General features: G+C 43.3%; 3 protein-coding genes and 1 long non-coding RNA gene across 14 annotated transcripts; 2 read left to right on the top strand and 2 right to left on the bottom strand.

Annotated features, from left to right (window-relative positions):
* Positions 1–73,692: 73,692 nt before the first annotated feature.
* LOC148110003 (uncharacterized) lies at positions 73,693–97,330 on the bottom strand. Its single transcript, XR_015724671.1, has 3 exons — positions 96,148–97,330; positions 76,672–76,790; positions 73,693–73,917 (listed from the first exon to the last, which is right to left on the bottom strand). It is a non-coding gene; the product is annotated as an uncharacterized LOC148110003 (long non-coding RNA).
* A 367-nt stretch (positions 97,331–97,697) lies between these two features.
* On the top strand, positions 97,698–116,143 carry FAM89A (family with sequence similarity 89 member A). The gene is made up of 2 exons (XM_045783599.2): positions 97,698–98,020; positions 114,993–116,143. Exons 1-2 carry the CDS (start codon positions 97,736–97,738, stop codon positions 115,254–115,256), a joined length of 549 nt encoding a protein of 182 aa, XP_045639555.2. The 5' UTR covers positions 97,698–97,735; the 3' UTR covers positions 115,257–116,143.
* Positions 116,144–124,855: 8,712 nt separating this feature from the next.
* ARV1 (ARV1 fatty acid homeostasis modulator) lies at positions 124,856–140,640 on the bottom strand. 3 transcript variants are annotated; one of them, XM_087863116.1, is made up of 7 exons: positions 140,385–140,520; positions 134,429–134,544; positions 133,871–133,990; positions 131,572–131,725; positions 128,724–128,948; positions 127,797–127,943; positions 124,856–125,365 (listed from the first exon to the last, which is right to left on the bottom strand). In XM_087863116.1, the coding sequence occupies exons 2-6, from the start codon at positions 134,537–134,539 to the stop codon at positions 127,801–127,803; spliced, it is 753 nt and encodes a 250-aa protein (XP_087719242.1). In that variant the 5' UTR covers positions 134,540–134,544; positions 140,385–140,520; the 3' UTR covers positions 124,856–125,365; positions 127,797–127,800. The 3 variants fall into 3 exon arrangements, with proteins under 3 accessions (XP_087719242.1, XP_087719241.1, XP_045639446.1); XM_087863115.1 differs by lacking the exon at positions 134,429–134,544 and having other exon boundaries at positions 140,373–140,640; XM_045783490.2 differs by lacking the exon at positions 134,429–134,544 and having other exon boundaries at positions 140,385–140,638.
* Positions 140,641–140,780: 140 nt separating this feature from the next.
* TTC13 (tetratricopeptide repeat domain 13) lies at positions 140,781–219,049 on the top strand. Of its 9 annotated transcripts, XM_045783243.2 has the most exons (24): positions 156,025–156,171; positions 157,772–157,866; positions 158,885–158,973; positions 161,617–161,692; positions 164,851–164,921; positions 174,512–174,577; positions 176,288–176,380; positions 179,062–179,178; positions 180,156–180,266; positions 185,790–185,872; positions 187,488–187,629; positions 187,916–188,090; positions 191,045–191,201; positions 197,866–197,996; positions 198,555–198,687; positions 199,511–199,603; positions 201,860–201,943; positions 202,766–202,850; positions 210,410–210,519; positions 212,787–212,922; positions 214,264–214,343; positions 216,520–216,598; positions 216,748–216,827; positions 218,247–219,049. In XM_045783243.2, exons 5-24 carry the CDS (start codon positions 164,913–164,915, stop codon positions 218,359–218,361), a joined length of 2,079 nt encoding a protein of 692 aa, XP_045639199.1. In that variant the 5' UTR covers positions 156,025–156,171; positions 157,772–157,866; positions 158,885–158,973; positions 161,617–161,692; positions 164,851–164,912; the 3' UTR covers positions 218,362–219,049. The 9 variants fall into 9 exon arrangements, with proteins under 9 accessions (XP_045639192.1, XP_045639191.1, XP_045639195.1 ...); XM_045783236.2 differs by lacking the exons at positions 156,025–156,171; positions 158,885–158,973 and adding an exon at positions 140,781–141,130 and having other exon boundaries at positions 210,413–210,519; XM_045783235.2 differs by lacking the exons at positions 156,025–156,171; positions 158,885–158,973 and adding an exon at positions 140,781–141,130.
* Positions 219,050–231,471: the final 12,422 nt, after the last annotated feature.

The following is a 231,471-nucleotide window of genomic DNA, read 5'->3' as shown; positions in this document are numbered from 1 at the left end:
CCACCTGGCGTGCAGGGTCGCGGCTCCAGCGACTGTATCTGCGGGGCCCGGCCGGCTCGGAGACCTTCGCTCGCCGCTCTCCCCGGTGGCTGCTGGTGCGAACCAAAAGCGCCCTGGGCTTTCTCCCCCGCGGCAAGAATTGACCCGCTTCCTTGGTTCGCTGCTGCCGCTCCTGCGGCGCCTCTGACCTTGGCCGCGCGACGCTGCAGCCAGCGGGCGGAGGGCGAGTGCCCGGCTGGCTCGGGAATCCCCTCCCCGCCTCCCTCCTGCCGCCGCCGCCTCCTCCCCGCGCGGCGTGGTGAGGAGTTGTAATTTCCAGAGCAGAGAGTAGTGGGGGGCGGGGGGAGCCGAGGAGGCGTCAGCTCAGCGAATAAGGGCTCGCCTTTTGCTGCTAGGGGAGTCAAGGGGCAATTTTAAGCGTTTCGTAGAGAGGATAATTGTTAATAATAATCTATTATTTGGATGGAGATTGCATCTTGAATTAGTACAACGCCCCGCCCCGCCCCGCCCCTGCCATCCTCTCCGGTGCCCGCTCCCGCGCTCCCACCCATCACCATAAAAGGGTAGAAGGGAACCTAAAAAGCCAGTTGTTTACAAATGGATAGGTAGCATGGTTTGACAGTCACTTCCTGAATCTATGATAGAGCAAAAAATGCAAGTCACAAAATGTCGGACCGCCTGAAGTCAAAGGGTGAGGTTGTATTTACGGATTGAACCACAAGCCATTTTCTCTCTTGGTTTCAACCGCGGTCTATGCCAGTCGTCCTACAGACTGAGTGAGGACACGAGATGGGATTTCTAAAATGGGACTCCCTGGCGAAACGCGAAAACGCGCCAGTTTAGGCCCCTTGGTCCTTGAAACAGAGCACCCGGAACCCAGTCCTACCCTGCCGCAGATGGGGCGGTTTGGGTCCGGCGGGGAGTCAGCGAGCAGAGGTGTTAGTTTTATGAATGGGGAAATCTCCACGCCAGCCACGAGCTACGGGAACAGCCTCCCACCCGCGGCCCTGGCTGCTTCGTCTGCTCCGCTGTTCTCTCTCAGCTGCCGAGGGAAGGATGGTGGGGGGAGGCCGAGGGCTCGGTGGGTGGGGATAGGCAGAAGGAAGGGCTCTTCGTGCGGCAGGCTCTGCCTACGGAAGTGTCACCAGGCATGAAACAGACACAAATTAGAAAATCGTTTGTTTAGAAATGATATGAATATTGAAGTCACGCCTCCTGCGTTCTCAGATTTTCCAGTACCCCAAACAAAGACAAGATAGGCGCCACAGAGCAAGGCGTGGAGCGTCAGCATCTGCCAGTCACCGGGTGAGGGGGCTGCTGTGGCTGGCGGGTTACAGCAGGAAAAGGCTGCGGTCCTGACTGCGGCTGTCAGGGATCACTCGCACGCAGACCACTGGGGGAGAGGGGTGGCGAGGCTCTCCTGACAGTAGTCCGCCCGGCCCCGAACTTCGCGATTGCCAGCTCCTTTACTGAGCAGTCGCCCCACCCTGAGCAACTTGCTTACGCTTTCCCCGTCCCGGATCTCACATCTGTCAAATGAGTCAAATTATGTATGCGAACTAAATGAAGTAATCCTAAATACAAATTGCATAGCCTACTTCCGGCTTAACATCCTGTGACTCTTCAGTGCGGTTTTGTGTTGAGCCGCCTGGCTCCAGTCTGTCTTAAGGCTGAAGAGCTGGCAGGTCAACCTCGTGCCAGATAGAGCCCCACGAAGCTAAGAGACCTGACTTGACTTCCTTTCAGCTACAGGGGGCTTAGAACAATTATTTAACCAGGTATCAAGGATCCCCAGGTGGGAGATGGTGACAAGCCTGTCCTAATCTGGCTTCTATAGATAAAGCCATAATGAGCTGGATTCTGCCTGCAATGCTTTGATAAGCCTTCAAGAAAGTTCCTACAGTATCAGCTCCTGGATGCCTGGCATGAGTATAGTAGGTCTGTGACTGAATGTACTTGAAGATGCATTTCTTGTGATTTCAGCATCGTGATTGCTCAGTCCAGCCCAGCCCAGCCTCCTGGTGACTGCAAAGAAAGTAATAGCCTCTTTTCTATTGTAAACAGCCCCCTCCCCCACCAAGCAGTCATAAACCTGAGACCCACTCTGTCATTTTCAGACCAAGGTAAACTGCTTAGGGGCATGGGGAGGGCTGCTGGAGGGGTATGTAATCTTTCCCTGTACAGAGGACCTACAATTCCAATAACTCTGTCACTCAAGCTGAGCATGATTTTGTTTCCCTTGGGGAGGAAGCTCATCTAATACATCAGAATTGTACACCTATGCATTTCTCACATGTCCTCCATCCCCACCACCTCAGTTCCACGACCTATCAGCTTAGACTTGTACTGCACTGTTGCTAAGGCACTGCTCACTTGGGGGATTGGTATTCCATAGCTGCTTTGTATGAGCTGAGGTTACACAGTCAGTTCCAACATTTCACTGTATAGAATCATAATTACTAACAACTGTCAACATTGCCTATAAAAAGGCCTCTTTCTGTCCCAACTTTGCCACATGCCATAGGTGTAGAAAAGTCTTTTGTTTCTCTGGTCCTTGGTTTTTGGTATGATAAATTTTAAGGGTAGAATTCATTGAACCTTAAATTTCCTTTTGGTTCTAAAAGACTCTGTATGTTAGTTGTTAATCACAATATATCCTACTTTAAAATGACTGATGAAGAAATTTGATCCCAGGATTGAATGCCATATCCATTTTTCTCAAGTCACTTGTATATTATTAAAGGCGGGGGCCATGCAGAGGGTGAGGCAAGTAAGGCTGGCAGGTCTAAGATCAAGGCACTGGCCGATCTGGTATCTGCTGACACCCCTTGCTCATTTCCAGCCTTCTCTTCTTGTATCCTTACATGGATGGGGGAGGGGAGTGAGGAGAGCAAGCTATCATGTATTTCTTATAGGGGTACTGATCCCACTCACAAGGTTCCACTCTCATGACCAAATTACCTCCCAAAGGATTTCAGTATATGAATTTGGGCAGGGGGAGGGGGAACAGAGATGCTCAGTTCATAGCACAATGTGGAAGTATAGTCTCACATATAATCTCATTTAATCTTCACCAACAACCTTGGGTCACCACATTTCCTCAACTTTATGATGTACATATTTTTACATATTGATGTGGCTGAAGTCAGGATGTATCCTACAATTGAGAGATATTTCTCTCACTCCTTACCCTGACCTTGAAAATCTTTTATTAAATTAATGTGCATCTTATAATAGGTTAGAATCATGGAAATATTTTATTATTTCCATTTTATAAGCAAGGAAACTGAGATGAGGAAGCTCAAGGTCTTGCAGCTTGTGGTGATGGACCTAGAACCAGTTTGACTTCAAGTTCAAACATTTTCCTTTAAGCCACAGTTGCTGACTACCCTCTGAGCTTTGAGTAACTGGTGGATAGTAGAGGGGAGCTTAGTAATGCAGATAAGCCATGCTCTCTGTTCTCACTCAGCACTGTTGAACACGAGGCTGTCCAGGCTACTCCCATCCTCCAGGTTGGGTGTGCCTCTAATATGTTCCCAGAAGCACCCTGTATTATTTCTCTTTAGCGTTATCATCATCTGCCATTTTGTTTATGTATCTCTCTCTTCTAGACAAGAAGCTCCTCAAGGATGGAATCGTGTCTGTCTTGTTCCCTGAATTGTGTTTTCCCCACTATTGCCTGGCTCCTACTAAGTTATCTGTCTTTGTGGACCAACTGACTGGCTGTAGGTTCAAAATTATCCATCCCCATAACCTTTCCTGAAAACCATAGCTTTGGTGGAAATCTTTCTTTTTTTTTCTTTTTTTCCTGTAGAAAGTATTGACAGATCCACACGGAAATTTTCTCCTTTTAAGTTTCAGATTCAAATAGGTTACTTTCTTTTTGTTCTTGTGTGTGTGTGTGCTGTTAAAGGCAACAGGCCCAAAATGGAGTCACTAATGCTAAGCTGTGTGTCCCCAAACTGAGACTTAACTTAATTGCAATTTTGGTTCTCCTAGAAACGGAGTCTGGACCCAGTCAATCAGAAATTGCCTGATTAGCACTCATTAGGTAGTCTGCCTGATAGAGCCTTGTCATCCCCTAGAGAAAGTCATCTGGTAATAACCAACCTGTGTTTTTGTCTAGTATAACATCCTTGTTCCCGCTCCCTTCTGCCTATAGTCTTTCATTTTGTATAGCTCCAAAGAGCTCCTTTCTATCTGCAGATGGAATGCTGCCCAATTCATGAGTCACTGAATAAAACCAATTAGATTTTTAAAATTTACTGTGTTGATTTTGTTTCTTAGCAATGCACATCTTCTCTTAATATCCTTTACTTCTGATCGTCTTAGTGTTTAATTATTTCTACGTGTTTCTCCTTCCTTTGGTCATCTCCATCTCTATTCTATTCTAAACTACTTATGGATCTCAGAAAGATGGCCCCATACTTAATGCCTGGTTATGAACATAAATCCCTCTAGCGTCATCCTAAGTACTCCATTTCCCATAGCCCTGTTTCTTTTAAAAGAGAAGCATTTGGATACATTGGAATGGAACATTAGTAATTAAAACTCCACAATGCACTGTCTTCAAGGCAGAGAAAAACATTCTGTCATGAGTTTCTTTGTGCTCCAACATGTTTTTTTTTAAAGATTTTATTTATTTTAGAGAGAAAGAGAGCAAGAGCACAAGTGAGGATAGGAGCAGAGGGAGAGGGACAAGCAGACTCTGCTCTGAGCATGGAGCTAGACACAGGGCTCAATCTCAGGACTCTGAGATCATGACCTGAGCCAAAATCAAGAGTCAGTTGCTTAACTGACTGAGCCATCCAAGCACCCCCCTCCAGGATGGCTTTTATGCTTAAGTGTCCCAGAAACACACTAGAGGCAGGATAATGTTGCCTCTCCTCCCAAAAAAGTAAAAATAATTTGAATAATTTACTCAAACCAACACAGCAAGTTACAAGTAAAACAATCAATCTGCTTTGTCCTTTGAATTTCAAGTATGAATTAGAAGGGTATTTAAGGCTTTATCAACCAGAAATAGATGCTGTATTCTCAAGCATAAGATTCTCTGAAATTTTTAAATGAAAACTTTTGATATTTTTCTTTTAAGTTTGTGTTTGTTTATTTTTTACAGTATAGAATGATTCAGGAAATTTAATAAAAGTCTACAGCCCAGGAACCATATGGTCTAAAGTAGTTTCAATTTAACTAGAAAAAAGTGGCCACATCTACTGCTAGGTACACTGCACCAATGCTGCTCCGTGGCAAAGTTAATGAGGAACAATTACCACTAGCAGCAAAAAGCATCCTCTCCAGGGCGTAAAATTGGCTTCTTCTCCAGAAGACAGATTCTATAAAGGAATCCTAAAATCCAGCCACTTTCCTCTTCAGACACCCTTGACTGGTGCTTAACAGTCTTCTGTTTTAACCTTTTGAGTACCAAATAATGAATGCCCCACACCTCCTCTAATGCTGAGACTCTTCTCAACAGATCAGGATGGTCTTGGAAAGCCCATCCTTCTCTCACTGCATCCTTTGCAAGCAAAAGGGTTTAGAATAAAATATCAGATGAAACAAATTGCCTTCAATTTCCAGGGCTCTTTATATACCCAGAGTATCTTTATACTGCATGGAAACTACTATTATTACCATAAAAGCAATTTCAAATATTTCCCCATGGTTACAAATTTCAGCCACAAAAATTGTAATAATGCTTTATATTTTTCATGGATGCTTTCATATATATTATCTAATCTGACCCTAACAGCAACACAGACTAGCTTGGGAGATGGTGAAACTGAAGGGTAGGCTCCAGCCTTACATGATAGATTCTCCTCAGCTCCGCTAATACAACTTGATCCCAAACCTAGGCACAGTTGTTTAGTCCAAGGGTAGACACCTGACCTGGCTGGGTCACTTAGAATCTTCTCTTCCTAGAATGTAGAAATGGAATCCAGAGAATCTGGATGGGATAGGCCTCTAAGACCAAAATTAATGAGCTGTTGTGATCTTAGGAAAAGCAAAAGAAGCAGAGAGTGAAGAGTGAAGCAGAAATGCAGAGACAGTAAAGAAAGAGAGTCTTCTGAGAGTCCCACAACCTTGCATGCTTCTGACACCCAGCTATACTCCTACCTTCAGGTTACATGAAATGCCCTTTGCCTTTATGGTATTATGATGTCCTTCTTTTTCTTTCAGAAAAGATAGTTCAGAAAAGAGTTCAAAAAGACAAGATTGGGTTGACCCATCTGCTTATTCAAGTGATTAAGGTAATGCCCTTATTTAGTTGGATACTTTGGTCAATTCTGTCTGGATGTTGACATTTTTCTGCTCTCAACCCGTTTTTATTGAATAATAGCCTTGGCTGTTCTTTAATTTTTAGATGCTGTTTTCTACCCATACCTTGACCTCTTAAGCTTCATTCTCCCTTTGTTCTCACCCTAACCATCAACATGAATGGGCCATGGTCTTCCCTTTGTTGGGCTCCATGCTTCCTCTCCCTGACCACAGCAGAAGTCATGGCTCCATCATGTCCTTATTTTCTCCACTCAATATTCTTTTAGACAGGAAATCAGTGGGATGTTAGAATGTATTTGGTAGTGTCTATGTCTACCAGTCTCCCATGATAAAATAAAGGGCCAACCCTCAAGGTTTATAAACAAGTTGGTTAATTGGTAGGAAAAAGAAAGATCAGAGAAGAAATTGTGGACCATTGTGTGGAAGCGCTTTCATATTCATAGCTTTATTGACCCACCTCCCCAGCAAAGATATACCATGAAAAGGAGAGAACACGTAGGTCCCCAAGCAGGGCATCTTCTGTATGGCAAAGTGCTAGAGATGACTCAAAACCATGTCACTGTCCAATTCATAGCCAAAAGCATTCCTTTATGATAAGAAAGTCACCATACAACTAAGCGGACTGTAGCTTCCTCCTCCTCCTCCTCCTCTTCTTCCTCCTCTTCTTCTTCTTTGCCGCCTTCTTCTTCTTCTTCTTCTTCTTCTTCTTCTTCTTCTTCTTCTTCTTCTTCTTCTTCTTCAAGATTTTATTTATTTGACAGAGAGAGAGACAGCCAGAGAGAGGGAACACAAGCAGGGGGAGTGGGAGAGGAAGAAGCAGGCTCCCAGTGGAGCAGGGAGCGTGATGCGGGACTCAATCCCAGGACCCTGGGATCACACCCTGAGCCGAAGGCAGATGCGTAACAACAGCCACCCAGGCGCCCCTGGACTGTAGCTTCTTAACATCCATCATATTTTGACTTATTTCTACCTGAGGATACCTCAGGTTTTAAGAGAAATTTGACAAACCTTCTGAGTTCTGAGGCAGGACAGATATTGGAAGTATGGACTTTGGAGCTAGACTACATGGGTTGGAATCCTGGTTCTAGCTGGGAAAATTTGGGCAAGATGTTAATCTCTCAAAGACTTGGATTCTTCAGCTGTAGGTGGAGATAATAAAAGTATATTCCTCGAAGAGCTGGGACAACTTAGTGAAGTAACACATATAAAACATTAAGAACAGTGGGCTATATGTAGTGTTCAACAAATATTAAGTATTATTACTCTTTTACTTTCCTGCCCTTCCACCCCCAACGTATGTTTATGTTATATTCTCAATAGATACTGGTAATAAGTGAATTGAAAGTAGACTGTTTTGGCTCAAATATAGGACTGTATTTGAGGATAGTAGGGAAAGTGAGCTACATATCTTGTGTGAGTGACAAAGAAAAATGGAAGAGCTATCAGAACCAGTTCTCAGGAAATGGATGTAGTATTTAGGAAAAATACAATCTCTACTCCAGAGGAGCTTAATATCTAAGGCAGATATCACAGTCAGAGCAAAGAAAACACAGAAGTAATGGACTTGCTAAAAATAGAGAACTACGGTTTTCTTTTTAAAACAAAGGAAGCAAACAGAGACTTTTAAGTGCTTACACTATGCATTGATTAAAGTCTAAGAGCATTGATTTGAAAGCTTTTAGTGAAACAATGTTAAATAAAGACATCGTCACCTAACTCATACTTTCACATCTTTTATGTAAGTATAACTGGATGATATTTTTGTGTATTAGTCAAATAGTCTCACTATTTTTTAATACTTTATTTTCAGTTGTTTCTCTTCACTCAAGATTCTTTCATTGAAATTCCATACCCATCTGGAAGGGATGGTGGTCGTGGTAGAAACAGAAAGAAAAAAGAAAGTGAAGTCTTGTCTTGTGACTTCCAGATAAGGTTTTGAACTCATGACAAAGACAGTATTTTAAGAGAAAAAGTAATTTTCAAACTTTAAGAAAGTTTTGAGCTTGAAAGACAACACAGGATCAGAGGGAGAGCTGGAGAGTTGAGTGTTGGCATGTCACTAGGAGGGTGTTGCAGACCATTGGCACTGTACTGGCCCCGCATGAAGGGATGGGGAGAACAGACCCTTCATGCAGATCAGGAGATCTGAAAGCAGAGGGAATCAGAGCTTTAATTTTTAGGAGTAGCCTGAGAAGCCACAAGCTTCATGGAGGGCCCATATGGGTGCAAAGGCAGGAGAGCTGAAACAGCTACATGTTGTGTCCAGATGGACAAGGCAAGGCAGCCCAGCTGGGTCCCTGCACTCCCCACAAGTGTTTCAGAAGCACCAGAATGGTTTTTGTGTGGCTTATTATGGCTCAGATCTACCCCCAGAAAACTGGCAAACCTAAAGCAACCTTTTGGTTAAAATCTACAAGAACCATATGAACAGAAGCCAGACTGGAAACCAGATATGTCAGTAGATGCCAATGTGTGTGATGGTGATGGTTACATGAGACTAGAGGCTTAGTGCCCCTTCACAGACACATACTCTCACAGTGGAAGCCCTCCAGAACTCAAGTTAACCTGAGGGAGGTAAGGTGGGAGGGGTGGGGGTATTTGCCTGGAAATGACTGAGAAAACAGTTAACTAGCAGATAATAAATTTCTATCATCCAGCAAGATGGTGGCTGAAATAGAAACTGAATTCACTTACAGAGACAATAAAAAAGTCACATTTTCCCCCCGTTTGCTGTGAGAATCGTACCCTATGCATATATTCCCCAATTTAATCATCACAAAACTCCTGTAAAACGAATTATGATCACTCTACTTTATAGAAAGGAATGTAAAAGATGGAAAAATTAATTACTCAAGTGTGCTTGACTGTTAAGTGGTGGGACTGAAATTTAACACACGCTTTCTGATTTCATATCATCATCCATTTGAAGATACTTGTGTACCTATTATGTGCCAGGCACCCTTAGTGAAGAAGACAAATATGATTGCGATTTTCATAGAATTTCCAGGCTATGTAGAAGAGATAGCAATTTAATTTTTTAAATTTATTTTTAAATTTTTAAAATTTAATTTGAATTCAATTAATTAACATATAGTATATTATTAGTTTCAGAGGTAGAGTATATTGATTTATTAGTTGCATGCAACCACCAAGGGTTCATTACATCTTGTGTGCTCCTTAATGCCCATCACCCAGTTACCCCATTCCACCACCCACCTCCCCTCCAGCAACCCTCAGTTTGTTCCCTATAGTTAAGAGTCTTTTATGGTTTCCCTCCTTCTCTGATTTTGTCTTATTTTATTTTTCCCTCCCTTCCCTAAGATCCTGTTTTCTTAGATTCTACATATGAGTGAAATCATATGATGATTGTCTTTCTCTGACTGGCTTATTTTGGTTAGTATAATACCTTCTAGTTCCATCCACATTGTTGCAAATGGTAAGATTTCATTTTTTGATGGCTAATATTCCATTCCAATATTTTATATATATATATATGTATATATATATACATATATATATACATATTCTTCTTCTTCTTCTTCTTCTTCTTCTTCTTCTTCTTCTTTTTGAGCTGTAACTTCAGTTTTATTAAAATGTAAAAGAAAAATTATGACAATGTCAAATCTCGGGACTGAGCTTTATTTTGTAGCATATTTTGGTTTTTGTATTATTTAAAAATAAACAATTTTCTTGTATATTTCTTTTAGGAATAAAGTTCTTACTTTAAAAATCCCTAAAATTCTTTTTTATAATGATTTTTTATTATGTTATGTTAGTCACCATACAGTACATCCCTAGTTTTTGATGTAATGTTCCATGATTCATTACTTGCATATAACACCCAATGTACCATGTAATATGTGCCTTCCTTAATACCCCTTACTGGCCTATCCGGATCCCCCACACCCCTCCCCTCTGAAGTCCTCAGTTTGTTGACCAGAGTCCATAGTCTCTCATTATACCACTTCTTCTTTATCCATTCATCTGTCAATGGACATCTGGGCTCTTTCCATACTTTGGCTCTTGTGGACATTGCTGCTATAAATATTGTGGTGTAGATGCCCCTCTGAATCACTATGTTTGTATCCTTTGGGTAAATACCAAGTAGTGCAATTGCTGGATCATAGGGTAGCTCTATTTTTAACTTTTTGAGGAACCTCCATACTGTTTTCCAGAGTATCTGTACCAGCTTGCATTCCCACCATCGGTTTAAGAAGGTTCCCCTCTCTCCCCATCCTTGCCAACATCTGTTGTTTCCTGACTTGTTAATTTTAGCCATTCTGAATGGTGTGAGGTGATAACTCATTGTGGTTTTGATTTGTATTTCCCTGATGGCAAGTGATGTTGAGCATCTTTTCGTGTCTGTTGGCCATTTGTATGTCTTCTTTGGAGAAATGTCTGTTCATGTCTTCTGCCCATTTCTTGATTGGATTATTTCTTTCTTGGGTGTTGAGTTTGGTAAGTTCTTTATAGCTTTTGGATACTAGCCCTTTATCTGATAAGACATTTGCAAACATATTCTCCCATTCTGTAAGTTGTCTTTTACTTTTGTCGATTGTTTCCTTTGCTGTGCAAAAGCTTTTTGTCTTGATGAAGTCCCAATAGTTCATTATTGCTTTTGTTCCCCTTGCCTTTGGAGACACGTCAAGCAAGAAGTTGTGACTGAGGTCAAAGAGGTTGCTGCCTGTATTCTCCTCTAGGATTTTGATGGATTCCTGTCTCATATTTAGGTCTTTCATCCATTTTGAGTTTATTTTTGTGTATGGTGTGAGAAAATGGTCCAGTTTCATTCTTCTGCATGTGACTGTCCAATTTTCCCAGCACCATTTATTGAAGAGACTGTTTTTTTTTTCCATTGGATATTCTCTCCTGCTTTGTCAGAGATTAGTTGGCCATAGAGTTGAGGGTCCATTTCTGGGTTCTCTATTTTGTTCCATTGATCTATGTGTCTGTTTTTGTGCCAGTACCATGCTGTCTTGATTACAACTTTGTAATAGAGCTTGAATTCCAAAATTGTGATGCCACCAGCTTTGGTTTTCTTTTTCAACAATTCCTTGGCTATTCAGGGTCTTTTTTTGTTCCATACAAATTTTAGGATTATTTGTTCCACCTCTGTGAAAAGTGTTGATGGTATTTGGATAGGGATTGCATCAAATGTGTAGATTGCTCTGGGTAGCATAGACATTTTAACAGTATTTTTTCTTTGAATCCATGACCATGGAACATTTTTGCATTTCTTTGTGTCTTCCTCAATTTCTTTCATAATTGTTCTATAGTTTTCAGAGTATAGCTCCTTTACCTCTTTGGTTAGGTTTATTCCTAGGTATCTTATGGTTTTTGTGCAATTGTAAATGGGATCAATTCTTCAATTTCTCTTTCTTCTGTCTCATTGTTAGTGTATAGAAATGTTGATTTCTGTGCATTGATTTTATATCCTGCCACTTTGCTGAATTCCTGTATGAGTTCTAGCAATTTTTGAGTGGAGTCTTTTGGGTTTTCAACATAGAGTATCATGTCATCTAAGAAGAGTGAGAGTTTTACTTCTTTGTTGATTTGGATGCCTTTTATTTCTTTTTGTTGTCTGATTGCTGAGGCTAGGACTTCTAGTACTATGTTGAACAGCAGTGGTGATAGTGGATAACCCTGCTGTGTTCCTGACCTTAAGGGAAAAGCTCTCAGTTTTTCCCCATTGAGAATGATATTCACTGTGGGTTTTTCATATATAGCTTTTATAATATTGAGGTACGTTTCCTCTATCTCCACACTGCAGAGAGTTTTAATTAAGAAAGAATGTTGTATTTTGTCAAATGCTTTTTCTGCATCTATTGAGAGGATCATATGGTTCTTGTCCTTTCTTTTATTAACGTGATGTATCACATTGATTGATTTGAGGATTTTGAATCACTCTTGGGACCAAAGAATAAATCCCACTTTGTCGTGGTGAATAATCCTTTTAATGTACTGTTGGATTTTATTGGCTAATATCTTGATGAGGGTTTTTGCATTCATGCTCATCAGGGATATTGGTCTGTAATTCTCCTTTTTGGTGGGGTCTTTGGTTTTGGGATCAAGGTAATGCTGGCCTCATACAATGAATTTGGAAGTTTTCCTTCCATTTCAATTTTTTGAAACAGCTTCAGAAGAATAGGTATTCATTCTTTTTTAAATGTTTAATAAAATTCCTCTAGGAGGCCATCCGGTCCTGAACTCATTTTTTGGGAGATTTTTTATTACTGCTTCAATGTTTTAGCTGGTTATGGGTCTGTTAAGGTTTTCTATTTCTTTCTATTTCGGTTTTGGTTGTTTATATGTTTCTAGGAATGCATCCATTTCTTCCAGACTGCTTAATTTGTTGGCATATAGTTGCTCATAATATGTTCTTATAATTATTTGTATTTCCCCAGTGTTAGTTGTGATCTCTTCTCTTTCATTTATGATTTTATTTATTTGGGTCCTTTCTCTTTTCTTTTCAGTAAGTCTGGCCAGGAGTTTATCGATCGTATTAATTCTTTCAAAGAACCAGCTCCTCGATCTGTTCTACTGTTCTTTTGATTTCTATTTCATTGATTTCTGCTCTGATCTTTATTATTTCTTTTCTCCTGCTGGATTTAGGCTTTATTTGCCTTAATAAACATATCCTGCTTCCTTAGGAGTAGGGTTAGGTTGTGCATTTGAGAATTTTCTTGTTTCCTGAGAAAAGCTTGTATTGCTATATACTTCCCTCTTATGACTGCCTTTGCTGCATCCCAAAGGTTTTGAAGAGTTGTGTTTTCATTTTCATTTGTTTCCATGAACTTTTTAAAAAGATTTTATTTATTTATTTGACAGAGACAGCCAGCAAGAGAGGGAACACAAGCAGGGGGAGTGGGAGAGAAAGAAGCAGGTTCCTAGCAGAGGAGCCTGATGTGGGCCTCGATCCTAGAATGCCGGGATCACACCCTGAGCCAAAGGCAGACGCTTAATGACTGCACCACCCAGGCACCCCTCCACGAATTTTTCTTACTTCTTCTTTAATTTTCTGGTTGACCCATTCACTCTTTAGTAAGATGCTCTTTAACCTCCATGTATTTGTGTTCCTTCCAAATTTTCTCTTGTGATTGAGTTCCAGTTTTAAAGCATTGTGATCTGAAAATGTGCAGGGAATAATCCCAATCTTCTGGTACCAGTTGGGACCTGATTTGTAACCCAGTATGTGATCTATTCTGAAGAATGTTCCATGTGTAACTCAAAAAGAATGTATATTCTGTTGCTTGAGGATGAAATGCTCTGAATATATCTGTGAAGTTCATCTGGTCCAGTGTGTCATTCAAAGCTCTTGTTTCCTTGTTGATCTTCTGCTTAGATGATCTCTCTATGACAGTGAGTGGAGTGTTGAAGTCCCCTACTATTATTGTATTATTATGAATGTGTTCCTTTAATTTTGTTATTAATTGGTTTATGTAATTGGTTGCTCCCAAGTTAGGGGTATAAATATTTACAATTGTTAGTGCTTCTCATTGGATAGACCCTTTTATTATGATATAGTGTCCTTCTTCATCTCTTATTACAGTCTTTGGTTTAAAATTTAGTGTGTCTAAGGATTTCTACCCCAGCTTTTTTGTGGTGTCCATTAGGATGATAAATGGTTATCCACCCTCTCACTTTAAATCTGGAGGTGCCTTGGCTTTAAAGTGAGCCTCTTGGAGCACCTGGGTGATTCAGTTGGTTAAGCATCTACCTTTGGCTCAGGTAATGATCCCAGGGTCCTGGGATCGAGCCTGGGGTCATGCTCCCTGCTCAGCAAGGAGTCTGCTTCTCCCTCTCTCTCTGCCCCTCCCCCTGCTTGTGCTCTCTCTCTCTCTCTCTCTCTCAAATAAATAAATGAAATCTTTAAAAAAATAAAAATAAAATCTCTTATAGAGTCTCACGTAGACAGCATATCAATGGGTCTTGTTTTTTTATCCAGTCTGATACCCTGTGTCTTTTGATTGGAGAATTTAGTCCATTTGCATTCAGAGTGATTATCAAAAGATATAAATTAAGTGCCATTTTATTACCTGTACAGTCACTGTTTCTGTAGATTGTTTATTTCTGTTCTTTGTTACTTTTGGGCTCTCTCTTTGTTCAAAGAATCCCCTTTAATATTTCTTGCAGGGCTGGTTTAGTGATCACAAATTCTTTTAGTTTCTGTTTGTCCTGGAAGCTCTATCTTTCTATCCTGAATGACAGCTTAACTGGATAAAATAATCTTTGCTGTATATTTTTCTCATTTAGTACCTTGAATATACCTGCCAGTCCTTTGTGGCCTGCCAGGTTTCTGTGGACAGGTCTGCTGCCAGCCTTATGTTTCTACCCCTGTAGGTTAAGGACCTCTTGTCCTGAGCTGCTTTCAGGATTTTCTCTTTATCTCTGAAATTTGCAAGCTTCACTATTATATATGGAGGTGTTGACCTATTTTTATTGATTTTGAGGGGGGTTCTCTGTGCCTGCTGGACTCGAATGCCTGTTTCTTTCCTCAGATTAGGGAAGTTCTCAGCTATGATTTGTTCAAATAAACCTCTGCCCCCCCCCCCCGGACCCCAATTATTCCAACATTGTTTTTGTTTTATGGTATCACTGATCTCTCAAATCCTCCCCTCATGATTCAGTAGTTGTTTATCTCTCTCTTTTTTTAGCTTCCTTATTCTTTTTCATTTTGTCTTCTATATCACTGACTCTCTCTTCTGCCTCATTTATCTTAGCAGTTAGAGTCTCCATTTTTCATTACATCTCTGTGATAGCCTTTTAAAATTTTAACCTGATTAGATTTTAGTTCTTTATTTCTCTAGTAAGAGATTCACTAGGGTCTTCTATGCTTTTTTCAAGTCCAGCTAGTATCTTTATAATCATTGTTTTGAATTCTAGTTCCAACGTCTTACTTATATCCATATTGATTAAATCTCTGGCAGTGAGTATTGCCTCCTGTTCTCTTTTGGGGTGAGTTTTTCCATCTCATCATTATGTCCGGAAAAGAACAGATGAAAGAGAGAGAAAATACAAAAATAGCAACAAAACCACCAGAAATATATACATTAAGCAAATCAGAAAAGAACAGAAATTTTTAAAAAGAGAGAAAAAAATCCAACAAGAAGTAGAACAGAACACAACAATAAACAAGATCATGGGTGTATTTTGGTCTGTTTGTTAGAAGAAACTAGATCCCAAGATGGGAAAGAAAGAAAAACATAAATATACAAAAATAAAATTGAATACAATGAAAGGAAACCAAAAATGAAAAATAGATTAAAAAATGTAAATGTAAAAATGAACATTAAAAAAGACTTAAAACAAGAATTGATAAAATAAAGAAATAGCTGAAAAGGAAAAAAATACAAAACTGAAAGACTAAAGAATAATAAGAAAAAAACACAAATTCTATATACTATTTTCCCCTAGCACTGGAGTTTTCAGTTCTGTGTGATCAGTAAACTTGGTATTAGCTGGATGCTCCTGCTGGTCTTCTTGGGGAGGGGCCTGTTGCACTGATTCTCAGGGGTCTTTGCCCTGAGTGGAACTATACCCCTCTTCCCAGGGGGCTGGGCTCAGTGGAAGCAGCTCTGGATAGCACAATGTGGTGCTGTTTTGCTGAAGGCTTTTAGCACCAATTTGGGGGATGAAATGGTGGTGCCCAGATCTCTAGCCCTGGAGCTGAAAGTTCAGCCCCCATTATTCAAGTGCACCCCCATAGAAATGCAGTCAATCACTCTTGTCTCCCTGGTTTCCAACCACACTCTGTTCACCCAGCCAGTGATGGAGAGTTTTTATATCAGACATGCAACCCTGTTTGGACTCTCCAAACTTTATGGACTCCTGCGGCCTGCACCCACACTGCTCCTCCTGGGGGAAGGAGGGTGGTCTCACTGAATTCTGCCTCTTGCTGGGCCCCTGCCTGACCAGGCTGGTTTATAGCAACACCAAGCAGAAAGCTGGCACCTGGACTCACTGTTTGCAACTGGCTTCCTCACTCTAATGCTTGGGAACTCTGCCACACTCAGGCACCCCTGTTCTTTTTGTGATCTGGGGGATACTGGGACCACACTGTCCTACTAGGATTCCACCCTGCTTTGCCTCCTGAGCACCTTTCAGGCAGGGATGTCCTTCACGAGAGCAGATTTCTAAAAGTTCTGATTTTGTGCTCTGCTACTTTAAACACTTTCTGGTAGCCTCCTTAAGCCAGCTCCCTCCCCAGGATGGTTTCTCTTCTGATATATCACCTTGGATTCATGTCTCTGCACCTCCTACCTTGCAAAAAGTGGTCGCTTTTCTATTTGTAGAGTTGCAGCAGTTCTTTTCTCAGCTCTCTGGTTAATTTCACAGGTGTTCAGAATGATTTGACAACTATCTAGCTGAATTCCAGGGACCAGATGAAATTAGGGTTCCCTACTCCTCTGCCATCTTAGCTCCAGATGAGATAGTAATTTAAAATGTGTAACAGGTATGATCTGGAGCATTTTTGTCCCCTGAAATCTAGATATTTTTATTCAAATTCCACATCTCTCGAAAGCCCAGATCTCTTTACAGAGTTTTACAGAACTCACAGAATGCTGACATTCTCAATGTCGTCTCTGTCTGTGGCCATCTGCTAAAGCACAAGTCATTCTTACTCTTTGCCCATGTCAAACTGGACATGATACCGAGCACTTCTTGGGTTTCCTAAAACCCCCTTCTCTCTTCCAACTCTGAGCTAATAGTTTGATGCAAGACTTGAATCCTTTGAACCTGTGGTTTGCTGGTATGGCTGAACTTCTGCTCTGAACTGCTGTCCTGACCAAAGGGGTCAAGTCCTGGTGCTGCTATGGCACAACCCTGCTCCTCTCATCCTCATCCACTCCATCTTTATGTGAGCAGGTGGTTCAGCTCACCTAAGAGTCTAGAAGCAGGTGATAGGGCACTAAGAGCTGTGGGACAAAGTCAAATGATCTAACCTACATGTAATTGGAGGTGCAGAAGGAAAAGAAAGAGCAGGCCAGACTGTGATCACTCAAGGGTGTATATTGCAAACCCTAGGGCAACCACTAAAAATGAAATATAGTGGAATAACTAAGTTAATAGTGGAGGTAAATGGAATCATTTTAAAAATTCAAAAGAAGACAGGAAAAGAGGAAAAAGAACCAAAGAGTAGATGGGACAAATAAAAAACAAAGAGCTAGATGGTAGATTTAACTCCAATCATATTAACAATTGCATTAAAGGTCAATGTTCTAATCACTTCAATTAAAAAGCAAAGATTGCCAGATTGAACTTAAAAAGCCAGAAACCTACTTTAAATTTAAAAACATACAAGTAGGGGTGCTTGGGTGGCACAATTGGTTTAGCATCAGACTCTTGGTTTTGACTCAGATCATGATCTCAGGGTCCTGAGGTCAAGCCCCATGTTGGGCTCCATGCTCAGCAGGGAGTCTGCATGAGAGTCTCTCTCTCTCTCTCTCTCTTTCTCTCTCTCCGTCTGACCCTCCCACTTGTGCTCTCTCTCAAAAAAAAAAAAAAAAGACTTAAAAAAAATAAAGACACACAAATAGATGAAACATCAAAGTAAATTGAATCATGATATTGTACGCCTGAAACTAACATAACACTGTATGTTAATGATACTGGATTTTAAAAATTAATTAAAAAAGAAAATTAAAAGGCCTATACATTCAGACATAGTACATTCAGAATGAAATATTAGCATAAACAAAGGGGAATATTATATAGTCAGAAATGGTAAATTCAAGAAAACATAACAGTCCTAAATGTGTATGCAGAGTATATTAACAGAGCTTCAAAATATATAAAGAAAAAACAGAAAGAGTTGAAAAAGAAATAGTCAAAAATCTACAATTATAATTGGAATCTTCAACACTCCCCTCCAATGAATGAAGCAAATAGACAAAAAATCAGAGAGGATATAGAAGATTTGAGCAATACTATTAACCAACTTGATCTAATTGATATTTATAGAATAACACATCCAACATCAGCAGAATACAGTATCTTTCCAAGTGCACATAAAAGACTTACCAAATAGTCCATACTCTGAATTATAAGAAAAAATCTCCATACATTATAAAAAGATTCTTGTCATAAAAACTGTGTTCTCTGATCACAGTGGAATTATGTTAGAATGAATAATAGAAAGATTTCTGTAAAATTCTTCTTTCTGAAAAAAGATTATACTTTTAAGTAATCTCTACACCCAAAGAGGGGCTTGAAATCACAACCATAAGATCAAGAGTCACATACTCTACTGACTGAGCCAGCCAGGCATCCCAATCTCTGGAGAATTCTTAAACACTTGGAATCTAAATAACACACTTCTAATTCCATGGGTCAGAGAAAAGTCAAAAGGGAAATGAGTATTTTGAACTGAATGGAAATAAAAATACAACATATCAAAGCTGTGGGATGCAACTCAGAGAGAAAGTGGTGATTAGAGGAAAACTTACAGCACCAAATGGCTGTATCAAAAAGGAAGAAGCAACTTAACCAATGACCTAAACTTCACCTTAAGAAACTAAGAAATAGAGCAAATTATAACCAAAATAAGCAGAAGATAGGAAATAATGATGGTGAGAGCAGAAATCAATGAGATAGATTACAGAAAAATAATAGATGAAATTAAAATCCAGAAGTTGTTTCCTTAAGATCAATAAAATTGATAAACTCCTGGAAAGACAAATCTGCAAAAGAGAGAAGAAACAAATCACCAGCATCCGGAATGAGAGAGGGAACATCACTATAAATCCCTAGTCATTAAAGAAAAAAGGGGTGGAGCACCTGGCTGGCTCAGTCAGTTAAGCATAAGACTCTTGATTTCAGCCCGGATCTTGATCTCCAGTCATGAGTTCAAGCCCCATGTTGTTAAAAAATGGGGAGGGGGATTATTGAGAACAATTTTATGCCAATTAACTTTATAACTTAAATGAAATGGATAAATTCTTTAAAAGACACAAACTACTCAAGAAGAGATAGATAATGATTAGACTTGTATCCACGAAATAAAATGACTTCATAGTTAAGAACTTTCTCATAAAGAACACTTCAGGTCTAGACAGCTTCAGTGGTGAATACTACCAAAAATATAAGTAAGAAATTTTACCAAAAATTTAAGAAATAATAGCAATTTTTTATAAACTTTTCCAGAAAACAGAGAAGGCAACACTTTCCAACTCATACTACCAGACTAGAATTACCCTGATGCCAAGACAAGGCAAAGATCTTACAGGAAGAGAAAGCTTCAGACCAACATCTTTCATGAACACAGTAGCAAAAATCCTTAACAAAATTTGAACAATTCAAAATCCTTCCATATATAAAAAGAACAGTACTTCATGGCCAAGAGGGCCTTTCCCCCAAAATGCAAATCTTTTTGAACACTAGAAAATTAATCAGTACAATTCATCTATCATTAATACTAAAAAAGAAAAAACCAATGATCATCTCAATAAAAGAAGAAATAGCATTAAAGAAAGAAAGAAATGTAGGACCCACCCATGATTAAAAATTCTAGGCAAACTAAGAATGGCAGGAACTTCTTTAACCAAAGTACATCTATGGAAAAACAGCATACTTAATGGTGAAACACTGAATGGTTTCCCCTTAACCTCAAGAACAAGGACAGAAATATTTTTTACCACTTCTATTCAATACTTTACTGTGGTCCCAGTCAGTGCAATAAGCCAGGAAGAAGAAATTAAAGGCCTACATATTAGAAAGGAAAAAGTTAAACTTTTTAAATTTGTTGATGACATGATCATTGACAGAAAATTCCAAGGCATCTACTGAAAAGCTACTAGAACTAAGTGGCTTTAGCAATGTTCCAAAGGTCAAGATACAAAAGAAATTTTTTAAAAAGATTTTACTTATTTATTTGAGGAGAGAGAGAGTGCAAACAACCAGGGGGAAGGGGCAGAGAGAGAGGGAGAAGCAGACTCCTTGCTGAGCAGGGACTCTCTATGTGGGGCTCGATCCGAGGACTCTGGGATCAGGACCTGAGCTGAAGGCAGCTGCTTAACGACTGAGCCACCCAGGCACCCCAAAATATAAAAATGAGTTGTATTTCTATATGCTAACAATGAATAATTGGACATTAAGAAGCTGAAACACCATTATATAAGCATCAACAAATTAAATATTTAGGGAAAAGTTTAGCAAAATATGTGCAAGACGTCTACACTGAAAACTATAAAACACAGTTGACAGAAATTAAAGAAGATCTGAATAGAGAGATATACTGTGTCCATGGATTGGAAAACTCAATATTGTTGAGATATCATTTCTCCCCAAATTCGTTTATAGTTTCAATGCAATCTCAGTAACAATTTCTGAAGAGCTTTCTCGTAGAAGTTGAAAAGCTGATTCTAAAATTTATACGGAAACACAAAAGATCTCAAATAGCCAAAAGAATTTTGAAAAAAGAATGAAGTTGAAAGATTCACACTACATAATTTAAAGACTTATTCTAAAACTACAGTAATCAAGACAATGAGTATGGCTAAAAAATAGGTATAGAGGTAAATGGAACAGGATAGACTGACACATATGTGGTCAGTTGATTTTTTTTACAAAGATACAAAGGCAATTCGATGGAGAGAGGATACTCTTTTACTAAGGGTTCCAGAACAACTGAATATTCATATGCAAAAACAAACCCTTATCACTACCTTGCATCATATTTGATTAATTAATTTTAAGTTGATCATAACCTTAAATAAAAGTTACTGTGATAAAACCATTAGAAGAAAAGTTTTGTGACCTTCAGTAGGCATAGATTTTTTTAGATGGACAGAAAAAGCACAAACCATTAAAAATGTTGATAAATTGGGCTTCATCAAAACTAAAAATTCCTGTTCTTCAAATGACACTGTTAAGAAATAAAAAGACAAGCCACAGACTGGAAGAAAATACTTGCAAAATATTTAGTTGATAGAAGACTTGTATTTAAAACATTCCAATAAAAAAAAAATGGGCAGAGGCGCCCGGGTGGCTCAGTCATTGGGCGTCTGCCTTCAGCTCGGGGCGTGATCCCAGAGTCCTGGGATCAAGCCCCACATCAGACTCCCTGCTCCACTGGGAGCCTGCTACTTCCTCTCCCACTCCCCTTGCTTATGTTCCCTCTCTTGCTTGCTGTCTCTTTCTCTGTCAAATGAATAAATAAAATTAAAATAATAATAATAATAAAACAAAATAAAAATTAAAAAAATGAGCAAACAGTTTGCATAGACCCTTCACCAAAGAAGATACACAGATGGCAAGTAAACACATGAGAAGCTGCTCAACAACATTAGTCATTAGGGAAATGCGGACAAAAATCTCATGAGATACTACTGCATGCTCACGTGAATGGTTAAAATTTAAGTCTGACAATATGAAATGTCAATGAGGGTGCCTCAGACATTTCTGGTGAGAATGCAAAATGGAACAGTCACTTTGGAAAGCAGTTTGGCAGTTCCTCATAAGTTACATAAATATATCGTACAATCCGCACTTTCATATTTACCAAAAGAAACAAAAATATATGTCTACACAAAGATTTTTATGCAAATGTACAGAGCAGCTTTACATGTGATTGCCAACAATTGAAAACAATCCAGACCAACATCAGCAGGTGCATAGATAAATTATGACATGCACATCTGATGGAATATTACTCAGCAATGAAGAATGCGCCACAGAGGCATGCAACAACAGATGAATCCTAAAAGCATTGTGTTCAGTGAAATAAATCAGACACAAAAGTCTATCAATTCTATGTTTCATTTCTATGACATTCTAGAAAGGCAAAAATATGATAGGAACAGAAAACAGCTCTGGGACTGGGGATGGAGGAAGAGAATTAAATGCACGGGAAACTTACGGAGGGATGGAAACATTTTATATGTTGATTATTATGGTGGTTGTATGATTGAATAAATGTCTCAAAACTCATTGAGCTGACCACTTCAAAGAGGTGAATTAATTTTATGTCAGTTATATCTCTGTTGGTTTTCTATTGCTGTAACAAATCACCACCAACTTAGCAGCTTCAAAGACCCATTGGGCTCACAGTTCTGTAAGGCAGATGTCTAGTATTCTGTGACTGGGCATCCCAAGGCTGAAACCATGGGGTCAGCCAGGCTGAGTCCTTGTCTGGACACTCTGAAGGAAAATCCTCTTCTAAGCTCAGTCTTGTCATTGACAGAATTTAATTCCTTGTAACTATAAACACGAGGTCCCTATTTCCTTGCTGGCTGTCAGCTGGGTCAGCTCCTGGTACCTGAAGGCCACCCCTACTCCTTGCCACATGGCCTTTCACATATTCAATCTCTGACTTTCTACTCTGACCGGCCAGAGAAAACACCCACTTTAAAGGGCTCATATAAAAAGGTCAGACCTGGGGCACCTGGGTGGGTCAGTTGGTTAAGTGTCTGAGTTCAGCTCAGGTCATGATTTCAGGGTCCTGGGATCGAGCCTGGCATTGGGCTCCCTGCTCAGCCAGGATCTTGCTTTTCTCTCTCCCTCTGCCCCTCCCACCACTCATGCTCTTTCTCTCTGTCTTTCTCAAATAAATAAAATCTTAAAAAAAAAAAAAAGGTCAGGCCGACCTGGATAATCTCACTATTTTAAGATCAACTGTGTCATATAACATAACTTGAGTATGAGACTAAAATCCATTATATACACAGTCCTGGGAATTATGCAGGGAAAATACATGGGAGGGATGGGGGGGGGCAGGAAGTCCTGGAGGTGATCATAGACTTCTGCATGCCACAATACTTGAATAAATCGTTCTTAAAAAATTAAATTTCATGTAATTATATATTTAACATGTTGTCTTTTTGAAAAGGATAAAATTATTTAAATTTGGGGCTGTCCCAGAAAATCTGGTATATATTGTTGCCATATGATCTAGTTATTTTCCTGGTACATATGTTAGGATAGGATAGAGAGGGACTAAGCTAACATATTTTGAATGTCTACTATGTGCCAGACACATGCTAGACATTTTACATAAATAAAGCATCAAAGGGCCTCTGATTCAAAGGAAATGATAGGAGAGTGGGTAGAGGGGAAGGGTAGGCAGGCACAACTTCCAACACAAACAGTTGAGAGTGGAAATATCAGAAAGCAAAATTGGGTCATTCTGGGATTCTGTTTCCAACAAGAAAAAGAAGGGAAGCTAAATGAAGGGGCGATAGAGATGGAGCTGTAAGTAGCCCCATCGAAGTGTTCTGTTGGGGGGGCAGAGCTTCTCATCTGGAGTGTTTCTAATGGATTGCAGGGGTCGGGAGCCAGGCAAAGTCAGAGAAGCCTCCTGTTTACCCCTGCAAGCTCTACCAATGCCATCATTTTTGAAATGTGTTCTCAGGTGAAAAGGTTGAGAAGCATGGTCTGGGGGTTAAGACAAGACTCCTCCAGGGGCACCTGGGTGGCTCAGTCATTAGTGTCTACCTTCAGCTCAGGTCATGATCCCAGAGTCCTGGGACAGAGCCCCACATCGGGCTCCCTGCTTAGCGGGAAGCCTGCTTCTCCCTCTCCTACTCCCCCTGCTGGTGTTCCTTCTCTCGCTGTGTCTCTCTCTGTCCAATAAATAAATAAAATCTTTAAAAAGAAGAAGAAGAAGAAGAAGAAGAAGAAGAAGAAGAAGAAGAAGAAGAAGAAGAAGAAGAAGACAAGACTCCTCCAAAAGTGAGAAATAACACAAAGGACCTGGACAGAACAGAATCATGTCTCATAAGGAAGGGTCCTGGGGTGGGATCTGTCCTTTGATCCCTCAGAAGTGCTTGGCACATCTTTTCTAAGCTACAAAGCAGCAGAGAGTTCTGGGATTTAGGTGGATGTAAATTTAAGAGGACCAAAGGCCATGAATATGCAGACCAGAGAGGAAGGAACAAAGTGGGGAGCAGGTTGAATGGTGAGCTGCCTGCTACTGCTGCTGCCTGGCCCCACTGTCCCCACAGCCCCCACAGGTGTCAGCACTGATGCCTTACAATGAGCCCTGTCCAGTCCCGAGCTCAGATGGCCATGGTGGAAAGAGTAAAGATTCTGGAGTGAGATCCCCTGGAGAACCCTTCCTGGCTCCACAACTTACCAGCTTTGAGCACCGAGGCAAACTGTAAAATGTCTCTGAGTCTCTGTCCACATCTTTATGAAGGGACTGCTGGTAGTGGTTCCCTCCTAGGGTATTTGGGAGCAGGACCTGACGTTGCTGTCTGCCGCAACCCAGCAAGTTGTGAGCACTCAGTAAGTGGGGGCTTCAATACACCTGATGGAGAAGCGTGGCTATCTTGTGGCTTGGGGGTGTGGTGCCCTTTGGAGACATGGGAGACCACTTACCTGTCCTCTGCTGGGTTGACCGATCTGCTTCTCTGCACTTTACTCCCTACCCAGCCCTTGCCTGTCGCCTTTCCTCTTCCTTTGGGGTGGGACCCGTCCCCTGTCCTTGTGGCTGCTCACTAGTGTTCTTCTTCCGGTAAGACCATCATTCAGAACCACCAGGATGCTTACGGCACCTTGACCTTGCTCCATGGCTGATTTATATCCTTTAGTTTCAAGGCTGGACTTTCTCATACTCTTGGTATTCTGCTGGTGGCTGTACTCTAGGGGGTCCTTTCTATACAGGAGAAGCTCCCCTGGCCTGGTTTCTTTCCCTCCTCCTCTATTCTGCACTGCCCAATCTCAGATTGGTTAGTCCATCTGAGGGCTGACAGCTAAGGGTCAAGGAACAAATGAAGGTGACACCAACATCCCTAAGTAACAACATCCCGGAGAGAGAATGCACTGGGAAGGAGCATTGGGTGGTGAAGAAGGAGGGAAGAGGCTGCCAGGAGTGGATAGGAATGGGAAGCCCCTTCCAGGTGGAGCAGCTTTGCCCAGGTGTGCTGTGCTGGAGGGCAGGGAAGGATTGGGTTGGGGTGGGTAGAGACACCATCCCAGAGAGCCACTGATGACTTGTATCTTATCCCCGCCACTCCTCAAAGCTACCCTGTTCCTGGTTACATATTCTTTCCCCTAGGCTTTTCCATATCAGAAAGTCACACCACTGGGGTACCTGGGTAGCTCAGTCAGTTAAGCATCTGCCTTTGGTTCAGGTCATAACCTCAGGGTCCTGGGATCAAGTCCCACATTGGGCTCCCTGCTCAGCCTGCTTCTCTCTCCCCAGCTTCTCCTGCTTGTCATCTCTCTCTCTCTCATTGTGTGTGTCAAATAAATAAATAAAATCTTGAAAGAAAGAAAGAAAGAAAGAAAGAAAGAAAGAAAGAAAGAAAGAAAGAAAGACACACCATCAACCACCCAGGTGCTTAAGCAAAATCCCCAACACTCACCTTGGATTTCTCAACTTCCTCTATGTTCCAATTCACACCAAGTCCTGTGGGTTCTACTTGTGAAGTTGGTCTCTTATCTGCCCCCACACCCCCAATTCCATTCTTACCCCTCTGGTCCAGGCTGTTATTGTTCCCCTGGACTATTCCCATAGTTCCCTAACTTATCTCCTTCACTCGGTTCTCGCCTCCTTAATCCATTCTCCAATCAGCAGCTGCAGTGATTAACACACTCACATGCACGCACACTCACACACTCACACATGGCATCACTCTTATCCCTGCTTGAAATCCTTCCATGGCTTCCCCTGCTCTTCCAATATATTTCAACTTCCCATTAGGGCCATAAGTCTTAGGAGGACACAGCCCACGATGACTGCCTCACTTCATCTCATGCCCTCCCCCTTTGCTTACAGGCTCCAGCCCTCCCGGCCTCCTTGCTGTTCCAGAACACTGCAAGCCCTTTCTTACCTCCCGCCCTGGCTGGAGGCTCCCCGCCGCTGGGAATGCCTCCCCCACCCCCACCTGGCTCCTGGAGAGCCTTCTCCAACCACACATAGAAGGAACACAGACCCTCCTCCAAACTGCTATTTACCCTGTTTGGGTTTTTTTTTTTTTTTCTTTAAAGAATGTTTCACAATCTGCAATTATCTTGCTTTCTGTGTGTTTACTTTTCTGTGGTTCGCTCCCTGACTGGATAGCATGGCTTGGAGGACAGAGATCATGCAGGTCTTACTCAGTTCTATTCACAGAGCTTGGCATATGGTGTGGCACACAGTAGGTCCTAAACAATGTTTGTTAAGGAATGAGTGCGTGAATTAGGATAGGTAAGTAAGCAAGATGAAGTGCTGGCCCTGGGGGCTTGCTCAGGGCGTGTGTGTAACCTACATTCTTGAACACAAGGAGGAGGCTGGGGCACAGTCTAGGAGGAAGGGGGGCTCTCTCAAGCTTGGGAAGGTGCCAGGGCAAGTGCTAGGGCTGTGAATGCCCAAATCCTCAAGGGGGCCAGAGAAGGGCACCCACAAGTTCTCTCTGGAGCAGGAGCCGGAAAAAGGGGACCGTGGAGACCAGTACAGAGTCTGGGCTAGCCAGGCAGCCTGCAGTCCCAGAGATTAGAACTCAGCCCCACGGGGCCCACTATGCGGTTCAGCCCCAGAATTTGCCTCTGTCATTTGCTAGACATTCCAGTACATTCCACTCACCCTTCTCTCTGGCCTCCCGCAGCGGAAAACTCATAAAGGCCTCTTTCACCATATACACATGCATTGTGTGCCCTGGCTTCGAGCTATTTAAGCAGGCATGGAAATGGCTATATTTCAAAGATGAAGGGATTCTGGTATTTATAGCTTTAGTGAGGGCTTTGGGACTTTGGGGTAGAAAACACTACGTAAACTTCAGCTCTTAAAACTCAGTTGTCTCTATGTTCCTGCATATAAAGTGCAGTTTAATAGCAGTTCTGACTGCAACCCTTGTAGATAAAGCTGTAACTTGCTCCCTGTGGTCAGCACACAGCTCCACCTTCTGTGAACTGGAATGGCCAGAACCCAGCTCCTGGCCCCGTGTACCTCTGTGGTCAGCACCCCGATCCCTCCCAAGCTGCACTGGGAAGGCATTCTCAGGATTCATACTTCGCGCTTCTCATTTCCAAGGAAATGGACAAATTCTCCTTAAGTGGAAGAGTGGGTAGCCCAGAAAGCCAAAAGTAGAATTTCTGGCTTTGAAATCCTCTTGCTCTTTTTCCCCATTATGGTGTTTTGGAAAAATCTCATCCCCAGTACGAGCCCCAGTTACCCTGTCTGCATGCTGGGTTCAGAAATGATCTGCCTGGAGTCATGAAAAACATGGGGAAACACTCCTAAAAATGCTAGGTATCTCCACCAGCAATGCTCTGGTCACCGAGCCTGCCAAAAACGAAGAAAAGGAAGAGAAAGATTTCAAGACGTGAGTTGAGGCTGCTGAAGGGGAGTCAAAAGACAAGGATATTTGAAATGTCAATGGCTGAAGGTATTTGGAGGGGTGTTGCAAAAAAGAATAATGAGTCAGAGGGGGAAATGAAAACCTCCTTTTTGGCCAGAACATAAAGTCACAGGACAACCTGTTGAAGGTTTTAAGCCTTCTGGAACATTATAGCAAAGAAAGCAGTAATTTGGTCAAAAAGCCACACATGAAGCCTCTGTCTAAAGTTGGGGAACAGCTTACATTTGAGATGGGAGGCCTAGCTTGGTGGCTGAGGGCCATACATGCTGCCATTAATTAAAAGCTCATCTTTATCTAAACATTACAAACAGGGGCACCTGCGTGGCTCAGTTGTTAAGCGTCTGCCTTCGGCTCAGGGCGTGATCCCGGGGTTCTGGGATTGAGCCCCACATCGGGCTCCCTGCTCGGCGGGGAGCCTGCTTTTCCTCTCACACTCCCCTTGTGTGTGTTCCCTCTCTCGCTGGCTGTCTCTCTCTGTCAAATAAATAAAATCTTTAAAAAAAATCTTAAAAAAAAAAAACATTACAAACAGCTCTGGAAAATAGGCACCATCATCCCTATTTTATAGATGCGCAAACTGAAGTTCAGAAATTATTGAATTTTGCTTTTTCTTATAAAGTCACAGAGCTAGTATTTGGTAGCCTACACTTTCCCTTCCCGACCCCACTGTGGAGTAGTAAGAGGCAGCCTGGCATAGTGAAAACAGCATCGACTCTGGAATCAGACAGGCTTAGGTATGAACTCCATCTCCACTACCTACTGGATGAGTGGCCATGGGGAAATTGTCTCACTTCTTTGGGGTTTAATTTCCTCATCCGTAAAAACTGGGATAGTTTCTCAACAAAGCAGTAGCAAATGAAATTCAACAACACACTGAAAGAATTATATACCACTACCAAATGGAATTTATTCCTGGAATGCAAGGATTGTTCAACATATAAAAATCCATCAATGTAAAACACAACATTAACAGAATAAGGGAGAAAAAAATGCACATGATCCTCTCAAGTGATGCAGAAAAAGTAATTGACAAAATTTAATACATTTTCATGATAAAAACAGTCAATACACAAGGAATAGAAGTAAACTACCTTAACTCAATATAATAAAGGTCATATATGAAGAGCCCACAGCTAACACCACACTCAGTAGTGAAGGACTGAAAGCTTTTTCTCCAAGATAAAGAACAAAACAAAGATGTAAACTTATACCACTTCTATTTAACATAGCTCTGGGAGTCCTAGCCAGAACAATAAGGCAAGAAAAATAAATAAAAAGCATATAAATTGGAATGGAAGAAGTAAAATTATCTCTGTTTGCAGATGGCATGATCTCCAATGTAGAAAACCAAAAAGACAACACATACACAGACACATACACAAAACTGTTAAACTAGTAAGTGAATTCAGAAAGTTGCAGGACACAAAATCAACACACAAAAATCAATTGCATTTCTATGCACTAACAGTGAACAATCCAAACAGGAATTTAAGAAAACAATTTCATGTACAATAGCAACAAAAATAATAAAATACTTAGGAATTAACTTAACCAAAGAGGTGAAAGATGTATGCTGAAAACTACAGAATGGTGCTGAAAGAAATTAAAGAAGACACATATAAGTGAAAAGACACCGCATGTTCATGAATTGGAAGACTTAATACTGTTAAGATGTTAGTACTACTCAAAGGCATCTAAGATTCATGCCAGCCCTATCAAAATCTTAATGGCAGTTTTTGCAGAAATTGAAAAGTTGACTTTAAAATTGAAAGAGAATCTCAAGGGACAATGAATAGACAAAAGCAATCTTGAAAAAGAAGAACAAAGCTGGAGGAGTCACATTTCCTGATTTCAAAACTTACTACAAAGCTATAGTCATCAAAACAGTGTGGTAGTGGCAGAAAGTCAGACATATGGGCAAGGCAATATAATAAAGAACTCAAAAGAAACTCCTGCAAATGTGGTCAAAGGATTTTCAACAAGAGTTCTGAGAACATTCAATGGGGAAAATCAATCTTTTCAATAAATGACTTTGGGAAAACTGGATATCTGCAAGCGAAAAGAATGAAGTTGGACCCTTACCTTACAAATACAAGAATTAACTCAAAATAGATCAAAGACCTAAACCTAATCACTAAAACTGTAAAATTCTTAGAAGAAAACAGAGGGGGAAAGCTTCATGATGTTGGATTTGACAATGATTTTTTTGGGATATGACATTAAAAGCACAGGCAACAAAATAAAAAATAGATAAATTGGACTGTACCAAAATTAAAAACTTCTATACATCAAAGGACGCAATCGATGAAGTGAAAAGATGACCAGTAGAATGGAGATGATATTTGCAGTTCATGTATCTGACAAGAAGTTAAGATCCAGGATGTATAAAGAATTCTTATAACTCAACAACAACAAAAAAACCAAACAATTTGATTAAAAAATGGGTGAAGGAGTCAAATAGATATTTCTCCAAAGAAAATATACAAGTGGCCAATAAAAGCATGAAAAGATATTCAACATCATTAGACATTAGGGGAATGCAAATCAAAACCATAATGAGATACCACCATACACCCCTTAGGGTGGCTATTTTCTAAAAGGAAAAAAGGAAATAATGAAATGAGTGTTGGTAAGGATGTGGAGAAACTGGAACCCTTGTGTACTGTTGGTAGGAATATAAAATGTTATACCACTGTGGAAAACAATGTAGGGGTATGTCAAAAAACTAAACAAAAAACGAAACCCTCTAGAGTCCACCTATGGATGAATGGATAAACAAAATGGGATACATACATACAAAGGCATATTGTTCAGCTTAAAAAAGAAGGGAATTCTGACACAGGCTACAACATGGACGAAACTTTAGGACATTATACTAAGTGAAATAAGCCAGTCACAAAACGACAAATGCTGTACAATTCCACTTACATGAGGTATCTAGAGAAGTTAAGTTCACAGAGACAGAAAATAGAATGGCTGTTGCCAGGGTCTGGGGGAAGGGGGGAATGGAAAGTTAGTGTTTAATGGATGCAGAGTTTCAGTTTGGGAAGAAGAAAGAGTTCTGGAGCTGGATGGTGGTGATGGTAGACCAACAACATTTAAGTACTGAATGCCACAAAGCTATACACTTCAAAATGGTTAAGATGATAAATGTTGTTATGTGCTATTTTACCACAATTAAAGAATTGGAATAGTAACCGGTGCCTTGCAGGATTGTTGTGAATTCTGTGGAAACTTCCTTGTTTAAGAAGTTGTGGTCCATACATACAATGGAATATTACTCAGCTATCAAAAAGAACGATTTTTCAACATTTGCTGTAACATGGACAGCACTGGAGGAGATAATGCTAAGTGAAATAAGTCAAGCAGAGAACGACAATTATCATATGGTTTCTCTCATCTATGGAACATAAGAACTAGGATGATTGGTAGGAGAAGAAAGGGATAAAGAAAGGGGGGGTAATCAGAAGGGGGAATGAAGCATGAGAGACTATGGACTCTGAAAAACAAACTGAGGGCTTCAGAGGGGAGGGGGTGGGGGAATGGGATAGACTGGTGATGGGTAGTAAGGAGGGCACGTATTGCATGGTGCACTGGGTGTTATACGCAACTAATGAATCATCAAACTTTACATCAAAAACCAGGGGTGTACTGTATGGTGACTAACATAATAAAAAAAAACATTTAAAAAATTAAAAAATTAAAAAAAGGAAATTCCTTGCTTACTCCCTGGTACTTGACAGGTGTTCAGTATGTGCTAAGCTTCATTTCTTTCTTTCAACAGTGAACATAGAACCCTCCTGGAGTTCTTGACAACATGACTCAAGAAAAATAACTGTTTTCTTCATTATTTTTATTGGTAGTCTTGCACAAGGCCTGTATCTCTATCTCCAGGGAGTACTCCACACTCAAGGAGCACCAGAATGTGCAGATGATAGCCAAGTGGCTCAAAGTCTGCTCACACGGTATGGGTGTTGAGTGGTACCCATTGGACCAGAACATCTGCCACTGCAATGAAAGCCAAGCTGGCAGCAGCTTAGTCCTGGGTTTCTCAGCCAAAGATGGGCTGGGATTCTAAAAATTCTCCGAGGGAGCCAGGGTGAACAAACTACAGGAGGAAGAGTTGCCTAGGTCAAGGTCTGGGAATTTGGTTGTCTGCCTTTCTGCTGGACAGGCCTTTGATGTTGGAGCACCTGAGACTAATGTCTCAGCCAGCACATAGAGCCACTTTCTCTCTAAGAAAGGTGGAGGTTACGGAGAGGGAGGCCAGTAGAAATCTTTTTCCTATGAGATTTTCTTGGGTATGTTGTCTAGGAATACTAGACAAACGAATGCTCATTGGATCACAGTGCTTTTATAGACTTGGTGTATTAGTTAGCTTGGGCAGCCATAACAAAATGGCGCACAGACTGGGGGGCTTAATAAATAGAAATTTTTTTCTCAGTTTTAGAGTCTGGGAAGTCCAAGATCAAGGTAGGTTCATCTGAGGCCTCCTCTCTCAATTTGGAGGTGGCTGCTATCTGTGTGCTTGCATGACCTCTTCTTTGTGCACGTGTGGGAAAGGTGAAGGAGCAAGTTCTCTGGCGTATCTCCTTATAAGGATACAAATTCCACTGGATCAGGGCCCTACCCTTATGACCTCTTTTAACCTCAATAATTTCCTTAGAGGTTCCATTTCCAAATACAACCACATGGGGCTTAAGGCTTCAACATACGAATTTGGGGGGGGGACACAAACATTCAGTCCCTAACACTGGCAACCCCAGGAACACCTGTTGCCAGAGGGTGAACATACTGTCCTAACTGACATTAGGAGGCCCAAGCAGACCCTTCTGGCAAATGATGCGTGTGAGGCTCTGGCTATGGGACTCCCTTTAGGCTTAGCAGAAGGTAATTAATGCTGATGGAAGTAACAGAAAAAGCCTGGAATTCAGAGTCTGGGGACCTACTTCACAATATAATTTAACTCTGGGGTCCTAGGATGAAGCCGTGTACTGGGCTCACTGCTCAGTTGGTAGTCTGCTTCTCCCTCTCTCCCTGCCCTTCTGCTCCCCCACTTATGCTCTCTGTCTCTCTCTCAAATAAATAAATAAAATATTTTAGAACCTAAGTATCCTCATCCCCAGAAGTGGTAAAATTATATCTGCCCTGCAATTGATTGTTGGGGGATGAGATGAGATGTGGCATGGGAAAGACTCCCTAAGTTTAAAAACTTGTACAAAAATCAGGCAGGTGTTATTGTGGTATGGTATATATGATAAAAATTTACCATTTTAACCATTTGTAAGTGTATAATTAAGTGGCACTAAATACATCCATAATCCATATTGTTGTGTAATCATCACCACTAGCTGATTCCAGAACTTCTTCATCATCCCAAACTGAAACTCTGTCCCCCTTCAACATGACTTCCTCCTCCCCCTTCTTCCCAGCCTCTCGAAGCAACCATTCCACATCGTCTCCATGCTAATCACTATTGTAGACACTTCATCTAAGTGGAATCATTCAGCGTTTGTCTTTTTATGACTGGCTTATATCAGTTAGCATAATGTCCTCAAGCTTCCTCCATGCTGTAGCCTGTGTCAGAATTTCTTTCCTTTTCATGGCTGAATAATATTCCATTGTACGGCTATGTCACATTTTGTTTATCCATTTGTCTGTCATGGACACATGGGTCGTTTCCACCTTTTGGCTCTGTTGCGAATAATGCTGCTATGAACATAGGTATACAGATATTTGTTTCAGTTCCTGCTTTTAAATCTTTGGGGCATACATCTAGGAGTGGAATTGCTGGGTCATATGGTAATTCTATGTTTAAATTTTTTTAAAAGATTTATTTATTTGGGAGCGAGAGAGAGAGAGCAGGGGTGGGGGGCAGAGGGAAAGAGAGAGAATCTCAAGCTGACTCTGCACTCAGCCCGAAACGGGGCTTGATCTCACACCCTGAGATTATGACCTGAGCTGAAACCAAGAGTCAGACACTTAATTGACTGAGCCACCCAGGCGCCCCTATGTTTAAATTTTAAGCAACTGCTGTACTGTTTTCTACAGAGGCTGCCCTATTTTTACACTCCCATCAGCAATTTACCAGGATTCACATTTTCTCCACATCTTCACCATCACTGGCTATACTCTCTTTTTTGTTTGTTTGTTTGTTTGTTTGGTTTGTTTTTTGATAATAGTCATCCTAATGGGTGTGAGGTGGTATCTCATGGTTTTATTTGCATTTCCCTAAATAATGTCTAATAATTTGAGCATTTTTTTCATGTGTTTACTGATCACTTGTACATCTTCTTTGGAGAAATGTCTATTCAAGTCCTTTGCCCATTTTTGTACTGGGTTGTTTTGGTGTTGGTTTCAGGCATTTTTAAATTTCATAAATGTTTAGTTAGTATTTACCATGCAAAAACTCAGTTCAGTAAGAAATACAAAGATGAATAAGACAGTGGTTCCCATGCAACTTAACACTGTAGTGTTACACTACTTGCAGTGTGGGTGTGTGTGAGTGACTTCCTCAGGACAGAGAGTGGAGTAAATATGGTGTTCCCACCGTACAGGGGAAGGAAAGTCCAGGGGACCAGGGGAGGCTCCATTTGGAAGAAGGTGACATCTGGCCTGGTGGTAAAGGGTAACTCAGATTTCAACACATAAAGATGGGGCAGGGAAACAGGGCAGAGCGGACTCATGATTAGAGGAACAGTCTAGACCAGATTTAGTTACGTTTATTTATGAGTTAGAGTGTTTGGTGGAGACAGTTAAGTCAAATGGACTTAAGTAAAATGAGACATTTGTTGGCTCATGTAATTTAAATGCCAGCAGAACTGGCCTCAGATGTTGCTGAAGCTGGGGACATGAAAGAGATGATCAGAACTCTGTGTTTCTCTCCATGTACTTGGATGAGAAGGCGGTGAATCCTGGTCTCACATTTCTCTAATTCCATAGTCCTCCCACATTCCCATCCAGGGATGACTTGACTGGCTGGGCTTGGCCCCCTCCCCATTCTCCTATCAGACGCTTGGGCAGTGGGTGGGTTGGCTAGGTAGTCCTGGCTCCCAGCCTGTGCAATGGTATTTGAGTCATTCCCACGGAGAAGATGGCCGCTTACATTAAAGTGAGGGCGTAGGGCAAGCAGGAGGAGGGGGGGGATGCAGAGGACAGGAGAACATCAAATGTTTGCTATAGACTCCCTCTTTGGATGGCTCCCTGTGAGCTTTCTCAAAGCTGGGATGAACTATTCTCAGATCGTACAGGAAAGGGCAAGAAAGGAAAGTCCGAGAAATCTGCTTTTCTCTAGTATTAAGTGATGGCCAGACCACACCCCAGTCCCTGAGACCCGTCTCTCTCTTCACTGGATATGCACACGCACATACATGCACACACGTGCACACACACGTGCATGCCCACATACACACACACACATGCGTATACGCATGTAGCCAGGCTTGTGCCAGGTGGTCCTGCACCTCTGGGGTTCCAGAGCTGTGCTGATCATCTGGGGTGGGGCTCAGCTCCACCATCCTCTTCTACCATCTCCTCTGTATCATACAAGAGAAGCTTGGAACAGCATTTCCCAGAATCCCCCTCCACTTCCCAGTAAAAGGAACTCAAGAGACTTGGAAGGAAGAGAAGAAGTGACTGTTGTCTAGAGCATTTGTAGTCAGACACGAGGCTCACAGCAGTTTCTGGGCAAGTTCCTGTCTATCACCATTTGGGAGCAACAGGCAGCTGAGAGCTGGCAGCTGCTTCTGTGAATCACTCATCTGTGCTGTAGGCTCATAGGGAGTGGGAACTTCTAGGAAGTTCTTGATCATGGGAGCAGCTCCTTGGCAAACGTCTTGAGAATCACCCTGTTGTGGATGGAGGTAGATAGGAGAGTAACCCCAAAAGAACACATATAGTTGGGTCTTGTTTTATTCATGCACTCTGACAATCTCTCTCTCTTAATTGGTGTATTTAGATCACCCACACAGTTGGATTAATATCTACCATGTTTGTGACTGTTTTCTATTCACAGCACTTGTTCTTTGTTTCTTTCCTCCTCCCTCTTATTCTGACTTCTCTGATTTTAACCAAGTATTATGGTTGATTCCATTATATCTCTTCTACTAGCATATCAATTATACTTCTTTTTAAAAAATTTAGTTGTTGCCCTAGAGTTTACAATATATATTTTTAAACCAATCTAAATCCCCTTCAAACAATACTATACTGCTTTACATGTAATGCAGGCACTTTATAATAGAGTATTTCCAAACTTTCCCTCTGGCCCTTGTGACATTGCTGTCATTCATTTCACTTATCTATGTGCTCTAATCACCCAAAACACTATTACTGTTATTACTTTAACAACTATCTTTTAGATCAATTATGAAAAAGAAAAAGAAAAGCTTTTATTTTACCTTCATTGACTCTGTCTCCTACACTCTTCCTTTATTATGTGGATTTGTGTTTCTGAGTTATACCATTTATCGTCTCCCTCAAGAACTTCTTTTTATCATTTCTTACAGAATAGGTCTGCTGGTGATGATTTCCCTCAATTTTTGTCTTAGAAAAACCTTTATTTCTCCTTCACTTTTAAAGGATAGTTTTGCTGGATATAGACAGCAAAACTGGTATTGGTGATTTTATTCATTAATACTTTAAATATTTTATTCAACTCTCTTCTTGATGGTATGGTGTCTGATAAGAAGTCCACTATAATTCTTTTTCTTATTAAATAGGCAAGTTGTTTTATTTCTCTAGCTTCTTTTGAAATTTTCTTATTGTCTTTGGTTTTCTGGATTCTGAATATGATATGCATAGGTATAGACTTTTTAGGGGTTGGCATTTATTCTTACTCAGTGTTTTCTGAGATTCCTGGATCTCTGTTTTGGTGTCTGTCATTAATTTTTGGAAAGGTTTTGGCCATTATTTAAAACATTTTTCTTACTCTGTTCGCTCTTCTTCTGACTGTCTAGTTACACGTATGTTATAGCTTTTGAAATTGTCTCACAATTCTTGAATATTCTAGGTGGTTTTTTTTTTTTTTTTCATTCTTTTTTCTCTTTGTATTTCAGTTTGGAAGTTTTCTATTGACTTATCTTCAAACTCACTGATTCTTTACTTGGCTGTGTGCAGTCTACTGAAGAGCCCATGAAAGGCATTCTGCATTTCTATTACAGTGTTTCCAATTTCTAGCTTTTCTTTTGATTCTTTCTTAGAGTCTCCATCCCTCTGCATACGTTACCATCTGATTTTGGATGTCTAATTTTTTCATTAGAGTCATCAACATAGTAATCATAGTTATTTTAATTTTTCTATCTGAAAATTTCAAAATCTTTGTCATATGAGTCTCATGGTGGTGCTTATTTTGTCTTTTCAGACTGTGTGTGTGTGTGTGTGTTTGTTACTTTTAGCATGCCTTGTAATTTTTTGCTGAAATCTGGATATATTGCGTTGGGTAACAGAAATTGAAGCAGATAGGCCTTTAGTGTGAGATTGTATATTACTCTAACTAGAAGTTGGTCTGTCTTTTAATGTTTGCTGTAGGTGTACATGCCAGAGACTTCAAACTCTTCTAGTGCCCTTATTTCTGGTTTCTCTTTTGACTTTGGGTTCCTCAACTACTCTTCCTTAGGGACAGTCTGCATCTTTCAACTCTTTCAGCTACAATCCATTGTTATTATACTGGGGCCTTGTTGCTGTGGTGGTAAAGTGTAGGGGAGGAAAAACATTTTATAATCTTATGATTAAATCTCAGTCTTTTCATGGGTCTATGCTTCTGGGCTGTGATCTTCATAAGTATTTTATAGTTTCCCTTCCCTTCATCCTTGGGTGAGATGGAAAGTATAAAGAGGGCTGGAGTGGAAGGAATACTCTTCCTTATACCAGGTGGATAAGACTCCGGTAAGTCTTTTTCTCCACAGAGTAGGCCTTTGTTATGGAAAACATCCTGGTATATTTCACAATGTTTATTCCTCCCCTACCTCTGTCAGACCCATGAGGGGCTATTTCTTGGCTTTACATCAGATGAACCTGGTGGGTTTTCTGGAGATAAAAATCATGAAAGTGTTGGGTCCCCCCACTTCCCCACCCTTCCCAAAAACTGTGGCCTTCAAGAGTTTCTCATTCTCATGCAAGTCTGCACTCATTCTCTAGCAAATTGTCAAAATTATTATTTAAGTGTCCCTACCAGTTTATGACTTCATTGGCTTCAGCTCAGGGTAAACAGATCTCCCTGTGACTCTCTGGATTCCCCTGTCTCTCCAGATTTTGGGGTGGCAGTTTGTTCTGCAACCTCAGCACTCTGATAGGTCCAAGAGAGATCATTAACTTTCACTTTGTTTAGCTTCTTATTGTAAAAATGGAAGAGATGACTTCTAAGCTCTTCATATATCTAGGCTGACACTGGAAGTCAATTACCCTCTGTGTAATATCTTATTTTCTCTTGCTGCTTTCAAGATTTTTTCTTTACCATTGATTTTCTGCAGTGTGGAGGTCTGTACGAGAATGTGGTTTTCTTTGTATTTATCAAACTTCAGGTTTGTGGAGTTTATCAGATAATTAACCAAGTATTACTTATATTTTACCAGATATGGAGCTTAGTAATATTTATTTTCATATACATTCTCTCTCTCTCTTGTTCTCTCTATCTCTCACTTACTCGACTCTCTTGCTCTCCTCCTTTTGGGATTCAAAGTAAACATTAGGTTGGATTATTTGATATTGTTTAATAGGCCTCTGAAATTCTGGCTTTTTCTTCACTTGTTTTTCTTTTTGCTCTTTGGGTTGGATAATTTTTGTCTTCCTCCGCCTCTACTGATTTTTTTTCTGTCATCTCCAATCTTCTATTGAGCCTATCTAGTAAATTTTTTTTTTATTTTAGTTATTGCACTTTTCAGCTTTGCAATTTCTATTCAGGTTTCTTTCTATAATTTCAATTTTCTGTTGAGATTCTTTATTTGTTCACTCATTGAACTCATGTTTCTTTTCTGGCCATTAAAAATCATTACCGACTGAATCTAACATCTGGGTCCAGTTTCTGTAAGGATCCATAAACTGCCTTTTATCCTGAATGTAAGCCACCCCTTCCTGTTTCTTTGCATGTCTGGTAGATTTTGGTTGAAAACTGGATGTCTTAGGTGATGTGTTGTGGAGACTCTGCATTCTGTTATATTCTTCTGAGGATTGTTGGATCGTGTTCTACTAAGAAGTAAACTTGCCTTATTTCCAACTATAAGCTTTGTCTCCCTTATAGAGTGAAGCAGCTGATATCTCTTCTCAGTATTTTCCAGCTTCCAGCTGTGGCTCTCACAGCCTTGCTTCTGGGCTGTTCTCCACCTTCGTGACATGAAGTCAGCTGAAAGCTTGGGAAGAGTTTATACTCGGATGATGGGTCTTGTTCTCTCTGAGGTTTCCTTGCTTCCAGCTGCTCTGCCAGCCCCAGCTCTGTCCTCTGATACCAGAGGCATTACGGCTTCTGCCTTTATGCCATATGAGCTGTGCATGAGTTAGAACACATGCAGTCAAAAAAGAAGCAAATTCACATATTGCATCTGGTGCAGTTTTGACTTTCAAGAGCACATTCCTCTTTCGCATCTGCCTGCTCTTTCTTTGAGCCCCTTGGAGTCTTTCGTACATATGCATAGCTTAGCAATCAGCCAAAGATTTGGGTAGAGTTTATACCCATACATGGAGACCTACACTATCTGTGGTTCTTCTGCTTCCAGCATTTCCTCCTAAATTTCCAGGTGTTCTGAAATCCTCAGCTCTATCTTTTCACTCCTTAGGCCAGTAAGGCTTCAGTGTTCTTTTGCTAAGCCAAACTCAAGTTGGAGAATATACAGTCAAGAGAACAGCAAATACAAATCTTATCCAGTGCCAGTTCTATCTTTCAAATGTAAATTCCTCTGTCATTTCTACCTCCCATATTTCACTAGGACTGCCCCCAGCAACCCAGCAGAATCTCTCCCATGCATACAGTTTAGCAATTAGCCAGGGATTTGAGCAACGTTTATGTTCATTTCTTGGAGTTCATTCCTTCCGGAACTTTCCTGACTTCAGGATATCACCCCTAAATGGTCTTTTGTTCTGCCAACACTAACTCCATCTTCTACCACCTTTAGCCAGTATGGCTGTGATTTTCAGCAACAGGATTTGGGGCAGAAAGTACTCACAGGCAAAGTAAGCCAGAAACTTACAATTCTTACTCTTACAGTCATCTTTCAAGAGTAAATTCCCCTGCAGTTTCTGCCTATCTTAGTCACTTTCCAATACCTTCATTCAGAAGGTTAAGTAAGTTTTGTTTTGTTTCTTTTTAAAGTTTTTATAAAACTTTTTTGTGGGAGGGCTTGCTGGAAAACTTAGTGCCATAGGCATTATCGGAAGTCCCAAAGAGGTGTTTTGTTTTGTTTTGTTTGCTATTTGCTTTTAACTTTTCCTCTTTTTAAATTGTAGTATCTTGATATTAATTCTATAATTTTTCTTTTTGAATACTTATCTCTGAATGAGGTAAGTCCTTCCTGGACCAATTGCCTAAAGGAGATGCATCTGGGAGGGGAGCCAGAGTAATTTTTCTTATCCTACAGGATTGAGTATGATTTACTTCTTCCTTAACAACTGAGATTGGTGGCTCAGGGCTGTTCACCATGCTATCTTTCTCCTCCATCCTGTCACACTGACGGAAAGCTCTCTAAAAATGTGGTTTGTCTGTATGATTCCTTGTTCAACCTCCATTTCCTCTGCTCTGCTTTGGAATCAAACTGAATGAAACTACTGGTTCCTGTCGGCAGTCTTTGCCCATTGTTGCACTTTGCAACTCTCTTCTTAAAAGTCTGCATTTTTTTTTAATCGAAGTAACATTGCCATACAGCATTAAATTAGTTCCAGGTGTACAGCATAGTGAATCAGCATTTACATATATTACGATGTGATCGCCATGATAAGTTTTGAGCATTTTCTGCATTTTTTTGCACCCCTAGTTGGCCCTCGTTGTTAGACAGCCCTTCCTGCTATTTTTTGATTTGGGCTTTCTAATGTTTCCTAGCTTTGTCAAGGATGCTGTTGGCATATCTGCTTCTTGTTCTTCTTGTTGCTTTTGATTGGTTTCCCAGAGGAACTGAAAGAAACACTGAACTGACTATACCATATAGAACCAGAAGCAATCACTGAAAGTTTTTAAAATGTTTTACTTTAAGGTAATTCCTTAAATGCGAATTGTAGATTCGCATAGAGTTGTAAAGAATAATGCAGCGAGATCCCATGAACACATTACTCAGTTTCTCCAATGAAAACATCTTGCAAGACTATAACACAACATGCAACCAAGACACTGACATTAATACAGTCAAGATACAGAACATTTCCATCACCACAAGAGTCCCTCATGTTTCCCTTTGATAGCCGCACCCACTTCCAGCCCACCACCATGTTCTTATTTGCCATCTGCATTTCCTCTTTAGTGAAATGTCTCTTCATGTATTTTGCTCATTTTCTAATTGTTTGGATTTCATTGTTGAATTTTGAGATTCTTTATTCTGTTTTTAGATACATGGCTTGCAAATATTTTTCTCATAGTCTACAGGTTGTCTTTTCATCTTCTTCACGGGGTCTTTTGTGGAGCAAAAGTTTTTTATTTTGATGAAGTTCATTTTATTAATTTTTAATTTTACGGATCATGCTTTGGTGTCAAATCTAAGAAGTTTTTGCTTAGCCCTGGATCCTGAAGATTTTCTCCTATTTTTTTTTTTTTACTAAAAGTTTTATAGATTTACATTTTACATTTAAGTCTGTGATCCATTTTGAGTTCATTTTTGTATAAGATGTGAAACTTCTGTTGAGGGTGTTTTGTTTTGTTTTGGTTTTGCCTGTGAATGTCCAGTTTCTGAAAAGGTGATCTTAACTTGAATTGTTTTTGCACTTCCATCAAAAACAGTCGAGTATATTGTGTTGGTCTACTTGTGGGTTCTCTGTTCTATTTTATTGATTTATGTGTCTATCACTTTGCTAATACCACAGGGCTGTTATTACTGTAGGTAAATAATAAGAATTAAAAATGGGTTGACTGATTCCTCCCATTTTATGCATCTTTTTCAAAATTATTTTACTTGTTCTAGCTCCTTTGCTTCCCTATATAAAGTTTAGAATCATCTTGTCCATACCAAAAAAAAAAAAAATCTTGCTGGAAAGTTGCATTAAACCTGTATATCAAACTGGGGAGAATTGACATTTTTTACTATTTTGAGTCTTCCAATCCACAAACATGATATGTTTTGCTATTTATTTAAATAGCCTTTTATTGCACGTGCCTTGGTGGCCAGTCGGTTAAGCATCTGCCTTCTCCTCAGGTCATGATCCCAGGGTCCTGGAATGGCATCCCACATTGGGCTCCCTGCCCAGGGAGAAGTCTGCTTTTCCCTCTGCCCCTCCTCTTTGCTCGTGCGTGCTTTCTCTCTCACAAAAATAAATAAATAAAATATGTTTTAAAAATAGTCTTTTATTTCTTTCATCAGTGTTCTGTGGATTTAAGCATATAAGTGGATTTAAGCATATAAGTGCTATACATACTTTGTTAGATTTATAACTAAGTATTTCATTTTGTTTTGAGTGATTAAAAATGGTATGGCATTTTTAATTCCAGTGTCCACATGTTCATTGTGGGTATACAGAAATACATTAGATTTTTGTTTGTTTATCTTGCATTCTGTGGCCTTGATGAATTCAGTTTTTAGTTATAGGAAACTTTTGGAGATTGAAAAAGTTTTTTCATATAGGCAATTATTTCATCTGTAAATAGGGATGATTTTGTTTCTTCCTTCCCAAACTACATACCTTTGTTTCATCTCTTACCTTATTGCACTGGCTAGAACTTCCAGCACTATGTTGACTAAATGGTGAGAGCAGACATCCTTGCTTTGTTCTTGACCTCAGATGTAAAACCTTCAGTCTTTCACCATTAGGTATAATGCTAGGTGTAGGCTTTTTGTAGATGCTCTTTATTAATTTGAGTAAGTTTCTAATGAAGTATAGAAAACTTACCTCCCTTTATGTCCCCTTTTCTGCTCCATTTATAATATAATATTCTTAAATATTTACTCTGCATCCATTTAGAACCACATCAGATGCTGTTACAAATTTTGCTTTCAGTGTCAAACATAATATAGAAAACTCAAAGAAAGAAGGAAAGTATATTGTATTTACCCATATTTTTGCTTACCAAATTCTGTCTTCCTTCCTGATGTTCCAAGATTCCTTCTTTTTTCTTTTCTTTTTTTTTTTTTTTTTTATCATTTGCTTTCTGTTTAGAGAAATTCCTTTGGGCATTCTTTTACAGTAGATCTGCTGGTGACAAATTCTCTTTGTTTCCCTTTATCTAAGAATGTCTTGATTTCTTGTTCATTCTTGAAATATATTTTCACTGCATATAGGATTCTAGGTTGACGTTGACAGTTCTTTTATTTTAGCACTTAAAAACATTGTACTACCTCCTCTACCCCATGGTTTCTTTTTTTTTTTTTTTAAGATTTTATTTATTTATTTGAAAGAGATAGAGACAGCCAGTGAGAGAGGGAACACAAGCAGGGGGAGTGGGAGAGGAAGAAGCAGGCTCATAGTGGAGGAGCCTGATGTGGGGCTCAATCCCATAACGCCGGGATCACGCCCTGAGCCGAAGGCAGACGCTTAACTGCTGTGCCACCCAGGCATTCCCACCCCATGGTTTCTGATAAAAATCCTCTGTATTTGAATAGTTTTTCTCCTAAAGGTAGAGTGTCATTTGTCTCATGCTACTTTCAAGAATTTTCTTTGTCTTGAAAGTTTTGAGAAGTTTGACCGTTATGTGTCTTGGTGTGGATTACTTTGGACTTTCCTCTTTGGTGTTAGTTAAGCTCCTTTATGTCTTTCACCAAACTTGGGGTGTTTTCAGCCATTATTTTTTTCTAGAATTTTTTCAACTCTGGCTTTCTCATCTTCCCCTGAGATTCTGATGACACATATGTTAGATCTTTTGTTATTTACCCTCAGGTCCCTTAGGCTCTGCTCATTTTTTTTTCCAGTTGTTCAGATTGGATAATTTTTCTTGTTCTATCTTCCAGTTCACTGATTCTTTCCTCTGTCCCCTCCATTCTTCTGGAGAACCCATCCTTTGAGGCTTTTTATTTCAATTACTATATTTTGCTCTTCTAAAATTTCCATTTGGTTCTTCTTTATATCTGTGTTCTTTGTTAAGACATTATAATTTTTACATTTGTCTGAAGCTTGTTGAAGCATTTTTATGAAGCATTTTATGACTGCTTTAAAATACCTTTGCCAGATAACTCTAATATCTCTGTCTCTTGGTCTTGTCATTTATTAGTGATCTTTTTTCCATTCAGTTTGAGATATTCTTCGTACTTGGTATGCTGATGATTTCCTATTGAAAATTGGACATTTTCATATTACATTAGGAGACTTCAAATTTTTTTTAAAAATTTTATTTATTTATTTGACAGAGATAGAGACAGCCAGCGAGAGAGGGAACACAAGCAGGGGGAGTGGGAGAGGAAGAAGCAGGCTCATAGCGGAGGAGCCTGACGTGGGGCTCGATCCCATAACGCCGGGATCACGCCCTGAGCCAAAGGCAGACGCCCAACGACTGAGCCACCCAGGTGCCCCTCAAATTTTGTTTAATCTAATCTTCTGATTTAGCTTCTGACACCACTCCAGAACGAGGAAGGGAGAATGCCAGGCAGGAGTAGTAATCCAGGTTTCCCTAGTTAGCTTCTGTTGAAACCTTAAGGTTTCTGCTGGGGGCGGGGGAGTGGAGGTCCAGCTCCCCAGTAGGCCTCCACTGCTACTTCCCTTGGTAGAAGGGTTAGGAGTATCTTGTTACAGTTTCCCAAGTGGCCTCTAATGGGACTAAGGGATGAGGAGACTCACTGAGGCCCTGAGGATGAAAGTTTCTGCTCCCTACTCAGACTTCTTTGATACAAGTACTGCCCCGTGGGTGGGATTGAGGTGCCTCATTAGAGCCCAGTGAAGGTGAAAGTCTGGGCTCCCCACTTGGTCTTTGCTGGCATGGGTAGGAATGGAGTGATAGTTTTTTTTCTGAAGAGATTGACTGGAGTACAGTTGTTATTATTTAAAAATTCTGTCTTGTTAGGCTGACACTTTCCTTGTTCTTTACGTAGAGAGAACAGGCTTTTCTTTTCTTTTCTTTTCTTTTCTTTTCTTTTCTTTTCTTTCTTTTCTTTTCTTTTCTTTTCTTTTTTTTCTTTTCTATCTGTGCACACTGAGCTTAAGAAGGCAGCAACTTGGAAACACCAAAGTCTGCAATATATGAACTTACAAGTGTGTAATGCCTTAGTATATTACTTTGCTAGGGTTGACATAAGAAGTACCACAGACTGGGTGACAAGAGAAATTTATTTTCTCACAGTTCTGGAGACTTGAAGTCCAAGATCAAAGCGTCAGCAGGATTTGTTTTTTCTTTTTTTTTTTTTTTTAAGATTTTATATATTTATTTGACAGAGATAGACAGCCAGCGAGAGAGGGAACACAAGCAGGGGGAGTGGGAGAGGAAGAAGCAGGCTCATAGCGGAGGAACCTGATGTGGGGCTCGATCCCATAACGCCGGGATCACGCCCTGAGCCAAAAGCAGATGCTTAACCGCTGTGCCACCCAGGCGCCCCAGGATTTGTTTTTTCTAAGACCTTTCTCCTTGGCTTGTAGATGACTATCTTCTCCCTGTATCCTCACATAGCTGTATACATGTGCCCCCATTGTTTTTTTCTGTATCCAGCTTTCCTCTATTAAGGACACCAATCATATTGGATTACAGCCCTCTCAAATAGCCTCATTCAACCTTAATTATCTCTTTAAAGATCTTATCTCCAAATACAGTCACGTTTGAAGGAAGTTGGAGTTAAGACTTCAGCATATGAATTTTAGAGAGGAACACAATTTAGCTCATAACACTAGGGTCCCAGGGTCCCTGGCTTATCTGCCTTCTTTCCACCTTTTAGAGTCATTTGTATTTGTTTTTTATATAATGTCCAGGGTTTTTAGCTGTACCTAGTGGGAAGAATAGCAAAGAGTATGCGTACTCTATCTTTCCGGAAGCAGAAGTCTCCTATCGAGTTGTCAGACTATTAAAAGATATCTGATGGCCTAGACATGGTCTGGACTCAGACCAAGGAGCAGAGCTCCTTGCAATGGAGCTCTTAGAACTTTCAGGCAATGGAGCTCCTGAAAGGTGACTCAGCATAAAGGAAAAGAGTGACCAAAAAACCCCCCAAAAAACCCACAAAAAACAGAACTAAGGTCCAAGAGTTGATGGAGCATTTTAGTAATAAAGTTGCAAAGAATAAGGCAGTAGGTGGCTTGGGAGATAAAACAGAAGGATCTCAACTAGCTAGAGGATCAAGAAAGGCTTGGCTTTGAGCACAGTACTAGAACCTATCCAACTTACCCATCCCAAGGCTGTGGGCTCACCTTGGGAATGGCTCTAGAGTGAATCTGAGGAATTATAATACTTTGGGAGGAAGACCACTTTTGCTGAGGTAGGAACCCAATACAGAGTGTGACACAGAGAAGAAGCCAGCTCTCATCCAATTGGATGGTTGTTACCTTGGCAAGCTGACAGGGGTCTGCACCAAGGCCAGTAGAGTCCATGCAGCAACATCTCTGGCAATGGCAGATATCCTGCTACATTGACCAGAGTGACCTCCAACCTCAGGGTCGCTAGAGTGGCAGCCCCGGTGCTCATGAAGCTGAGATCAGCAGATACAGTAGGTTCAACTGGAGTGGCTGCTCTGATGGCTGTTGGGGCAGGTCCAAGCTTCCCCTGCCCGCATCAGGCAGCAGCCGACTCCTATGAGCACGCCTAGGATATCTCACACATATCTGGGAGAGTTTATCCCCTGGAAAAAGCTGCATTTCCTGCTAGTCATTAAGTGGCTACAGAAGCATCAAGATTTATGACACCAATGTAAAAATGACCTGACTTGTAGTTAGCGGGTACATTGAGGGAAGCACATTGGTCATTATTACAGCCCTTGTCTGAGTCTCTGGGCTATGGCCAGGAGGGGAAATGTGGGTTTTAAAAATGAAAACATCATTTCTTATGCAGGAAGTACTCCAACACCTCCTGTTTCCTCATAGTCCTTCAGCCTCTCTGGTTGCTACCTTGTCATAATGTTTGAATTAGAACATGCTGTAGAAGTGCACAAAAGGGAAACGTATCTGGAGCTGAGAGATATCCGCTGGGGTCAGCAAAACATACCCTGGTTCCCACCTTCATTTTCCGGGAGCAAAAGGAGAGCTGGACCTTCGCATGGCCTGCGGACACACCCACCCCTGACCCCGGAACACGCGTGCATCTACTATTCATGAGCATCAGCCCTGCAGGCCCAGATTCCAACTTAGCACTTGATGGAGATGAAGGGTAGAGCCTCCCCTTCCTTTGTTGCTTAAAAAGGGCCTCCTCAGGGAATTAGGGTGAACCACACTTTGTGGACCCAAGGCCTCTAACAAGATGAAAAGAAGTAACAACACTGTCACCTGTTATCTTGGGCAGATTCCTTAGAAAGAGGAAAGTGGCACCATTTTGGTGGCAGTGGACAGGAGCTTTATGTAGTCATACAATGACATCTTTGATTGTATTTAAAACTCAGGTCATTTTTGGCTCTGGTTTTCTTTTCTAAAGGCTGTCTACTTCAGTTACTACCCCACAGGTTGAAGCCAGGACCCTGTGGAGGAGTCCCTACAATCCTGTGCTCTACATTGTTGTAATGATGCTTGACCATACTCTACTTTCAAGCAATAATGTCTTTAGTGCTTAGAGTGATCTTTCCAAAATGCAAATCTGATCTTGTCACACGGAGATAGACGCCTGACCTCTGTATCCGTGTGACGTGTGCACCTTTATCAGCATGCTTATCACATCTTATTAAAATCCTGGTGTGCTTATCTGTCTTCTCTACTTGGCTATGAATTTAGTAAGGACAGGGACTGTCTATGACTCACCTTCAGTCCTGACACATGGTCAAAAGCCTAATGCATAAGTAGCCCTCAAAAAATGCTTGTTAGTTAAATGAAAGATTGACAAAATTAATGAATGAACAATCCATGATTTTTTTATTTTGAAGGACAGTTTACCATGATAGCACTTGCTTTTTTTTTTTTAAGATTTCATTTATTCATTTGACAGAGACAGCCAGCGAGAGAGGGAACACAAGCAGGGGGGGGTGGGAGAGGAAGGAGCAGGCTCCCAGCGGAGGAGCCTGATGTGGGGCTCAATCCCAGAACGCCGGGATCACGCCCTGAGCCGAAGGCAGATGCCTAACGACTGCACCACCCAGGCGCCCCTAATGGTAACACTTGCTTATTTCCTAAGTGCTCAGACATAAAGATTCAATGAAATTCAGTAAATACTTATTGGACACGTATGTGCCAGTCCAGTGCTAATGCTGGAGATACAAAGGTTAAGAAACACGGTGCCAGGGACCCTCAAGTAGCTCCCGACCTGGAAAGCGGGGCTGCCAACTGTCCTGCAGCAGATAAATATAGGCTAAAATAGCCTTACATCAGACTGGGTCAATTTTTCCACTAGGAGAGTTCAGTCCAGGTCGGGTTCTCCTGCTAAATGAGTTATGAAGACAACAGCTGGCCCTTTCCAGGCCACGCTCCCAGACCAGGAAGCAGGTCTGGGCTTGATAATGCAGTTGTGGTGTCCTGCCCGCAGAATCATAAGAGGAGCCAAATGACCCTGGGACAAATGCAGAAGGTGGTCTGGCTGAAAGGGACTGGGGAGGGCTGGTGAGAAGATGGACTGGCAGAGCTGCCCTTCCCTCAAAGCTCTAGCTGAGGTGTCTGGGTATTAGGAGGGACTTTGGGTTTGTCTTTCAGAGGAGTGTTGATAAAATTATGGGGATACCAAAGCCCCCAGAGCCACTAATGGTGCCACTACTGGAACTGAAGGCTTTTGTCGCCTGCTAAAGTAGGGCCATAGGACCTTTCCCAGCATCTCAAAAGTCATATGAAGTAAAGCGATATTGAATAGAAAGGGTCTTTTCCATTTTCATCATTTCTTCAGAAGCTAGTAGGAGCTCTTATAGATTTACTTTTAATGAGGAAGATGGAAAAGCTATCAATATCAGTCCACTCAATTCTTTTAATATATGAGCCTTATATCCATCTCCATTCTTTAGTCACATCCCTGCACTCCGTTAGCGTCAGTCACAAAGTTCAGGAGTATAGCCCTAGGACAGCCAGACATAAGCCAAGTGCCAGTTGGGACATTTAGTCCCAGATGGGAGGGTGACCAGAGGTGAGACTCAATCTGTGGTGTAAACATAGGATGGAACTCTTCACGGCCTCCCCTTTGCTAGAGGTTTCGACAGAGCAAGTGCACCTGTGATGAGAGACAGAGACAGAGAAACTGAGAGAGATGGAGACAGAGAGACAGAGAGAGAGACAGACAGACAGAAAGAGAGAGAATGGGAGAGAGGGGAGAGCAGTCAGAAGAACTCTCTGGAAGCCTGGTATGATTCTGTCATGTTGCATCATCATCACAAAGAGATTAATTCTAAAGTAAAAAATGGCAAAGACTCAAAGCAAATAAGTCACGCAGACTCGGGAATGACCTAATTAAAACACCACTCTGCTGCCATGTTCTATTTATAGCTGAAATATGAGTATTCCTGACAGGAAACATAAATTACAGCACACCTAAGACTTTAAGGCGGCAGGTTCAGGCTTGCTTAATAAATCAGCTCTGTGGTCATGAAGCTGGATATTTTTATTCATATGATTTTTCCATGTTAATGACACTGCTCGTTCAGTTTTCCTTCTTGCATGAGATGACATTCATAGGATGTGTTAGTTATTCAAGGATTGAGGGGAGAGGAGGAAAGGGTCCTTTTGTATGAAACCTTTAGCGAAATACACACAAACTTTATGCATACACCGTTGTCCTCAAAATACCTTAATGCTTGTTCACAGTGCTGGTTTTTCAGGTTATTTTGTGGCTGCTATTTTCAGAGATCATCGTAAATAACTTTATTATGTTTCACTGAAAACATCACAAAAATAAACCAATAAGAAAAGCAAAATCTTGTAACAAGATCTAGAGCCTTTTCCTAAATGTTAAGAGAAAAAAGCAGCATACGTTCTGTGTGAGTAAGCAGAGACCCTGATATTGGGGACCTGGAGGAGGGTGCCAGCAAGTCTCTCATGGTTCCAGGAGCAGGGACAGAATGAATCTTTCAGGGAATATTGCTTTATGGTTTTTTTGGGGAAAAGTATTTAAAAAGCCTTTCAGTTCTGTAAACTGTCCTTTAACTTGAGGAGAGTTCAGACGTCTTTAAAGGAAAAATCTATAGACCTCTCCCCCCCGGTGCTATGTTAAAATGTTTTTATTATAATACGTCTAAAACGTGTATTTAAGACAAGATTTGAAGTCTAAATGTCACTGTGGAAGTATTTTTAGTTGAGATTACTACTTAGACCAGTAGACTGAGTAAAGCAGGTGGCCCTCCAAAATGGGGAGGCTTCATCCAATCAGTCAAAAGTCTTAAAAAGAAAAAAACTGAGTTCCCCCAAGGAAGAAGGAATTCTGCCTCCAGACGGCCTTTGGACTCTGGGTGAAACATCGGCTCTTCCCTGGGTCTCCAGCCTGTCAGTGTAACCCTGCAGATCTCAGACTTGCCAGCTCCCATGATCATGTGAGCTGATTCCCTAAAATCGCTCTCTCTCTCTGTCCCTCCCACCCTGTGTGCAAGCATGTACACACACACACACACACACACACAAATACATCCTATTGGCTCCGTTTCTCTGCAGAACTCTAATATACACATCTACAATTTTAATACTCCAAACTACAAAACTAATAATGTCAAAAGGAACAACTCTAACATAATGTGACAGATGTCATCAGGTTGGTGTCTCTGATGTTGGGTTTCACGGTGGAGAGATGGCTTCCCAAGACTGTTTCAATATTTCAACTGTTTTTATATTTGACTTTAAAAACACTAAAGCCAACAAAAATTGTTGCTAAGAATGCACTGTACAAAACTATATAAATAAAGAAGCTTTTTTTGCAAGTCCTGGAAAAGCAGAACTTATACTTAATTAAAATTTGGCCAATAAGCAATCTTCAAATACTAATTCTGTAAAGCTGTCTTATTCATTGGAGAATAAAATTAACAGTGTTGCATTACTTAAACCTACATGAAATACTATCTTGCACAATTATTGCTGAAACTGGGAAGAAAAACATTCTTCACTGCAAATAAACTGCTTTAGTAGGTACGTACAAATACAAGACATTTCATACAACCCCTCTTTATTATTTTAAAAGGTTTTTATTTATTTATTTGGGGGGGGACAGAGGCAGAAGGAGAAGCAGACTCCCTGCTGAGCAGGGAGCCCGACTCGGGGCTGGATCCCAGGACCCTGAGATCATGACCTGAGAGCCAAAGGCAGACGTTTAACCAACTGAGCCCCCCAGGCGCCCTTAAACATGAATATGGTACCGATTGCCAGCAAGCAGGGTCTTTGTAAGCAGCACACTTATATTCTCATATGCTATAGCTGATTAAATTTTTCCACCACTTTATTCAAGCTGTTGCAAATCCTTCATTCATACCGTGTGCCATGATAACATTTGGACTCTAGTTCACAAACTTCACAAATGCAAATGTAGGCATTAAAAATTCTTGCCAGTACTCATTTATAAGCTGGTCCACCGTATAATCCAAAATTATACTTTTTGAAAAAATTATCACTGAAATAAAACACCATATATTTAAAACGATCGTATTCCTTTATGTGTAAATAACTCTTCTTTTTGTTGTTGTTTTTTAGAGAGAAAGAGCGCGTGTGCATGAAGAGGGGGAGGGGCAGAGGGAGAGGGAGAGAATCTCGAGCCGACTCCATGGCTAGAACAGAGCCCGACTCATGCTCAGTCTCACGACCCTGAGATCAGGACCTGAGCTGAAATCAAGAGGCAGATGCTTAAAGACTGAGCCACCCAGTCGCCCCTCTCTGCTAACTCTTCTAATAAGGACATGAATCCCATGTGATCAGGGCCCCACCCTTACGACAGAATTTATCCTTAATTACTCCAAATATAGCCACTCTGGGGTTAGGGCTTCAACATATGAATTTTGGGAGGACACATACATTTAATCCGTAACAGATCGTTTCCATTTCTTGGCGATTTTGAATAATGCTGCTATTAAAATGGGTGTACACCGTGGGGTTTGTTTTGTGCTGAGAATAAATTTTCAAAATCAAAATTAAATTTAGAAGCAGCTCAAATTAAGGTAAAAAAAATCATCCTGCAGTTTTTATCTTTGAAAGTCAATCATGTAAATGCTTTGAGTGATGGTAGGGAATTTGTCACTGACACCTTCTGGTGAATTGGATGGTTGCAGAATGAGGGGATGGTGCCCTGGCTGCCTGCTGAGTGCATCTTTACCAGGGAGACTGACTAATGCTAGCTCAGCTCGCGGTGCACCCATCAGGAGCGCGCAGGCTGGTTCATCCGTCTGAAGGATGAATTACAACAGAGCATCCGAAGGGACAGAGACAAAAACCACTCCAGGGTTCTCTTGGGGATCTCTTGGTCTCTCTGCTCTGCTTACCCGTGCTTGGCTTCCTTTACCTTTTTCATTCTCCACGACAGGATCCAGACTATGCAATTCAAGATCTGAGAGCAAAGAGACTCACCCCATCAGCTCCAGCAGAAAAACAGACCAAGACCAAAACAAAAAACCCACCCCCTAACTGGCTTGTTCCTGGACCGATCACTGTGCCTAGTGACCGGCCACATGTCCACCCCTGTGGCCAACGACTGGATCTGTTGCCAGAACAGGAGCAGGGGTGCAGCAAAGACAAGCTAGCGGAGTGTCTTTTTTTTTACTTTAAAATTTTATTTATTTATTTGACACAGAATGAGAGAGCAAAGCAGGGGGAAAAGCAGAGGGAGAGGGAGAAGCAGATTCCCAGCTAAGCAGAGCCCAATGAGCGGGGCTGGATCCCAGGACCCTGGGATCATGACCTGAGCCGAAGGCAGACGCTTCACCGACTGAGCCACCCAGGTGCCCTGGAAAGCACAGTGTCTTCAGGGAAGTATAAAGTGCTATACAAATGTGACTTACTATTAATTTTTATTTTTAATAAATTAATATCATATTTTTAATATTATTTGAGACTCAGTTTCTTCACCTTTAAGATGAGAAAACATATCTCCCCATCAGCGGGATGATTAGGGGAGCATTGCTGCAGGGAAGAGGAGAGTCCCCTACCCTCCCCTGCCCAGCCCTGTGCCCCTTGCGCCTAAGCCTGTCCTTATTGGACTCCCTCCTGTTTGTGCCCCTCCCCCAATTTCATGAATGATTTCATGAAATTGTTAAAAAATAAAAAATAATAAAAAATTAAAAAATAAAGTAAAATGGGAAAACATAATTCCTACCTGTTTTAGGAGATTATTGGGGAGTTTCAATGAGATCATGGAGACGACAGCACTTTGTGGCTATATAGTGGGTGCAATGTGGGGCATTTATTACTGGTTAGGCAATGTATTTTCTTACTTTATGGACAGAAACTAAACAAAAAGAAAGGGTCATGAGAAGCCACGTTTTTAGATTGAAATGACAGCCTGTTCACTCAATGGCTGTTTCCTGGCCCTTTCAACAGCTAGACTACTTTCATTTTCTTCCTGACCTTGTAGAAACATGGCAACCCAAATCTCTTCCCATGTCACGGGGCTCCTTGGCTGCCCTCCTGGATGGATGCCTGCATGAATGTGCCCGCCACGCACAGACGTCTGAGGCCAGAGCAGGAGACCACGGCCCATGCTCCTGTGGCCTGGCAGCCTGCGGAGGCACGAGTCACCACCCAGGCAACAGCGACGCCCTTCTTGCCCCAACTGTGTCAGAAGGGGCCGTGCAGAAGCTATTCATGATGGAAGGAGCCAGAGACATGCTCTAGTTCAACTCCCTCTTTTTACTGCCAGAGACCCTCGATCTCTGTCACAGATGCTGCGGATCCCCTTGGCTGCCTCTGAGTTAGTCTGTAGCTTCGGTGGATGGTTCCCTGAGGCTGATGGCATCCCCCTCGGGCATCACTCTCTACCTCTCGCCCATGCCACGGAAGCTTCCTCCGCCTGTGTGCTGGGCAGCTTGGACAGTGCCAGGGGGGTAAACTTCCCCCCCCAAGCAGGCTGCACGGGTGGGTCGCTCCCCATTGCTCAGATGGACCACACTGAGGTATGTCCATGCTCCCCGTCAGAGCACTGCTGGTGGGAGAGAAGGGCTCTCAGTGTAGGGGGACCCACTACGTGCTCTGGGCCGTGCTCCTGGCCTGGCAATGCTTTGCATACAGTCTCCAAGGTTCAGAGTCTCATGTCTTGGCTTAAAAGTCCAGAGAAGTCGTTTTATCTTCCACCTTGAGTTAGCGAACCTCTGGGGGACAGGCTCACTAGCCAACTTCACATGCGGGAGAGGACTGCTCACAGCGGGAGAATGTGGGCAGCCCTCCCCCCAGGACACTCCAGGGGCTTGAATGACTCCAGACACCAGCTCCCAGCTCAGAAGCTGTGCTTTGAGCACAAAATTAAAGCGGGAGAAACAGACTGTTATCAAGGGACGCTTGTATCGATTCGAAGCAGGCTGAAGAAACGCCCTTCCGTCTCCTGGAGGCATTCTGGCTGAAGAACAAGAGTGTTCTGGAATTAGAACACCCTCCCCCTGCAGGGCATAGGAGAAAACACGTTCTGAAAATCTGCCTCCCCGTTTTTATCAAGCTCCGCATGCAGGTCAGCCCCGCTCTTAGTATGTCTTATATTCAGATACGGAGTTATCGGAATCGATTGGAACACATATTGAAGTCACATCCCCGCTCTAAGGACATGAGCTGCTCATCCTACCGGACTAGGTGTTCTTGTCTCTTCAGCCACATAGAAACCTCTCCCGGGGCGCAAGTAGCTCCTACATCATGGGTGTGTTACTTTTTCACCCGTTTCTCTTCAAAAGGTGGCCCTTCCTCCAAATCCCAAGAGTTTCTCCTTGTGGGGTCACCATGAACATCTCTGGAATTGTAGCACCGAGTAGGAGCTGTGTGGGAGAGAGGAACATCTCAGTTGAAAACAAGCGTAATGAGAAAGACTATCCCATGCAAAAAATATAAAATAATGAGATGGGTCGCCATGAGCTGGGAGGACTGGCTTCGTGTCCTCAAGTCTTTCTGACTGAAAAACAAAAGCCAATGTCTCTGGTGAAAGGAAATGATGAGATCACTCAGAGCCATCTGCTTTTATAAAATAGTTTCTCGAGGCAAACCCCCAGACAAATTGACCTGAGTGCCAGGGCCCGTGAGTCTGATGGATTTACTGAATTATATGGATGCAAATTTCCTAGACCTTCTTTTCTGGCATAGCTGGGGACAAATGAGGGGTTGGACTTTTTTGACTGATGTCCTATAGGGTGAAGCTGCCCTCTTTGTATTTCTTGGAGGAGTGGGCACAGCAGCAAGCCTCTGGAATTGGAAACACTCTGGGCGCATCGTGGAAATTTGCTAAACCTGTTTCCTTTGGAGAAGCTTTTGATCCAAGGTAAAATTATAGGTATCTTTAGTGCGTTTTTGACATGGAAAGGCCTGGATCACCCCTACATTAAGAGTTAAGGGATGTGCCATTTGCTTTTTAATTTGGAGAGCCCCAATTTTGAATGAATTGTGAATTTCATTAAATTCCACATCTATTGTATTTGAGAGGCATTCGGATTGTGCGTGGTACACACACATGAAAACACACACACACAGACACACACAAGCCAGAGTGATTTTCCAAGCTTCCTTTCCAAAGGAAATTGGGTTTTAGAAGGTCTCATTCGGACTCACATCCATCAAAATGCCACAGAGCAGCTGGGCCAATTCAGCCGGGCACGAAACCTGCCAGCGAGGTCCTATCTTCCACGTGGGAGTCTAATGGGAATTTCTGCCTGAACGGGAGCCCAGGACGGAGGGCAGCGTGGGGTCACCAGCCCCACAGAGCAGCTTGGGACAGGTGGGGCAGGCTCCATCTGCAGGAAGCCGGCAGAGCCTGGCAAAGGAAGGAAGGAAGGAGAGAGGAGTGGAGATGTGTATGTGCCGGAAGCCCCGGGGAGTTGCTTTGACGTTTTTCTCTTCGAGAATGAATGCATTCCTTGCACCCACCTTCAGGATGCCTTTACCAGGGCGAATGGCGAGGCCCGCTGCTCTAAAGTGTACAATGCCCGCCGATATTATGCTCCTGGATGCCTTTTCTCCTGGATCTGTGGGCCAGGCCGCCAAACGGGAGGTTTTAAGGGGAGAGAAGCAAAGGAAATCGTGCTTGTAGTGATTTTATGAACACGGCACTTTCCTTCCAGGACGAGGGAGCTGACGGCTGAGAAACCGAGCCGCTAGGTTCTCTGGAGCAGAGCGCATCCTTAATTAGACAGTGCCCAGAAATCCTTCTAGCAGGGAGTGTTTAATTGCCAGTATTGTGAAGGTGACCGGATAACCGGGCTCTTCCCAGCCCTTCAGGAATACTCAGCTATGAATCCATACATTGTGACCTAAATCAGGCTTTTTCCTTTTTTTTTTTTTAAAGGAACATGTTCAAGAGATAAAATGATTTCCCTCCGACGTTTATTTTCCTTCGTTTTGGCAGCTACACTCGGACTTGCCAAACCATATATACCTGTGTCTACGTCTCTAAATCATACTTTGATCTTACAAACACTACAACAGTGATAACCAGCAGTAATCGAACAAGTGAACGATTTTGGCTGTGTCTTCTCATGGAGTTTCCACGATTGCAAATTAAGCATTCCTAGCCTGATTTTATAGACAGGAAAAGCAAGGCAGCTAATGAAGGGGAAGAAACAAGGAGCAATGAAATAACTTACCATTTTAAGGAACTAGCAACTGGGGAAGCCAGGATTTGACCCTGGTGTGCTAACCCCTTGCCTGTGGCCTCCACAAAATCTGCAAGGTCTCTTTGCCATATAACTGGCTTCACTCATACCTACCCTCCATTCCATTTTATGTTTTAAATTTTTAAAAGGATTTCATTTATTTATTTGAGAGAGAGAGAGAGAGACAGGAGTGGGAGGGGGGGTGCGGTGGGGACAGAGGGAGGGGGAGAAGCAGACTCCCTGCTGAGCAGGGAGCCCCAAGTGAGGCTGGATCCCAGGACCTGGGGACCATGACCTGAGCCTAAGGCAGATGCTTAACTGACTGAGCCACCGAGGGGCCCCCATTCTATTTTAAATAAGATCCCTTCATGATCCCAAATAAAGAGAGGGGAAAAGCGTAAATCAGGCCTGCTCTCCAGCAATCCGGAATCAGAGCACTCTTTGTGTTTGAGGAAGAAAAATCTGCTTGGAATTTCGTGGTGACCCCAGAGCCAGGGGTGGGGCTGTGACACACTCACACACACCCCCGCCATGCTCCCTGAAATCCAAGCAACTGACCAGCACCTTCTCCCCGTGCTTGTAGGAGCTCCGATTTCACACACACTGAACACAAAGACCAGTCACCACGGCTGAAGAACCGCGGGCGACAAGTTCTTCCATCCAAGTCACTGACAACCTGACACCCAGCGGGGCCCAGGTGGGGCTCTGTGGGGAGCAGGGTGCCGCACAGCGCTGGGCCCCATCTCAGGCCACTAGAGTTCGTGAAGGGCCGGTGCTCAGGGTGAGCACTGCTGAGCAGATCCTGGCTCCGTGTCCTCCCCACCGTGTGCAATTCCCGTGCGTGATTCTGTATTTCTCAGCCACCCTTCCTCCCCCGCAGCGCCTACCTCGCAAGGTTGCTAGGAGGGCGGCATGAAAGAATGGAGTCCAGCAGACTGCCTGGAAATCAGTGAGTACTACACACCTGGTGAATATTATTTTCAAAACAGACCGAAAAGAAATTCTAGGAGGAGAAAGAAACGGATAATAACCACAGCCCCACTATATGAGCAAGCAATCCTGAGCAAAACGTGGGGGAGAAAACAGTGCTTCTCAAGCTGCCTGGTTGGCTCAGTCTGACTCTTGCTTTCAGCTCAGGTCATGATCTCGGGGTCCTGAGATGGAGCTCCACATGGGCCTCTGTGCTCAGGGGGGAGTCTGCTTGAGATTCTCTCTCCCTCTGCCTCTGCCCCTCCACCTGCTCGTGCTCTCTCTCTCTCTCTCTAAAATAAAAAAATAAATAAATCTTAAAAAAAAAAAACAACCAAAACTGTGCATCTCACTGGCCCCATTTCCCAAGTTTTATGTCACTGTCACAGCAGCCATCCCCATCTCAGGGTAGCTCTGCTCACCTGAAAAAGGTCTGAGAAGGGGCCGTTCTCGCTTTCCATGGAAATCACCCATATGCAAGATGTAAGTAATACACAGGTAAATCGCGGATTCCCTCTGTTTCACTGGCTCTCTTTGAAAAATCTTCCCCTAATGTGAGAAATGTTTCAAACTAAGGTAATTTGGTTTCTAGGACTGGTCCTCAAACCACAGTAGGTTCATCTTAAGAGCTAGAGTTCTGGAAACTGACTGCCTGGGTCTGAATCCTTGTCTCGCTACCCGCGTGCCTACCTGTGTGAACTTGGGCAAGTTCCTTAACTTCTCTGGTCGTCTTTGTAGTTTATTAAATGGACAGGAAAAGTATCTATCTCACAGTTCTACGAGTTAGGTGAGATGCTGTGCAACAAACCAAACACAGTGCCTGGTACACGTCTGTTACTATTTATTCAACAAACAGCTGTTGAGGGTCTACTAATAATAAATGCCAGGCACTGGAGGACATCAGTAGCTGCTTCTACGGTATCGGAATTAGGCGAGGAAGGTGCATTCTGTACTAAGTGCTACAGGATCAATCACGTAGAAGGAGGCAAGTTAATCTGTCTGGGGGAGTGGAGGAATGTATCACCGAAGTCGAAACTTGAGCTTTGTCTTGAAGACACGTAGGAATTCCTAGGCAGAGAAGGTGGTTATGTTCGGCAACTATTATTAGAGTAGAAATGGATTTGAATAGACTCGATAAAATCGCAGACTGAAATGGGAAGTGTGCAGGGGGCTTGAACCGGGGTTGTGTCGGGGCCTTGGAAGCTGCGAGACAGAATCTGCCTCTTGGCTCCTTCGTCTTCACCCCTAGACGGGCTCGCCGTGGAAATGCGCTCACTGTCCTTTGTGTCCTGTCCACTGTGGTCTCATTTCTGCCCCACCTCCCCTTGTGCCGTTGCAACTGTTCTCACTAGTGTATGTCTCTGGCATTTTCCTCTGCGCCCACTCCAAGGAGCACTTCTCAGTTGGTGTAGTGTAGCAAGTGGGGGCGGAGGCATGTTTCCAATTTATCTGAAAGCAATGTCAGATGCTTGTTACAGAAGTAATGAATTGGCTTATCCATGTGGAAAATCCCATTAATCAAATTTCCCATTTAAAACAATCTTGTATTCCCGGAAAAAAAAATTACGTATATGTATTTGAACTCATTGCTGGATTTCGTTTGCTAATATTTAATTTTGCAACTTTCATTTCATGAATGAGAACCATCTGTAATACTCTCTCTGTACTCTCTTTGTCTAATTTCAGTATCAAGGTTTTACTAGCCTCATAACATGATTTGAGAAATGTTCTTTGCTTTTCTGTGTAAGATTGGAATGCACTGTCTGTCCTTAGGTGATAAAATTTGCCGAAAAAGCATCTGGGTCTATAATTGATATTTTAACTATAATTTTATTCTTTTACTGATTGTGGAACGATCAAGATTCTCTATTCCTTTTTGAGTCGTGTTTGATAATTTGCATTTTTCTTGGCATATATCCATTTCACCTAAGTCTTTTAATTTATTAGCATAAAACTACTCATATTATATTTTAAGTCTATGCTGCATTTACCATCATAACCCCTCTTTATCACTAATATAATTTATTTGTACTTTCTTCCTTATCTCTTTGATTAATATTGCCAGTTCAATCTATTTTATTAGTGTTTTAAAGAACAAACTCTTAGCCTTATTAATTCTTTCTATTTCTGTATAATTGTTATATGTTATGTAAATCTCTGCCAACTTTATTACTTTCTTTCTTATTCTTGGGTTTTATTCTACCAGTCTTTTTAAAACTTCTTAATTTGGACATTTAGTTCATTCAACTGGGGCTTTTCTTCTAGAAACATTTAAGAGTGTAAATTTCCTTCGAAGTATAGTTTTTGCCACTCCACAAGTTTCTGTTTTGTTTTTTAGAGAGATAGTGTGTGAGTGGGAGGAGGGGCAGAGGGAGAGGGAGAGAGAAAAGCCCAAGCAGACTCCACACTGAGCCTGAGTCTCAGCCCGACTTGCGGCTTCAACTCACGACCTTGAGATCACAACCTGATCGGAAATCAAGAGTTGACTGCTTAACCAACTGAGCCACCCAGGCGTCCTGCCACTCCTCAAGTTTTTATGTGTGTTATTCTAATTTTTAAAATTTCAATTCTGATAGCCTTTTTGATACTTGAGCTCTATAAAAGTATGTTCTTTGCTATCCTTTATAGACTGGACATTTTTCTTGGGATCTTTTCTGTCATGGATTTAACTGCACTGTTGGTACATGTGATCTGTATCAGTCCAGTCTTTCGAAGTTAGTTGTACTCCTGCTCCCCCATCCTCCTCCTCCTTTGCCTTCATCTTATTTAATAAAACCTGAAGATCTTTTTCTAAAATCTGTAAGGATAAATAAAGGGTCAGGAACAGCTATAACTCTCCTCAAAAAGAACAAGTTAGGGAGACCTACCTACCAAATATAATAATTAAGCTATAATTTATTTAATTTAGTTAAGCTATATAATATATAATTTAATTAAGCTATATAATAATGTAAGCTACAATAATTAAGACTGTAGTATTGGCCCAGAATGTACTATTAAAAAAGATGTTTTAGTGGTGCCTGGGTAGCTCAGTCAGTTAAGCACCTGCCTTCGGCTTGGGTCATGATCCCAGGGTCCTGGCTCCCTGCTCAGCGGGGAGTCTGCTTCTCCCTCTCTCTCCGCCCCTCCCTCTGCTCATGCTTTTTCTTTCAAATAAACAAATAAAATATTTTTTTAAACAGATGTTTTAAAGAATATAATATTCAAAAAAACAAATAGTCCAATTAAAAAATGGGCAGAAGACATGAACAGACATTTCTTCAAAGAAGACACCCAGATGGCCAACAGACACATGAAAAGATGCCCAACATCACTAATCATCAGGGAAATGCAAATCAAAACCACAATGAGATATTATTGCAGCCATAATAATGGCTAAAATTTAAAAAACGCAAGAAACAAGTGTTGGCGAGAATGTGGAGAAAAAGGAATCCTGTGCACTGTTGGTGGGAATGCAAACTGGTGCAGCCACTGTGGAAGACACTGTGGAGGTTCCTCAAAAAGTTAAAAATAGAATTACTATAGGATCCACTAATTCCACTACTGGGTATTTACCCAAAGAATACAAAAACACTAATTTGAAAAGATATATGCACCCTATGTTTACTGCAGCATTGTTTATAATAGTCAAACTATGGGAGCAGCCCAATTGTCCACTGATAGATAAATGCATAAATTACAAGTGGTATGTGTGTGTGTAGTGTACATGTGTATATATGTGTACACACACACACACACACACACACACACACACACACAATGGAATATTATTCAGCCATAAAAAAGAGTGAAGTCTTGCCATTTGCAATGACATGGATGGAGCTAGGGTGTATTAGGCTAAGTGAAATTAAGTCAGTCAAAGACAAATACCACATGATTTCACTCATAGGTGGAATTTAAGAAACAAACAAACGAACAAAGAAAAAAGACAAACAAACAAAAAAGACTGAACTACAGAGAACAAATTGATGGTCCCCAGAGGGGAGGTGGGTGGGGGAGGGGTGAACTAGGCAAAGGGGATTAAAGCACACTTACCATGGTGAGCACTGAGTCATGTATGGAGGTGTTCAGTTATTGTACATCTGAAACTAATACAACACTGTATGTTAACTAACTGGAATTAAAATATTTTTAAAGGTAAAAAAAGTTTTAAACAAAGAATGTAATATTAAGTAAAAAAGTTAAATAAAAACTAGATAGCAGTTTAATCCTAATTTTATATAAAAATTTCAGTGCTTGCATCTATGTACACAGTGTGTGCAAATGGATATGCGTGTATCCACGCTCACTCATAAACTCTCGGCACTAACATGACTTCTGAAAAAAGGCTGGAAGGAAATACCAAACTGTTAATAGTAATTTCTGAATAGTGAGGTCATGATTGATTTTGTTCCCTCCCTCCCTCCTTCCCTTCCTTCCTTCCTTTTTTAGATTTTATGTATATATTTGAGAGAGAGAGAGAGAGAGCGCGTGTGTGCGCCAGAGCGCGCGCATAAGGGGGGGGGCGCGGGAGGAGGAGGGGCAGAGGCAGAGGGAGAAGCAGACTCCCTGCTGGGTAGGGAACCCGATGTGGGGCTCCATCCCAGGACCCTGTGATCATGACCTGAGCTGAAGGCAGATGCTTAACTGACTGAGCCACCCAGGCGCCCCTTTTCCCGTTCTTTATACTTTTCTTCAACCAATACGTTTTTGTTTTTACTTATTTATATTGTGTAATGTATACAGAGCATACAATTTACCATCTTGACTATTTTTAAACATGCGGTTCAGGAGCATTAAGTACATCCACGTAGTTGTGCTCACAAACTGAAACTCTATCCCCACTAAACAACCCGCCTCCCAGAACCCTATCCCCCCAGCCTTTGGCACTCACCATTCTACCTTCTGTCTCTGTGAGTCTGACCATTCCAGGCTCCTCCTGTAAGTAGAATCATATGGTACGTGTCCTGCGGTGACTGGCTTATTTCACTCAGCATGATGTCCTCCAGCTCCATCCATGCTGTACCATGCGAATGCTGTACCATACGACGCAATTCGCTTTCTTCTTAGGAAACAGCTTACTTGGGCTTTACGTTTTATGAAGAGACCTACTAAGGGCAACGTTGTTTGCAGTTTTCACCAGCTTTAAAAAAAATTCATGCGTTTTGGTTATAAAAACACTCCATGGCGCTCCCCTGTGGAAGACAGGATGGCAGGTCCCGGAAAGATTAAACGCGGCATTACCACGTGGTCCGGCAACCCACTGCTGGGAGCGGCCACAAAGGAATTGAAAGCAGAGACACTGTTAGCTAGGATGCAGAGGGCTGAAAGCTATCCGCAGAAGGGAGGAGGGGAAGGGGCAAAAGCAGGGAAGGACTGTTTTGGTTGGCAGAACTTTTCCAGCCAAGGAGAAGCTGACTGTGTGTTTCCCCTGAGAGCCCCTTGCTAGGTGTGTCCCACCTGTAGCCCCTTACCTGAGCCAGTTAGAGCAGGATTGGAGCTGACTCCCTGTGCAGAAGTCCCCCTGAGCTGTCCCAAAATTGCCTTTAGCTCATTATAATACTAAGAGCTCCTTCTGTGGGTGGAGTTTTCCATCGATTTATGAACATACAGTGTATACACTAGCACGTGGACACTCTAGGCATGCGCCATTGAATGAACCAAAAGTTCCTATGCGAGCGCCTGTCCCTGCTTCCTAATACACCAAATCAAATCTTCCTGTACTAACCCCACAGGGAGACAGTGCTTGTCCCCTTACCTGCAACCAATAATAACAAATTCTTTGCTTCCAGCCTTTACTTGGGTTGTGTTCAATTTGACGCACCCCAAATGGCGAACCCCTGGAGTTCCGTTACAACATGAAGAGACATTTGTCCACCCATGCTCTTAGCACATGTAGGGGAAAGTGGCATCAGTTTTTTAAAGAAACTATCCAGTAAACCAGTGAGTCTGAATTATTCATTCAACAAAAATGTCTTGAAAGCCTGGTGCTAAGGACTCAAGAGACAAGACTATCCAAATGGAGCTCACATTCCACTGGGACTTGGATGGAGAGAGATTGTCTGCCTTGAAAATGGGATCAGATCTGCCTGTGTCTGAGAGGGTTCTATGCGATGAGGTAATTAAAGAGAATGAAGGGTTAAGGATTTGGGTCTACCAAGAAGAAAAGACTCTGAGCAGTTCCACAACCACAAGAAGAGTTTTTTCTGTTACCATCTTCTGTTTAGAAACTTGATCCACTGAAAGACGGTGAGAGAAATCACTGGATCTGAGCCCAGGGGGTGTAAATTCTGAGGGTGTTGTCGTGGGCTGAAAGTTTGGGGAAGTAAGTTTCCTAGACATCAATGAGAACATGATGTTCCTACAGTCTCCTAACTCAGGCCTCTGTTATTCCAAGTCCATGCTCCTCTGTCCTTACCACCCTCCTGCCTTGCTGTGACATACGCAAAGGAATTAGCCCGCACTCTTGAGGGGAGAGTTAATGCAGATGGTGGTGACATGTTATTTATTCCCATTAATCCTCATAGAGTTATACACTGCTTATTTTCTACACGTGTATGCGGCCAAATCCCAGATTGAATCCCGTAGGGAAGACCCGGGGTTCTACAGTCTCATTTTTGGTGGGGCATCTCCCAGGCAGAGGCCTGCCCCTCTTCTTCCAGCAATAACTCTGAAGATCGCTGGGCCAAGGCCATCTCTGGGTAGGAGAAAGAGAAATCTGGGGCCCAGTTTGGGGGAGGACCACAAAGAATAACCTTTATTAACTAATTTATTAAGAAAATATATGTCGACCTCTTGTCCTATCCAGGAACGGGGGCTATGGTAGCGTTCGTTAAAAAGAAAACCAGGGGCCCAAAATGGCATCACTTAAGCCAACTCACCAAACAGGGCCTTAACACCTAAACTAATTGCAGTTTCAACTTCCTCCAAAAGTGGAAGTCTTAACCGGTCAGTCAGGAATTTCCTGATCAACACCAGTGATGTAATCTGTCGCCTGCCCTCCTGATTCCCCCAAAGCAAGATGAGGTCATCCACTTAATAAGACCCCCTGCCCCTCCCCCAAGGAAAGGTGACCTTTGGCAGGAACAATCCTTTGTTTCTTGTTTGCTATTAACTTTCTCGCCCCACCCTCCTTCCTATAAAAACCTGTTTTGTACAACTCCTTGGAGCACCCCTCTACTTGCTGGGTGGGGTGCCATCCCATTCATGAATCGCTTCATAGAACCAACTAGATCTTCACATTTACTCAGTTGGATCTTTGTTCCTTTACAAAAGGTGGTGAATCCTAATAGGACTTTTGGAAAACAGAAGGATCTACTACCATATAGATTTTCAGCCCCAGTCCGTCATCTCTCCTTCTAAATCTTCCGTAAGATCTACGTTCTTGTTACCACTCTTGGTCTCGGGCTGGGAATGGGAGGTGCTGAGCTTCCCAGTCCAGTGATGCAGGGGTCCCAGAGGCCGCCTCCAGGATGCAGATGCTGGAGACCAGGTGCAGCCAAGACAGAGGCAGTCCCTGGAAGCTTGCAGAAGCCGGATCGAGCATAGGAACCCGGATGGTGGGGTTGCAAGCAATCCTGTCCAGATCTCTAAGGCCAGGGAGTCCCCTGAATCCAGGTTATTCTCCGTTGCATCATCTTTCCCCACCACATCCCTCAATATTTGTATTTAACAAAGTTCTCACTTCACCCCTCTTTTCTCAGTCTGCATGCTTTCCCAAGACCATGTCATCTAGGCATATAGGGGCCACCTCTCTAATGATGGCTCATAAATCTCTCTGCTTCCTGCCTCACTTCTGAGTTCAATCCCCTATTTTTCAACTCAGTGAGGAACATCTCTTTGATGAGGAAGCAGAAGCTGACACACCGCAACTCTCCTCCCCTGCACCCCGCCAAAAACTCCCGGGGGGATCTGTGTGTGACCTTCCTCAGGCAATCCAGGCTGCCCTAAAACTAAGGGAATAAACAAATGGTTAACGGACTGGGATCACAGTCCTGCAGGACCTGGATCTCCATCGGTTTGCAAATGTCAGTGATTTACAAGGGAAAAGCATTCTTATCAATAGCCTAACTCCCAGAGACCCATGGACTCAATTTCCTGGACCCTTAACATCACCCTCCCCTCCATAGTGATGTGGGAAACAAAGGCAGAAGGAAATGTAAATAAAATTAAATTTCTTTATAACCTGCAGCTGATTGACATATACTTGAGGCAGTCAGGGTATAACATTCCTCCAGGGAACTCCCCACCAGCTCAACATTAATGCCTCACTAGAGAAAAGAACAGCCTTAGCTTGACAATAGCCAGGCCTCCAGCATCCTGGGAGTCTTCTTTCGCATATGAAAGTCTTTTTGGAAACCTCCTTTTGTCCTCACCTCCCCCAACTCCCAAGTATATAATCAGCCACCCCATAAACCCTAGTGCAAACAGCTCTTTCTGGCCACGGGTCTTGTCCGTTTTGCACTGAAAACATCTCAAGAATTCTTTCTTGGCAGATGGCTCCGGACCCCAACAACACCACTCCATACCTACGTCATCTGCATGAATGTCCTACGTATAGTCAAAATACGCAAAACCAAATGCATTATCTTCATCGTTGGTTGGTGTCTATGTTCCCTGTCTTGGTTGGTGTTTCCACGAACTACTAAGAACTCCTAATTCTTCTCCTAGTCTGGCTCTGAGTATTAGTTCTATCTCCTACACATTCCCTGAATTCATCTCCTTTCCCCACTCTTTGTGATCACTATTTCTAGTCAGCTGTTGATCATCTCTTACCCTGTCAATTACAAAAGGGTCCCTGCTGGCCTCCCCACATCCCCTGGTCTAATCCATCTTCCCTCTCTTGCCCCAGTGGGAAGGAGAGCTGTTGGCTGCCTACCCAGGATCCAGTAGCTTCTCTTTCTTCCCAATGACCTTGCCCACATCTTCCTTCTTAACAGAATCCCAATTTTGTTCTGGTGTCCTCCCTCCCCAGAGAGCCCCTGTGCCTCAGGGAAAGCTGACCCCCAACCCTGGTTCCAGGAATTGATCTCATACCACGGACGTCCCATCCCCATTGCCAGAGATCAGTTAAGAACAGGTGTGTGATGGATTCTGCCCCACGAGGCAGGAAGAGAGATTTATTGGAACCTCTAGGAAATTGATTCTTTTTCTTCTTAGAGGGCTGTGGGAAACCACTCGGCAGGTGTGAACCAGGAAGCACTTAGTCCCAATCCATACATTCTGCAACCGCCAGAGGAGCCAGCTTTCAAATGAAGCCAACCGTGGAGGACAGAACGGAAAGACAGAAGGGGCATCTTCAGCTGCTGGATGAACAGACCTCTGTCATCTCTGGACTTCTTACCATGTGAGTCAGTGGATATCCTAATAGTTTGAGCCAATTTTAGTTGGTTTTTCTGTGACTTGCAGCCAAATGGATTCTATCAGAGATACAGCATGATTTAAAATAAAAATCGGGTCCCCTAAACCCCCTACTTACAGGCTCTCCACTCTTGGAGACAAAATCACTCCTCACTGCCTCTGTGCAGACCTCGCTGGAGCCTGGCTGCATGGCTTGCGAGAGCTGACGGCCCCTGCCCCTTCCCAGCTCTGTTCAGCGACATCATGGTGGCAGCTTGAGATTGGCCATGTGGGAGACTTTACACCCAGAAAATTGGCAAACGCTACAAATCCGAGCTTTCTTTCCTCCAGAAACCTGGTTGTTAAGCATTTACCAGCACACCATCGTCTTCGCATAGCATTCCGGGGCTTTCTCAGCTGGCCCAGGTCTGCCTCTTCAGCTGCTTCTCCTTCCCTTAGCTCTCCCGTAGCTCCAGTCACAGCAAAATTATAATTTTTTAAAAATACTTTATTTATTTCTTTGAGAGAGACAGAGAGAGCACGAGGAGGGGGGAAGGGCAGAGGGAGAGGGAGAAGCAGACTCCCCGTTGAACAGGGAGCCCGACGTGGGGCTCGATCCCAGGACCCTGAGATCATGACCTGAGCTGAAACCAAGAGTTGGACGCTCATCGGACTGAGCCCCCAGGTGCCCCCCACATCGGCCATTTCTGAAGACAGTGATGATACTGTCTTCTGCTCTGTAGGTTCGGGATCCTGCACAGGCTTACACGGTAGGTGTGATACATTTTTTCTTTGAATGAATGGATGAGCACCAATGTGAGTTAGTCTGCGGGGGCTGCTATAACAAAGGACCACAGACCGGGGGTGGGGGGCTTACAGAACAGAAATCGATTTTCTCGAAGATCTGGAAGCTCAAAGTCCAAGATCAAGGTGTCGACAGGATTACCTCCTCCTGAGGCCTCTCTGCTTGCCTTGGCCGAGGGCCGTCTCTCTGTGTCCTTACACAGTCTTCCCTCTCTGTGTCTGTCTAATCCGGACCTCGTCTTGGAAGGACACGTCATGTTGACCTGATTGCATCATTAGAAGCACTGCCTCATACAGTCACATTCTGAGTGACGGGGGGTTAGGACGTAAGCATATGAATTTGAGAGGGACACAAAATTCAGCCCATAACTGTGCTGTCACACGCATCATGTTGTCATCCTGGCTCCCTCACTAGGCTAGATGGGGACGTCCTGAAGGGCAAAACTCTAGCTCTTCGTGTCTCCATTACCCAGAAGAAGAGCACGGCCTCACCTGACCGGGTGTGGCAGAAGCACGTGGAAGGGTGCATGTGCTCAGGAGGGAGACCAAGTTCTGGTGGCCAAGCCCTCAGGCTCCAGAGACTTCAGAAGAGCAGTCCGAGAGGTGAGTGTGGGGAGGGGGCAGCTTGGCGGCTCTTCCTCTAGATGGAGGAGCTTGTGCTGGGCCTGGAGTTTGACGGCGGCTTCAGAGACAGGCGTTAGAAAAGCAAACACTCAGAGCGCTTCCAGGTTTTTAAAAGTGTATTTATTAGCAGTGACTTGCATAAAATCGTCTTTTAAAAGGGGCAGCTTTTTTTTTTCCTCTTTTCCAACGTGTTTATTGGGACATAATGAATCACAGAAATGCTCTCTCTGGTTGCATTATCCCAAAAGGGTGATGTGTATACATCTGCTGGGAATAAGAAGGGTTTTTTGTTTTGGTTTGGTTTTTGATTGAAGGATGGGATAAAGTCCCAAGCCATATATTTCTACTCAAGCTGTACTTCTGTCCCTTGGAAAACTGGAAACCGGTCCAAGGTTCTAGGATGCCAAGAGGCCCTGCTACGGGGTACAGATTTCTCAGATTATATCCCATTTTTTACTCTTGTCGCTTTGGCTTCATATCATCAGATCATTGAATGTTAGAGCTGGAAATTCAAATTCCTCATTTTCGAGCTGGGGAAGCAGATGGTCGCATAGTGGTGAGTGGCTGGAGTATACTCTGAGTTTCTAAATCTCGGTCTGGGATGATTTCCACCACTTTCAACTTCCCTACAACCCCAAGCTCAGTCATTGCTTTAAGTCCTTTCTGGAACAGAACAGAATCTGAGTGAATAAAAGTTCTAATATCCAATAGATAGATAAACGGGTAAAATACCCAGTCTCTGGAGGATCGGGCCCCTGGGCAGACCCGCGTGAGTTCTATAAGTGAAGGGAGGCTCATGTGGACCCCGGAGGCTTGCTGGGAACAGTGAGTTTACTTAATGCAAAAGCAGCAAACGGTGTGCTCTTGCCTCCAGCTGATGACCCTTTGTCCTGACATCTTTTTCTTTGCAGCTACAGTTAAACCCCGCTTGGTGGGACATAAAGTGCCCCTAAATATTTGTCCCTTTCCCAAATTCAGAAAAGCTTTTAAGGAAGACCGCATAAGACCTCACAGGGAAAGATACAATCAAACCCCATTAGTGTAGCTTCCTCTCACTGGGGTTCACAGGGCAAATGAAGAATGACCCCGGGGAGCCCTGTTTCGGATGTCTCAGGCCTGGGGGTTAAACCCAAACCTGTGTTAGATAATCACGTGTGGAAAACGCAACATTGTGACTGTGTTATCCGTTCCTCAAATAGTCAGTGGCACCTGCCCCAGGTGCCCAAAGAGCCAGGGACCAAAGCACTGGCTTGGCACAGATGTTCTTCCCCATCTGAATTGTACCCTGTGTCAGAGCTTCTAAATCTTCGATGGAATGTCACTTAGGGCCAAGACTGTGGTCAGCGGAGGGTTATCTGTGCACGTATGTACCGCAGACTATTTGCCATAGGGCAAGGCTTCTCAACACATGCTCAAATGGGGCAAGAACTGTGTAATAATCACCACCGAGACTCCTAAACAAACCCGAACGGGCCAGCAAGTGGTTCTAGATGAATCTAGCAATCAGGGAGCACCTGAACTGAAACTACAGCAATTCCTCCCTGTTCCAGAAAGATCCCGAACCACCATCCTCCTGTCTCCTACCCTCCAGGTGATAGAACACCTGTGTAGAGAAGTGCAGGGACTCCTGGTAAAGCTTGATTTGGGACTCAGGAGTCAAGAGAAAGGAGGTTGTAGTCGCAGCAAAGGGGCTGCTGATTATGCTGAGTTTTTGTTATTATTTCATTAAAATGAGGCAAATTCTGCTTAGAGCCTTCCCAGCTTGTGTCTGACCCGAGAGCAGTGTATCCGATTGCAGGCTGACAGGGCATGTTCTTTTTTTTTTTTTTTAAAGATTTTATTTATTTATTTGACAAAGAAAGACAGCCAGCGAGGGAGGGAACACAAGCAGGGGGAGTGGGAGAGGAAGAAGCAGGCTCCTAGCGGAGGAGCCTGATGTGGGACTCGATCCCAGAATGCCAGGATCACGCCCTGAGCCGAAGGCAGACGCTTAACGACTGCGCCACCCAGGCGCCCCGACAGGGCATGTTCTTAAATGCGCCCCTGGCATCCTGCTACAGCTGGCTCAGCCTTGACCATGAACTTGCCCTCTGTGGGGGCGTTGATGCCCCTTCAGGGAAGCCAGAGCCACCCTTTTGCCTTTTGCAATGACATTTTCTGCAGTGGGCGGCGACAACAGGCTTGCTTTCTCTGCCCTCTCTGTCTTGCCCCCTCGCCCTCTCCCTTTCCCGTGCTGCCCCGGGAAGCCTTCGCAAGGGTTAAGGGATCGGTGGGGCCAGGATGGAATCTGCGAAGGCGGGGCAGGAACGGCCGAGGTGACCAGGGGACCCCGAAGCAAGGCCTGGAGAGAATCGGTTTCCCGTCTGCTAGGACGCTTGCTCCCGCGCACATCGGGAAGCAAGCAAGTCTGACACACGACTCGGGCCAACTGTCTTATCACATCTTGAGGGGGTCGGGGAGGTCAGAGGAGGGAGCAGGTGGCTGATTTTATGACCATTCTCTTCCAATCACGGTGATTTCCGAAATGTTCGGCACGGTGCTTGTCATTTTTGACACCCAGCTTCTCCCCCTGCCCCTGTGCGTGCGAGCTGGCTGTGGCCTCACGGCCTCTCCCCCGAGGCCTCCCCAGCTTGCCAGGGCAAGGGGATGGCGGAGCGAAGGTCTGAGAGCTTCTCATCCAGCAGCAGAGAACCTGACGAGGCTTCCCGCCGCCACTCAGACCGCGCGCTCCCAGTGAATCCTGGCTTTGCGAAGCGGCCTGGGTGGGTTTCTGTAACTTTCAACCAGAGAACCTCAACTAAAGCCTTTACTGAGATCAAGTCTTACCCAGAGCCCAATATGTCTACAAGAGAGATGGCGCTGGGCGGCTCTGCTGAAGCAAAGGAGCTTCTGTCAGCTGCCTGCTTCCTCTGCCTGGGTGCTTCAAGAGGTTCCATCGCAAGCAGTTTAAAAACCACTGCAGCAAGCAGTGAGTCTGCCATCAAGGGGACTTGGGGCCCCAGGTCATCACTGGGCCCTTTCTGGCCTCTAAGCCACAAGGAGCAGACATGAGGGTGACAAGTGAGGGTGACAGTATCAGCATCACCAAGGGGCAAAAGGAAGGTCTTCTGGGGCCTTCCAGTCCTGCTCGCCATGGCCCTACCAGCACATCCCACTCGTGTGAACCCGCAGGCCTGGACCGTCCTCAGGTTTGGTTCGTCAGTAAGTCAGCTGTAAGACACCCTGAGACAGCGTTCTCTCTCTACCGGGGTAACCTCGACCATTAGCATCCTGCCGCCATCGGAGCCCCAGCTTGTGTGCCTCGTGGGGGTTTTGGCTCGAGGCTCTTCCTAACTTACCTGTGCTGATACCTACTAGACTCCGCGGCTGGTACGTGTCCTCTCCCGCAAGCACTCCGACACCATTCCCTGGCCGGAGATGCGTGCTCGCTGGCTATACACACAAGCTGCTGCACCGGATGGGCTTCCCTGGGATGGCTGGGGGGGTGGGCGGGGTGCGGTCTCCCTGGTGTTTGTCCACTGACCCCACTCCTTGGTGAGGCATTCACAGCACCCTTGGGTTCAGGTGCATGATGGTGGCGCGAAGCCTTTCACACAATACTCAGCTAGACTCACCCCCCAGCACGCTGGCTTCCGCTGTCAGATGAGATTTCCACGGTCCCACTGGCGGCAAGTGGCTGGTGAGGACTCAGACCCAGGACCCTGAATTTTAAGGAGCAGCTTTTCAAGCCCAGCTCCTCCAGGAAAGCCACCCCCAGTCCCTGAGGTGTGCCTTTTGAAATAGCATTTTTTTTGCAGCTGGTGGTGACAACGTGTTTGCTTTCTCCACCAGCTGTTTCTTGCCCCCAGCCCCCTCCCCTTTCTGGCCTGCCTCAGGAAGGCTGGGGAGTGTTTTCCCTCCCTTTGGAGCTGTTTTCTTTGTTCTTAGGCACAATAGTTGACCCACAGCCTTTCCTCCTAGGTCCCCTCCCCATCTCTTGTGGGATTTCCTCCAGGAGCAAGGTCCGCCTTTGCAAGTCTTCAGGGAGCTGGGGTGGGGCAGCCCCCGGGGCGTTTTCTCCAGCCTCTGGTCCTTTGCCTTGTTAAGGAACAGATGATCAGAGGAACCGAGACTCTTCTAAGATCCCTAAGCTCCCTAAGGTTGGTGCAGAGAAAGGCAGACGGGACTAGGCTCAACCAGAAGACATCATTTGGCCTTAGACATCAGTTAAGGGCATTAGCTCAGATTAGACCAGAACACCACCCAGGACAGTCGCTGGTATAGAATGTAGGGAGAGGGTGGTCAGAGCCAAAGAAAGGGGCCACTTGATAAATATGCCCTAGCAGCCACTCCCTCCAACTCCCTTGCTGCTCACTGATCCATGGGTGAATGATTTCTGTGACTTTGGGTGGGCTGAGGCTAGATCACATTCCAACCCTGCTCTGGGAGACCCCCACGTCTGACAATCTATGGGCAAGATCGGGGTTTACAGAGAACGCAGCAAGATGCTGAGCTGGGAAGTGTAGCTTGTGTCTTTGATAGGCATGTTAAAGATAGTCCCTATTTGGTGTTTTGTTTTGTTTTTTAAGATTTATGTATTTATTTTAGAGAGAGCATGAGCAGGAGGGGCAGATGGAGAGGAAGGGGGAATCTCAAGCCGACTCTCCACTCGGTGTGGAGCCCGGCGTGGGGCTCGATCTCCTGACCCTGAGATCACGACCTGAGCTGAACCCAAGAGTCAGACACTTAACCGACTGAGCCATGCAGGCACCCCTAAAAATAGTCCCTGTTTAAAGAGAAGGGATGGGAGAGGGAGAGGGAGAAAAGAAGGAGGAAACGAAGAAAAAGGAAAACAGTCCAAATTACAACCCATATAGAGGAGAAAATATATTATAACCCAGAGAACCAAACCCGCATACATCTTTTTCATTCAGCTCACGAGATTTTCCTGTAGGAAACAAATTCAAAGAGAGAAGAGCCAGCAGATTAAAATTCCTTCCTGCTTCCTTCTGAAAGGGCTTTAATCTTACCAGGCTGACTAAACAGAGCTCTCTTTCAGCAAAGTCTGATTAGAGAAATTGCATCTTTTTCAAACAAAGAGCTATGGACAGGGCCAGCAGGGAACATCCTGGACCCTTCCTTACCTACCATCCTGCCCCCCACCCCTCACCTGTCTTGGATGTCTGCCTTCCCCTGCTGCCAGCGATTGCTTGTCAACGGCACACTGAGATTGTGCCAAGTTACCAAGAGTTGACCAAGGAACGTTTGGGCAGAAGGCAAAATGTATTGCGGACACATCTGCTTTTATTTGTGGACTTTGCATAGACGGAGTTTCAGGTTACCGTTTCCTGCCGTCCTTTGAAAGCAGCTTTGTCCGTTTCCTGGACTGAAGCATCGTGTATGTAACCATCACACAAGCGTGGAAAGGTAGGGTGGCACCCACTTGAATGGCTCACAGCACGAAAACACTGCAGGCCAGGATTCTTCACCTAGATCCCGCCATTTGTTGGTTTTGTAGTCATGTAGAGAGAAAATAACCTTTTGGGGGGGGGTATATTTCTCTGCTGGGGCTACCAAAACAAAGTGCCATAGACAGAGCCGCTTAAGCAACACGAGTTTACTTTGACAGATCTGGAGACTAGAAGCCCAAGATCACGGTGCTGGCAGGTTGGTTTCTCCTGAGGCCTCTCTCCTTGGCTTGTAGGTGGCCGGCCATCTTCTTCCTGAGTCTTCCCATGGTCTGTGTGTCTGGGCCCAGATCTCTTCTTTTTATAAGGACACCGGTCATATTGGATTAATGCCCATCCCAGTGACCTCATTTAAACTTAATTACTTTAAAGACCTTTCTCCAAATACTGTCACACTCTGAGATACTAAGAGTTAGGACTTCACATATGAATTTTGGAGGGATACTATTCAGCCCACAACATTTGGTAAAAATTGTATTGTTCTTTAGACTTTCACCCTTTCTGATGTAAAGAACATTTCAGAGTGCTGGAAAAAAAAAAAAAACCCATTTGACCACCTCTGCCTATGACGCTTGAGGACTCTGGCCTGTTCCAAGGGAACTTGTTATCTTACGTACTGTATTATGAGAAACTCTGTAGTAAACCATGAAATGCATTTTCTCTTCTGATGCCTACTGAATGACCTCATACGACTTCATAAATTAATGCACAGAAGTGATGAATAAATGACAAATAGATCCCTTAAGCACTTAAGATTTCTCTCAACAGAAATGCATGGAGAAGACCATGTGATGGGCTTCTGGGTCAGAGGTTGCCATTTATGGTCTGAATCGAATGTCTGACTTTGAGCAGCACATTCCCCCACATCAGGGGCTGTTAATTTTGTTTCTTTCTTGATGAGGCCCTTCTATTTGTTATGAGAACTTACAAACAAAGGCCTTAAGTTAGGGTCATATACGGTATAATTATTCATTACGACATAAGAATTTCTTGTGTGCCCTACTCTGTGAAGTAAGAGATTTGTAATCTCATTAAAGAAAATACACGTGCCTCACCTCTGCAGATACTAATGGAAGATCAATTCCTTAGACCATTGTCTAGGAAGTCAACAGCCCTAAATACTTCCACCTCGATGACAGGGCCAATGTTGGTCACCAGCTTTCTCTTCTCATGCTACACCCCCCACCTGGCTTCAGCTTCCACACCCAAGCTTACTGTTCCCTCCTCTACTCCTCTAGCTGGTGTCTGTCTTCTGAGCTCAGAACCTGGGGACTTCAGAGTACTCCACTCCCCACTTAATTTCCCCACACGTTACTTGAACTCCACTTGATCCAAATAGAAACCATTACCTTGCACTAAATCCTGCTCCTTCTCCTCTCCAGTCCCTGTTGGTCAAATGGCACCATCATCAATCCAACTGCCCTCCCATTCAATGTTCCAATTCCTGCAGGTTCTACTTCCTTAGGACCTCCTGAGTACACCCCAGTCTCTCCTTCCTCATTCCTACCATCCTAGACTCCACCCTCAAGTGTTCCCCCGTGGAGTTTGAAAAACTAACGGGTGCAGGGCAATATCATGGTGAATATCATGGATGAGAGAGAAACAATATCAGAATTTGGGCTCTGGAAGGTCTAGATTCAAATTCCAGTTCTTGCCACTTAATAACTGTGTGACTTTGGGGAAAGTGCTCAATCTCCACAAGTCTTGGTTTTCTCATCTGTAAAATAGGGGAAATGCCTAATTTTGGGGTGTTATTAAGTAACTTAAATAAGGTAACATATATAAAGTAGTTAGTACAGTGCCTGGAATATAATACTCAGACATCTGATCAACTAATTGCTCTGATCACAATATTTCAGTGACCCTCAATTTCCTTGGTACGTCCTGTCCTGTCAGCTCCCTTATCTCTCTGACCCCATCTCTTGACCCTGCTCATCCAACCTTCTTCCTCTCCACCATGCGGAACTCTCTGGCATTTCCAGACCAGCCACGCTTTCTCCGTTCACTGTTCCTTTATGTAAGCAAGATGCTCCCACCACCTGACCTCATGACTCCCCCTTCTCTCCTTCTCACCTTCTCCATCTTTATGATCTAGGTTAGGACTCATCCTTCCAGGAAACATCTGGTCCCTCCAGAAGTCTCCTCCTCATTCCAGAGCTTCCTTCCATCATAGCAGTGATCACATTCAACTGCCTTCATTTGTTTACTTACCTCTTTCCCTTTTCTTACTAGAACTAATTTTATGCTTTGTATTGCTTATTTCTAGGCACTGAGCCTTATATATGACAGGCATTCAATACATGTTGAATGAATGAATGATAATAGCCAATATTTATTTATCCCTTATTATGCGTCAGGGTAATATTGGCTCTGATTTCTCTTTGTTGAACTTCACAAACACTGAGTTTGTCTTGTTTCCTATGAGTAAAAAAACCTTTTTAGAAGTAATCTTTGGTTATCTGATCAGTTTGGAAAAACTTTAACCTTGGTGGAAATCTGCCTTATCACTAGTAATGCTGCTATTTGTCTCTTTCATGTTTATTACATGTCTGTAAGAAGAAAATTCAAAGGGAGGATACGCCCCAATAAGTCAATTTCTCAAGCCAGCCCTGGGGACTGAGAAATTCAGAGCTTTTCATCTTAGGTCAGCATCCTTTGGACAAACTGTCCCTGTTCACTTATCAAAATCTTACGAAATGAGAACATATCGAAAACATTATGCAAAGTGAAAAACGAGAGATACAAAGGATCGTATATGTTGTATGATTCCATTTACATGAAATGTCCAGAATAGACATATGCACAGAGACAGAAGGTAAATTAATGGTTGCCTAGGACTGGGAGTGGGAACAGGAAGTGGCTGCAAATGGACAAGGAGTTACTTTTTGGAGTAATGGAATGTTCTAAAATTGGATTGCATAGAGGGTTGTACAATTCTGCAAATTTACTAAAAACTATCAAATTGTGCACTTATGATGGATAGATTTCACAATATATAATCTATCTATATATATATTTAAAAATCCTTATGAGAACTTTCCCCAGTCTTACCTTGTTTTTTGGTGACAGTCTGGTTCTGGGAGAGATCTCCTCTCCAAATCTTCCACCCTCTGGGAACTGCAAGTCTGCTGGGTTTGTAGTTTTATAGCTCGGCCAGTCACTTGGGGAAGCTGTGACACAGACATATAAGTGGTACTTTGGACCAACTGTTGCAAGACTGTACCGGACTCCATGTGCACATCTCCTCTAGGCCATATCTGTATTTATGCTATAACTCACATTCGTGTACTTAACTCTCTAAATGGCATTTCTTCACCAAAGATAAGTGAGCATTACAGTAGCCACTTTCAGGAAATTTTGATAGCCACAGAATCATTTGAGAGTTGTCTTAGAACAAAAAGGAAACATTTCCAAATATCCAATGTTCTACCTTTTTTTTTTTTTTTTGGATTGGTATGGGAGAGCATCTGAAAGAAATCTTTGTTTTTGAGAGAAAGAGAAAGAGAGAGCGCGCATGCATATGAGAGCAGGGGGGAGGGGCAGAGTGACGGGGAGATTTTTTTTTTTTGAATCTAGATAAGATTCTGATTTTTATTTTTTTCTACAATGCTGTTTGATTTTTAAGCGTAGAAAAAGTGAAATATACATTTTGTAATGAATCCAGTATTATAACAGTGAAAAACTTTCCGTTTATATTTATTATAATAATTTGTTTAAAGATCAGAGTTAAGTCATAATCATTACTGGAGTTTTAAAAGTCACAGTAATCATTCTTTCGTCCTCTAGAAAATATATATATATATATATATATATATATATATATATATATATATATATATTTCAAAGATTTTATTTATTTATTTGACAGAGACAGCCAGCGAGAGAGGGAACACAAGCAGGGAGAGTGGGAGAGGAAGAAGCAGGCTCCTAGCAGAGGAGCCTGATGTGGGGCTCGATCCCATAATGCCGGGATCACGCCCTGAGCCGAAGGCAGATGCTTAACGACTGTGCCACCCAGGTGCCCCTAGAAAATATTTTTATATGCAAAATGAATATACGTGACTAAATATATGAAATAATTCTCTTGTTACATTTTAGAAATAAGTAATAATAATATTTTCTTGGTTACTAAATTGGTGATTAATAAAAGAAACTATAACACCATTTGCCCAATTATTTTTTAGTTTTTTAAAATTTAAATTCAATTAATTAACATATAATGTATTGGTTTCAGAGGTAGAGGTCAGTGATTCATCAGTCTTGGGTCTTATCTAACACCCAGTGCTCATTACATCACGTGCCTTACTTAAGGTGAGAGGGAAAATCTTAAGCAGGCTCTATAGTCAACACTCACAGAGCCTGATGTGGGGCTCAATCTCATGACCCTGAGATCTTGACCTGAGCTGAAATCAAGAGTTGGATGCCCAACCAACTGAGCCAGCCAGGTGCCCCGAAACTTGGGTTTTAAAATTGCTTCCTTAAGAGATTTCTAAGCCACAGCAAACTAAAATGTGAAAAACTATCAAACTGTGTCTCTCTTTTGTATCCCTTAATCACAACTCGATGGATAGCCTTTATTCTTACTATTCCCCTCTCCGTTCTGTGCTCCATCTCCCTCTGCCCCTCCTTCTCCCCCGATCTGCCTGCTTCCCTCCTGAACCACCAGAAACTTTAAAATTCAGTTATCTTTTCACATTAAATCCTCCTCGACACAGAAAATCCCTTATGCTTGGTTTTAAACCCTGTTCTTTGCCTGAGCTGAGAGCCATTGTCAAAATCTTTCCAGAGCCTTTGGAGAAATTAGACAGGATGGAGGGAAATTTACAGAGGAGTTTAGAATAGTCTCCAGACACGTAATCTAGGCCTCACAGATCTATCCCAGTCAGTTCATATGTTAGTAGGACCCTCCAATGCCAAAAACGATTGGGTTGCAAAGGCCAGTACGAGAAGACCTGAGTGTGGCTTAAAATGGCGGAGACCAGGGGGACTTAGACAAGTTGTAGATGTTGGACAAGCTCTTTTGGAAGATCTTTCCTGTGAAAACCCATCAGGCTCTGAGTCAGTCGTTAGTCAAAGAGACGAGGAGCCCCTTGGCGACTCAACAACCTTTAGACAGCATTTGGAAGTAGATCTGTCAGCAGATGTGACGCCAGCTCTCTCCTCACTTTTGGAAACAGCCTTAATCCAGAAATAGAGGTTTTAATATACAAGCAAAACCTAGAGTGGGAAAGAGCCTTTTGCCAGACCTCCAGCTCCTTGCTGAACGCTTTGAAAGAAACAGTAAGGCTCTGAATAAATTCATGAATTTACAAAACTCAGAGGGTCTGTATCCCTGAATAAGACATTCCCAAGGCCAATAACAGTTGCCCTCAGACCTTTAACCAAGGAACCTTGCTTCCTCCTCGTGACGCAGCAGCACTGACTTGACCAGGAGGGGTTTATGGTGCCAGGAAGAACACCAGATTCACTGTTCTCCTGAAGGTCTCTTCCTTGAAATCCCTGAAAACGCCCTTATTCACGGTGAGACCACAGCTAATTTGCACGTTGATTTACTATTATTCTGGTCCAAATTGGTCAAAGAAGTACAAAAAAAATGTTTCTTGAAACAGGCAGGATTTGGGAGCGAAAACCAGTAAGGTCGAGAGTCATTTATCTACGTTGCTATCCAAACTTTGCAGTATGCTGTTAAACCGGAAGCTAAAGAAGGACTAAACCCAATTGTTGAAGGCCTCACAGAGAAAATACTTGTCACTCATGGCTTGTCAGTCCACATAACACTCCTACCCTCCCTGTGGGAAAGTCCAATGGGCAAAGGTACAGATGCATTCAGGACTTGAGGGCCATAAATGGGTTGCTGTAGTACCAAAGCCAAATCAATTTCATGTCGGTGCCTTGTGCGCCCGCAGAGTTTACAGTTACAGCGTGGCATGCTGCTTCCCTCGGTGTCCCTTTACATCAAAGCAGTCAAAACTCATTTACATGCCCCTGGAGAATTAACAGTACGCCTGGACAATTTACTCCTCCTACTTTTCCGATCATCTCCCACCAGGGCTCTAAGGACCTTCCACTTCCCTGTGATTCTGCGCTTACCCAATATACGGTGAGCTTTTGCTGTGTTCTAAAGATGAGGTGAGATCCAAGGCTGATTCCATCTACCTCACTGTTTCACCCTCCTCAGAAAGGACATAGGTTTCCGAAGAGAAGTTACAATTTTGTCAAAGTCAGGTTTGTTTCCTAGGACATGCTTTATCCTAAGGAGGCCAACCCCTTAACTTCTGACATACTGCAGGACCTTCAAAACATTTCCCAGGCCAGTAACTAAGAGACAAGTAAGGGGATTCCTGGGTCTCACTGGCTGCCACAGACAATGGCTTCCAGCTCCTCTGAAATTGCCACGCCCCTAAATGACTTAACCAAGATAACGGAATCTCTCCCAACCAAGATAACAGAATCTCTCCCCGGGAGTCTAAACATGAATGGGCCTTCCATGAGCTCAAATTAGCCCTTCAACAATCCCCCACGGTGGCCTTCCTAATTATCATAAGCCTGTCTACATATTTGCATATGAGTTTCAACTTCATGGGGATCATGAGACACCAAGAACTTACTACAGTCTCTCTTGATCCAGTGACTGACCCATTTTACATTCTCATCAGCAATGTTCAAGGGCTCCAATTTCCCTACGTTTTTGCCAACACTTGTTATTGTCTGTTTTTTTAAATTCCGGCCATCCTCAGAGGTGTGAGGTGGTAGCTCACTGTGGTTTTGATTTGCGTTGCCCTAATGATGAATGATGTCCAGCATCTTTTCACATGCTTTTCTTCGGTGTATCTTATTTGGGAGAAATGTCTATGCAAGCCCTTTGTCCATTTTTAAATTGGTTTGTCTTTTTGTTGTTGAAATGAAGGAGTTCTTTATATATTCTGAATATTAAACCTCATCAGATAGATAATTTGCAAATATTTCCTTCCATTCTGTGGGTTGGTTTTTAACTCTCTCTTTTTAAAAAATTTATTATTTATTTGAGAGAGAAAGAGAGAGCAAGCACGAGTGGGGGGAGAGGCAGAGGGAGAAGCAGACTCCCCACTGAGCAGGGAGCTGGATGCAGGGCTTGATGCCAGAACCCTGAGCTGAAGGCAGACACCTAACCGACTGTGCCACCCAGGCACCCCTCTTTTAACTCTCTTGATGGTATTCTTTAAATCAAAAAAGTTTTCAGGTTTGATGAAGTCCAGTTTATTTTTTTCTTCTGTTGCCTGTGCTTTTGGGGTGTTCAGAACACATTGCCAGATTCAAGGTCATGAAGGTCTTTCCTGTGTTTTCTTCTAAGAGTTTTACAGTGTCGGCTCGTCAGTGTAAGTCTCTGATCCCTTTGTTGCTGTCTTTGACCCACTGGGAGCTAATCCTTGTATATGGTACCAGGGAGCAAATGCGGACGTTGCAGGACCATGTCCAGTTTTCCCAGCACCATTTGTTGAGGAAACTGTTCTTTCTTTGTTGAATGGTCTTGGCACCCTTGTGGAAAAATCAATTGACCGTGACTGTGAGGGTTTATTTCTGCGTTCTCCATTCTGCTTCATTGGTCTGTAGGCCTGTCTTTATGCCAGTTCCACAGCATTTAGTGGAGCTTTGTAGTAGACTTTAGGATTGGGAAGCATGTCTCTGGTTTGTTCTGCCAACCTGGTTTTAGGGTCTCCTTTAAATGTGATGGTTTCCCCTGCTGGACAGATGATCTTTTTTACTCGTTGAAAATATACAACATTTCTTTATGAAATCCTGTCACTTACTCCCTTACGTATTCCTATTCATTGTTGTAATACCTAGGACCCTGGTACTCCTCTTCTCTTCCTGAAGAAGGAGAAATTCTTAACTATCTAACCTCTGTTCATGAGTGAATAGATTTATCAGAAACTTTTAAAAAAGGCAGACTTGGGATGCCTGGGTGGCTCAGTCGGTGAAGCGTCTGCCTTCGACTCAGGTCATGGTCCCAGGGTCCAGGGATCGAGCCCCGCGTTGGGCTCCCTGCTCAGTGGGGAGTCTGCTTCTCCCTCTCCCCCCGCCCCCCTACCGCACGAGTTCTCTCTCTCTCTGTCTCAAGTAAATAAATAAATAAAATCTGGGGCGCCTGGGTGGCACAGCGGTTAAGCGTCTGCCTTCGGCTCAGGGCGTGATCCCGGCGTGATGGGATCGAGCCGACATCAGGCTCCTCAGGTATGAGCCTGCTTCTTCCTCTCCCACTCCCCCTGCTTGTGTTCCCTCTCTCGCTGGCTGTCTCTATCTCTGTCGAGTAAATAAATAAAATCTTTAAAAATAAATAAATAAATAAATAAAATCTATTAAAAAAATGCAGACTTCATCTTATTGGTTGATGGGCCATATCTTCAGATCGAAGCAGGAAAATATCCTGTAACAAACTCACTTTAGCTCTAGAACATGGTCTCTTGGCAGTGGCAAAATCAGCCCATATGGTAGAATTCCCTGTGCTCACTGGGGCTTTCCAGGTAGCTCGAGATAAGAGGGCTAATATACACATGGAGAGTAAATATGCATTTTGGGTAGTCTATGATTTTAGAATGCTTTGGGAACAGAGTCCTCTTACCCTCAACCGAAACCTTGATGAGTTTAAATTGAATTTAAATAAAAAATTAAAATAAAAAAAAAGAAGGGTAGACTCACTGAGGTTTAAAATCAGGTTTAAAAAAAACCCAGCAGGTTTGAGAAATAGGAGAATTCTTTATTCTTAGATTTACAAAAGAATGGTTTGTTTACTTTTAAAGGATTTTATTTATTTATTTGAGAGAGAGAGCACAAGGCGTGTGGGAGGCTGGTGGGCAGAGGGGGAAACAGACTCCCCGCTGAGCAGGGAGCCCGACATGAGGCTCGATCCTGGGACCCTGGGATCATGACCTGAGCTGAAGGTGGTTTTTTAATGACTGAGCCACCCAGGCATCCCCAAAATGACAATTTAAATTTCAGGTGTCCCCCTCCCCCATTTCCTTAGGTGCGTCCTGAAATGATCCCTGTGTAATTCTTCATAGGGGCCACTTGCTCACCCACTGGAAAGCTACTTGGTCAGCATGTGACACGTAAATTAGGCTGTCCTCTTCTCTCTCTTAAAATCTACTACCCGAAAGTGAAATGAAACCCAGCCTCTTCCTTTGATTCAGGGAAAGATGACTTCTTCTGAATGCATTTCTCTTTGTTTTCCCAAAGGGTTTCTCTTAACTATTTAAGCCTAAAAAAGTTTATTTGCTGGTTACGGTTGAACTGTTTTCATGGCCTCTTTTCTACTTCATTGGTAAAGCTAAGTGAAGACTAGGGAGCAGTTCCTTGGGAAGTGTAGCTCCCAGAGCCTAGAAGCATCCACAGTCAGAGTATCTGAGCCCAGATCTGGCTTCCTGGCCATTAAGCCATGTCCTCAGGCAAGCCACTTAATTTCATCCATAAAATGTGGATAATATGCACTCTGACTGCTTAATCGGTTGTTGTGATGACCAAATGAGATAATGTATGAGAAAGTGTTCCTTAAAAGGTACAAAGTGGTTATCTGTGAGAGGTGGGACTATGGGCCAACTTTCTTTTCTTCCAAATGTTTTGTTCTATAGGTTATATCATTTATACTTTAAAAAATAATATTTAATTTTATTTAACTGGTATTCAATGTTATATATTTTAAAAAGAAAGGATGCTGGGCTGCACAAATAGAAATTAAATTAATCTTCTTTTGATATTGCTCTAATTTTATACATTTTCCTAATAAAATGCATAAATTGCTAACTAAGTTTCAAACTGATGGGGTCAGGATGTCTGGGGGACCTGAGCATGTAGAAAATAGTGAAGCTGTATATTTAAACATTAAGAAAAATAGAAATTGGGGTGCCTGGCTGGCTTAGTTGGTGGAGCTTGTGGCTCTTGATCTCAGGGTTGTAAGTTCCAGCCCCATACTGGGCATAGAGTTTACTTAAAAAAAATTTTTTAAATGAAAAAAAAAAAAAAGAAGATAGAAAAATAAGAGTTCTCAGGTCCTAAGAGAAGAAAGACAATTCTTGGAAATTTGGTTAATTTAAATAAGACAAATTACCTAGAGCTAGTAGAGTCCTACAGCTAAGAAGTGAGCCTCTGTTTCCTGCACCAGCTGCGTGGTGTTCATGTGGGTCTGTCCCCTCTGGCCGGTGGGAACTCAGTGTCTCCTGGCCCTGTGGCAGCTTGGCAATTGTTCACCAGCAGCTTCTCGGTAGTGGTTCCTTGTTGTCACACCCCACGCATGCACAGCGAGGTGCTCAGCCGACATCAGGGTAGCCCCGGGTAGATTTTGGACCACTCAGCACGGCCCTCTCCTCTCCAGTGTTCTGGCCACACCAGCTGCCTGTCCAAATGTCCATCTCACCTTCCCCAGCATCTCCACCTCCTGCTGGGCCTGGCTTCTGGAAAGTGCCTCCCAGAGAAAAAGCCAGGGCAACTGTAGGACTCTCCTCCCTATTTGGGATTGCTCTCTCGGGGACCAGTCCCTGTTGCCTGTTGTCTAAGATCTGGAAACATCCGGTTCCTAGCGTTCATTCAGTTTTCTAGCTGTTTAGGGCTGGAGAGCAACTCTGGTAGCAGTGACCCCCATACGGCCAAGGTCAGAGGCCCTCAAACAAATTTTTGAAGTTACAGCCTTCATATCCTCAAAGAGATTGCTCCTATTCCAGATTAGAAATTCAGTGAGTTCAGGACTGACACGTAAGTTTTGTATCTCTTATAAAACCACTGGAAGTTACAGAGCAAAATTGAGGGATGATTCATTCAACTAAGAATTATCGAATGCCTACCATATGCCCGGTTTTCATTTGGCCCAGGGGATACAGTAGAAAACAAGATATCAAAGTCCCTGCTTCCTGATAAAAATCGTTAGTGGCCCAGAGCGTACAATTTAAGGGATAAAGAAAAGTCTCACTAGTTACTAGAGCATCCTCTTCCCATTCCACCTGCCCTGACATCACCTTTCCTTCTTATTCACTTTAAACTGCCCGCTGTTAGGATTGATTCTACAAATCTTTTCCCTCTAGCTACTGAGTGCTTTGTACTGTGCTAGATGCTGGGGATGATTCCAGTACGCCGAGCAAAAAACAACTTCTACTACCAAGTAGCTTAAAACTGGTAGCCGATTGGGGCACCTGGGTAGCGCAGTCGTTAAGCGTCTGCCTTCGGCTCAGGGCGTGATCCTGGTGTTCCGGGATCGAGTCCCACATCGGGCTCCTCGGCTGGGAGCCTGCTTCTTCCTCTCCCACTTCCCCTGCTGTGTTCCCTCTCTCGCTGGCTGTCTCTCTGTCACATAAACAAATAAAATCTTTAAAAAAAAAAAAACAACTGGTAGCCGAGATGAGGCTTGCATACAAATAATTAATAAATTCAACTCCCCAGGGTCACTTGTCTCCCCAGGAATATTAGTTTATAAGATAAACAGACACCGGGAGATACAGAGTCTCTGTAATTCTCCTCCAGCAGCTTCCAAGAATAAGGGAAGCACTGAGAGGTCTTCTACTTCGTGGTTTTGCCTGGAGTCCATCTTGGGAGGGGCAGGAGGAGGGACTGCTTTCTTGACCGCCAGGCCCATAGATTTACCTGCCATTGGACTTCTGATTGGAAGTTCCTCCATTACCTCAAAACTCAATATGTATCCAGCTGACTTCTTCTTTGTGTCCTTAACGTTCCTTCTCTTCGAAAGCAGCAGCACCATTCACCCTGCTGCCCGAAACAGAACTCTGGACTCACCCTTGACCTCTTCTCTCTCTTCTCTCAGACCTAATCTCTCAGACCCTATCTGTCAGTCGGACCCTTCCTCTCCACCCTCTGGAGTAAGCTTCCTGATTAAGTGTTCTCACCTGCCTTGTGCTTGGCTATACCCCCGTAGAATAGGTGCTTAAGAGATAGTTACCTAGTTTCCAAATGAATGAATGAATGAATGGAGCCTCACTACTACTTTGGTCTAGGCCTTAATGTTTTCAGATGAAGTGTTACGATAGTCTAAGTAGGTTCAAGGATGGCAAATAAAAAACACTTGAATCGTGGACTACAACTCTGCCAAAAGGATCTTTCCAAAATACCCTCGATTTTTGTTATTCATTATGTTCTACGACATTGCCACAGACACTGAATTAATGAATGGAGAATCATTACTTCTAAGGGGAGACATGATGAAGAGAGCCTCTTCATCAACCCATTACTGCATAACCTGGCTTTATGGGTGTTTCAGTTTAAAGATGCCTTACCTAATATGTATCGCTGGTTCATTGACACGGAGCTCACAGCCACCAGCACCACGACTCCTGCCTGAATGGAGCTTATCTAACACAGTCATTTTCTCCATACAGCACATCCAGCCTTCCCGCACTTGGAAGCTCTCACCAGCACCTTGGCACTAAGCTCGGGGGCCATTTTAAACAATGAAATCACAAACAGAAAGCAAAAGAAATGCAAAAAAATGTAATGCTAGATAGCCTGCAGAAAGAACACTTGTTTACAGTGTGAGCTGAAACAAGAAGACGGAGCATCACCTTGTTTGACCCCAGCTGAGAATGTGTGCATGGGGAGACTCAAAATTTTCACCTCTTTGTACATATCCACCAGTGACCATGAAAGTGCCGCAAATATTGATTTTGAGGTCACAAGTAAATTTTATCGAGTAGGAAAATTCACAAATCCAGAATCTACAAATCCAGAACCTGTGAATAATGAGGATGAACCCTAACACTTGATCCTGTCACCCCTCCAATCCTCCCCCACCTGAGCCTAGAGTGACTTACCATTAAGTCACCTAGAGTGACTTACTCAGCAAACTGGGCTTCATTCACTCCCACTTTAATCGGAGGACCAAACACTTCTATTTCACTTCTGAGCTCATGTGCTTGTCTCCTGTGCTTCTTGGGGGGGAGAAACCATTTATTTGCTTATACTCTAATCACCTAATACAGTGGCTGCTGGCACAGGGTAGTATCGATATCTAGGACAGATGAAGGATAGCCATTATTTAAAAAGTTGTTTTCAATTTCCTATTAATAAATTTGCCAGCAGCGAGCGCATAAATCTATTTAACCAGTTAATTAAACTCTGGTACTAAACTTCCCAGCAGAAGGACGAGAAAAGGACCACACTGCTCTTTGCCATTCAGTTTGGTTAACTTGCAGAATTGAATAAAGCCCAGTTTGCTTTCACTCTGCTGCACGGGACACTGATGACTTTGTCTAAACTCTGTCTGATGCTCCGATTCTATTTACATGCCAATTCCCCTTTGCTCTTTGTGCAGATTCCTGGCCAATGTGTGCTGAGAGCTTTCAGTCTCTGCCACTCTGTCCAGTGAATTTTAACCCCATTATTTGATATTCATTTAAATACTGAGCAATGCCAGTGGGGAAACCCCATGATTTTGGATTTCAGTTAAGCTGTTATCTGCAAAGAAGTGTTCCCACCAAAGCGTTCTTGGAAACGCTGACCATTATTAAGGGAGCTTTTGAATGGCTTGTTTCAAGTTGAATCTTGTCAACTGAACGGCGTTTATTGTATGTGACTGTCCCAGTGACCATGATAGTCATTCTCTCAACTCTCATTTATTCAGGATAAAAAAGAAAGCGTGCATACACAGTCTCTGAGGATAATTCTCAACTATACACAGCCAGTCATCAAGTCCTATGGGTTTTGGTTTTGGTTTCGGTTTTGGGGTTTTTTTGGTTGTTATTACTTTTTAAAATCATCTCTCTCTCTCTCTATATATATATATATATTTTTTTTTTTAGCTTATTTATTTATTTATTTGACAGACAGAGACAGCGAGAGAGGGAACACAAGCAAGGGGAGTGGGAGAGGGAGAAGCAGGCTTCCCGCCAAGAAAGGGAGCCCGATGCGGGGCTGGATCCCAGCACGCTGGGATCATGACCTGAGCTGAAGGCAGATGCTTAACGGCTAAGCCACCCAGGAGCCCCTAAATCACAACTCTTATACCTTGTCTCCTCTCTATCCTCACAGCCAGACCCTCAGTCCAGGGCCAGCTTTAACTCCTGCATGGACCAAAACATTAGCTTCTTCATTGTCCTTTCCTTGTTTTAGTGTGTCAGCTCCTCCCCTCCCCCACCAGTCCATTCTGTACCTGTGCCTTGCCAGTACTCAAAACCCGACTTCACTCTCTCCCTTTCTCCACCGTCTTGGTGTGTGCAGTTGACCCTGTTCCCTAGGGCTGCTCACAAGACTTTCGGGATCATGAGATTTATGGCAAGAAACAAAAGCAGAATTGTCCTGCTCCCCAGTACATTCAAACAAAACAGAATCAGGTCCGACTCCAAGAATGGACCTTGGAGAAGAACCACGCTGGGTCTATAAGGAATCCCACATGAGATATACACATATCTGTGCCATATCAAGGTCAATAGCATCTTATCATGTCAAGCTGAAAACATCACCGTCTCTGGACAGTTGGCCATGTTTTCTTAGGAAAATGATTTTTCTCTTTGTTTCTATGCTTCTGCACTAGTAGTTTGGTTCAGTAATAAATATGGGAGACATTTTGGTGGAAAAACAGCCCACAGATTTCTTCATTCCTGCACTAGCAATATCTATATTTCCTTTCTGCTGAAAAGCAAGTCCAAGAACACTATCCCGGGCTTCACAGCGAAGGATCCCACCTGGTCTCTGTGGGGTCCTCGGCTCGGTTCCATGACTTGCTCTCTGTTCAGATCATCGTCCTCACTCTTGCTCACAAGCACATGGGCCATCTCACCGTGTCACTCATGGTGGCCCCTGTGCTAGAAAGACTGTCTCTTTATCTCCTAAAAGGTCCAGAGAAGTTCAACTCCCTTTCCTCGGTCCTTCTCTAGTGACAGTCCCCATTTGTGAACTGGAGCCTATAGCACTCTGGTTTGGTATTTGTATGAATCAATAATGCTTGTTATTGTTTTGAACCTTTTCACATACGTATATCTGAATTGTAAGCCCTTAGCAGTCCAGGGCTTACTTTATTTTTTTTTTAAAGATTTTATTTATTTATTAGACAGAGATAGAGACAGCCAGCGAGAGAGGGAACACAAGCAGGGGGAGTGGGAGAGGAAGAAGCAGGCTCATAGCAGAGGAGCCTGATGTGGGGCTCGATCCCATAACGCCAGGATCACGCCCTGAGCCGAAGGCAGACGCTTAACCGCTGTGCCCCCCAGGCGCCCCCCCCAGGGCTTACTTTAGACCAGTGCTGTCCAATAGAAATATAATGTGAGGGGCGCCTGGGTAGTTCAGTTGGTGTCCGACTCTTGATGTCAGCTCAGGTCATGACCTCAGGGTTCTGAGACTGAGCCCCACATCAGGCTCCTTGCTGGGCATGGGGCCTGCTTGAGTCTCTCTCCCAGGGGCATCTGGGTGGCTCAGTCATTAAGCATCTGTCTTTGCTTCAGGGTATGATCCCAGGGTCCTGGGATCGAGCCCCACATCAGGCTCCTCCGCCATGAGCCTGCTTCTTCCTCTCCCACTCCCCCTGCTTGTGTTCCCTCTCTCGCTGGCGGTCTCTCTCTCTGTCAAATAAATAAATAAATAAATCTTAAAAAAAAAAAAAAGAGTCTCTCTCCTTCTCCCTCTGCCCCTCCCTACCCCACTCTTTCCCTCTTTCTCTCTAAAAGAAAAGAAAAGAAAAGAAAAGAAAAGAAATATCATGTGAACTGCAAAAGCAAGCCTCATATGTAATTACAACTTTTCTGGTAGCCACATAATAAACAGGTGAAATTAATTTTAATGAAATATTTTATTTAACCAAATATATCCAGAATATTGTTTTTTTAACATGCAATCAACACGAACAATTGTTAAGGAGACACCTTAAATTCCTTATCTCCTACTGTCTTTGGAATCCCAGTGTGTATTTTATACCTACAGCACATCTCAATTTGGCCTAGCCACATTTCAAGCTGGCAGCAGTCCTCTGGGGCTAGGGGCTCTCCTACCAGACAGCTCGGTCTTAAGCATTATCAGCCCCTGATATCCCACACGGTTGAGTGATAGTAAAATGTACTCAAAGAATGTGAGTCCACAGATTGTTGTTGTACTGGAGGAGGGACTCTGGCACAAGTCTCTGTCCTTGACCCTGTTCTGTTTATCACTTTTACTGATGGCATGGATACTGCATGGTTAAGAACAGCCACTCTGCAGGGCTCCTGGGTGGCTCAGTTAAGCGTCCAACTCTTGATTTCCGCTCAGGTCCTGATCTCAGGGTCTTGAGATCGAGCCCCGGATCAGGCTCCATAATGGGTGTGAAGTCTACTTAAGATTCTCTCTTTCCCTCTCTAAAAAAAAAAGAACAGCCACTCTGTGATGTGCATATAGTTAGCAATACTGTACTGTATCCTTAAACATTTCAGATGAGCGCTGAGTAATGTACAGAATTGTCGAATCATTATATTGTACACATGAAACTAATATAACACTGTGTGTTAATTATACGTTTTTAGTAAAGGGTGCATTTCATGTTATGTGTTTTTTTTTAACACAACTTAAAAAAAAAAGAACACTTGCTCTGAGTCAGAGAGAGCTTAATTTCAAATCTTGGCTCTACCACTAAATACATGTGTGAATGGGAGCAAGTTAATTTTCTTCTCTTAACTTTGGTTTCATCATCCATAAATGGGGATAATTACACCAACCTCAAAGGACTGTTTTGAAGAGTAAATTAGATACTGCTGTGAAATGCTTACCCCAGTACACAGAACATATTGAGCCCCTAAAAATATTAGGTTTTACTACCATTATTATTATCATAAATGGTATATTTATTAATTTGGCAGATGAGATAATTCTGGGAAAGCTAGGTCTTTTAGTTAGATTAAAAAATCAAGATTCAAAAGGCTTTTCCCAGATTCGATAGGTTGAATAAAATAAGATGAAATCTAATCTAAATAAGTTGAAGTATTGCATTTAAGTTAAAAAAAAAACCCATCTACACAAAAAGAAGCTTTCAGATTAACTATAGCTCAGACAACAAGGGTCACATGAATATTCATTGACTAAGTATAGCTAAGAATAAAATTATGATTTGCTAAAGATATTATTTATTTATTTATTTGAGAGAGAGAAAGAGAGACCAAGAGAGCATAAGCAGGGGGAGCAGCAGGGGAAGAAGGAGAAAGAGAATCTCAAGCTGACTCCACACCCAGTGCGGAGCCTGAGCTGGGGCTCGATCTCACGACACTGAGATCATGACCTGAGCTGAAACCAAGAGTTGGACGCTTAACCGACTGAGCCACCTGTGTGCCCCAAGCATAAAATTATAATTACACTTTTTATTTTATTAAGTATTTCACCTAAAATGCAAACAGTACAAAAGGGTATAAAGTGAAAGGTTAAAAATCTCACTCTCAGAATCCCCCTTTCCCACTCCTGCTTTGGTACATGTCCTTCCAGAAACATCCTATGCTGAAATAAATGTATTTATTTATCTTTCTTTTTTTTTTAATGCAAGCACTTATGGAGACAGGCTATTATTCTCTTTGCAACTTATTTGAGAAGGAGTTAAAATTTAAGCTGAGCTGAAGTTCACTATTTTTCAGAAATGTGTCAACTCCAACTTTGATTTTAAACTTCAGAAGAAGTAGGCTAACAGTAAAATGAAGGAAACACTCCAAAGCTATTTAGAACTTGTCCAACACATCTGGAATTTTTCACTCACATATGGACACTACCTTTTAAGAAAAACACAGACAAACTGTCATGTGTCTGGCAGAGAGTGATTAAGGGGGCAAAGTAGTTCAAAACCATATCTTCACAGACGCCCAGCTGCAGGACCTAAGAATGTTATCCCCAAGGAAGAGCTATCTCAGAGGAATGTGCTAGATGTTAAATGGGAGGAAAAATAGCCATTTGGATGACCTCAGAGAGCAGGGCATAACCGGGGTTCTAACAGTTGGAAGGCATATTTTGACTCAGTAAGGACTTGGTGGAGATAAGTGAAATAACGCAGGAACAGAGCTTTTTAAATTAGACGCCACCAGGGAGGAATATTATTTCTAAAAATTAGAAAGGTCTGAAGTTTGAATGTGTAACCAAGTGTGACCCCCCCCCAATCATTTCAGATTTTAAGGACAGGCTGGTACCCCATTAAGGAACATAATTGCCATGTTCTTCAAAGCATTTCATTCATTATCTCAGAGTAACTTATTTGTATCTTTGAGCCTGGCTCATTGCCTGGCACAAAGCAGATTAAAGTGGAAGGAAGGAAGAAAGGAAGGGAGGGAGGGAGGGAGGGAGGAAGGGAAACGAATGAGTGATATCAACCCCAGCATCCCAACCAGCTTGCGCATCTAATTTCATAGTCTCCTTTTGCCTTGATTTTCCCCAGTTACTGCTCTAATGCTCTACCCCACTTGCCCATCTCCTCTTCCACTAGATTCAGTTACCGCTGAAAACTTATGATACTTCTTCCCCTCTCCCAAGGGGCATTTTATTGCCTGGTTAAGCCTCCCTGGCTAGGGGCTTCACCTTGCACTCTAGAAAACGGAGCTTGTGGCAGATTCTTTCCAAATGCTAAAATTCATTTGCTGTCTGTTCTAGGCTTGTGCGCTCTCTTTTGTCTTTTTCTAGGGCTAGTGAGTGCAAGTGTTTCTAAATCTTGGTTGGGGGTGTTCTCCTTGTGATTGTTTCCACTGCTGTCACTGTGCAGACCCTTCTCCACAGGCCTTTCCACAACCGAATAGTTGCCTGGCTTCTGCCTCAGGCCTCTCCCCCATAAGAAGCTGCCTGGAGGGGGAGGTCCCGGTCCCGCTGTTTCTCAGCTAAGCAAATGGGCAAATCAAAGACCTTCCATGAACCCCTTACTCCTCATTCCTCAGATGGAACTCTGGGCAGTACCTCCCAGAGGTTGTGCGGGTCAAATGAGAAAAATCTACGAGAAAGCGCTTTAAAATGCCCCAGGTGCTGGGTATTTCTGTTTCCTGTCCCCTGCTTTCTGCCACCTAATCGAGGCCTTCATGTCCTCTCAACTCAAAGATGCATGAGCCTCTCAGCTACTCTCCCTGCCTCTACCTCCAGCCTATAGGAACTGCAAGTAAGTGCCTGAACGATCCTTCTAAAGCTCAGATTATGTTGCTCTAAAGTGCTCAACATAATTAAAATAAGAACTTAAAATAAAAAAAAAATAAGGTGCTCGATAGCTTCCCATTGCCTAAGACATAGAGTTCACACTTCACAGCATGCAGTTTGAAACTCTTCCCAGCCTGATACCCAAGCCACTGTTCAGCTTCTCTGCCCCTTGTCTCCCAAAAGCAACCCACCTTCCAACTAACTAGGACTCTCCCTGCCCCTCCGTGGTCTGGCTTTGCTTACTTAAAGTCGAATCCTATTTAAGTGAACACGTTTCTATCGCACCTTTTCTGAACCCCACAAGGAACCTTTCTCTGCTGGGACTGCCGCAGTATTTGGTTTCTGCTTCTGTTACAATGTGATTCCTCCTGATGGATGGTAAGTGATTTGAATTCATGGACTGAACCACATCTGTCTTTATGTTCGTCATCGAACTGAACACTGTGGTTTACGCACAGTAGGTACTCAACGAGTTAATGATATATATTTTTAAAGAATTTTTATATCACTAGGTGCCTAGCATTGTGTTGGGTGCTACAACAACTACCAAAAAAAGCCTCATAGGGCTGTTGGCTGGCTTAGTTGGGAGAGCATGCGATTCTTGATCTTGGAGTTAGGAGTTCAAGCCCCACAATGGGCACAGAGCTTACTTAAAACAAAACAAAACAAAACCCACATACCCTTAAAAATAGAACAACCCTATGATCCAACAATTGCACTGCTAGGTATTTACCCAAAAATGCTAATTCAAAGGGATACATGGACTCCTGTTCATAGCAGCATTATCTACAATAGCCAAATTATGGAAACTGTCCAAGTGTCCATCAACTGATGAATGGATAAAGAAGAAGTGGTGTGTGTGTGTGTGTGTGTGTGTGTGTGTGTGTGTAATGGAATATTACTCAGCCATAAAAAGAATGAAATCTTGCCATTTGCAATGCTGTGGATGCTAGATAATATTATACTAAGTGAAATAAGTCAGAGAAAGACAAATACCATGTGATTTCACTCATACTTGAAATTTAAGAAACAAAACAAATGATCATAGGGGAAAAAAAGAGAGAGAGGCAAACCAAGAAATGGACCCTTAAGTATAGAGAACAGACTGATGGTCCCCAGAGGGGAGGTGGGTGGGGAGGTGGGGGAAATAGTGATGGGCATTAAGGTGATGGGGCTTAAGGGGTGCACTTGCGATGAGCACCAGGTAATGTATGGACATGCGGAATCACTATATTGTGCACCTAAAACTAATGGTACACTGTATATTAACTAAGTGGAATTTAAATAAAAACCCAAAAAAAACCAACCTAAAAAACTAAAAACGAAATACCCTCTCCTCCCTCAATAAACTTCCTTAAAAAAACAAACAAACAAACAAACAAACAGTTGTGTCCTTATTCCTAACTATATAAACTTAAATATTTGCAACAGGGGATCTCATAATGGAGCAAGCAAGCCTAGCTAAGACAATCTCTTTTTAAATAGGGTGGCGGGGAGGCCACAGGGGAGGAGGAATTTATACATATTCTCATCAGTGGAACTGTAAACTTTTTGAATTTTTAAGCCAGCCTCAAGTCCTCAGTCTGGAGTTACCCCTCCGCGGCACACAACTCAGGGCAACCGGATCCTCTCCCTCCTTCACTTGGAAAGGGGCCCATTCGGTTTAACAAACTTCCATCCCTCATTTGCATATTGACCCCACCAATCCCAGTTAATCTCCTTTCAATCCCTCGTTCACGTGGAGGACCTAGATGAAAACTACAGGTGTAATCTTTCACCTTTATAACTCTTGCCTCCCTCTCTGTCTTCCTTAGAACACAAGTCGTGTTTCTACCTGAAACTGTGTCTCCCAAATGGCAATTCTAATTGCTCAAGTAAACAGCTGTTTACTTTCGTTTTCAGTGAACTCTTTCTCAGTTGACATATTGTTGAGATGATATAGCAACAACTTAAAAAACTATATAAAAGAGTCTACAATTCAATACATTTGCCAAAATTTTGGCCAAATACATTGCACAATTGCTCTCAAGAGTATTCTAATTTTAGGTTTTGCCACACGTGAGAAACAAGAACCGTGGACAAGAAGAGAAACTTTTCCAGGTGCCTGGGTGGCTCAGTCTGTGAAGCGTCTGCCTTCGGCTCAGGTCGTGACCCCAGGGTCCTGGGATTAAGCCCCACATTGGGCTCCCTGCTCAGCAGGAAGCCTGCTTCTCCCTCTCCCTCTGCCTGCCACTGCCCCTGCTTGTGTTCTCTCTCTCTCTCTCTCTCTCATATAAATAAAATCTTAAAGAAAAGAAAAAACAACTCTGCCTTTCCTGACCTCCAAGAACTTGTGAACAACAAAACAAAAAGATATGAAAAAAAGGTTGATTTAGGCTGTAGAGGAGTTGCTGGGCCTCCCTCTGGCTCAAGGTCAGAATACTGGTGTTTCAGAATTGAATTAAAGCAAAAAACACGTAGAGTTGGCCCTTAACTACAGAGGTTTGAACTGCGCAGATCCACTTTATGCAGACTTTTTTCCAACAAGTACAGTACAGTAAATGTACTTTCTCTTCGCCCTGATTTTCTTCATCACGTTTTCTGGTCTCTAGCTTTATTCTAAGAATACAGTATAGAATACAGAAACATACAAACACGTTCATCGGCCGTTTATGTGATTGGTAAGGCCTCTGGTCAACAGTAGGCTAGCAGTAATTCAGTTTTGGAGGAGTCAAAAGTTATACGGGGATTTTTGACTGCCCTTCACCACTGTGTTGTTTAAGGCTTAACTGTATTTTCGGGAGTTATTTATTACTGCATTCCTCTTAAAAGCATGAATCTTAAAACGTATCTTAGATTGGCCTTTGAATAAGCAGGCACTGACTGACGTTTTCCGCGGGTGTTAAAATATTTGGGGAGCTCTTGCATAATTGCCTTTTGGGTTTATACGAATAAAGTCTTAGCAGCATAGAAAGTCTGTGGTGATTTCTATTCACACCGGGATGTTATGTGTTGATGTAAGGGGGACTATTTCAATATGTTCACCCCACTGAGTATGTGCCAGAACACAGAGCCAACCTTTAAAACCATGGGTTGGCATCATTAGAGCTGTCCGTCATGTCCTGGCACCAGGGACCTCACGTTGCTATCTTAGCAGGTCCTAACCTTCTTTCCTTATCATCCACAATCTCCTCGAGTATGTGCTTTAAAATGATTCCAGATCCCTGATGCTTGGAAATGACCTGTCTGTTCCCTGCACCACGGCGTGCCAGTCCTATCATCAGCTAACATCAATGATTTCTGCTAGGCTTTGCAGGACAGACAGCAATGTGACGCACGGAATTAAAGGCATTCATGCCAGGGTGTGAGCAAAAGATCAACATATTTCCCATCCCCTCCACCCCTTAGTCCCCAATTTGTAACTCTCCCAATGACACCCACTATTTAAATAGGCTAATGAATGAATACCTGAAATCCGGAAATGTGACTAGGTAATTAGCAGAAGGCGAGGCACCCTGATGAGGTGGAAAATTCTGGGCAGTGGGTGGGGTGGGAAGGCTTCCTGATGCCCTCAAATCACACTGTCTGCCCTGGGGCTTCTTCATGTCAATCTCATGCAGCGGCAAGGGTCCAGCAGAGAACATTTGCCAATGTGAAACGCACTGATTATGGGGTGGGCTCTTTGCGGGGGTGGATTAAAGGGGGAAAAGACCCCCCAAAATGCAGGCCTCTTTTATGTTGGGTGTCTGAAGCGCTCAGAACACTTTATAATTATGATCCTATTGGGTATTTAGAACAATTAAATCCCTTCGATAATTAAAATCAGTTACCAGTGGGAATTCAATTATCCACTCTATACGTACTGCTTCGGGTTTTAATCTGCGGTGGGGCTGTTGTCCGCTGATCGGTCCTTCCTCCCTTACTTTTCTGTCTCTAATCCGGCTATAACTGTCATTTTTATTCTTCCTAGAACGGGTACAGTCGGTTTCTCTTCTCCTTTTCTCTCCCTCTCTGAGGTGTGGGTTGTGATTGCTTATTTTTGCCTCAGAGCTGATGGATAGTGTCCGAGATTTAAGTTTTCTCCACTTTCGTAACATTTCTATTAAAAATTACTCTCTTGTTCAAGGCCAGGCTGAAAGACGGGTTTGTTTGCGTTTCGAAGTTCCAAAAGTGGACCCGGAGCTCTTCTTGGCTGCTGTCGGGATGGCTGGACATTGTCATTGACTGAGGCCAGGCTGCCCTGGAGGGAATAAGTGACTTGCACAGGTCTGGGTGTCCCAACCCTGCCGGCGGCGAGCTGAATGTAACCAGAGGCTGTCGGGACTCAGCCCTCGCGGAGAGGCGGGGGTCCTGTGGCCAGACCCGGCCTCCCGCACCTCCGCCGCCTGGGCCCTAGTTTCCGGGGACGAAGACCGCGGGCAGGATCGCCAGCACTGCCCTACCTCCCCTCCGACGTCCCGCCGCCCGGAGCGGCAGCCTTTGTCCTCCACTCCCTCACCAGCCGTCCGTCGGGTTGCATCCGACACTGGGGCTCCCTTCCTAATTACCAGCAGCTTTGGCGGTTGGTGAGAAGCCCACCTCGCCGGCAGTGGGGAAAGCCGGGCCAGGGCTCGGTTCCGGGAGGATTGTGGTCAGGTGAGGGGGGAGTCCCGGGAGGGGCCGGAGGTTAGTAAGGGCGCCAGGACGGGCGCAGGGGTGGAGTTGGGGCGGCGGCACAAGGGAGGGGCTGGAGGTGAGCCTGGAGACCCGGCGGCGGGCAGGGGTGGGGGCGGGGCGGGAGGTAAGGGGGCGGGGTTGGAGGCGTGCCGTGACGCGGGGGCGGGCACGGGGGCAGGGGGCCTGGGGGTTCATGGGCGGGGCTGGAGGTGAGCCGGGCCGGGGCGGGGGGCGCCAGGGCTGCCGGGCGCGGGGCGGGGGATACGAGGAGGGGGCGGGGCGCCGGGGAGGGGAAGTGGGTGGGGCGCCGCCGGGAAGGGGGCGGGCCGGGAGAGCCTTAGGGCCGGGGCGGCGGCGGCGGCGGCGGCGGCGGGGCAGGCGCGTGGCCGGGTCCGGCGCGATGAGCGGAGCCGGAGCGGCGCCGGGGGTGGCGGACGCGGTGCGGGGGCTGCGGGTGGACGGGCTGCCCCCGCTGCCCAAGAGCCTGAGCGGGCTGCTGCACTCGGCGTCGGGCGGCGGCGCGTCGGGGGGCTGGCGGCACCTGGAGCGGCTGTACGCGCAGAAGTCGCGCATCCAGGACGAGCTGAGCCGCGGGGGCGCGAGCGGCGGTGGGGCCCGGGCCGCGGGGCTGCCCGCCAAACCTCCCAACCTGGACGCCGCGCTGGCCCTGCTCCGCAAGGAGATGGTAAGGGGAGCTCCGCGGGCGGGGGCGGGGGGTGTTCCTCCGTCCGGGCTCGCCGTCCCGGGAAAGTTCGCCGGGACCCGCGCTCTGCTCCGGAAGTCCCCGCGCCCACCCGCCCCTTTCTGGCTCTTTTGCCCCAGGCGCCAGCGCCGAGAGAAGGGCACTGTCCTCTCAGCTATTCTCTTTACTAGTCCTCTCTGTCCACGGTGGGACCCTTACCCGGGGGGCTTCCCACTGAAAAGGCAGTTTCCGGAGCCCGGGCGCCCCGAGTCCGGCCCCAGCTGGCTCGGAGACCAGCGGCGGGAGGCGCGGCATGGGGTTCACTCGTGGCCTCGCGGCGGGCGCGGCTTGGTCACTCCTGTCCGGAGTCAGACAGACCTCCCGGGTCGGGGAAGGGCTTTTACTGCGGCGGCGGGCTTTAGAGCTGTGTACGATTGTATCTTCCAGCCTTGGAGAGGACAGTTTTTGTCCTGGCAATTGGAACAGCCCTCGCCCCCTCCCCCGCGCCCCAGGCGGCGCGTGCAGAATCCGATTACTGCGGGATGGCTCCGGCCCCAGATGGCTGTGAAGGCGAATGCTCGGCCCATCCCCTCTGCGCGGTGGGCCCGAGCCCCCACGCCCGCTAGAGAAGAATGGAGGGGATGCGCTCCCCGGCTGGGTGAAGCCCGTGTGGGTTCTTCGGGCCGAGTCTGGGAGCCAAACAATGGGGCTTAGTTTTTCTCAGTCCTTGGGAAGCACATTTGAAGTGTGTGGACCGGGACACACGATTTCACATGACGCCAAAAACAGGGCAAGGGCAGGGATTTAGGTGGCACAGAGCCTTTCTCCAGCTTTCGTCTCCAGGCTTAGGCCAGGCCAGCAGAGAACTGGAAAACTTCCTCCTTTCTACGCCTTCGCCGGCCCCTGATCACCTACCCCTGGCCACCCGCTCTCTTTTTGCCCCTTCCTTTCTCTCAGTGCCTGTCCTAAGTACAGGTAAAAACTTTATTAAGGAAATCTAATATACGAAATCTGCTCTTTTCCTAAGAATAAATTTGCCGAAAAGCTTATCACAGAAACCCTTTAAATATGGATCTAGTACATTAAGATGTTGTTTAGAAGCATTCAGTTTATGCCTCCTTTTTTTCAGGAGCATATCCATACTGAAAAGTAAGACAATTAAATCTAGAAAAGCCCCCTAAAATAACATTTTTTAATCAATCAGATATTGTCTTCCCACTCTGTAGCTGGCATTGAAATTGTGATTTTCAATCCTCTCTGAGTAGATTTCCTAAGCTTCTTACAGAATGACTTAAATTCCAAGACAACCGTTTTTATTTATTAATAAACATTGACACCAGCATTGCACAGCTAGCGAGCTGTATTTTAATTAGATAAACCTACATCTGGTATGTTTACAGTCTGAACTTAGATGTAGCATAAATATGGGGGTGACATGGGAAGACTCATCCTGGGTTAAGTCCCATTCTGGAACAGACAGGAAAACCTCAGGGCCACTCCTTTTGGGAAGCTCTGGTTTATAACATGCTCTGATGGCTTGGGAGTCAATGTGCCATTCCCAAAAGTATTTTTCCAGGTCCCTCCTGGTGCAGCTGAAGAACAGCCACAACCTTATAATTACGCCTTGGACCAGAGCTCTCTCTAAGCCTAACTGTTTAAAGCACAAGGAAAATAAACAGCGGTCTTTGGTCAGTCTGATATTTAGCTGAGAGAAAGATAAGGAAGATATGGCTACGGGCCTTGACAAGTCCTTTCACAGAATGTCACAAGGTCTTTTAAAAGTGCTCTAGGTCTGTTGGCTTTAAGAGATTTACTACCCTGGGGCAGTGGGGTCTGAGTGGTAACCCAAGCTGAGTTCATTCCTGAATTATCTGTGCAATAGTTTGTGTTGATCTATTTAATTGGAAGGCCTGAGGTCAAATCTGTGTCAAGGGACATACTAGCAGTCGTGGCCGAATGTGATGAATCCCTTTTTGAAAAGGTCCTGTGCAATCACAGATTAATGTAATTAATCTTTTTTTTTTTTTTTTTTAAGTCCTGTGCAAGCAGTGGTGGTGTGGGAAGGCCTCTGAAGGCAACAGAATTTTATCAAGGGACAAGGGCAGTGGGAAAGGAGCAGCAAAGCCAGAATAAGGGGATAGCGTCAATGTGATTGCAGGGTGTGTAGAAAGAGCGGGAAGTGTGCTGGGAGAAGGTGAGAGCCTCCAGCAGGGCGGGGGCCAGTGAACAGGAAACAGGAATCCAATGCGAGACGCGTCTCTGATGCAGAAAATGCGGGGAGGTGACTGGAGCGTTTTTATGGAAAGAGTGGCTAAGCAAAACAATTAAAAATTACAGTCTGAGCACCTAGACATAGTCACTGTTAATCGTTAGGGGTATCTCCTGTGTAGGCACAATGTAAATGCTTTCTATGCATAACTTCTCCGTGAGATGGATACTCTATTTTATTTATTTATCTATTTGTTTACTGACACAGGATGTGACATTAGTTTCGGGTGTGCAACGTAGTGACTCAAGTCTGTGTGCTCACTGCGAGTGTATCCACCATCTGTCACCGTACGAGCCTGTTACCATACCATTGACTCACTGTATGCTCTATGCTCTACTTTCCATCCCTGTGACTTACTCATTCCGGAACTGGACGCCTGCACCTCCCGTTCCCTTTTGCCCATTTTGCTTATCCTCCCTACCCCCATCTCCTCTGGCAACCATCGGTTTGTTCTCTGTATTTATGGGTCTGTTTCTGCTTTTTGTTTGTTTGTTCATTTGTTTTGCTTTTTAGATTCCACATGTAAGTGAAATCATATGGTATTTGTCTTTCTGTGTCTGTCTTATTGCGCTTAGCATAATACCTTCTAGGTCCATCCTATTTCATATATTTTTTAAAAAATCACTCAGAATTTAACTCCCCTACGATCACATATTCAACCAGTTATGTCCCAAAGCCCTGTTTAGTTTTTTTTAAAGATTTTTTATTTGAGAGAGAGAGAGCACAAGCAGGGGGAGCTGGAGAGGGAGAAGCGGGCTCCCCGCCGAGCAGGGTGCTGGACGCAGGACCCTGGGATCATGACCTAAGCTGAAGACAGACACTCAACTGACTGAGCCACCCAGGCCCTCCCCACCCAAAGCCCTGTTTTAACCATTGCATTACAGTGCCGGCATGTGTATGCACTCACACTAACACAAATGCACACGGATCACATTATTCAACCTTATTTGCTTTTTCGGGGGCACATAGTGCAAAGGTTTTCCTAGTCAATACACATTATACTGTGTGCAGTAACTGGTGTGCCATTGTGCGACACGGAATAACCTTGCGAAGCTGTCACTGGGAAGGTGAGGTTCATTGCAGCGATGGGGGAGTCAAGAGGAGTGGCTCCTTTAGGGGAAAGGTGGTTTGCCATTACATCAGTGGAGGAGCATGTCACACATTTAAGAATGAGGAGCTGGAGGCTGGGAAGGAGACTTGGACCTGCTGATACGCAATTGAGGGATGGCGAGGGTGGAACTTGGGGCGGTGGGTATCTGGGCCTTGTGAGGGCACAGGCTTCCGTCCTGTGATTGGTGGCGCTGTGCTCTGCTTGAGAATCGTGGTTTCCACTGCACCCCGCGTTTCAGCACTTCCCACTCTAGGAACCCCTCTTCTGTGAAGCTCGGTCCTGCGGTGGGTCCCCAGCCGCTGCCCCAGTGGGCCCGTTGGGAAAGCCGTGAGAGTCACACAGACAGTGACTGCTCTATAGACCAAAAAGACTCCTTTAAAGCAAGAGGCTGAGTTTGTGTGTGTGTGCGTTTTAAACATCAGATGGTATATAAAATCGCACTCTGCAGATGTCTACGGGGTGCGCGTTAGGTGTCCAGTGCTGCGGAGATACAAGGGTGAATGGGGACTCTCTAGCTGCGGGGAACTTCCACCAGCTGGTAGATGTGGTCATCTTTACAGCAGTGGGGGTGCTGCGGTCCGGACCTCTTCTCAGTTTCCTTGAGTCTCTGTATTAGTAATTGTAACTCAGTCTGAACCAGCTCTTGCAAAAGGAGACTCTTGAAGGGCTGGACGTGTACAGAGACGGACTAGAACCAGGGCTGACGGGGTCCCGGGAAGTCCGCTGTAGTCTCCTGTCTCCCCCTGCCATTTTATTTTTTTCCTACTGTTTGGACCGTGGCTGCTAACCGGGTCCACACTCAGTTTTGGCCATGCTTCTTAGTTCCAGTTTGTAAACACTGTGGAGGGACGCCTGTGGCCCCAGCTCGAGCTGTCTGGCCAGCCTGGACCAGCTAGTAGTGACTGAGGACCGAGTTTGTGCCTTTTACGGAGTTAGTGTGACCGTGTGGATGGGGTGGGGGTGCTGGGGAATCCCCCAAAGAAAGACCAGTTTGCAGAAATAGAGCATAGGGGGCCGTTGGACTAAGAGCCACACTCTTAGATATCTGTCACAGACCTCTTCCTACGGAAAAATACTTTGCCCCGAAGGACCCCACAGTTTGAAAGATTCTCATCTGCTAAGCTGACAAAGTCGCCTTTGCTCAGCAGACCTCAGCTGGCATTTCAAATCCATTCACGTGGCTGAAGGACACCCTTGACTCTCAGCGTCAGCCGGGACCCCTGACACACACCTTCCCTGAGGTTGGTACATAGACCACCTGCCCAGGAGCTCTGTGACTTCAGCTCGTCGAGCTTGGACACCTCAAAGAGTCATGGAAGCACAGACAGAAGACCTTCAGATATGGGGGGCAGCAGGTGTTTGAGGGTGACATCCCTGGCGGTTCTGGGGTTTTGCCTCTCAAACCATCAAGGGCAAGTTCTAGTGGCTTTGATTTGGAACCCCATTTTTTCATGTTTCCTCTTTTTCCCTTAGAACCATCAAGTAATGGGGCACCTGGGTGGCTCAGTGGGTCGAGCGGCCGGCTCTTGAGTTCGGCTCAGGTCATGATCTCAGGGTCATGAGATCAAGCCCCGCATCAGGCCTGCTTGAGATTCTCTTTCTCTGCCCCTCCCCCCTTCTCTCAAATGAATAAATAAAATCGTTTTTAAAAAATGTCAAGTAGTTATTTTGGTCACCAACCCATGCATGAGTGGGAAATCATCCACATGGAACTTTTGAGTTCCTGAGCTGCAATGGTTTAGGAGAAGAATTTAATCTGATTAAATAAAGCTTGATTTCGGAGACCAGCAACACTCCTCTTCCCCGCATTTTCGCTGAGAGAAGAACTAAGCGTCTAATGAGTTTGTGCAGTGAACTGTATTCCAGGAGACGTGCATTAGCTTGAATAGCCCACATCCCAGTGGATTTCAGTTCTTATCCTGTGCGTGAAACCAGTGTCTTAGGGAGGGGATTTTAGTCTTTAAAAGGTTTTATGGTAAAGGTCCAATCCAAGTCAGGCCTATGAAATGCCGTCGGAATAAAAGCGTTAGCTACCAATACAGCATTCTTGATAGAGGTTGATCACGGGAGAGTGGGCATGTCTGATGGCCTTTAACACTGTCTTTTCTGGCTTTGTGTTTTCACTGGTCTTACCACCAGCCCCAGGATCCCCGAGGCTGCTGGTGGGAATGCTGATTCCTGGGCCTCTTCCTACACCGGCAGTATCCGAATCTAGGAGAAAGCAGAGTCCACATTTTTAACAAGCCCTTTCAGAGCTGGGAAGCTCCTGACCCAGGCATCAAGAGCTTGAATTCTGTAATTAGATTACGTGATATAATTTGGGCAAGTACTTCACTATTTTCAGCTATAGATCCCCTATGGGGAAAAAGAGAATTAAATGCCACAAAGGCTCCTTTTGTTTTTGTTTTTAAAGATTTTTATGTATTTGAGAGCGAGAAATAGAACATGCGAGAGAGCACGAGTGGGGGGGTGGGCAGAGGGAGAAGCCCCTGCTGAGCAAGGAGCCGGACCGGGACTCAGTCCCAGAACTGTGAGGTCATGACCTGAGCCAAGGGCAGACCCTTAACTGACTGAGCCACCCAGGTGCCCACAAAGGCCCCTTTTGGCTCTAGCAATAGAATTCTTTTCCCCTCCTGCCATTCTGGGTGTTTACAGTGCCTGCAGAAGTTTGCTGTGTCATAAAATTAATGTAGGCACGAGTGCAGGACCTACCTATTGCAGTGTGCTTGGTGTCCCTGGGACACTTCACAGCTGTACCTGGTAGTTGTAAATTCTACAAAGAAAAGGAGGAGCCGTGCAGGTTTGCTATTGGACTCCATTCATCAAAAATTAGGCTGGCTGTAATAGTTCTTAAAGTTTTGAGGCCATAATTACTCTGTAATGGTACTTGTCCCCACCCCAGGATTCACCCAATAAAAACACAACTAGAAAAGTGTGTATATATAAAAGTTCATGTGTTTGAAAGCACACTTGTGTCCTTGGGGTGGGGGTGGGGGCTGTAAGGGCAGGCAGGTGGGGTCCCTGGCCTGGTTTCATTCACTTTTTTTTTTTTTTTAAGGTTTTATTTATTTGAGAGAGAGCAAGCATGAGCCGGGAGAGGGGCGGAGGGACAAGGAGAGTCCCCACTGACCACTGAGCGGGGAGCCCCAAGTGGGACTCCATCCCAAAACCCTGGGATCATGACCTGAGCCAAAGTCCGCGCTTCACTGACCGAGCCCCCCAGGCGCCCCTGGTTTCATTCACTTTTGATGTTACCTCTAAGTGAGGTTATACTTACAGTCCCAAGATTTGAAGATAGAGGATTGAAAGATCTTTTTCATATCACCTTATCTACCACTGTCCGGACCTGTAGAGACTATAAATGAGTATTTTTCCTAATTTACAAGTATCTTGCGAGAAGCAAAACCTCTCCTTTTCCCCCACTTGTGGTGAAAGGCATTCCTCTGTTGCGTGTGAATGGGACAGTGCCCCAGTTGTTGGGATGCCTCTTCACTGCCAGAGGCCCTCCGCCACGCAAGTGCCCGAGCATTTCTGCCTCTCCCGGGGCCAGCAGTGCTGTAGAGAGGCTGTGTGGCCAGTGGAGTTCAGGGAGGGCTCAAAAGGAGGACCGTGGCCCTTGTGCGGTTCCCCGCCACTGAGCCCCGGGTGGAGGCTTTGCAGTTCTGCTTCTTGAATGCCCACCTGAATGCCACAGTGACTTCAGACCTCAGTTTGAAAAGCTAGAGTTTTCACGATCCTGTGTATGAAACCCTACAGACGGGCCACACACTCCACGAACAGGAAACCAGCCGTGAGACTGCCTGGGTCAGATATTTGCCCCCAGTTACCCAGTGTCATTCTCCAGAGCCCCGACCTTCTCTTCAGCTCATTCGTTGCCCACAGGCTCCAGATGTTTCCAAGTGATAAGTAGGCAGGGCGCAGAAAGGTGGTTCTTCTCTTTCCTGTTGCTCCTTCCCTCATGGACACTTAGCCCAGAGATGTACATCGTCCTCCAGGAACTTCGGAGACAGACAAACCCTCAGGCTTCCTTATGGTGCTGCAGAAACTCATTAAGGCGTGTGGCCTGTTCTGTTTTTATGAGTGCGTTCTGCTCACTGGCCTGATTGGCCCTACGAGCAGTGGGCTGGCCTAGTTTTGCAGGTATAGAATCCCATCTACCAGGATTCTGGGAGGAAGCACTGCCCTTGACTGCAGAGGGTTGGGGGAGAAGGGAGAGCCTCTGTCCTTGGACCAGTGCTCCGTAGGGAAGGAGCAGCCTCTGGGGGACACAGGCCTGTTAGAACCTGGAGAGGCTGGCCTGAGGATTTCTGAAATACATGTGGAGATTAGAGACCATGGAAAGAGGCTGTTTGGTGTGTTCTTAGGTTGTCGACTGCGCTTAGAGAGAAAATAGCCAAGTTCAACACAGTGAAAGAGACATGGCAAGGTGTTTTAACAACCCTATGTGAAGGAAAACAATAAGGTATCAAGTTTTATCTAAAACACTAGCAGAGACTGAAAAGCATGATCATTGTAACGGAGAGGGTTGGGGGAAATAGACACCATAAAAACAGAATTTCTTGTGCATTTTATGTCAGGTCTGCAAAAACACCACCTGATGATATGAGGTTTTCTAGATATTATCCTAGAACTTGGTTTTCTGATTTTAACTTCAAATTTTCTCCCCTAACTGCATCTCCTCTTGCAGAGGGGGAGTTTCAGTTAACTGGATATCATTCAAGGAAATGACAGAACACAAACTAACCTTCAAATGTGTGTTATGTTCCAGTGTGTTGTTATCAAGTCACGTTTTCCCCTCCGGTCCCACTGATTTCATCATCAGCTGTATCCATGTCCGCACTCATTATCTTGGACAACAAGGTTTTAGGCTTTGATACAAGTCCTTGATGAGTGATGGTCTGCTGTTTGCAGCCCCAGGGCTGGGGAGGGATTGAAAGGAAAGCATCCTTTTCCCTTCTCCGCTTCTCTTGCAATTTCACTGTTATAAATTTATCTTATAGTAATAGTCACACAGTGAATAATACTACTTGTACACAGATGTGTATTTCAGTGATACATAATATATATTATATAATAGTGATAGAATACTCTGCAGTCATTGAAAAGAATGTGGTTCAGATGTTCACAGCATGAAAAAATAAGTTACAAAACTATATGTATACATTTGTGTATGTGGTAACTAGCTAAAAAACAGCTTGCATAAGCATAGTGTCTTGAGGGATGTATACTAAAATGCTAAAAGTGGGTATCTTTATTTTTTTAAATATATTTTTAAAGATTTTATTCTAGAGAGAGAGATCGGGGTGGGGTAGGGAGAGGAGCAGAGGGAGAGGAACAAGCGGACTCTTCACCGAGTGTGGAGCCTGACATGGGGCTTGCTCTCAGGACCCTGAGATCATGACCTGAGCTGAAACCAAGAATTAGACACTTAACCAACGGAGCCACCCAGGCTCCCCTAAAAATGGGTATCTTTAAAACAGCAGTTCTCACAGCGTGGTCTGGAGACATTCCCGGGGTCCATCATTATGTGGTGGTCATATTGATACATGTGATATTTTAAAATATTACCTGAGGAAACAGATCAACATTTGGAAGATCTGCGTAATACAGTGAGTTAGTGTTTCCCATTTTTTGTAGACCCAATGCTTGCTGTTACAAAATCACACATGGCTAAAAGATCCATTCGAAGTGCAAGACTAATGGGTCTTAATGTAACAGTATGAAAAGTGCACCGGCCTAGTTTCAGATTCTACACCGCGGCCAGCTAGAGGGTATTGTCAAAAAAGAACACCCCCAGTTTTCTGAAAGGCTATTACATATCCGTGTGAGGCCAGATTTTCTTCATTTACTTCAACCAAACCAACCTGTCACAAAGGATCAAATGCAGGAGATAAACCAGACATTAACAAGATTTACAAAAGGGTAAAAAAAAAAAAAAGACTTACAAAATGGCATTGTTTATAAAATGGCACGTTAGCGTGTAATGGGCATATTAGTTATGTTTAAGTGGATCGATATCAAAGTTTCTCAGTTTTGACTTCTAATAAGGTGAATGTTGACGGATACAACCCACGTCACGAAAGCTCGCAGGGGCCCTCCACAGTGTTTAAGACTATAAGGCGGCCCCAAGACTAAAACATATGAAGATAGCTGCTTTAGACCATGGAATTTGGGAAGGATGGTTTGCATAATTATGAAAAACATTGAAATTTTATTGTGATTAGAATGTTTTGTTTTTATAATGGGAAAATAGTGAAAGAATGAGCAAAGCCATTACTTAAAGAAAATGGTTGATTGCTTTTCTCCAGCTCTGCCTAAAGCAGTGCAAGAGGAAACAGGCTTCGGTGGTACCAGTATTAGTCGGGGTTAGAGAGAAGCAAGCACGTGCGAGGAGATGTTGCAGAATGGGCTCCGTCAGCGTGGATGCCCTCAGCTGTCCGCAGAAGAACACGACGGAAACTGTCTTACCTGGTAGAGCCGCTCAGGGGGGTGCCTGAGCTGCCTAAGCGTTGGGCGTGGCCTAATCTGGGGGTGCAACCATACAGCCCCTGTTCTGTCTCTGAATCACCGTGGCTCTGTAGAGTCTAGTCCTCAGCCTGGTGGGCCTAGAGTATTCACAGGAGCTAAAGCAGACCAAATAGTACGGATTCTTTTCCACCCAGGAGAGGAGAGTGCGGTGCGGAAACCACGTGATGGATTGGAAGCTTGCGTAGTGAGCACAGGATGACCGGCCACCTGGGACCTTTGAGGGCCTTTGGGGGTATTTCAGGAAGGCTTGAGTAGCCAAGTGAATAGCCCCTTCCCTACTGGATCAACACCAAGGGAGTCTTTCTCTTTGGTTTTTTTTTGCAAAACAGTGTGCAGGTCAGCGCCCTCTTTTGTCACATCCTTTATTCAGAAATCAGGTTAGGGTCCTTTAGGTCATTGCTTTATTACATGCCAGCCCCGCAGATACGTACTGGACACCTTGATTCGATTTGGGGCATTTCCCAAGTCCTTTCTAAAATTAATTCACAAGCCATCTGTATATGCTTAGTCACTCATTACATTTTAAAAAGATAACTTTGAAGTGTTCTCCTTGTAAGTGAATACATACTCATGGTAGAAAATTCAGAAAAGCCAAAAATAAAAGTCACCTGTGATGTTAGCAGCTGGCCACATCCCACAGCAGACACTGTGGCATCTCCTTGCCTGGGTCAGCTGTGCGGACAGGACAGGCTGATGGTCAGGGCGCTGGCTGTCACTGTGCCGCTCCCTGCCCTGACCCCCACCGTACGCCCTCCTTCAAGGGCCTTCATCTTTCAGGATCCCAACTTCCTCGTCATAACAGAGTCAACACCTACCTCACCGAGCAAGGATGAGGATTTCGTATCTGTGTCCAGCCAAGATTTTCCAGTCAGTCCCTAGAAATGAACCTAGGTGTCTGGGTGGCGTAGCCAGTTGGGCATCGGACTCTTGGTTTTGGCTCAGGTGCTGATCTCAGTTTTGAGATCAAGCCCTCTGTGGGGTGCCACGCTCAGTGTGAAGTCTGCTTGGGACTGTCTTTCTCCCTCTGCCCCTCCCCCTGCTAAAATAAAGATATAAAATCTTTTAAAAAAAGAAATGAACAGTTAGCTGGTTAAAAGTTATGGGCTATTTTAAGGCTTTCGATAGACCTTGCCAAGCAGTCCTACATCGTGTGCCTACCTAACATGATACTTTATTACTACTAGTTTTTACAATTAAGAGTATCATCCTTGTTGAGAAAAAAATTAAGCTGTACAGAAGGCTGCAAATAGTGATCCTGCTTTCTAGAAGTAAGTTCTGCCAACAGACCTTTCCTCCCCCGGTCAGAAGCTTGCACACATGTGTGCATGTACATAGAGGGGGAGTTCCTGCTCACGTATGGTTGGTAACCTGAGCTTTTGTGCCAGGCACGTGGGTCACTTCTCTACCCAGCTGCTCATCCCTTGAAATGACCGCCTAGTTTTTATTGTATGACTATACCCTGGTACTTTAAACCATGTTCCTACCACCTTATGTTCCAAGGTACACTTTCATACAACAAACTTTTTCTGCATCTGCCCCCCCGCTCTCATGCTACGTTCCTGATTCTGTAGTTTCACTTGGGATCCATACATCACTCCCACCCAGTGTGAGGTGGGGTATTTATCAACTTCAGTTGAGGAAGGCAGCGGTGGGGAGAGAGACGGTCTGGTGTGGGGGTGGGCGTCATTTCAGAGCAGACCCCAGTGTGATTTCCTGACCTAACCCATCCCCACACATCTCGCCCTGCTTCTTCCCAGCTCAGCCCACAGACTCGCCTGGGGCCCCGGAACAAGGCGCAAATGAGACCGTTTCTTTTGATATATGTTTCTGTTTTCTACTCATTGCTGTATTTGAGAAGAAGTTGGCTTTTGTTTATGTCCCTTAAATGTACTAGTGAATTACACCAACTCATTTTTAGTTTCATACATAAAGACTATTTTTTGTAAATACAACCTATTTCTTAAAAATATCTTAAAGTTTTTCTTGATGCTTTGTTTTGACCCGACAAAAGTTTCCTTTTAAAAAGTTCCTTTCATCTTCTAAGCCTCGTATCCGAATGGTCCTGTGTCTGTTGTAATTTTTTGAAAGTTTGGAAGAACTCTGTCCTCCACAGCACCCTTCAAAGAAAGTCAGAAATGTAATGACCCCAAACCCAGCTGGAGCCACCTGTCTGAGGTGTATTCAGTGGCCAGTCCGTTGTGTTTTTGAGACAATTTCGAGGATGATTCAGGGTTGTTTGGCCCCATTGTTAGAGATGCTGTGGATTGGTGAGCCCCCTGTGCTGCATGCAGCAGGAGGGGTGCAGGCGAGCTCTGTGCATGGGAGAGAGAAGGGAATGATCAGGAAGTGAAGCAGGAAGCCGGGACAGAGAGAGGAAGGAATGGCATCAGCAGTTGAAAGCGGTGGAAACTGGTTGATTGTTCTTAATTGTCTTGAAGGTCTAGAATAAGGGCTACAAATTACAGGGTCTTAGAATTCTGTATTTTTCTTCAAGTATCTGAATTTTTAAAATCTGCTTTCAAAAAAGAGCTGTATTTTCTGATTGCAGCTGTGAATTAGATCAGCCATCCTGCAGGGACATGTGGGAACACATGAACACATCACTACGATGACAGGCTTCCCTTGTTTGTAGAATGGGGACAGTGGTGAGGGTTAGTGGGCTTGCAGACGGCGTTCCCTGCTCCCCCACTCCTTTTTTCTTTAAGGATGTGTTCCCATTTGTGGGTGATTTAATCACGTCCTGAATCAATTCTGCAATGTAATTCCATGGCGTGGTGCCTCTCTCCCCTTCCCACGTTCGCAGACCCTTGGGTCTTCAGGGTTAAGAGACTGATTTCTGGGCTTGTCGTGAGTCTCTCTCCCAGCTGCAGACAGTGTGAGTCTAGAAAGAACACCCAGGGAGCAAACTTGGGTTTGGGTCTTCTGTCAAGCAGAAGGTGAGGCTTTTTTTGTTGATGCGGCAATAACCACATGGTCTTGGGCTTTCTTCGGGGCACGTTGGCGTGCTCTGGGCACAAAGGGCTGCCTCTTCCAGCCCTGCCACCTCTGCAGCTCCCTGTGGGGTGTAGCAAGGGGCCTGCTGGTCCCCACACGACCCCACTGCCGGGCTGCTGTTGCAGCCAGATGTCCTTTGGAGGGCGTCTCTACCGAGAGTTGTTTTCACAGAGTTGGCCAGTATCTGAGTGTCCACATGGCAAGGCTCTGTGCTGGGTGCTGGGTGCTGGGTGCTGGGGATCCCAGAGGAAGAAGGGGCCACTGCGTGTGGGCTCGTCCTGCATTCGATTCTTCAAATCGAGCCATGTGCTTGCCAGCAGTGAAAGGTAGAGGGTAATAGTGCAGGCAGAGGAGGTGGGGGAGTGAGCAGCACCCATGGCTGAACCAGTCAAAGTCCCAAGAGGGGAGGAGAAGCTGGTGTTGGGCAGGGTGAGCAAGCAGGCTTTGACCGACACAGTGGGGACAGGTCCGGGACAGTCTGGGGGAAGGGGCCTTCGGCCCACTGAGGCATGAGGTGCGGGTAGGGGAGAGGACAGTCAGACCGGATCATGGAATGCTGCCTAGGGATTTGCAGTTTGCGTCTAGAAAATTTCAGCACAGGTGTTGAACAACCACAGTGAAGGGAGAGGTGTCCGGGCTGGGAGTTGGCTTTGCTCGTGGCTCCTTACCTCCTGCCCTCCTCACTAATTTGGAGGATTGCTGGGAAGTCAGAGGAGCTTTGGTCTAGTGCCTGCAGAAGGCCCTGAGAAGCTGAATGTGCGGAGGCATGTGCCTGCACGTGTGTGTGCTTCGGTCCCTGTTCAATTAGCCTAAGCCCTTGGCATTGCTCGGCCGTGTGATAGGTGTGCGTGGCACCGAGCTGTCTTCCTAGGCGGGTCAGCCCTCCGTTTCTAGGCCAGCGTTCCACCTGAAGACAGGGCAGCTTTGTGAGTCATCGGTTGCTGCAATGCAGAGAGCTCCCCAGGACACAATGCGGCTCGAAGCCTGGAGGACCTTGGACATGGCAGCTGAAGAGGAAAGCCTGGGACCGCAGGGCTTTGCATAGTGCACGTTCAGGGGAAGTCCGCTCCTGAGAACCTGGCAGGGGTTCTAGAGCCGTGGAGCCCAGGCTCCTGCTGTCACCTACGCCTGCCCAGAGCATGAGAGTCAGACCCGGTCCAGGAGCATGTTGCTCCCTCCCCCTTCTGCTGTGTCCCCATTCTTCATTTCCACGGTGGGAAATGGGCTTGGGCTAGCCCAACCCTACTGGCGTCAGAGTGACTCAGTAGAAATAGCTCCAGGACACCAGATAAATCTTTCTATTAATTTTTTTTTAAATCCCAGCGTAGTTAACAACCCGCGTTGTATGAGTCTATGACTTTTTAAGCAAACACTAGTGTGGCTCTGGGAGGGTGTGGCTCTCTTTATTAAAGTTCACATTCCTTGTATTAAATCCTAGATCAGATAGGTAGGCGTGACTTTGCCAAGACAGAATCTTGCAGTCCTCGTTACCGAGTTCAGATCTGGACACTGGAGGAGCCGTGGGAGACAGGAGCGAGTCCAGGGAGACGGACCCGGTGGTTCAAATGGGCCAGAAGGTCATCACGAAGAGTTGATAGACCTGAAGCTACTGGCTGGAGAAGACAGTTTTTTCCAGGGGGTAGACATGGTGGAATGAAAATTACCGTCAAATAGTTAGAAGGCAGCTAAGAGAGAGATGAGATTTGTGTGTACGTGGAATGTAGCGTCAAGGGCCCTAGAACCTACCGGCTGGGAGATTTTGACTTTGAGTGGAGAAGAATTATGTGCTTGGAAATGAGTGAACTGATGTGGAAGGGTTTTAGGGTTTGAAGGTGAGACATTTAAGGTCCTTTCCTATCTGAAAGTCTACAGTGTCCACCCTGGCCCTCAAGAAGCAGGTTTGCTGGTTAATTTTCATCTGGCTTGACTGCCCTGGCAGCCTTCTACCGAAGGTGGTCGGGTGGTTCTTGCTTGGTGTTCACGATTGAGTTGGGCTAGGATGAACATGGCGCCATGGGGGCCACTGCTGTTTCCAGGGACCCTGCTGCCTGGTAAGTCCCACACCTGCCATTCCTTTCCAGGTTGAGATTCTGAGGCTGGCAGAGTGGAGAGAATCATGAACATAATCACCACAGTAGCAGCTGTTACTCTTTTCGGGAGTTGAACAGGATGTCCAGGGTCTCACAGCTAGCGCGTGGCAGAGCCAGCATGTGAACCCAAACAGGCAGGCTCTGCAGCGGGAACCCATGATTCCATGCTCTTCTGCCTGCTGGCCTGGAAGTCAGTGCTCACAGGAGAATACATATAAGTGACCCAGGAAAGACAGGGATTTGTGTCGAGAATACTGGTTTCTTCACTGGAACTGGTTGTCAGCATCGTCTGGGTGGTTTTTCCAACACGGATGTCAGGAACCCACTCTTCTGTCTGACAACACACGCACACAAGCCATCAGGGCAAGGAGTGATGCTGTCTGACCCATCTGCGGCAAGCCTGGGCGTCTCTTGGTTTGTCCATGGCTTGACCTATTCAAGGTGTACTTTCGAGAATAGGATGCCTTTGAGCCGGTCTGCCCTCTCAGACCTGTATCCTGAAGTCTTCCCTGAATGTCGTGGCAACATACGCAAACTCAGTGGGACTTGGTTCTGTTTTTATGGTCTGTTCAGGCGTAGTAGAGAGAGAGCCACTGTCTGCTTGGCCATTTAGCGTGGTTGAAGGCTGTGAAGAGTAACTTGGCATTTAACACCTGTCATGAGGTGAGTGCTGCTTTCTGGACCCCAGCTTCCCTTGTGTGCGAGTCTCATGTGGCAGATCTCACTGCTGGGTAATTATGAAGACTGTAGATCTTCTCTTTCTCTGTGTTTTCTGCTTGCGTGTTCCCACGCATTAGCCCTTAAGTTGCTACACAGTAGCATTCGATTACTGTTTATGAAAATGGATGGATAGCTCCTTGAATCCTCCCAGTAGCCCCATAAGAGAAATATTATTCTCTTTTGTCATCAGCCAAGGTACAGAGATGATACAAGACTTGCTCAAGGGCCAAGAAGCAGAAGGCAGGTCTCCTAGCCTCCAGTTCAGAGTTTCTGCCCTTGGCACGGGGAGGGGGTGCCCCACAGAGGGGCTCAGCAGCCCTGTCACCAGGGGCCCCACACCTGCCAAACCAGAAGCCTTGTGGTTCACAAGATGCCTAGGTGATTCTCGTGCATGTGAAAGTGTCAGGTGCGCTAGTCTAGGCTGCATTTCCAAGCAGGTTAACCCTTCTCTCTTTGGGATTGATGGAAACCATGCGTTTCCCTGTGCTGACTTTGCTCTTTCCCTTGGGACGGGGACGGGCTATGGGAAGAGGGGAACTTGAAGATAAACAAATATGTGATTTTCCAATATTCTTTGTTCTGTCGTTACTGGTGAAAGTAGTTTCCGGGAGACTTTGTGGCGTCCCCCAAGTCTTACTGGACTTACTCAGTCGCTTGCTCTGGGACGTGACCCCCCAGGGATCTTAGGGTACGACTGACCTTGTCTGGAGGAGAAGGAGTCAGAACACCACTCTTGGGAGCCTGGAGGCCGAGCTGGTTAGAGGGTGGGTGCTCCAGGGGTGGTGTGTGTGACACTGACCGGTGAGCTGCTGTCACTGGCAAGGGGACTCTTGTCCCCGGGAGTTGAGAATGATTGCGGTATCAGAGAAGGCACATGTGGGTCCTCTCTGAATCTGATCACAGCAAGAGGAAATGACACACTTGGATCTTGGCGTCCAAAGTGAAACCAGCTGGGGCCACCAGAAGTTGAAGTGCTGTTCCTTCCCAGGGCGTGCCTGAGTGCCAGGGTAAATTTCGCAGGCTGGGGCCCGCCATCCCGCAGGTGTGATCCTTCCCTGCCACTCTGAGTCATGTCTGAGGTGTGGGCATCCCACAATTAAGGTTTTCTCAAAATTGGAAATCCAAAGCATTCAAGGGATGCTCCGAGTCGTTCACTGTATGGAAAGAATGTGCTGGCATGAGCAGATCGCTGGCTGAGTGTTCAACTAAAATTAAACTCAAGTGCTGACTTCTTGTTTTTACCTCCCCACCCCTTCCCTCAAGGTTGGCCTCCGACAGCTGGACATGTCCTTGCTCTGCCAACTCTACAGCCTCTATGAGTCCATTCAGGAATATAAGGGAGCGTGCCAGGCCGCGTCCAGCCCGGACTGCACTTACGCTCTGGAGAATGGCTTCTTCGATGAGGAGGAGGAATATTTCCAGGAGCACAGCGCCCTCCACGATGGGAGGGAACGGGGCCCCCCGAGGGACCTGTCGCTGCCTGTCTCCTCGCTGTCCAGTAGCGACTGGATTCTGGAGTCCATCTAGAAAGGGATCTCAGCAGAGAAGGAGGCCACTGCTGCTGCCGGACACGCTGTCAGCCTCAGCTTCTCCTCTCGAAGAAAGCTCCTGTGCTCCTCCATCGTGGGCTGTCCTCGGGCGCCAGCGGCCAGTGCTGCCAGTTTAATTGGGAGGACACGTGGCAGCCTGTTGCGATGGCTGGAGTTTCTGGTTAGGTGGCCTCGAGGTGCTCAGTGACCTGCTTGGCACCATGGTACCAGTGCGCTCGTGCCCACGAGTCCTGTCCATGCTGGGAATCTAACAGGAGGATCCTGGGGGACGACCGTCCCGGGCATTTCACACAGACGACTTGCACTAGTCTTGCAGGTGGTAGACGATTTGCTACTCTCTCTCATAGGAATTGCCTCCAGGTTGCATTGTAGGAGAACTAACATTTTGCGGCCCCCCTCCCTTAATACATCCGGCAGCCTTCCTTGCTTTCGTTTTGTGGGCGTTCAAGGCTCTTGGTTGGGTTTTCTTTGTAAGCTGCATTACTAACTGTCCCGGTGACTCAGTGAAAGCTTTGTACCAAAAAAGTGAACATTTCAGGCCACACCAATCAACTGCATTCCCTTCACCTGTCAAAATTTGTATCCTTTGTCTCTCCGATGGAGGAGGGAGGAAGAGAACACGGACATGTGTTACGTTGGCAAAAAGAAACGGGGGCGAGCTCCTGGTTTGTGTCATTCGCTGTAAGATGGCATACATTTTTTGTCCTGGAAGATTCTAAATGTAAACTAGCATATTAGAAAGCAGTCCTGCCTCTTCCACTCGAAACAATGATCACCTTAAGCCTTAATATATTTATTAAAATCTTTGATGAACGCTTTACACTTTGTAGGTTAAAAATGAGGATAAAATGCTAACCTCTCTGACTGTAGTTGTGTATTATTTTGGTCTGAACTCAGAATCATCCATTTTCATGACTTGAATGCTTTGGGTCCACTCAACTACGGAAAGAAAACAATAGTTTGTTTTCTTGCCATTCAGGGTTTGAAAGCAGCTCTATTCCACTATTGACTTATTCTTGGAATTGTTTTATCCACAGGAGACCCCCATTCACAGTTAGGTCTGGTGCTGTTGTATCTTTGACTACTTCAGACCCCCCGCTCTTCTTCTCTCTTTGGATGTGATAATTGCTCATTCACAACCCTTCAGGGGCAGAGAGAGGAAGTCAAAGTCATCCTCACGGACCAGTATGTTGACAGCCTGTTGTGTACGTGACCGTACATGACCGTGTGTCAGGAACTGGGGTGAGTACAGAGAAGGAAGAGCGTTCCTGCTGTTTTCCTGTGTTGAAAGTAATAGTTGAATGAGAGATCGTAGTAAGTTGCCTTCAGTATGTGGCCCAGCTGTTCGGGGGGACGAGAACAGTAAAAGTGATAGGACCAGGGGAAGTCTGGTCATCTTCCGGAAACTTCGACAATGAAAGGTTAACAACGATTGAACCTTGGGTCCACTGTGCTCAGCCCTGACCACATTAGAATCACTTGCAGGGGGCAGGGAGGGGAGTGGAGCTTTTAGAAGAATTTTGAGCCTGGCTCAAGAGCCCCCATCTTCGTTCTGATTTAATTAGTAAGGGGTGACACCTACGTCTCTGCATGGTTCCAGAAGTGCCGCAGGTGATTCTAACGCAGATCCGTTTGCCGTCTAGTGTTCAGACTGGCCCGTGCAGCAGGCATCATGGGACACACAGGAGAGCTGCAGGCCACCTGGACCTAGCGATTCAGTCCCTGCGTGTTCACAGGACGGCCGGTGATTCTTTCACAGGAAGTTCAGGAGGCGCTGCTCCTGTCAGCCCGGAGGATTTCAGCATCTCTGGGAGGGAAGCTTGCAGGGCTGGCTCGGGTTCAAGGGGGCCCCTGAGTTTAGAACGCACGGCTTCCCTGGGTCTGCTGCCTCTGGGTTCTTCTGAAACGGCAACCATAGGTTCATAGGGCCTTTGAGTTTGGGGTGCTCATCTCGTTGCAAGATAGGCTCTCAGAGCTAGAAGTGGAATGAATCAGGGCAAGCAAGGGGCCTCCTCTTTGCTGTGGGGAGGGGCTGACACATTCCTCAGCCTGATGGTGAAGCGGCATATATACAGAAATCACCGCAGTTCGTAACACGCCGTTTGAAATACATACACATTGCCCCAAACTTTCTCTGACTCCAGATACAGCGTAGCGTTGTAAATACAGCTTGGCGAGGAGTACTCACATTTCCCAAACCATAAGATGTTTGCTAATACACTGTCATAACAGAGGTTTGGCAGAGATTAGAAAATAAATTCACTGGTGTCCTTTACTGCTTCCTGGCGTACATCGTTAGCTCCAGTTTGGCGTGGGACCGTTTTGCTGCTCAGTGGCCAACAGAGGGCCGGGTAGGCTGTAAGGCAGGCAGACGTTTCCCGAAGCAGTGAGGTACTGTGTAAGGCAATATACAGAGCACTGGAGAAACCACCTTTAGCCTCCGACGGCATTTGTGCCGTGAGCCCAGAGTTGCTGATAATTTAAACCTTGTGTTTCACAAATGACGCAGCTCCTCTCACGCCCCGAGTGGATTTCAGGGTCAGTTAACCAACCTGACTCCTGGCTTCCATTTTTCTGTAACCTGGGGTGACGCCACTCATTCCACTGGCATTTATTTAGCGCTGGTCTGGGTCACGTCGAGTCAGACACTGAGAACACAAGCTGCAGAACGTGAAGAGCCTCTGGCAGACGCCGCTTCCACAAATAGCCCAACATGTGAGGTTAAGAGTTGCGATCAGGGAAACGCCAGGGCCGCCGAGGCCTGGGAGACTCAACAAACACTGGGGTCGTTGGCACAGGTGACGTCTGAGCTGGTTTTGAAGAGTGAATATATTTTTTGTGTTTTAAAATTTATTTCAGAGTGAGTGTGCATGGGGGGAGGGGCAATGGCAGAGGGACAGACAGAATCTCCAGCAGACTCCCCACTGAGCTCGGAGCCCTACTCAGGGCTCGATCTCACGGCCCTGAGATGGTGACCTGAGCTGAAATCCAGAGACAGCCAGTTAACCGACTGAACCAACCAGGTGCCCCTGAAGGGTCAATAAGTTCTTCAGAAAGGGGGCGCCTGGGTAGCGCAGTCGTTAAGCATCTGCCTTCAGCTCAGGGCGTGATCCTGGCGTTCTGGGTTCAAGTCCCACATTGGGCTCCTCGGCTGGGAGCCTGCTTCTTCCTCTCCCTCTCCCCTGCTGTGTTCCCTCTCTCGCTGGCTGTCTCTCTGTCACCTAAATAAATAAAATATTTAAAAAAAAAAAATTCAGAAAGAAGAGTGAGCAGGCAGACGGAAGGGCATAAGGCCTCCAAAAACGTACGTATAACAACGTGTGCTTTCATAAAACATTTCCATTTCTAGAATTAAACATACAAGTCAAGTGATTTGCCTAAGGTCATGGCTAAACGACAGAGCTGGGGTTCTGAGATGCAGTTTGTGCTGCATTTACGCTTTGGGCCCACGCAGGGATTGGGACAGCGTGAAATCTGAGATCGTCCACTGTGGCCTCAGTCTCACGTTGCAGCCCATTCGCCTCCCTCGATGGGTCGAGCAGCGCGTTCTACTGGGTCTTGCTCTGACTTCTACATGCATGGCCATGATCAGGGACATACGCCAAGCGTATGGGAGACCGAAAGGCTCTCTGGCCACCAACATCAGGCAAGGTGGCAGTTCAGTTTCATCTTTCTGTCTGGAGAAAACTTACCGATTGTAGAAGCCTGAAAATGTCTAGTCTGCTTGTCTTCGTGAAAAGCTTATCCTTTGAGTTCGGAGAGATGCGTCTTGAGCCCATTCTCTATGGAGGTGGTAGAGCTTATGTTACAAAGATGGCACCTGGAGGTTCCACCTGAAGGACAGCTGACACCTGCTGGGTCATGGCTTCTGGGGGCGAAAATGCTGTGGGAGCATGTGGGCCTCCGACCACTGAGTGAGGGTGGGCTCTGGAAGTGTTAGCAGCCTGCCTGATGCCTTTGTGCTGGCCAACTGTGATAAGAATGCATTACCTTTCCACCCGACTTCTCTGGCTACCGATCAGCTGAGGACAGGTCCCTAGATACCCAGTTTCCTGTCTGGTTCTCCTGACTCCCTGAAGAATGTGCACAAATGGAGTATCTAGAGAACATTGAGCAAAACCTTTATTAAATATGCTAACTGAGCAAGGTTAGCAAAATGAAAGCGTGAAGCAAGTCAGTAAGGACGCGTTATGGGCCTAGAGAGCCGATGCCAGAGAGGAGAGGACAGGGGCAAATGCCATCTGGAGAATTATGCATTGCCAACCTCGAGCAGAAGCTCAGAGACCTCCCTCCCTGCTTCCCGTTCTGTTTCTAAGATGGGGAATCTCCAAACAAAGTCCTACAGGAGCACAGAAGCCATTGTTATTGGGAAGGCCGGTTTGGGTGGGAGGAGCACTTGCGTTAGAAATCGTTGTGGTCAAAGCCACAGTCACCCCACTGCTGAGAGCACCCAGTTCCCTTCAGATGGTGCAGGTCTGTTCTGAGACGAGGGAAGAGAGCACCTTATCTTCCATTCTGTGTCTTTCTCCTGTCCTCGGATCTTATTAGATCCCAGAGTGGGGCTCCAGGAGAAAAGATGAAAGAGGAGACCATTAAGATGGCCTCCAAGACATTGTGTTAGAAACAAGAAGGCACCTTTGAAATCCTAGGGATTTCACAAGGGTGGGAAAACAACGGGGAGTTGGGGTACAAGGGCAAACTGGTGACCCCGCCCATTTGTCTGGGCTGTCCCTCTGCATCGAACCCCGGGAATCTAGATGGAGATGAATTTGGAGATTGAGGATGGGGCTCACTCACCAGACTGAACGAGCAGTGTGTTCCTGGCACGCCAAGGCCAGCAACACGCCCCACCAGGCGTTGGTTCTCTGTGTGACTGACCCCCACTTGCCCTGCTGGCAGAAACACCAGGGAAGTCAGGTTCAACTCAGTCCCCCTGTGGTCATAGGCCATGTGACTGACTCCTCTCAACAAGCTTCTATCAGACACACCATAGATGACTGTCTCATTGATGAATAAACCTCTCCAGGCTCCGCCACTCCTACCAAAGCATTTCTGTTGTGCTGGGACCTCAAATTGGAAGGAGCCTGACAGAGGACCTGGAAGTTGAATTTATCTCCCCCTGCTGTCGAAGAAAGAAGGGGCTTCCACTCCATGGGGCCGGAGACGTACCCTAGAACAGACGTGTGCCTGGTCATACGCTTATTTGTCTTAAATGGATCAATAGGACTTCTGTACCACCTCTGTCCCCAAAACTACTTAAGGTTGCTTAATGAAAATTCGCACAACATAATAAAATGCAATTTAAAAAAAAAGTGGGTTTAGAAATCAGCACAAAGGGAATACAAGGGCAGGACAGAGAAGAGGAAGCCGGGTGTAAAATCAGCACAAGAACCACCTGCTGTGAGAAATGCAAGCCCTCCAATTGCTAGCGGAATACAAACAGGCCGACTCCGACCTTGCGCCCAAATTAAAGCCATGGGTACGGTGAATGCTCAGCCCTGGAGCAGGTGTTTACCTCGGTGTTTCCCTGCCAAGTGTGTCCAGGCAAGGTGACCTCTGGAAAATATGGGGATGAGTCAGGAGAGCACTCTTTAAATGTTTGCAAGGGACTCCTGAGAGGTACATGGGTCCACGCCCAGCTAATGCAGGGGTCTCCTCCGTCACACGGATCTGGTCACGGGGCTTCTGCGGTAACGCTCCAAAACCAGGAAGCTGGGTTGCAAGGTGCCTTTCAGAGAGTTTCTTGTGGAGCTCTGACTTCTGCTTTCCCTTGGATGAAGTTGCAGATAAAGGATTTTGCCTCACAGGAGAGTTCTGTTCACATCTGTGTGTGTGTGTGTGTGTGTGCGCCCGCGCGTGTGCACCCACATGTGTTGCGTGCAGGCGGCTGCTCTCTGCCAGATGATTTTGTGGTAGGCTGAAAACTGGCCCCCTAAAAACATCTTGCCCAAAGATATCCTCTCTGGAACTCGTAAACGTTACTTAATTTTGAAAAGGCCTTTTATAAAAGATGTGATTAAGTTAAGGGTCTTGAGATCACCAGGTTATCCTTGACTATCCGAGTGGGGCCTAAATGCCATCGCAAGTGTCCTTATGAGAAGCAAAAGGAGATTTGACACATGGAGGAGGAGGTGGTGTGGAGCTGGAGGAGAGATTGGAGAGATGTGGCCACAAGCCTTGGGATGGCAGCAGCCCCCAAAGCTGGAAGAGGCAAGGAATGCCTTCCCCCCTAGAGCCTCTGGAGGGAGCATGGCCCTGCCAACACCTTGGTTTGGACCCAGGGAAACTGGTTCTGGACTTTGCGCCTCTAGATTTGTGGGAGAATAAATATGCTGTTTTAAGCCATCTAGCTTAATTTGTCATAGCAGCGCAGGGACCTACCACGAATTTCTGGGCACGGTTATGTTCTTCCCCGCCTTTGCTATTTATCTGTGTCATGCCGGGACATCATCATTCAATCTGCTGGCTGGACACACTGCTAACCCTTCCAGCAGATTCAGATACATTTCCTGATGGGCTCTTAGAGGCAATTTAGTTGACGGGCATCTTCTAGGGTTAGTATAAGGATAAAATGACTTATTAATTATAAAACCCTTAAAAGAGTGCCTGGCTCAAAGTAAATATATAGATACATTATATATATACATATATAATAAGTCCTATGTAAGTCATATATAGTGCCCGGCTCAAGGTATATATAAATATTTGTCAAATAGGAATAAATAAATAGAATCCTGTTTTGGGTCCTGGGGCTCTGGCTTTTGTAGTGCTTTTCCTCTGTTGACTCTTCGGGAGCCAGAGAACATTTTAAATTTAGTCTTAGGTTAATAACATTTCCTCTGAGAATGTGTTCCCAATTTTATAATGAAAGCTTATGGCTAGATGTGTTAGATACCAGAAAGAGACAACCCAAGCTTTAAGGCTCACGGCTGTTCCACTGAGAAATGGCTACAGTGAAATGCTCATTTCTTTCTATAGCTTCTTCCCTTGGAGACAAGGACTAACATTGAAACCCAGTCCTGTTCATGTGAGTTCTGTATTAAAAAAAAACAACACACCTCTCTTGTTCTCTACTCCAAACGGTGTTTGAAGAACAGTAAATTATGCTTTTCTCAACAAGGGAGGGTGGGTAGACCCAGGGCCCAGAGTGGTAGATGGGGGTGGAGACCAACACAGATCCAACCTCCCCCCATGCCCCCCCCCCGCCCCCATCCCATTAGACTAGGAGTAGAGGCCACGGTTTTAATCCCAATCCTGTCACTATCTGCTTGTGTGACCTTAAGTAAATCCCTTTACCAATCTAAGCCTCAGTTTCTTCATGTAAGACTGACTTAAAAAATATCTTTAACTTTTCTAAATGATGCCTTTTTGTCTTGTAAATATCTTTAAAAAAAAGTTTTATGGCTCTTACATACACCGTGCTGTTTTGTCCCAATTTAGTTCAAAGGGCTTCAAACACTGACAAATCTTTTGACAAAAGACCACTTGTCTATTTTCCATGTGCCTTATTGGTCTATATTGTGCTCTCATAAACTGGGCACTTTCTCTCCTCTGGTTCTGGGCTGCATTGAAAACTCCAGGGCCAGCAATGGGCTCTGTCAGAGTAGCACTGTGTGACCATCATGGATCAGAGTGTATGAGGCAGGTTTTCTGCGATTGCCTGAATGCATATGCTTTTCAATGAAAGTGGGGATATCTGAAAGTGATTTTTTAAAAAGATTTATGTATTTATTGGGGGGGGGGCAGAGAGAGAATCTCAGACTCCCCACTGAGCACGGAGCCCCACCCGGGGCTCCATCCTGCAACCTGAGCCAAAGCCAAGAGTCTGACACTTAACCAACTGAGCCACCCAGGTGTCCCCGAGAGTGACTTAGTTTTTATAGCTTCCAGTGGATTTTCATATAAATACCTTTTATAGTTGTTAGAGCACATCTCGATTTCGCACAGAAGTGGGGGGGCTTGGAAATCATAGACCTCTTTCTCAAACACCAAGCACCACCGCTACCTTGTAACTTCCCAGTGTAACTAACCGAGCAATTCTGCTGTTTCAGGAATCATTATTTAAACAAACTTTAAAAAGAAGTCAGGGAAAAATGTAACAACTGTAAAATGTAGGTGGTCCGAATATGGGTTTTCACTGTAGAATCCTTGCAACTTTTTTGTTATCTTTGAAATATTTCATAAAAAATGTTGAAAACTACGTAGGGAAAGATGAACTCTGTGGGGTGGAGGGTGGGGGAGAACTAATCATTTGTTCACGTGCACTACTGGGCACCCAAGGGCAGCCTCTCCCCCGTTCCTGTACTCCTACCCTGATGTAATAAGCAGCATGCTGAATGGACTCTAAGGTCAGTCGGATCGGGTGGGTCTCCTCTGTAGTCCTCTAGCAGACCTTGCACAGCCTTTAGCTGACTCCTGCTCACAGATACCAAGGAAAGCGGTTTCTAAAACTTGTTTTAAAAAAAAAAATTAGCAGATACCTTTAAGGTGCTCAAGAAAGACTGGGATGTATTGTGTATGGATTAATAAATCAGTGGTATGGGGGCAGCTGGGGGCTCAGCTGGTTGACCATCTGACTGTTGATCTCAGCTCAGGTCATGATCTCAGGGTCGTGAGCCCAAGCCCTGCGTTGCGCTCCACGCTGGTGGTGGAGCCTACTTAAAAAATAAATAAATTTAAAAATCAGTGATGCATTTATCTTCACTTATCTGGGTTGCATTGTCAAAGATCTGAGAAGCTGTGATCAGCATATCACATTGTCATTTTTTCTAATACTTGTTTTTTAATTGACTTTTTCTCTTTGGCTGTACTCCTTTAAACCACGTTTCACTCCCTCTTTCCTTACAATTTACAGGCTTCATACTGTGGCTATTCTGCGATGTCGTTCCAGTTGGTTTTGTTTTTTACGTTGGATCCTTCTAACATTCTGTGCTGGTTTCATGATCCTTGGGATAAGTTACAATTCCCGAGGCCCCTCATTATCCGACTTTACATGGCTTCCTGGTATCAGTTTTAAACCTCCCAGTGCCCATACTCCACCTAGTTGTACTGGATATTTTAAAGATTTATTTATTTTAGGTGGGGGGGGGGAGAGAGAGGAAAGCGATTGAGCATGGGGGGAAGGGGCAGAAGGAGAGGGAGAGAGAGAATCTTAAGCTGGCTCCACACCCAGCACGGATCCCGATATGGGGCTCGATCTCATGACCCTGAGATCATGACCTGAGCCGAAATCAAGAGTCGGATGCCCAATTGACTGAGCCACCCAGGTGCCCCATTGTTCCATAAACTTTAAGAGGACCGCTCACCACTGTGTCCATGCTGTCTGACATACACAGTAGGTGCTTAGTAATTTCTGCTGCATGAATAAGTAAATGATAAATAAAAGAACAAGTAAACGAAATGGGAAGAGAAAAAAGGGGAGGTGCTATCTTATCCATTTATCTAGTATCAGCTTTACTGAGATAGAATTCACCTCTGTAGTGTGTACAGTTTACTGGTTTTAGTTCTTTATTTTTGGATCAGCCATTTCTAAAGAGTAAGTTAGTTACAGGGGAAAATATGGAAATTTACAAAAAATTTACAAAAGCTCCATTTATTTTGACTTTATTAAGAAAACAATGTTTTTGTTGTAAGAAATACTATTTTAAATAAATTATTTAGAACCAATAACTGAACATTTAAATTAAAGAGATATAAACATGTCAAAGGAATGAAACATAGATCTTTTTATTATGTGCGAGTCATGCATTCACTTTCTTCCTCAGGTCAATGCTTACCTCGGGGGGTCTGCATTGCCCAAGTCTTTGCTTGTAACGCACCCCACTCCCTATGGCAGCGTCCTTGCATCTGTGTTTCTGTGTCTGTCTGTGTGTGTCTATATATGTTTTGATGGTCTTTATATCGGGGGGAGGGGGGAGGCGTGGTAGTTTTCGGGGTTTCCAATGCCATTACCATCGCTGTCTTTTTCAGGAAGTGTGTCCAAATCTTTGCTTCATTTTGCTCAACGCAAATGAGGAGCTTGGTTTGTACTTTATGTCTTCTCTTTTTCAGACGCAGTTGGTCTGCCGCAGATGATAAAGAATCCAACTGTGGATAATAAAAGAAGTATTTCGAGTGGCACTTTCTGCTGAAAATCAATTCATCAAATATTTACTAGGGCAGGCCCTGTGCTGTGGGAAATACGTATTTCCTCACATGTAACCTCCCGGTCTCTGTTTACCAGGCTGGGGGAGTTAGGCATAAACACATGGGATTTGAACATAAGACAAGGACAATAGAAAACATGAGGTAACATAAAGGAGGAGATGACCTTGTTATCCTGACCGGAAATTACGATGATAGCTTGACAACTAGAAGCTTCCAACCTGTGGAAGCTGGGACCAAGCATCTGGGACCAGAAGTCTCAGGAGATCCTGGACACGACCGTTGTGGTGTTGAGCTGGGCCCTGACAGGTCTGTGGCACTGAGAGCACAGACTCGAGGTTTTGGAAAGTTTTCCGTCCACGGAGAAGCAAAGAGGACTGACTGTTATCTGGTTAGGTGGAGAAGAGGCCACTCCAGGCCCAGGGGAGAGCATTAGCCGTATTTGGAGATGATAGAGAAGACCGTAATAAAGGATGTGGGTGGGAACGTGCCTGCGGAGAGGGACTTAGGACCGGAATATCGAGGACCACACTTAAGCGGAGAGAAAGCTAAAAGACGTTCCTCAGGAAGAGACTAGAGACTCCTGTGTCGGCAATAAGGAACGAAGGAAAATTCGGAGGGACCCCAGAAGTGATGCTTTATGAATATTTATGTGGCACCGGTGTCTGGGTGGAAAGCTGTGAGGAGGCTCTTACAAACCTCTAGGCAGGAGACAAACAAGAGCTGCCCTGGGGTCTGAGTAAAAAGGGACATTTCCAGAGAAAAGCATCAGGAAGGGACTGTGTTTCGGTGGGTAGCGGGGGGAGAGGCAGAACACTTCTGAGGTAATGGCAGGGCTGGGCGGCACCGCCTGGGAGGCAGTGGAAGGGCGCAGCGTCCGGGCCGAGGGGCGAGCTGGAGCTGCTAGGTCTGGGAGGCCTGAGCCCTGGGAGAACGAATGGTCCAGGCCGTGGGCTCGGCTGCTGCTGACTGTGTGAACAGCAGGAGAGAGGAGGAGCGCCTGGACGAGTCCTGGGACAGACTGGGAAGTCTGCGAACGAAAGGACCTGACACCATGGGCAGCCTGTTTCAGAGGGGCTCTGACTTCGCTTCCAGAGTGGAGCTAAGGGAGGAGGACTCTGACGAAGAGCTGGCAACCGGCTTCCCTCTGATTTGTAGGAGTGCAGATTCAGGAGACTGTGGGAGCAAGTATGTTTCACAAAGAGGGAATGTGGTGAAGAAACAGGCTGAGACCAATTGTTCTAGAACAGAGAGCCGTGTGTGTACATTTGCCAAGAGGAAGGAGCCAGTGCGGTGGATAATGGAGGAGCAGTGTCTGAAGACCTGGAAAGGAAGAGCATCGACCGAGCATGAGGGGAGACTGAGGCCACAGGACTGACGATGGCCTTTACGCAGAGGTGGAGAAGGTTCACAGCTGGGCTGTTTCCCTGCTGCTTCTGTGCCTTCCTCGCCTCCTGCGCCCCCCAATCCAGCTTCTGAGTCTCCTCCCTGACCCTACACCCAACCCAGGCTGTGGGCCAGGAGTCTGTGACCAGAGGGGGAAGGACACTTACACAGAGGAAGAGGAGCACAAGTCCGGGCCAGGATGGAGGGAAGGAGGAAAGAACACAGGCGACCAAAGCGTTCTGGATTGAAGGAAGGAAGGAAGCTCAAGGAATCTGTAATGGGCTCGACTCTCAGCAAAGTGAGGGGACACATGGGAGGAAGGAGTGTGGGGAAGGTTCCAGAACCATGTGATGGGAGGTTCCCTGGAGGTGACCAGGAAGGCAGAGGAGCAATACCGAGGGCCAGCTGAGGGTCTGTGCTCACAGCGCTGGACTCAGGGAAAACACATACTGAGACTCACCCAAATGGCTCTAAGAAGGCATGTCTGGTGGAAGGGCAAAAAGCCAACGGCTTCAAGGACTAATGGCGATGAACTGGCAGCTACCTACATTTGCAGTGCGGTAAAAAGAGAGGTGAGGTAAGCCAGAAGTGGGGGGGGGGTCAAGGGATTGGAGGTGAAAAGGCAGCCCAAAGCAGGGATAGTGGAAGGGAGAGAGCAGAACAACTGGACTGGGGGGTGCGGGAGGGCCAGCTGACAAGGGGGCAGATTTCAGAGTCTGAGGTCTCAGTACGAGTGGTGTGGGGAGTAGCTATTAGAGAAGAGGAGAACAGGGCCCCGAGAAGCAACAAAACACAGATGTGGATGTCCCTCAGGGTGACAAGGACCCTGAGATGTGCACTGCAGTCCTCGAGGGGGACGGAGGTGACCCAGAGGACATCAGGGGCTGGGGAGGGGTCATGGAAGGGCATCTCCTTATTTTATAATGGCGTTTGTCTCATTTGAGGAGGATGCCTGTCTGAATGTGTGAACACCAAGAGGCTTCTGTACCTCTTCAAAAGTCTTGGGATTTATAGATGGCACAATCACTTCCCACATCCCATTCCATCCTCTGGAAGAAGTAGACCATGGTGCTTTCCACCAGTAAGCCACTCAGGATGGCCAGCAAGGAGAGCTTTCGGTTGATGTTCAGAGTCACTGGAAAAGAAAAGGCACCTCATAAGTTCTTAAGAGTTTAATTAAGTGATATTGGGATGTACATTCTGTGGCATTATGAATGGAATTGTTCTGTCAACTGTTTTTTTAGAGAATCTCTATTCATTCTTATTAATCCGGGCTGCTACCTTCTCCCACATTTTCATCTCTGGAGAGAAACAAAGCATGTGCTTGTAACAAAAACACTAAGCTTCCCCTCCTGGAATCAAGACACAGATTTCCATGAATATAGGAGAAAACAAAAAAATTGATTCTAAGGTTATAAAGAGGTTAGCAGAAAAAAACCAGAGCTTTCTCAGTTCTACGGTTTACAAGATGATAAGCATTTCAAGAAAAGGTATCAGGTAAGAGGTTACTTAAAACAACCTTCTCACAATGGATGGGAAAAATGAAGACCCACAGGGCCGCTCATCCCTTTGTTGGTATAATAGGAATTGTGCTTCCTGGCTTGACAAGTGCCGGGCTGTGTACATCTGGACAAGTCATTCACAAAGTGGGGGTAATCACGGCTGCCCTACAACCTCCCAGGACTGAGATAACACACAAGAAAGCATTCCGAAAACTAAAAAATACTATGTGGTTAATTTGAGCAATTACAGACTATGTGCTATGTATAAGGCACTAGAGAAATGCTAGACACTGTTATTGTTCTATGGAGAATTCCACTGTTTAACAGGGTTTATACGACGGTGTTGGAGAAACAAGGCTTTAAGCTTGTATGTGGGTTGAAGGCTGAGAAGAACGAATAAAAGATAAACATACCTCTAATTGCCTGAAAATTTGATGTAAGGACGAATACTTTAATGAGTCGGAGGCACAGGGGTGTGTAGTCATGCTCCCAAATGACAGCTGGAATCAGCAGGAGTTTTCCATAGCTAGATAATAATAACGCTTTCAGCAGCAAAATGAAGTTGGGTTTTTTTTTCGCTGTCATCGGTCGTTCTACCCACAGGAAAGTAAAAATGCCAATAAAAAAGGCAGTTTGTTCTAAGGAGGAAATGGAAAACAGAAATATGAATGTCTCTTTCCAAACCATCTCTCTCTAAATACAAAGAAACCACAATTCCAAAATACAACTTATCGGCTGACTTCATTAGAACTGTTTCATCGAGACCAAATTTTCTTTTTCCCCTTCCTTCTTTTTCAATAGATAAGGCCCTGCCTTTTGGGTCAAATCCTGCTGGTGCGACTGCGGAAGTATATTTCAGCAGTTCTTTCATGCAGTATTTCACGGTCCACTGAAGTAAAAGTCAGTCCGTTAGAACTGTAATCATCAGCTCTCTGAAGTTCTTTCTAGGAAGTAAGGTGCTGTTTAAACAACTTCAGTGTTCCAGATCTCCACAGAAAGAATAAAATGGGGCGCGAGCAGATTTTTAAGTCCGAAAGATGGGACCCACCCTAAAAATTACGTGCGAAGGTGTTTTCTTTGTTCAGTCTCCCACTATTTATTGCCTATTATCTACAACATTTGAATACTGTTACCTAAATTTAAAACTTCCCTTACTCATTTCAACAAACTTTCTGAGTGCAATTCCTTATCCTTCCAGAAAGTATTCAAAGACAGAGTCCAGACCAGAAGCCACAGTTCCACCGGGTCCACAGAACAGAGCAGAGTCTGTTCTGTTCCCATTAACTAGGAATTTAACATTTTTTTTCAACTGCGATATAATGTTTATTAAGATTGTTAGTCCTCTGATGACCCAGCTGCGTATGTTTTGAGGGGTCTGTCCCTAATTCTATTTCTCCCCATAGCTGTGTTATTCGGGTTTCTGCAGAATCAGGTTTTTCTGGAACACATATATCAAATTTTAAGAGAGACAACTGTATTTTTCCTACAATGTTGTATAACCAAATAGAGCCAAACTAAAGAGGTTCCAAACACAGGTGACCAGAATCACTAAAAGTAATTTTGGATGGCTGACCTACATGGCATTTGATACATCCCTCAGGGGAGACACCCCATCTCCCTGCAAAGTAACTCCAGGACTTGTTAACTGCAAGGATCTGCTCAGATAGGTAGATCTTCTAGCCTGGGATTTGGACAAAAATAATAACAAAAGCAACAGAGAACTCCCTAACAACGAGAATGATCTCACCATAGAGGGTTGTGTCCTGTCACTGGAGAGACTCAAACAAAGCCAGACCACCTTGCAGAACTGAGCCTCTACTCCTGAGGTGTTCGCAGGTCAGACGGGCTCAGAAGGATCTAGCGTGCTGCACGGAGAAGCGCCATGTGGGGAGCCCAGAGCACCACCCGTCTCTGTGCTGACATTAACCTGCTGCGGGACTTTGGGGAAATCACCTGCCTTCCCACTTCTAGGCTTCCACAGCCACACAGAGGGGAGACCCCAACCTACCTACCAAAGAGGATGGTCGTGAACATGAAATGATAAAACTGCAAAAGCAGCGTTTAAATCCTAAAATGCTGCATTTATGTAACATATTTTCTATAAGCTATTTTAGACGTTCATAACCTAATACTGGATAAAAAAGTTAAGTAACAATAGAAAAAGATTTCTGATTCAGTGTCAGAATATCTGCTATAGGGTAGGTGCTACGGTAATTTCAGACTTTGGAAATGAGCCTGATTTATTTTTTATATGAAAAATTATGGACATAAAAGAGTTTATGCTTAGAAATTTTAAAAGCCTTTGCTTTAAACCTTAAAATTATATTAGGTTCTTGTTCTTGGCTTCGGCAATGTTTTCAAGGATGTTTTTAATAGTATTACGTATGTTAGGGAATTCTTAGCATATAAATTTTATTTATTTATTTTTTAAAGGATTTTATTTTTAAGTAATCTCTACACCCAACATGGGGCTCGAACTCACAACCCCGAGATCAAGAGTCACTTGCTCTACCAACTGAGCCAGCAGGCACCCCACCATACAAATTTTAAAACCTCAGAACTGCACGAGAGGACCAAGAGAGTGAGAGCAGAGAAGAAAAAGGGACAGAAGATGACACAGTCCAGAAATCTGACACTGCAGTGAACTGGAGACTTGATATTATTATAATAATATTTCTTTATAATCAAAGAGTTTAGAAGCAGAGAAGCATGGAAGCCAGTAAGTAAGAAAATAAATCACAGAAATTAATACAATTCTGACCTAAGTCATAAATTCGAATTCTGAAGAAAAGCTATTCTAGAACTTAAGGAATTTGAGGGCAGTAGCCACTTTCCTTGTATGCAGTCAGATAAATAAGAAGTATTCCCTGGTAAATAGATTGCATTAGTTCAATGCAATTAGCATAACATATTGGATAATGTCTGGCAGTTATCAATCTGTTTTAATAAAGATGGGACCTAGGTAATCTTTAAATTGGACAATTGAGAAATTAAATTGAGGAATCTTATCAACAATACTATGCCTCACGATATTTTATGAAACTCTCTAATCTGATAAATGTAACCATTTTCATAACATATCTGGGGTAACAAATAAAAAAGTAAAAAAGCAGATAATTTAGACAAACTCATCTAACAGGTTAGTGATAGAGCTGAACATTTAGTCTCAAGTCCTGTATTAACCCCCTCCTCTTACCAATGATTAAGACCACCCACCTCACTTTTAACCAGAATAGTGGTTACTAGTTCACTTCTTCCTACCTAGAGAGGCAATTGCGAACATTCTATAGAAATCCCATTCCTTGGCATATCTGATGAAGTCGTTAGGATCAGTGTTCTGGTTTGAATCTTGAAGCTGCCACCATCTCAGGTATGCTTCACAAAGCAAACAAAATATGCAGAGTTTTCCATGCATCTGGGAGTCAAAAAGACAATGCCATCCACTGGGTAAAGAAACAATTATACGTAACACCAAATAGACACAGGCAGCTAAGTATCTGGGGTTTTGAAGAGCCTCCCATCGCATAGCTTTTCAAATCAGATCTGCTCAATTAAGCATGTCACTGTGTTGTCTGTAAACCAGTGGTTTTTGTCAGCAACGTCCATCAGAATCATGGGGAGATTTTTCAGACTGCAAACATCTAGGCCCCAATCCTGATCCAAGATCTTTGGAAGTAATCCTAGACATGCAATTTTGAAACAGCTCTGGGGGGAGAAGGAGGATTCTGATGTATACCCCTAGTTAAGAAATACTGCTTTAAACAGTTCACCCTTCACTGTATTTTCAGCATCTGTCCTGCATCAGAACAGAATCAGGCACAGAATTTCTGTGACTCAGGGATAGATGGAAGCAGCCATGAGAATAGATTTAACCCGAAGATTCCATAATACCTCATAGGAAACCATTAGTCCGAACATAAATTTTAAAAAAATGGCCCTATGCCCGATGAGCATGAATTCATATATTGAAGACAACAATTAAAAGATAGAAAATCCCCTGCAAGTTTTAAAGAGTCTGAAATTTTGGCAAAAAATAAAATACCAGGCAACAAGAACCGGCTTTTAATTTATTTATAAGTGGGTTCCACGCTGGGCTTGAACTCACAACCCTGAGATCAAGACCTGAGCTGAGATCAAGAGTCAGACACTTAACCGACTGAGGCACCCAGGAGCCCCAAGAATTGGCTTTTTAAAATACATTATTGGGGCACCTGGATGGCTCAGGTGGTTGGGCGTTGGACTCTTGGTTTTGGCTCAGGTCATGATTCCAGGGTCGTGGGGTGAGCCCTGCATCAAGCTCTGCACTCAGCTCCCACCCCCAGCGTGTGTGCTCTCCCTCAAATAAATAAAATCTTTTTAAAAATAAAAAAATAAAAAAACCCACATATTCCATGGGTTGGACCTTCTATGTCAACAGAAAGTGGGGAAGAGAAAGTGTGTGCACAAATGCCATGCAGTCCAGGAATAGGTATCAGTGTGGGCTTCTGAACTTACTCTAGTTGGCTCCACTCTGGAATTACCTGGGGAGTTTTAAGAAATAGATCCTTGAAGATTCTGATTTAATTGATTCCGGGTGTTGCCTCACTTGGAAAGATTAACTGCCATCCCCTCCTTCTCTCCCACGTGATTCTATTGTGTACCAAAGTTTGGGAATCGCCCTAGAGATTTAAAAACTGCCCTGGTTACTTAACTTGGGTGGTGGAGGGGAGGGATTCCCTCAGTCAAATATAAAATGCAAAAAATTGTTTAAAAATATTTCTCTTTTAATGTTTGCTACTTCTTCAGGTGTAATTCTCTCCCTACCTGGATATATTTAATTTTATTGTTAGAAATAACTGATGTCTTTTTCAAAAAGGTAACCTACTGAAAGGCGATCCAGATTATGGTTTGTCAGTTTCCTCCCAGCGACCATATTCTTAAATATTCACTGAACATTGTGCACCTTGTTTATCAATGCCTGTTATTTCTAGAAACTTCCAGACATTGTTGAAATAAAAGACCTATTCTAATTAGAATTTCTTTTTCTTTTCTTTCTTTTTTTTTTTTTTAAGATTTTATTTATTTATTTGACAGAGAGAGAGATAGCCAGCAAGAGAGGGAACACAAGCAGGGAGAATGGGAGAGGAAGAAGCAGGCTCCCAGAAGGGCAGGGAGCCCGATGCGGGGCTCGATCCCAGAACTCTGGGATCACGCCCTGAGCCAAAGGCAGACGCTAATGACTGAGCCACCCAGGCGCCCCTCTTTTCCTTTCCTTTTTTTTAAAAAGATTTTATTTATTTATTTGATAGAGAATGGGAGAGAAAGCACAAGCAGGGGGAGCAGCGGAGGGAGAGGGAGAAGCAGGCTCCTCACTGAGCAGGGACCCTGATGCAAGACTCGATCCCAGGACCCCGAGATCATGACCTGAGCTGAAGGCAGACACCCAACCAACCGAGCCACCCAGGTGCCCCTAGAATTTCTTTTTAAAATAACGTTCTTTAATTCTGTTCAAAATTATTCTTTAAATGTACAAGAGCACCATAAAGGAAAATTAGAAAATAAAAAAATTACCACAACTTACGTTTATTTTAGTATTGAAAAGAATATGTCTGTAGGCCTGGGCTTTGCATAAAATAGCATTAATCAAGATGATAACAGGATCATACTCGATATATTTGTCTACAGGTTTCTGGCAGGATTTCTGAAATAATGTGAGATAATATTAGAACAAGCAAATTTATACATTCTGAAATCTTAAAGGATTTCAAACGAGCAGTCTATTTTGGACTATAGCAATAAGGACATATCAGCATTTATTTACATTAACTTCTCTTCAGACACAAAATATTCATCTATAGAAGCCCTGGTTTCACAAATGACTAAATATAATCTTCTAGGCAAGAGATAGTAATCTTTGAATCTCATATGTAAGAAGCTAAAAAGACGTTTGATTTAAAGACTGGTTTTAGGCAGAAAAGTATCCCAGAAAATTCTACTTTCAATTTGTAGGAATTATTATAAAATAAGTAAATAAATTTATAATGTATTTTCATTGAGAAATTGTTCCCTGTTGGCTAGATGGCCACTGACTTTGTGGTTCTTGAAACATGATTTCGAGGAAGGGGTTCAGAAGAGTTACCTTGGACCCAAAGCTTCTGAGAGCTAAAAGCAGGTAAAGACTGTGGCACAGTGTCAACAATCTGGGGGTGGCAGATACCAAGAGAAACTCGTTTTTTTCCTCCAATAACATCGACACTATGGAAACAAAATGGTATTTCTCTGGGTCAGTGAAGACACTGGAGGACCCCAAGCTGTACGCAAGGAAGTGGGTTGGTCAGCTTGGTTCTAGGTTACTCGAAGCAAGACTCCTGGGCTCTCTGTGACTCCTATGAAATTGCCCTTTTTTGGGGGGACACATGTGATTAAAATGTTATCAAATCCCAGCATCATCAGAACATATAAAACACAGGTGTACAAGAACAAGCTCATCAGAAATGTGACATCTGAAACAGTTTTAGTTACAAAGTTGAATCAAGGCTACTATTCTAATGGCTACAATTCAAACATAAAACATTTTGAAATTTTGAGAAGGTAAAACGGAAATAGAAGTGATGGATATGCAAACATATGGGGATGGCCTTTTAATGACATCAAATCCCTAGGAAAAAACCGAAGTGCGCTGACGAATATTAACCCTGACTCCAAATGTAATGAAAAAATCACTTCCAACTTAGAGTTTCTCCACTTCATTCATGTCATTTACAAGAAATGGGTGTGGTTTTGAGTCATCAAGTGAACCAATGAAGGGAGATGTGCTATTACCTCAAATTTAAATCCACCTAATAAAACTGAGGCCTAACAGGCTAATAATTTTGCAGTTTTTCAGCTGGGCAAAGAGTGAGCCGGGGTCTGAACAGAAGCCACAGAATCAGAAATCCTATGTTCATGACAAAGAGCTGTTTTCCAGACGCCCTCCCTGTGCTACCCATGTGGGAAACACTTCCTCTCTACAAACCACACTGCAACACCAGAGATGCTACTTCATTGTAAAATGAGGCTACTGGCTGGTCAACGGTCTTTTCTCTGTCCTTTAAAAGTTCCCTAAAACCCATCTTCAGACATTGCAAGTTTATACCAGGATTTGGACAATTTTTAGAAGGAGTTAGGCAGAAACCATCACTGGCGGACATGGCAGGCCAGTTTTCCCTCTGCAATCACTCATCTGACCAATGTGTTTGGAGTGGCTACAACAGTGATTAGAACAGCTCTCTTTGCTTAGCCATTTCTATGGACCAGGCACTTTCAAGGTGCTGGATATTCACCTTGAGACATAAGTCTCTATCCTCTAGGACCTTATAGTTTAGAAGAGGAAGACAAATAAGCCTGCTGCTGTTAAGTGCTTTAGTGGAATGAATACATGGTGACATGAGCGCAAATAGAAGGAGTGGCTTCTGGCCTCAGGTGCGATGTCATGTGCTATGCCCATCTTCCCTTCCTAGCATTCTGAGTATTTTATAAACATCGAGAATTCATTAGAGTCTGCTGGTTCCCTCCCTATCAGCTTCAGCCTAATTTTTCCTTGTTCTGCTTCTATTATTTGCTTTTCCCTTGAGTGCTTCCTCCACCTTGACTGTAAGGAGGGAAACCATACACACACACAGCAAACAAATGTAGTAAAACATCTTAGTGGCAGATGGCTACATTTAGGTATGTTTTCTGATTTTGGAAAAATTGTTCCATTCCATCCACTACTTACTAGACACATATCCTGAAAAAGAAAGTTGTCCTCTAAGAAACCACTGCAGCATGGGGACCATGCACACCCCAGAAACTCAAACACTTCTACCACCTCTATCTCACCATGGATACGAATGACTTTCTGCTGCTATGTTCTCCAGTTCTCTGGTGAATCACATCTCTTTTAGAATATAAACTGGCCAATATTTTGTGAATATTTTTGCTTCTTCTTTCCCCATCATCTTCAGGGCCATCCCCTTCCCCACTCATTCTCCCATCTGTTTCATTTTAGCTCCACGATAAGCAAACACGTATCTTGAAAGTGGATCCCCTTAGACTTTACGCACCTCAAGGGCAGGAGAATGTCTTATTCATCTTTGCATCCAGCATCTAAAGGTGGAAGCTGAATATTGTAGTACTGAGCAGACTTGAAATTTAGGAGAATCTCAAAGGAGTCTTGTTTTGTTACCATCATGAATTTATCAAATATGTAAGCACATAAAAGAGTCCAGGGACTACAGGATATCAAAAGTACTATATCTTTATTTATTATTTATTTTTTTAAAGATTTGATTTATTTATTTGTCAGAGAGAGAGAGAGAGAGACAGAGAGAGCACAAGCAGGGAAAGCATCAGGTAAAGGGAGAAGCAGGCTGTCCACTGAGCAGGGAGCCCGAGGCAGGACTTGATCCCAGGACCCTGAGATCATGACTTGAGCTGAAGGTAGATGCTTAACCGACTAAGCCATCCAGGCAATCCCCAAAATGCTATATCTTAAAACATAATTATAATGAACTACGAAAAGCTGAAGGAGAGGGAATGGCTAAACGCAAGGGCCACGCTTCCATTAGATGGAGGAAAATTAAGGAAACCCAGAGGAGCAAGTGGGGAGGAATGGCAGTGGAAAAACAGGAAGAGGAAAGAGAAGGGAGATTAGACTGAAAAATATAGGGAGGGGATCAGGCTGAGTATACTGCTGACTCCAAAGACAGCAGCTAAGAGACCAAAGTATGTATGAGTTACCAACTTATAGAAACTTTGGCTACTTTTTCAGAACAAATAGCCTAATGTCTAAAAACTTTTTACTCTCACGCCTTAGGAGAGCCTTCAAAAAATTATTTCACGACTTAATTTTCAGAGTCTAGCATCAACTAAATGATTTTTCGTAAATAATGCCACTATGCATAGTATCATGATAAAAATGAGTATACTACACAGTCTAAGCCATCAGGGAATGACTGTGTGCAATAATGTACTGTACCACCACTCAATATTTCAAATATAATTCTAGGGAAGCCATCATCTGATGATTAGGAAAACGATTTTGTTAGTTTAATGCCAATGATTTCAAAAAGATAAAGATTAATTTATATCATTAAAGATCACTAACTAAACTGAAGAGACAGTTACAGCTTTACTCTGGACAAAAGACTATATTCACAGTTATGTGGTTGTCATCTTTAAGACAGATCACTTAATTGGGCCAGTCCAGAAGTCATTAAATTTAGATGCCATATAACTCACAAGGCCACCAGAATGGCCAAGGATATGAGCATCTGAAAACCTAGAAATGGTTCATTCATTCAGGAAATACTTATTGTGTACTTACTATGTGTCAGGCACTATCCTGGGTGAGCCAGCTATATTAATGAATAAATCATACACACTCTCTGCCGTTGTGTAGCTTATATTCCAGTGGGAGGGTATACGCGATAAATAACAAATAAGTCAATTGTATAGAATATTCAAAGATGATAGGTGCTATGGGAAAGATAAAGCAGGGGGAGGTGATAAGGTATACCAGACTCGGGAGGGAGAATCACAATTTGTAATAGGGTGGTCAGACTAGGCCTCTCTGAGATGTTAAAAATAAAAATAATTGAAGGAGGTGAGGGAATTAGCTATGTCAGACACCTGACAGAAAAGCATTCCACGTATAGTGCAGAGGCCCTTGAGGAAGGAACCTGTCTGGTTTAAGAACATTCAGGAGACAATGGAGCTGCAGTAGAATAAGAGAAGAGTAGCAGGGGACTACACAGGCCTTAGAGCCAGTGCAAGGATTTTGGCCTTAACTCTGAGATGAAAAATCACTGGAAGGTTTGAGAAAAGGAATGACATAATCTAACTTCAATTTTAAAAGCCAGAGTTTGGCAGCTGGGTAAGGAGGCTGAAGAGGTGCAGGGGTAACATGGGCTAAGAGTTAGGACCATCATCCAGGTGAGACATGATGACACCATGGGTCATGGTGGTAGAGGTAGTGAAAAGCAGTGGACTCTAAACATAGTCTGAAGACAGAGCTAACAGGATCTGCCAAGCAAATGAATAAGGAATGTGGGAGAAAGGGGAATCAAGTCTGACTAAGATTTTTTGCTCTTGGGAAATAAAATGGTCTAGTTGCCATGAACTGTGAAAGTCTGATGTAACTATAAAAATCCAATTGGAGAAATCCAGTAGGTAGTTGGACGTTTGCAGACATTGTGGATGGAGTTCAAGGAAGAGGTTCAGGCTGGAGGTTTAATCTGGCAACTGTCAAAGTTTAGATGGAATTTAAAGCCAAGAACCAGAATGAGCTCTTCAAAGAAGAGTGTGTAGACAGAGGCCCAAGAACTGAGCCTTAGGGTACTCAGTGGTTATTAGGTAAGGAAGGTGAGGAAGAACAAGAAATGAGATTGAGAAGAATAGCCAGTAAGATAAGAAAACTAGAAGAGTCTGGTGTCCTGGCAATTGCACACAGCGTTTCCAGAGGGAAGTAATAAGATCAAATGCTGCTGACAGTTCACCAAGAATGGACTATTGGATTTAGTAAAGTGGAAGTCAGTGACTATGATCTTAAGAGCAGTTTCTAGTGAAATTGTGGGTGGGAAGAAAGTGTGTCTGAAGCAAATTCAAAAGAAAGTAGGAAAGGAAATAAAGATAGCAAGTACAAATATCTCTTAAAGGACTTTTGCTGTCAAAGGGAAGGGAAAAAGAGGAGGAGCTAAAGGAGGAAGTGAGGTGAAGAGTGCGTGTGTCTTTTAAATTAAAGACAGACTAGTACCTATATTGGTGGGAACGATTCAGCAGAGAGCAGAGAGTATTGCTGCAGAGATGTCCCTAAGTAAGTAGAAGAGGATGGATGGGGTCTAGGGCACAACCACATGCTAGTTTTAGACAGGTGTGTGGACAGTTCATTCTAACAGGAGGGAAGAAAGAGCATATGAAAAACAGGTGCTAGTCCTGGGTTTATGTGGTTGCAAAGCTTGTGAAAGTTCTCTCTCTCTCTCTCTCTCTTTTTTTTTTAGCAAAGCAGGGAAGCATATGTGGGAAACCTAAGAAGAGAGAAGGTTTGTGAGGATGGTTCATTAGAGTGGGAATGTGAATGGATTAGTGAAATGTAATGTGATGGCCAGATGGCATCCAGGGCTACACGAGGTTAGTGGTCATGAATTTAGGTGTTTTTTTCCTCAGTTGAAGTACAGCTGCAAGGGTGAGGAGACAGATCAGACAACATGTTGGATTTAACCAGGGTTGAAATTTTGCCAAGTGAGGGAAACCGCTTGAGAGAGGAACAATGATTATGTCAGTTGACAACAGATTAAACAGGTACACGTTCACAGTTTGTCTACTCACTTATATTTTACTACAGACCATGTTTTTCTAACGAGATTATTAGAAAATCATCAGGAGAACAGAAATGGGACAAAAATGCACTGACTGCCTATTAATGTGGCAGGTTCTTTGCTAGTACCCCAAAAAGAACGTCCAATTTTGTGACCTCTGAAACATTAAATCATTCTCTATAGACTATGAACACCTTAAAAGCAAAATGTTTACTTCATCATTTTTGTTTTTTTATCACCAGCGTCAAGCTTAGTGCTCTGCATACAACACATACTGTACATTCAATAACCACAAAGGATGAAACCTGAAATAAAATATTCCAGGAAAATTTAATAGGGGTATGGACCGTAAGGATGATGACATTCATTTATGAAAGGGAGAATGGCTAAGAACTAAAGAGTTTGGGCGTGAACTCGAATGTCAACATCATCCAATCTTTAAATTTCTCTGCACAACGTCTACATACATCTCCGTTCGAGGATCCGTTCGCCGCGTTAGGTCTCACCAGCAAACATGACGGGTATGAGAAAACCGCTGTAGGTGGTGAGTTCTTTAACACTATAGGTAACAATGTAAAGGCTCCACTGACCCCGGACAGGAATGTCAAGTATCGAACTGAGAACTATACTAGAGGACCTTGAGACTCGTTGGTTTTTACTGCCCTACAAAGCTGATATACAGATCCCATTGCCTCTCACGGTCCCCAAATCCCGCCGCGCCATTTTTTCCCCAAGGACACCCCACACCTGACAACTCACGCAGATGGTTATCTTCAGCACTCCGTGGTTATAGTCTCGGTACAACTCCTTGGCCTCTTGGTTGCATTCGATGCACCTGTACTGGCAGGAGGCCGAGGCAGCAGTAGGAGTTGCTGCAACCCCATCCGTGTTCCCCTTGCCCGCGGCCACCCCTTCTGTGTTTCCCTTGCCTGGCCGTAGCCCACTCCGCCCACCGGTGCCCATTTCCACGCAACTGCGGCCGAGAACTTCCGATTCAGTGGCGGGGGAAGACGTCAGAAACCAGACCGGAAAGCCTCTCCCTTGCGGTGCTTGTTGGGATTCGTAGTCTCAGTCCCGGAAAGGGGGCTCGCGGCTGGCCGAGCTAGGACTACAACTCCCATCAGGCAACGCCACTCCCTTTCCCGCCCCCTTGCCACGGCCCACCTGCCCACCGCGGGTTAAGGCTGGGAGGCCGCAGCGTGCGGCGAGGGCCGCCGCACATGCGCCTTGAGGAAAGATGGCACCTGCCGGCTGCTGCTGCTGCTACTGCTGCTGGGGCGGCGCTGTGGCCGCCGTGGACGCCGCCCGGCGCGTCCTGGTGCTGCTGTTGCTGGGGGTCCTGTCCGCCGGGCCGTGCCCGGGCGCCCTGGCCACCGAGCACTACTCGCCACTGTCGCTGCTCAAGCAGGAGCTGCAGCACCGGCAGCAGCAGGAGGCCCCGGCAGGCGGCGGCTGCAGCCCGCAGTCCGGGGACTGGGGAGACCAGTACTCGGTCGAGTGCGGCGGTGAGTGGGCGGCGGCGGGCGGGCGTCCGGGTCGCCCGGGGCCGCGGGGGAGGCAGGGCCGTGGGAACGGCGGGCCCCGGGGCTGAGGTGCTGGGCCGCCCGGGCCTCGCCGCCCGCAGCGGCCGCGCGCCGTATCCTCCTGCGGGAGCCGGGTCCGCGAGGTGTCACGCCGGGGCCGCTTCCCGCCGCTCGCACCCACGCCGCTGCGCGCCCTCCTCTCGTAGCCGCCGCGGGGAGGGTGGTGAATGGAGAAAAGAGCTGACAACATGTTTCTGGGGCCAGGGCCGCCTCTCCGGAGTCCTAGCAACTGTTGAAAGGGTGGAAGAGAAGATGGCAAGTGTCCCGGGGCAGCCCCGGTACCCGCTCCGGGACCCGCGGGTACCAGGGGAACGAGGGAAGGACCGACGGACGAAGGAGGACCGGGCCTAGCGGGGGGCCGCGCCCGGAGAGGGGATGCCTGGCCTGTCTTAGGCCCGGAAATCAGGTTTTCTGACCTCCTGGGTTGATGTCTTGTATTAAACATAACCTCTAAAAATTTGATGCCTGAAAGAAAGAAGGGAACAAAAGCGCAAGCCCATTTTACCTTCTCGTTGACATCTTGCTTCCAGTTATTTAAGACTGACCTGTGACCTGTCAGGTGTTTCCCAGAGGGCAAAAAGGGCCCAGCAGGCCTTGAGCCCTTGTATGTCAGAGCTGTGTGTGTATTGGAACTAGGCCAGCTCCTTCGTTAAGATGGGCGCTATTGCCCTCAGCTTAGTAAATCATGGCAGATGCCTCAGGGGCAAAATTCGTGTGTATGGTTTTTTTGTTTTGAGGTTTTCCATTGGGTCTTTTCACCCTTCAATCCCCTCCCCTTCCTTTTCCCTTCCTGTCCTTTTCCTCTTCCCCAGAATTTACTTAAGGCTTGCCTTTGAAAGGTCTGGGTCTATCGAACTCCTTAGAAGCTGGCTGGATGCTTTTATGGCCTGACTGTGGTGTTCTTTACTATTGTGTAACTGGGAAGACAATAAGTAATTTTTAGTTGAGATGAAATGTCAAGATTAGCACACTCTGATTTCCTTTAAGCATAATCTGCCTCCCTTAAGGAAGTCTCACTCATTGGAGGGTTTGTGCCTTCTTTACTTTGTAGTAGGCATTGGCTAGTAACGGCATACAAAACACGGCCAGTGTTGCAAAGTGGCAAAAGAATGGCTTTTACCTCTTCGCTTTCTGTGACTCTGCACAAGCTAATTGCTTGTCTTTGCAAAATTGCTGCCTCTCTAAATTGAAGACACTGTTACCTAATTACAGGGTTTCATTTTCTTCACAAGAGTGCTGTGAGGAAAGTGGGAAATAACCAACATACATGGAGTGCTTGCTGTTTGCCAGGCACGGCTATAAGAGCTTTAGGTTGATTAGCCTGTTGTCTTAAATCTGTCAGCACACCAGTCACTACCTCATGGGATGGTAGCTCCTTTTCCTCAGATGGGGAAACTGAGATACAGTGAAATCATCCCTTTCCTGGGGCCCCACAGCTGTAAAGGGAGGAGCCCAGGCAGGCAAGCTCCAGACGAAACTTTGTCTTAGACACTAAGTAGTTACAGGTAGGAAACCACATCTGTAATATTTGCTAGCATATAGTACGTTATTATGTAAATCTTCATTTCCCTTTCCCTCCTGTAGTCATGTGACGCTCACTGGCTCAGGAAGACCCAGATTCTAGGTAATGGAAGACACAAATCGATTTCTATTATGAAATTGCTTGATATTCTTGACCTAGGCCGCTCATTTCACTCTGTGGCATCAGGCTTATGCCAGCCTTTGAGTCCTTATTTGAGCCAACTCTGACCTGTATTATGCTTTTCCCCTAGATTATATAGGTTTTCATGAACTAGGCATTTGGAGGAATTCTCCTTTCCATTCTACCAATTCCCTCATATGTGGAAACCATTACCTAGTGTTCTCTGCTTCAGAGGATGAACACTACGAGTATTTGTAAGTGTAATTTATTCAGATGTTTCACTTTTCTATTTATTTCCCCCACATAGTACTTATTTTCATAGTTTGGAATTACCAATGTGCTATTGCAAATGTGTGGCATGAGTCTTTGAGCCAGCCGCTCCTGGGCTGACATCAATGTCCCGTAGCTGCTGACAGGTGCTAAAGTGGCTTGGCTGCTGCTGTTAGCCCCAGTTAATCATTCCCAAAAGCAACTGCTTATGCTCCTTGGCACTCCAGCTGTTTCTCTTAGCTTTACTGGCTGCGGTACGTGACAGAAGCCATCTCTATTGTGGTAGCAATTCCCAAAGTGTCTCTCATTTCTCCGTCCTCATCTTGGACAAGTAGGTAGAAGCCGGACCCTATGAAACCTGCCCCAGTCCCTCACCTTTCTAAGAAGAACAGATGTAGGAACAAAATCAGGATTTACAGCTAACCATATTGTAACCTAGGGGCTCATGTTCTGAATCCAGAACCCCCCTCTGATCAACATAAGGGCCTACATAAGTGCCAGGATCCAGATGAGCCAGTTTCTCAGAGCCTCACCGTCTGTTAGTCGAACCGTCGTGACGTGCTGCCTTTCTAGCCACAAGCTTGTCCCTATCAAGCCAGTCCCTATACAGGGGACAGACACAGAAACCTTCCCACAGCTTTTGGATTCAGACAGCTGATTTCATGCCTGCTTGAGTCTAAATCACACCTTCTGATGAGCTGTATGTGTATTCTCTTAACACAGAACTCCCAGTGATTATAAAGCCAAAGGCAACAGCTGGTGGGAGCCCATAGGTCTGAACACAGCACTGGCAATGACTGTGCTGTGTGGACCATGATCAAATGGAATCCAGTGCCTGGGAGCAGCCGCATGCTCGGGGCCAACCCCCACTGAGGTCCTGCTGCAGAGACAGCATGGATGACCTGGGCGCCAGGGGTCTCAGCCTGACTTTGCTGTTCCCAAGTCCCCCTCAACTTTCTCTTCCAGTGCAGTTTTTGTATTTTACTTGTCAGGGGTCGCAGCCTTACTTGGCTGTTACCAGGCTTCCCTCACCTTTCTCTTCCAGTGCAATTTTTATATTTTACTTGAAAGGCATGTATAACCACAGATGTCAGATCATCTCTCAGTTTTAGTGTGGGAAAAATAATCTTACTTTTAAGAAAAATAAATACTGTAATGTACATATTTTTTCTTTTTTTTTTTTTAAGATTTTATTTATTTGTCAGAGAGAGAGAGTGAGCACAGGCAGGGGGAGTGGCAGGGAGAGGGAGAAGCAGGCTCCCCACTGAGCAGGGAGCCTGATGTGGGGCACCATCCCAGGACCCTGGGATCATGACCTGAGTCCAAGAGAGACACTTACCTAACTGAGCCACCCAGGCATCCCCATATTTTTCAAATAAAAATAAATTTCCCTTCCTTGTTACCTTTGCCCTGTTTATAGTTTGAAATTGTGGGAAGAAATAAGGAACAGAAGTATTTCCCTAATTTTTTCCCCTAGTTTTATATTTGTAAACATTATGTACTTTCTTATTTAGTCCTCTCAACACTGTGGCAGGTACGATTTTTATCCTTATTTTACCTAAGGTGAAACTGAGGCAGAGAGAAATTAGGTAGAACGTAGAGAACGGTAGAACACAGTAGAGCCAGGGTTTGAACCTGCCCTCCTGACCATTTGTGTATTATTTCCTTGGTAATATTTCCCTCTTAGTATAATTTCTTATCAGTATTAATGATCAAGTCCTACACCCTTCACCTTTGTTGAAAGTTACGTTCTTAAGTAACTTCTAGAATTTTATATTGGCGTATATGGAAGGATGCTTTACTGCACCTAGTATTTTGAGCTATAGAGCTAGAGTGGATCTGTTCTTTCACGGGAAAGCTATCTGTGTGCCTACTACTTGCTACTCAGTGTTCTGGACCCTGGGAACACAGCACAGCTGGCCAGCTTCCCTGAGTGGAGTCTGCCTTCTTGGTGGGGGCAGGGGGGGGGATGAGTGTGGAGTAGGCTCAGTGATAAGTGCCTAGAAGAATAAAATGTACTGTGTTACTTTGCGAGGGGGCCAGGGAAGGCCTCTGGTAAGGTGGCATGAACAGAGCCCTGGACAGCGTGAGCTTTGGAGAGATCTTGGAGATGTCTTCATTTGACACCCCAGTGTTGTCGATGTGGTAAGTGAAGGTCTAGAGAAGCTGTAACGTGTCTGTCGGTTGAAGACTTTGTCTCTCTCCTCTGCTCTTCCTGCTGAAGCTAAACCGCATCTCATTCAAAGGTGGCATTCATCCTGTAGTAAAGACATCTACGTGTTCTTTACAGACTAACATGTATTGTCATAGGTCAGACGTGTGTCCTTCTTGTAATTGTTTCAAAAATACTTTCATTTTTCTTCTTTGAAAATGCAGTGTTTATAAGGACAGTGACTGTGATATTTTTTTCCCTTTGTACTGCCGCCTTCAGATCTTTGTCTGCTCCTAAGTGAGGTGGTCCTTGTGCTGGTGTCTTTATGGTACTTCGGAAATGGCCGCCTTCACCTAACTAGCAGCACTGCCTACGCTTAGTGCCTCAGTCACGTTCAATGATTACTTTACAACCTGAAGTCATTTTCTTTAGTTTATTGAAACTAATAATGCAAGATTTGAGCTTATTTTCCCACAGCTTTTTGTGCAGAAAAGAGCATTTGTGTCTGATTTGGGAGGTGTTAACTGCCAGAAAAATAAGGAAGTCCAACCCATGTTTCTGACAGTCAGTTAGACTTAAGGATTGTCCATATATCTTCCTTAATGGAGGAATCGGGTATTTAAATACATGACATGGGTCTTACTGCTCACAGCACTTAAATCATTGCTAAGCCTTAGAGGTGGCAGGGAATCAGTAGAGGGACACTTTTATAATGAGACTTATTTCCTTTTTTGTTCTGGCTATGAGGAAATAAGGACCAAATTTTATGCTCAGTCATGGTAACTGTGGTAACCCTTACTGTTATATTTGCTTGAGCCTTTTTCCCTTGGCCCTGATTTTCTTTGTGTGTTATCATATACAGTTTTGTGGCAAATCTCTTCCAATCTTTTTTCAAGGTATACACAAGTAAATTTGCCAGTGTCAGGTAACCAGCTTATTTTGAGTGCAGAGACCGAAGCATAGAGCGGTAAAGAGATTTATGTCCTTCAGCCCTGGGCACCGTGGTATTGTCTGGAGGATACTTGCCTCTTTTGTCACCTGAACAGCATCTTTTAGAAAGTTTCTGCTTTAGGAGATGCTTTTTGTAGCACGAACTCTATGAAGATGATAGCTGTGGTATTTGCATACTCATGAGCTTTCTCAAATAGATCTGTTGCTGTTAAGAATTACATTTACCTTTTAAAAAGTCTGTACACTGGTAGACATGTTCAGCTTTGGTTAATGAGGATTCGTTTTCTCCCCGCTCTGGATGAGGGCAAAAGATACGTGGCCTGGGTTTTAGAACCTACCCTACGTGGACCATGCCCACAGGAAGTGGCTGAGCACTTTGTGTATACGGACTTTTCAAGAAGTTCTCTAGCACATAGACACGGCTTGGCTTCACTGCACTCTCTAAATACTTGGCCAACTGACTGACTTTTGAAGCTTCCCCTTTTCACAATGTGGTGTTTTAAAGAGGTCATTTTATCTTTTTTGTTTGGGCTTGTTATCTCACCGATAGAATAAATGCAAAATTGATTGAAGTAGCAGAATTTTAATACTTTTCACTCTGCATTAATGCTAACATTTTCCTCTGTTACTTTTTTTAAAAAATTTTACTTTTTATTGGAATGTGACATATACAGACAAATGTGTCACAGGTGCTTACTTCATGACTTTTCACAAACCGAACAACCTGTGTTAACTAGAAAGAACCCCAAATACATATCTGATAGTGGTTTTTAAGCTTGCTAATAAAGTCTTATTCCACATTACCCTACTTTCATTTGGAGGTAACTTGGTATGACTTTATTTCTGGTTCAGGTACCAGCACCTGGTCCCTGATTTGCACCACTCAGGTGCTGGTGTTCTGTAGGTAAACAGTCAGAAATCCTGGGTCAGATGGTCTGTTTCTTCTACACAGAAGAGCAGTTGAGTTCTCTTGTGACCTTTTCCTGCCCGTGTTTGGGGTGTTCAAAGTGACTCTGGGGGCTCCTGGGTGGCTCAGTCAGGTAAGCATCTGCTTTTGGCTCAGGTCATGATCCCAGGGTCTGGGGTCCAATCGAGCCCCACGCTGGGCTCCCTGCTCTGCTTATCTCTCTCCCTTTGCCTCAGCCTCTCTCCCCCACCCCCTACTTGTGGGCACGTGCTCTCTCTCACTCACTCTCTCTCTCAAATCAATAAATACAATCTTCAAAGTGACTGTTCCTTTTTCACTAAGGGTTTCACACCACTGCCTAGATTTGTTTCAGCTTTCCCCGTAGAGTCGATGGTATTTGAGAGCATGTGTAGGTTTATGAAAACGTCTTCAGCTCTTAAAAGTATGTGTCACTTGGAGCATCTGCTGTGTGTTCAATCCATGCTACAACCCCAGGCTAAGTGAGTAGCCTTTGCGGCTAAGGCTGGCTGCTCACTTTATTGGCTCCAGCACCCCGCCCCTCAACCCGGTTCTGTTCTTGGATCGGTGCCACATCATTTGCTTCCCTGCCTCTTTTTCCATTCTGCAAGGCTGACCAGCTCCTTTTCTTTTGGTTGTATACATTCTTTATGTGTGTTAATACTTTTGTGTGGGTTAATACAGCTTTGATCAGATTATATTCATGCTTGGTTATAAAGCCATTCTGTCTCTTTAAGATGGCTTTTGCAGATCTTTGTTCTAATGGATTAATTATATGTTGACTTTATAATCTAATTCCCAGCGGGCAGCCTCTATTTTCAGGTCGTTTTATGATAACTTACACATCTCAGGTACAGATGATTAATAATTTTGTTACAACAAAAGAAGCACGTGAATTCAGAGGAGGAGAACTTTTCCTCCTCCTACTTTTCCTGGGATTAGATTCTAAAAGAAACTTACCATTTGGGACCATCAACCAATGTGAGGTACAAGGTCCTCAACAGTGGTTGTCTTACAAATGCAGAAATTGATTAAAGCAAAAGGCAGTATAATTGCTGCTGCCTGGCAGCTGCTCGGCCTTTGGGTAGCTCCTTCCGCCCCAGTGATGCTTACTGCTCTTCCCAGGCCACCCTACACCGAGGACTAGAATTGCCTGACTTCCAAGTCCTAGCCCATCCATGGGAAAAGCCCAGTCATCCTTGTTTTTGGGTAAACTTGGCACAGTCTTATAACTAGAGCAAGGTGGTCAAGTGGTGAGTGCAGCCCAGCAGCTGTTGAGTTCCCTATAAAACATCTTCCTTCAGGAATTGGCTCTGGGTTTGCTGTTCACAAGCTTTCAGTCAGTTTCACCTGCAGACATGAATGTATGATATGTACCTGCAACTTCCAAAGCCACCATCTGCTCACGAAGCGGTCATTTGATTTGACTGTGAAGGAAGCAATCCGAAGAGAACTTCCCCGCCATCATAGCTACAGCCCGCCTACAGCTCTAGGCATAGCTGTGTGCCGTTGTTGGACACTCCGTGAGTGTAGCACTTTTTTGGGGGGCGGGAGATCTCATTCCCTCTTGTCTTCCATCAGCACACCAGTGGCTATAATAGCTCCTGTCTAGAAAAAAACAAGTCACAAAGACAGGACCACACATCCTTCCAGCTGCCTCTCATCTCTCTGCTTCCTTGATAGCAGAATTCCTCAAAGGAGCTGTGTCTATGCAGTCTCCAGTTTTTTCTTGAACCTACTGCAGTCAGCCCCTCGTGTCTCCACTAAAACCGATCTTAAAATCAGCTGTCTATGGGGTTTGGGAGGACAGGAAAGAAGTTTGATGGCATTGCTCTACCTGAACCATCTATTATTAGGACCCAGCATTGGCAGAATGGGTGGTGACAAATGGACCAGGCACCTCTGTTGATGTGGTGTCCTAGAGCACGGATGTGGCAAGTCTCGGCTTTGCAGTTTCTACATCTTCTGACCTTGTACACATCCATTAACACTGAGCTAATTTCCCCATGTGTGTGATGAGCCTAAGGTGTGTTCTGCCTACCCCAGAGGACCAAGGGAAAGAGTATTGTGAGAGCATTTTGAAAACTGTAAAGTGCTGTGAAAACCAAAATAATCTGAAGGAAAGAAGGAAGAAGAAATGAACAGCAAAACTCTCCAAGAATTTTAGCCTAGATATGTATACAGTGGACCCTTGAACAATGAGGGGGTTAGGGGCACCAGTCCTCCCCCCACCGCCACCCCACGCACATCATCAAAAACCGTGTACAACTTCTGACTCTCCAGAAACTTAACTATCAGCCTACTGTTGACTGGAAGCCTTACTAATGACAAATAGTTGATGGACACGTATTTTGTATATGTATTATATACTGTATTCTTAGACTAAGATAAGCTAGGGAAAAGGAAATGTAGTTAAAAAAATCATAAGGAAGAGAAAATACATTTACAGTAGTATGCTGTATTTATTTTAAAAATCTGCGTGTAAGAGGACCCATGCAGTTCAAACCCAGCCATTTCCTGCGAATTGTGGGCATTATATTTCCTCCTCACAAAAGTCCTGGGAGGGTATGTGGTGGTAGTTGTTCCTGTTTTACAAATGAGGAAACAGGCTAGGAGACACAAAAGGACTTGTGCAGTCAGCCAGCCTGTGAGGCATCTGATGGGGGTCAGGCTGGCTCCAGAGCCCATGCCCTAAACTACTCTCGTGCTTTGCCTCCAAACTAAGTACTGTTCCTCTGACTGCACATTTAATTAGATTTCACTGTAAGAGCTGGTTCTTTGAAAATGCTGGTAACGTTTAGACAATTCTCTAGCAAGGCTCATCAAGAAAAATGAGAAGAAACAAATACTTGACTTTGGGGATAAGGGAGTATAATGGAAAATGAGAATCATTGTAATAACTCTGTGTATAGCTTTATGGCAAAGATGTAAAACAATTCAGAGAAATGTTCTTCAGATAGTTCTTTAGGAAAAAAAAGGCAAATTACCAAGTTCATTACCCTCCTCTTAGATAACGTTGCCCCCACCGGGGTCAGCTCTGTGTTTCTTGTTAAGCTTCCTGAGTTGTCATTGAGCTCCTACCTCCCCCTGTTCACTCATCCAATGTTAAGTTAATGATTATCAGATTCATACCTGCAGCTCTTATCTTTCTCTGGAATTTCCTAACTATATGCGAGACAGCTTCTAGCTGAGTATTTCCCGGGCACTGGGCTCTTGACTGCCCTCTGAAAGTCATTCTTCCTCCTAAACTTCCATTTCAGTTAATGGCCTTGCACCTTGTGTTGCTATACAAACTGGAAACCAGTGCCTTTGTCCTCTTTCCATGCCTAGTTTTTCTCTCAAAGCCCTGTCTTTTTTACTTCTTATACCTTTTTGGAGTCTGACCCTCCATTTCAACCCAGTGGTCTGTGCCTTTGGGCTTTTCCCATTTTTTAGCTGGCTGTGGCCTCCTACTTGGCCTCCTGCTCTCGTCTTCTGGCTCTTCTCTCCTCACACAACTGTCTGTGATCTTTCTTCTGCATAAGTCTTCAGTGGCTTCTTCGTGTGGAAGAAGACAGGGAATAAATGACCTGGAAACTAAGCTTGAGTAGCAAGAAAAGGAAATAAGGGAAATTGGAAGCAGTGCCTAGAACAAAGCCAGAATGAATGAATGAGAAACAGAGCAACAGTAGAATTGATAAATAGATCCGAAAGTTGGTTCTTTAAAGAATAAAATAGCCTGCTAAGGCTAACATGTAAATAGGCGAGCAGAGGCAAATGTACATTAGGAATGAGGGGTCGTAGGGCACCTGGCTGGCTCAGTGGTTAAGGGTCTGCCTTCGGCTCAGGTCATGATCCCAGAGTCCTGGGATTGAGTCCCTCATTGGGCTCCCTGCTGAGAGGGGAGTCTGCTTCTCCCTCTGCCTACCTCTCCCCCTGCTTGTGCTCTCTCTCTGTCTCTCTCTCTCTCACAAATAAATAAATAAAATCTTAAAAAAAAAAAAGGAATGAGGGGCCGTGTGGACAATTGTAGAGGCCATGAGAATTAAGACACAAATGTGGAGAAATCCCTGCTAATAAGGTTAAAAAAATGAATGAATCAAAATGTTTAGGAAGATGATTTAAAAGAAAAAGATGAGATTCTGTATTGTGTTTTGAGAATATTTCTGTAGTAATTATCTTTAAGTTTTACTTGCGGGGCACCTAGGTGGCTCAGTGGGTTAAGCATCTGCCTTTGGCTCAGGTCATGATCCCGGGGTTCTGGGATCGACCCCTGCATTGGGCTTCCTGCTCAGTGGGGACTCTGCTTCTCACTCTCTCTCTGCCTCTCTCCCCGCTCGTGCTTTCTCTTTCTCTCTCAAATAAAATCTTTAAAAATATATATAAAATAAAATAAATCTTACTTGCATTATCTGAGCAAGGAAATTATGGAATAGATTCCATTTCTATGGAAGTCTATACCATCTAAATACAGATGGTTGGGTTGTTATTGTAAAATAATCAAAGCCGTAGTGAGCTAAACAGTTTTAGATTGAAGAACAAATTTAACCTTCTGTTCAGACAACTGTGGGTATAACTATAACAAACCGTTTTTCTCTCACAGATCCTACGAAACCAGCAAAAAACACTGATGCCAGAATTTAATATAGTTGTGGGGGCAGGGGTGGGAAGAAAGCTATAAAATAGTTATAAAAATCCTAAGTAAAATATTAATAAGTTGAAGCCAGCAACCAATTAAAATAATGATGTGCCTTGGCCAGTTAGAATTTATTTTAGAAGTACAAAGATGGCTAAACTTTTTTTTTTTAAGATTTTATTTATTTATTTGACAGAGAGAGAGGGGGATCACAAGCAGGCAGAGCGTCAGACAGTGGGAGAGGGAGAAGCAGGCCCCCTGCGGAGCAAGGAGCCCGATGTGGGGCTCGATCCCAGGGTCCTGGGATCATGACCTGAGCTGAAGGCAGATGCTTAACTGACTGAGCCACCCAGGCGCCCCATGGCTCAAGTTTTTTAAAAAATCGAATTAATCTCCTTAATAGGTCAAAGGAGAAAAATCATATGATTATCATAAAGACATTTCCAGAAGCACTTGATAAAGTTCAGGCAGTTTTCCTGATTTAAAATTTTTGGTAAAACAAAGAATAGGAGAATCCTTCCTTTATATGGTAAAATACATCAATGTTAACCCATAGCCCTATAGAGCATCTTCCCACTGGAAGCTCATGAGTGTTAAATGAAAAATCTTATTGTCAAAACTTGAGGAAATTCTGGGTCATTTAATTAAGTACTAATGTCAGGAATAAGCCGGAGTACGAGTATTAAGCACTTTTTTGGAGGTTTTATCTAGTAAAATAAGATGCTAAATGAGTATAAATATTAAAAAGACCTTGATATCATTAGATGTAGATGATACAATTACCCATTGAATAAATGAATCATTAATAGAGCTATTAAGAATTCAGTAATGTGGGGGCGCCTGGGTAGCGCAGTCGTTAAAGCGTCTGCCTTCGGCTCAGGGCGTGATCCTGGCGATCCGGGATCGAGTCCCACATCAGGCTCCTCCGCTGGGAGCCTGCTTCTTCCTCTCCCACTCCCCCTGCTGTGTTCCCTCTCTCGCTGGCTGTCTCTCTGTCACATAAATAAATAAAATCTTTAAAAAAAAAAAAAAAAAAGAATTCAGTAATGTGGGTAGATAAAATATTCAGCTCTAGCAGTTCAGACAGAATATTTACAATATGCTTTCTTTCTGCCTGGACCATTCTGCCCAGCCAGCTGCCCATGGACCTTCACCTTTTAAATCTGGAACTTCCCTCAGGTCTCCCTTCACTCTTGCCAGCACAGATCCAGAACCAGACTGCCTGGATTCAAATCCCACCTCCACTGCTTTGCTGGAGGGTAGCCATGGGCAGATTACTTAGCCTCTTGGCCTCAGTTTCCTTGTTTTTAAAATGAGGATCAGAAGTATGCCTCTACCCTGTGAATTCTCAGTATGAGCTGATGTTGTTACTCACATCCTCAGGAAACTGACCCCGAGTACTGCTTCCCCTGACTATGCTCTAGTCGTAAGTTCTTTAAGCTGCTGTGACTTGTCATTTCTGTGTGACTTTGATTACTTTTGGTTTCCCTCACTGAACTATAATCTAAAAATTTTTCTTAATTTTTAAAAAGATTTTATTTTTATTTGTGAGAGAGTGAGAGAGCGCAAGAGAGAGCACAAGCAGGGGGAGCGGCAGGCAGAGGGAGAAGTAGGCTCCCTGCTGAGCAAGGAGCCTGATGCCAGACTCAATCCCAGGACCCAGAGATCATGACCTGAGCCGAAGGCAGGTGCTTAACCAACTGAGCCACCCAGGCATCCCTGAACTATCATTTTCATATAATAGGACAAGGGTCGTTTTTGGTGTTGAAGACCACTGAGCAGTGAGTGCAACGTAGTAGATACTCAACAAATATATACTGAATCAACGGTTATCCACTAATTTTCTTTTTAATCACAACAAATTTGAATGTGTAAATTCTATAGAAAAATTGTAAAATTTCGCATAGGTTAATAGTTGAATAGATTAAATTTTGTAAAGTATTCCTCTGCTCATTCATCTGCAGTATTAACAATTCTAATAAAAATCATAAGAGTGTGGGCCCCTGGATGGCTCAGTTGGTTAAGCGTCTGACTCTTGATCTCAACTCAGGTCTTCATCTCAGAGTTGTGAATTCAAGCCCCATGTTGGGCTCCACACCACTGGGTGTGAGGCTACTTAAAAAAAACAAGAAAAAGTCATAGAGGGACGTTTTTTGTTTTGCAACCTTAACAAAATGAAGTTTATCTGAAAGAAAAATGTTGATCCAAATAGCCAAGAAACTCCTGGAAAAAAAAATGATGAGACTTTGCTTTACATTAAAATGTACGTATTTATTAAAAGGGTGCGTTATTGAAACAATGTGATACTGTTGAAGTCAGAATAAGATCATTATAAGGGATTAGTCTAGAAACAACAAAATAGTAGAGAATTAAAATTTTAAAGATATTAAATTAAAAATCTTATCCAATCTCACTAAGTTTGAATTTAAATAGTGCAGAAGAAATTTAGTCATATGGGAAAGTGTTTATGTCATTACATTAAAAGACAGGTTACAAAACAGTGTATCTCCTTCTATTCTCACAACTCAGTGATAACTAGTAGCAAACATATTTTAGCTCCTTCTTTGTGCCAGAAACTGTACCAGATACTTCACTTCTATTTCCTTGTTTAAATCATCTTGTTTTAATCAACCACTTCTGTGAAGTAGGTACTGTTATTGACCCTGTTTTATGAATGAAGAAACCAAAGATTGATGAGGCTAGGTCAGTGGCCAAAAGCCAGTAAGTCGTGACAGACAGCAGGAATTCAAACCCAGGCCATCTGATTTCAGCACTGTCACTTAATTACATTAGTTACACCAAAATCTTCACAGTGGTTCTCAATGTGTGGTAGTATTCTAAATGACTTCTGTTTATGTTTTGTGATTTTTGTATATTTTCTAGAATGAACATGTTACTGTAATTTTTAAAATGTCAGTGTCCATGTAGATTGGACAGTCATCTGTCAGAGCTATTGTCATTCGATGAAAATAATCGCAAAGATTCCTTTCAAAAAAACAGTCTTGAAACAGACTTCCATAACTATAATGTAAAGGCAGTGTTCAAATTGATACTTTAATAGGTGGCCCTGAGATAACTGGAAAATAAGACATTGTCCTTTCTATCTTAGGCCAGAAGAGAGCAAATGATCTAAAAATTAGCAAAGGAAAGAAATGATTTACAAAAGAAGAGATACAAATGGCCAGTAAACCAAAAGTTTGATCTCAGTAGTGCTATTTTCAGATTAGGAAGAGATTAAAAGAACAGTACTCTGAGGAGAGGGAAACAGTCTTCCACACTGGTAGGTGGGAATTAAGTTGTTTTTACCTACTGGGAGGGAAATGAATGGAAGGTGCAGCATATATGAAAGGTCTTTTCACTGTTTACACCCTTTGCCTCAGCAATTATATTTGTTAGAATTCAATTTAATTGCCAAGTTGGGTGAATTTGCAAAAAGATGGGTCAAGCATACTTATGAAAACCTTTATATTAAGGGGGAAAGGACATCCTAATTACCCAAAGATAGGGGTATGGGTAAGTTTCATGCAAGGGAACGCTGTGCAGCCACTTAAAATTATACAGATGGATATTTATTGAAACTGAAATGAATTCCATGAAGTAGAGGGATTGTTAGAATAACGCCACGTATGTGCAATGCTCACCACAGCGCTTAGCATATGTTCTCAGATGTTAGCTTTAAGAAGAAATAGGTTATAAATTAGTGCATATCCAGCTAGCTACCCACAACCACTACTGGTTCTTGACTCTTCAGACTAAAGCCTTTCTCGTGGGTCCAGGACTTTCCCCAGTCTGAACACTTACTTTCCAAGCTCTTATTTTTTATTTTCTAACACCAGCTCCCACCAGCCAGCGCGGTCTGCTTGCTGCCCCTTCGCATTTTCTTGCCTTTGTACTTGTGTATGCACTACTCATCCCACCTGCAATACCCATGCCCTTTCTGTACCCCAGTCCAAACCGACCCATCCTCTTAAACCCTGCTTGAGCCTTGTGAAATTTAACCCTTCCAACTTCACTAATTGCTCACCATTCAGGGCTGCTTTGGTATATCAGGTCTGGTCTCTGGTTGTTAAGACAGACACAAATGAGAATTTATCTCAATCAGTTTACACAGTCCCTTGAACATAATTTGATGTTCTTTAATGACTGCTGAATTATATCATATCTTTAAAAATAATTATTATTGAGGGGTGCCTGCCTGGCTCAGTTGGGAGAGCATGTGACTTTCAGTCTCAGGGTCATGAGTTCAAGCCCCACGTTGGGCATGGAGCCTACTGACATAAATAAAAGTAAAAATAATTATTGAGACAGAATTCACATAACCTAAAATTATCTGTTTTCCAGTGAACAGTGGCATTGAGTACAGTCACGGTGTCGTACAACCACCCGGAAACATTTCCATCACTCCAAAGTAAGCCCCCTTACCCACTCAGCATTTTCTCCCTCTCCCTCCTTCGGCCCCCGATGTGCATTCTGTCTCTGTGGACTTACCTATTCTGGTTATTTGTATCAGTGGAATCATACAATAGGTGACCTTTTGTGTCTGGCTTCTTTCACTTTTGTTTTGGAGGTTCTTAGATTATTTGTATTTTTGGGTCCTTTTGTGTTGTAATATGTGTCAGTATTTTATTCTTTTTAAAAATTTATCTTTAATATTTGAATATTTCCAAATATAGGCAAGCATTTTAGATGTCGCTTAGAGTGAAGTCTCCCAATTTTGAAATTCTGTTAGTGAGCTAAAGTATAAATGTAGATTTATTATTACGGGCGTGAAGTGTTGTACTAATTTGTGATGATTGTAGGACTTCTTTTTTTAAGGCTGAATAATATTCTACTGTATGTATATACCACAATTTGTCCATCATCTGTTGATGGACATTTGAGCTGTTTCCACTGTTTGGTTATTGTAGATAGTGCTTCTATGAAGATGCATATACACATCCTTGTTCGAGTCCCTGTTTTTAGTTCTTTGGGGTATATACCTGGGAATGGAATAGTGGGACCATATGGTAATTCTGTGTTCAACTTTTTGATGAGCCACTAAACCGATTTCCACAGCAGCCACACCTCTTTACATCCTCATCAGCAGTGCACAAAGGGCTCTAATTTCTCTACATCCTTGCCAACACTTGTGATTTCCCATTTTTGAAATAAATATAGCCATCCTTGTGGGCATGAGGTGGTACCTCATTATGCTTTGATTTGCAGTCTCTAATTAACAATGATGTAGAGCATATTTTCATGTACTCAGTGGCCGTTTGTGGATCTTCTTTGGAGAATTGCCTATTCCAGTCCTTTGCCCATCTTAAAAAATTTTTACTTATTCATTTGAGAGAGAGAGGACAAACAAGGGGAGGGGCGGGGAGGGTCAGAGGGAGAAGCAGACTCCCCGCTGAGCAGGGAGCCCGATGCGGGGCTCGATCCCAGGACCTAGAGATCATGACCTGAGCCAAAGGCAGACGCTTAACCAACTGCGCCACCTAGGCGTTCCTCCTTCCCCCAGTTTTTAACTGGGTTGTCTTTTTCTTGTTGAAATCAAGAGATATTTATATATTCTGGATACTAGACCCTTAGTACACACCTTTTTTTTTTTTAAGATTTTATTTTTAAGTAATCTCTATACCCAATGTGGTGCTTGAACCTGTGTTCAAGAGTCGCACGCTCCACCAACTGAGCCAGCCAGGCGCGCCTGTACTTATCTTTTAACATTAGATCTTCCTGTCTTGACTTTGGTCTCCCCTTTGTGATTTTTTTAAATCTCTGGTAAATGCTGCCAGGTAGGAGATGTCTAACAAAGGGATCTGAACAACTATTAATGACTGGTTGTGAGGATATTTGGAAACCACAGAGTGTTACACAGCTCTCATGTGGAAGGTAGGATGCCCCTTTTAGTGTTTTTTGCTTTGTCCGTGGTTTGGTTTTGTAGATTCTTCACACTATAATTCATAGTTAGACACCAAACAGCCATAAATATAAGGTGAGGAGAATAACCAGGAATGTTTGCTTTTCAGAGTCCTCCTTTTTGAACTTCCACGACTCAGACTGCGAACCCAAAGGACCACCACCCTGTGACTCATTGCTTTCCCTCAACACTGAAAAGATTCTGGTACGCATCTTCCATACATGCCTTCTGTTTTGTGACCTAGAGCACAATGGTACTGGTTTGAAAAGGCAGAGGTCACCTCTGTTTATCAACTAGGAGTTGGTTCCACTTGGTTCTAACTGCATAAGATAAAGATAGGTCATCTGGTATTCAGTCACATTGAATTATTATGACTCATGAATTGGATGGTTGATCATGCTAGATCTCGGCCTTTTTACTTTAAAGTTCCAGTGAATAAAGGGGGGAGATCACAGTTGACCCTTATTTCTAGAAACTTCATGTATTTGAAGGTATGATATGATCTTATCTTTCCAGCCTTTGCCTGTGTGGGTATCTTTTATATTTTTAATTATCAATACCAGTCAAGCTGCATAGGAGACCTCTCCACTCCAGGGAGGAGTACCTGGTGCTGTGTGACGTCTGTCTCTGCCTGTCCATGTTAGCACATGTGCTCCTTCAGCCTTGCTGCCTCGAGGTGGAAGGCTCTGCTTTTTGCTCACACTTAATTCTCTTAAGCTGAGTGGTTCTTTCAGTGCCCAAGATTAACATATTTTTTCTCCAGGCCTTTTCCTTTAACATCCATGTAGATATTGCTTGCTTCTTTCATTTAAAATTTCCCTTTAGGATAGTCTTTCTTTCTCCAGGCGAAGCTTTGCCTTTGCATGTAAGAATTACTGAAAATAGGTAGAAATTGCAAGCTAGAGAATGATCAACAAATTTTACCTAACTCGCTGCCTAGTGATCAGCTTGATATATGGAAAAACTTGAATTAGACTGGTCTCAAGCCAGAATGGGCTATCTTGTAAGGTAGTGAGTTCTGGCCATCACTAAAAATGTTTAAGTAGGAATTGGGTAATCCCCACCTTGGCTAGGCGATTAGATTCTTAGAATTGTTAGGGACCTATCTTCTTACTGACAAGAATTCAAATATTTCCTACGTGTTGCATTTCTGGTTTAAGATGGCACTAGCTAGTAACCTATGGGAGAAAGCTCATCAATCTTGGCCTTTCATTTTCCCTAGGTTGAAAATATGGGAATCGGACTATTCATTTCTTCATTAATTCTCCAGATATTTATTTTACACCTATTATGTGCCAGGCGTTGTGCTAAGTAAGTACTGGGAATACCACAGTGAGCCAGCTAGCCCCAGTCCCTACGCTCGTGACTCCTAGTCACTAACCTGATAATTATACAAATAAATGTAGAAGTATAGCCAAAGGTCAACATAATCTCCCTTAAATTAGAGGGGATCGGGTAGGACAGCTTTCAGGAATTGAAACATAAGCAGGGACCTGACGGGTGGGTTGGAGTTAGTCTGCCAGCAAAGTGGGGCTGTGTATGTAAACTTCCTTGGTCAGAGCTTCTCGCCACTGTCCACAGAGGATATCGATAGATGCGGTATTAGAAGTGGGAGAGATTCTTTCTGATCAAGAAATCAATTTGTCCATGCTATACTCTCCTGCCCACTTCTGTCAGGTTTTATTTCTAATAAAATAAGAACACTTCGCTCAGATATGCTCTTCACTATACTCCTGATGTTGTTTGGTAACTGATTTCTTTTTATGGGACTTCATTTTTGGTCTCTTCCCGTATCTTTCTGCACAAAGGCTTGGCAAATGGGAGACTCTCATTGAATACTGGATTTTTTTAAGCACTGAAAGCATTATTCATAGACTCCTTTTCTTGGCTGTAAGCAATTTATTAAGCAGAAAAATCTTTGCATCTGTGTGCTTATCCGTGACAGTCTGACAAAGAGGAAAGTCTCGTGCCTGGACACACCCAGGTGTATGTACTATGATGTCTTCACATGTCCTTAAATCTGCCGCTTATTAAAGCTGTCTCTCGAGGATCCCGCTCCAAGGCTTCCCATAGCCGCTTCCAGCTATGGAGCAGAATGAGAAGGAGCCGAAAGAGGATAGAGTTTCTTTCTGTCATCAGGGTTTTACGGGAAGAAATCGAGTGTTAAACATTCCCGTGGTAGTGGGATTTTCAGATGTTTCATTTTGTCTGGAGTCCTGAATGGAATGAGCATTGATCCCAACAGGGGATGCCCTTCTGGCCCATAGCTTCTAACTTGTGTTCTAACCCCAGAGGTAGCTTATTCGTGACCTGTTTTATTTATTTTTTTTTAATTTAAATTCAATTAGTTAACATATAGCATATTATTAGTTTCAGAGGTAGATGTCAGTGATTCATCAGTTGCATGTAACACCCAGTGCTCTTTACATCATGTGACCTCCTTAATGTCCATCTCCGTTACCCCATCCCCCCACCTCCCCTCCAGCAACCCTCAGTTTGTTGAGTCTCTTATGGTTTGCCTCCCTCTCTGATTTTGTCTTGACCTGTTTTATAAGCATCCTAAATACCATGCTATATCTAAACATCAGTCTAGATTTTGAGAGTACAGGGAGTATAAGTGGAAGTGCCTTGTTACTATTATTTGAGTCAGTGAAGCCCAAGGCGCCACAGTTCATTACTGCTCATGAACACCAATCATTAGCTGAATAGCACATATACTAGTTGGAAGAGCATCTCATGTAAAATTATTTGGCTAATACAGGCCTGTAGGCATCTGTACTATGCATTTTTAAAAAAGAGGAACTCAGTTAATTGGGGTGTCACTGGGTTCTAATCCTGTGGTTTGCCAAAAGCCACAAATCTTTAGTCTCTCTCTTAGTTTTTTGCTGTATCTTGTGTGTGTGCAAGTTTTACTCATGTCTTAGGTGAATCTAGTATGAAGTAATCACTTTAACGTGTACCCTGTAACTAAGGGTATCACAAGTTAGCATCAACAGTTGAATCTTCTGGCGAAGTGACAGCTGTAGTATCAGACATGATTTGTCTCCAAAACACTATAGAGCCGTCATTACCCACAGTAGACCAGTACTGCCTATAAAATCACTCCAGTTATTAAGCTAACTTACTTATTTCATTTTCCCCTGGTTCGCACTCTTGTTTTAGCTTTCCTGCCAAATGTGCATGTCTGTATAATTTCTTCGTAGGCAGATCTACTGCCTTAAGTAGGAGGGAGATGTTCATCATCTGCTGTGCTTTTTTCACTAGAATGTCGTGTTTCTTGGTCAGGTTTTGTTGGTCCTTTGGTGGCATCATCTCTGTACAACTTGTAGGTCTTATTTTAAAAATATTTTTAGTTAAAAAACAACGTCCTGTCATCCAGCCTCATTGGAGGACTGTTGGCTAGAATGTGATCTTTGCAACCTGAACAAGGTCATTGAATAGTTTCTGAAAACATGGAGGGAGCATGAAGCAGCCAGCAGGATGGATCCCTATGGAAGTGAAAAGAAACTTGTTCTTAGAAACAGAACCCCTGGGGCACCTGGGTGGCTCAGTCGGTTAAGCTCTGGACTCTGGGTTTTGGCTCAGGTCAGGATCTCAGAGTCATGGGATTGAGCCCCGCACTGGGCTCTGCGCTCAGCTCGGAGTCTACTTAAGATTCTTTCCCTCCCCCACCCCCTCTGCTGCACTTCCCCCAGCTCGTGCGCTCGCTCTCTCTCTCTCTCAAATAAATCAATCAAAAAAAGAAAGAAACAGAACCACTAATGATAGGGGAGGAGACAAATCAGTTATACACAAGCTATGTGTATGAAGTGCACAATTGGTGTTTATTAAAGTGAAGCTTTTCTTGCTTCCATATAAATTAAATGGAGCTTTAATTTTTTAAATTGCAGGTCTTCATTGTAAGCTTTATCTTCATTTGCCATAAGCTAAGTCATATGTTTGTTTCTGTTTCAGAGCCAGGCCAAGTCTATTGCAGAACAAAAGAGATTCCCGTTTGCTACGGATAATGACAGCACAAATGAAGAGCTAGGTGAGATCTGAATCTGGGAGAGGGGGTATTCCTGGGGCATTTGCCTAGAATTTATGATCTTGGGTAGGGCATTCAACCTTTGTGTGGGTCCGTGTGTTCTATGTCAGTATAATACGAAATGGAGAAAATACAAGGTCTGCAGGGAATGATTGGTAAGGACCTCGGTGTTTCTCTGGAAATTAACAATTATGGTACCGAGTCCTTAGGAGCACTTATCATTCATTGAAAGGTAACTTGTGAAAGCAGAGGAGACTCCCACCTACCGTAATCTGCTGTGTAATAGAATAGCTAGGTTTAAGTCAGTTTTACCGTGAGTCCCGTCAGTTATTGTTGGGTCTAAGAAGGTGGGTGTAGAAAGTTTGAGTTCATTCAGATCTGCAGAAGGGTCCTGCAGTTTGGCTTGTTGGGGGCCTGTTTTCAAATAGGCTGGTTCCGCTAGGGTCTGATAGGCTCATTGTCAAGTCAGCTTGCTGTTGAAGGAGTGGAAACAAAATTGAATACAGGACTGAACGGGGCAGCTGGACAGACTTCACAGAAGCATGTGCTCCTGCCTGGTGCCTGGTGGCCTAAAGTGCCTTCGGAAATGCTTTCCTAATTTACACAGAACTATTGTATCATTTCTGTAGCCGTGTGCATTGTACCTTAAGACAGAGCACCTTGGGACGCCTGGCTGGCTTAGTCGGTAGATCTCACGACTCCTTATCTTGGGGTCGTGAGTTCAAGCCCCACATTGGGCCTAGAGCTTACTTAAATAAAATACTGAGTACTTCTTATATTGGCTCCTTTGCTCTGTTAGTGCAAATAAGAGTTGACTATTTTGAAAGTATTAATCACTTTTTGGTGATATTCTTTGAGTAGGTTTTGAGAATTACCTGTTAAGAAATCAGATTTGGTCTTTTCTGGGGTCCTTGGGTTCTGATCAGCCCCATATTCATTTATTAAGTCATGAATTAAGGGCCTAGGCTGTGCCAGGCCTGTTCTATGCTCTAAGACTAATCCTACTAGACCTCTATGCCCTGAGCTGGCTTAGGATCTGTCATATTACAGTATTTTTTCTTTGGAAGAGCAGCTTCTGTCGACACATGTGTTGCTGGGAGATGTGGAATTGCTGAGCAGTAATGATTTCTGTGAGAATTCCAGTGTTTTCTTTATGTCTTTGGACTGCCATAACAAAATTTAGATCTTAATAGTTATTTATAGTTTTGCAAGATTTGGATTTTTTTTTTAATGGATAGTTTTGGGTTTTTTCTCAAAAAAGTGTTTACTTCTGGATAGAAAGATTTGAGAGCTGCATTTGATTTTATGTAGTGAAGTTCAGCAGCCTAGTCATGGAGAACAATTTAAACATGATCCTAAGTACAGTCATATTTATCTCTTAAAAACTGTATCCATTTTTACAGGTCACTTATTCATTTGTTCATTCCACAGATATTTACTGGTTGTGGGGAGAGACATAGGAAATTCTAAAACTTTAGATCTGAAAGAAATGTTAGAAGATGTTCTACAGGCTTGTTAGGCAAGACCCGGAGAGTAGGGAAAAATGGCTGAGGTCCCCATGATCACCCTGCTGGTGGCTGGCAGAGCCAAGCCCAGATCTTGGCTTTCTGATATATCGCCATCTTCCTGCCTTCAGAGAAGGACAAGTTTACATTTCCATCCCTGTTCATGTAATCATCCAGAAATTCAAACCATTTTTGCAGTCCAGCCCAATACACAGCAGTTTTGGTACAACCTTGATTTCAGGGGAGTGTGTTAGGGTGGGTCTCAGAGCAGGCAGCCTGGATCCTTTGTCTCACCGTACACTGTCTTTGGACAGTTTGTTCAACTGCACTATGCTTCATCTCCTTTTCTTTGAACGGGGATAATAACTGTACCTGCCTCATCGTGATCGAGGAGTAAATGAGTTACTACATGGAAATGTCCAGAGTGCCATGCACATAGCCGTCACTGTTGTTCTTACTGCTAATACTCCTGGCCTCTCCCCAAAGGTGTCTCTGCTTATCTTGTTAGCTGATGCATCTGAATGTATCCATTCTTATTCTTCCACTTATGAGTTTGACCTTAATTTATCTTTTCAAAGAAATTACGACAAACCAGCCCTCTTTATTTTGACGAATGCCCCCAAAGCTCTTGTCTTATTATGACACTCAATGCTTTTGAAGTTTACTTTTCTCAGGTTAGTTATGGGGACACTCTAAGTCTCTTTCTACATTGAATGTTTTTACTACTTTTAACTCTCAGGAATTTCAGCTCTTCACGCCAGTAAAACTTTTAGTGGTCTGTCTCCTTGAACACCTCTAGGATTGGAGCATTGTGATAAAGCTTTTTTGCAAAGAAATATGATCAGAATAGTATTGTGTTGAGTGAGGAATACAGTTTTTTCAGGGATATTTGGGGATTTAGGGCAAACTTTATAGATGAAATGTAATCTAGACTATCAATAATTTATTGCATTCTGGACCGGTGAAAAAATTTAGTCCAAGTATTGCCTTGTATTAAGAGGTTGTCATGGCTCTAATTTCAAAATACCAATTACTGACACAATTTGATCAGAAACTACGTGTTTATCTTTAGTGTATATTTTGAGTAGCGTTTTGACTGTATTTTGAACAGAAGAGGTAGGAAAAAGACTACTGTTGCGTTGCAGTCGTGTGAATTAAGCATTCTATTAATATATATTAATTGGAGCCTGTGCTTTTGTTCTTACTCAGTAACTGGCAGTAAGTTCAGCACCCCCCAGGGATTGAGATTTTTGAGGCTATTTGGGTATTTCTCATAACTTTCACAGTAAAATCACGTTGCCATGTTATGTGGGCTTTATTCAGGCTCATTACTAGCTCTTCTGATGTATTGACAGGAGACATCATAAAGGTTATTCATATCTGAAAGTGAGTGATGGGCCTAGAAAAAGATAATTACTTCTTATAGACAATGTTTTATGGATGGCTTTAATAATTTAAATCTTGAGAGCGCTGGAAGGGTGATACCAGGTGCCAAATGGTGGAAGAATTCAAGTACATCTTATTAACTTGCAGGTTTTCTTTAACTGCTTCTGGTCCCCAGAGCTGCAAGTTAGGACTCAGCCAAGAATTTAGTTACTGATTCCACTCAGAGATCCTTCATTCTTTCCTTTAATATTTTTGTATTTTGTTTCATAGCTATTGCCTATGTGTTGATTGGCAGTGGACTCTATGATGAAGCGATAAGACATTTTTCAACAATGCTTCAGGTAATTTTTCTCCGTAATTATGAAATTTCAAGTTAGTCATGACAGAAATCTGGACTTATGTGTAGCTAAGGCGCTGCAAGAATGCGTTGCTTTTAGGATCACATAAGAGTGAAGGAAATCAGTCCCAACTGAGCACTTTCTTGGAGTAGGCCTTGAAACAGTGCTCTCGTTTAATCTTTGCAGTATTAACTTTGTTTTAAGTGAGGAAAATGAGATCAAAAGAGGTCAAACAGTTGCTCACAGTCTCCCCACCATTAGCTGGAAGACGTGGGACTCAAATGCAGTTTAAAAGAAAAAAAAAACTAGCTTTAGTTCACTTTCCTCTTTACCATGCTATCTCCCAGAAGATGTGGATGCTGGAAATTCTTGGACGTCCATATGTTCACTTTCCATGCAGGAGCTGATCTGCATGGTTCCACTCGTGGATTTATTTCTCGCCACAAAGTGTAATTGTGGGACTCTTCAGTGGAAGTACTAAGCCTTTTCTGATTGATGGCCATATTAAAATCTGGCTAAGATAAAAGGCTTGAACAAACATCTAAGAGTTGCAAGGGAGACCCGTAATGCAGCCTTACATTGTTGGCCTTATATCCCTTATCTTTATTTAAGTGCTCTTGTGGTGCTGACCATTATTGATAGTTGTCGATGTGTCTGTGCAGTAGAGTACAGTGAAGAAATGTGGTCTTTCGAGTTGAAGATGCCCATGTCTACTCCCCCTTGCTCCTGGCTAGCAAGTTATTTTATCTCCTGGCTCATGGACATAATAACCATAACCTCCAAAAATATTCTTGTTAGGTTTTTTTTTTTTTTAAAGACTTTATTTATTTATTTGACAGAGAGAGAGGCAGCGAGGGAGGGAACACAAGCAGGGGGAATGGGAGAGGGAGAAGCAGGCCTCCCGCTGAGCAGGGAGCCCGATGCGGGGCTTGATTTCAGAACGCTGGGATCATGACCAGAGCTGAAGGCAGACGCTTAATGACTGAGCCACTCAGGCACCCCTTCTTGTTAGGTTTAAATGAAATATTCTATAAAGTCCTTAGTACCCATTGCCTGGCACATAATAAGTGATCAGTTAATTTTAGCTTCTCAAAGTACCATTCTAGCATATTCCTAGTTATAGAACAAACAGATAATTTATAATCCAGCAGGTAAACTTCGTTTGAAATATCAATTTTGAAATTCGTGTTCTACTTTTTTTTCTTCTTTAAACATAGAATTAATTATATTGACAATTCTGTCTTCATTCTCAAAAAAATCACAGATATTTTTAGTGATTACTTTGAAGTCCTCAGATCCACCCAGTTGTGTGTTTGAGTGCTCATATGGAATGACAGTCTTAAGTGGTGTTTAAAGTATGAAGGGTAGATTATCAGTAGTTTTACAAATCGCCTTTCTGGTAGACATTGCAGTATTTAAAAAGGTAAGCAAGCACTTCATACAGTGAACACTTGACCCTGGTTTGAACGGGAGGTTTTGGTACATTTATAGGAGAAATGTTGGTTAATCTGTGGTAACTAATAGCAGAAAACAGTGAGAGCTTGAAGATATTACCAATGCATTCAACTTTCTGACAAATACTATTGTCGTAGTTGAGAGCAATATAAAAATGTTAAAGAACTCTAAATAATAAAAAATTTCCTAATTCTGCCACCCCATCATTATTGAAATTTTTTGCTTATAACCCTTTCAAAGTTTGCATTTGTGTTTTATAATCTGAATATGTCTACTATTTTGTATTACTTTTCCACTGAATTTTATACTGTGTTTTTCAGTATTTCTCTCTAATCTTATGCTTTTAATGGCTCTATACCATCCCTCATGTTGTCCATTTATTGTTGTAAAACTCCTTTCTCTTGCAACTGCATTCAGAAAGTAGATCAAAATTTCTCCCTTTGTGCCAAGAAAAGGTGTTAATATTGAAGTCTGATAGAGCGTGCTCGTCAATCTGCAGTATAATGGGTTGCTTGCAAGTGGGACATTTTTCTTTGAGAATATGCGGTTTATAAGGTGGGACTCCTTTTCTGCGGATTCAGGATGTTGAGGGGGCAAGAACAGAGGATGGGGAGCAGTAGAAGTTCAAATACTTCTGGCCCACAGAAGACAGAGCTGGGTGACCATTTATAACATATTTTTATATAAGAACAAGAGCACCTTTGGCTTTCCTGCAGGTGCTTTTCTTGGTGATTTCTGTCTTCTCTCCCTTTATTTTGGTGCTTCCCAGCGTTTTCCACATCATGACACAGGTGGAAAACCCTGTTTGCATGACCCACGGGAGTCAACAGAAGCAAATTTAGAGGCATCCGGTGGGGCTCGGTGAAAATTTGTCACATTTTCCTTGTGTTATGTAACTATGATAAATACAGGGATATAATGATTGATAAAAAAATGCTGGCATTCTTATTAAAAAAATTCTTTTCTAAAAATTCTTTTTTAGATTTTTATTTATTTATTTATTTGAGAGAGAGAAAAAGAGGAAGCACGAGTGGGGGGAGGACAGAGGGAGAGCGAGAAGCAGACTCCCTGCTGAGTAAGGAGCCTGACGTGGGGCTCGATCCCAGGACCCTGGGATCACAACCCGAGCCGAAAGCAGACGCTTAACTGACGGAGCCACCCAGGTGCCCCTGTTCAAAAATTTTAATAAGAAGCTCAGTCCTGCTTTTCCAGATAAAACTTTTCCATGTTAGGTTTTATATTTGAAAGTGATGCACATGATTCCTATTTAAGAGCTTTTCGTTATTTTCTTCAAATTCTTGATAGCCAAACTCATCAAGAAACTGCACAAGTAGGGGGTAGCCAGTATCCAAAGAAGAGTTAGTGCTCTTTCCCCAGTTGACTAAAACTTCTTTTCATACCATGAATCAGAATTTGCAGAAGTCAGCCTCTTCAAATTGTATTTTAAAAACATGATCTTTCTTTAAATCTAACTGCTCTTCCTTTTCTTTTACTGGTGAATGTAGTGGCACTGTTTCTTGCGGTAATGACGTTGGTTTTTGTCCCAGCAATGTTTTTCCATGGCCAGGGTTCAGGAGGGTGGTTTGCTCACCCCTGCTGTGTGGCTGCCACCCTGCCGCCCTTCCCTCTCCACGCTGGGACCGGCCTGAGTATGGCCGCAGAACCTGCCGCTGGGTGTGCACCTGTTCCTTGTAGGGCCCTCCACACCTGCAGAAACTCTGTATCTTTAAGCCAGCCAACAGTCTCTAGCAACTCTGCAGTGGCAGCTCCTGGCACACAAACTTTTCAGGGTTTTTGAATTCGTGAGCACTTGACAAAACTTTTCTTTTGGACAGCCCGGGACTTCCAGTATGCAGCAGCAGAGTGTGGAATCTGATTCCATTCCTAGGAAGCTGAAAACAAATGGCACCATGAGAGCTCGATTGTATTAGAGTCACCATTTTTATAACATCGTGTAATGTGACATTGGGATCTGCGCATGAGGACTGCTTACATTCCGAAATGACCTTTTGATGTAAAGCTTTGAAACCTTGCTTTTGTCTTAGCTGTACCACGAGGAGCAAACTTAGATGATATTTCCACGGTCTCTGTTGTTGTGAGCTGTGTGTTTGAGTAGTTATTTAACTACGGGATAGTTGGTACATCTATGAAGGAAAAAAGTGCTCCTCGGGGTTTCTAACTGAACACAGTTTCAAAGCTTAATGGAGCTGTCAGACTGCACTGAAAACTCTTGATTTAAAAGCTTGTGCATTCGTGTTGGCTGTACCATCAGTGTCCTTCCTCCCGTGTCAGTGCATCGGTGACAGTGCTCTTGGAAAGTGGAACCATTCCCTAGCTGCCATGCTTCTTTGGTCCCCTTCCAGGGCTCAGAAACATGAGTATTGCAAAAATCGAATAAGATCTTTGTTATTAATTGTGTGACCTTGAGCTCATCTGATTCGGGTAGAACTGAATTCATAAAAATGTTTGTTTCTTATGTTACATTAGCAGACAAAGTGTGAAACATGACTCTGCATACCATTTGTAAACATCCTTCTCGTAATTAGGTACATGGGTCTGCCACTTGTGCAAAACGGAATCCTCATTACATTGCCATGCGGTGACTTTTTTTGACTTAATTTGTCTTCAATCCAGTGACTTTTGAATTCTAATCAAAAAGCCAGCCTTGGTGGTGGAAAAATAAATATTTATAAAATTTAAAGTCACTATATAAATGGTATAATGAGGTTAGGAAATTAGGCCTTTTTGGATGTGAAAAGATCGATGTCTTGGGAATTGAGACATCTAAGTGTACATGACTCCAGTAAGGTAACTGTCTTATTATACCATGATTTTGCATTTGCATAAAGTAATATTGGAAGATTGAAATACTAGTTTTCCTTCAAATCGTTTAAAATTCTGAACACTTGATAAAATGTAAATATTATTAGACTTATATACTCAGAAATATTTTGAAAAATGAATATTCTGAGCCCAATTTGCTTTTAGAAATAGACATTGGCTTTTATTTGAAAATACAATTCATTATGACATTTCATAAATAGTCTTGACTTCTTGTTAACATCCAAAGCCAATGATAGAATAATAAAGCTATATCAATCAAGAAAAGTAATCAAATCCATCATTTACCTTTAGGAAATCTTAATGCTAGATTATAACTGAGATAACAACCACAATGATCCTTTACAGATACACCTATTTAGGTTTTCTGTGTTTAATTTATTCTTTCTTTTTAGAATTTTTTTCAACAGCATAGAAGGATATATCATTACTGTTGTTGTTAAATAATAGATTTATTTCTTTTCTTGATTCTGTCACTGGCAGAATGGAAAATCCCTGCTGTGGTCATGATGAGACCACGTGGGGGATCCAGAGGGAGGGCTCGGGAGGCCCTGTAGGGCCACCATGGCGCTCTCTGCCAGCGGGGGCTGCACATAAAATCCTCAGAGCCAAAATAATGATTGCTGAATGCAGGAAGTTGTCAGTGTTCAGATATTTTAACTGTTGCAAACTTTTGAATGGCTGTTTGTTAAAAGTTTCACATTTTGTATTGCCGTAAACACGGTACAGCTGCCACAGCAGGCGGCCCACCTGAAGCCACCCCTGCGGCACATCCGTCATACAGCTTTGCCTTCCCGACCACCGGATCTGGCTTTCTACCAATGACTACCCTAGTGTTTCCGCCCAGCTCGTCCGCTTGCTTCCCCTATGAGAAGAGGCCAGGCTGAGCTGGCTTTGATCTGATGTCTTTAATGTGCACTGAGATATTCTTAGCTGCCTAGGACATGGCCAGGGTTTGTGGCTGGCTAATAACTGATATAGTAAGACTTATGTGTCAGGCACTGTGCTAGAAGCCACAGAGCCAAACATGACAAGACATTACCTCGATATTGTGTGCCCGTGGGTGACAAATGTGCAAATGCAAAATAATAAGAAGAGAATTACTTTAATGGAGTTATATCCATGAAGAGGTTTCAGCTCGACTGCACGCTCTCCCCAGATCCCTCCACATACCCCAACACTGAGAAAGGATCCCGAGTTGTGTTCCAGTGTTGCCCAGATCAGTGTGGCACCCTCTCCACAGGGCTACATGAGTCCACTGCTCCTCACATCTGTGTGCTTCCTTCAGCACCAGCTCTAGCTGGATACCTCCCAAGTACCTCTGGCGTCCATCCACTTCTCCTGGCTCTGTTCACAACTACAGCCAAGCCATGTTATCTGCCAGATTACTGGCATCCATGGTTTTCCTGGCTTCTCACTTCATACCCTCCACACGTATGTACGCCTTCCATACATGTGCACTTTAAACACACACATACTTTGCTGTTGCTTGTAGGTTAAAGATTAAAATCCTTACGAAGGTCCCTGCCTACCTCTCCAGCCTTATCTTGGAGCAGATGCTATGCTCCCTGCTTGCCTTGGGGCCTCCTCTGCCTGGACCAGCTGCTCTGAGATTCCCTCACTCCCTGACACAGTTCAGCTCAAGTACTTCTTCCTCAGGAAAGCCTTCCTAACCGTGTCTATCTTTATGCATTTTCCAAAAACACCGTTTACTACTACAGTGCTTACTGAAGATGTAACTTTACATTTACATTTGTGATTCTTTGGCTACGCTCCAAGAAGGCCAGAGTCTTGCCTTCTGTCTTGTTTTTGCTTACTGTAGTATTTCTAGCACATGGAACCGGACATAGCTAATAGCTGGCCCTAAGTAAATATTTGTTGACTGAGTGACTAATGTCCATACAACATGTAGTAGGAACTGAGGCTTATTTATTTTCCAGGGGAGTCTGGAAGGAGTCAGAGGAGAGATAGCGTTGGAGCTGAGGCAGTGGGTGGGCGTTCCGGGCAGGTGGGCTAGCATCTACAATGCCCTGAGCTTGGGAGAGCTTGTGTCTAGAGAACTATGAAGTAATGCTGATTTCTAGAGTATGAATTATGGTTGGAAGATGGAAGGCGATGAGACTCAACAGTAAGGCAGGAAAATGATCGGTATTTTCTACAAAAGCACTTAGATGTTACCTCATTGTTTTTCCAATAGTGGTTGCAACGTTTTAGTAGGGACTGAAATTGATTGGCAAGTGAAGACTAGCACTTTTTAAAAAGTGAAATACACTAGAATAGAAAATAGGTTGCATTATAAATAGTAAGACTAGGTTTGACTTAGTGCAACTTTTATTTCTGATGCGTGTATGTGTGTGTGTGCATGTTGTGTATGTATGTATGTGTGTACTGGGTTACAGCATAAACTGTGGGTTAGAGTAAAAATGTGTTTGAATGGGGGCTGTTGGAGGTGTTGCAGAGCCTAGGAATAACTTCAGCCAGGATGACCTGATCATACTTCGTTGCTAGGTGACTCGTAGTGTGGGTCTGGAGACTAGATGGGAGGAACAGGAACATGGTTAAGTTGGTTGCAGTAGCGTAAGTGAGCGAGGGAGGCGTCCAACAGGGCAGTGCCTGGTGCACCGGGTTGGGGTTGGGGGGAAGCAGCAGGTGTATTCAGAGGTGAGACTGCTGGGATTTCCTGAGTAGGCATGTTGGCGGGGAGATGAGGATGACCCCCTGAGTGGCTGGCCTTGGCACAGGGTGTACAGAGATGCCACTTCGGTAGAAGAACTATTTATTTAAGTACACTTTTTTCGAACTTACCCCTTGGTCATCATAATTTTTTTTTTCACTCTTAGGAGGAAAGATTCTTAGGTAGTCTGTTTTGAGATGTTACAAATCTGAGAGTAGGTGTTCCTCTCACTAGAGAATATCCTCACAGGGGAAGAGCCGTGTGGGCTCACTGCTCCTGCCCCATCCTGGACGAGGGGCTGTTCTTTGTGTTCTGTCTCCTGGCAGGCACAATTGCTATGGAAACACATGAAGTCAGTCTTCGCTTTATTTCTTCATCGGATCGCTGTTTTTCCTGATCCTCCTCTCCCTCTGTACCTGTATCCCTCTCCCTCCAAACTACTTGCTCCGCCTTTTTTTTTTTTCAAGCCAGGGAGGATATTTAAATGTTTAAAATCTTATCTCTGCATGGCAGGATGATAGGGTGCCCTTTACTTTCTTTTTTGTGCTTTTCTTGATTTTCTAAATTTTCTGTAATTTGTAATAAATATTCCAACTATTTATTTGATAAAATTTTTTATTTGTACTAAAAATTTCTCTTTTCTATAATGCATATTACCTAAAACATCTTTTTTTCTGATTACAAATGTATACACCTTTGTTTTAAGCCATGAAAAGGAATACAGCAGTGTAGTAAGTAGAATGGTAACACATCTAGCAATCCCACTCCCAACAGAAAATTACTGTTAGAATTTTGGAGCGTTTTTTTCTGTGTACATACTGACCCACACAATCATATGTATTTATAAAAGTAATTGCTGTTCCTCTGTGGTTCTGTTAACTTGTCCTTTTTTCCATTTAGTGAATAGCATGGGGCCTTTCATGCCAGTCACGTGTAAGTTATAAATCACAATTCCAAACAGAACTCTGTGGAGCCAGAGAAGTGACTTCAGTGAGCAAAGTGCATTGTCGTGACCTCGAGGTGATGGGTGGGCTTCCAGTAAACTCATGAATACACGCCCCTCATCTAAAGAGGTGGCCAATACTTAGCTCTAGTTTGTTTTTTTCATACAAGAATGCAAAAATATGGGCTTATCTTTGTTTTTGTTTTTTTTTAAAGATTTTATTTATTTATTTGACAGAGATAGAGACAGCCAGCGAGAGAGGGAACACAAGCAGGGGGAGTGGGAGAGGAAGAAGCAGGTTCACAGCGGAAGAGCCTGATGTGGGGCTCGATCCCATAACGCCGGGATCACGCCCTGAGCCGAAGGCAGACGCCTAACCGCTGTGCCACCCAGGCGCCCCAGGCTTATCTTTGTTGCACATTTTGATTTTTCAAGAGAAGTTAGAGATCTGTTATTGCTTACTTGAATTTTTCCAATTTTTATACACCATGAGCCAGTCTGCTGGCAGCCCAGCCAGCATTAGTTTGCCACTTGATACAGGTGTACTGTTTAGCCTTTTTTCCCAATATATGGCATCTTCTCCTTTAGTCCTTCTCATTCACTCGTCGTTGAGGTTGATGTGTCTTTTTCTGCAATTAGGGGCAGACTCCCTGTCTCAGATTTGAAACTGAACAGTAGATAAGTCTATAAAATGCCTCATCTGGTACTGTTCTCTTAGATTCTGCTTTTTGTTTTTTTAAGACTTTATTTATTTGGGGGGGGGGGCAAGCAAGAGCAGGGGGAGGGGCGCAGGGGGAGTGGCACAGGGAGCCTGATGCGGGGACTCAATTCCAGGATCCTGGGATGATGACCGACTGAGCCACCCAGGCGCCCGTTTTGTTAGATTCTTTAGCAGTGTCAAGAGTTTCACCCCAGAACGTATAGCCAGAGGCCGTTTATTCTTCTTTCTTAATGTAGGGGAAGGCTTCAGAGAAGCGGTGGAAATTGCAGAGGCTAAATGTAGAAGAGAGGCGTTTCCCTCAGGAGGTGGGATGGTTCATACCACCTGTTTGGGGAGGTGGTGGCGGGGCAGTGGACCCCGTCCCTGGGCCTGAGGGTGGTTTCATCTAGTCCACCTGGGGCGGCTTGCAGAAAGGATCTGGTTCCTATTCTGACACATAGTGTAAAGGACTGCATTAACCCCAACAGACTGTGGAGTTGACTCATTTCTTGTTGCTCGATGGGGCTGGCACCGAGAGGTTCTTCCCTTTTCAGATTACTTCATGAGTGGGAGGGGGACAAACGAGGAAGAGGCACTACCAAGTGCTTCACTCCTAACCATTTACTTCCCCAAGCCTCCGTTTCCCCTGTGAGACACGATCTCAGATGCTGCTGATCATAGGGTTGTTGGGAGGATTGCATTTTAAACGAGACGACCATGTGACAGAAACTAGCACAGGGCTCCCTAATGTTGGTTCTCTTTAGTATTTTTTAATGCAAATTCTCCTTAATGTGTCTCGTACAAATGACCTTCAAGAACACAGGCTCTTCTGGTTGGGGACTGCGTGTATCCACATATGTGTGGTGGCAGCAAAAAGTAGAGCTTGTCACTTGGGGCATTAATATGCTTTAAGCAGAAACTGATTTTTTTGTTTTGTTTTGTTTATAGTTTTTGACGTGTTTCTGTTTTGGTCTGACTAGGAGGAGCCTGATCTGGTTAGTGCAATTTATGGCCGAGGGATAGCCTATGGAAAGAAGGGACTACATGTGAGTATGGAATAGCTCCGCTTGCCCTAGTGCCTACATGACCTGACCCGGACCAGGGCTCCGACAGAACCACTCCCTGTTCATTGAGCTCTGATGGACATGCGGTGGTGTCACACCGGTTCCCAGATGAGAAAATGGCAGGAGAGAATGTACTCAAGATCACATGGCTAGGAAGGGTAGGGTGGGACTGGGAATCTCTGGCCAGGGCTTCTGGAAGTCAGTCTCACCACACCTTCTACTCCAAGAGGACAGCCTTTGCCAGCCTAAACTTTATTTGGTGATGAGCTAGACATAGACCAAGGAAAGCATGAAACCTTGACTGAATTCCTAAGAAATATTCATTGGTAAAAGTGGAGTCTAGGTATCCACAGGGCAGTAAGACTTAGACTTTTAGTTTTTTTCACAACTTTTAAAGGTTGAATAAAATAACAAAAGGGGGTTTTTTTGTAAAATTTATTTTTATTTGTTATCGTATATTATACTTTCTCCAGATAAGTATATTGTTGTAGTCCCCTTATTTCTCTGGGGAATGTAGAGAGAAGGTTATGATAGATCTATTTTATTTTTTAAAATATTTTATTTATTTACTTGAGAGAGAGAGAGCACAAATGGGTGGAGGGGCAGAGGGAGAAGCAGACTCCCCATTGAGCAGGGAACCCGATGCTGGGCTTGATCCCGGGACCCTGGGTTCATGACTTGAGCTGAAGGCAGACACTCAACTGACTGAGCCACCCAGGTCCCCCAGTAAAATAAATATATTTTAACTCAATAAAGGCACCGTGGTATAAAAATGAAGATTTTCCTGAGATTATATAGTAAATAATGAAATAGCTTAAGATTCGGATTTCCATATTGTCAGTCTAGAACATTATACATGAACTTTTCTGTTGTCTTATTGTATATGAGAAATATTCAAATAAAATGATGATTGAGGGAGAAAAATCACTTTTGTGTCTTTGCCATTTTAAAAAATTGTACTATTCGGGTGCTGTCCTATTGGAGAAATTTTATATATTATTTGTATACTTCTAAGACAGAGGACTGAGAATGAGCTCAGATTTGGGGATGACAGAGGTGTTAGGAAGGAAACAGTGTTACGCGAGAGCATCAGTAAATGACTGAAGTTGCCTTAGTAAAGTTCAGAGATAAGCTTCTTCCTAATTCTCATCTCTAATTTTATATCTCAACATGAAATTTGCTTATATCTTTAATGTGTTTTTAATGTAAAAGTAACATGCTCATATTTTTAATATAAGAATAACCTGCAAATTTGAAAGAGAACTTACTTAGACTTGCTAAGGTGTAGGTGTGTGGGCGTAGGGGTTTCGACTAACACTGACTCGGCCCCTTGCTGTCCCCACATTGCCACTGGTCAGCATCATTCTGCATGCTGGTGTCCATCCACATCCTCATCCCTCGAAATTCATCGATTTAATATTTAAATAGGTTAAATTTAGAAAATGTCCTACCATGGAACTGGTCACATGTAGCCAGGTCTAATGGGCTGTTGATGGGCAGGTAGACTTGAGTGAGTTAAATAATTATAATATAACTTATTTAAACCAGAAGATCTTTTGTACAGACACGAAGTTCATATTTACTTCTCAATACATAGTTATATCATTACTAAATTATTAGTTTTTTCAGAAGAACTATTCAACCTGGTTTTGTGTAACAGTGTATCTTATACTGAGCTAATGCCTTTTCAAGGACATTAAGAATGCTGAGCTTGCTCTGTTCGAACTGAGCCGAGTAATTACCTTGGAACCAGATCGTCCAGAGGTATTTGAACAGCGAGCAGAAGTGAGTGTGGTTTTCTTTTTCCCTCTGTCATTATTGGACTGGTTGAATCTGAGATTTTTTTTTCCCCTATTATCTTATTACTTGTAAATTTTAAAGCTCCCTGATACCTATTGCGTTTTCCTCTGTAGGTACCGAATGCCTTTAAACATGGTTGAAATTACTAGAAAACTATGGGCTGAGTGATACTCCCGATTTAACATTTAATAGTAATATTTAGTATAAAAATATGTGGTTATGACATGTACTACTGTCAGTGTTCATTGAAAAATATATCACATATCATGTTTATTATAAATATATATGACATACTTGAGCAAAACTCTATGACATGATCAAAATGAAATTTATAACCATTAGAAGTGTGCACATAGTGTGTGCGTGCGCATGTGCGTGTGTGTGCGTGGTGTGCGCATGTGCGTGTGTGTGTACGCTTATATGGAATTCTTGTGAGACGTACTTATCTACATAGAGACGTAGATCAGGTGAGGGTGACCGCAACCAGTTCTTGAAGGAACTTAGTACTTGAGGTGGAAACAGAGGTAATGTGGTGAAAATACCAGGTAGTACTTGTGACAGGAGACACTTGGAGGAGGTGCTTCTTTAGGCACAGAAAGGCGTGTCTGGGGGCTCTGGGGGAGGCTGGCAGGGGCAGGTGTGGGAGTGTCTGCGGAGGCCTCGCAGAACAGGTGCCGCTAGAGCCAGTCAGAGGCCGCGGCTTTGGGGACAAGGTGGAGAATGGTGTGCGGAGACGCATTACTTTTAATGTTTTTAAATGAAACATGTTCATTTTACCGTTTGTGTAATATAATAGTAAACTACCCAGATTTCATTTTACTGTTCATTCAACTGTATTAAATGCTTTCGAATTTGTTAATATAGTCAATCTGGAGAAAACTTAACTTTTAATCATCTGACATAATGGGATTTCATAGTTCAACTATAGGTAGATGACTTTTTCCCCCCTTTTTGGGGGAAGAAAACTTAGAAGTAAAGAAAACATTAAATGTGTTAGTAATTTAAAACTGGGTGTGTCGTGTTTGTATTCTCAAAATGATAGTCTCTATAGTTCATCTTCTTAAAGTGACTTTTATGTTTTATTGGGAATTTGGGTTTCTGAATAAAAATCTTTCTCAATTAATAATATAATTCATTATCGCTTGTCTATTTTGGATTACAACCATAAGGGTTAAGTGATTGTTACTGCACCAGAACCTTGTTGGTGTTTATGGTGAGCATTTGGTGGCCAGTTTGGTGATATCTGCTCAGGCGAGGGGGGTGCTGATGCTTTTTCCCTCCATTACTCTGATGTTATGTTAAAATGTTATGTTAAAGCAAAAACTTAAGTGTACATAGAAAGAAGACTTATTTAGCAGCTTTAGAAGATTTGTGTATCTAGTAAAAAGCTAATTGTGTACCCAAAAATGATATCGGTAATCCAAAAAGTAATTTTCAATGATCTTAAATATATATAGTAATATTCCCCTTTTCTGGCATTATTGGGCAGTAATATCAATACAAAGTGATTTTTCCAGCTTATTATGGCATATCATTTATATGTGTTAGAAATTATTTAATGAGATATTTTTCTCTTTCATACTTGCTGAAATAGTCTATATTTAATGAACATAATTTAACCTTTTTTAGTTACTCAGGTCATTATTATGCATGTTGATTATTGTGCTGGGGTATGATAATTCAATTATGTACCTAGGGGTTAATAAACCAGGTAGGGATGTTCTTCCTTCCAAAATATAACCCCAGACCGCTACGCTTTTTGAATTCTCAAGTATATATTCCTTAATTCATTTCTTTCCTTTTTCTGAACCGTCATTCTTGCCACTGGTGATGTGCCCACCCGAATCCTCTCTCTTTTGCTGTTGTTAAGTTCCTGCAGAGTAGGAAACCACATAGTAGGACCTAATGGAAATGACCTATGTCATGAGAACAAAATTAACCCTAATTTCAGGACATTGGCTCAGGGTGAAATGCTTGAGCTTGATTGCATGCGTACTGATACCCATTTTGGATTTTCTTATGTCTTTTTGGTGTACTTTTGCATTCTGAACTCTCTTCTGTGTTGTTATTGTCACCTGCATAAGCTCATTGCTGGATCACGAGGGCTTCCCAGACAAGCTTGCAGGCATATGTTCTTCTGCTCTGTAGATTGCGACCGATGAGCTGAGAGTTAACGCGAAGGGGCTCATGAGACACCTGGAATCTTAGACATTGTCAGCCAGCACTTACTACCACAGAGGACATAGCTAAAGGCCATGGAGGACTCTAATCTGTGTCCAACAATTTCTCTGTTTTTAATGGTTCAAAGTTATCTTTCAGATTAACTTTGAAATGCTAAATTTTGTTTTGAAAGAGGTTGAGGGAAAAAATGGTCCCATTTCAAGAAAAGCAACATCTGTCGTAACCCAGAATGTGAAACCATGACAAAGTGATTGATGTGCTTATAGTGCATCAGCCTCCCCCTTGGCTAGACAAAGACCCACGGTGCCTCAGCCTGTTGACTTTGAACCTTGCTATGTAGTATGTGGGGTCAGGGATCCTGTCCGCTAAGAAAGCAATCTTGTGAATGGAGTGTGGTGAAGTGGAATTGAAAAGTCAAAAACGTTGGCAGTTTTGGGGTTGATCACTGGAAGATTTCTCCCTTAATCACATTTTTGGGTTTATAGATTCTGTCCCCTCTGGGACGAATTAATGAAGCAGTGAATGATCTCACCAAAGCTATCCAGCTTCAGCCCTCAGCACGGCTGTACAGACACCGGGGGACCCTGTACTTCATATCGGAGGTGGGTTGGTTTTGCCTGGACACATTCCCGTTTGTGATGATAAAGAGTTCACTTTTCCGTTTACTTCGGAAAGTCACTATTTGACAGATCTGGGTTTGGGGCTGTATGATATTGTGTTTGTGATACAAGACAGTTAAAAAAGCACTTTCTTTAGCTGAAATTGAACCCGGTAGAAAAATGTTAAGTATCAAGAGCACATTTTCTTGCTTGAGCTGTCAGCAGTAACGAGTTCTAGACTCAGGGGACAAACAGAAAGAGAGGGAGAGAAGAGGAATTTGGTTCATTGACTATACTTCAGCTTTTTCTGCAAATGTCAGCATAGGGAAACGGATGTGTGTGTTATCGGCGTGATTATTAAACTGAAAGGCACAGTTTGAATTTCCTTGGGTATCACACTCAAGAGCCATAACCAGAACCAGCGTGGCTTCCCAGACTGTAGCTTCTCTATGTAAGTGACCCAGATCTGGCAAGGTTGTCTTTTATCATCGTAATGATATTTATGGTTGCCACAGTTATTTTTGTGGGTTTACATAATTTTAGTAACAATTTTCTGTTGCCAAAGAAAATAGGTTTGAAACAATCTCAGCATAACACATTTTAAGGTTGACCTATGGCATAATTATTTTACAGGTATTCAGTGTAATAAGACGCTAGTACCAGAAAATAATTTGTAAAATTTCTCTAACAGATTATAACCTTAATACTATTTTTTACAAGTAATCTTTCTGTGGTCGAGACAGTCTATTTAAATTAAACCTTTGGGGGTTTTCCCCATCAATTTCCTAAGCAAATCAACTATTTCAACAAACAGGATGAGAATTCAGCTGATATTTATGAATATGAAATGTTCCCTTTAAAGCCAAAAAAGGCATGGAATGAATTGGGTTTTTTTTTTTATCTCTACCAGTCAGAAGTAAGAAATGTCCGAATGTCTAATGAATACTACTTTATTTTCCCCCCCGCTCTCCTTTTTGTAGGACTATGCAACAGCCCACGAAGACTTTCAGCAGTCCTTAGAACTGAACAAAAACCAGCCTATAGCTATGCTATACAAAGGTCTAACTTTCTTTCACAGAGGACTTTTGAAGGTGAAAGTGTTGTGTACTGTGTATACAGTATCATGATTCTGCTTTTCTATCCCGAGGGGGAGGACCTTCGTGGGGTTTTGTTTGGCGTGTTTTAAAATGCCATGTCACGTGTCCATCTAATCGGTTTATTTTAGGAAGGCTTGGAGTCAACATACTCATTGAGCTCCTACTATGTGGGAGGTACTTGGAGGAAGGTGCTGGCGGAGAAAGGATAAAGGGTTAGTGAGAGGGAGAAAGAATTCTTCACACTTGACACTGAGAAAGGATACAGTTTATAAAGTTTTCTTCCACATATAATTTATCATATGGTAAACACACTAAAAAAAGGTAATATGAACAAAGTGCTTTGGCAACAGAGATGAGAAAGATTCACTTAAACTGCAGGGTTAGAGAAGGTTCCAGAGAACAAGTGGACCTTGTCCTGGGCCTTGCAGGTAGAGTGGATTGGGGGCAGTAAGCTACTTCAGGCAGAGAGGAAAAGCATGAGTGCTGGCATAGAACATGGAGATATAACCAGTTTGAGGGGTAGCAAATAGTTGGGTTTGAGCGTAAAGGAGATGAGCTGGCAGGTGTGCCGAGGGCAGGCCCCGAAATGTCTAGGGTGCTATGCTGAGCATCTTGACTTTAATTTGTAGGCCTAGAGGAGCTGCAAAATCTAGATTTGGGGGAAAGTATGTCACTGGGACCAAATCTGCCATTTAGGAAGTGGATTTTGACATACCAGTGGCTGGGGAGGGCAGAGGGACATGGGGAGACATTGGCAGCATCCCCAGCTTAGAGCTGGAGACCTGATCGGGCCCCTGGGGGCTGCAGGAGCGGTTCTGGAGACAGCTTTCCGACAGGCAGGATGCTGCTGCCGCTTGGAGACTGCTGTTAGCAGGGAAGGAGTTGAAGGAAACAGGAAAGGTGTCATCTAAGCCGACTGACATGTGGGGTGGCAGTGTCACCTCCAGCCTTTCTCTGCCTCCTGCCCTTGGTCCGGCCCTGAGTGTGCTGAGGACCTGTTGTGCAGCAGCCGTACCTTGGGGCAGACACCCAGCTGGGAGCTCAGAGTGGAGCTCTGGTCCTCACGGTGGCGTCCTCGGTGCCCACGGCCAGCACAAGGTTGGAGCTCTAGAGCGGGACCCATCCCCATCTGATTGAAAACGGGCTGGCCTGAGAGTCAGCCTCTGGAGGTGAAAAACACTTCATGCTGAGTAGGAGGTCAAGAGAGTCTTCCAGATAGGTTGTTCTTCACCTGAGCTTTGAAAGCTGTGAAGAATTTCCATAGTGCATGGCAGGGAAGGATGAAAGGAAAGAGCATGCATTTTATTGTGGAAAGTAGTTCCGAGCATCGTGCACATACTCTTGGAGGATAGGGACAGTTCACCTTCAAAAAGGCCTATGTTGTAAATCCTCAGCGTTATGGGCAGTGCCTGTCATGTAGGAGGCGCTCAATAAGTGCTAGGGGAGTAAATGAATTTCAAGGACAAGGCATTGGATTTGGAGTTGGAAGGCCTTGGCTTGAGCTTCCCCTCTGAATCCTGCGAACTCTACCATCGGCCAAGTGACTTAAGCTCTTCAGCCACTCCTTCTCCATCTGTCGCGTGGAGACGATTCTGCTCCCCAGCCTCTCAAAGGGGTTGTGAGGATTCAATAAAATAATGTGTGTGAAGGAGCTGTGAGCACAGATCAGGTCTCAGTTATTACAGATTTTGTTACATTTCATTTAATCTCAGTTTCGTGGACTCTAAAAAGATAACTGCCATCCACTAAAACCCAAACCAGAGGAACTGAACATTTCCTTCCTACTGTCCTTCCTGCAAGTTTGTGAAGGGTGGTTCGCACGGAGACTCTTCCTGTCTTCCCTGGGGTTCAGACCAGCAGCTGTAGGCATGGAGGGCAGGTATTTAAAATGCGCTTTGAGCAGCTGCCAGATGGGCTTTTCCAGCTTATTTTGTATCTGCCCCCTGTTCCTCTTACCTTCTCTCAGTTGCCTTAAATTAAAAAATTCAAAATCACAATGCTATATTCGAAGTCTACGCCTTAAATATCTCATGGAGGAGAACGATTCGAAATGCAAAAAACAAAACAAAACAAAAACCCAACAATCAGTACTGAGAGGTTAAAAAATGTTTTTAAAGTAAGCAAATGCGAACAGAGGATTTCGCCGTGGCCTCTAAAGCCGGGTTTAGGAACGTGGACAGGGAGGGCTCTTTGTGTTACTTTGAAATGAGAATTTTTCAGAAAAAAGCTGTAACAGAGACACTAACTACACATTGGACAAGGGCTGAGAGTCAGTTTGGTTTATTACAAATCCATGTGATGAGAACCTAGACAAAGTACTTTCGTTCCACAAGCAGTAGAAGCCCCTCAGTGAACCAGTCTTGCCAAAGTATTTGGTGCTTTCTCCTCCTCACTGTGCTCACAAACACAACATTAACGTGTGTAATAGATGGGAACTTTTTCTTTGCATTTTTATAGATCTGCTGTCCGAGGAGGTCAGAGTGTGTACGTATTGTCTCATTCATCCCAACGGCATCCCCATGAAGTTTAAAAGGAGCCGAGGGTGTCCCAGTTACACAGATTGGAAAACTGAGTCAGTGGTGACATGCCTTCATTAAATTAATGAACTTAGTTTAGATATCTTTATTTCTCTTGTTAACTGTAGAGACAACATATTAAATGGACCAATGAACTGGAGCTATCTTTATATCCTAAAGCTGGTCTCTTCAGGTCAAAAGCAATTTAGAAATTAATTAAGTGGGTGGTGTGCTTATTTACTTTATGATGTAATACATTAGAAATTATTTAGGCAATATTACGTGACAAATGTCGCAGCCATCCAATCTGGTAGATATAGCAGACATTTTGGATTTCCCTAGCAAAAACTTTTATCTGTGATGTAAGGATATTTCAAAAATTGTATATCCGAGCACATATTTTTTGATCAGCCTTCACTTTGAGAGTTCCCTGAGACCGTTCTCTTTGTTGTAATAAATGAGGGAAGCGCAGGGATGGCCACCCACCACTAGCCAGGATGATGGTGGCGTCAAGGTGGCGATGCTCCCACTCACAGTGCGGACAAACTCACAGCCAGTTTGTGTGCTTAGAGATTGATTCGTTCAAACATAGTGTCTTTGTTCCCAGTGGCTTCAGATCTTGATTCTGCTATGTCCCCTCTTTGGCAGAATGAGGTAGAGAGCTGTGCAGTGATTAGACAGGAACCCCGAAACCAAAGACTCTTAAAAGCTGAAGAGAAATCAGACTTTGAAGAACTGTGGCGTCCCAGCATGCTGTAAGTGCAGTGGGCAGCAGATGTCTCTCGGGCATCTCCCCTAGACGTCCACAAACACCCCAGACTCACCACGCCCCGGCTGGACTCCTGACCTCCTTCCACCCCCGCCCCGCCCCACAGCTGTCCCCCCTACTTCCTGACGTTGGTTCACGCTCTCACCTTCTACCCAGGTTCTTCAGCTTTGAAGCTTTCTCCCCTCCCTTCTCCCTCATCCCCCGTATCCATGGCCAGCAGATTCTTCATTGGCCTTTAAGAATACCTCCTAAGTTTGACCCTCCTTTTCCGTCCTCAGAGACACTGTCTCAGTTTGAGTTTCCATTATCTCTTGCCTGGACCTCTGTAGCCACCTCCTCGTTGGGCTCTGCTCTCTCCCCTGTCCAGCCCGTCTGCTCTGTTGTGGCTCGTGGCAGTCATCTCTAAATAGTTTTGTGAGGTCCTGCACCTACTCACAGCCCCCAGTCCTCACTGCTGGCAGGGTGACACCCCGACTGTGGAGCGTGGCAGAGGCCCTCCCCACCACAGCCCCAGCTCCGCACACCAGCTTGGTCCACATCTTTTCCTTCACCCCCACTCTCATCCATGCACCTGCACTCCTGATGTCCCGCCTTCCCCACCGCTGCTGAGCACCCTGCCGCTGCGCACCAGCGTTCCCCCTGTCCACGATGCCCTCTTTCCTTGCCAAACTCCTTGTTCTCCCAGAACCAGCTCAGTTGCCACTTCCTCCGTGAAGCCTCTCCTGCTGTCCCAGGCTCAGTTAGTTCTTCCTTTCTCTTTATTCCCCAAGACTTTTACTTGTATCTCTGTCGTAGCTCTTAGTTTGTATTCTAATAACCTGGTTAAGTAATTGGCTTTCTAACTAGACTGAGTTCTTCCAGGACAGAGAGAATGACTTGTTCATCTTTGTGTCCCCTGCCCCTCACACTGCCCCTGGCACATAGTAGGCGCTCAATATATGTTTGTTGAATTAAAAATACAGTTGTAATACTCCCAAAAGATCAAGACTATGCCAGGGCCAGAAGTCTTCATCATTTCTGAAGTGTTACAATTTATCCCTTCTCATCCTGCTCCCAAACCGAACACATTCAGTGGGACTCCTTAAAGAGTAGGTGGTTGTCCCCATTGTTGCTTTAGAAGAGTTTGAAAGCCAGCCCCTCTGACCCTGCTGCCCCCTACAGAGAAAGTCAAGAAGCAGGGAATGGATGATTTTTTGAAAGAATTAGGATTATGTGCCTACAAATCATTAAATATTTATTGAGTGCCTACCATGTGCAAGGCATTTGACATCTTTAGTCGTTTTTGCTATGAGTTACCTAATTAGGTGTGAAATACACAGACATTTTAGTCTTTCTCATTAAAGCTATTAGAGATCATGATATTTGTAGCCACTAACTTAAGTAAGACATGGCTTTTCCTTGGGAAATATGTGAAATGTCTTCATCATTTTTTATTACAGTAAATAGTCAAGTCATAATGGAAAGTACATTGAATACAGTTTAAGACTAGGGTGTTCATTGTGAAGCAGAATGGTGCATTTTTTTGAACAGTTTCCAGAGGATTCCACAGCAGCCAGGTGCGCTGTGAGTTCCCTAAGTGCTCCTCCCTAGAGCACAGCACCTGTGCCCACTTCTCCACTGGCTGCAGACCCATATTTTGTGGACAGAAGCTATGCCCCAAATGCCCCAACCTCAGAGTTTCTGTTTTATTTTGTTTCACTGTTTCTTTTTCCTATAGATCATGGGAATCCTTATGATAGTCAGTCTGGGAGCCCTGTTGCTTTTTTTATGACAATGTCACATTGGGCTTGCTTTTTTGTCTTCTTTTGTTGGTTCAGTTTAAGGGCTGCTAGTTATGATCATTTAAGATTATACTTCACACAGCTAGTAAGCTGACTTTTATTCCACAAGGCCTTTATTAATTAAAGAAATGATGTTGACATGAAGGTGATATTGTTAGTAATCAAAGCCCTAATGAAATAGGTAGTGAGCAGCTGTTTTCCGGTTCTGAAAGGGAGAAACTTACGACTCTGTTATTGTTCATAACAGTGCCTTGTTTACTGTTACACTTAAATCCTCCTGACTCATAGTTTGTCATACTCTCTACCTCTCTTTTTTTGAAGGCCTCATATTAAAAAAAAAAATCACTCTGAGACCATGTGTAATGTATTTTTTAAGCCCTTTAAGTGATTTAAGTGAAACTCGACTTTAACAGTTATGCAAATGACGTAATTTTTTATATACTTCTTTCAGGAAGCTATTGAATCCTTCAAAGAAGCCTTAAAGCAGAAAGTTGATTTTATTGATGCATATAAAAGTCTGGGACAGGCCTATAGGTAAGAAAAGCAATAGTAGTCCGGGTAGGAGGGAGGTGTACGGTGGGGAGACAAGAGAGCCTCACATAGTAGTGATATTTTAAAAGAAATTGCATTTCTTAACCAAAAAAGATTGTCATTCTAAGTCACATAAGCATTTATAAGCTTGTTGAGAGCTTCTCTGGAATATAGAAAGGACCATGTGTCAGAGAACATCATGATATCCATTATTACCTCTTTAAACAGCTTTGCTTCATATGTATTGGTCTAGAAGATGTTAGTTTTTCAAGGGTTATTGTTTCGAATAATGGCATTTTATGCTGTTGAGTCCTGTATGCTGCTGCTTTTCTAGACAGTGAGTAAGGTTAATTCCCACATCACTATGATCTTTGAAGATTCCTAGATTAAAGGGATGGAAAATTATGCTGCATTCCTATCATCAGTATGATTGATTACGATCTAGTTACGATGCATCTCTCTCAGGAGTGAGACGTTGTGCCTGGAGCCTGGCGTCCTAACTCCATGCATTACCCTGACCAGTAGTAGAGCTACTCGGACTTTATGGTTTTCAAAAATTTTTACACACTGACCTGAAAAGGAGATTGCAATGGCGTGAAAGAAAGGGCTCAGGATTCAGGAGTCAAGAGATTTGGTTCTAGTTCTAGACTGCCAGTTTTATACTTGCGTGTCCTTAACTTCCCTGAGCATCGGGGTTCTCACTTGCAAGGTTCTGTAAAAGTTAGCAAAGACACAGTGACAGAGATCCCCTTCAAAACTCTGTTGGCCCCTCCCTCGGGAAGGATTGAATTCAATTATTTATCTGATGGCGGTAGTTGGAGAAGCTCTCTTACACCGACTTGAAGAAAGTGTCTTTGGATTCGTTTTGGGTTTAACTGATGACATTTATCCTTGCTGTCGCACAGAATTGTTGGGGACGTGCATTGAAAACAGATTTGAAAGCCCCCAGAGTAATTAGTAAAGTGCTGTAGAAACGTAAGCAAGTGTTATATTATTTAAAGATATTCATTATTTACAGAAAATTTGACACATGGGACATTTTGAAGGTGGTTTTATTATTTGTAAAAATGTAATATATAAAAGAAGGCTGGTAATAATCATTTCCATCCTGAAATGGAATTCTAAAACATACTTTTAAAAAATTTTTTAAATTATGAAATGATTTACCAGCTTTTTAGTGATGTAACTTCTGTGACAGAAAAAATACAATTTTAAGCCTTTGAATTTGATTCAGAATGATGAACCCATGTATGATCGTAACCTACCTTTTCCCCAAGGAAGAAGCATGGTTTTATCTAAATATTAAAATTCACACACAGTTTTTTAGGGGTTGGAGCTCATGAATTGGGGAAAAGGATTTCAATAAGCACTTGCCTTTGGAAATCAATAAATTCATTTTCCCCAAAGAATTTCAAGGCTTTGTGGTTATCCTATAATCTGGTAGAATTTAGGAAAAGTAAGTGGGATGTAGCTGAGTTTCAAAATGGTAGAGTAGAGAAGGGAGCATCCGCATCAAGGTATCTGAATCACATATGGGACTGTAATCCTGAGGCTAACTTATTGTGTGTGTTCACTGCAATGATCTGCACTGTGCTCATCACTGTGGTTAAATACCTAGAGAACTGGGCAATTTCGAAGCTGCCACCGAGAGCTTTCAGAAGGCACTGTTACTCAACCAAAATCACGTGCAGACCCTGCAGCTCCGGGGAATGATGCTTTATCACCATGGCAGCCTGCAGGAAGCCCTGAAGAACTTCAAGGTGGGCATCCATGAGTGAGGATCACTCTAGCAGCTCTCGGATTGTTCTTCAATGACACTGAATGGGATGAATAGGGAGGAGGGCCAAGAGCAGTGTTTACACCTTAACAAAAAGAAAGAGGAAAAAACCATTGCCATGTCCTATAGACTAATTTACAGAGCATGTGTTTGGTCTGATTTAGCCTGCAGGGAAAACTTTTCTAACTCCAGACCGAAGAATAAAGCACTTGAAAGTCATACTCGACTGTACTCATACTAACACAGCATTTTCTCCTTCCGCGCATCAGCGGTGTCTGCAGCTCGAGCCCTATAACGAGGTGTGCCAGTACATGAAAGGACTCAGCCACGTGGCCATGGGACAGTTCTATGAAGGAATAAAAGCACAGACTAAAGTCATGCTAAATGATCCTCTCCCGGGCCAGAAGGCTAGCCCAGAGTATCTGAAAGTGAAATATCTCCGCGGTAAGTCACAAAATGGCTCAGTCATTGAATTTTAACGCTCAGAGCTGCAGAAATCATATTGCTGGTCCCTCTTATGTTTCGTAGGAGACAGCTGAGTCTCGAGGACACGAGGTAGCTTGCACACAGCCCCTCCCTTGGTTAGCAACAATACCTGCCCTGGAGAGGGCTCCTGTCTTCTATTTTTTTTTTAAATATTTTTTATAAGATTTTATTTTTCAGAGAGAGAGAGAGAACAAGCATAAGCAGGGGGAGCACCAGGCAGAGGGAGAAGCAGACTCCCCACTGAGCAGGGAGTCCGATGTGGGATGTGGAACTCAGTCCCAGGACCCTGGGATCATGACCTGAGCCGAAGGCAGACGCTTGACCTACTGAGCCACCCAGGCATGCCTGGGCTCCTGTCTTCTAAAGACCGGTCCGGTACTTTGTCTGCCACTGCCTACATTTTTTTCTTTTTAAAGTGAAAAAATTTTTACTTCAGTCAGAAAAACCAATTTTGAGCTGAAAGTGATAGTCCTCTGGCTATCGATGTGTCTCATCACATCTTGTCCAGAGACATAGGAGTCAAAGGAAAGTAACATTTTCTGAGGTTTTTACTGTTAAATATAAACTTAGTATCTTTGATCTGTCATTCCTTCATATCACAATTCGTGATCACATACTTTGGAGACATTCAGTTGGGATGAGGAAGAAGGCCAGTCTTTAAGCTAGCTCTCTTTGGTTTGTCAGAGTCTCACATTTTCTCTATCATACATAACAGTATTTGGGTTTGTTTTTTGTTTTTGTTTTTTGTTTTGTTTCAAATGGATTTTTTAATTGAAGTACAATTAACATTCGGTGTTATATTTGTTTCAGGCACACTATATAATGATTCAACAATTTTGTACATTCTCAGTGCTCATCATGATAATATTTTTGTTTTTGACACAGAGCACAGATGTTTACTTCCCCTTCTGCTCTTTCATTTGTCATCATTAACTCTCATACCAGTACTGTCCAACTGTAAAAAAAATTACAAGCCCTGGAGTTGTAAATTTCTAGTAGCCACATGAGAAAAGTAAAATTAAACAGGTGGAATTAATCTTTTTTTTTATTTTAATTTTTTTTATTATATTATGTTAGTCACCATACAGTACATCCCTGGTTTCTGATGTAAAGTTCGATGATTCATTAGTTGCGTATAACACCCAGTGCACCATGCAATACGTGCCCTCCTTACTACCCATCACCGGTCTATCCCATTCCCCCACCCCCCCCTCCCCTCTGAGGTCCTCAGTTTGTTTCTCAGAGTCCATAGTCTCTTATGCTTCATTCCCCCTTCTGATTACCCCCCTTTCTTTATCCCTTTCTTCCCCTACCGATCATCCTAGTTCTTATGTTCCATAGATGAGAGAAATCATATAATTGTCTTTCTCTGCTTGACTTATTTCACTTGGCATTATCTCCTCCAGTGCCGTCCATATTGTAGCAAATGTTGAGAACTCGTTCTTTCTGATAGCTGAGTAATATTCCATTGTATATATGGACCATAAAGGTGGAATTAATCTTAATAATACATTTCATTTGATTCAGTATATACATACTATTAGTTCAACATATAATTAATATGAAAACACTATTCATTAATATCATTAGATATTTTACATTACTTTTTTTTTTTACATTACTTTTTGTACTAAGTCTTTGAAATCTGGTATATATTTTATACTTACAGTACATCTTTATATTTGCATCTCAATTTGGATGTTAAATTTTCATTGGAAATTCTTAATTTGAAGTCATGTTTCATAAAATTTAAAGTTGAAAAAGTAGATTCGTATATGTCAGTTGTTCCAAACATACTGAAGTTTTCTTTTTTTTTTTTTATAATGATTTTTTATTATATTATGTTAGTCACCATACAGTACATCCCCGGTTTCCGATGTAAGGCTCGATGATTCATTAGTTGTGTATAACACCCAGTGCACCATGCAATATGTGCCCTCCTTACTACCCATCACCGGCCTATCCCATTCCCCCACCCCCCTCCCCTCTGTAGCCCTCAGTTTGTTTCTCATAGTCCATAGTCTCTCATGTCATACTGAAGTTTTCTAATAATTAAGTATCAGTTTTTAACATTTAGATTAATTAAATTAAAATTTAAAATACAGTTCCTCGGTCACACTGGCCATGTTTTATACTTTTTTTTTTTTTTTTTTTTTTTTTTTAGAGAGAGAGAGAGGGTACACAAGCGTGAACAGTGGGGAAGGGAGCAGAGGGAGAAGAAGAGAGAGAATCTCAAGCAGTTTCCACACCCAGCATAGAGCCTGACACAGGGCTCTACCTCAGGACCCTGAGATCATGACCAAAATCAGGAGTTGGACACTTAACTGACTGAGCCCCCAGGCATCCCACACACTGGCCACATTTTAAGTGTTCACTAGCCAGGTGGTTAAGGGCTGCCTACTGGGCAGCATAGCTCTTCACTCTAAATTACGATTTCCTCTTGTTTCGTGGTTTAGTAGAACACGTGAGCTATAGATTGAAGGAGGAGCACTCTGTATCCTGGCAGTTTTCTGCACTGTTTCTGTAGAGATAAGCAGCAGTTAGTCAGTTGATGAAATCATATACATAGTCCATTGATTCATATCAGTTGACAGAGAACCAGGCTTTGTCTGACCCTGAACTTGGATTCTCAGACAATGCAACTAGCAAGTGAGATCTTTGGTGTGGTTCATGCAAAGTTGATTAAAACTTAGCCAAAGTGGACCTAGATTGACAGGTTTATGTTCAATCCTGCCACCTTGCGTTACCCTGTATCACATAATAATAGTAACTTACAATTTGGAGTCTCCATTTAGAATTCTTGGAATTCTTGGAGTTAACCGTTTGTTACAAAGTATTTATATGGCAGCTAGCAATACAGAAGATTTCTTTAGCAATATTTGAGTGTGTCAGATCTTGTCTCCTATCTGCAGAGTATTCTCGGTATCTTCATGCACACCTCGATACTCCTCTTACGGAATATAACATCGATGTGGATCTGCCTGGAAGCTTTAAAGACCATTGGGCTAAAAATCTGCCTTTCCTCATAGAAGACTATGAAGAGCAGCCAGGGTTGCAGCCCCACATAAAGTAAGTGCTTTAAGTGAAAACAGCTTTTTTTGCTTTTTCAAGGCTGAGCTATTAGCTCATCGTGATAACTCTTGCTCAGTAATGGCTTCCTATCCATGTTTCTCAGGAATTTATTCTTGGATTTGATATGTCTGCAAATATTTCTTTTAGTTTATAAGGTACTTTGAAACTTACCTGTGGATATCACCTTCCCTTCTAGCCCAACCTTCAGACTTCAAATGTACTTATTGGCGGCTGTTGATGTGCATTTACTATTACCATGTTACTTTTAGAACAGATTACTTAAAACCAAACGTTCGAAATCACAGTGCTGGTCGTCTACTGCTGCATATTGGCTAAAGGGCTATCCCGTTACAAAACAATAAGATCTAGAATAGAAATTAATTCCTGGGAGCCTAGCAATGCCTTAAAAATTAAGAAAAATCTGCAAAGATCAATCCCCTCACTCTGTACAAAGAAAGAAAAGCAGGGGGCAGATTCAAACTAAAGTGGTGAATGAGAGGCACCTTTGAAAGGAAGAAAGTATCCTGGAGGTAAGGGCATCTAACAGCCACTGCAATGGAATGCCTTGAGGCATAAGCAAGATGGGTTTGCTAAACTTTTTTAAGGAGCTAATGTGGTTCCAGATTGGAGGACCACATTCATAGGTTCTCAACAAGAGCAAATGCAAATCCTGCCTGAAAAGATAGTAGTGCCAATTTGGGGGTCCAAGTATGCCCGCAGATTAAGATCATTAGTATGAGAATCAAAAACCAAGATCACAAAACCGTATGTGAAAATCAACAGAAATAACAAACAGCAAATTTAGACTCTGAAGGACTTCAGGTATTGGAATTGTTGAATCCACTCTCAAACTCCAAATGAAATGTTTAAATAAAGTATGAAGAAATCACAAACATCAGCAAGAAACAAGAGATTATCAAAAGTGACCAGGCAGGGGGCGCCTGGGTGGCGCAGCCGTTAAGCGTCTGCCTTCGGCTCAGGGCGTGATCCCGGCATTATGGGATCGAGCCCCACATCAGGCTCCTCCGCTATGAGCCTGCTTCTTCCTCTCCCACTCCCCCTGCTTGTGTTCCCTCTCTCACTGGCCGTCTCTGTCAAATAAATAAAATCTTTAAAAAAAAAAAAAAAGTGACCAGGCAGATTAAAAATAAATTGGAAGCTTTAGGAATAGAATATATAACCATTGATATGAAGAATTCATCTTGTAAGCTAAACAGCAAATTAGGCATAGCTGAGAGAAAATTGCAGAATTGGAAGGTAGAGCATTAGGAATTATCTAGAATGTAGCACAGAGAATCCAAGTGTTAGAAAACATGAGAGATAGAAGGTGTGGAAGGTGTAAGAATGTCTAGCATATATCTAATTGAAATCTTGGGAGGAGAGAATGGAGGGGAGGCAATTTTTGAAGATATAATGGCTAACGGTCTCCCAGAATTAAGGAAACATAAATGGCAAGAAATCAATATCCAGACATATCATAAGTAACAGGAGAACACATACGGAGAAAAAAATTTTTAAGCAGAAAGACAAATCCTATCATCTACTTAAGGCCAATAATTGGACTGACTATAAGCCTCTCAACATCAAAATGGCAGCTGGAAGATAATGGACTATCTTCAAAGTGCTGAAAAAAGAACAACTTTCTATCTAGAATTCTATACCCAGCAAAACTAATTTTTATGAATAAAGACCAAATAAACATATTCAGATAATCAAAAATTGAATTAATCACCACCTTCCATTCACTAAAAAAACTTCTAAGGCATGTAATTAAAGAAAAAGGCAATTAACCTCAAGCAAGATTTGAGATACAAGAAGGAATAATGAGAAAAGAAAAATGGTAAGCATGATAAATTGGTAAGTCTAAGCATTGTCTATATGAAATATCTGATTTGGGGGCTTTATAAAAAGGACAGAAATAAAATATTGGGGCCAATAGCAAGTAGGTTAAGGGATAGCAAGAATTAAGTATTCTAAAGGAATATGGGTTAAATATTATGATAGAGCTTTAAGTTGTACGTAAATATTTAAAATATCTAGGGTGAGTACTATAAGTTAGAAACAGTGTACAGCTTCTATATTAGTAGAAAAGTAAAAACAAAAACTAAAATCAACCAGAGAAAGAGGGGACTGGGAGGGAGGCATTAAAAAAGTGGGACAAGTAAAAAGAAAAAAATAAGAATAGTTGAAATAATCCAGATATATTAATAATGAAAATAAATACAAATGGACTAAATGTCAAAAGACAGACATAGTTGGATTGGAATGTTTTAAAAATCCAGTTAATTGCTTTTTACAAGGGGCATGTAATGCATAAGGACACAAAGACTGAAAGTAAAAGAATGGAAAAAGTTATACTTGGGAAACACTAAAAGAATCCTGATGTAGGTAATATTAATAGATTTAAAATTATTAAATTTATTTTTACTTTTATTTTTAAAAGATTTTTATTAATTTATTTGAGAGAGAGCATGAGCAGGGAAGAGGGGCAGAGGGGGAGGGAGAAGCAGACTCCCCTGCCGAGCAAGGAGCCTGACACAGGGCTTGACCCCAGGAACCCAGGATCATGACCTGAGCCAAAGGCAGAAGCTTAACTGACTGAGCCAACCAGGTGCCCCTATTTTTTTTTTTTTTTAAGATTTATTTATTTTAGAGGGAGGGTGTGCGAGCAGAGGGAAGGCAGAGGGAGAGAGAGAGAATCTCAAGCAGGCTCCGAGCTGAGTGTGGCGCCCGATGTGGGGCTTGATCTCACAACCTGAAATCATGACCTCAGCCAAAACCAAGAGTCAGATGCTCAACTGACTGAGCCACCCAAGTGCCCCTAAAATTTTTTTTAAATTACTGGGAACAAAGATTATTACTACATGAGTACAGGGGTTCAAATCACCAGAAAGATATAAATCTAAATTTATATATACCTAATAAAGTAACTTTAAAAATTGATAGAAATACACAGAAAAATCAATAAATTCAGTATCCTAATGAGAGATTCTAATTTTTGAGAAGTCAAACACAAAAAAACTAGTAAAGATTTAGACTATTTTAACAACATATTTAACAAACTTGATCTGTTAGTCTACTAGAGAACTGTATCCAATAATCAAAGAATACATATTCTTTTCAATTTACTTAGGTCATTTATAAAGACTGACCACTTACTACTCATATTTAAATACATTTCAAATAACTGATATCATATTTGATTACAGTATGATTAAACATACATATAAGAAAAAAAATCCTCCTTATTTGGAAATTACAAAGCACACATATTGAAATGTGGATTAAAGATGAAATCCACAGTAGAAATTTGAATATACTTTAAAAATGAAAAAAAGATGAAAATTCCACATACCAAAAATTGTGGAATACAGTGAGACTAATATTATAAAAAAGATTAGTGTCTTTAAATGCTATACTAGAAAAAAAGCAAGTCAATAGATAATGTATAAAAATTATGGAGCAGGAAAAACAACAAAGAAAGCAGAAAGAAGGAAACTGAAGGCTGAAGAGAGAAATTAATGAAAACTAAATATAAAACAGACTTTCGTCAAAGTCAGACTTTTATCTTTTTTTACTAACAAATTTCTGGTGAGATTGTTTTTTTTTTTAATGAAAATAACTAAAAAGCTCTAACAATTGGAAATGTTAAAAAGAGATATAACTGCAGATGAGCAGATATTAAAATGCTCAGAATGCCATGAAAATGTGCATGCAAATTTAAACACAAAAAAATAAGTGGGCTAATTCCTAGAAAAATCACAATTTTTCAAACTGACTTGAGAAGAAGCCTGAATAGTTCTATAATTATTAAAGATATTGAATTGGTATTTAAAAATACCTACACACACACACACACACACACCCCAAAATCACCAAGCCCAAATGGTATCACAGAAACGTTCTGTCAAACTTTCAGGAGAATAGAAGGTAATCTTTCCAAATTATTTTGTGAGGCTAATATGATACCAAACCTGATAAGATTGTCCATGAAAGGGCCGCCTGGGTGGCTCAGTGGGCATCTGCTTTCAGCTCAGGTCATTGTCCTGGGGTCCTGGGATTGAGCCCTGCGTCAGGCTCCCTGCTCAGTGGGGAGTCTGCTTCTCCCTCTCCTTCTGCTGCATTCTCTCTCTCTCTCTGTCAAATAAATAAATAAAATCTTAAAAAAAAGAAAAATTGTACATGAAAGGAAACTTAGAGGCCATTCTTACTGTTAAGTTTGGATGTAAGAATCCTAAACAAAATCCAAACTTATCTATATATAAGAAAGATAGTATCATACCAATTTGAGTTTTTCCTAGGAATAGAAAGGTGATCTAACTTCAGAAAATGTATAAATATAATTGGCAGTTAATAGATTAAAGGAGAAAAACCACATTAATTATGCCAACAGATACAGAAAAACAAGTAGAAAAAAAATAACCATTTACACTTCATAAAAGATAAAAACTCTTAGCAGACTGGAAAACCACAGTACAGTATCCCCCCACCCCGTTATGTGTGGGAATATGTCCCAAGACCCGCACTGGATGCCTGAGACTGTGGATAGTACTCAACCCTGTGAGTACAGTTGACTCTTGAATGACATGGTTTGAACTGCACAGATCCACTTTTATGTGGATTTTTAAAAAAATTTTTTTTAAGATTTTATTTATTTATGAGCGAGAGAGCGAGCATGAGCAGGGAGAGGGGCAGAGGGATGGGGAGGAGGGAGCCCAATGCAGGGCTCGATCCCAGGACACCAGGATCATGATCTGAGGTGAAGGCAGACGCTTAACTGACTGAGCCTGACCCAGGCACCCCTTATGTGGATTTTTTTTTTAAATAAATACCACGCAGTATTACAAATGAATTTTCTCTTCCTGTGATTTTCTCAACAGCATTTTTTCTCTAGCTCAGTTTATTGTAAGAACACAATATACACTACGTATAACATATAAAGTATGTGTTAATCAGCTGTTTATGTTATTAGTAGGGCTTCTAGTCAACAGTAGGGTATTAGTAGTTAAGTTTTGGGGGAATCAGGAGTTACACACGGATTTTCAACTACAGGGCAGTGGAGGTCAGTGCCCCATGCTTCCACCACCAGTGTTACTTGGGCCAGCTGTGCCATGTCTTTTCCCGTACATACATACCTTTGAGAAAGTGTGACTTACAAAGGAGGCACAGTAAGGATTAACAATGGTAACTAGTACTAAAATAGAACAGTTACAGCAATATACATAATAAAAGCTATGTGCAACTTAAAACTTATTGTTTATTTCAGGAATTTTTTATTTACTATTTTTGGACCACAGAGCAGCCCAGGTAGCTGAAACTGCACAAAGCGAACAGTGGTGGGGGGTGGGGGGTGGGGACTGCTGTATTTCCTCAGCCTGATAAATGGTAACGATCAGAAACATGTAGCAAACATCATTTTAGCTAATGAAGTGTTAGATATCACATTAAAGTCAGGAGCAATAAATAAATAAATGAAAATAAAAATAAAATCAGGAACCAGACCAAAAAGCCTGAAATCGTTGCCTTTCTTCAGCAGTGAAGTAGAGGTTCTAGACAATGCATAACAGAAGAAAAATCAAAGTTACATAGATTTACAGTTCGTATGATTTTTTTACAAAAAAAAAATACGATCTACAAACAAATTATAAGAAATGGTACATTTCACAAGGTGGTTGATTATAATTACTATGCTTATAAAATTCATTTGCATTTCTGTATAATAGCAACAAACAAGAATACCATTTATAATAGCAATAAGTACTTAGGAATATATCTTACAAATGATGTACAAAACCTGTATGGAAATCTTTATAAAACTTTATTTTGTGTTACTGAGAGAAAACAAATAGAAATACTGTGTTCAAGAATAGGAAGTTCAATAATATCAATGGGTTGATTCTTTGCAAATTAATTACAGATTAATTACAGTGAGTGTCTCATGAGCTCCTGTGGTTGGCAGCATTTCACAAGGGGAAGTGAATCCTGTGTGTCTCCCTTGGGAACGGACCCTTGGAAGCTTGCACCTGGTTTCCTCTGGACTTCGCCCCATGAGCTTTTCCCTTTGATGCTTGTGCTTGTGTCCTTTTTGCTGTAACAGATCACAGCCATGAGGACAACTGTGCAGAGTCCTATGAGTCTTCCCAGTGAATCACTGAACCCAAGGGTGGTCTTGGGGACCTCTACACACCTATAACTTAAAATTGCAAACTTTGTTATGCAAACTTCAAGGAGGTTGGCAGCTAAACAATTCATACTAGTCATATAGGCCATTTCCAAGAATACTTGGTATAATACAACTTGGGGCAGGGGTAGGGGATGGACATAGGGCAGAGATTTGGTTGCTTGTTGATAAAGACAGTCCATGCAGGTTATGTATTCTGGGGACGTTTATAAACCAAATAATGGTCATGGCTGTTTCCTGAATTGCACTCCAATTATCAGTGTTACTCACAAGCATGTGATGTGTGTGTGCGCACACACTCGCGAAGATGCCGTCTTTCAGTTTGTGTGTGGTTGGGTGCCAAGTGCTGAAGTAAAGATTCTGTGGTCATAGGTTTCTTGATTAGTTTTCCAGTGGAGGAAGTGACTGCTTTCCAGGTCAAATTGGATTACCAGACATTTGTCGTAAAAGTCCTTACCATGTATGTAATGTTTCTTCCAGAGACGTGTTACATCAGAACTTTGAGAGTTATAAGCCCGAGGTACAAGAGCTGATCTGTGTAGCTGATCGTTTGGGATCATTGATGCAATATGAGACACCTGGTTTCCTGCCAAACAAGAGAATACACAGAGGTATTCTGAGACTGTCTGAAAATGGAAATATTTCTGACATAAGAGCAAGGATTGTCAAACCGTGTTGCCCTTTTTAAAAAAAAAAATAATTTGTGCTGACTCAAAATCTCCATTTGATCAGGACAGAAATGTAGAGATTCATTCACAGTGAATTCTGAAAGAAGACTGCCGCCAGCATGGCTTTTGTGCTGATGCTATAGTGTAGACACAGAGTATAGGTCTTAAGTCATCGCTGCAGATCAGACAGTCCATCCATGGGAGCTGTTGGCTTAGTGTGGGAGCGAGGGAGAATTTAAACCTCCAGTTGCATCAGTAGGAGGCAGAGCTGGGAGGAGACAACTTTGGGCATGCCTGTAGTTTCCCCTGATAGATTTTAGTTTTATTAGGACTATGATGACTGTGACGTATTTCTGGTCTTGTTAAATTACCAATACTTACGATTCTTTCTTTCTACAATGACTCTGGAGTTATCCCTGAGACTCTGTAAGGTGGGTGAAAATCAGTTCCTCTGAAGCATACTTACAAATGCTTGTTTTCTCAACATTTTCCTTCTTTTAGCCATGGGTTTGGCAGCGTTGGAGGTCATGCAAGCTGTCCAGCGGACGTGGACCAACTCAAAAGTTCGAATGAATGGGAAAACACGGCTAATGCAGTGGAGAGACATGTTTGACATCGCAGTAAAGTGGAGACGGTGACTAATCTTTAAATGAAAATAAAGTCGGAGGGTTATCATTGTAAAACAATAGAAGCCTCCCGTAGCTGACAGGTGTTTTTGAATAGTATACTTGGCATGCAGTATTACATGAGTTTCAGGTGTACAGTCTGTACGTTACACCATGCTCACTTGAGTGTAGCTACCATCTGTCCACACACAGCACTGTTACAGTATCACTGACTGTGGTCCTCGTGCTGGGCCTCTCATCCCATTGACTTGTTGCCATAACTAGAGGCCTGTACCTCCCACTTAGTTAACAGGTTTTGAATCCTGTCTTGTTACTAACAATAGGCCTTGTAAGTTATGTTTTCCTCTCTCAGGTGTGTCAGAAGTTGCTGGCATCATTATTCTTTGAAATACACTCAACTAATGTTTATGAATTAGAAGGATTGAGTGCTGTCAAGTTCCCAAGCATATTTTTTAATGAAGTGTTTCAGAAAAAGCAGTCTCTTTGAAAGAGCGTGTCATGATCTGTGGTACCTTTGAATGAACTTCATTGTTCTTGATAGTTGAAGTGTGTGCCTGCCTAACCAGCTACAGTTTAGTGGGGGAAACCATTGGTACTCATTTCTATGAGAAAAATACTGCCCTTCTCGTAAACCTGTACTGACGTCCTACTTGGTCCAATTGGAACATCTATTTGGAATCTGCAGGTTGGTGTTGCATGTTTTTAGATGTAAGGGACTGAGCAATTGCTTTCTCCCCGCTTTTGCAAACACTTCTCAGGTTTTATTGTTAATGCTTTTGAGCATTTGTAGGTTTTATAAGCTCTTCGTCTTTAACAAGCTCTGTTTTATAGGATTGCTGACCCAGACCAGCCAGTGTTGTGGTTAGATCAAATGCCAGCGCGAAGTCTTAGCAGAGGTTTTAACAACCACATCAATTTAATCAGGTAGGAACCTTTTGTGCATCTTCCCTATTTTCACAGGAGTGTATTCTAAATAAGTCATGGAGATTGTCAGTGGCCCTTGCTCCTTCCCTGGTGACTTTTTGACACGGGCATACACAGATTAGCTCTGTACCTGCGAGGTCCTGCCTGCATTCATTTCAGCTAATCCAGTTGCAGGAAGAAATGCAGTACATGCTCCTTCCCCTGGCTCTTCTCTTTGACGCCCTGCTCAGTTGAAGGGAAGACTGTCAGATTTTTGCCTAGGATGTTCCTCTTAAAGGTCCTAAAACATCATAGCAAGTAATCATATGGAGTACATTACATTTCCCATAATATCCTGATTATGTTGCATGGCTCAAAGAATTCTTAGACAAGAATTGTGGTAGGGGAAGGGCTCCCCTGTCCCATCTCCAAAACCCCAACAAACAGAGGGTTTGGCTCAGTAGCACTGGTAGCTAAGCCTTCCTGAAAGGGTGAGCAGGTTAACTTGTCTTGTCCAGAGGCTCTGCAGATTAGGGACATGGGGACTTAGCCACCTGCATGTGCTTAGCCAGCCTTTAAATGGATGATGAGCAAATATTAAAGAACATCAGCTTCAAGGGGAGCCATGAATTTACTTTTAGATAAAATTTACCAATGTGGGAATTGTGTCATGTCTAAAATGCTTCTCCTTCCATAAGCCTGATCAAGAAAATATCGTTCAATACAACTCTGACATTAAGTTTAATGGAAATGTCATTTATACATTTCTTTTCTTTTTTACTTCCTAGAAAAGTGTTTTCTTTTCCTCTTGTGACTTGTGTGTTCCTGTTTCTTATGGAGTAATTTGTGACATGTATAGATAGACTCCGCTTGCTTTAATTGAAGGCCACTGTCCACGTGTTGTGCTGCACGATAGTGACGTAGCTTAGTGAGGACAGACTGGTGAACTGTGACATAGTGTGTTAAGAGTGATGGTGGTCATGTGTACAGGATGCCAGGGGGACACAGAAGAGGGGTGTCCAGTCCAGCCTTTAGGTGATGCTTGAGCTGTTTGGGAAGATGGGAAGCAGAGAGGTGGATGAGGCATGGACGACAAGTGAGTCAGGCGTGGTCAGGAAAGGATGACTCATTCATTAGGACTGGTGATTAGTTTACAATTCAGGGAGAATCATCAGGAATTGAGGCTTGAAAGAGATCAAAATATGAAACTTTTTTCCAAAATAGAAATAACTTTATATGCCACTTAAGGCTTTTTTCCCCCCTTAAAGATGACGGAGAGCTGTTCCGAGATTGTAAGCAGAGAAGTGACAGAGCAGATTTGCACTTTCAGATGGTCACTTGGGCTGTAGGTGGCAGGATAGGTGAGAGAGGGTGGTGACCCGGGAGGGAAGGGAAGAGGTTGGAAAGTTGTGTAATAATTCAGGTGAACAAGTACCAGGTCTGGATAGCTTTGTGGAAGTGAGTGGGAGGGGACGAGATGGATATTGAGAGTGTAGACTCAGGAGCACTGGTGGTGGGTTGGAAATCGGGGAGAGCGTGGGCAGCCATGGGAGGCAGTCCCCTCTCTGGCTCAGGTGCATGGTCCTTCCAGTAGGCCAGGTGACAATAGGACAAAAAGTAGGTGGCCGTATTTGGGGCTGGGGCTGGGGGAAGTGCAGGGTACAGGAGTGACTTCCTGTTCACAATTATGAACTTGATGTTTGAGATGTCTATAGGGAACCCAGGGAGCGATGCCCGGGGAGCAGTTGGGTGTGTACGTGTTAAGACACATGTATGCCAGTGGGATGTGTACAGCGTGTTGGCTGTACATGAAGTTCTGGGAGGGAGTTTTAAAATTAGGAGGTGGGGATAGAAATGTGAGTAAAATAATATTTAGAGGAGGCAGAGGAGATGAAGGCTCCCTGAGCTAGACTGCAAGAAGGAGTGGGAGCAGATAATACGACAGGGAGAACCAAGAGAGAGGAGGAAAAGTAGAGGGCTTTGTAAAAGGAAATTGGCATATAAGTACCTGAGGATTTTTCTTCTCGTTTTGGCATCTCCAGGGCTGAGTTTGGTGTCTTTCCTACCAGAAAAAGCTGCACGAGCTGATGAGCAATCTTGCTAAGACAGTTGTTTGCTTCTTCCATTCATTGGTTACAAACAAGCAAAGTTTCCAAAATTTTTTGCTGCATTATTCCCTTGGCTCTCTGACTGTTCTTTTGAATTAACTTGGAAATCAGATGTTGTTTCAGACGTACTCTTTTGTAAAAAGATTCTTTTTTTTTTTTTTTCTTATAGGGGTCAGGTGATTAACATGAGATATCTGGAATATTTTGAGAAGATTCTTCATTTTATTAAAGATAGAATTCTTGTTTATCACGGGTAACCCTTCACTTTTCTTTTTCATAGTAATTACTAGCTTTGATATATTTTACATTAGTTTTATTTGTGAAACTTGAAAACTAAGCCTATTGACAGACTAAACAAAGTATATCGAATGTTTACACAGTGTTTGGAATCAAAAACTCTGTCAGTAATGACTTATCAACCTTCTTTTAACAGCTTCACAAAATCCACAGATTTTTTTTAATCTTACAATATTGTGACTTTTCTCATCTCTTTTCTCTAAAGAGCAGGATGTTTCTTTGAATTTCTTTATTAGGGATTTCAGCCGTCATATTCATTCTCCCTCACCTGAAAGGCCATATGGTATAGATATAATAGTGAACAAAACACTGGGGAAAAAAGAATTCTGAGTGGAAAGTTATCACCAAGTAAATGTAGAATTGGTATAAAAATCTAGCAGGATACTTCTATTTGAGCGACTTTCAAAAGGAAAAAAAAATCACTTCTAATTTCAGAGATGGCATAGGAGAATCAAGGTTTCATGGCCAAATCAAGATCCATACATGTGTATACAAACACTGGCTGTCAATCCGTTCTGCTTTTCCCTGTTTCACTTTCTAGATGGGCTGCTGTTTTCTTGATTGTCATCTGCAGCCCCAAATTCATGGGATTAAATCATCCCATTATTTAGAAACTTTTGTCCTGGCCCACCATTTTGAATATTGAGCTACTCACAATTGAGGATGATTTATTTAAATTAAAGGTAATAGTAATTAATGTAGGCAATTATTGCATTTCTGTATTAATTTTAGTTGCCATCTCCCTCTCTCTCTGTCCCTTGCTCTTTCTTTCTTTAAGAGCTAATAATCCTAAAGGACTGTTGGAAGTTAGAGAAGCTCTGGAAAAGGTACACAAAGTAGAAGACCTTCTTCCAATTATGAAGGTAAGTTTATCATCAAAATCCTGGGAGGTGTTTTTAGAAAACAAAACAAAACAGACTAGGGCACTTTTTAAAAAGAATTTGTAACTTTAAATTCATGTTTATTAATATTATGCTATAAGTATTTTAAAATTTATAAAGCATTCTACCTGAAAACACTAATGTAAACACACTCTGAATAAGAACCAAAATAAACACAGGCATCAGTCTCAAACATAAAAGCCAATCTGTGAGGAAGCAGTTGATACAGGAAACAGAAGGAAACTTAAAAATCTCTACAGTTGAATTCTGCTTCTGGCCACCATGGAGTGCCTGGTACTTGACTGCCTTTCCACACCATAGCAATTCTAAAACTGGACAAACTACAAGGCAGCTGTTTTCAGGTGTTGGCAATTATAAGACTGTGATTTTTCGAGAAGAGGGAAACACCCGAGGGGAGCCCATGTTCACCCCAGCTTTCTACCTGGGGTTATTTACTAAACCACTGTGTATGTGGAGCCTAAATAGAGTATGGTGGTCTTACTGAGCTAAGGAGGCAGAGATTGGAGCTGGGATCTGCTGAATTTACAGGGCAGAGTCCAGAAGAGGAGGGAGCTGCTCAAGGTGAGGAGTACCTGGAGGTCAGCATGGGCGTTCCTTGTCATCCTTGGCTGAGAGCTCGACTGTGTGCATGCAGTGAGACTCTGAGAGGCTCTGCAGAGAGTGGCTGCTGTGGGGGTGAGAGCTGAACAGAGGTATTGGTGGTTTGACGCCACTGAGCGACATTGGAGTTGTGGCCTTGCCAGGATGGAGGGATCCTGTGAGCGCCTTGGGCATCTCGTTGCAACCCCAGGAAGGACTCACTGTAGGTGTGAGACCACCTAGGGAAAAGTACACATCCTAGGACAAAGGACAATTTCTAAATAGTGCACCCTAACAGAGAAAAAAAACAATCCTAAAAGGATTAAATGGATCTGCTAGTGATTTGACTGTCTGCCAAAATAACACTCAATACCCTTTAAAGGAAGGAAACCCAATCTAGACTCTAGATTATTAGATAAATGAAGAACTGGAAAACGTGACCCATAACCAAGAAAAACAAAACCATTTAACAGGAACAGACCCCCAGATGATCCAGAAGTTGGAATTAGCTCTTTTAAAGTCTTTGCTTCATAAATGTGTTCAAGGACTTAAAGGAAAACATGAACATAATGATGAAACATCTCAGCAGGGAAATGGAAACTATAAAACGACCAAAAGAAAATTGGAGAACGCGAAAGTCCGTGGTCTCAGATTCATATGGGTAGTCAGTTCACAAGACACATTGTAATCCAGCACTCGGTTCACTTATTAGCAGGATGCCGGACAGAGAACGAGGCTTTGTGGCATCCTCAGTCTCATTGAGAGGCCTAACAAGGACCCAGATGTGGGTCCTGCCCCCTTTTTCTACATGGCGAATGAAGGCAAAGTCGGTGCCCAGCCTCACAGAGAAGCCACTACTTGGGTTTTGCATATGGCCAAGGTTTGTGTGCCAGTTCCTTGTCCAGAGGCTGTCTTCCAGATCAGGAGGTTTTACAAGGATCTGCCATCACTTCTCACAGGAGGCAAGTGATGGAACACTATTCAGTAACAAAACGGAGAAAGGGGACTGCTATGCACATAGCAACCAGGGTGAACCTCAGAAAAAACATGATGTTGAGCAAAGGAAGCCACATGCAAAAGAGTATGATTCCATTTCTAATAAGTTTGACTGATCTATGGGGATAGATACCAGAGTAATGGTAGCTTATGAGAAGTGAGATTTACCTTAATGGGGTAGGAGGAAACTTTTCAGAATGATGGCAATACGCTATACCTTGATGGAATAGTGGGTACGTGAGTACTTGGGTGTATACATTTGTCAGAATGCAGCAAATTATACATGTGTAGTTCATTGTATGTAAATTTTACCTCAATAGAAAGTACATAATTTAATAAATAAATAAATAAATAAATAAATAAATAAATAAATAAATAAATAAATAAATTTCCTGAGAGATTTGAACCAGTATCATATGATAGATAGATAGATAGATAGATAGATAGATAGATAGATAGATAGACAGTAGAAAAAAATAGAATTCTCATAAATTAAAAAATAATCTCAGATAGTTAGGCTAGTACATTAAAGACAGCTGAATATCAAATATATATAAGCTGGAAGATCAAACCAATAAGTTCTCCCAGAATGTAGTATGTAAAAGACAAAGAAATATAAACTATGAGAGATGATGAACAGAAGATGAAGAATGGACCTATCTGTTAGAAATTCTGAAAGGAAAGAAGAAAGATAAAGAAGCAGAGCACTTAGCCAACAAAACAATAGAAGGAAAGCTTGTAGAGAGATGAAAAGATCAGTCGAGGCCCCTTGGGTGTTCAACATGATGTTCAACATTGACACCTAGACACATTCTGATAAAATTTGGGGACTTCAGGGTGAAAGAGAGTTCCTCAAAACAATTAGACGTAGAGTTACCATGTGATCCAGCAACTCCACCTCCAGGTGTATGCTCGAAGGAATTGGAAGCAGCAACTTGAACAGATACGTGTACACCCATGTTCATGGCAGCATTGTTCACAGGCGCCAAGGGATGGGAGCAGCTCAAGTGTCCCTTGAGCGATGACTGGCTAAATCATATGTCTTCTAGCCATACGATGGAATATTATTCAGCCTTTGAGAAGGAAGGAAATTGTGACCCAGGCTCCAACATGGATGAAGCTTGAGGACATTATGCTACAAAAAACAAGGCAGTCACAAAAGGACAAATAGCCTGTGATTCCACTCCTATGAGGTGTCGAGAGGAGTCAAATTCATAGAGACAGCAGGTAGAATGGTGGCTGCCAGTGGTTGGGGGAGGGAGAGTGGGGAGTCAGTGTTTAATGAGGACAGAGTTTGTATTTGGGAAGTTCTGTGGATGGACAGTGGTGATGGTTGCGAAGAGTGTGAATGTACTTAACGCCATCAAACTATACGTTCACAAATGGTTAAAGTGGCAAATCTATATGATGTATATTTTAACACACACAACAAATAAAAAGAATGTCTTCAAGCTTCCAGAATAAAAACCAAATACTAAGGAAGGAGAATTCTATGGATGCCTGACTTCCCTCCAGCAATAGTGGATTCTAGAAGACAACTAAGGGAAATGTATTTGAACCCACTGTACCAGTGTTCAGGTGTGAGGGTCAAATAAAAACGGTTTCAAACATAGTCATTTAGGAACCTCATCAAGCCTAGATTTTCAGATTGTCAGAATGACCGAAGGACATATGTACTCTCACAAAATAACCCCAAGAAAGAGGAAAACATGAAATATAAGAAATCATGGTGAATAAGGCACTGAAATGAATTGTTAATGCCTGATGTTAAACAATATACACGTCTGAAATTAAAGTACTAGCTAATGTCAACATTAGAGGTTGAAGAAAGTAGAGAAAGGAAGTAAAACTGTTACTAAGGTATGTGTTTTTTCAGTGAGAGAATATAATCACTGACTGACCCAAAGAGAGAAGGGGAAAAAAGTAGGGTCGGTAAGAAATGGATGTACTGGCAGTCAGAAGTCAGCGTGGCATTAGAATTGATCCCTCAGTGAAAGATGGAGGATTTCAGATTGGTGTTTTAAAGTCCAGCTATGTGCTGTTTATGGGAGACACGCATAATAAGAGAACGTTTGAAAAGGGGAAGGAAGAAAGGTGTACCAGGCAAATGGTAATGGAAGGAAATGTTAACATGTTAACATCAAAAGCAGTGTAATTCAAGATGAAGGAGACCTCAGGGGACAGAAATTTTATTGTTTAAAAGTATAAATCATTAAGAAATTATAATTTTATGAACCTCTTCTCTGCCCGGGAATATAACTACTCAAAAATTTGCCAACAGCAGGTGGATTTTATTTTTTCCAATTAATGGCTTGAACTTTAATGTAAAAGTTGAATCAGTGTTCTTGTAGCTATGGTAGAAAGATTTGATTACGTCAAATAAAATTTAAGAAATGGGTAGGACCAGAGCTTGTCTATTTCTAAGGAATAACCAGGGACCATCACGTTGTGAACGAAGCAGTGAGCTAGTGCTCTGTGCCTCACTGGGTTTGGGGGAACCTCTTCCACGGTCTAGATCCCAGGCTCCTGTCTGCTGGGAGCAATGACTCTGGCCAGACCTCACCTCAGGGGCTTATTGCGAGTGTCTGATGAATGAATGCAGTGGTTCTCAACCTTCTCAAAGCCACCTTGGTATTAACTCAGTAACCATGTTTGATACCTCCTTTCCTATACTCAAATTCACAGAAAATATATCACACCTACTCAAAAAGTTCTTTAGAACGTCACCATCTTGCCATAAAGGAAGTCTGCCAGGGAAACCGTCTGTGATAGATAGGCATGTGTGTAGTTCAGGATGTCAGCATTCAGGCTTATCTTCATGAGAAGCCGTAATGAAGGAGCTGGTTGTTCACACCTGCGCAGAAAGTGGTGTTGAACCCGACAGCTGCAAATGCACCCCCGTGTCTGGGCATTACTTGCTGACTTATGAATCATGAGCTACAGTGTTGGTGGCGACAGGGTTTTTTGAAATGGTAACCTTCCATATTAACGCCTAACCCTCTTCCCTCAACTGGACGCTATTTGCATTCACGGAAAATTCAGTGTGTATTTAAACTGTGTAGTTCAAGTCCCACATTGCGTGTGGAGATTACTTAAATAAATTAATAACTTTAAAAAAAAAACCAAACCATGTAAAATATTTAGTGTCTAAGTGTGAAATGGAGTCTGATTTGAGGCCCAGGTGATTATTAGATTATAAACAGGTTCCATGGACATGGAACCCCAGTGGGGCACTGGCAGTCAGTCATCCATCATGTGTGACTGTCCCTTGCACTGTGGGACATCTAGTGTTCTTGGCCCCACCTGCTAAGTTCCAGTGGTAGCCCTCCCCGCCACTCCCCACCCCATGTCCCTGTGGCCGCCAAACTAACTCTCCCATAAATTCCCCAGATGCCCCCCAGAGGGCAGAACCGCTCCTCAGAGGGTCCTTGGGAGGGACCTACGGAAAGAAAACTGACGTGTCTCAGTTTTTAATGTTCTTCTTTCTTGTTGGTATTTTAGGCATTACATTTACCTGTTGGGTAGAAGGCCACATCAACTGAGGGGGATTTTTTTTGGTTAAAGATTGTATTTATTTATTTATTTATTTATTTTATTTATCTCTATCAAATAAAAAAAAACGGCAGAAGGAGAGGGAGAAGCAGGCTCCCTGCTGAGCAGGGAGTCTGACATGGGGCTTGATCTCAGGACCCTGGCATCATGACCTGAGCTGAAGGCGGTTGCTTAACTGACTGAGCCACCTAGGCGCCCCTCAACTGAGGGGGATTTTAACGTCTTACGTATGTCTTAGTTTAAAAAGAAAAGCCTAGTGGGTACAGGGTCCCTGCGTGTCCAGCTACAGTGTGGAAGTGACCGTTCCCTGGCAGCGCTGGACGCCTAGCTTGCACCCGGGACTGTGGGCATCTTCATATTTTTTCAGGCACATGTAGAAGTATAAAAATACCTTTGGTTTTAAAGTGTTTGGTGCAATGTGATGCCACAGTAGCTTCCACTGAAATATTCTTCCGGTGAAAAACCGCGTTAAAATACAGCTGACCCTTGAACAACATGGGTTTGAGCTGTGTGGGTCCTTATATGTGGATTCTTTTCAATAATACAGCACAGTCCTGTAAATGTATCTTCTTTGTGATTTCTTAATAACCTTTTCTTTTCTCTAGCTTACTGTATTGTAAGAATACAGTATAGAATACATACAAGATGTGGTCCATATATACATTGGAGTATTACTCAGCCATCAGGAAGGATGATTACCCAACATTTGCATCAACATGGACGGGACTGGAGGAGATTATGCTAAGTGAAATAAGTCAAGCAGAGAAAGACAATTATCATATGGCTTCACTCATATGTGGAACATAAGGAATAGCGGGGAGGACATTAGGAAAAGGAAGGGGAAAATGAAGGGGGCGGAAATCGGAGGGGGAGACGAACCATGAGAGACTATGGACTCCACGAAACAAACTGAGGGTTTCAGAGGGGAGGGGGTAGCCCGGTGATGGATTTAAGGAGGGCACGTATTGCAATGAGCACTGGGTATTATATGCAAACAATCATAGAACATACATCAAAAACTAATGAAGTACTGTATGGTGACTAACATAAAATTAAAAAAAAGAATACATACAACATACAAAATATATATTCATCAACCTTTTATGTTATCAGTAAGGCTTCTAGTCGGCAGTAGACTATTAGCAGTTAAGTTTTGGGGGAGTCAAAAGTTATACCCAGGTTTTTGACTGCAAGTGGGGGGTCAGCTATCCCTCATATTGTTCAAGGTCAACCGTATACCTCAGCTCCTCTTGAGGAAGCTTATTGGCAAATAATGTGGCTGGAGGTCATGAAGGCCTGGGTCCACGTTCCCACGCTGCCACTCCCTGCTCAGTAACTTGGGCAGGACCTGCCCTCCCAGCTGGTCTCCTCTGTAAGATGGAGACCACGCCCTGTCTTACTGGTTCATTGTGAGCATCAGATGAGAATTGGCGTTTAGGGTTAACACATGGCTTCCTCTAGAAGCCCCTTCTCCCTGGGAGATATTCCTGTTCCAGGTCCCAGTGCTGGCTCTGATCACTGGTGCCTCATGTCTGTTCATCCCCGGTTCTTCTCTGCACCGTTCGTGACCACCTGCTGGGTCTTACTGGTTTTAGACAACCTTTCCCCTAGTAGTGGCTTACATGAAGCACAGCCTCCTCTTATTTTATCCTTGGTTCTCTTATTCAAGTCTTATCAGCCCTTCAAAAAAAGTTGGCAACACTAAATAACAGTCTGGGAAGGATTTCTTCTGGTGTAATGACAGAATCTGAAATATTTTGTTTTGTCTGAAATATTTTAAACAAAAAGCTGGCATCTGAAACTACCTTCAGACTTGTCACCCCAAAGGCCATTCTTGGCTCTGTCATTCCTTTAATATACTTTTCTGTGCTCTGCAGAGTTGGGGAGGGAGAGAGAGAGAGGGAGAGAGAGAGAGAGAGTGTGTGTGTGTATGTGTATGAAATTCTCCAGGTTACAAATAGCAATTCTGAGTACTTTTCAGAACAAATCAGACTGCCTTGAAGGAGCACGAGCAGGAGCACAAGGTGTTTTGAGTTACGGGATTCGGGGTACAGCCGTTCTGCTGAGAATCCAAGCTGCTGCCAATTAAGATGAACATGAGAAAAACCCAAAGGGCGCTCTTAGAAGGGAGCCGCACCCCCGATGTCTAAGGGAACCTGTGGCAGAGGCTCTCTGCTGGCCTCTGGTGGGGGCCCTGGGGGGTGCCGCATGGGCCTGGGGAAGGGCAGAGGCGTCCCTGGTCACGGTAGAGGTGTGCACGGTCATGGCCTCTTGCATCAGGAACTCTGTGACCCTTCTTAGAAACGTGGAAGGCGGGGTCAGTGCCACAGAAGAGCGCTTGGGGGTTTACAGTGAATTACACACGAGTAATGTGAGTTTTTTTTCCCTGAAAGCAGTTTAATACTAAAACAAAGGATGGGTTCACGGTGAACACAAAAGTTCCCAGCCTCAAAGATCAAGGGAAGGAATATGATGGATTCACGATCACAATTACAGGAGACAAGTATGTATGCTTCCTAAGTGTGAGTGTCAAGGCGGGCTCTGTCTGATAATGCCGCAGAAGTTTAGACGTACTGGCTTTTGCTTTATCCTGAAATGAAAATTGTCAAGGTCCAGTGTGTAGCTATAACCAGTTATTTTGTTGACATGACTTTTTAGAATATTATGCCAGCAGATACATTTTCTGACTGCTGGATCTAATAGCTTTTTAGATATTAAGTATAATATCTCATATGGAAAGCATTCTTCTGGGTTCTTAAAATTCCTTGTGGGCAACACTTTTAGTAATAAAATGAAAAGAGATGAGAGATTGGCAGATTGAAGGCCATCGTAAGAGTTTTAAATACAGGTTTTAATATATGATGAGAGCAGTGCAGTCTTATTATGGAAAATTTAGAATACACAGATAAGCAAAGATAAAAAAATCAATGAGTTGTTTTCTTTAAAAACAGAGATTATACTCCACACAGTTAGAGCCTGCCTCTTTCGTATCTTACCATTACTTGATCATGAACATTTTTTCATGTATTTGTGAGCATTTGTAATGCTTGCATAGTATTCCATTTTATGGACGTTGTAGAGTTTCTCCTAATATTTTGTTATCGACCACGTAGAGTATTTCTCATTTTTCACAGTGACTGTTTTTATTAACCAGACTTATTTACCTTTGAAGCCCAAGCTTCATCTAGGAGCCTCCATACCCCTTGAATTTTGGGTGGATAACCTTGCGCCTCCCCCATGTGCTGCCCTCCCCCACAAGCACGCATTCCTCAGTTGCTAGCCTGCAAGGCGCCATGATTTCTGCATCGGGACTTCCGGCTTGGTTTCTGCCAGCTCCGCAGTAGGGCTATGACTTGCCTTCTCTCAACCCCTCCGCCTCTTGGGCTCCAGCTTTCTCATATGCTTTACTCTGAAACCACAGGGGCGTCTCTGTCATGTTCTCTGTCAAAACCCACACAGACCTCCATGAGGAAGCACCTGCTTAGCAACTTCCAGATTTTGTGAACTTTCCATATCCTTGAGGTCTCAATCTACCCCAGACCATTTATTAAAGTATTTTTCCCAACAAATATCACACTCCCTCCCCAGAAGGAATTCCAGGGTTTGCTATTAATGTAAAAATGACTCCCTTGCCTTCCCACCCACTTGTGAGATAGAGATCTTCTCAGATGAAATCTCCAGGCAGAAAGGGACTGACCGTGTGAGAGAGTACAGAAAGTTCCTTCCCCCTGAAAGGAGGGGTTTCTTTCCTCCATTGTGTCACCGTATTCGTTACCTCTTGCTCTGGGCTCTAACCCCTCGAGTAGACTCTGGTGTCTCTGTACCTGGTGTCCTGGTGGCTTACAGTGCTTTGTCAGTGTCCCCAAGGCCCCATTCCACTGGGTGTTAAACCACTCCCCACTCCATACCCTCCACTGCCCGTAGATACCAGGACCAGCTCCCCTGCCAGGCACTCCAGGCCTTTCATAATGTGGCCTCCCAAAACATTTCCTTCTTGCCTAAACTGTTTTCCTGCCAGGGCTTGGCCTGCTAACTCAGTTGGACTGCTCGTTCCCTGAGATCACCTCCCACCTCCTGCTTCTGAGCCTCTCACTCCTGATTTTCACATTTAGGCCCCTTCCCCCTTGAAGCATTTCCTGTTGTCTTCCATGTCTTCCAGATGAGACCTGATCTCCTGCTTTTGAACCCTGACTCGCTATCTGATCGCCCTGCACATGGTCTTCTAATTCATGGCCTCGGTTCGCCCTCCTTTCTCATAAATGCAGCAGCTGCGCCATGTTCCTCTTTCTAGGATCTAAGAACTATTTATTTATATAATACATGCCTGTTGCATCAGATTTATCTCCTCCATAGAGCCTGTCATGGAGCTAAGCGTGCAGCAGGAGTTTTAAAAAAAAACACAGTAGAGTCCGTGAACTTCTGCACACAGTTCTGGCTCCCGATCTTCAATCATAATAGGGAGGCTGTCTGAGAAAGTCTTTATGATGCATTCATTCTTGCCTATGTGTAGTTGTTTCCTTCTGTAGTAGCTTAAGCTCCTATAATACGTACGTATGGTTAGACGGAACAAAATACCGTGTTTTATGGAAAATGTGCCTATGTACGGAACATGCCTCCCTGTGTGTGTAGTTAGGTGGGACAGGTGGGACACGTTCTCAGATATGTCCTGTGCCACATCAGCATACCAGTTCCTTCCTTCTTTTCACTCCCCGTGTTTGGCTCTTTGAATTGTATAATACATGCCTCTGACACACATTGTTGTATTTTTAGGGTTGGCAACATACTGTTTTCTGTGGAAACGCAAACCACAGAAGAAAGAACACAATTCTATCATGCTGAGATAGACGCACTTTATAAAGACCTCACAGCAAAAGGAAAAGTACTGATTCTTTCATCAGAATTTGGGGTAGGTTTTTGTGTTTTTCCATTTTATCCGTGCTTCCTAGGATTCTCCTGCAACCTTTTCAAAGCCTCTACCTGCTCACGGGTATTTTGCAACTTATGCTTGAGATCGGCTTTCACTGATGACCTATAAGGACTTCTTTTAAAAATTCTTATAGAAACAATTCCTTTATTTATTTATTTATTTATTTATTTATTTATTTAAGATTTTATTTATATGAGAGAGAGAGAGAGCGCGCACGCACAGAGGGAGAGTATAAGAAGCAGACTCCCCGCTGAGCAGAGAGCCTGACACGGGGCTCGATCCCAGGACCCTGAGATCATGGCCTGAGCCGAAGGCAGATGCTTTACCAACTGAGCCACCCACGTGGTGCCCCCAATTCCCATATTTAATAAGAATAGTAATTGAGGAAGGGACATGATCCATGTACACAGTTACTGTGTTATATGGTAAGTCTGGGCTCTGTCCATAGTTGGTCCATAGTGACAGTGGCCTGTGGGGCTCTCGGTGGGCCTTTCCTGGTCTGTGGCTCTTCCCTCTGTGTCCCACCCTGACTTGAGGGAGCTCCTCGGAGGCAGGATCTGGCCTGTCACCTTCGTAGCAGCAGCTGCTGCTGTGCTGGGAGTATCACAGGCACTCATCGGCTTCTGGAGTGGATGCCGTGGCCCCTAGGAAGTTGCTTCATTTCTCTTGCATCTAATCAGTTCGTACCTATAATTAAGCATTCCAGGTTTTTACATAATTAAGTGTATTTATCACCTAAATCTCAGTGCAGAGGGTGTGCTCATCAGAATCTTGGGAAACCATATTCAGTTTTAATAATTACTTTGTTTTATTTTAATCTTAATATATATGTTGACATTGCAAGTAATGTTAAAGGAGGCTGAGATTTTTATGTTTATCAGAAAAGGTTTCAGGTGTTTTTTTAAAAAGATTTATTTATTTATTTGAGAGAGAGAGGGAGGGGAAGGAGGAGCAGAGGGAGAGGGAGAGGGAGAATCCCCAGCAGACTTCCCAGTGAGCGTGGAGCCCGACTCGGGGCTCGATCCCACGACCCTGAGATCAAGACCTGAGCTGAAACCAAGAGTTGGTTGCTTAACTGACTAATCCACCCAGGTGCCCTGAAAAGGTTTCAGTCTTAGAAACAGCTCAGAAAATACTGCTCTAAACCGAACTGTCTATATACCCTTTTGTTAGGAAAAAATGGTAGTGCAGAGTATAAAATATTCAAGAATGTGAAAGTAGGTTTCCGTAGTAAATGATTCTTATGTCTTGTCACCTTGTAAAAAACTAGTTTATAATCTAGAATTTAAATTCATGAGCATGTGTCTTTTTTTTTTCTAGGAGGCTGATGCTGTTTGCAACTTAATCTTATCCTTAGTTTATTACTTTTATAATTTAATGCCACTCTCTCGAGGATCCAGGTGAGTGATAGCCTATAATTTGAAAGTTTTTACATTGAAGCACATGTTCTTTTTTGCTTGCATTACTTGCTGTGGCTGTGGGTACAAAAGTACCCCAAGCAATCGCAAGAAATCCCCTTTGGTTTTTTTCAAAATCCACCCAGAAATTATGTCCTTGACCTACCACACCATCAAAAGAATTATGAAAGATTGTTCTAAGATAGTGTGCTTACGTTTTACAGGCTGGGGATCCATTCACTCGACAACACAAATGTCTTGAAGGCCTACTATGTGCATGCAATGCACTCACTGTATTTTAACTTCTGATATTTGCCCAGGCTGTTACCCTGCCCTCTTCTCCCCTTTCCCCCAGTTTTTGTCCATCATTCTACCTCCAGTCCTAATGGTTTATACTTTGGAGTCACCAGCCACTCTGTACTACTTGTACGATTGTGAATCAATTCTTGCTGCTTACGAATCCATCAGGAGCTTTTTAGGTGTCATTAAAACCAGGCTTTCTGTCTGTTCTCTGTTAGCCGGCACGATGTGCAGTAGATCACGGAATTTGAATTTAAGATGTTTGAGCTAAAACAATTTACTTGAATGTTCTTGTCTTTAACACTTAAAAAGTAAAACTCTCCTAAATGTGGCAGTAGATGTTGTGATATTACAAAGGCATGGAAACAAGCTAGGAGCATAAATACTGTAGTATCAGCATGACTGGTACTAGCGGGCACGGAATGCGTGATGTGCTTATGCTCTCCACGCACCCCCTTCAGTCAAGCACATATGCGGGCGCCGTGGGGATACCCAGCATTTTCCCCTTTGTCCTCACAGCAGCTGTGTTGACTCCTGGTGACACAGGAAGGAGGTGACACGGGAAGGAAGTGCAGCTCTCGTCACCTGCACTCTTTCCCTCGGAGCTGTATCTGTTCAGTCCCTGATCCTGTTGGTTCTGTCCTCTATTGTGCTCAGAGCTACCGCCGTAGTTCAGACCCTCGTCACCCCGTGCCTTTCTGACTCCTCTCCCTGCTTCCAGGCTTCTCTCCTTCCCCTCTCTGCCTCAGTTCTTTTTTTTTTTTTTTTTTAATTCCCGTATAGTTAACATACAATGTTACACTGGCTTCGGGCGTACAGGGTAGAGACTCAGCATCTCTGCCCCAGTTCTTTATACCTGGTGGCTCAGGTGCCAGCTCTGGGGCACCGGGCACAGTGCCTGTCTGTGTCCTGTCCTGGTCTCTCTTGGCTTCATCACCGCTCTCCTTTATCTGCTCTTTTACTACCCTGTGGACCTTCTCGAAGGTCCTCCCGTTGCCCCTCCAGTGCACCTCCCTGCCTTTCCTCACACCTTCGTGTCCACACAGGCTCTCCTTCTGTGCCAGCCATTTCTCTTCCTTCACCTCTGCCCCCCATGCCCTGCCTGGGCCCTGAAGATGCGTCAGGCATGCCCTTGGCCTCCGTGGGGTCTTCCCCATGGGCTCACCACCCCCTCCAGCCCCGGGCTTGACTCATTGCACCTGCAGGCTTTCTCCACAACGTGCATGCTGTCTGCCTCCGTGGTCAGCCTGCTTGCTCTCAGAGGCGAGAGCCTCGTTCTGGTTATCTTCACTCAGAGTGCCTTGCACAGGGCACACGTGGCCCGTGTGTAATAGATATGTCAGAAGCAGGAGTGAGTCTGTTATATGCCAGGAAAGGAATTTATAGAACACATCAGCTTTCAAACCAGTCTGTTGGCACCTTCTGAGAATATGTTCTGCTTTTCTTCTTTGGGGGCTAAAGTTTTTAATGCTTAAACAATAAGACTAATATGTTTGCATTACAAAGTGTATCGTATACATGCATTTTAAAAGCCAGGCCTTGTGAAGTTGCTAGAAATAGAAACAGACACATCTTCTAATTCATTATTTCATAAGAATAGAAAAACCAGGTGGGAAGAAAACTCCTAATTAAAAGAAACACCTTTTTTCCTCAGAATAAGAATATTCTGGGTCACATTTACCCTTAAAATAGTGAATCTAAATATTTTTGTTAGTAAATTAGTAAATATTTTTAAGACGTGAAAATATTTTTTAGTTTAATTTCTAAAGAATTCTTAAATAAAATTTCATCTTTTGCGATAGAAAGTCCATAGTGAGCTTTTCATGTGATCCCTGTTTGGAAACCAGGACTGACTGGTAATTGTTCTTTATTTACGTAGTGTAATAGCTTACTCCGTGATCGTGGGAGCATTGATGGCAAGTGGAAAGGAAGTAGCAGGAAAAATCCCCAAAGGGAAGGTATGTTGAAGCTGGAAGGGCAGATGGTTGGCTGTGTGTTTAAATCCCAGCCCTCGGATTTTTGTGTTAAGATCCAGAAGTTCAACAGATCTCAAAGTGAGCCTCTCTCTTCCATATTAATTACATTCCTAAATTTCTTTCTTTTTCAGTTAGTTGACTTTGAAGCTATGACAGCCCCTGGTTCAGAGGCCTTTAGCAAAATAGCCAAAAGCTGGATGAACCTAAAAAGGTAACTACTTGGTGGCGGTCAGCAGAGGGTTGTTAGCTGTACAGGAGGAGCGGACCTCCTGCTCCCTTTGGAGCTAGCTGTGTGATACTGGGAGTACGCTCCCTTTCCTGAATTCTTACTCTGCAAGGGATGTAATCCCTTTTCTGAAGCCAAGATGTTCTGTCGTGTAGGACCCCTGAACGTGTGAGTCTACAGATAAAAATAAGTAATGAATAAAAAGCAAAGTGATACATGTCCTCTTTGTGTAATCAGGCATTCATCTCTCTTGGCTAATTTACCCTTTATCCCAAACTCTTAGGTTCAGTATTCAGGAAGGAACTTGAAAACTGTGAGCTGTGCCCATTTCAGATGTGCCCCGAGTGGGAGCACACTTTTACTGCACAGTAGATTTTTGAGAAGGTGGCACTTCACAGTAACGTAGGCGAGGAGTGCATGTGAGTCTGTAAACACTAACCAGACATCATCCCCTGTGGCTGCCATCACGAGTCCAGCACACCCTGATCTTTCCTGGCTCTTGTTTCCAGGAAATTTGGGATGAAATTAAACCCATAGATGCGTTAATAGTTAAGAAAGAACAAGCACATGTCACTGACCTTCTTTATTCTTGCTCCTTCTCCATCATACCCCCTCCAATTTTGCCTTTCCCATCTGTTGGACACAGCAGCCGCTCTAAAAATTGCTGGGTAATTTGCGCTCTGTTTAAAACAGAGAAATCCATGTCTGTAGTGCAGTCTTGTTCAAGGTGTAAGTACGTTACTAGCTTTGTAACAACCGCTTCTAACAGTCGCTCGTTGCTCCGGTGTATTCCTGTTTCAGGATTACTGGCTCACACGTGCTTTAGTGTAATATGACCGTGGGGTCAAACATCTTGCTTCTGTCTCTTCTGTAGTTTTACAATGTGAACCTTCCAACAATATTTTAAGGAATGAATAAAAACCTGCCTCCCGTTGTGCAGGTGCCATTTCACACCGCCCTCCGGCATGCGTGATCTTGTCCTGGGCTCAGGGTCCCCCTGCGAGTTAAGAAGACTGTGCCTGGTCCTGCTGATACGGGCAGTGGGGCCGGAGAAAGGGCTGTAGCCAATAAGGAGCTGGGCCGGCCGGGACCCTGTGTCTCTGATTCAAGTCTAGCAGTTCCCCAGCGGGACATGTGTGAACAGTCACGCATACAACAGAGCTTAATTTTCCTTTCCGAAGATTCTGGCTGAACTGGCCAGCAGCCCATTATGGGGGCCCCTGGATATCAGGTCCCCAGCCATAGAAGCATCCGTTCTGGTCACAGCTCCTCCCTGCTTTTGTAAAATTGTCTGACAGCATACATATGGGGTCATTGGAAAGAGACTATTAAAATAGGAATAATGCCTTTTTTTGTGAAATTGTGTTAATTTTCATATTCCTTTTTTGTGTTTTTCTTTTCCAGTATTTCACCTTCTTATAAGACTCTCCCATCCGTGTCAGAGACGTTCCCGACATTAAGATCAATGATCGAGGTGCTAAACACTGACTCCTCTCCACGTTGTCTTAAGAAACTCTAGTTATGCTGTGGTATTTATACGAGTAAAGGGCCGGACCTCTTGCTTCTTAAGTTATTTTTTAAAACATGGAATTATAAAGAAACTAGGTCCTTTATTACTTTTGATACCAATTTTTGATAGGAATTGAATACTTGAAATCATTTTCTTTACTTTTCGAACCATAACAGAAATCATGAAAGAGGGTTTTTTTGGGGGAAAAAAAGCTCTATGTTGGGGCAGGAAAGTGTGTGTAGAGGCCAGCAGCCTTGTTGGTTTCCACTTACAAAGTCCTAAAACTCCTTCCTCACAGCAAAAAAGTTGACTTCAAAAACCAAAAATTAATCATTAAAAGGAGCAAAACCAACAACAAAATGGGAGTGTTTTCGTTCCTTGAAAGATTTGGAGATTTTTCAAGGCCTTTTTATGCATATTGTGATAGGGCATCGTGTTTCTCCCTCACATAATCTTCACAAGCGGGTTCTCCCTTGTGTTTGAACGATGGAAGATTCATGGGCCGTCCCGTGCGCTGTCCCCGTGCGCCGCCAAGCTCACTGCCGCGCTCACCGCTGCGAACGTTTGTTTTGAATGATGCAGACAGTATTTGCCAGTGACCCAAACACTGAATTATTGAACCATGTTTTTTTTTTCTCTGTGTTGGAAAAAATAAACGAGGGGTGATTTCTATAAATCACCAGTTTTTGACACTGGATTATGTATGCTTTTATTTTGTGAGCTAGTTTTGCTTTCAGGTGTAAGAACTTCCAGAACATGATGGATTTTTTTTTTCCCCCAAGAGAAAAGTGTCTCGGGGCATCGGGGCTCGTGGGGAGTTTAGCACCACTGGACAGGAGCAGTTGTCTGCTAAAACACGGCTGTTTGATAGAGACGACCTGCCCTTCGGACACATGCCCGAGTACTGACACGCTTCAGGACAGCCACCGAGTGTTCCTGTTTTCGTCTCCTCTGAGGGAGGGCAATAATGATCCCAGTTATCAGGCACACCCCATTTTATGAGCAGGTTTCACACCCACAGGTCGGTTTTTCTCCTGAGACCAGCATTGTGCTCCCGGAAGACAAGCATCTGTTTTCATTTTGCAGGTGAGGGAGCTGAGACTCTGGGAGGGGGTTGACGCTCCTGAGACCCCGAACTGTTGACGCCCCGGTGCTGATTCCAGCCAGTCCTCTCCGAGCCCAGGGCCTGCCCTGCCCCACTGTGGTCTCCGGGACCAAAGATTCAGTTCGCAGGCTCTTCTCAAGACTCAGAGAACACATAGCACGGCATGGTGCAGAGTCTGCACGTATTTGTTGCGTTTCTTGGTGCTCTCAGCTTTGTGCTGTTTTGACCAAACTGACCTAGCTGATGACTTAACCATAAAAGGGCTGCATCCAGACATGCTGTGCAGGATTGCAAAGCAAGATGGCAACTGCCATCTTTTTTCTTTCTTTCTTTTTTTTTTTTAAGATTTATGTATGTATTTTAGAGAGTGCGCAGGTGCGTGAGTGGGGGAGGGGCAGAGAAGAGAATCTTCAAGCAGGCTCCCTGCTGAGTGCAGAGCTCCATGCCCTGAGCTGAGTTCTCTCTCTCAACGACCCATGAGATCATGACCTGAGCCGAAACCAAGTCGGACGCTTAACCCACTGAGCCAGCCAGGTACCCCTGACTTTTCTAAAATCTGACAATATATCTAAACCCCAGAGTTAGAACATATTTTTCTTGAAACGTTTCCTAAAACCAACTCCATATTCCTACATTTCAATTTTTATTTAGAAAGCCCAGTTTCTCCTCATTCAGATAAGGTGATTATCACATCAGAAGTACTGACATGCTAAATTCTGTGACTTCAAGATGTTTTGGGAGAACATTCCATCTTCTGCCCCGAGTCCTAAGATACTCAGGCCAAGTTGACTGTGGTCTGAACAAAATACTACAGGTAGTTCTGTTCGGTGGCCAAGACGGTGCTAACCGCTGGCGCTCCCGTTCCCATCTTTAAGGGCTCTTGTCACAAGATTTGAAATGCATTTTTATGTCGTAATATTTAAAGCTCTCTCATCACCTCTTCTATTACATTGAAAAATTGCACCTAAAAATCAATCACAGTCCCGTCATACAAGTTATTCTCTGTTTAAGGCTTTTTTAAAAAACAAATTTCTTTCTTAAAAATTAGAATTCAGTTTGCTTTTATCCTTAAAATTTCGTATCAGAACCTTTTGGTCTTTCTGAGGAAACAAGACCACCATGTTTCTTTTGTCTGTGTTTGTTTTTTACCTCATTAGCTACTCTTACCCTTTTGATTTTATGGCGTAAAATTAAGGCCCTCCTGATAGGTGGGTGACATCCTCAGCCTCTTGCCCCTGCAGCTCTGTGATGAAGAACTGGAAACATTAGAGGTTCATCTCTGCCCCGGTCAGATGCGAGTGTGAGAGGCTGTGTTCCCAGTGTCACGCAGGTGGGTCCAATTGGGTGCATGCATGCTGGTTCTCTCATACTACGGCTATTTCCAATACCAGCCCTTCAGATAACTCACTTGCCTCCTACTCGTCAGTCGTAGAATCCCTTTATCCACTAGAGAATTTGAAACCTGTGTTAGAGGGGACCATGGATTAGTCTAGAAATGTCACCCAGAACCCAGCTCTTTTCCTCGCGGCCCAACACCGTCCATTAGCAAGGCAGCTCTTCTGTCCCTCCTACAAAACTCCGCCCCCCTCTTCCTTGGCTGCATTGCTACCTCCCCAGATTGTACTCTTGCGGGACCTCTTCGGTAGTCTCTGGCTTATCTTCCCACTGCTGCGCTTAAATCCCTCCCAGCCTCTCACTGCCCTAAAATGAAACCTAGTCTGCCTGAATAGCCCACCTGATGTGGCCTCTCTCTGTTCTTCCAGCCTCACCTCTTACTACTCCCCTCATCCATATGCTCTAACCACACGCTCCTCCTTTTTTAAAAATTTTCTTTAAGTAATCTCTACACCCAATGTGGGGCTTGAACTCACAACCCTGAGATCAAGAGTCACTTGCTCCTCCGGCTGAGCCAGCCATGCACCCTGTTTGTACCACTGATCCACCGAGGCTTTTTCTTCCTGCTGTCCAATAAAACTTTCTGCGATGGTGGGAATGTTCTGTGTTTGCCTTGTCCAATATGGTAGTCACCATCCACATTTGGCCGCTGAGCACTTGAAAGAGAGCCAGTGTGACTGAGGAATTGAGATTGTAATTCAGTTTTAATTAATTTACATTTAGATAGGCACATGTAGCTAGTGGCTATTCTAAGGCACAGCACAGCTTAGAGAGACCCTGGTTAGACTTTAGGATTAAAGTTTTTTCCACAGAAATATTCCCAAATGATGTTCTCTGTTGGCAATTAATATGAACTTGATGTTTACAGACTTGTCTGTATAGCTGAGCTCTATTTGTAAAATTGCTCGGAAGAATTTAATATGCAAACTTTCCAAAGACTTAAAAAGATCTTCTAGATAAAACTTGTTAGTAAAGGAGGAATTGTATGTGAAACTTTTCTGATATAGTTACCTTCCAGTAATTTGTAAATAAGGAAAGGAGATTTATGGGGATCAGACCAGAGATTAAAAAGCCAGTGTGTCCCAGACCAGATTTGGCTGAATTTGTGAATATAACTTAAGATGTCCATGATGGAGCTGCTAATTCCTTGCCTGGAAGTCTGTTCCTTCCCCACCTTTCCCTATTTCATAAATGGCACCCTTCTACCCAATGGCTCCAGCCAGAAACCCAGATGGCCTCCTTGGATCTACACTGGCTCTTCCCTAGTTTCCAGATCACCACCGGGTTCATCATCATGTCCAGTACAATTTACCTCTCCAAATACAACAGATAGGTTCATGTCTAGCCATCATTCCAGTCATTCCCCAGCCCATGCTACTTAAATTTATATTAACTAAAATTAAATAAAAGTAGGGGTGCCTGGCTGGCTCAGTCAGTAGAGCATGTGACTCTTGATCTCAGGATCATGAGTTCTAGCCTCACGTTGGGTGTAGAGATTACTTTTTAAAAAAATTAAAAGTAAATGCTTTTTCTCAACAAGTCTATCCCCATTTCAAGTGCTCAGTAGCCACATGTGGCTGGTGGCTACCATATTGGAAAGGGAAGATGCAGAACATTGCCATCATCACAGAAAGTTCTATTGGATGGTACTGTTACCCTGAAGAGAATAACAGCCCCTCCACACTTGTGTCCCTGTGTAATGGGAGCCCCTGTGGTTTTAAGCAAGAGTCCAGGCATATACCACCTATTCCCCTTCCTCCTTGCAGCCACTGGTCTGTCAACACTCCTGACTCCTGGCGCCTACCAGGCACCATGCTGAGCGTAAGACTCAGTTGAACTGCCCAAACGCTGTGGAGGTTCCCCTGTTGGCCATTGCTTCTCTGTTCTTGGGTGCCAACCTGGGCTTTGCCTTCTCTATGAGGCTTGCTGCCATCTTTTCTAGGGAGATTAAAACCAGATGCTTCCCTCTCCAGGGGGAGAGGCCATTTTGGAACTAACAAATTTTGAATATTAAGGTACTCAAGGTAGCATTTTTCATAGCGTTGAACATTATTAGCTTATTTAATCCTCTCAAAAACCCCACGAGGCACTGTTTTGTGCCAGTCCCAGTCTGTCAATAACCAGTGTTATGGTTGGACCAGCACTTGTGGTTCTTACCATGATTGCAAGGTGCCCTACAGCAATAACCATTGAGGAACTTTGAAAAAAGAAAGGTTTATTACTTACAGGACCTGGAAATTATACAGCACACATGGGGCCACACAACAAGGTCCTGGGAGGAGAAAGAGCATGGACCTGGGGTTCTGCTTTTATTGCGGTTGAGGATGGGAGGACCTAGGGTTTCTGGGCTCACTCTATCGATGAATTTAAAACATAAGAGCAGGAATTTAAAGCACAGGAAGAGAAAAAAAAAAAAAAAAGTAAGAGGCCCAAATGGTAAGTTATGGAAACCAACCGAGATCCCTAATGCAAAGAAGCCTCAGTGGGGGAAGGTGGCCTGGCTCTTTATCTAGTTGTGTGGCTGGCTGTCAATGTGTTTATTCAGATAACCTCTTTGAAGTGGATACCTGGGCCATCAAAGCTTAAGTCAGGCATGTGCATTATAAAAAAGAGTTTATACTACAGGTAAGCACTTGTGTTATCCCCACTTTGAGGGCTCACATAGGGAAGCCACTTACACCTGTAACAGCCCTTGAAAATTTGCCACCTCGTGAGCACTCAGGGAACCTGGGGGAAGGTGATTGGGAAGGGGGTGGTAGGGATCAACCCCAGCACCCTTGACCTTAACCCCAAAGAATAGGTACACTCACTAAGTCAATCAGACAAACACAAAGGAGACTGATTGCTTCCAGCCATCCACCAGGTAGAAATGCCACCACAATATTGAAGGGTTTCCCAGTAGCAGCCCATCAGGAGACAATAGAGATTGGCTTATTATTTAATGCAATTCTAGAGATCACCTGAGAATGGGCAAATTTGTCAAGGCCTGTAATCTCAACTAAGACTAGGAATTGTCACTTATTCGGATCAGAATTTAAAATAAATAACATCTGTCCAAAAATAGATTCTGAATCAATGAATCTTTTAATTAGTAGGCTTAGGTCTAGAACATTTTTATATGCAAATTAAGTCCTTAATTACTGGTTTGGTGTAGAAGTAACTTCTGAAGCAAAGCAACCTCCTCCTTCAGGCAAATCCATGTATGTTAACTATGCGCCCCGTTTCACAAAGGTTTAAAATAGCATGTACAAATATGTACAACACCAAAGAACAATGCAAGTGGGGGAACAATGAACTCTACTAAAATGTATACTTATACATGTATTATATACATGCCTTGTTATGTACACCTATATACACCTATGTATATATGCATACATGAATATATACCATAAAATCTATATAAGTGTAATGAAGATGACAAGTAGGTCTTTAAGGCAGTTTCATCACACTATTGACCCAAGTCCATTAAAAACTTCTAAGTCTTCCCCAGCTGTGACAATGTTTGTTTCATAAAGCTTTGCCAGTTGATCGTTTTATCTCCATAAAGCATCATCTTATTAACATTGGTCTGTTCTTGCTAACAGCTGTTGTCCTTCTTCATTACATTGCAGAATCTGGCTGAATCCAGTATGTTACCTACCCTTTCAGTTTTGTGTCAGCAGTAAGTGAGTTCTTACTGGGATTAATCCAATAAGGAAAAGTGTATGTACTCTCAGGCTTATTCTAGACTTTATACCTCCAAATATATTTTCTTAAGATTTTTATTTATTTATTTATTTATTTACTTACTTACTTATTTATTTAAGACGGAGACAGCTAGCCAGTGAGAGAGAAGCAAACTCCACGCTGAGCAGGGAGCCCAACAGGGGCTCGATCCCAGGCCCCTGGGATCATGACCTGAGCCGAAGGCAGACGCTAAATTCACCGACTGAGCTACCCAGGTGCCCCCAAAATATTTTTTTTTCAAGGTTCTCCTGTCATAACACAATTGACATTCTCGTTCTATCTGTGACTCTAAAAATTTATTGTCAATGAACGTTTGCATTAAGTGCCTTTAGGTAACTAGTAAAATCTTGACTTTTGCAATTCATTTAGTAACAACATTTAGTATCCAGATTTTCATTAAAAAAAATCTTCATCCATCCCCTTACTACTTGACCCCTCTAATTTCTATATCTTGGGTCAGGGCCACTGACACCCGAATGTTGGTAAATGCACAAACACAGTCATGCACATGCAGGCCTGAGCCTCCCTGAGCTTCCCAACGTCCTGTGCGCATGAAGAGACGAGGAAGTACTGAGATCACGCCCTGGTACATTGCTCTTAGAACTTTTCTGAGCAGCCAGAATGTCTGAGATAAAAGACAAAACCGTCTTGTCAAATTCTTTCCTTCACATAGTATAAATGCAATGGATTTTTCCATGGGGAGGTGTCTTGTCTTAGTAGTGCTGAGTCCTTTCTGTGCCAGACTCTGGAGGGGCTCATGAACTCACATGGCGTTCATAACAGTTGCTCAAGGTAAGAGGTAAGCTGTGCACGACTTACATGGAGCATGATACCTGTTCTTTACACAGGCAACTAGATGGACAGTAATTGCTGGAGCTGCGTGTTTCTATATTTAAAATCGAAGTTATATTTCAAAACCAAATGAGAAATTCAGCTTTATTTAAAGAGATTTGATTTTAAATTTGATATTTATGAATGATAATTTATTGCCTTTATTTTTATTAGATCATACTAAGCATTTTAGAAAGCAAGTATTTTGTTTAAAACATTTTTACACTTTTACATATTATGAAAATATATTCAAATTTTGTCTATGTTGACTTCAATTACATCTTACTTTTTAATCCTTTAGATTATTACTAGAGCACAAATTAAGTGAAAATCCTGAATATAACATTACTGATTTTGCTGAAATTAAGGCAAGAAGAATAATTTTATGGAATTAATATGATTTATGAATCATGTATATCTTTATTACTCAGGTGGACTTCTCAGTCTATGGGAGCACCCAGACGTGTAATTATGATTAAATTCAACTGTCCTGGGGGGCACCTGAGTGGCTCAATCAGTTAAGTGGTCTGCCTTCAGCTCAGGTCATGATCTCAGGATCCTGGGATCAAGCCCCATGTTGGGCTCCCTGCTCAGTGGGGAGTCTGCTTCTCCCTCTCCCTCTGCCTGCCACTCCACCTACTTGTGCTCTCTCTCTCTCTCTGACAAATAAATAAATAAAATCTTAAAAAAAAAATTCAACTGTCCTTGGTATTTTGCCAACTTTTGATTATATAAAACATGTAACCTTACATATATTTATTCATATATGTTGTCACAAAGATGTATTCAGATAGGACAGAACATATTCTTTTTTTTAATTTTTTGATGCAAAGTTCGATGATTTATTAGTTGCATATAACACCCAGTGCACTATGCAATACGTGCCCTCCTTACTACCCATCACCAGCCTATCCCGTTCCCCCACCCCTCTCCCCTCTGAAGCCCTCAGTTTGTTTCTCAGAGTCCATAGGCTCTCATGCTTCATTCCCCCTTCTGATTACCCCGCCTTTCTTTATCCCTTTCTTCCCCTACCGATCTTCCTGGTTCTTATGTTCCATAGATGAGAGAAACCATATGATAATTGTCTTTTTCTGCTTGACTTATTTCACTTAGCATTGGACAGAACATATTCTATTTGACAATGGAATTATAATTTCCAAGTATCCAGACATTCGTAGTCTTGCTTTGGGCCCTCACAATGTTAGGGATGGGCCGCAGGGGCCTGTCTCTCTCTCTTGCTGTCTGCAAACCCGTGCTCCCCACTTGCTGGGTGCAAGGCTACCACAAGCATTTGCATCCTGGGCCCACACACAGGCTCTTGCCCTCAGTTCTAGGCCTGGAATCTCAGGGAGAGGACTCTGATTGGGCCAGTTTAGGTCATGGTCGGTGACCACTTAGACCCATCAGTCGTCGCCAGTCATCACCTGATAACCTTGTAGCAACAACAGAAAGGGGGTGTCTTGGCAACGTCTGGGCTGACCATCCCTGACTTGTCCAATATACTTTGCTAGAAAGTGGTCTTATTTTTTTTCAACAGACCTCTCTTCTTAGTGGTTTCAAGTCACACATTTAATAATGTCTCTTACTGAATGTAATTTCCAGAGGTAAAGCTTTTTAAACCTGGGTTACGAGAAGGATGGCCATCCATCCCAGTTTTCTGGGAACAGTCTCAATTTACACCTGTTGTCTCACTGTAATTATTAACAGTGTCCCTTTCATTCAGAGGTATTCTGGTTTAGGTGATAGTTCATATCATGCCCCTAATTATAGTGACTTTATGTTTGGTAGCATGAAAGTTAATTTATATTCCTGTTTGGTCCACATGTCACTTTCCTCCTGGCCATCATTTGGTCCCTGCGACTACTAGAGGCCAAGCAATGTCTTAGATGCTGGAGATACAGTTGAGTAAGACAGAAACCCTGTCCTGAAGGGGCTCACGGTTCTACTAGGAGAGAGAACAAAAATCAGGTCATTATAATACAGCCCAAGAGATCTGGTGGGAACCGAGGGTGGGGGAGTAGCTCTGCCTGAGAAAACTGAGAAAGACCCCATAGAGGATGACACATTGGACCAGATGACATGAATCTCCACATGGCTGACTTTGGTGTATTGATTTGGCATATTGAGATATACCTCTTATTTTTATTAGCTACGTAATCCAAAACCAAGAAGTTCATCATTGCTCAGATGATCGCTGATGAGAGAATCAGAGCCAGGATGCCTTTCCAACAATGAATGTGGGTCACCTCATCCCCAACGTCAGTCTTGGAGTAGGTGTCTCCAGTGCATGTAATTAGGAGAGCAGAGTGGGATGTACTTGTGCCCCACGTAGGACTACCAGAATGTCCTCAAGTCCCTGGCCGAGGCACCTGCCACATTTCATAGTCGGTGTCCTCTGAGGCTGGTCTAGAACCATGCAAATATTCAGTCGGGAGACCTGGGCTCGGAAGCCAGCCCAGCCACCTACCATCAAGCAAATCACTTAATCTTCCTAGCCATATCTGGAAAACACAACTGTGAAACTAAATGATCCACAGTGTTTCTTCCAGCTTTAAAATTTCTGTGTGTTGTAGAGTGAGCCAACTACAAATCCTTAAATCAAATTATCTCTAATTAATTAGCTAATTCAAGCAGATTCTTTCAAACAATCAGAGCCACTTTAAGATAGTTTCTCTTTTCTATATAAATTTAGCGTAGCCACAAAGACTTTCACACAGATAAACTTTACCTTTATCAAATGACCTCTGCATTTTGAATCCTGTGTGGCAGAGGTAGGGGAAATGTGTTCTACAACAATACAGTTCTGACCCTTGCTTTCCTTAAAGCAGCCCACGCCGAGCGCAAGGGCCAGAAATAATGTCACTGTCTCAACTTTGCTTTTTTTCCTCCCTCCTCAGAATAGATGAGCAAAACTCAAGCACTCTCAGGAGAGCCTTTCAGATCCCTCCCTCTGTCCTTAGTGTCAGGAGCTGGAGGCAAAGTGTGTGGGTCTGACTCTTTGCCTTGTACTCCTTGATCTGTCCAGAAGCACAATAAGATGAAAGCTATTGCTGTAGAGTGCTTCCTCTTGTTGGTAGACCTATTATCCGCTTTGTCTAGGGTTTCTTTCTGCTTGGTATCTCTCTCTGTCTCCCCGCCCTCCACATATCTATGTCTGTATATGGGCACATAGATAGATAGATATCCCTCCCTCCCCTTCCCCCACCTAACTTAAGCATCTCTTCATGCTTTTATTGGCCATTTGTATTCCTTTTTTGAACTGTCTTCATGATCTTTGGCTGTCAATTCCGATTTATTAAGAAATACGTGAAACACACAAGGAGTATAAAAAATAATACGTGAACACCTAGGAGCTGACCACCTGGCTTCAGAAACCGTCACCAGTGCAACCGAAACCCATCGTGCTCTCAGCAGCAGCCCTTGCCATACCCAAGAGGTAAACTTGACCCTCAGGTTTGAGATCATATGACCCGTGCATCTCTTTATATTTTTACTACATGTATGTGTTCCTCTACTATTTCTTTTTGCTTATGGCTGTATCTGTAGCAATCTGCTTCATTAGAAAACAGATCTTATAGATCCATGCTTTCCATGAGGTAGCTTAATCCCTATAGTTCAATACCTATTCTCCCTTCTTCATCATAGCTGTAGGCCATTATTATTTATCTAGGGAAAACCATTGGTGACGATAGCAAGAAGATGGTTCTCAGATCATCACATGGTAGACAAGGGACGTGGTATCTACATGGTATCCAACAGAGATGAGGAAGAGCACATGCCATGAAAACCTTTCTCTGTGATCCTTTCTCAGTGTTGCACCTGTCCTTCCAACACAAGAAAAAGGAACAAGATGGGACATGGACACTGCTTACAAAAGTTTGTCTCTAGCTCATTCATTCATTCATTGATCCCATCCATCCACAACAAATGTTCACTGAGAACTCACCATAGGTGCCAGGCACTGAGCTAAATGCTAGGGAACAAAAAAAAAAAAAAAAAAAAAGACAGTCTCTGTCGACTCATAACCAATTTAAGAAAATAGACAAGTAGGGCGGTGCCTGGGTGGTTCAGTTGGTTAAGCATCTGCCGTTGGCTCAGGTCATGATCCCAGCGTTCTGGGATCGAGCCCCACATTGGGCTCCCTGCTCTGCGGGGAGTCTGCTTCTCCCTCTCCCCCTCCCCCCACTCGATCTCTCTCTCTCTCTCAAATAAATAAAATCTTAAAAGAAATAGATAAGTAAATAATAATAATACTAGCTCTGAATTGTGGAGCATTTACTCTTTGGCAGGCACTGTGCTAAGCACTTGCTTGTATTATCTCATTTAGTCCTCATGTGAGACATACAGAGTGTGACAGCAAGTAGCACCTGTGGAAAAATGCAAGCAGAGAAAACATAAGATCACACAGCCACCAGACAATGGACCTGGGATTTGAACCTTGGCAGACCGACCCAGAGCTTATGTCTTTACAAACTTCAACAGTCATCTCCGGAGGAAATCAGTAATTATGATCAAATGGGAGAGGGCAATGACAGAGGGTGAAAGGGGACACTGACATCTTGAAATGCTTCTTCGAGAGTGGCTTGGTAGTAGGGTTCAATGAGATGCCCCCCAGAGCAAGGGGGAGTTCTTGTCTGGAGTGTAGACAAACGATTCAGTCCATGCCCTGACAGACACTTCTGGCCTTAATTTAGTTTCATTAATGTGGCATTGGAGCATTATAAATAAACTAGTGTTAAGGCTTGGGGAAAAGGCATTCACCAACTTGCTAATTTTGGGCACTAGGGAGATTCCCTGTTTGTAAAATGGGGGCGGTCCTCTCCCCCTGCTTGAGTTCCCTCTCTGGCTGGCTGTCTCTCTCTCTCTCTGTCAAATAAATAAATAAAATCTTTAAAAAAAAAAAACGGGGGTGGTCCTGGCTAGGTGGCCCTTAGCAGATACCTGCGAGCCTGAGGCGCTGCTGAGGAATCTCTCCTTTTAAAGGAGCTCGAGGAAAGCAGACTGAGTTGTAGGGTCCAGCCAGACCCTGATTAGTACGTGAGGTTCTTTCCCTTATCATTCTTCACTTGGCCCTGGTGTAAAGGCAGGGTGTTCAGCTGCTAAACAAACAGCCTGTTGAAAATCATGAGAGGCAAGAAGGCAAGTGAAAAGAGCAAGTCATGGAAGGTTTGACTGTGAGGACTCGTGAAGAACGGGGTCATAACTTCTACAGTCCATGTGGTGGGTGTGGCTATGAAATGCTCTGCAGAGATCTGCCTCAGCTTTATTGTGTTCTGGTCCTTCTTTGCAGAGACCCCCTGCAAAGGTTTAACATTTAGCACCTAAAATGAGCTTAGAGGACAGAAATGAGCCCGTAAGTCTTTGCCCTAGGCAAATGGGTTAGATTACTACAATTTACAGGAACAGTTCTCTGCTTCAAATTAGTCAGGAAAATTACCCTAGCCTCAGCCTCTCAAAAGGAAAATTCCACTTGTACTGATCCTGTGCCCACGCATGTCAACTATGATTACAATGTGTATCCCTGTGAATGCAACTTAAGGCTCTGTTAATACCTTGCAAATGGATATGTTTGCTTCTTTCCCTCTGCTAGCACTTAATACTAAACTGTGGACTTGCTTCCTAGCGAGAACTATCTCCAACAAAGATCCTCCATGCCAAAATTCAAGAGACTCACAGGTAGACATGACTTTTCTGGAGAAAAGCATTGCTATATGTACCCATAAAAATGCTTACTCCTTTATCTTTACATGGAACCCTTTGAAAGGCAAGAAATAGAAACTTGTTCAAGCTAACTTAGGAAAAAAGGGAGAATTTCCTACAAGGACAGTCCAGCCCTTGTGTTTCCTAAACCCAGGCCTCAGGAAAGGACCGGAAGTGAGGGGCTGGCTGTAGAGAAACCAGGATGTTTATGTTCTCTCCCTTTGACAGAATAAGCCTGTGTGTGTGTGTGTGTGTGTGTGTGTGTGTGTGTGTGTGTGTGTGTCTGCTGCCCCCAGATTGTCCCCCCCGCCCGCCCCCATCTCTACTTAGGTTCCTAAGTAGAGTGCTCTGATTGGCCC

The sequence above is a fragment of the Ursus americanus genome, chromosome 6 (assembly GCF_024610735.1).
Source record: "Ursus americanus isolate L20-20 chromosome 6, mUrsAme1.1.p, whole genome shotgun sequence".
Classification (NCBI taxonomy): domain Eukaryota; kingdom Metazoa; phylum Chordata; class Mammalia; order Carnivora; family Ursidae; genus Ursus; species Ursus americanus.
This window is presented reverse-complemented; position numbering and strand designations above follow the sequence as displayed.

Excerpts from the sequence above, each read along its gene's own strand:
- FAM89A (XM_045783599.2), top strand. The coding sequence starts at position 97,736 with ATGAGCGGAGCCGGAGCGGCGCCGGGGGTGGCGGACGCGGTGCGGGGG. Across the intron at positions 98,021-114,992 it reads CCCTGCTCCGCAAGGAGATG|GTTGGCCTCCGACAGCTGGA; the intron begins GTAAGGGGAGCT and ends CCTTCCCTCAAG.
- ARV1 (XM_087863115.1), bottom strand. The coding sequence starts at position 140,588 with ATGGGCACCGGTGGGCGGAGTGGGCTACGGCCAGGCAAGGGAAACACA. Across the intron at positions 133,991-140,372 it reads CCATCTGCGTGAGTTGTCAG|AAATCCTGCCAGAAACCTGT; the intron begins GTGTGGGGTGTC and ends ACATTATTTCAG. Across the intron at positions 127,944-128,723 it reads AAATTTTCAGGCAATTAGAG|TGACTCTGAACATCAACCGA; the intron begins GTATGTTTATCT and ends TTTCTTTTCCAG.
- TTC13 (XM_045783235.2), top strand. The coding sequence starts at position 140,863 with ATGGCACCTGCCGGCTGCTGCTGCTGCTACTGCTGCTGGGGCGGCGCT. Across the intron at positions 141,131-157,771 it reads GTACTCGGTCGAGTGCGGCG|AGTCCTCCTTTTTGAACTTC; the intron begins GTGAGTGGGCGG and ends TTTGCTTTTCAG. Across the intron at positions 191,202-197,865 it reads GGGTTGCAGCCCCACATAAA|AGACGTGTTACATCAGAACT; the intron begins GTAAGTGCTTTA and ends TGTTTCTTCCAG.